Raw genomic sequence first — 288,358 nt, forward strand, 5'->3', positions numbered from 1 at the left:
CTCAATACACTGCATAAAACTTAATTACAAAAATAATAACTTTATTCTATAAACCTGTGTGATCCATTAATAGCTACTATTAGAATCCATTTAAATTTTATGCTTTGGCTTGTCATTTATATAAGACAACCAAAGAATGCTTTGCACAACTAATCAGTATTGTTTCATACAGCAAATAAAAAGCATTTCAACATATATTTTGAATGCATAAAGATGAGAAAAAAACCATGGTAATAGTTAATACGTTTTTAATTTAAAAAAAGGATTTACTAGACCGTATTTTGTATGCCACACTGGCTAATAAATGACCAAAATCACCAGCAGTATTAGGCAAGAACAAACAAAATAAGGTGATTACTGGGCGAGAAGGATAACAAAGAGGTATATAAATTTACATATAAATAATATTTTGTAATTATGATGCTGTAATTAAGTCATCCCAAACACATTATATAATGTTGAATATATTCATTTATACTAAAATAAATATATGCTTCACTTTCTGATTATACTAAATAACTAATGTTGAAAAGCTTTCCTTTCATCATGGCGAAAATACACAGATCACTCGGGTAGGCGGAGTGTGAGCTCATGAAAGTGATGAACTCTGGGATACACTTAGCCTGAAAGACCGCTCCGATGCGGTATTCGCGCTAATGTGGTTTCAGTGTCGGTTAAGTGAACTGAGCATTGGCATGTTTTAGACATGAGACAGTCTTGAACACTTTCTTCCTGTCACGTGCACGCACACTCAACTGGCCAAGACCACAAGTGTGGGTATTGGGACAGGGCCATTGTGCCTCTGCAAGTAACTTGCAATTTTATGCTTCAACCACTAGGGGGCCAAAAGTGTAGCTTTATAGCTGCACTACGGAACTTTGTGCTCTGTTGCAACATCTGTGGTTAAAACCTAATATTGCAAGCAACTTGTGGTGAAACATTTTATGTCAGTTGTGATTCGCTACTGCTCTTCTGCGCGGATGAGTCTCATGGTTTGAGGACTCTGGGCTATTTACCTGGAGAGCAGGAGTCATATAACGTATTATTTTCATGTTGATATTATGTTATTTGTTTAAACACTTACGGCCAACATATTACTTACTTTGAGGAAGGTGAACTCTCTTAAGTACAGTGGTGGCCAAAGGTTTGGAATAATGTATAGATTTTGCTGTTTCAGAAGGAAATTGGTACTTTCATTCACCAAAGTAGCATTCAGCTGATCACAAAGTATAGTCAGGACATTAATAATGTAAAAAACAGCACCATCACTATTTGAAAAAAGTCATTTTTAATCAAATCCAGACAGGCCCCATTTCTAGCAGCCATCACTCCAACACCTTATCCTTGAGTAATCATGCTAAATTGATAATTTGGTACTAGAAAATCACTTGTCATTATATCAAACACAGTTGAAAGCTATTTGGTTCGTTAAATGAAGCTTAACATTGTCTTTGTGTTTGTTTTTGTGTTGTCACAGAATGCAATAGACTGGCATGTCTTAAGGTCAATATTAGGTCAGAAATGGCAAAAAAGAAAAAGCTTTCTCTAGAAACTCATCAGTCAATTATTGTTTTGAGGAATGAAGGCTATACAATGCTTGAAATTGCCAAAAAAAACTTTCATACAAAGGTGTACACTACAGTCTTCAAAGACAAAGGACAGCTGGCTCTAACAAGGACAGAAAGAGATGTGGAAGGCCAGATGTACAACTAAATAAGAGGATAAGTACATCAGAGTCTCTAGTTTGAGAAAAGACACCTCACATGTCCTCAGCTGACAGCTTCATTGAATTCTATCCGCTCAACACCAGTTTCATGTACAACAGTAAAGAGAAGACTCAGGGGTGCAGGCCTTATGGGAAGAATTGCAAAGTAAAGCCACTTTTGAAACAGAAAAACAAAAAGAAAAGGTTAGAGTGGGCAAAGAAATACAGACATTGGACAACAGATAATTGGAAAAGAGTGTTATGGATCTTAACCCCATTGAGCTTTTGTGGGATCAGCTAGACTGTAAGGTGTGTGAGAAGTGCCAGACAAGACAGCCACATCTATGGCAAGTGCTACAGGAAGTGTGGGGTGAAATGTCTCCTGAGTATCTGAACAAACTGACAGCTGGAATGCCAAGGATCTGCAAAGCTGTCATTGCTGCACATGGAGGATTTATTTAATGAGAACTCTTTGAAGTAGTTTAAGAAATTCAGATTTTTTTTCAAATTGTAATAGTAATTTTTCACATTATTAATGTCCTGACTATACATTGTGATTAGTTGAATACCACTTTGGTGAATAAAAGTACCAATTTCTTTCCATAAGAGCAAAATCTGTAAATTATTCCAAACTTTTGGCCACCAGTGTACATATTTTAATATGTTTATTCAAGTGTTTTATCAAGTATACATTAATGTTTATATTGTAGTACAGGTATCAATATAAGAGGTGACACTCGTGCTATGGCTGATATGAGTTTTATTGAAGACACTTATTTTTACAATCTACAGTCTCAGTGGACAATGCAAGTGAACTGTAATACTTAAATAGTAGGCCTATGCACTTCAAAAAATAAGATTGTAATATAAAAACACAAAATGAGGCTTCAGTAATGATGGGGATGAAATAAACTTTATTGACCATGATAATAATATGCAGAAATATGCAATACAACAATTACAATAAGAAACATTCAATCATTTCTTTGTTAGTAAAGTTATAATAGAGATGGTTACACATCAAACAAATTAATATACATCCCTGTGCTATGAAATCGGTACATCAACTTGAGATGAGCATACATTCATGGGATATACCTTGTACCTATAGTGGCTTTTAGATTTTAAATTGTCTTCTCTGTTTAAACAGACTATAAAAGGGCAATGGAACGTGACAACAACTTGTGCCAGTAGTGATTCTAGCTTGTATGGCGCCCTGGGGGGTAGGGGTCGGATTGTAAATGAGATAGCTGGTGGAGTTCAGGGCACCCACTTGTTTGTGTGGGCGCTACATGCCGCCCCTTTGTTGCCCATGCCTAAATCCGCCACTGACTTGTGCATTAGAAAAAGAAATAATAAAACAGTGGCACACACACACTAAGGGACACACACACTTAGGGAACCTCGAAACTGCAGCAATGTTCTAAAATACTCAGAAGTCATGAATATTAGTCAGCATGTTACAGTAACTTCACCTGAAAAAACTAAACTATTAAAGCATGACAACTGATGTAAGCTTCAACAACACTACCAGAAACATATCACATACCATTTACCATTACAGGTAAACAGTTAAAAACAGTTAAAGGGGGGCCTGGGTATCTCAGCAAGTATTGACACTGACTACCACCCCTGGAGTCATGAGTTCGAATCCAGGGTGTGCTGAGTGACTCCAGCCAGGTCTCCTAAGCAACCAAATTGGCCCGGTTGCTAGGGAGGGTAGAGTCACATGGGGTAAGCTCCTCGTGGTCGCGGTTAGTGGTTCTCACTCTCAATGGGGTGTGTGGTAAGCTGTGCGTGGATCGCAGAGAGTAGCATGAGCCTCCACATGCTGTGAGTCTCCGCGGTGTCATGCACAACAAGCCACGTGATAAGATGCGCGGATTGATGGTCTCAGAAGCGGAGGCAACTGATACTTGTCCTCCGCCACCCGGATTGAGGTGAGTAACCGCACCACCACGATGACCTACTAAGTAGTGGGAATTGGGCATTCCAAATTGGGAGAAAAGGGGATATAAAAAAAATAAAAATAAAAAATAAAACAGTTAGGAATCCATTAGGAGAGTGATTTCACGCCGCAGCTTAACAGCTGTTGTACTCTCTTTCCGCTTCTCGAGCCACAGTCGGACCTTCTTTCTGAGCTTACGGACATGATGTAAACATGCAAGGGCGAATGACATATGTCTGAGATTTCATGCGAAATCTGACCCGACATCCACTTGAAAATCATTAGGGTTAAAAAAAGAATAAGGTTTTGAACATGGATTTTTAAAAAAAAAAAAATTTATGTATTAACTCAATAATTAACATTTGTTAATTGTAAAAAAAGAAATCATACATAGTGCAGATTTAAGGTCATGCTATCTTGTAAATATACTTTGCTGTGTGTTGTGCCTAACAACATTCTTTAGCCTTGACTAAACACAATTTAACACAACATCTCATTCCTTATCACTTAAATGCGTATGTTTATGTACTCACTGATGCTCAGTTTTACTCATTGGAGCGATGCGCAGAGCAGAGGTGAGTGAGTCAGACGTTTGTGCGGTTGAAAAGCTGCTGTCATGCACATTATTTTGAGAGCAACATTTGGCATATAGAAACTAACAGCTTTTACTACCAATTGTCTGGACTTTTTGCTGTATTGCATTTAATAGCCCCTATAAAATATTCATCCTCCCTAACTTAGTAGTTACTGAGAAATCAAATCACCAAATGAGAAACACTGGTTTGAAAAACCATCCATAATCCAATAAGATGCACATGTGGAGGAGCCACAGAGGCCTAGTGCTTTATCAGAGAGAATTATGGGTGCACTGAGCGCTGGTCCGACTTACACACAGTGGGAGACACAGTGAGCAAAAGGCTTTCTCCGCTGCTGACTATTCATTTGACCGAGTTGGTGTGTCTGAGGTGCGAGGGATATCCTGTACCCTTTGCGTTTTCAGGAGGCAGATAGTTTTCACTGTGTTATTTCGAGAAATGTAATTTGAAACAATTACCAATACACGGGTTCGCTTGTTACAACACACATTTCTCCCCATATATACAAAATGCAGATTCAATAGCCTAACATGTTTTACAATGGCACCTGGTGGAGCAGCGTTTAGTGTGAAAAAGTGTTGTTTCACTGTAAGCCACATAGTATGGGAAATCTTTCACATTTTGCCTGGGGTTTGTTTTGCTATTTCTGCAGAAAGTTGTGCAGGCCATGTGAATTACCATGAAGAGTGCAGATAGAAATACTAAACAGACCATATCTGATAGAAATAAATAAACAGGACTTAAACAATAATGGGAAATAATTTGCTTCCTTTTATAATAAATACAGTTTTCTTATACTGGCACTCATTTAGATGCAGCACAAAGATATTAGCCATATATGGAGAGGAAAATAACATGAGATTAAACAATGTTTTTAATTTTTATATATAATAGAATGGATAGCTCCTGTTCTGGTTGCTGATTGGTCAACAGAGTGTTCCAGCCGTGCTTTATGATATAGTAAGAACTATGACGCGAAATACTTGATCACCATGTCACATTGCAGCACTCATATTTGATCTGTATTTTTCAGTGTTGGGTAAGTAACTCAAAAACTAATACACTTAAAATGACTAATTACAGGTGCATCTCAATAAATTAGAATGTCATGGAAAAGTTCATTTATTTCAGTAATTCAACTCAAATTGTGAAACTCGTGTATTAAATAAATTCAGTGCACACAGACTGAAGTAGTTTAAGTCTTTGGTTCTTTTAATTGTGATGATTTTGGCTCACATTTAACAAAAACCCACCAATTCACTATCTCAAAAAATTAGAATACATCATAAGACCAATAAAAAAAACATTTTTAGTGAATTGTTGGCCTTCTGGAAAGTATGTTCATTTACTGTATATGTACTCAATACCTGGTAGGGGCTCCTTTTGCTTTAATTACTGCCTCAATTCGGCGTGGCATGGAGGTGATCAGTTTGTGGCACTGCTGAGGTGGTATGGAAGCCCAGGTTTCTTTGACAGTGGCCTTCAGCTCATCTGCATTTTTTGGTCTCTTGTTTCTCATTTTCCTCTTGACAATACCCCATAGATTCTCTATGGGGTTCAGGTCTGGTGAGTTTACTGGTCAGTCAAGCACACCAACACCATGGTCATTTAACCAACTTTTGGTGCTTTTGGCAGTGTGGGCAGGTGCCAAATCCTGCTGGAAAATGAAATCAGCATCTTTAAAAAGCTGGTCAGCAGAAGGAAGTATGAAGTGCTCCAAAATTTCTTGGTAAACGGGTGCAGTGACTTTGGTTTTCAAAAAACACAATGGACCAACACCAGCAGATGACATTGCACCCCAAATCATCACAGACTGTGGAAACTTAACACTGGACTTCAAGCAACTTGGGCTATGAGCTTCTCCACCCTTCCTCCAGACTCTAGGACCTTGGTTTCCAAATGAAATACAAAACTTGCTCTCATCTGAAAAGAGGACTTTGGACCACTGGGCAACAGTCCAGTTCTTCTTCTCCTTAGCCCAGGTAAGACGCCTCTGACGTTGTCTGTGGTTCAGGAGTGGCTTAACAAGAGGAATACGACAACTGTAGCCAAATTCCTTGATGCCTTGACCCCAGCCTCAGTCCATTCCTTGTGAAGTTCACCCAAATTCTTGAATCGATTTTGCTTGACAATCATAAGGCTGTGGTTCTCTCGGTTGGTTGTGCATCTTTTTCTTCCACACTTTTTCCTTCCACTCAACTTTCTGTTAACATGCTTGGATACAGCACTCTGTGAACAGCCAGCTTCTTTGGCAATGAATGTTTGTGGCTTACCCTCCTTGTGAAGGGTGTCAATGATTGTCTTCTGGACAACTTTCAGATCAGCAGTCTTCCCCATGATTGTGTAGCCTAGTGAACCAAATTGAGAGACCATTTTGAAGGCTCAGAAAACCTTTGCAGGTGTTTTGAGTTGATTAGCTGATTGGCATGTCACCATATTCTAATTTTTTGAGATAGTGAATTGGTGGGTTTTTGTTAAATGTGAGCCAAAATCATCACAATTAAAAGAACCAAAGACTTAAACTACTTCAGTCTGTGTGCAATGAATTTATTTAATACACGAGTTTCACAATTTGAGTTGAATTACTGAAATAAATGAACTTTTCCACGACATTCTAATTTATTGAGATGCACCTGTACTTATCAAAAATTGTAATCTGATTACTGTAATGATTACTTAATTGAAAAGTAAACACAATACTAATTATGTTACTTCTAAGTTACTTCCTAAAACTTTTAATTGAAAGTTGTTGTTTTTTTGCTCAACAAATTCAAAACAATGTCTATATTTCTTCATTGTTCATTGTCGCACACCCTTCCGCAATGACAGAAACACACACACAGACATGCATATGAACATATGAATTCATATTTTAAAAATACATAATACATAAACAGTAGTATTTTAGAAATATGCGTAGCCCAAGTGATGTACTTAAAATTACCTTAATTGAAAGTCAATAACGGTAATCTGATTAGAATAAATTAAGATGTAATTCCTTACACTACATTCTGACTTAAAAAGTAATTTGATTACATTAATTAATTTGAAATCATTACACGCAGCACTGGTAACATTTGTTAAAATAAAACGTGTTCATGAACATTTGTTTTCTTAATATTTTTGTTATGTGCAGTAGTATAAACAACAATAAGACAATCAAAGCTGTGCTATATTACAGCGGTTCAGGACACAGATTTTACATTAAACATCAAGTGGCAATACGACACACCACCAAAATTCTTCATCATACAAAGGTTAAGAAAAATTGCATTAAAATAAAACATTGAAATGTATTAAAGGGATAGTTCACCCCAAAATGAAAATTCATCATTTACTCACCCTCATGCCATCCCAGATGTGTATGACTTTCTTTCTTCTGCAGAACACAAACAAAGATTTTTAGAAGAATATTTCAGCTCTGTAGGTCCATACAATGCAAGTGAATGGTGGCCAGAACTTTGAATCTCAAAAATCACATAAAGGCAGCATAAAAGTAATCCATAAGACTCCAGTGTTTTGATCCATGTCTTCTGAAGCGATATGATAGGTGTGTGAGAAACAGATCAATATTTATGTCAATTTTGACAATTCACATTCTTCGTGCATATTGCCACCTACTAGTCGGGGCTGGTCAAAGGTGGATATTTAAAGTAAAAAAGGACCTAAATATTGATCTATTTCTCACCCACACCTATCATATCGCTTATCATATCGTAAAATATGTTTACGTGTTCTGAAAGTAATGTCACAATATAAAATACTTAGTGGTCTTAAATGAAGGCTTCATTTTCTTTATGCAAATTATAATTGAATTTGTAATTTTTATTTAATTTATTTATTAATAAATTTTGCCTTTATTTCTTTGTTTTTTTATTTGGGGCTAAATATGACCAGGACACCTTCTTGACAGTTTTTGTGATAATCACCCATTGACACATTTCATTACACACTTCAGTACAATTACACACTTCAGCTTGGCTTTGTTTGGAAATAACATACTAACATACTACATATTTTATTTCTGCAGTGTATAGAATTCATACTGCACATTATGCAAATGTTCTGTACCCATGGATTAGCCCATATTTAACATCTCTTTTTTTAACTCATTTATTTATATATTTTATTTTTTTACTGGAATGCGACAAGATATTTTTACCCAAAATGAATGAAATAAAAATACAACATAACCTAACCACTTTTATTTCCTAAATGATAACTGGATACCACTCACTGAATTAAACATATAATGTGATAAAGTCATGTGACTACAACAGAACACACTATTACTGTTTGAAATGTTTAATGTGGAATAATTCTGTTTCACATGTTTTTTTTAATTAATTTTTTGTCAGAATACAGTGTATATTGCACAGTTTTCAGTAAGTAGTAAGCACGTTTTCCATTCTGAACACAGCCCATACCAAATATGTGTAGCTTTTGAAAGCAGCAAAATACTTTTTCCCCCCTTAGTTTTTTAGTGGCAGTTTTCTAAACGACAAAGGATGTTCTGTCATTTTTCAAGGTTCTGTTTTTCCCTCTTAATCAGTTAGCATCAAAGGGGCACACATGCATAAATAATTGGCTAATTCACTTAAAGGGGCCAGCGTAGATTAATTAAGTCTGAATTCTAATTATGTTTTCCTGTTTTCACCATGGTTCACATGGTTGTTGTTCAACATAAAGCTATTAGTTTAATAACAATTAGTATTTTGTGAAAATACATGTTCTAAAAATACACGAAGAAGGAGCTGCGATGAGGGTTTGTACAAAGCAAGCTGGTGCTTTCATCAGCCTCTGTTTCTACACAAATTTACACACAAAACATGAATATACTCTATAAAAGACCAAAATCTTCATTGCCTCGTTTGTGAAACACAAACATTTGCAAGTTCATTGTGTCCTTGAATTATATCTGTGTATTATACAGTCATGGGTAAGTAATTAAAAACAAATCACTATAAATTACTAATTACATCTCTAAAGTTGTTATCAGATTACTGACTTTACTGATCACTTCATCAAAAATAATCAATGAATATATCAATTATCGTATTGCTAATTACTTTAAAGTTACTTTTGAAAACACTTTTCACAGAAAACCTTTTGTTTTTCCACTCAACAAATTCAAAATAATGTGTATATTTCTTTCTATTCTATTTATATTCATCTATAATTTCATTGACTTGTTAGGGGACACGCCCTTAAGATGTCACAGAAACGCAAACATATGTACAGTACATATTATTGTAATCCAAAGTAAAGCACTTTAATTAATTAATTAATTAATTTTTTGAAATTAAGAAACTGTAATCTGATTACAAGAATTATAAATGAAATGGGCTACAATACTTGTATTACTTTACATGTAATTAGATTACAGCAATTAATTACTTTGTAATTAGATTACACAAAAACACTGCTAGTATTCATCTTATTCTGCCCCGCCCCTTTCCCGTGCTCCGTTCTTCCGAATTTTGTCATCTAACTTCCTGTTTGTATAGAAGCTACTTAGAAGAGTCGATCATAATGGATTACGTGTGGGAGCACAAAAAGTATTTTTCAGCAAGAGTTGATGATGTGAGTCTACAGCACCCCTTAACTACGTGAAAATGCTAGTGAGGTGTTTTTTCTGTCACTCTAAATGTTTGTTTTATCTGACACCCACGGAGGTAAATTGGACCTGGCAGATCACATTCAGACAGATATGACACACTGCACTTTTTCATGATACAAGTGTTTTATTTTTTATACGTGTAATTCTCCTTAATTTTAGTATTAAAATGTGTAGTTGATATGAAATTACAGTGAAAGCTTGTATTATTACACATGCAAGTTCAACATTAAAGACAATTACAATTATACTTCTCAAAATTAATTTGTCACCCTACATTTTTTAGAGCCTTAAATGTGATTAAAATAATTGTAAACGGAACATAAAATAAAACATACACTTTCACATGTGTATGTGTGTGTGATTGTGTGTGTGTGTGTGTGTGTGTGTGTGTGTAAACACACATACAGCTAAATTTTGATGTAAATCACACATGCACATAGAAGATATGAGACGCATCCTGTTTCCCATTTTTTATGTTACTTTATTGCATCACCATGGCAACACCATTCGATATATCAAAAATTCATTCACAATTTAGCATCATCAATTTCTTGGCATGATGTCGCCCACATTTGATACCTGTAACATGAATCCCTTAGGAGGAGTATTTCAAATTCTAGAGAATGCATTTTTCAAACAATCCAAAATGTCCGACTTCCCGTTGGGCAGAGCTTATGACTGTCAGCACGAAAGATGTCTGGCTTGATAAGATCTATATATGTACAAAGTTTGGTGACTATAGCTCAAAACGGATGTGCTACAGAGCCCCCCGAACATGCCCATCTTCTAGGTGGCGTTACAGTGCTTGGGCCCTAATAATCCTTAGAAGAACAATAGGGCCTCTGCACTTTCAGTGCTTGTGCCCTAATAATAATACTTAGAAGAACAATAGGTCCTCCGCACTTTCAGTGCTTGGGCCCTAAATAGTTGGGTGATTCTCACAAAAGCTGTCAAGAAAATGTTCTGGTCATATTTAACACCAAATCAGTGGAAAAATGAATGAATAAAAAAAGATTATAATTTTACTTTGCATAAAGAAAAATGGAAAATAAAGCCTACATTAAGCACCATTAAGATTTTTTTGCCATTGTGACACCCATTGCTTTCAGTGCTGATTCTCATTACCGTACTGAAACTTTTTAAAGATAGTTTTTTTTATAATTCAGCTAAACTTAAAGACAATACCAATACATTACTACTATGATGTAATAAATACTTAAAATACATATTTTTTTGTACATTGGGGTACTGAGAATGTCATGTCAATATCAATGTCATGTCAACTGTCATTAAAAAAAAAAAAAAAAAAACTCTAAAATAAATGATAAAATATAAATTCTTATTGTTAATTTTGCTTCTGGAGTAAAATAGGACCAGGACATTTCCTTGACCAGTTTCATGAGAATCACTGTTTTGTGACATGAACTGTAGCATGTCACATTACTGCGCGTGCATAAGCTTAAGGTTAAAGGTCAAAACACACTTCACACAAGTACGCAGACATGAGCACTTGGCCAACACGTGGTCCCGTTGTACGTACATTATGTGCGCTTTTGCATTGCTCTGGTGTTTACAAACCTCAGACCACAAGAGGGCAATAGATTTTTTTAGGTATGACCACGAAACCGGTGCTGTGTCGAAACCAGGAAAATGCTTCCTTCTGAGGCTGTATACGGAGGCAGGGTGAAAATAAGGTGCTTTTCAAACTGTTCGGAGACCAGTTTTCTTAAGCTGTCAGTGAAGCCATTAACTGATTAGGCAGCAAGTCAGCTGCCAACGTTTTCGGATGCAGCCCGGATGTTGTAGATGAGTCGACAGCTGAGGAGTGGGGAGAGACATGGAGAAAAAACAAGTTCATTTGAATGGACTGGGGACAAATAGTCGTACAAAAATAAATAAATAAATAAACTCAAATTGCTGCCCGAGTCTGCCATGACAGTTGTTGATTGAAAAAAGAAAATCCGCTCTAGCACCCCTTGCGTCAACGCTGAGAATGCAGCTCGTACTTGCGTTGTGTTATGAATTGAGCGCTGACACATTTCACAATGCAATGATGTGTGAAATCGAGTATGTTTGTTGCAGCTTTAAGGCCCATAGAGGACAGTGGCTGTCAGCGCATCAGCAGGCTGAGAGAGAGAGAGAGAGAGAGAGAGATTGTAGGCTTGTGTTCTGCAGAAGAAAACAGTCAGACGTAAATGAGGGTTGGCGGTTTCATGAAGCACAATTGCTTGATGGCAGATTGAATGTGACTGCTCTGAACTGGGCAATGATCCGTACAGTATGCAAAATTCACTCTGGTGCTGGTCTGTGCCCACCAGCCCTAACGCGTCCTGGACTGAAGAAGGCATCCATGTGCCCAATTCCTTTCGACAACAATCACATTCTCTTATAAAGCTTTCTCTTGTCAGCCGCTGTAGAGGATTTCTCACTCTTCTCCATGTCGTGTGCGGTGTAGTGGCATCATGTTAATGTTCATTGAAAGAAAACACAAAATCTTTCTTTCTAGCAGTATAGCGAATGCCTCTGGATGTCAGCGTGCCCGTGTTTTCATCTTGTTTTATTGCGTGTTGATGGCAGAGATGAGCGTGAAAAAAACTAGATGAAAAAATATCCAGCCACGTATATTTGTGAAATGTTTATGATATTTAAAGTGTGCAGCAGTTGCTCAGACTTTGGCACACAGCCCTACTGATGAATACCGATCATTACCTTGTTTCATCACAGATCTTAAACAGATATTTACTCATCCTTCTGCACATTTCTGTGTTTACAGCCATAAACAGAGAGAGCAGTATGTGAAGAACACATATTCAGACAGTGAAATTAGATGCATATTATAATTTTTTTTTTTTTTTTACATTTTCTTAACAAACAGTTATTGATCAGACCAACCATTCATGGTTAGTACCATGTTTCAAACCACAGACAAAAAAGTAATCCACTTCATATGAATAATTACTTCTATAAAACTGTAATCAGATTATATTACTGATTGCATCATCAAAATGAATCACATTACTATTTACTTCTAAGTTACTTTCTAAAAAGAATTTTCACTTTTTTTTTTTTTTTTTTGCTCAACATATTCAGAAGTGTCTATTTTCTCCTTGTTCATTGACACGTATCATACACTCAATACAACACATTTTCTTCCCCTATTAGGGGACGCACACCCTTCAGTTGTCACTGAAACACAAACGAAAAAACATTTGAACATAATTCAGGTTTTAAATTCTACATAAAAAATACTGTTTTAGAAATGTGTAACGCAAGTACTGTACTTGAACAAAATTAATTGCAAGTCAGTAAGTCAAGTCGTCATTTTCATTTGTATAGCGCTTTTCACAATATACATCATTTCAAAGCAGCTTTACAGAAAATCATGCATTAACAAAAAAAGAAACTATAATATCTATAAAGTATTAGAGTGATCATTGTGTAGTTTGATTAAATATGATTGTAAATTGTGTATAAAAATTAAATAACTAAATAATACTTGTATTTAGAACCCCTGTGAGCAAGCTGAAGGCGACTGTGGCAAGGAACACAAAACTCCATAAGATGTTGGTTAATGGAGAAAAATAACCTTGGGAGAAACCAGACTCACTGTGGGGGCCAGCTCCCCTCTGGCTAAACAACATGAATATAATGACAATATTAGTTATATGTGTGCAGTGCAAGTCATGGTTTAAAATTTGCAAACTAAGTGTTAAGGTCCAGTGTTTAAAAATATATTTTTTTATTAATTGTTTATGAAATGTAAGATTATTGACTGATGTCTTTGAAGTCCATCCTGGAATAACTGCAGAAGTTCACATAGATGCATTGTCCTTTGTTAGTTGGCTGATGAAGACTTTTGTTGGCAACTAAATTATAGTCTATGTATTCCATTTCAAGAGTGTAGTCCATCAATAGATAAAGGTGATGCAGGCAGAGATCAATGAGGTGCATCGCAGTTCAACCGGCAGGTCATTTCAGTGAGGTTCGATGGGGTCCATCCTAAGTCCAAGGTTCAGGCAGTGGCATATGAAGTATCCGATGTCTTACAGTTGGAATTGGCATCAGTTCATCCTCATGAGTCCATCGTAAAAGACTAAAGCGATGTCTGTCTAGCATCGGCTATAGTTTGTCGACATCACTCAGCGACACATAGCAGTGGAGTCCGACACCAAGCAGGAACGGATCTGGATCTGGCTGGCTCTGGTAACCTCAGGATATGAATCGTGGAAACAAACAGAATAATATTAGCGTAGATGCCATTACATTTTATACAGAGTTATAGATCATGATAGATGTTTCTGGTTCTGGCAGACCTAACTAAAGCAGCCTAATTGTGAGTTGATGGATAAATTAGGTGTTTGCCTAGCTAAACAGATGAGTCTTTAGTCTAGACTTAAACTGTGTGAGTGTGTTTGTGTCCCAAACAGTGTTAGGGAGACTATTCCATAGATTAGGAGCCAAATAGGAAAAGGATCTATCTCCTTTTGTGGATTTTGATATTCTAGGTACTATTAACAAGCCAGAATTTTGTGATCGTATTGAACATGATTGAATATAGCGTATCAGAAGGTCACTTAAGTACTGTGGAGCTAGACCATTTAAATCTTTGAATGTAGTTAATAGAATTTTAAAATTAATATGACATTTAACAGGCAGTCAATGTAACTAGTATCAAATAAAAAATTTAAAAACTAAGTTCTTCACTGTAGAAGACGACGTAACAGTACATCCACAGAGTCAAATTATATTATAGCGTTTTTATATTATTTTTTAGATTTTTGGTTCACTAATTAGTACTTCTGTTTTGTAGGAAATTTCTGGCCATTCAATCTTTGATTTCATTGATACACTCTGCTAATTTGGAGAACTATGAATTTTTGTTGGGTTTAGAAGAAATATAAAGTTGGGTATCATCGGCATAACTGTGGAAACTTATTCCATGATTCTTGATAATATCTCCCAGGGGAATTATGTATAAGGAGAAAAGCAGAGGCCCTAATACTGATCCCTGTGGCACTCCATACTTAACTTTTGTTTGATTTGACAATTCCTCGTTTACACATACAAAGTGGTAGCAGTCTGATAAATAAGACCTAAACCATGCTAATGCAAGTCCACATATGCCAACGTAATTCTCCAACCTATTCAAGAGAATTATGTGATCTAACGTGTCGAAGGCAGCACTAAGATCTAAAAGCACTAGAAGAGAAATGCAGCTGCAAGCAGATGATAAGGGCAAGTCATTTGTAACTCTGATAAGTGTAGTCTCTGTACTGTGATGGTGCCTACATCCTGACTGAAATTATTCATATATACCATTTCTCTGTAGAAATGAACATAGTTGTGAGGACATTATCTTTTCTAGTATTTTCGATATAAATGGTAGATTTGAAATCGGTCTGTAATTAGCCAATTCTCCAGGATCAAGCTGTGGCTTTTTAATAAGCAGTTTGATAACTGCCATTTTAAAGTTTTTTGGGACATGTCTTAGGATAGCGAGGAGTTAATAATATTAAGAAGAGGTTCTGAGATTACAGGGAATCCCTCTTTTAAGAGCTTAGTTGGTATTGGATCTAACATACATGTTGTGGCTTTTGATTTTTTGATATGTTTTGTTAGCTCTTCATGATCTATGACAGCAAAGGATTGAAGTTGCTCGTGAGGAAAATTATGAGACACTGTTTTCTGAAGTGCTTTGACAGTTGATTGCATAGTTCCAGTTTTATTTCTGATTATTTTATCAATTTTATCAGTCAAGAAATTCATGAAGTCATTACTATTGTGCTGCGGCAGAATATCTGGTTCAGTCGATGTTTTATACCTAACCAATTTAGCCACAGTACTGAATAAACACCTAGGATTGTTGTGGTAATTTTCTATGAGTTTGCAAAAATATGCTGACCTGGCAGCTTTTAGTGCCATTATCCTTCCATGCACCGCAAAATACCTCTAATTTTGTGTGTGTGATCATTGTACCATGGTGCAGGGCTTTTAACTTTAATTTTCTTTAATCGAACGGGGGCGACACTATCAAGAAGAATGTATTTATATTTTCTGTTATTACATCAAGTTCTTCTAGACTTTTTGGCTTTCTGATTATGTGAGAATTCTGGAAGATTATTAGTGAAGCTATCTTTGTTAGCTTGTGGTCGAAAGAAAAGTTCTACCTGAATGATAGCATGCTGTAGACAAGGTAATGATCTGAGATATCATCGCTCTGTGGTAGAATTTCTATTGTATCAACATCAACTCCATATGACAGAATTAAATCTAGCGTATGATTATGGCGATGAGTTGGTCCTGTCACATTTTGTCTGACTCGAGAGTTGAGAATATCTGTAAATGCTAATCCAATGTGTTGTTTTAATTATCTATATGAATGTTGAAGTCACCAACAATTAAAGCTCTATCTACATTAACAACTATATCTGATATAAAATTTGCAAATTCACCAAGAAAATCTGAGTACGGCTTGGGTGATCGATATACTGTAGCAAGGGCAAAAGATGACAGAGATTTTTTTTTTTATTATATATATATATCTGATGGTGTCACATTAAGCATTATTAGTTCAAAATACTTAAACTTCTATCCTGTCCTCTGAGTAACACTAAAACTTAATTGTAAATTGTAGCAATTTACATCCTCCTCGACCCTTCAGATGAGGCTCATGTTTATAACAATAACCTCAGGGAGTAGATTCATTTAAACTAATATATTCATCTGGTTTAAGCCAGGTGTCAGTCAAACAGAGCACATACAAACTAAGATCTGTAATAATGTAATTTACAATTAGTGTTTTGGTAGAAAGGGATCTAATGTTTAGTAGCCCTACCTTTATATGATGTTTATCTTCAAATATGTTTTTTTTTTTTTTTTCTCAAGTTTGACCTTAATCAGATTTTTTCTAAATGATTTAGTGAGAGTTTTGTGTTTGGTAGTTCGGAGAACAGACACAGTCTCTATGTGATATATAGGTGATACTGTCTCTGTGTGTTGTAGTTTATGTGACCTGTGTGACATCTCAAGGCAGCTATCAGACATTCGTATTAACCATTTGTCTGCTTCCTGACCTGGGCCCTAGTTAGTCAAAAACTATCACTATTAAGACTATGAGCCAAATTACTAGAGAGGAGAGCGGCACCTTCCCTGGAGGGATAGAGTCCGTCTCTCTTTAGCAGGTCAGGTCTACCCCAAAAACTCTTCCAATCGTCTATAAATCCTATGCTATTCTCCGGACACCACTCAGATATCCAGCCTCTCAGTGACACTAATATACTATAAACCTCTTCACCACAATGAGCAGGGAGGGGGCCAGAGCATATTACAATGTCTGACATTGTTTTTGCAAGTTCACACACCTCTTTAACATTATCTTTAGTGCTCTCCGACTGGCGAAGCTGGACATTGTTAGTGTCGACATGAATAACAATAGAAAATCTACATTTAGCATTAGCCAGCACTTGTAAATTTGATCTGATTTCAGACGCTCGAGTCCCCGAAATGCATTTAACAATGGTTGCTGGAGTCTCTATTTCTACGTTCCTTACAATAGAATCACCAGTTATTAAGGTTCTTTCAACATGATTCTCAGTGGGTGTATCGCTGAGTGGGGAGAATCGATTGGAAACCCTAACAGGAATGAGAGAGTGGTGTCGTTTTGCTGAGCGAGTATGCCGCCCGGAAGTCACCCAAACATCCTGCAGCGGGGCCTCTACAATCGGAACCAAAGTGTGTGTGTTGCTCGCTGTACTACCCCATCCGAAACATTATCTACAGGCTTCTCTTTCTCACTGACCTCCACTAGCATTCGGATGCTTGTCTCTAACTCATTAACCTTCTCCATCAGCCTGACTAATTCCTTACATTTATCACATGTGAATCCATCACTGCTGAAGGAAGATGCTATAGTAAACATTTGGCATGCAATGCAGGAAGAAATAACATGAGCTGATGCCAAGACATACCGCAATTGTTTGTTGTTGTTGTTATGGTTGTTCTTGAGTGGCGAGGGTTTGAGATCGATGTGGTTCGATGTGGTCCCTAATCAGTAGATGTTTGAGATTGATGCAATAATCTGTGTAAAACACAGTGGAGAAAATGAATGCACGCAGTCGAGACGCGAGATGTAGACAAGCATAAAAAAATAAAAAAAATAAATAAATGGGTACACAGAGTTAAATACAAGCAGTTGAAACTGTAGAAAAGCAGAAAACCCCGAAGCATGCGGTAAAATCGCAAAGGATAAAACGTTGAACATATAAGAATAAGAATAAGAAATGCTAAGCAGGCTAGCAAGCTACTAACACTCGTGCAGCGTTCCAACAGCAATCCAGAGCAGAACCAGGAAGCCGAACTGTAAACGGATAACTAGAATAAACTACTTTTTTGTCAAGAAGTAATTAGATTACAGTAACCAATGTCTTTGTTATCAGATTACACACCCAACACCCTCATGACATTTGAGAGGAACGTACCTTTAACAGTTCAAGCGCAAAATAGTAACTGTAAACTTTGGTTAGGGTAACTCAAAATATGTATACTACCAACAGTAAATTATATGTGATATACTTTTTGGCAATATGCTTTGTTTGTCAAAATTAAGGGAAAACAGGTGCAAAAGGATTTTTATAAGACATTTTATTATGTTTATAAGTTTGTAAATTATAAGACACTCAAGACATATTTGCTTAGATCTTTGATTATCAGTGCACATCTTAAATTCTCATTCGACAAACAGGATAAAATGTATTTTATTTTTGTGTGGTCTGACTTGTATAACCTGTGCTAAAAGCAACTACAAAAATTATTACATTAGACTATGTATTTCTGCAACAAAGTATAGCTACTTTTTTGTGTTTATCCCAGATATGGTTGCAGTAGTTTTGGCAAGGTTTTCTAAAAATAGCTTTACTACTGGTGTGTTAGCTGGCCTATAATCACTGTAGAAAAATGTGAATATACCAATTACAAAGGACTACATGTTTCTGCAACACATTTGTAGCTACTTATTTGTGTTTGAGTTAGTTGCAGGTTAGGTTGTTATACCTTTAGCACCATGAAATGCAGAACTACTGTAACAAGATGACCTTAAAGAAGCTTCATTAATGCTGTGTTAGCTTGACTATTTGCATGCTGTTGATAGATGTGCTTTACAAAGCAAACAAAGTCACTGACATTCACATACCTTTACAACTGTACAGCACATGTGCAGAAATTCATCAGGGGAAACAAAGGAATATGACAATGCCAGTGTGACAACTACAAAATGTAATTAAAGAGATTTGTTACTGAAAGATAATTGAAATCCACTAGTGTAAGAGAGCACTGGAATTATAATATGAAATGTTGAATTGGGAAGGATAATTATGTGTCATTGTGCTTTTGGCAAAATCATTATTTGCTTATTTCTCAAGTGGTGGCCCAATTATAACTTGTAAATTTCCATGCGGGACATGCACCAAAACGTGCAGAAAAGACAAGGTTGCATCCATTCTAAAATGACTATACATCAGAATAATTATAATAAAAGAAAGAAAGAAAAAAAAAGAGTTAATTGACACTTTTAAAATTTCTGGTCAGTTTTACCATCTCCCTGTTGGAGAAATTGATTTGAAGACAGTGGGGGTGGGGGGGGGGGGGGGAGCAAATGGCTTTTAAATAAGTTACAATTAGATTAGCATTAATCTCAGCAGTGCAAATGAATGTGTGGCTTTAGGGCTTGTTGGATGTTAAAGCAGATTTCTAAAGTCTGCACAGATTGGAATGTGTCCTGCTCCACTTTAATTGCGCTGTCATGTCGGATGAAAAACATTTCCCACTTACACTGCTGTCTTTAACATGTTGCTTAATGTTTTCTGCATTTGTACGCTCTCTTGATATGTAACACTGTGTTTATCGCTCTAATCTGTGCCATTCAGGGCCATTTACATATGGGAGATTTAAATACTGCATTGACACATCTTGGCGTTGTGCATCAATGCTAAGATGCTTTGTTTTTATTTTTTATTTTTTTGACAAAAAACATGAAAGATTTAAATAATTAAAAATGATTTACTTTATGTAAATGATTTTTTTATCTTGTTGTTGAATAACATACAATACATGGTTACATTTTAAATCAATATATAACTTTTTAAAACAACACGATTTCTCGTTGATGCTTTGTGTGATTCAAATGACTACTTGAGCTATACACATTAAGTACAAATCAAGTTTTGTTCTCACACTAACACTATTACATTTTCATAATGTTTACAATCAATACAATCTTTCTTTTTTGGCAGACTCATCAAAATATATTTTCATTAAACGTGTACATGTCACATTTTACTAACTATATTCTGATTTTGTCATCTCTTTGTATAGAGACTTGTTGTTCACATCATACATACATTGTTCACATTCACTGCTACAGTGAAGCGTTTTTCAGTCTGATATGTTGGTATTCTTAATTTAAGAGCTCAAATGTAATCCTGTAGTAATAATGGATATTTCCAAGAGAATAAAAACAGTTTAGCCTGAGCAGCTACAACCAAAATTTTCACTTTGAATTCTCAACCTTTTTTCATGGACTTTCGTTTTGAAGTAAAGTGCATGAGATCCTTCTTTACGTTTTAAATTGTGTGCACTGTTTCTCATCCTATTTTCATCCTTGTGTGTTTGAACCGTCATGCTGTGTGCAATGTGCTTATCATGATTTGCATATTCATGCGCACAGCAAATCTCCAACATTTTCACATAGCACATGTTTTTTGGAGGGGAAAACATGGTTCGGAGATGTGGGGGAGGGTGTTTGGGGGAGATATTGGACATTTTAAGTATTTTAATGTGACCTTCATCAGGCATTCATGTCAACTTATCTATTTATGATTCCAGTTCCTTCCACTCCTGTTGTTCAATTAGCGCTTGACCCCTTTAGCAGCACTGTAAATTAAATGACATTTTCGTGTCGTCCCATATTCAAAATACTGCGTTAGTTGCGGATCAGAAATGATGATCTTCATTCTGCGGCTAATTTATTCATTTAACAATTCCCCTCCAGAAGTTACAGCAGAAGGCTCTGGAGCAACCTGAGCAGAAGAAATCCAAGTCGGCTGAATTTCTGATGGGTGAGTCCCGCGCGATGAGTTATTGCTCATAATTTGTGTAAGGATTAATTAACTAATTACAGACAAATGGCTCTGGGCTAAATTTTGCTCTTGCTTGTCAGGGCGCAATTTGTAATTATTTTAATCATTTCTTCTTCTCCTTCGTCTTCTTCAGCTTCTCTCTTTCTCCCTTTTTTCCTCGGTGTGATTTGGGTTTAATTTGAACATCGTTGTGTTTCTGTGTCATTCTGGGAGGGAGGAATCACTATGAGGATTTTTCTCTTGTCATTAAATGCGCCGTGGAATAATGCGACTCCCTGACCTTCTCCTATGCACTCTGTCTGCAGCGGAAGGCAAGGAGGATAGAGGCATGATGGAGGGCGCTGTGAATCCTGCGTTCCATGAGGACCTGGAGGTGCAGAGCGAGATGAGAGGTGGCATGCATGATAGCACCCTTGCGGCTCAGCGACAGCACATGCAGGCCGGGATTGCAGCACGAGGTGAAGCTTCAGTCTTCATTACAGTCAGGCTGTTGTAAGCCAGGCCCGACTGCACATTCCACCACAGCCTGTCCCGACAGGTATCCTGGTGTAGGATGGTTGCATCTGCACATGATGCAGGAGAGGTCTGTGTATCAAACAGTTAAAACATGCTGAATTACTCGAAGTTACATACTTGAAGAATGCAGTTTAGATCTTGACAGAAACTCTATTTTTACATTTCGGCATTCTGCGGCCTTCTTTCCAAGTTATTAGAATTAGAATGAAATAAAAGAAAGCTATTTTTTTTTTTTTTCATGAGAGTACACTGTGCTAATAAACTTTGAAATGAGATAGAAATGAGTGCATTAACATGCACATCAATATGCTGATAACTAACAAAAATCAGCTTATTAAAAAAAATCTGACGACGCAAGAAAACCACATTTACATGAGATTAGAAATCATCATTGTTCTCTGCTTTTGACGTCAGAATGTAAACAGTCATGTGCACAACATTTGTGCACATTGCATAAGCCAGAAAGAACATCTGTAAACACATTCTTGACACAAAAATGAGGATGTCTGTTTGATAGATTACCACAGCTTCTTGCTAACACAATCAGCACCAGACAGGTAAACCCTCACAAGAGCGTGTGGTGTGGGCAATAAAAGGATTCAAAAGTTATTCAAACAGCTTTCTGTGAAATGCTTTGTATTTGTGGTGCTTGATTTCATGAAAAATTATCAAATGAAATAATAATGTTATTAAGGGGTTACCAGCATTTATAACTGTTTCTGATCACTGCCTGACAGATTTTCTTGGTAATTCAATCCATAATTCAGACCAATGACTCGACTGATTCATTAAAAAGAACTGCACCAACCAAGCAATTCTTTCATGTTTGTTTTTGTGTTCAGTAATCAAGGACAACTCAATAGACAGTTGTGTTGACTATTTACTGTCAAAATATTATTCTGCACCACCCAGTCTTTCTCTGTATCTCTGCCACATTCAAGGCAAACTACCTTTTTTTTTTTAACTTCATGGTGCTGCAGATTAAAAAGTGGTGTAGCACAATAAGTAGTTAAGTAATGTTTTTCCAAGCCTTTTCTGATTAAATTCAGCTAAATTAATACTAATGAACAGCACTTTGGCCAAAAGGGTGAGTTTACTATAATTAAAAAACACTAGTTTAACTGTTCCTCAAATAATAGGTAACTTTATAGAAAACCCAGTGCAGTGTTGGTTTACTGATCATGTGTAGAGAGCAAATAAGCAGTTTGTGCATTTAATCATCTAAACAAAGACATTATCACAACAAGGGAAACATATTGATATAAGCTTACAGGTTATCCTATATTCTGTCCCAAATTATATCTCTAAGACACAGCAAGAGAAATATAATATTAATTTATGGAAGAGTGTTTTGCTTTCATGTTGAATGTGGAGATATTATTGTCTCTAACTTACAGCAAAAAGAAAAGTGAAGACACAAGCAAATCTGAGTGATACACCACAGAGTAAAAATAAAAAAAAAAAAACAACAGCAGAGCATGACAGTTTTACACATCACCTTTAGAATGAACTACATTATATTCAACTATAGTTATAGTGGTATACTAAATATTAAATGTAGATTTTTATTGATTTAAAGACATCAATAAACAGAAGAGATTTATGGTGGACTGCAGTTTTTGTGCTTCATGTTTATGGTGTCTATGCCTGTGGCTGAGCACTAGTTATTTAATTATTTCCAATTTATATATATATATATATATATATATATATATATATATATATATATATATATATACTGTATATACACAAGTTGGAGTGTAGATTTGAGACAGCTGCCGTCTGTTAGTGTTGTGAAAGCACACTGGAACCAACTTGGAGTGTGTTTTAGCTGGCAGGCATATTCCCGCATGTAAATAATTCAAATGATTATCAAATTCAAGCTGAGATCAAACCTCAGCCTTCGCTTATGCATAATTTCAAACATAAAACCGCTGTGTTCAATTCCTTTGATAAATACTACATCGACATTCATTTCACACTGCAAAAGAGAAAAAAAAAATGAACAGATTTCTTTGTCCGTATTAGAAGCTGTCTGCCTTCACTGTTTTCGTAAATCAGCATGTAGTTGTATGAGAATGTATTTACTTATAAGTAAGATAATGGCATGCTTCCCCCACCCCGAATTTCTCAGATAAACACTATTATTCTGGCAGCATCAGACTGTATTGGAGTGCTGCATTATTGACAGCGTGCATGGAGAACAGAGGAGAGTTTGATTAAGGACAAGAAGCCCTGGAAGATGGCCAGACAGTTTAGGTAAATCAAAGATAAGATTCAAAGACACCATGCCAGAGACCGCCAACGTTATGCAAATGTGAATGTGCAGACCCGACCATTCCAGCAAAAAACATATTGAAGCCAAATGTTTAAACTGTGGAAAAGCGTAACTTTAAGACTCAAGTCACTTCAGTTTATTTGATAGGTGAAATGTTGGGCGTTCACACTGACAGCGATTAAATCGCTGGAGGTTGAACTATATCAGGAGGCGGATCACTGCCTTCACTCTCATTGGTGTCACATCACTGCTTATTTGCATACAGTTTAACTTTGCTCAACTTTTTCACATCACCAATGATCACTCTGACTCAATTTGCTGGAAACATAGACAGTATAAAAGGAGGGGATGGAAAACTCGTAGACAAATAAATAGGACAAATCACAACACTCAAACTGGCTGCTATAGAAATAAATTCCAGCCTATAACTTAAAAGAGCATTTTTAGAGACATTGCCTTTTTGTTTGGTTATATTTTTCACATATTTTTACTCTAGAACACGCATTAGTTGGACCAGGCTGAACTTTACATTTAGGTAAATGTAAATGTTTTATACCATTGCTTATTTGACACAAATAAATGAAACGTAATCTTGAAAAACAGTTTTGGAAATGTCAGTCTTTTCCCATTCAGGTAGAGAGAAGCTGTGCTGTATGTTTACTGTCCTTATAAAAAATAATGGTAACAATATTCATTAATGTTCCCTTTGTTAAGGGTTTATAAAGGGGTTTAATAATGACTAATAACAAATGCATGTTAAATAATTAACGTGCTTTTAACAGCATGCACAAAAAGGGTGACTTTCATGCAATGCCTGCCAAATAGTGAGACATATTACCTGATGTTATAAATGCTTAATAACACTTAATCAACATTTAAAACCTTTGAAAATTTTCCTTAATGTAAAGTGGACAAATATGAAGCATTTATTAAGGAGTTGTCAACATTGCAAACCTGTACATAAAGCCTGATGACCATTAAACCATACTGAACTTTATTATATGATATCTGCTGTGAATGTGAAGAGCTGAAAAGTGTGTTTACAGAGGACTTTAGATAACTAGGACTAGGTCAATTAGGCAAACACTCGGAGAAGCACCATTCTTTTCACATCAACGTGACAAGTGACAACACAAGTGAGTCAAGACACTACAGTCATTAATATAAACACAAAATGACATTATCCGTCCTTTTAATATCACTAGTCTGTTTTTGCTGCATTGTGAAATAAATCATAAATAGGGGCACTTTACGTTGTGTTTTATAAAGTGCATTTATAAAGCATTTATTATTATTATTATTATTATTATTATTATTATTATTATTATTATTATTTAAATGTTCACTATTTGGCAAGTATTTGAAAAGTCTTTTTATTCGTGTTTTTATAACTACATATCAATGATTTATAATGCATTTGTATATGACTTATAATCTTTATTAAACCTCTTTACAAACCCACAAACAATTTTGTTTGTCAACAAACCCACTTGTTAATCAACCATTAACAAATGGATGATTAATGTAAAAAATTAACAAAATAGCTGCCCAAGGGTGTTTGCAAGATGGTCGCCAAGAAAGCCCGAACTTGTCAACTCTCAATGAAAACAAATGACTTTAGGTCATTGTGTTGCTGCAAATCCCTGTCAGTGTGAACGCCTCTTGACTGGTTGCCACTTTTTCATAATGCAGATGAAATTCTTGCATTCTTTATACAGATGGATTCCTCAGGTACATCTTCCACAGCTTCTGAAGACATTTTCAAGATGCAAATGGATGTCCCTTATTAAACGACACATGTAGGTTTTGAGTACTGAAGACAACAGAGCAGTTCCTATTTAATAGAAATAACCCCTCAAGCTGCTGGCTGTCTATAAAACTCTGGCAAAAAGCTTTGATTCCCAAGGGTCAGTGATTGCTAATAAGAAGTCAATGGGATACAGCGTTTGCTCTGTCACCCCCTCTCTGACCGATGACCCTGGAGCAGTGTTAGGGTATTGTCTTTGAAATCCAGGGCTCTTTGGCTTGTACGCATTTCTTATTAGTTCGTTTGAACACAGGTAACATATGGCAGGTTGCGTTTAAGAGACTGGCTGTGCTGACCTTTCCTAGTATGCTAATTAGGCCCCTGAGCAACGTCGGGCCCTCGTGAGAGCCACTCAGGGAAATGGGGCCATGCGGAGCCTTATCAGGTAGCCTGTGCCAGCCAGCCCGAGCGGTTTGGACTTTCAAAATTAACATTTTCGCTTCATGTGCTTCTAATAATCACTAACCTCGCCAGCCCGCCAACCATCAGCCCCCTCACAGTCTCTTTTCTCTCTCTCTCGCCCGCCTGGATTTTCCACAGGAAATGAAGGTGCCCAAAATTACTTTGACCCCTCTGTGGCGGCGGATGGCAACCCAAGGCAGTGCAGGATGTCTGAGGTCGGAGCCAGAGATGAGCTGGAATTAAGTATGCCATTTTTTCTTGTAATAGGCCGTCTCTGTTCATTAAAGTGGGTGAGCGAGATCATTGGCAGCCAGTCAGAACGTGAGGCAGGGTCTATGTAAATACTTTTACTGATGGGTGACGAGATAGGGCAGCACAGTGACTGTCATTGCTGAAGGTCACCTTTCATTGGTCAGTTTATTTTCAGTTCCCTATGCTTCCCTTAACTTGTTTAAATGAAGGGGGTTCCTACCCCTAGAACACCACTACATGCACCTCAGCCCGTCTATTAAAAGCAAGCTCTAGGGAGCAAAGTCATATGCATGTAATAATGAACCGTGGCTATTAACAGAAAAGTCATTCTGACTGAATCTTTTGGACATTGCCGTTCTGTAATATTCTGCAATCCCCACAAACCTACAAACCTTTGATAATGACACTCCAGAGGTAGGGACACCTTCAAATTATATTTTGCATAACTTTAATTGGCGTCAAACGACTTACATCTGGCTTACCCATGAGTTATTATAAGCTCTGAGCTATAATAATTTAATATAAATGGAGGCCAAGAATTAGTGTCAGTTGTTGGAAATTCAAGGAATATATTTCTTTATGTTTCCTTCGGACTGTGCAATTAAAGTGAAATCAGTTAGGGAGAGGTGTTGGAGAGCACAGCAATAGCATTTACCTGCCATCAGCTTTAACATTACTCAAGTTTGATGATTTCTTCCCCTAGAGTTTATGAATGTAGATGAGAGAAACCTTTTTGAGAAACTTTCTGAAATGCTTCAACAAGAAGACACCTCCACCGTCATAGATCTACCAGGTAATATAAAACAAGACACAAATACTCAATAAGAATATATCTTTTTTGCAGAGTAATGTCTCAAACTGTGACCAAAGTGTGCAATCAAATGCCAGAGTTTTCAATGTTAGACACAGAGTGTTTCGTTAAGCTGGTTGAAAACAATGTTTATTTTTGTAGTTCTGTTTGGTGGCGCTAGTAGTGCAGAAATTACACTCTTCAGCTTTAAGACAAAGTTGATGCTTACATGAAACATATCTGAGATCCCCAATAAACCATGTGAGTTTTGAAAGAGCAACCCATGAGCAATATTTTTTTTTCTCTGGGCTGAACCTGTAATAAGTTTGTGGTGCTTTTGTATGTACATCAAATTATCAAAATAAATTCCTCTGTCCCTGGCTGTACAATGATCAATAAAGATTATATTTTGTTTAATTCAAAATTGAGACGCAGAAGGGATTTTACAGGTTAAATTGTTTAGTGACTGACCCACCGGATAAGACATCAGCCCACCTATCTGAATCTTCCATTGAAAGAGTCTAAACCCTCAACACTCAAGAGGAGCTCAACTTCCTGTGCGAGATCCATTGTTGTGCTTGACTCCAGTGTTTGTCCCATTAGCAGAGGGTCGGATTAAGACTCTCTCCCAAGTAGGCAAAGCAGCAGTGGGCTTATGTGGCTATTGTCTTGTGTAAATGCTCTCGGTGGATCGGTTGGAATACCGCACAGCAGTTGTAATTGGTTTGCCGGAGCGTTTGTTGGGTTTAGGCCTTTCGGTACATGCGAATACAGTGTTAGCCATCTAACACTCAACTGGATTGTTGTGGATTTGGCTGGAGCAGATAGATTAGCCTCTTCACTATAGTTTTAGAATGCTCATGAAATCCTTCAAAGAAACAGAAGGAAAGAGGATACAGGATTAGCACACACAGTAGAAGGAGGAGGACAATCACGGCTAGCATCCATCCATGAGGCTTTACCACCGTCACAATAGACTTGAGAAAATTACCTGCAAGCCCTCATCTACCTCCATCTTCTAGTGTAGGCCACAGTCTAGTACTTCTCTAAAAATCTCTACATTTCTTAAAGTTTTACACTTATAGATACTTGAAGCATCATTAGCTGAATGGACACAGTCCAGTATGCAGTTTGTATAACTCTAGGGGAAGCCATTTGATGTAGCTAAATCTTTTGTGAGGTTTTCTTGAGTCGTGAGGTTCTCAATATTTAACGGAAAAGGTAATCGTTGTGCTCCATGACATAGTGAGCTTTCATGTTGTCTACTGTTGACATAGGCAGTTACCTTCTAAGGTAGCATCCTTCTAAGGGACCTCATAAGTGACCAATTTGGAACACTCTGCAAAGGCAGTAACTGTGGGTGTCATACAAATACTCTTCAAATACTCTGGATGTCTTTTTAAATTGCGGGGCCATTTCGTTCATTTGAGCAGAATTAAATTAAAATGTAAAATTTTCAATAGCCAAATTCCCCTCAACATGTCTACATAGGCAAACTTTGATTATAGTCCCAATAAGGAAAAAATTATAATGCAGCGATGTTCATGCACGACCCATCGCTAATACGCTATTCAAGGACCCTGTAGCATTCGCGGAACACAGTCGATCACCTTGTGCTCGCACTTTCTCATCGTGCCTTCGCACTGTGCACCACGTTACCAGAGTAATGCCATGGTACTGAATGATTGATCATGTTCATATTTCATGATACTGTCATGATACTCCAAGGTACTTTAAAAAATACCATGGATTTACTATGACACATGTCAAAAACATGGGGTTATCACAGACCATGTCTGAAAATAAATAAATAAACAAGTGTATTACCATGGTCCTTTTTGTGAGAAATATAACAGAATAGGCTATTATTTGTGATAAAGGAAAAATTGAAAACATTATGTACAGTATATATATATATATATATATATATATATATATATATATATATATATATATATATATATATATACACACACACACACAAGAAAATGGTTAAATACTCAAAAAGCAAAGAAATTAGTTTAGCATTTGTAGTTACTACTCATAAAAAAAAGAAAAAAGTCAGTGCCCTTTTTTATCCTTCTGCCCCTGTCCCTGCTAAGGTCTATGTGTGTCACTGCTTATGATGCCTTGAAATGCTGTCTTTGTAGGCAGCTCACTAGGTTTTTGAATCGAGTATGTCTGAACAGTGTATGTTTCCACTTTGACTGGTCTGTAGATCCAGATGTTCCCCCGTTGGTGTGTTGTGTGAACACTGTGAAGGGAGCACAATCACATTAGAGCTTCATTAGCATTTCTCGCTTTTGATTAACTTGCTGGTTTAATTAAATCCTATTTCTGTGTAATTTGGTTCAGATAAGGAATGTGCCTTAACCTCTGAGTGGGGTCTGACATCACTAACATTGAGTCTTTACATTTCTGTTTGAGTGGATGAATACTGTTTAATTGACTTTCGTGTACATTAGTTATCCTGCATTCCATTTAAAGTCTGATGTGGGATATTCCAACTTGAGATCTCTGACCTTAAAATCCATTGCCTCATGTTCAGAAGATAATGTACAAGGAAACTGCAATGATAAGGACTTTAGTTGTCGAAAGAGACATCTCTTAGAAACTAAATAGCAGAGGATAAATGATGCTTTGCAGTGCTAGCATGTTCTACATGTGTTCGATTTTCAAAAGAGAGCGTAATTCACAGTATTCAATGCACCTGTCTTCAAACATTTGCTAAACAAGTTTAATTATCATTTAAAGTAGGAACTTTGAGTCATTTTATTTTGATAAAAGTGAATATATTTACTATTAACTGTGTAAATCTCTGTGAGTGCTGAAATGGGATATTATGCACCTGCAGCCAAGTTTCAAGTTTCCAAGTTGGAAGTCCAACTTGAAGTGACATTCTATTGAACTTTTTCTAGTAGAAATTTGGAAACTCAGACTTTCCGAGTTAAACAGAAAACAACAGTAGACGTTTGTACAAACTGGGTTTTATTTTCATTGCTAGGCGCAGCCCTAAGCGCAATGGCCGTGTGCTACATCTTATCCAATTTATGTGAGAGCGCTAATTCTAATCACAAATTTCATGCCAAGTGGAAATGGGTAGGAGTGTTTGCGCTATCTGTGGGTGTATGCGCTCAAACTGTGCATGTTAATGAAGTGGCGCAAAACTCAAATGGCTAAATTGCTAATTCTTTCCAAAACCTCAAGAACGCTGTGCAGATATTAAACATAAAACATTAAACAGGGAAAAATATGACAAATACACATTACAAATCAATGACCAATGGGAGAGGGGCTAAGCATGTTTCAAGCAGGTGAGACACGGGTGAGCAGGCGAGAGCCAACAGTCCCAGAGAGGCCTATAGAGAAAATAGGCCTACAACACATTTCTCCAACCCACTTGTACCTAGATTTTGCACATGCTAGCACGAAAATATCAAAACTTTATGGCCATGCCCACCGACTTTGCACGTACAATGTACCACATAGCACTGCGCTTAAGTCTGAGCACTCTTAAAATATGGCCCACCTTATATATTATTTATGTTTTCCACATTTCAGAATAAAAATCATTTAAAAAAATATATGAAAAAATGCATGAATGGGAATTAAAAAAAAAAAAAACACACAACTGAAATCAATCTTATATTTACTTCTTCAAAACAGACGTTCTTGGTCTCAATTCCAGCTCTGCATACTCTGTTTATTCTCTCAATCAGCTTCATGAGGTGCATCCGGAGTCTTTAAGGTGCTCCCATGTATATTGGACACTTGTTGACTTTTTTCCTTCACTATCCACTCCAAGTCATCAATTTATAATTGTCTGGAAAATTTATTTGGACCATTTCAGTATAAAATTTGAGATCAAAAGCTTTTTAAGATCATGAGAAACATAAATTCAGTCATATATGTCCAAACATTTGACTGCTAGTGTACTGTACAATCATAGTGTATATGAGATCAATAGGCCGTCATTGCAGGGTTGTTGTTGTGGTCTGTTGTTTGGTTTGTCTGAAGGTACGGTGATGTCTGATCATGGTGCAGAGGATGTTACTCCAGTGGCTGAGGGTGGATGGATAGATCAGCAGAGAGCCGAGCAGTTGGGGAGGAGAGAAGACACAATCTCTCAGTATGTGGAGCAGCTAAATGAGCGCGTGCAGAAACACATGATCCCATTGGGCAGACCTGCACTGGGACAGGTCAGAGTTACATCACTCACTACATACAGTACACACTTCATCCTTCATTTCCATAAGTACCTGTTGCCGATCTCACACGTCTGAAGATCTTACTCTTCATGCTGCCTATCAGACAGACTTTGACCAAATATATTTTCAGAAGCCTACACTCACTCTAAAAGCCTACACTCACTCTAAAGGTTTTAACTTAATAAGTGGTGTTTACATAAGCAACCATCACAATTAATATAGATCATACTTAGTGGTTAGTGATTTGGACAAATCATCCTGCATGGTTTTTGCTACATAAATGATACCTCAAATCATGCAGTTTGTTAAGGATAGGTATTCTTTGTTATCCCTTTGACAAAAAAATTAATAAAAAAAAAAATAAAAAAAATAGAGTGTGACAGCTAATCTGAGATTTTGCAGGCCAGTTTCTAGATTATTCACTCTTTCTAACTCTGAATACAGTTCCATATGGAGGCATTGTCAAAAAACCTTCTCAAACGCACAACTAAATTGGAAGAGATCAAAATTAGCCAACATATTTTTAGCTGTAATCTGTCTTGGCAACTTGTTATGACTGAAATGCGAATGAAGAGTTGCACATTAAATAGAGAATGGGAAGTCAAAGTGAAAAATGAATCCACACAATGAGCGGATGGGGATGTAATGGTTATGTCTGAGTCATGTCGTGTGTTGAATAACCACTCTTGGTTTGTGTGCGACTGCAGATGAGATGAGCGCTTTATTCTGCTCTCCAACTGTTCAAAAAACACAACATATTATCCCCAGCACACTCCACAGCTATTTCACAATAATATTGTGTGTTTAAGCAGCAAGTGCTCTCGTACCGCTGTCAGTCAGCATGTATAAAGCCTCTTAAACGTTCTGACTGAATTCTGCAGTGTGTTTCTGTTGGGTTTGCCTACAGATTCTATGAACACGTCTGTTTAATTTACGTTAGCCTCGTGGAGTATGTTGGTCTGAAACAAGAGCATGGATTTTCCTCTTTGGCAGGAAGAGCATTCGGAGCGAGGGATGACAGAGGAGAAGGTGTGGGCGAGGAATCAGAGAGTGATGTCGCTTATAAAGGGGAATTCAAAGGTACTGAAGTGTGTCCAGAAAAGGCAAGATTACTGTAAATCTGTCAAATGAGATTTCATGAGGTACAGGAGCTGATACTAAAACCATCCATCAATCACTTTAATATCACTCACAAACACAATCACAGACATTTCTATAGGATCCTATACATATAAAACATGTACTGCATAAATAGTGTGTGTTTGTAATAAAATCATTTTACACATGTTCATATTTTTACAGAGCATGCCCTGTATTCAGTGATGGACACAGATACATGAAAATGTATTTAAAATAAAAATACAAAATACCTTAGTTTAAATGTATCAAAATAAAATACCAAATACTGTGTGGAAAATGTATCAAAATAAAATACAGTATTTTGTATCTTGAAAATACACAAAATAAATTTAAAATTGGCCATTCAATGAAGTATCACTATTTGGCTGAAATTTATCTGGACCTGTTCTAAATGCAAAGAACATTTTGGTGTGTAACTGCATTGAAACTTTTGTTTTAATTTCACCTACCTCTTTTAAATACAATTATATATCAACAGGTACATGATTACAAACTTACATAGTGCAAAATGCCAAATAGCAGCCATTTCTAGCTTATTTCTGTCCAGGTTACACAGCAAGCCTGCTATTACTTGTGGCGAACCCTATTAAATAAATCACGTGTAGAACAGCGGATACTTTTCTTGTTCTACTTTACACACTTGACTAGCTAGTAAATACACAAGCAGTTGCTAACACCAACAACCTATCAACAGCAAGACTGACTAGTTAGCGCTAATGTCCAGTGCTAGTGCTAACACTATTTTCTCCTTGCCGGTGCTCTTTTATTCCATCATGTTAACTGAAGGCAAATCTGAATGATGTTCAATTTTAGCTTGCTAGCTAGTGATCTAGTTAATGATAGTTAGATTAGCTCGTTAGCTGGCAGCTGACTAATTTTGATTTCATCACTGTTGACATGCATTGCATTGGCTGGTGAGAAGTATCATAGCAACCTCAATATTTGAATGGAAATTAAATAACAGTTGCCAGCAATTATTATGTTTTTTTACAACAAGTAGATTCAACCATCACATCCTCAACTTGTCTTATGCTGTGTTCCATTCAACTCGGAAAGTCGGATTTTCCAACTTCCTACTAGTAAAAGTACAATGGAACACCGCTTCTAGTATGAATTCCAACTGGGAAACTCATGCAGAAAGTTTCAACACATATGCCCTTCAAGTGGAGTCGGAAATATCGTAATTACGAGTTCCGAGCACATGAATGACCCTGCACAGTCATATTAATGAGTGGGAAACTCTGAGTTCTAGATGAGAGTTGGAAGGGGCGTGTCGACATGAAGATGATGAAAAGCAATGATTTTGCAAAATGATTTCATCTTCTGTAATTTATTTCAATAATATTAATTTGTTATATATGATAGTCAATTAATGACTCACCCTTCACAGTTTGTTTTAAGCAAATTAATTTATAATATATTAGATATCATGCATTAATAAATCATATATGCCGTTTATAAGTAATGCAGGTTTATTCACTAATGTTTATTCACAGGTACAACAGAAAAAGGGCATTTGCCGTCATTCATTGCGTAATTGTTTAAGTTTGGCTTCTTCCATAATTTGTTTCCCACATGAATATGTGACATGTCATTGCAACGAATGCCCAACTTGGAGGTACGAGCTTCCTAGGTGCACTTGAAGGAGGCATCTGATTTCACTGAGATGCATGTGCGTGACATCACACACACATGTCTGCGCCAGGGGAGATATACAAAGTATGTGATAAACATTTACTTTTATTAAGTAATATCGATAAATGAGTCTAAGGTCCTTCATTACATGATATTAAAGCTTGTTTAACAAATGTCTGTAGAAACAGGTGTATAAAACATGTTATTTTATAATCCTTGATAATCGTACACCTGCAGCACAAATGCTAATGTTGCAACATTGTTTATCAGTTGGGTTGCTAGGAAACTTGTCTGGTGACAGTCGAACAGCTACTAAGCTAATGGGAGCGTTTCAGTTTTGTTTCCTTACATGTCATCTTCCAAATATCTGGCAATGGAATGCCTTTATGGTCAGAGATATCATGTAGGAATATCCCACATTCTAATTGAATGGAACGCAGCATAACTCCATATTTCCTTGCAGGAATGCAGAAAATTAGCTCAACAAATGCTAGATGGAGCCAGCTAGCTCACGTGCATGAAAGTTGGGGGGCATGCCTGAACTAGTTGATACAGGAAATCAGCAGCCTAACAAAGAGGTTGAATGCCACAAAGTATTTTGAAAATACACAAATACCAAACTTGTATTTAAATACAAATTTATTTTAATTTTTATCAAAGACTTTAAAATAAAAAGTACAAAATAGTATTTTTTATTTTAAATACATATTTCAAATACATGTGTTTGAAATACTGTCAATCCCTGCCTGTATTGAAATTCCTATTCTTTTTCTGTAATTAATTTAGCTTGAAGCATTTGAAATTCAGACTTCATTCAGATTTTGTTGTGATTTAAAATTGAAGTGTGAAAATCTCCATTTGAGTCCAAACCACTGTTTTGCTAATTATTTCAGTTTTCAGTGTGTTATCTACTTCTTTTTTTAAACTTAAGATGAATTAGCTTTAAACCAATGCACAAATCATCAAATATAATATTTTAATACAGTCTAATTTTTTTATTAGGTGGGCAAGACACATGTCTGCCCATGCCTGCATCCGGCCCTGCTGGAAAATCAAGTTTCTTTTTACTCTACATGCTAATTTCTAGATTTTGTAGTTTCTTTTAGACAAGTACCAGTAATATATGTAATATAATACATAGCCTATCTGTAACCTGTTCCATCTTTTTGGACACTTTTTGAGTAATGCCATTTGAGTAAAAAGGAAAGTCTTAGACATCATTTAAATGAATCTCTCTTGGAAACGGTTTGGATTAGAAACATAATCCTGTCATTCAGCCTGATCTCATAAAAATGTTGTGACTTTGGCTATATTTTTGGAAGATCACATTACATGGTTCATTACAGATATTGCTGAAGATCTGAGATGAAATGTCCACTGTGAGACCTTAAATGTGAGTTAAATATTCTCCCAAACAGATGAGGTTTTTAAGGTCCATTGAGTTTTAAATCAAAACAACCGACCTCCCTACCCTAAACCTTAAACCTAAACCTAACCGATAGTGTCAGAAAAGCAAGATGAAAAACTCAATTGCTGAAGCAACCATGTCATTTTGTGGTGCTTCTATGACACTTTCAGTTTACATGTCGACTCGTGTGCTCTTCAGGACTCGTACCCGCTCCTTTACATCACAAGTGTAACACTCTTTCAGTTGAGCACAATTTGATCCCATTTGAACAAGCTTGAAAATGTAGTTGGTTATATAATGCAAATGTAAAATTTTATCGCCATACAAGTCATGCGCTTTAGTAAAAGTGTTTAGATGTCATAAGATATTATTGTGTGAGGAACAGGGTGAAAAGTGAAGGTTTATGAACTGATAATCTGCCGTTTTACTTGTGATTTGTGTGAAGGTGAATAAAAGTCATTATTGCGTCTCTATTGTTCATCTCACCAGGAATCCGAAACAATATGTATGCGATTGAGCCACATAAAAATATATAAATATATTTTTTCAAATATTTAGGTATAATAATGTGATTCTATAAGCCCAGGCTGCTATCATTAGAAATCTGAGACTTTTCTTTTTTACTTTAAGTAAATCAAAATAACTGAGCATGTCATACACAATCAAGTTTTTGATGTTTATGTGTGATATTTGTGTGTTTGTGGTTGTTTTCTTGTGTAGATCAGGCACATGGATGAGGAGGAGGCTGTTCTCCGGGACAGACTGTATGCTGTGTTCAAGCGGTGCGTGAATTCCTCCACATCCCCTCTGATGTGAAATAATCATTCATCTGTGTTTCCAAAACCATTTACATTTTGCTGACATTTGTGAGAAGATGTAATATACTCCACATTGCATTGTCTCTACCAGTGCATGCTGGGTAAATTGCCGAAGGGGGGGAAATCTGTCCGTGTCATTGGACGCAAAGTAGCATCAATTTCATACTGTTCACTTCAGTCTGCATGTCTCTCTCTTTCTCTCTCTGTCTCTCTCTCTGTGTCAGGCCTTCAGGCGTGGCTGTGTTTAAGTTTGTTATAATTGTGCAGAAGCACACACACACACACACACACACACACATGTTGGTGCAGCTATCATTATGAGGACTCTCCATAGACATAATGATTTTTATACTGTACAAACTATAGATTCTATCCCCTAACCCTAACCCTACCCCTAAACCTAACCCTCACAAAAAACTTTCTGCATTTTTACATTTTCAAAAAAACATCGTTTAGTATGTTTAAGCGATTTGAATTATGGGGACACTAGAAATGTCCTCATAAACCACATTTATAGCATAATACCCTTGTAATTACCAGTTTGTAACCTAAAAAAATGTCCTTGTAAACCACTTAAACCTGCCCAAACACACACACGTACATTAGTTGGACCTGGTGCAGGGGTTCATTAGATGACCCCATCCATGCACACAGTCCTCTCATATCAGGGCAGGGTTGCTTTTTTTTTTTTTCTGCAACAGATTTCCAATACTGACAAGTACTTTAAGACAAAAGTGTCCTCGGAAGTAAGCTAAATCTGACTAAACCTTCCTTTTGCGGACATAATCTGGGGCGTCCTGAATCAGAAAAGTGATTTAGAAATAAAGCAAATTCTGTTTTGGTGTTAGCAGTATTTATAACTAGCTTTATATAAACAATATGATTCTATAGTTTGATGAGTAAATTGTGTGTGTGTGTGTGTGTGTGTGTGTGTTTGTGTTTGTGTTTGTGTTTGTGTTTGTATCATCAGGGCAGAAAACCAGTTGCTGAATTCTCTGCGTCAGCATCAAGCTGAAGTCATCGACCAATACGGTGAGACTGTAGAAGAGACAGGAAACACAGAGGCACTGAGCATCGGACCTGACCTCCACTGGCAGGTACACTCTCTCACTCACACAGGGCTTTGCTCTTCCCACATGCAAAACAGCAGATAAGTCTGTCAGAGGAACTCCACATGTGTTGATTTAAACCATTTAAACTATTACCCCCAATCCTAACTACTGAATGTGGCAACAGTCTTGCAAAGTATCAATAATTATTGATCATGACTAATCCTACCTTAACACTAAGCAGTAAATGATTTCAACCCCATTTCAGTAAATTTGAAATTCATATATGTTAAATTTAAAAAGATAACAGAGTAAATTCTGGTAGTATTACTCCAAGTTTGTGTGCCTTGTAATAAATCACACATTTTGGAAAAAAATAATATATATATATACACTATATTGCCAAAAGTATTCGCTCATCTGCCTTTAGACGCATATGAACTTAAGTGACATCCCATTCCTAATCCATAGGGTTTAATATGACGTCGGCCCACCCTTTGCAGCTATAACAGCTTCAACTCTTCTGGGAAGGCTTTCCACAAGGTTTAGGAGTGTGTTTATGGGAATTATTGACCATTCTTCCAGAAGCGCATTTGTGAGGTCAGACACTGATGTTGGACGAGAAGGCCTGGCTCGCAGTCTTCGCTCTAATTCATCCCAAAAGTGCTCTATCGGGTTGAGGTCAGGACTCTGTGCAGGCCAGTCAAGTTCTTCCACACCAAACTCGCTCATCCATGTCTTTATGGACCTTGCTTTGTGCACTGGTGCGCAGTCATGTTGGAACAGGAAGGGGCCATCCCCAAACTGTTCCCACAAAGTTGGGAGCATGGAATTGTCCAAAATCTCTTGGTATGCTGAAGCATTCAGAGTTCCTTTCACTGGAACTAAGGGGCCAAGCCCAGCTCCTGAAAAACAACCCCACACCATAATCCCCCCTCCACCAAACTTCACAGTTGGCACAATGCAGTCAGACAAGTACAGTTCTCCTGGCAACCGCCAAACCCAGACTCGTCCATCAGATTGCCAGATGGAGAAGCATGATTCGTCACTCCAGAGAACGCGTCTCTACTGCTCTAGAGTCCAGTGGCGGCGTGCTTTACACCACTGCATCCGACGCTTTGCATTGCACTTGGTGATGTATGGCTTGGATGCAGCTGCTCGGCCATGGAAACCCATTCCATGAAGCTCTCTACGCACTGTTCTTGAGCTAATCTGAAGGCCACATGAACTTTGGAGGTCTGTAGCGATTGACTCTGCAGAAAGTTGGCGACCTCTGCGCACTATGCGCCTCAGCATCCGCTGACCCCGCTCTGTCATTTTACGTGGCCTACCACTTCGTGGCTGAGTTGCTGTCATTCCCAATCGCTTCCACTTTGTTATAATACCACTGACAGTTGACTGTGGAATATTTAGTAGCGAGGAAATTTCACGACTGGACTTGTTGCACAGGTGGCATCCTATCACAGTACCACGCTGGAATTTACTGAGCTCCTGAGAGCGGCCCATTCTTTCACAAATGTTTGTAGAAGCAGTCTGCATGCCTAGGTGCTTCATTTTATACACCTGTGGCCATGGAAGTGATTGGAACACCTGAATTCAATTATTTGAATGGGTGAGCGAATACTTTTGGCAATATAGTGTATATATATATATATATATATATATATATATATATATATATATATATATATATATATATAATATAACTGGGGTTGAATATCAGTGCAAAAATGTCAGTAAAAACAGTCTTAGCTAGCAAATATCATTCCATCACACCGTCAATATTTGCATACTTTGTGCCAACAAAAGTATTTCCCTTTGTTAAGGGTTTATAAAGGGGGTTATTAATGACTAATAAACCATTTATGCATAATAAATACACTTATTTACAGTATACTTATATTAATCATAATACATAAATTCCCCTGATTCATGGTTTATGTCACAATGCAGCAAAAATAGACTATTATAGTAAGATTAAAAGGAGGGATTAAGTCATTTTGCTTTATGTTTATACTGGATTCATGACTGTAAAGTCTTGTCTCACTTGTGTTGTCACTTTCCTCATCACGTTGATGTGAAAAGAATAGTGCTACTCCAAGTGCTGTCCCATCTTACCCAGTCCTAGTTAACTAAAGTCCTCTGCAAAAATACTTTTCAGCTCTTCATGTTCATTCACAGCAGATATCATATAATAAAGCCTGATGACCATTAAACCAGACTGAACTTTATGTACATAGGCCTCTAATGTTGCCAACTCCTTAAAGTGATAGTTCACCCAAAAATGAAAATTCTCTCATCATTTACTCATCCTCATGCCATCCCAGATGTGTATGACTTTCTTTCTTCTGCAAAACACAAATTAAAATTGTTAGAAGAATATTTCAGCTCTGTAGGTCCATACAATGCAAGTGAATGGTGATCAGACCTTTGAAGCACTAAAAATCCCATGAAGTCAGCATAAAAGTAATCCATACGACTCCAGTAGTTAAATCTATATCTTCGGAAGTGGTATAATAGGTGTGGGTGATAAACAGATCAATATTCAAGTCCTTTACTATAAATTTCCACTATTACTTCCACATTCTTCTGCTTCTTCTTGGGGCTGGTTTAAAAATATTTATCCGTTTCTCACTCACACCAATCATATTGCTTCTGAAGACATGGATTTAAACACTGGAGTGATTTTTTGGAGCTTCAAAGTTTTGGTCACTATTCACTTGTATTGTATGGACCTGCAGAAGAAAGAAAGTTATTCACATCTGGGATGGCATGAGGGTGAATAAATGATTTTTGGGTGAACTATCTCTTTACCAAATGCTTCATATGTGTCCACTTTACATTAGGGTATTTTTTTTTATATATTTTTTTTTATGTATATATTACTAATGTTGAATATATGTAATTAATAAGCACGTGAGGTAAAATGGCTCACTATTTGGTAACTATTGCATTGAAGCCTCCCTTAATATGCGTGCTGTTATAACTGCATACCAATGATTTATAATGCATTTGTAAATGAGTTATTAGTCATTAATTAACCCCTTTATAAACCCTTAAAAAGGGAACAGTAATGTAAAGTGTTACCATTTTTCTCCTGTCATTTATGTAATCACTATGCTTTTACACATACGGTAACACAGTTATAGAACCTAGAAACTATTGAGCTTGATACGTGTAAACATAATGAAATACTGATAAAGACGAAGAAACTTACCTCTGTTTAAACCGTGTGGTCAGAAGACTTGCGTATGAAGTCATTCCCTTAAATATGATGTCAGAAAGCTCAAACCATTGAACCAAATGTAACAGGTTTCAACAAAAAGTGAGAGACCAAGACAAATGATTTTGTTTTGTTTTTTAAACCATGATATTTTAATTTCACTCGTAAAATGTAGGTAGAAGTTAATTATTCTTTTAATTCATTTAAATGCCAGGGTGATGAATGGGGACCTGCAAACTGGCTGATATTCCAATAAAAAAACATGTAGTGTGTACTTTTGCTTTACACACTATACCGAGATAAATCTATCAAAAATGGTGACTAAAGTTCAGTATTCTGTTAATTACATCATTAGTACTGTCTCGAGGTCACACAGAACACACAAATGACACTGTTTCCTGACAATGAGCTAATAATGATGTCCACCATGTCTTTCAGAGATGTTTTCAGACTTTGAGGGCAGCAGTCAAAGGACATTGTTCAGTTGTGTGTGTGTGGTTTTGTTGAGGTTTAGCGTTGTAATGACTCCTGTAAGAGGGCCTTAGCAGCAGCAGTGTCTTCGGTTTGCAGACAGATCATGAGCTTTTGAGGGAGGCAGTAAACGCGGTGAGATCGTGGTATAATTCCTCAGCCTGGCATCCGTGCCCCCCAGTCACTGCTCCATTATCTCTCAAATTGCTGTGTTTCAGAGAGATAAAGATATTTTATGGCTTGCTGACTTGAAACACCCCGTGCAGCCAGAAAAGCAATGGCCGACCTGCCACGCATAGTAATTTCATTGGTAAATGACAAAATCTTTGTTTAGATGACATTTCCAAAATTACAGTGGCATGAGATTTGAGATGAATCTCAAATATAAAATGTCACATTTGGCATGCAAAACTATGAAAATATATTTCTGTACGAAATTCATGGAGGCATTTAATTTAGAACGTGTTTAATAACTAAGCCTGCCTGCATGGGTAATCCTGCCTCCAGGACTCAAAAAGATTGTCATATTTATTCACTTGCTTCCCCCAACACCCTCCTTGCTTCTCACACCAAAAATTTTAAGTGTAAATGTTCATTGTTAATTAAGATTTACTAATTAAAATGAAAATAATTAAGGAGAAAGCTTAATCTTAGAATATTAGGCTATATTTAGAAATAAAATAATTTTTGTGTGTGTATATGCATGTATGTGTGTTTTTTTTTTTATCTCTATCTTCCTGGAAATCCGTGTATTTGCTTAATAATGCTGCTCTTTTTAAGCTTTCTTTAAAGGCTTAGTTCACCCAACAATGAAAAGTGTCTCATCATTTACTCACCCTCATGCCATCCCAGATGTGTATGACTTTCTTTCTTCTGCAGAACACAACTGAAGATTTTTAGAAGAATATTACAGCTCTGTAGGTCCATACAATGCAAGTGAATGGTGACCAGAACTCAGAAGGTCCAAAGTTGACATAAAAGGGGCATAAAAGTAATTAATAAGACTCCAGTGGTTAAATACATGTGTTCAGACATGATATGACAGGTATGGGTGAGAAACAGATAAATATTTAAGTCTTTCTTTATTATAAATTCTCCTCCCTGCCCAGTAAGGGGTGATACGAATAATGTGAATCACCAAAAATAGGAGGAGGAGAAAGTGAAAGTGAAGGAAAAATAACTTAAATATTGATCTGTTTCTAACACACCTATCACATCACTTCAGAAGATATGGATTTAAGCACCATAGTCATCTGGATTACTTTTATGATTCCTTTATGTAATTTTTGGAGCTTCAAAATTTTTGTCACCATTCACTTGCATTGTATGGACCTACAGAGCTGAAATATTCTTCTAAAAATCTTCATTTGTGTTCTGCAGAAGAAAGAAAGTCATACACATCTGGGATGGAAGGGTGAGTAAATGATCAGAGAATTTTCATATTTGGGCGAACTAACCCTTTAAGTTTTTTTTTTTTTTTTTTTTTTTTTTTTCTGTCATAAAAAAAAATCCTGTCATCTATCCTATGTTGACATGGAGAGTCAATAGTGAGTGAGCCATTTGGGTCTATCTGTATGATGACCACTGCCAGATTTCGGGAGTGTTTGGAAAACTTGTTTGAAAACATTATTATTGTTTTTAAGTTATTATTTTTGCAGTTCCTTTTGGTGCTTCTAGAGCCACAAAAATGACACCCTTCACACTAAAAGACATCAGGGTGAAAGTGCTGGAGTTGTTGCAGTGTGTGTGTGTGTGTGTGTGTGTGTTTATGTCGGGTTTGAATGCAGGAGTTCCCTGATCAGACCCTAGTTTAGTATGGTTTAATGGAGGAAACAGTCTGTTTTACTGCAAACTCATGAAGTGCTGTCCTCTCTGTCTCTATCAGTCAGTTTTTTTTTCAAAGATGTACAGTTAATTTAATCTTGGTCTGGTCTTAAAATAATACTCACAGGGCTTTTTGGCAAGCACACAAAGACATTTGGCATGCAGTCAGAACTGGCAGTGATTTTACACTGTTATATACAGTATGGATTCTCTCCAGTCTGACCCTCATCTCTACACTAGAATGTTCATTCTATGAAACAAGCTAATTTTACAGTTTGATAAGGGGATTTTAAAGTATAGTTTTGTCACATTTTTGTTACATAATGTTACATTTAAGTGTTAACGTATTGCATTGTGCAGTCTTAAGCAACATTTATACATTTTTGAATTGAACTCTCACAATTTATTTATTTATTTATTTATAATTTGTCTTGTCCAACAAGATAATGTCTAACAGTGTCTGTACATGCATTACAGGATATTTGTATTTTTATTTTATTTTATTTTTTTCGAAAGTCATTTTAATAAAATTGTCTTACAAAGGCTAATTTCCTTTGTCTTACAAAGGCTAATTTCATAGCTAACATTTTATGTATCCTAAATACACACAGTTAAATTATATTTAACACTTTTTGCATAATATGACAAAATTACAGTTTGATTGGAAATGACGGCCAATTAAATAGTAATTTTCTTTGTTTTTATTTTTATTTATTTTATTTTTTTCATAGGTCTCATATTTAATCTCAAGCATGTTCTTCGTTGACAATGTTGTCTGCTTGGTTAAAGGGATAGTTCACCCAAAAATGAGAATTCTCTCATGATTTACTCACCCTCATGCCATCCCAGATGTGTATGACTTTCTTTCATCTGCTGAACTCAAATGAAGATTTTTAGAAGAATATTTCAGCTCTGTAAGTCCATATAATGCAAGTGAATGGGTGCCAACATTTCGAATCTCAAAACTCCACATAAGGGCAACATAAAAGTACTCCAGACATTTGGTGGTTAAATCCATATCTTCAGAAATTATATGATAGGTGTGGGTGAGAAACAGATCAATATTCAAGTCTTTTTTTTTTACTATACATTCTCCTCACTGCTCAGTCAATCTCCACTTCACTTTAACATTCTTCTTCTTGTTTATTTGGTGATTCACAGTTAATGCATATCACCCCCTACTGGGCAGAGAGGAGAATTTATGATAAAAATGACTTAAATATTGATCTGTTTCTCACACACACCTATCATATCACTTATGAAGACATGGATTAAACCAATGGAGTCATATGGATTACTTTTGTACTCCCTTTATGTGGATTTTGGAGCTTCAAAGTTTTGGCCACCATTCACTTGCATTGTATGGACCTACAGAACTGAGATATTCTTCTAAAAATCTTCATTTGTGTTCTGCAGAAGAAAGAAAGTCACACATCTGGGATGCCTGAAGGGTGTGTAAATCATGGGAGAATTTTCGTTTTTGGGTGAACTACAGGGGCAAAATTGTTTGGTGTGGTCACGCCACAACTGTGGGACAGTTGTACATTTTGTTAAATATTTATAGAAATTATTTTCACACAATAAATATTGAAATGGTTTATGTTTATTTCACAGATTATCATGGTTTTAAACGTGTATTAATTTGTAATTTTGTAACACATTTTTTTTTTTATCCCCCTTTTCTCCCCAAATTGGAATGCCCAATTCCCACTACTTAGTAGTCCTCATGGTGGTGCGGTTACTCACCTCAATCCGGGTGGTGGAGGACATGTCTCAGTTGCCTCCACTTCTGAGACCATCAATCCGCACATCTTATCACACGGCTCGTTGTGCATGACACCACGGAGACTCACAGCATGTGGAGACTCATGTTACTCTCTGTGATCCATGCACAACTTACCACGTGCCCCACCGAGAGCGAGAACCACTAATCGCAACCACGAGAAGGTTACCCCATGTGACTCTACCCTCGGGCCAATTTGGTTGCTTAGGAGACCTGGAGGGCTGGAGTCACTCAGCACACCCTGGATTCGAACTCATGACTCCAGGGGTGGTAGTCAGCATCAATACTCGCTGAGCTACCCAGGCCCCCTCGTAGTTTCATATTGAAAGTCTGGGTCGTAAAACATTTCTATATCAATTTAAATGTGACCATATAACAAAAAGAAAAAAAAATAGTTTATATCTGTTAGTTTTAATAAAAATCAACCCTTGGGGCGAGGCATTGCCCATAGCTGAAGAATCATCCAGATCCAATTATGAATTTTTGCTCAGAAAAGTAAAAGGGTTTTCCAGGGTAAATTCTCCTAAAGGATTTTAAGAGAAAAGTTGATACTTCAGTGAAAAAAAAAAAAAACACAGAAACTATACATATATGTGTATACATGTGTATGTAAGTAAAGCAAAACACATGAGTGAAATTATAAAAGTATAAGTGTCATTTAAGTGTTTTCTATAAAAGTGAAAGTTATTTGTAAAGTCCACTAAACTTGCTATTTCTGCAGGTGGAATGGATACACACTCCGCAGCACATAGAGGTGCATGTTGTATGTCTGCGAGCGGTGAGAGAGAAGCTGCCCAGCGGTCTGTACTCCGTGAGCGTGTCCCTACACACTCAGCTGGGCGGCCACACACTGCGCTGGTCTCGTCTGCAGGAGCAGCGGTGGGCTGCGAGCACTGATCCCGTGCAACACCACGGCCGATACAGGGACACAGAGCTCAGCATTAACCAGAGCCTGTACATGGTAAGAAAACCTCTGCAAACTGCCCTCCCGAGACCTTGCAGCACTGCCATATATTTAACCTCAACAACACAAGCGCTCATGTTAAAGGATGTGAGTAGATTCATGCTTCATTAAAAAGCACAGCGATCAAACCCCAACACCTTTACGTTAATGTTCGTGGGATATTTGACCGCTATCAATCATCGTCGCAGTCATCTGTCATGTGTCGTACTACTGATGGCATTTATCAGAGTGTTGGCAAAAATAATGAGTTTGGAATGCATATCCATTTTCGGTGTGTTTTCAAAGCTTTTAGCCAAGCTCAAACAGATTTTATTATTATTTATTTTTTACTGCATTGATGCTATGAAGCTCTTCGATTGAAAACAAATAACATGACTTTGTGGCTTAATTGTCCTTATACTTTTGAGGGCCACTGTATTATAATTGTTAATATTATTAATTATATCAATTAGGCTACTTTTTTGAACAATTGCAAATGAAAACACATGTGAGGAGAAAAGGATGTCCAAAGAAAAATACTGTATATAAGCGATGATGTACAGTCAGCTGGTCATTACTGCAAAATAGCCAGGTTTAATATACCACTTACTGCATGGCTTTTAACCAAATAAATAAAAATATCAACATGAAATATTGATTTGATTTGTGTAAATTGTTTTATTATGTGTGAGTGTGTATATGAACTGGCACAGCTAAACATGAAATTGGGGACAATGGTCAATTATTCAGATTAATGGTCATTATATGAAAATATCTGACCGCAGAATGCAACCATTGGCAAGCGCAATAAAATATTCCAGAAAATATTTGCCGTGTCACAAAAATAAATAGATAAATAAAACAAACTGTTTTTACACAGTTAGGTTTTCATTTATGTACTGTACCAACATCTATATGAAAGGAAAATATGTGCATGTTATACGTTAGTGTATACTGGACTTTTCAGTATGCAATATTCAAATCCAGTAGGATTCATGTGTCCCTCATCCCCTTGTTGGACAGAACTAAACTCCAGTGCAGACACACTGCAGTCATTCTCAGTGAGGTTCCACTTGAGTTGTGGAATATAGAGGCAGAATGAAGCTTATGAAAAGTGATATTAAACAGTAAGTGTGTGTATGGGAGTGGAAAGAGACTGTATTAAAAACTGCTGCTGAAAGCTCTTGCTTTGACTGGAGGGACATTCACTGTGAATAAAACAACTGCTTTTCCATCGTGACATTTAGTGCATGAATGCAAATCAGATTTATAATGCATTTATATAAGAGCAGAGCGGTTTATTGGGATGAAAAGAAAGTACAAATGCTGTGAAACATTCCAGTGGTATCAGAAGTAAAACTCCCTCACTGAGAAATGAAGAAAAAACTAGATGTGCAAATCCTTCAGGAAATAGTGGTGCTTTCAGGGTAGCAGGGGTAAGTTTAGGTTGTAGTCTTTAGTTCTGTGTAAATGAAATGTTGCATCAGAGCCGCTTTACTGTTTACACCAACCAGGTCTCAGGACAAGTCGTATTGATAGTACGAGATGGCGAAATCGTAAGAGAAGGTGCAAGTTGGCTCACACAAAAAAACATAAGACTTTTAATCCCATAGAAAAACAATTATCAAACCAATGAATGATTATTGTTATAACGAATCATTTTTATGATTTTTCTCTTGTTTAACCCCTAACCCAAACCTAAACCTAACCATGATTTTAATTGGAAAATCACAGAAGAAGTAAACATCTGGGTTTGGAATGAAACAAGGACAACGTATTACAGGTTTTTGACATACATCAGTCGTTTGTATTGCAAAAATAAATATGGCATGAGTAATTTACTCCTGTTTTGAATCAGTTGGAAATTCTCTTTTCTTATTGGTTAGTCTCTATGGGAAATAAAGTAGTACCTTTTCGTACGAGCCAAGTTGAATGATATCATATGATTTCGCCATCTTGTACAAATTATTTCTAGTTGTCTTGAGACTATGATTGCCATATTATGATTGCCACTCAGCATGCGTTTTGTTGTCTGTTGACTGTGGACACTAATCAACAAACTGGCTTTGCACTGCAAAAGTGGCTCTATATGGTTAATAAATGTTAGGGAGAAAAGACCACACCTCGCATCTTATAAATGCTTCATAACACATATTCAACATTAGTAACCTATGAAAATGTACCTTATTGTAAATTGGACACAAATATATACACTACCGGTCAAAAGTTTTGAAACACTTACTCATTCTTTATTATAATATTTTTTTTTTCTTCACATTTTAGAATAATAGTAAAGTCATCAAAACTATGGAATAACATAAATGGAACTATGGGAATTATGTTGTGACTAAACAAAATCCAAAATAAATCAAAACTGTGTTATATTTTAGCATCTTCAAAGTAGTCACCCTTTGCCTAGAATTTGCAGACATGTACTCTTGACATTTTCTCAACCATCTTCTTGAGGTATCACCCTGGGATGCTTTTTAAACAGTATTGAAGGAGTTCCCATCTATGTTGGGCACTTATTGGCTGCTTTTCTTTATTATTTGATCCAAGTCATCAATTTCAAAAACTTTTCTTTCATTATTATTAAATTTTAGTTTTATAATTAAATAAATTAATATGGTGGCACAATTATATTTTTGTCTGCGAAACTAATTTCAAACATTTAAGCATACGCCTTCAGATCAAAAGATTTTTAAGATCATGAGAAACTTTTCAGTCAAGTGTTTCAAACTTTTGACCAATAGTATATATATGTATTTGTGTGTGTGTGTGTATATATATATATATATATATATATATATATATATATATATATATATATATATATATACAAATGTTTTAAGGATTTGCCAACATTAGAAGCCTGTGCACATAAAGTTCAGTCTGGTTTAATGGTCATCAGGCTTTATTATATGATATCTGCTGTAAATGAACATGACGAGCTGAAAAGTGTTTTTGCAGAGGACTTTTTGGTAACTAGGACTGGGTAAGTCGGGACAGCACTCGGAGTAGCACTATTCACATTCACATAAACTATAACATAAACATATAACAAGTTAAAATTCTCACTATTTGGCAGGTATTGCATGAAATCCGCCTTTTTGTTCATTTTGTTATCATTGAATATCAAAGATTTAAAATTCATTTGTAAATGACTTATTAGTCATTAATGAACCCCTTTATAAACCCTGAACAAAGGGAATGTTAATATAAAGTGTCTTTACATTAAATACTTCTGACTGAATTAATTACAGAAGTTTCATTTTTAGGGTTAGATGTTTAGGGCAAACCTTAACCAGAATTTTTGAGGAATATCAATGTTGTTGCGCAAACACTGTAAAAAAAGAAACTAAAGGTTTGATCTCAGTCAATAAATAAAGGCACAAATCTAGCAAGTGTTTGTGCAGCATCAGGCCCGTATCTGCAGACAGAAGCATTTGACACGAAGGAAAGGGAGTGGGCCGCTTTAACTGAATACTCCTCTCTTGTCCAAAACCGTGGGCTCTGATTTGGCAGGCGATCGTTTAGCGCTCCATTGAGATTGTCTTGTGTCAGACTCCTCTATTCTCTACCAGCTCTTATTTATAGCCAATCCTGTTGCTGTTGTTGATGTTTATGTTTTGAAGATTTCCATCAGATTTGTGTGTAATTGGCTCATTTGCTTTTCGCAGCTGCCCACATTAGAGCATGTTCTGGCCTCGCCTGTTTTTCTTGCAGCTTTCGCAGAGGAAACGAGGAATTAGCGATGGTAGGAGGAATGCTCCGGCTCATGAGTTTTTTCTTGTGTATCTCTGGCTGGTGTTTATAGAGTTGCTCTGGTTTGATCCTTCTTGCAGATTTGAGTCTTTCCTTTAAGTGGGATGTGAAAGTTGTGATAGTCCAGACAAGGAAACAGAAGATAAGAAGAATCTTTCACTTCTTTGCCAATCTGAAGTCTCTTCATGCTGTTGTTTTATGGAGCTTCAGTCTAGATCAAAAACCTTCATTCATTCTGTTTAAAGGCAGAATTAGACCAGAGGACCATGATGGAAGCCAACTTAAAGGAAAAAGTGACCTAAAATTGTATATTTTGTCATTATTTACTTACCATCATGTTATTGTTTCAGTGGAGAACAAAAGTAGAAATTCGGACAAATCTTGACACAGCACTTTTCCATACAATGGCACTTCTTTTTGATCTAGTCTGATACGTTCATACAACTTGTGCACACATTTCCAAGCCTTCTGAAGTCATACTCTGTGTGAACAAGATGAAAGATTAAATCATTATTCACTGAAAATCTTGAATATTTTAACGTTTACGGTTTGGCCCCATTGACTTCTATTGTAAGTGCCTCACTGTAACCCAAATTTTTTCTTCAAAGAAAAGGAGGGACTATCTAAATTATTATTATTATTTATGGTTTTTTTTTTTGTTTTTTTTGTGGTAATCGACATTATGGCACAAACATTGTCGATTAATCTTACAGTAACTTGCACTGAACCCGAAATATGCCTTTAAACTATTCTTTAGAAGTTTGATCTGAGTTTTCTCTCTTCTATTGTGGCGTTTGCTCAGTAAACACAGGTCTGTTTTGAATTAAACATGATCGCTGTGATAGTTTAATAGATTCCCAGCATGCAGCTGTTCCACCTGAGAACTGACACAGGCCTCAAACAAACGTCTTACTCTTTTCATTGTGTTTTCCACTCTCTCTCTCTCTCTCTCCTTTTTTAATCTCCTTTTCCTTCCGATTGATACAGTCAGCAGTGTTCTTGCTTATTTTCAGTAAATTAAGCGTATGAAATATTTTTCAATATGTATAATGCAGGAGATTATGGCATAAATTTGAGGCCTGACTCAGGGAATTGGTGCCATTTTTTTTTTAGGTGCAAGCACAAAGCAATTGGAAGAGCAACACATGATGAATGTGATACAACAAGTCTTCTCCATTTTCCATTACTCCTAATGGAGGGATGGAATATTCCATGTGATTGATGAAGTCAAGTGCTTCTTTCTGGCAGTTCATTTTTTAAAGGTCTGTGTCCTCCTCGATGGGTAAATAAGGATCTCTGCGTGTTCAACGCTGGGATTTCTCTTGATATTCCACATTTGCTCTTTACTGTGTTTGTTTAGCTTACATGTGTCCTTGTGTGTCACGACTGTTATATTTGGATCGTCATGTGCTGGCGTTCTTCCAGAGACAGCTTCCTGAAATCAGCCATAATCATAGCCAAAGTTGCGTCATCTTGAGGTCAGATAAAAAATATCAGTGTGCGCATACTCATGAAGAATTGACCCTTTTTACATTGCAAACCTTTTCGAAATTATGAATTTCATGTTCTTGTTTTAACAGATTAATTCTGTTGAAACAGCTCTTCATGTTGCCAAAGTGTGAAACTAATAGTAATGGTTAAAGTTAGTGGATAATGTGGTCCGGCACAATCCAACTTCACCTAATTATATTTCATGTTTTCCCCGAATAAAAAAAAAAAAAAAAAAAAAAAATAGGAAAATTAGTCTTGAAAATAGGTTATTGAAACTGAAAAAAATAAATAAATAAAATAAATAATAATAATAAAAATAACGTCAAAGTTTTAGCTATTTCTTCTAACAATGGGGCTTAACCTTTTGAACTAATATGTTTGAATGCCGATTAAATGAATGTTCCGGATTCAATACAAGTTCAGCTCAATCAACAGAATTTGTGGCATTATGTTGATTACCACAAGCATGTATTTTGACTCATTCCTCCTTTTCTTCTGGGGTTTCGCTATTCACTAGCAATGAACATAAATATTAAATAAAAATATTAATTAAATCCTAGGTTAAAGGTACTAAATAAATAAAGCCAAAATGGTTAAAAGGGTGTCAAGTAACATGGTTTCAGGTTTAGCCTAAATTAAACTGGCCTTGTTGTTTGGACCTACTGAGTGCCAGGGTTTACAAGGTTGTCACAATTTTATGGATTTTTTAGGTTGAACACCATGATTACAAAGAAGCTTATACCCTTATATCTCTCTGTTCAATTTATTTAGATTAAAACTGATTTATTTTCATTTTTATTTTATTTATATGTTTTAGGTGATTTTTTCTCACTGTATTCATCTGAGAAATGTCTCTTTCAGGTCTTGCCTGCATCATGTGACCTGTTGCCATCCAGTGTTCTAGTGTTCAGGCTGTTGTCTCTGCCTGGCGATCACAGTTATGTCAGTTCTGTGGTGAGCTGGGGTGCGTTCCCCGTCTGCGACTGCTCCCTCAAACTCCTCAAGGGCAAGTTCAAGACTCCTCTGCTGCGCGGCGGTCCAAACGCATCGCTCAACCAGTTCCGCAAAATCGAGCATCTGCTCTCCACTGACCTGGACAACTGGCTCTGCAACATCTACTTCCAGGTACATCTTCAAAACTTACTGGAAAATAGACACATCTTAAAATACATGTAAAAATAAAAAACTTACAGTGATGTCTTTCAATACTTTCATTGAGTGAACCACTGCAGTCACCTTGAGTGAACTGTGTGTGAGCAGAAGATGGGGATTCTAAAAGAATAGGGCCTGTTTAGTGTCTGTGTGCGTGTGTGTGTGTGTAAATGGCTCTAGCAAGAAAATTAGACAATTAGAGCCAGATTGTAAACAAATGGCATCTTTTCTAAACAGATCCAGATAGATTTGAGAAGCAACATTGATCCTGTTACTTAATGAAATTAAGAAGCAGAGCCACGGTGTCTCTAAATCTGCTTATACAGTGTTCATATAATACTAATGAAATATGGATTAATATTAGCAGTATTATACTGTAATGCTTGGGGATTAATAGGTGTAGTAAGTGTAAGCGATTAGTAGGCCCACTGCTGCTGCACATCTGCACAGAAAGCTTTTTTTTTTTTTTTACAGGATTATAATAATCAGTCACAAAAAGTTCAACTACCGATAAGAATATAGTACTCTCAGATATGTTTGACACATTTTAACATATTTAAATCCATTATGCAGAATTCTGGTGATTTTCTTTCAAAAAGAGAGCAAGAAATGTTTGTAGATTGAGTCTAGGACTGCCAATTAGACAGTGAAACAGTGTGGTATTTTGTACTGTTGAGAAATTGTGAGAATAAAATACAACTATTAATCACGTGTTTTGTCATGTTTTTTATTTATTTTTTATTTTTTTATTTTGTTGAACGCATCAATCGGATTCTGTAAAATCCCACATACTTTATTTGATTTTTTTAATAGGGGAAATGATTATTAGCGATAGCTTATAAACCTGTTAAAGGCCAAACTTTGAAGCTGTTAAAGCCATTATTCTGTCATTTTAGCTTCATAAACAAGAAAATGTGTTTAATAAGCAGAATTCCTGCTGAATAACTTCAATACCCATGATCCTGAAGAGAAAGATCCACCAATCAGAGAATTCCGCCCAACAAAGTGTGCCAAAAGAGCTCTACAGCAACTGTCCTCTCCTATGTGAATGACACAATCGAGTCGCTCTCCTTACACTCATAAACTACTTGAATAAGAATATTTTGCAATAAACATAAAATATGTTGTTAACATGCTTATAATCAAGAACTTTTAATCTCTAATTTTCTATTTTTCTGTCCTTTTTAATTTGATTTCATCATTCACAATGCTTCTTGAGATTGTTGTTCATTCCCTCATTACAAGTGTCAAGTGTACAAGTCAAGTGTAGAGTCTTGTACCTTTATCTTGTCCAAATCAAAATTTGTAATGTTGTGATTCACCTCAGAGCTGGTTGGATTGGTTCATGACATGAACTCTTTTGTGAAGTACTGTACTTCATGAAATCCCTATAGAAGAAATGAATGGGAAAAATACTAAAGGCTGAAAAATTGGGAGGCCACTTACTACTGTACACTTTGTAGTGCAAATTGATCTATCAGTATTTTTGGTCTGTTTTCCCATAGTAGAAAGATGGTAAATTTAAGCATAGTATATCCGTTAAAGTTAGTTTTGTCAACTTTTAGCAATGCACAAGCATATAGATGGCCTAAAATAGACATGGACTAAAAGGCACAAATCTCCCATTTTGATTTCATGTGATCTTTAAATATGGGTTACGTTTGGAACTGTGTTGGATCGCCACTTGATGTCCAATGTACAATCTGAACCAGTTGAGAAGATTGCTTTATATGACATCTACTTGCCAGCTGACTCATTGTGCCGTTTATAATCAGTGTTTGTCAATTAGTCATTGTCTCTCTGTGCAGGTGAAGAGACTTCCGCGAGGCAGCACCAGGGTTCCAGAGCACAGCTTCACCCTGCAGATCCCCTCTCACCCACGGCAGAGCTACAATCAGGGGCCTCCTCCCCACACAAACACCTCCACCCGCTCCTCTGCGTCGCTGCCAGGTAGGACTTCTGCCCCCCCAGACAGACACAAACGGCAGAGTGGCAGGTGCCAGTTAGAGTCTGTTCGGGCATTTAAGCGGAGAAAATGAACCTTCTACATTTGGACTAAAGCACGTCCCCTGAGATCAACGCCGCGCCATAACCAGTTCACGCCAAATTGTTTTCTCTGTAAATGAAGCTCACTAAAATAACTCAGCTTTTCTTATGATCGACAATTCTCACTGAATGCTATCATCATCAGCCGTTGCTGCATTAGCAAACGGCACATACTTTCGCTAATCAAAATTTTCATCCGGAAGACGAATGTAGTCTTCCTTTTCTTTAAGCAATATATATATATATATATATATATATATATATATATATATATATATATATATATATATATATAAATTATTATTATTATTATTATTATTATTATTATTATTATTTTTTTATTTTTTTATTTTTTTATGAGAATCACCCATATTGACTTGGTGTTAAGTGTGTTGTTGCTAGGTTGTTTTGAGCTGTTTTAGGGTGGTTGCTTTCTGGCCCATGTATAACACCTTAAAAATCACATATCAATGCCCTGGAAACCACCCACAAAACCTTTGCAACCAGCAACCACATTGCACTGCATAAAAAGCCACCCATGGTCGTTTTTCTTTGGAATCAAACCCATTACTTTTGGATTACTAGCACCATGCTTAAGCAGTTGGGCTTCCCGAACATCAACAACACGTTAAAAACATTCAAAATACTTTAACAACTGCATATCAACTACACAAAGCACCCAAGCAACATGGCCAATTATTATTATTATTATTATTATTATTATATTATTATTATTATTATTATTTACCAAAAAGCTTAAAAAATGTTTTTGTTTTTTTTTATAAACCTTGTGTAACCCCACGTCCACATGTGTGGATGATGTACTTTAGCTTCGCTATAGACGACACATAATTTAAATTAATTTAAACCAAATACCATTCACAAGACTCTACACTGTTATTTAAGGGTTAAATTTCTGGCGCACTGTGTCACGTGACAACAACATGGCGTAGATTTCTGTGAAGCGCTACTACGGGTGCAGCACCAACAAAAATGCCTCTGGTAAGAAACCTCTTTACATTTTTTCATTGAAACGTGTTTGGGTGTAAAGAGTAGCGTCTCTAGTTTCGTTTGAAATGCCACTTTAAAAAAGGCATACATTTCTCGCACGTCAGCGCGCTGATAAACAAGTCCACATATGTGGAAAACGGGACCTTATTCCCTCAAAATAAAAAATAAAAAACATGTTAGTTATTTTGAATAACTTTCAACATTAACACATCTGTGGGTCACTTTGCTTCATTTTAATATACATTTTGTTATTTTTTAATTTGTTATCACTGTACAATACAGTTCCATTCATTATCATTAGTAAATGCATTCCTTTTTAATTACTATGCAATTTTACATTGAGTGCGTTTACATGGTGTTTCAGAATGCCACTTTCTGCAAAAACCCTGAAATAAACCGTTTTCTTAAGTGCATGTAAATGGGGTCAATGAGAATAAATGTGTTCATGCAAAAGCTGAAATTTTTTGTTTTAGAGGCTTTATATGGAGTTAGGATGAACATAAGGTGCATTTCTAACTGAGACCAGTGCAGACAGAGAGCACACTAGAGGTTAAGTCATTCACTAAATAGGGAGCAAGGGAGCAAGTGAGTATCCTATAGCTTTCTATGCAGCTAAGTGCATTCCCTCCTAAAATCCAACCAAAAAATACAGTTTCAGGCTGCAAATGATGTTTGGACCACTCAACATGTTTGGCAGATATGGAACAATGACAATCAGTACATAGATTCAGAATTTATAATGTATAATTTTATTTTAACATGGTTAGCAGTAATTGGATGATGCTGGACATTACTTTGAATAAGAATTATTTATTCAGCTTTATAGAAAATCAGCTGTAATATCTGTAACGTCTCAAAAACATAAATAACCAACACTCCTGGAAACATAATATACAATTTGATAAAAACAAATAAATAAATAAATCGATAAAAAATATGACTTTCTATAGCTTGGTATTATTTAAAATTTCACAACTTAGTCCTGCTGTCCACATATGTGGACATAAATTTTAGGAAAACTATTTGCTCTAGTGCTCTTTTTTTATTATTTGCTTGTTTATTAGGTGCTACTAGTTACAAATCAAAAAGGGGAATGAAAAATGCACACGGTAGTCACGCGGGGTACACAGCAGCAGCTCGCCTCTGCGTATGCGTACTTGTGTGAAGTATATTCTAGACTTTAATGGTTGTGTAATTTATGCTGTAAAATGGCCAGCTCTCCCATTGCTTAAAGATTAGTTTGGACAGGAAAGAGGCAAATAAGCAGTTTCCTCTTGCTCATGTCCATGTGTAGAGTAGTTTTAATTTCACCGAGCTCTCCATCCTCTCTCGGGTCACGGAACATCTTGACACCACCGGACCAGTCCGACGCCGGCTCATTTGGTATTGATCTAGCACAAAGAGCATTGTTCTGTTATTAATCTCTTGTTCTGTCTTTTGGCAGCACTCATCTTTATTTAACAGAGCGGAGCATGAAAAAAGTTTCTGGGGTGCTCAGCTTTAAACATCACATAGGCTTTTTAATTACAAATGAGTTGTGACAGGTCTGCTGGGTAGCAACCTGTCCCATTTTAAGCGTGATGCTAGCTGACAGCTCGCTCTGTTCTCAGAGTGCCGCAACATGTGGAAGAAATTGGTCTTTTACATTTCACAGCTTGTCACTTCCTCTCTGCCGTGAACTTTAACCTCCCATGGTGCTCCTAACACCCCGCATGGGAAGTGTCCCCACAGCACGGCACTCTGGGAAGGTTGCGTTACGCTTGCAAGACATGCCAAAAAAAGGAAGGAAAAAAACATGATGAAAAGAAGCAGGTATCATAAGCAAGAGTAAAGACAGCTCTGGGTCTCGAATCTGACTTAAATAAATGATCAAAAGGTGTCCCTCACCGGACATCAGAGATGACGTTAGCATACGGATCAGTTCAGGTTGAATTACTGCTACACACTCTTATGATATTCAGATGGAGAGATCCCGTCATGCAGGAGAGCAGAGATTGGACTGACAGCCTCACATTACTCTCAAATTAATATCAAATTCAGTGAGGAAAACTGCAAATATAAAATGTCCATCAACTTTGGCTCCATTTACCAAATGTGTTTTCTGCATGCGTAATAAAAGTAGTGAAATTACTAACATTAAGATGATTTTTTTTTTTTTTAAATGTTAAAATACTTTTTCATATCCTAGCTTAATATGCAAAGTCAACTTTAAGAAAGCCATTGGTAGGTTGATTAATGGTGTAACGCTGTGATTGTGTGACACTATCAAAACATTGCTCTACATGTATGAGCATACAGACCAGGGATGTGTTTCCCGTACAATGATGTAAAACACTGCTTAACCACCATAGTATGATGCATCATTAGAAAAATTAACTAGTTATAGACTGTATCCTGAAACTGAAGTAACTACACTGGCAGACAAAAGTTTGGAATAATGTACAGATTTTGCTGTTTAAGAAGGAAATTGGTACTTTAATTTACCAGAGTGGCATTCAACTGATCACAAAGTATAGTCAGGACATTACTGATGTAAAAAACAGCACCATCACTATTTGAAAAAAAGTAATTTTTGATCGAATCCAGACAGGCCCCATTTCCAGCAGCCATCACTCCAACACCTTATCCTTGAGAAATCATGCTAAATTGCTAATTTGGTACTAGAAAATAACTTGTCATTATATCAAACACAGTTGAAAGCAGTTTGGTTCGTTAAATGAATCTTAACATTGTCTTTGTGTTTGTTTTTGAGTTGCCACAGTATGCAATAGACTGGCATGTCTGAAGGTCAATATTAGGTCAAAAATGGCAAAAAAGAAACAGCTTTCTCTAGAAACTCGTCAGTCAGTCATTGTTTTGAGGAATGAAGGCTATAGAATGCTTGAAATTACCAAAAAAACTGAAGATTTCATACAAAGGTGTACACTACAGTCTTCAAAGACAAAGGACAGCTGGCTCTAACAAGGACAGAAAGAGATGTGGAAGGCCAGATGTACAACTAAACAAGAGGATAAGTACATCAGAGTCTCTAGTTTGAGAAATAGACGCCTCACATGTCCTCAGCTGACAGCTTCATTGAATTCTATCCGCTCAACACCAGTTTCATGTACAACAGCAAAGAGAAGACTCAGGGGTGCAGGCCTTATGGGAAGAATTGCAAAGATAAGTCACTTTTGAAACAGAAAAACAAATAGAAAAGGTTAGAGTGGGCAAAGAAACACAGATATTGGACAACAGATAATTGGAAAAGAATGTTATGGATCTTAACCCCATTGAGCTTTTGTGGGATCAACTAGACTGTAAGGTGCATGAGAAGTGCCCGACAAGACAGCCACATCTATGGCAAGTGCTACAGGAAGTGTAGGGTGAAATGTCTCCTGAGTATCTGGACAAACTGACAGCTAGAATGCCAAGGATCTGCAAAGCTGTCATTGCTGCATGTGGAGGATTTATTGATGTGAACTCTTTGAAGTAGTTTAAGTTTTTTTTTTTTTTTTTTCAAATTGTAATAGTAATTTTTCACATTATTAATGTCCTGACTATACATTGTGATCAGTTGAATACCACTTTGGTGAATAAAAGAACCAATTACTTTCCATAAGAGCAAAATATGTACATTATTCCAAACTTTTGGCTGCCAGTGTATGTCGCACATCCAACATTCGACCCACGTTTGTTCAACAACATATAGCTGTCGTTAATGATGTTACGCAGGGGGTGGAGTAAAAGCTCATTTACATGTACACCAGAAAGCTGCTGAAGACACGAAAGCAGCATGCACTGCGTAATGCAAAAGATACATATGCTACAATAATGGGGTTTCGCACGTCCATGAGGGTATCTAGTTCATGCAGCCTCTCATGTAACGTAGGCACGTTGGCATGTTCACGCCAGAACTGCCGCGATACAACCTGAAGTGTTTGTTTACAAGAGAATGCTGTTCACAAACTTCATTGGTTTTGATTTCATTTGAATATGCCAGCTCTTACATCATGCGAGAGGCACAGTGAACTGATTCCCATTAATTTATTTTAATCACTTGAGTTGTATGTATTACTTTTACTATGATTGTCTGTGGTTTTTGGAGCTTTAAAGTGCTGATCACCATCTACTTGTATGGACCTACTGAGCTGAGATATTCTTCTAAAAATCATTGTTTGTAGTTTGTTGAAGAAAGAAAGTCATAGATATCTGGGATGGCATGAGTTTAAGTAAATGATGAGAGAATGTTATTTCTGGGTGAACTATCCCTTTAACATAAACACATAAATGCTGTGTTCTCCGACAGAAACAGAGTATGATAAAGCACTTTCTCTTAACAGTCTTTAATCCCTTAAATGGCTGCATTCAGGTTTATGTGATGTTTCAGATGTTTAACAGATGTTTCTACAAAACCCCAGAATAAGCTGTTTTCTTAAATGCATGTAAACATGGTCAAAGTCTTGACAGAATGAAAGATATACAGTATATGGAATGAAAGATATAGAAGCCTCAGTGAAGTCAAATGATGTTCACATAGCAAACGAACAAGGAACTATGCTTCTAACTACAGGTACAGAGCTGTAGTTCCAACCACACAACTGTGCAATGCTGTTTGCGAATGTTCGTTGGAAGTATGTTTTCGGGAAACACCAAATTGTTAAAATGTTGGTAACAATGGAACTTGCAACCATTGTTGACTAACGGTGCTTTTGGAAAATGCACCCTAACCTGACACAGCAACATTGACTCAACCAAAGATGTGAGTTTTGGCATAATAGCCCAGTAGGGTGAAATTCACAAACAATGTGAATGAAAGAAAAAGAAGCAAATTGTGGAAGCCCGGTGAAATGTACTTTGATAAAGATGACACATATGCCATGGTAAACTGCACTGGCCTTCAAATATAACAGAAATACTAGTGCTATTCATATTCGTGATCAGCAACATTGACTCAACCAGTGGTGTGTGTTTGGGGTGGGACTGTCTGTTTTATCTGTTGGGAAATCAGTTTGAAAACATTCAAACATTTAGGCTACGTTCACACAGTGTTTGGGATTGACAACCGTATTTACTTACAGGTGTGAGTCTTGAAATGTCCCGTTCATACAACAGCGTACAGTAACAGTTAGAGTGTTGTCTGTATGATCAAACAACTGAAGTCACAACTGTATTCTAACAGCTGCAACAATAGTGATAGTGACTAAAAATTGGCGACGTCCATAACACCGGCATGTCTTATCACAATTGTTGCCGCGTTATTAAATAAATGAGTCCAATCGAGGCACAAGTGAATGCTTTTTTTTTTCTCCCCAATTTGGAATGCCCAATTCCCAATGTGCTCTAAGTCCTTGTGGTGGCATAGTGACTCACCTCAATCTGGGTGGCAGAGGACGAATCTCAGTTGCCTCCACGTCTGAGACCGTCAGTCTGCGCATCTTATCACGTGGCTTGTTGAGTGCGTTACAGTGGAGACAAAGCACGTGTGGAGGTTTCATGCCATTCTCCACGGCATCCACACACAACTCACCACGCGCCCCACCGAGAGCGAACCACATTATTGTGACCACGAGGAGGTTACCCCATGTGACTCTACCCTCCCTAGCAACTGGGCCAATTTGGTTGCTTAGGAGACCTGGCTGGAGTCACTCAGCATGTCTTGAAGACCATGTGGAGAGTCTCAAGGTAGATCCTACCCAATGGGGGAGGAGTTACTACAAACTTAAAGACTGTGACAGAGGGGCTCTGCCCAAGGAAGACACAGTTTGCCAACAGGGAAGCGAATTAGGGGAAGATATATATCTCATGGGGTTATCTTACAGGGAACCACCACATGCGGAGCACCTACCCCAGAACAGGGCTCTTAGCTAGCACGTGTACTGGGCCGGCAGCGAGTCTCTCCGTAAACTCGACTGCCACAAGGCTCGGAGGAAGTCAACCAGGGAACATAGTTTGTGAACACTACTGGGAATTAATGGCACACATCTTCAGCTCAGAAGAGGTGAAAGGCGCTATGTGCAAGCGATACACCTGGCCGGCTATCCAGGGCTTATCCGCTTGTATTGTGTGCCACTACCTGGGATGAAAACGGTCCCACCCAGAGGTTGTAGAACCTTGCAAAGGTTCTACTCATAGCCCTACCGGGGGTGGCATGTCCTGGGCATGATATGCCATAGCTATGGTGTCAATGAGCCAGTGGGCGATCCTCTGCTTGGAGACAGCGCTTCCTTTCCGCTGTGCACCAAAGCAGGCAAAGAGTTGCTCAGAGATCCTAAAGCTCTGCGTGCAATCCAAATAGATGCATAAAGCGTGCACCGGACACAGCAACGACAGGGCTGGGTCTGCCTCCTCCTGAGGCAGCGCTCGCAGGTTCACCACCTGGTCCCTAAAGGGGTCGTGGGAACCTTGGGCACATAGCCCGGTCGGGGTCTCAGGATCACGTGAGAGTAGCCCGGACCGAAATCCAGGCACGTTTCGCTGACAGAGAACGCTTGCAGGTCACCTACCCTCTTGATGGAAGTGAGTGCAGTCAGGAGGGCAGTCTTCAAGGAGAGTGCCTTAAGCTTGGCTGACTGCAAAGGCTCAAAGGGGGCTCTCTGTAGACCGAACGAGGAACGAGGCGCGGTCTGGAGGGATTCAGCCTCCTGGCGCCTCTCAGGAACCTGATGATCAGGTCGTGCTTCCCTAAGAACTTACCGTCGACTGTGTCGTGGTGTGCTGCTATGGCGGCAACGTACACCTTCAAGGTGGAAGGCGACTGCAGGAAGGAAAGCACTGATCCAACTGCACATCTCTTGGGGTCTTCCCGTCGGGAAGAACACCACTTAGCGAACAGACGCCACTTAAAGGCATACAGGCGCCTCGTAGAGGGGGCCCTAGCCTGAGTGATCATGTCTAGGGGGCCAGCTGTGTGCCAGCGCGTCTATGCCGGGGGGGGCCTCAGTCAGGGCGTACCAGAGCGGGCAGTGGGAGGATTCTTGGCAGGCGAACAGGTCCACCTGTGCCTGTCCGAATCGACTCCAAATCAGCTGGACCACCCTGAGGGTAACCTGCCGTGTCAGCGTGTCCGCTGTAGTGTTGAGGTTGCCCAGGATGTGAATGGCTCACAGTGACTTGAAGTGCTGCTAGCTCCAGAGGAGGAGACGGAGGGTGAGTTGTAACATACAACGAGAGCACAGACCGCCTTGGCAGTTGACATATGCTACCGTTGCCGTGTTGTCTGTCCGAACTAACACGTGAAACCTCCGCAGGGTGTGCAGAATTGCCAACAACTCGAGGCAGTTGATGTGCCAATGCAGTTGCGGGCCCGTCCACAAGCCAGCGGCTGCGTGCCCATTGCAAACAGTGCCCCAGCCCGTTTTGGAGGTGTCTGTTGTGACCACGACGCACCTAGAGACCTGTTCTAGGGGAACACCTGCCTGTAGAAACGAGAGGTCGGTCCAAGGGCTGAAAAGATGGTGACAGACCGGTGTGATGACCACACGATGTGTCCCGCGCTGCCATGCCCATCTCAGGACTCGAGTCTGAAGTGGTCTCATATGCATCAACCTGAGCGGGGTGGCCACCGCTGAGGATGCCATATGCCCCAGGAGCCTCTGAAAGAGTTTCAGTGGAACCGCTGTTTTCTGTTTGAACGCCTTCAAACAGGCCAGCACCGACTGAGCGCACTTGTTGGTGAGGCGCGCTGTCAAAGAGACTGAGTCCAACTCCAAACTGAGGAAAGAGATGCTCTGAACCGGGTGGAGCTTGCTCTTTTCCCAGTTGACCCGAAGCCCAATCGGCTAAGGTGTGAGAGCAAACAAAGTCCCTGTGTGCAAACAAAATGTCCCGAGAGTGAGCTAGGATTAGCCAGCCATCGAGTTGAGAATGCGAATGCCCACTTCCCTTAACAGGGCAAGGGCTGCCTCTGTGACCTTCATGAAGATGCGAGGAGACAATGATAGGCCGAAAGGGAGGACCTTGTACTGATACGCCTGACCCTCAAATGCAAACCGTAGGAAGGGTCTGTGTTGAGGTAGAATCGAGACGTGGAAGTACGCGTCCTTCAGGTCTACCACCGCGAACAAATCTTGATGCCGAATGCTCACCAGAATGCGTTTTTGCGTCAGTATCTTGAACGGGAGTCTGTGTAAAGCCCGGTTCAGTACTCGCAGGTCCAAGATTGGCCACAACCCACCGGCTTTTTTCGGTACGATGAAGTAGGGGCTGTAAAACCCCTTCTTCATCTCAGCCGGAGGGACAGGTTCTATCGTGCCCTTCCGTTGGAGGGTAGCGATCTCCACGCGCAAGGTAGCAGCGTTTTCATCCTTCACCAAGGTGAAGTGGATACCACTGAACCTGGGCAGACGCCTGGTGAACTGAATCGTGTAGCCAAGTCAGACAGTCCGGACCAGCCATCGTGATGGATTGGAAAGCGCAAGCCATGCATCCAAGTTCCACGCAAGGGGGACCAAGGGGAAAATTTTGTGGGACGTACCTGGCAGGTGGGGCCTCGCGGTGGGGCGGAGCTCGAGGTGCCACACCACGTCGTGGCCGTGCTGAGTCTAGAGACATCGAAGCACTTACCTGGCTCCTTGTGACCACCCCCAGAACAGCCTGGGATGGGGGAGAAAGAGGCCTGTCCTCATGACCCATGGAGACTGTCACATCGGGGGCGGATGTGTGCCACAGCTGGGCGCTCAGGGGCGGGAAGACTCTGGAGCACCAATCCTGCAATGAAAAACCCATGGACAGTAGTCATGATGACGACCGTGCAAACTGGGTATGTGACCCAGGGAAGGAGGAAACCGCTCTTTTGCTGAACTGTTGGGTAATCAAACAAAAAGGCAACAAAAGATTCTCCACCCGGCCCTCCACCGGGGGATGGAGTGGTCTTCCTACCAGCTCCAGATGAGTGGGTTTCTTCGACCCTGGGTCACCCGTCTCAGGGGCGCTTTGACGACATCCGTGGGTTCTTACCGGCCAACTGTGAGACGGGTGGCATCTGCTTCCTGAGGTGGGCTCCACACCGGGGCTGGGCCGAAGGGGCGGGCTGCAGCGGAGCCGGTGCAGTCACCGCAGGGGGACGCCCTTGGTGACAAGCAGACTGGGTGCGGGATCTTGAGCCATGCCGGGGCAGGATATGCCGGATAGCCTCCGTCTGCTGCTTCACCGTCGAAAACTGCTGGGCAAAGTCCTCGATGGTGTCGCTGAATTGGCCAGCCAGGGAAATCGGGGCAGCAAGGAACCATGTCTTGTCGGCCTCACCCATCTCGACCAGGTTGAGCCAAAGGTGGTGCTCCTGGACCACTAATGTGGACTTCGTCCACCCGAGAGACCACGCCGTGACCTTCATCGCTCGTAGAGCGTGGTCGGTTGCCGAGAGCAGTTCCTGCATCAGATCTGGGGCGGAACTACCCTGGTGCAGTTCTTTTAACGGCTTGGCTTGATGGACCTGCAGGAGAGCCATGGCGTGCAGGGCAGAGGCAGCTTGTCCAGCAGCACTGTAGGCTTTAGCCATCAGGGACGACGTGAACCTACAGGGCTTGGACGGGAGCTTTGGGCGTCCACGCCAGGTGGCGGCGCTCTGCGTGCATAGGTGAACCGCGAGCACCTTATCCACCAGGGGATTCGCCGTATAGCCCCTGGCCGCCCCGCCATCAAGGGTAGTGAGGGCGGGGGAACTGAGGAATCGGGACCGGGCAGTAAAAGTTGCCCCCTACGATTTCGTCAGCTCCTCGTGCACTTCCGGGAAGAAAGGCACTGGAGCGGGGCGTGGCTGCTTTGAGCAGTGCCGCGAGCCCAGGAACCAATCATCGAGTCGCGAGGGTTCAGGGGAGAGCGGAGGGTTCCACTCTAGCCCGATGCTCACGGCCACCCGGGAAAGCATGTCCATCATCTCTGCATCAGCCTGTGACTGGGCAATCGTCCCCGAAGGGGGGAGCTCAGCTGAGGCTTCTGCATTCGACTGGACAAGCCCGCTCTCCGATGCTGGGCTCGAGAGCTCATCAGCTTCGCGGGCTCCGAACAAGAGGCCAGACTCGCCGTGAGATGAGCCGGCGGACTCATCCGGAAGCCCGATCAGGGCAGACGAGCATGCTGGGGAATGGGAGGTCCGTGGGGGGATACCCGGCGGAGGTGATCCCATTGGGGTCCCCAAATCGCCCCCAGTGCTAGCCGCGCTGGCCTCAAACCCGTAGGTAGAAGGACTGAGGCAGGAAGCCGCTGTTCTTACGAAAGCAAGCCGCGATCGCAACGTTGCCATGGTCATGTTCTCGCAGTGAGAACATGAACCATCCACGAACGCTGCCTCCATGTGGGTCGCGCCCAGACACGAAAGACAGCGATCATGACCATCTGAAGTTGAGAGGTAACAACTGCAACCAGGAATAACACACAATCAGAAAGGCATCTTTAAAAAGACGTTCCGTGTGTGCCGCTCTTTTAGAGAAATATACTCTTTTAGAGAAATAAACTCTTTCAGAAAATATACTCTCTTTTTTCTGCCAAAGCGCCCAGGGGCGTTCTCTGCAGTGCACCAATGCAGAGGAGGGAGAACCCGATGAAATGCGCCATCAGATCCAGCAGAGGTGAATGAACAGTAGGAATTCAGCTCAATGAGCATGACCGTTCGGCTCCGAAGTGAAAATCTGAATGAGTGGTTGCATACCAGCTCCTTTTATACCCGTATGTCCGGGGGAGTGGCATGCAAATACCACTCGTCAATTTTCATTGGCCTTTTATGAAAGACCAGCGGTGTCTCGGGCTCCCAAGAGTGACCCCTAGTGTCACTACATCGACACAACGTTGAGTGAGTGACAGATAGGGAAACTAAGTTTATTTGTCTTACCCTGTTGGCAATTTATTAAAGCATTAATCCCAATTTTGTTATTTTGTTCTGAAAACAAGACTTTAATATTTGATGTCATTCTGCTTTACATGACATTTTTCTTTTAAGTATGCTTAGGTAGTTTTATTGGAAGATAAGACAAAATACTGATAAAATACAATGAAAATTATCTCATTTTTTGTTTGAAGATAAATACTGAGCAGTTTGCAGCATTTGGTAGTACAATCTGATTATATATTAAAAAAATTCAAATAATAGCTTAAATGTAGGTTATTTTATCTTATAATTATCAGTAGTTTGTAGTGTAGCTTACTACTTTTTCATTACAGTAGCTTGATGTAGAACTACTCTAAATTATGAGTAGCTTGTAGCTTGACAATCTAGTTTTCTGAAATAGTCATTCTGTATTGAGACATTTATTTTAATAACTTTTTAGTTGGCTTAAACCAATATTGTAGAGTATTCTTGTACCCTAGAGTATCCGAGAGTATTCTTGAAATGCTCAGACATGTCAAAGAGGAGCACTGATTGCTAACATTATTTTCCCTCATTTAAAACAGCAGAAAAGAGCAGAGAATACTATGCAACATATGACGTAGCTGCAGGCATTGTGAGTTAACAGACCTTTCACATTAAGTGAACGATCCTGTTACTCTAGGTCTGTTTGAATTCAAATTACTAATCAAATTAGGCCTCTCTGCTCTGATCACCCTTAGTGGATCTGGAACTGCAAGCGGTGGGCGGGGCTTTTGGAAGCCATTTCATTGTGTCTTGCTCCTTAAGGAAATGCATCATATTCCGATCGGCCCTTCAGTGTAATGACAATTTCCAGGATTTTCTCCTAGAGTGTCTGTGGAATGTGGCCATGCTCATTTCACATCACCAGCCTCAGGGGACCCGTCCCGGTCACAGCAACTAACCCTAATACAAGATCATATTCACTCGATCACAGTGCATTCTTACCCCAATTAATTTACCACTGCCCATCTTTAAATGGACACTTTAACCTTGGTTACATCAAAGTTGTTTTTGTAGATGAGAGAATTTTGCTGCATGTGGTGAATTTGACCGAGTCGGACAGACATACCCGAAGGCTGCTTTGCTTACGAGCTGAAAAACAAACTGCAGTGAAGTGACAAGCCTTTCATAATGCTGATTTTTAAGCATGATATCATTGCAGTCTTGCAGATACACGTTAAGTTCTGAACATTAGATGTGGCATTGAGGTTTGGGATGATTGCTTACACAGAATACATTGGAAAACAGGGTTCTCATGGTCTTGGAAAACCTGAAAATATCAGGGGACTTAAAATTCATGATTAGCAAGCCTGGGAAAATCATGGGAATTATTACATTGTTAAAAGCCATGGGAAGTTCTATAGTAAATGTACTTTATATATATATATATATATATATATATATATATATATATATATATATATATATATATAGTTTCTAGTATTCTCATGCAAATAAATAAATACAAAATCTTCAACCAGAATTGCTCTTTTTGAGTGCAGTATCTATATATAAAAAAAGTTCATTCCTAACAGAGTAATCATGTACGAATAGAAAAGTCATGGATATTCAATGGTCAAAAGGTGTGGGAACACTGTAATTGGGTATCTGACCTGATATACTTTTGTGAAGTTGGCATGTCCTACAGTGTGACATGCTTCATTCCATCTAAAACCATTTTAAACAGCAGTTTGGTAATTATTTAAGAATGATTGTACATGCAGTTTAAATAAACTCTATTTGAAAGACTTCATGCATTTCTTTTACTTTTAAAATTCATTCATCGCAGTGCAGTGCATTTACAATGAACCAGAAAAAAAAAAAAAAAATTAAAAATGGTGACAAACAACAAAAATCACCAGTTACACTTGTCCTTAAACATTTATAGACATTTTAAGAAATCATAATTAATTTTTGATTGAAAAAATAAATACATAAATAAATATAATATACTGTTTATGGATATGCTAGATGTACACTACTCAAACATGATCAAACTTGCAAAGTGTAATTGTTAATAATTTGTTTATAAATGTTATCTATGCATATTTTAAGTCACTTTGTTTAGATTATTCCAATAACACTGAATGTGTATTTGGTAATTATAGGAATCGTGGTTTATGCTCATGGGTTATAAATAATTCACTGACCTTTGATATATGGCAACTCTGGACCCAACAGTAGGGCAATTAAATGTCTAGGTGAGCGCACAGGTCCCCATTGGTCAATCGACCCTGCAGGCCTGGTTCTTACTTGCCCCACGTTCATGGTAAGCAGAGGATAACAAGCATTTGTTGTTCACCCTGGGAGAGTTTGGGTTGTGGCTACAGCGCTCCAAGTTCATGGACATATCCTTTAGCTGTCAACACTGTGCTGATGCAGGCCTGACACCATCGGAGCATCAGGCTGCAGAAAGGATAATTAAAGGCAAAGTTGCAAAGTTGTGTTGGCTGCCCATTAAAACATGCATTTCTATGGCACAGAGACAAGCAGAATGCTGTGCTGACAGGAATTACGGTCTCTGGATTGAGAACAGAGGTGCAGTGCAGGCTGCTAATACACATCTCTGCAGGCCACAAATTCTAACAGGCAAAACCCTAGAAAATACATCATGCACTGCACTTAGCAGAGATATGGGTCTCTAGGTTGTGTATGGCTAATGTCTCTATTATTTTGTCGGTATCTTTTTGTAGTGCTTGTGCTGCATGTCTTAGATATAATTTTTGAGTAACTTGAAAATTGAAAAATAACTTTACATTTTGCAAGGTCATTTTTTGAGCCATATTTCTTTGCTTCTTTGAGTGAGTATATTAGCCGTATAAGCTATAGATTGTGGTGTGGAGCTTGTGAACACGGTGAAATTGTATTTATACCTTTGAAATAGTCTCTTTTCACTTGTACTTTTAACTTTGGGAATGGCAAAATGTTAGAAAATATTTTGTATACTGCATTCAGCAGAGATATGTGTCTCTAGTTTGTGTAAGGCGAATGTCTTCATTATTCCGTCAGTATCTTTTTACCCAATTGCAAACAAACTGTTGCATTTTGCAATGTCATTGTTGAAGTCAATATGCCACTTTGAGCAATTAGTGTACTACCTATAGATTGTTGTATGGTGTTTGTGAAAGCAGTGAAATTGTATGTTTACCTTTGAATTAGTCTTACTTCTCTTGTACTTTTATTTTGGGGATGGCAAAATGTTAGAACATATTTTGCACACTGCACTTAACCCTATGGCTGGCGCATCCTGCTGGATTTTTTCCTCATAACAGCGGAAACAACTTAAAATACTCCATCATTTTTGGTCATACATATAAGTGTAAGACATCATTAGAGACTATAAAGGGTCTACTTTTATTTGTGTACACTCACAATAACAACAAAACCTTGTGTTTTTGTAAAATAAAGAAAATAAACAGGGTGCGCTTTCAGCCGTCTCTGTCTCCACAAACATCTTTCTGAAACACATCACAAAAATGAACTGAAACTCCGCGAATACTTATCAGACAAACATGAAACATATATCTAAAGAAAGCTTAAAATGTCTACTTTTAAATAAAACAATTCAAATTTAAAACAAATATTCTCCTGCAATGTAATCTGTATGAAACAAAGCGATGTACAGTTTCTCCTGGCTCAGCTAATTATCGTTAATGTGATCACACCCACGGGCAGATGGCACTATTCGTACGGTAATGTGCTGAGGTGATCAATGCAAATTGTAAACGCCCCCAACAGTGCCTTAAAAAGCATCAAGTTAATTCACTTTTCTGCGCGTTTGGAAGATGGCACGCTACACAGGTGAGGAAGCTCCTGGATAGTGGCGAAGAGTTCACATTTTCCTCAGAAGAAGAGCGGAAATCCAATGATGAACGTTTGAAGAGAGACTTGATCCAGCCGAGGATACAATTTCAGATGAGTAAGTCATTTAGTTTTACTTACATTAGTTGACATGCTATTTTATATAAACATGGACATATTTTACAAGTTGGACTATTTCCAGACTTGCCAGCCAGGATTCAGAGTACTGAAATTTGAAATATGTCCTTATAGGCAAGTTTTAGTTAAATTTAAATGCTGTTTCGGCTAAAGCAGGTATTTAAATTGTATGCTGTATGATATAAATATGATACGTAATATGATATAAAAATAATATAAATGTTTAGATTATATTTTAACTAGTGTTTATGCTGCCTCATTATCATCAACGAAGCTTGTGCTTTCAAATATCTTTTCGGGTGTAAATGTGTCAAATGTGCTGTAAATATGCCCATATTAGAAAATCATCATATTAGAATGATTTCTGAAGGATCATGTGACACTGAAGACTGCAGTAATGATGCTGAAAATTCAGCTTTGATCACAGGAATAAATTGCATTTTGCAATATATTCAAATAGAAAACAGTTATTTTAAATTGTAAAAATATTTCACAATATCACTGTTTTTGCTGTATTTTGGATCAAATAAATGCAGCCTTGGTGAGCAGAAGAGACTTATTTTAAAAACATTAAAAAATCTTACAGATCTATAAACTTTTAAATGGTAGTGTAGGTCTAAAGTTTTTAAGTAAAGTCTTTATGTAAAGAAAATGTATAGTCAGTTTACTTCTTTTAACTTAAACTTGATTTTGTGAATAAGCTACAAACAATACATTCAATCATTAAGTCTCCTCACATTCATTCTCTCTCAGGGGAGGGGTCTTTGTCTTCTCAGGTGTGAATCACATCAATATTCATGATCATCCACGCCTCCTCGCATATGGCCTTTCTAACACTAAAAATGTCTTACAAAAGTTAAATGACTATATTATTTTGTATGAATGAGTAATCAGGATGGTTTTCACATCATTTTGTAGCAAAAACTATAGGCTACAAGATCCAGTTCTCAAAAGTCTTGTGAACAAATGTTTAGTATGTGTTTTATGGCCTTCTTTCAGTGACTTAAATTCTTTGTTTTTTCAAAAACCACGCATAAATGTTATTTTCTCAAAAATACAAAATGTACATACACGTTGCTCACATATTATTGTAGCCCAGTTTGTGCTGAATACAGTGTTATCAGACTTTAACCATTAATATGTATTTAAGCAACTGAAAAAAGCACAAATGTCAAGGCATGTCAAAACTTATCCAGGGCCCAAACCACCCTCAGACCCCAGAGGGTTAACAGAGAAACTGGTCTCTGGGGATGTTACTTCGTTGTCAAAGCTAATTAATGAATTGTCCAAAGTCTTTAATGAACAACACATTTGACAATATAGTGCTGTATGTATAAACAGTGAAAATGAAATAGGCTATTAACTCCCCATTGAAACAAACTCTTGGAAGCAACCATGTGAGGAAATTATTGAAAAACCATTTCATACCAAACAACAAAATTTGGAATGGCTGAGAACCACTGGGGCCAGTGTCATATCATGAAAGTTTTGAATAAACTTTTTTTTTTTTTTGTATTTAACTACTCCATCATGTGCTTTCTTGGGTCATTAACTGTGTCTCCTCCAAAAGAAAACAGACTGACACATCTTCTGTACCAGACAGAAGTTTCCATTTCACTACTTTTGGACTCTGTAACCTTCAACAGTAGAGAATGGGTTTTATTCATTTCTGTGTACAATAGGCCAATGTCTTCTAGCTTGTCACTACAGTGAAAAGATGGCACATAGAGTTGAGTTGTGTAATTGAACATGATTATGAAATCTTCCAAATAAAATAAATGCCTTTATGATATATTTCACCTTTGTATTATTATTATTATTATTATTATTATTATTATTTATTTATTTATTTTTTATTTTTTACTTTAGGCACCATAAATGTTTAATAGCAAAACTTGTTATTAAACTTACATCTGCGTTCACATTAAATGTAATATCAGTTACCAAACAGCAAAGAGGACATATCAGCCAAAAACGCCTCTGCTATTAAAACCCATTTGAGTCTTCTGAAGTCTTCCTGATATGTTGCCAATATTTAAAAGTTATTATTACTGATATATTTAATGCAGCATCAAGAGGAAAAATTATATAATCTGGGAAGTTTCCATATTTATTATATAGATGCGACTGGCTGAGGCAAAGAAAAAAAAAAAAAACACAATGAAAAAAGTTTCTCATGGTAACATTTTTACATGTATCTAGCGAAGGTTTACTTAATTGGAAGCTCCAGGCGATGCAGAAACCCTCTTTTTAAATTCTATGAATGTTAATATGCTAAATAATGCAAAGCTCTTGCACTTCAAGCATAAGACACACATCTGGCAGCTTACCATTCAAATTACACATGGAGGAGAGAGAGAGAGAGAGAGAGAGAGAGAGAGAGAGTACTTCAAAAGTCATTTTCAAAAGGAAAGAAGAATGGCAAAATGTATTACAACTAAATACAATTTTTTTTCGATTTTTCATCATGTCTAATTGTGTGCATTAGAGCAATGAAAAAAGGAGAGGTTGGGTGCAGAGATGTTGATGATGTGGGAGAGAGAAATGGAGGGAGGGGTAATGTGAGTGAACAAAGTTTCATCACTTTTCTTACAGAATACATTTAGTTTATTTTGTTTAAAATCTACAGACAACTGAGCTTAATGCATCAGTCATTGTGCTGCTAATGCACAGAAAAAAAAATTGTTTTACATTTTACTTTATATATCTTTTTTATTGATTTTTTTTTAATTGTTTTTTATTTTATTTTTTAAATCTTGATAGACCTACCCCCACAAAACCCCCCACCCCACCCCACCCCACCCCATCCCATCCCCGGAAAAGGGATTTTAACCTTAAACTTTAAAAATTGACACGGTTGAACATTTACATATTGTTTTACTCCCTTGCTTTTGATTTATGATTTATTTATTATATTTACATTTTATTTGAGAAAAAAAAAATTCTTCATTGAAATTACGTATTTCAATGGGAAACCTTTTTATTATTATTATTATTATTATTATTATTATAAAAAATATGTTTGTTTATATATATATATATATATATATATATATATATATATATATATATATATATTATAACAATTGCTTGACAGTTCAAGCAAATATTATGGAAGCATTTGTATAGGTGCACCTTATGGGTGATGGCTGTACAAAAATGCTTCCATATTATTTGCTTGAACTGACAAGTTGTTATATATCTTATATCTATGTTTAATTAATGAAACCATAAACCACATCTCATAATTTATATTCTAGCTACTGTAACATGAACACATGGATTGTTTACATTGTCATGGCAGGTAAGAGCCCCACTGGAGCTGTGTTACACCCAGAGCCCATCGTCCAGACAAACCCGCCCAACGCTGACAAAAACAAAGCTGAAATTCACACAAGCAAGGTAAATAAAGGCAAATTCCTTTGTGAGAAAATATTCTCACATTCTCCTACTCAAGGCGTTTGGGAATGAAATAATATCATCCGATTTTCTGTTAAATTAATGGAACTACCTTAAGTGAACCAATTGCTCACCCAAAAATGATAATTCTCTCATCATTTACTCACTGTTATGCCATCTCAAAATCATATGACTTTTTTTCTCCTGCAGAACACAAATAAACACATTTTGATGGAGATGCAGGTGAACTTCACATTTGCAAGTTCACTCAGTTACACTTGCGTAGCATGCTCTCTGTTCTGCAAGTGTAAACCAGCTTCAAATCATAATCATATAAAGGAGACTGCAGATGTCAATATTTATAGTGAAAAAGGAGTTATTTTTTTGTTCTGTTCTCACCCACAACCAATCAGAGCTGTTTCCCAAAAGCATTGCAAGATTAAGTTGATCGTAGGGACCACTGACACCAATGGTTTATTCGATCTATTTAGGCTTCATGATGCTTTTGGGAAACACAGCCCTGATCACTTCAGAAGACATGGATTAAACCACTTGAGTTGTATGCTGCCTTTATATCTTTTATGGAGCTTGAACGTGTTTGACTTGTATTGTATGAAAAAAAAAAAAAAGAAAATCATATCTAGGGGTATAAATCGCAAGTTTCATCATGATTCAATCTTGTATTGATTCTCTTAGCCAGCGATCCGATATTTGCCAATACCTCAAAGTCTGCCTTGATACAATTTAGTTTTGATTAGATTCTGGGGCCTACAATTGATTTTACGGTAGTATGTGCCTATTTTACACAGTCAATAATTATTATTATTTATTTTTTTAATGTCACAAATGTAACCAAGAGAACATTTGAATATTTTATTGAGCTCTCTGAATAGGTGCAATTGAAGTATGCACATTGAGACATCCACAACAAAATAAGGTACTTCAATAATACAGAATAACAAATAATATACAAAATAAAGGGCCCTATTTTAAGAGTGCTAGCGTTAAGTGCAGCACTATGCCAAAAGTCATAAGGGCAAAGTCATTGGGTATGACCATGAAATTGTTTTATTTTCGTGCAAGTATGCGCTAAGTCTAGGCACAAGGTTTGGCTTTCTCCAGTTATTATTCCACCATCTGTGTCCTATTATATAGTCCATTCCCTCAAGCACCAGTGATATAAACAAAGACACATTCATAAGAAATTTGTAGTGTAAATGGACTGTTTGCAATGAATTAGAAGAATTGAAAATTACGTTAATTTGTGCATTAAAATGCGTCCTTGATGATTGTTGGGCATTTTTCTATGACAGTGACACACTCCTTTTATATGCATGGAAAATGTGTTTCTCCTCAGAATTTGGATGTAGGTTCCATTAAATTACAGAGAATGTAAGTATTATTAATCATTTTCATCTGCTGACACACAAATCATGGCTAGTATTAACAGTGATTGAATCGGCACGCACTTCACATCTACCGTTCAATTTTGATTTTGAAAAATTAAATACATTTATTGAAACATGAAAAAATTCAACCAAACATATTTCTAAATTGAAATTACCCTTCTAATGAAACTAAAATATAATCAAAATAACAAAGTGGTCAAAATCATAGCCTACCAGTTCCAAACATTTTATCCTCTCCAACTTCTTCCACCAGCCCGTTTTGCAATGACTTAAAAATCACTCTACGAAAACAGGTGGAAAAATACCTTTATAGGTGTACAAATTAGACCATAAATACTACTGTAAATTTAAACCTAATAATAATAATTGAAAATAAACTATGCTCCACTATGTTTTCAGAGTTTGGACATGAAATTTATTACCACCTGCTGGTGGAATCTCCAAACTGCAAATGCAGGAACTGAGTTTAAACTTTGCGCTGAGTAAAGATGTGGTTTTTAAATGTCTTTTTGACATGAAATGACCTATTTCTCAGGAAAATAGCAAACTGCACTTTGCGGCACTTCATTAACATATGATACACACACAGTTTGCGCACGTACACCCACAATAGCGTAAACACTCCCACCCATGCCCACTTGCGCTTTGCATGGAAATTGCGATTAGAATTAGTGCTCTCACAAAAATTGGATAAGACGTTGTGCACTCACGAAAATAAAGCCCAAAGTCACATACATGGGATCAACAATGTTTGATGACAGCTGATTGCTGGAATGAGGAAAACACTACAGTTATAATTTATCATCTCTACAACAGTCAAGCTAGTCTTTTAATCCAAAATAATTACATACTCACGACAGGAGAGTATGTGCTATCTGTGTTTTTTCTTGGCTACAACTTCCACAGTTGTTTTGAAAAATTCTGTTACAGTTTACTGTGATAAATGTAAGTAAGGGTGTTGATGTGTAGATGTGAAAAGTCTTTGATGTCGGTGCAGGGCAGGTGTTTTCTCTTTTCCTCATCAGCGCTGTTCAGAATGGCTGTTTAGCCGTTTGACATTGTTGAATCGGTTCATAACGCTTTAAAATAGAAGATAGGGCAGAGTGCACATGAGAAGTCCCACATGAGAAGCATGTTTAGTGCTTATAAAAGGAGATGAACATCATAAGGTTGCCGCATCACTTGACGGAAATGCGTACGGACGTGGCTGGCATTAGAGTGTCAAAATAAATGTGCATCTTAAAAAAAAAAATAGACATCGAGGTTTACATGTTGCATCAATGACATCACATCGTTATTTGATCGAGGATCATTACACCCCTACTCATTTCTCCATCAAAATATCTTAATTTGTGTTCCGCAGAAGAGAGAAAGTCATACGGGAGTGAGACGGCATAAGGGTGAGTAAATGATGAAAGAATTATCATGTTTGGATGAACTATTCCTTTAAGAAAATTAGATATTGACCACTGGTAAAACAAGTGTTTGCATGTGGCAGAAATCACCTATTCACTTGTACAATGTTTCACCCTTTGTGCAAAAGAAAATTCTGTTACCCTGTGGAACACTAACAGAAAAGTTATTTTGCACAGTATCCAAGCTGTTCCTCTTCATACCATGAAGGTGCATGATGCCAAGCTGAGTTGCAATTTCGCTTGGCTTATAAAATAAATAAATAATACACATTTTCTTTCTTGCCATCTGCTTAGTTTGTTTATTTGTACTTTTAGCTAAGCTGGAAGAGCATGACACTAACTACACTAAGGTCACAAGTTTAATTCCCAGAGAACACATAAATAAAAAAACGTACAGCTTAAATGCACTGTATTTTGATGTGGACAAAACTGTCAGCAATTATGCAAATATGAATACAATTTCATTGTTCATATACAAATACTACAAAATAAAGTTTTTAGCTGAGACATGCTCACAAGGAATTGACTGCAGCTTTCGAACATCCGTCACTCACAAAGTCCCCATTTCCGCCCCTCGTGTGTTCATTTACTACATATTTTTGGCTACTTTGGTTATGCCTTAAGCTACCAATAAGAGTGTATACTTTCAGCTCCATTTAACACATCTTACCAAATTCAAACCCATTCCACAGATTTTTCCCCAAAATCAGGACAGAAAATGCAAAACAACAACAACAAAATAACAAAACACACAACTAATCAGATTCTGTCTGGGTCTGAGCTGAGGTAATTACGTGATTTACGTATCTCGCCTACAGCACCAAGTGAGCCTGGACAGCCACTGGTGCCCCCAGTGCATGACACTTGTGATCCTCCTCCCGCTCTCCCACTCGCCTCTCTACTCCCCTTATTATCTGAGATTTGTCAAAATACATTTCACACTAACAGGTATTTTTCAGTCTTCAAAGGCAGTTTTGATGTGCTTGACAAGCCAAAACAGCTCAGATTGTGTGAAATCAGCTGTGCCAGCATGCCGCACACTCTCCAATCGCTCCCCACATGCCTTTTCCTGTGCTCGGCAGGACTTAAGCTAAATTAATCAAAGTTGCCACACTTTGAAGTGGTAATTGCAGAATAACTTCTCAGCGCTCATCCGCCGCTGCTGTCTTATGTTGCGCTGTGCATTGTTGCCTTCTCTCATGCATCTTTTTGTTTGTGTTGTTATTGTTGTCAGGGTCAATGTGTGACGCATAAACATCCTGTATAAAGACTTCTGCAGATTAATTACTGGAACACATCTTGCACATGTTATTACAGATGTCATTATCAACCATTTACATGTTTAATAAAATAAGGGCATGTAATGCCGATGTCATGACTCTCTAGTGATCACTCATATACATATAAGTAAAAATGACTTTAGTTTACATTTTAGCTTACATTATGTATTATTCATTTATTAAAACTTCAAGTTATGTCCCCAGGTTTGGTGTCAACCCTGTTACCATCAAATGTACCCCATATTTAAAGTAATGGGGTATTCCATAAACCAAAATAAATAAATAAATAAACACTTTCATAATGACATTTTCATCATTTCAAGAAGTGGACTCTTTAAGGGCAAATTAAAGTGCTGAAAGAGAGGTGACTAATTTATGTGTTGGTATGTTTGTCAGAAATCTTCTATTTTCAATGCTTTGTAAACATTTTGTGTATCAGTCAGTGTTGGTGTAACATTACTTTTTAAATTACTGGATAACATTACAGTCACTGACTTTGAATAAAGTTAGTTCCCTATCTGTCACTCACTCGACGTTGTGTCGATGTAGTGACACTAGGGGTCACTCTTGGGAGCCCGAGACACCTCTGGTCTATGATAAACCCGGACATACGGGTATTAAAGGAGCTGGTATGCAACCACTCATTCAGATTTTCTCTTCGGAGCCGAACGGTCATGCTCATTGAGCTGAATACTACTGTTCATTCACCTCTGCTGGATCTGACGGCGCATTTCAGCGGCTTCTCCCTCCTCTGCACTGGTGCACTGCAGAGAACGGCCCTGGGCGCTTCGGCAGAAAAACAAGAGAATATATTTTCTGAAAGAGCTTTTCCTCCTCTAAAAGAGTATATATTTCTCTAAAAGAGCGGCACACACGGAACGTCTTTTTAAAGACGTGTCTTTTTAAAGATACCTTTCCGATTGGGTGTTATTCCTGGTTGCAGTCATTACCTCTCAACTTCGGATGGTCATGATCGCTGTCTTTCGTGTCTGGGCGTGACCCACACGGAGGCAGCGTTTGTGGATGGTTCATGTTCTCACTGTGAGAACATGACCATGGCAACGTTGCGGTCATAAGAAAGCAAGCCGGTCTCTGCCGGGTATCCCCCCGCAGACCTCCCATTCCCCAGCACGCTCATATGCCTCATTTGGGCTTCCGGATGAGTTCGCCGGCTCATCTCACGGCGAGTCTGGCTTCTTGTTCGGAGCCCGCGAAAATGATGAGCTCTCGAGCGCAGCATCGGAGAGCAGGCTTGTCCAGTTGGATGCAGAAGCCTCAGCTGGGCTTCCCCCTTCGGGGACGATTGCCCAGTCACAGGCCGATGCCGAAATGATGGACATGCTTTCCCGGGCGGCCGTGAGCGTCGGGTTAGAGTGGAACCCTCCGCTCTCCCCTGAACCCTCGCGGCTTGATAATTGGTTTCTGGGCTCGTGGCACCGCTCAAAGCAGCCACGCCCCGCTCCAGTGCCATTCTTCACGGAAGTGCACGAGGAGCTGACGATGTCGTGGGAGGCATCTTTTACTGCCCGGCCCCGATTCCGTAGTTCCCCCGCTCTCACGATGTGGCAGTCTCCATGGGTTATGAGGACAGGCCTCTTCCTCCCCCGTCCCAGGCTGTTCCGGGCATGGTCACAAGGAGCCAGTTAAGTGCTTTGATGTCCCTAGACTCAGCACAGCCACAACGTGGTGTGGCACCTCGCGCCCCGCCGCGAGGCCCCACCTGCCAGGTATGTCCAACGACATTGTCCCCTTGGTCCCCCTCGTGCGGAACTTGGACGTTTGGCTCATGCTTTCCAATCCGTCGCGATGGCTGATCCGGACCGTCCGACTCGGCTACGCAAATCAGTTCGCCAGGCGCCCGCCCAGGTTCAGTGGTATTCACTTCACCTTGGTCAAGAGCGAAAACGCTGCCACCCTGTGCACAGAGATCGCTACCCTCCTACGGAAGGGCGTGATAGAACCTGTCCCTCCAGCCAAGATGAAGAAAGGGTTTTACAGCCCCTACTTCATCGTGCCGAAAAAAGGCGGTGGGTTGCGGCCAATCTTGGACCTGCGAGTACTGAACCGGGCTTTACACAGACTCCCGTTCAAGATACTGACAAAAAAACGCATTCTGGCGAGTGTCCGGCATCAAGATTGGTTCGCGGCGGTAGACCTGAAGGATGCGTACTTCCACGTCTCGATCCTTCCTCAACACAAACCCTTCCTGAGGTTTGCATTCGAGGGTCAGGCATATCAGTACAAAGTCCTCCCTTTCGGCCTGTCCCTGTCTCCTTGCGTCTTTACGAAGATCGCAGAGGCTGCCCTTGCCCCGTTAAGGGAGGTGGGCATTCGCATTCTCAACTATCTGGACGACTGGCTAATCCTAGCTCACTCTCAAGACATGTTGTGCGCACACAGGGACCTGGTACTCTCACACCTCAGCCGACTAGGGCTTAGGGTCAACTGGGAAAAGAGCAAGCTCCTCCTGGTTCAGAGCATCTCTTCTCGGTTTGGAGTTGGACTCAGTCTCCTTGACGACGTACCTTACGAACGAGCACGCCCAGTCGGTGCTGGCCTGTTTGAAGGTGTTCAAACAGAAAACAGCGGTTCCACTGAAACTTTTTCAGAGGCTCCTGGGGCATATGGCGTCCTCGGCGGTGGCCACCCCGCTCAGGTTGATGCATATGAAGCCGCTTCAGCACTGGCTCCAGACTCTTGTCCCGAGATGGGCATGGCGCCACGGGACACATCGCATGGCCATCACGCAGGTCTGTCACCATCTTTTCAGCCCTTGGACCGACCTCTCGTTTTTACGAGCAGGTGTTCCTTTAGAACTGGTCTTCAGGCGCGTCGTGGCCACGACAGATGCCTCCAAAATGGGCTGGGGCGCGACTACATTGGCACATCAACTGCCTCGAGTTGTTGGCAATTCTGCTCGCCCTGCAGAGGTTCCGGCCGTTGATCCAGGGCAAGCACATGTTATTTCGGATAGCATGGCAACGGTAGCATATGTCAACCACCAAGGCGGTCTGTGCTCTCATTGTATGTCACAACTCGCCCGCCGTCTCCTCCTCTGGAGTCAGCAGCACTTCAAGTCTCCGCGAGCCACTCCCGGGCATCCCGGACAACATCAACACTACAGCGGACACGCTATCACGGCAGGTTACCCTCAGGGGAGAGTGGAGACTCCACCCTCAGGTGGTCCAGCTGATTTGGAGTCGATTCGGACGGGCACAGGTGGACCTGTTCGCCTCCCAAGAATCATCCCACTGCCCGCTCTGGTACGCCCTCACCGAGGCTCCCCTCAGCATAGACGCGATGGCACACAGCTGGCCCCCTGGCCTACGCAAATATGCGTTTCCCCCAGTGAGCCTGCTTGCACAGACTCTGTGCAAGGTCAGGGAGGATGAGGAGCAGGTCGTCCTGGTAGCACCCTACTGGCCCACCCAGACATGGTTCTCGTAGAGGCGCCAGGAGCCTGAATCCCTCCAGATCATGCCTCGTTCCCTCATGGGACCTCTCTGTAGTTCTTCATGGTCTACAGAGAGCCCCCTTTGAGCCTTTGCAGTCAGCTGAGCTTAAAGCACTCTCCTTGAAGACTGCCCTCCTGACTGCACTCACTTCCATCAAGAGGGTAGGTGACCTGCAAGCGTTCTCTGTCAGCGAAACGTGCCTGGAGTTCGATCTGGGCTACACTCACGTGATCCTGTGACCCCGACCGGGCTATGTGCCCAAGGTTCCCACCACCCCTTTTAGGGACCAGGTGGTGAACCTGCAAGCACTGCCTCAGGAGGAGGCAGACCCAGCCCTGTCGTTGCTGTGTCCGGTGCGTGCTTTACGCATCATTTTGGATCGCACGCAGAGCTTTAGAATCTCTGAGCAGCTCTTTGTCTGCTGTTTGTGCACAGCGGAAAGGAAGCGCTGTCTCCAAGCAGAGGATCGGCCACTGGCTCACTGATGCCATAACTATGGCATATCTCGCCCAGGACATGCCACCCCCGGTAGGGCTACGAGCCCATTCTTCTAGGGGTGTAACGGCTTCCTGGGCCCTGGCGAGAGGTGCCACTCTAACAGACATTTGCAGAGCAGCGGGCTGAGCAACACCCAACACCTTTGCAAGGTTCTACAACCTCCGGGTGGAACCGGTTTCGTCCCAGGTAGTGGCACGCAACACAAGCGGATAAGCCCGGGATAGCTGGCCGGGTGTATCGCTTGCACATAGCGCCTTCCACCTCCTTTTGAGCTGAAGACATGCACCATTAATTCCCAGTAGTGTTCACAAACTTTGTTCCCTGGTTGACTTCCTCCGAGCCCTGTGGCAGTTGAGTTCGGAGAGACTCACTGCCGGCCCAGTACACATGCTAACTAAGAGTCCTGTTCTGGGGTAGGTGCTCTGCATGTGGCGGTTCCCTGTAAGGCTAACCCCATGCGATATATATCTTCCGCTAGTTCGTATCCCTGTTTGCAAACTGCGTCTTCCTAGGGCAGAGCCCCCCTGCTCCAGTCTCCATGTTTGTAGTAACTCCTGCCCCGTTGGGTAGGATCTACCTTGAAGACACTCCACATGGTCGGAAAGACGATGTATTCTTCCACTTAAATATCCCCCCCTCTCTTTGGGCGAGGTGTGGTCTCCGCGGTATCTTCCCCTTGGGAGGGACACCCCCCGAATAGACCTGGCGGCCCAGTCAGATAATCCCCCTTCTTTTTCAGGGAGTGGAAAAAGAGAAGGGGAAAAGAGGCCACGACTGCGTTAAGCCTGTCTCTATCTTCTGGGTAGTCGACTTGTCCCCAAAGGGTCGTTCGACACTCATAACTATGTTGGGGGAGGTTACATGTCGACCTGGTGTGCTGGCTATGAGGCACACAGTAGTCTGCCCACCACACCACCAGTTCACGTAACACAGTTCAGCCAATTGTGGCATTTCGTATAGGGACCCCTAGTGTCACTACATCGACACAATGTCGAGTGAATGACAGATAGGGAACGTCATGGTTACTTGTGTAACCTCCGTTCCCTGATGGAGGGAACAAGACGTTGTGTCCCTCCTGCCACAACGCTGAACTACCCGCTGAAATGGCCAAACCTTATATCGGCTCCTCAGCATAAAACCTGAATGAGTGGTTGCATACCAGCTCCTTTTATACCCGTATGTCCGGGGGAGTGGCATGCAAATACCACTCGCCAATTTTCATTGGCCTTTTATCAAAGACCAGAGGTGTCTCGGGCTCCCAAGAGTGACCCCTAGTGTCACTACATCGACACAACGTCTCGTTCCCTCCATCAGGGAACGGAGGTTACACAAGTAACCATGACGTTACATTTAAAGGGGTCATAACCAGAGGTGGGTAGAGCAGCTAAAATCTGTACTCAAGTACAAGTAATTGAGAAAATATATATTACTCAAGTAGAAGTAAAAGTAGTGATGTAAATAATTACTTAAGAGTAAAAAGTATCCAATTAAAAGAATACTCAAGTAGTGAGTAACTAGTTACTTTCATATGTAGCACAATGGACATTTACTCCCCGATATTCCGTTACATAATCCACATTTAAAATGTATTACAGAATACTACTACTACTACTACTACTACTAATAATAATAACAATTTATTAAAAACAATTATTATTATTATTATTATTATTATTATTATTATTAATGGGAATTCTTTCATCATTAACCCTCATGTTGTTCCAAACCTGTATGAATTTCTTTCTTCAGTGCAACACAATTAAGGAGATATCAGACAGAATGGTTCCATAAAATACAGAAAGTCACACAGGTTTGGAACAACATGAGGGCAGGGAAATGATGACATAATATTAATTTATTTCTGAACTATCACTTTACTTGTCAGATTTGGACGAATCTGTCAATTAGAAGAGGTGTTTGGAAATCAGATTCTAGTAATTATTGCGGTGAAAAATGTGAACAATATTCCACAGGCCCAATCATATACAGTATAATGCTGAATAAAAAGAAGCAAAATCATGCTTTATTAATGGCAACCTCCACTACTTTTTAAAGTCCCGCTTGGATACTTAGTTTAGTTTAGTTAGAGTATTTTCAGTGTAGAAAGAATTTAGATCATTAGTTCTGTACAGTAAAAGTAAACTGGATCTTATCTCTGTATTTGGAAGCGTGTTAGGCATATTTAGGTTTGTTCTCTGTTGTCCATGAGAAAAACGCGCCACATCTGTCAAACGCAAAGTTGCTGTGCAGTGTGAACACGCAGAGATGTACTCCAATGGTCACGCATGTACATGATCAGTAGAGCAAAAGGCATTTACACTTCACACGGATGTTTACATGGATTTATACAGTAGGCACTGATATATTTCATCACTGATATAAAAATGTATACATAGAAACTTATGTCATAAGAGCCCATAGTTTCAGATTCACCATGAAAATGACCATCACCACAACACAGACAAGCTCACGTTATCACTATCGCCAAAACTCACCGCAGTGTGTTTTCTTAAGTTGGAGCTGCAATTCTAATCTTGAAATATCAGCTTGTCTTGGTGTAAAATGAAGCTATTGCATGACAAATGTGTTTGTTTAGCGTGCTTGCTGCTGCCGCAGTAATGAGCTCGACTCAAGTGACAAAGCGCAACTGTAAAGTTCTGCTGTCGTAAAAGTCCCATTCAAAAATCTTTCAATAAATTACGCATTTATTAAAACATATTTAATTAAAATCAGTAATGTAACGAAAGGAACATTGTCCACTGTAATGAAGTAAAAGTTAAAAATATTTGTTCGTGGGGGGCCTGGGTACCTCAGCGAGTATTGACGCTGACTACCCCTGGAGTGGCGAGTTTGAATTCAGGTTGTGCTAAGTGACTCCAGCCAGGTCTCCTAAGCAACCAAATTGGCCCGGTTGCTAGGGAGGGCAGAGTCACATGGGTTAACCTCCTCGTGGTCACTATAATGTGTGGTTCTCGCTCTCGGTAGGGTGCATAGTGAGTTGTGTGTGGATGCGGCGGAGAGTAGTATGGGCCTCCACACGCGCTATGTCTCCGTGGTAACGCGCTCAACAAACCACGTGATAAGATGAGCTGATTGACAGTCTCAGACGTGGAGGCAACTGAGGTTCGTCCTCTGCCACCCGAATTGAGGTGAGTCACAATGCCACCATGAGGACATAGAGCACATTCGGAACAGGGCATTCCAAATTGGGGAGAAAAGGGGAGAAAGGAAAAAAAATGTTAATTTGAAATTAATGTACCCACTATTAAACCTTCTCTTAAAAGTACATTTTCTCCAAAAATCTACTCAAGTATATGTAGCGCGTTACTACCCACCTCTAATCACAACATGCCTTTATTTATTTTTTTATATGTTCCTTGAGGTTCACTTATGTAGGGCTTTACTGGTTGTTTAGATCAGTGTTACTATCAGAAATAATTAATAATTATTTCTTTAGTTATTAATTAATATTTAAATTAATTAATTGAATCTAACTTATTGAAACCTCATATGGGGCTCCAGTAAATGTAGTGCACTACGTTTAGGAGCGGGTTTGGTTATTAGCAATAATTAATAATTATCAAAGACAATTATTAATTATTAAAATCAATAGAACATTGATGAGAATCAATGTTAGCTTTTTCTAATCCTTTAAATCAACAATTATCAAAGATAATCATTAATTGTTAACATCGATGAAACATTAATTAAAATTAACACTAGCTTATTGATCATTCAAATTCAACAATCATCAAAGATAATTATCAAAAATCAATAGAATATTAATAAGGATTAATATCGCCGGGGCACCACCCTGGAATCAGGGTCTAATAACCAGATAGTGTAACAGTCTCAATATTAGAATGTCGATTTTCGGGAAAAAACAATGAATGAAGGCTTGAATCTGAGCACTGACATCCCGTCAGCATGACACAGGTGTATGCAAAACAAACCAAAACACTTCTCTTTGTAACATAACAAAGTTTATTTATGCAGTAATATCAATTAATAATTAATACAATGCAGTCAATAAACTTCCAACTTCCAACTACAAACTAAACAGTGATATGATTAGATATGGAAACTAAAATAATCCTATAACACATAAGGTGTGTGTGTGTGTGTGGTTAGTATGAGAGAGAGAGAGAGAATAAAGTGACGGCCCTTAAGCCGATTTCGCGATCGTGGGAGAGAAAGCAGCTGTTAGTTTATCACTCAGAGACGTGGTGGACGGCTCGTAAAAGTCCCGCGTTCTTTGACTCTTAATGGTCAAAACAGTTTGCCGGTCTCACCCGCGAAGGCGAAAATGCACAACAGTCCAATTTGGTTGGACCACAATACAGCAGCACAAATTCGTGATAATTAATACCCTGAGTATTAATAATGAGCGGACATGGCGGTCCGTAAACTGTACAAGCAAAAAACCTTGAAACACAAGAATAACACACTATAATATTCTATCTCTGCCCAGACGTAAACCTCTTACTTGAATCGCATGAGGACGCAGGTAGAATGTGTGTCCCTCCGTCCTTTAACTCCGACCCGGTTCCTTGAGGCTTGTGTGATGACGGGAGGCCATTTCCTCACTCTGTTGGCGGGCATGGCTGTTGATTCTCAGTGGGCTGGCGGAGAACTTCAGAAATGTCGACTTGATTGAAGATGGAAGAGAAATCTTTAATCTCTTCACTTCTGCAGGCAAACGGATGAAGATGCGGATTGCTCGGCAGTCTCCTTCGGATCCGTTAGAGTGTTCGGTTGAACACAGAGTAATCTCAACTCGTCCAGCGAGATGGAGATTGTATGGCCACAGTTTCAAGTCGGACGTTACCTCCTTGTGCCACGAGGTTGCACCTGAGAGCAGCGATGAGCTACGTCTATACTCGGTGAACAAAGTTGCTGGAAGCAAATCCCGGAAGCATTTCAGAGGTATTTCTACTCCTGATGATGTCATGGTTTGAGGGACGTTCTGTTGTGTGCCTCATCCAATAGGAGTTGAGAGTTCAATCCTTTAGTGAGCAAGGCTTCATGGGATTTGTAGTCTGTTTTGGACTCCCTTTGTTTGATTTTGGCACAATTTTTATCAGTATAATTTATGACCTGGTATGTGGGGGTCTGAGTTAGGTTTTTTCGACTGTGTTAGGCCTGCCTTTGTCTTCTATCTGAATACATGAGTCCCAACACTTATTATATTAGTAATTTTTTTTTTTTTATTTGGAGTCGATTCGGACGGGCACAGGTGGACCTGTTCGCCTCCCAAGAATCATCCCACTGCCCGCTCTGGTATGCCCTCACCGAGGCTCCCCTCGGCATAAACGCGATGGCACACGGCTTGCCCCCTGGCCTACGCAAATATGCATTTCCCCCAGTGAGCCTGCTCCAAGGTGGAAGGGGATAGCCTCCCTTCCAACCTCTCCTGCAGGAAGGAAAGCACTGATCTGACTGCGCATCTCTGGGGGTCTTCGCGTTGGGAAAAACAGTCATACATTTGTAAAATATTATCATTTTCCACTCTCATTCTGACCCTCTGTCAGAAATGCTCTGTTTTGGTGCTGCTTCTCCTTTAAGTCTTGACAGTAAACGCCTACTGTTCTGATTGGCTCTCTGCTCTTGACTGACCTGTCATCTCACTGCTCACTGCTACTGGGCGGGGCTACAGAAGTGATAAGGTAAAGTAGGCGTTGATGTGTTGTTGTTGTGGAGGCGGTCAGATGCAAATGTCTACTACAGTGTGACATCACAACGTGGAGGAAGTAGAGAACGAGTCATTTTGGCAGCCTGGTTTCAACAAATGCTCTTTTTTTGCTGTGAGGAGGAAGTTTTGTGTTCTGAATCTTACAGTATGTTTTTATAGTACAATGACCTCTCATATGTCAAAAGATCAAGGGAAATTTGATTAATGAAAAATGATGCCATGGCCCCTTTAAATAGATCTCTTGGGTTACAAGTATTTTTTTTAAATAGTGTTATTTATGTACATTTAAAACATGAATTAATTTCATATGTATGCCTGTTTGTGTTTGTGTGACACCTGAAGAGTCACTAATGAGTCTTTGTAAGAGAGAAACGTGCTGCTGAGTGACTTGAGTGCGACAATGAACAAGAAGGACATATAGATACAACTTTGAATGAGTTGAGCGGAAAAACAAAACAGAACAAACAAATCTGTGATGAAAAGTAACTTAAGAGTAAGTAATTAGTATTAGTATTGTGATTACTTTTATTATGAAGTAATGAGTAAATAAATCAAATTACAATTTGAGATGAGTAATCATCATTTGTAGTGGATTCCCAACTCTGGTTACAGTGTGGTGTGGTGTTAATTTTACACATGATAAATGATCATTTGTTGTTAATGATGAGTGATAATCTGTCTATTTCTACTCTGTAAGTATCATTTGGTATTTTTCTTTGGATTTTCTGCAGAATTCTGTATCTGTGACAGATGCTGGTGTTGTATTATTTCAGTGTGGTACAAATCTCGTATGTGCACTTGACTGAAATAGATGTTTCATACAGAATTTCCTTTTTATTGCATATAAAGCTCTGGCAGAAACCCGCCAGTGTAAAAATGTCATAATATTTGTGTTCTTCAGGTTTTCTTATAAGGCCAGTTCTGGGAGACATTCTGAGGTTATTAAAATAAAGTTTCACAGCATTTATGTTGTGTGAATATATTATTTTGACTCAATTATGTGCTGTAGTTCCTTTGACTGTAAGGGAGAACTTTTGCGTTTGCTTGACTTGTCTGTTGTTGTATGTTGTGGTCAGTGACTGAGAGGAATTTCATTTCTTGGACGATATCTCATTTTATGTTTTTCCATCTGATCCTCTCTCTCTCTATGTTTGCCACAGCTTTGATTCGATGTTGTGTGTACTGTGAATTTCACTTGTTTCCTCTGTTGATTGTGTGTGTGCGTGAAATGTGCTGCTGTCACTGTCTCCTGTGATAAATCACTGCAACTGTTTCCTGCTCTGATTCTAAACATCATGCATCTCTCTATCAGAGCGACAGACAGCAGAAGATCATCACGAGAAACGGTGAGACGCTCAGATCTCTCACTAAAGATCAGCTGGATCAATTCACCTTCTCACTGCGGTAAGTGTCAGCTCTCAGGTCCGACTCTGTGCATGTGTGAGTCTATGGTCATGTGCGGAACGGAATACTAGCATGCTAACTGCATACCACATAGTATGTACCTATAACGTCCACTGTTTCTCAAGAACAGTATGCGAAGCAGTATGCAACAATAAACCTTTTAAAATGTAGTATGCTACATTGTTGTCAAATGACCTCATTACATTGTTTAATTCAGTGAGTGGCGTTCAGTTATCACTCAGAAGTGAAAGTGGTAATTTTTGCATTTTAAATTCAATATTTTGAAAAAAATATTGGGGACGGAGAACCGGTTCTTTTTCAGTAGCAGTTAACGGTACCTAAAGAATTTTATGATTTTCAGTGAGCAGTATATTTCGATTCCCCAGCGAATTACTCTTATGAGTCGGTCCTTTTGATTCTACAGCGTGAAACATACAGCGCTATAAGAATTGCATTTCTTATTTTCAAATATGTCTTTCTCAAAAAATTTTAAGAGGAACCAGAACCGCAATCATTAAATTCCTTACAAATCTCATCCCTAATGTTAATGGTCACAGCTCCTATTACTTCCGGTTCACTCACAAAATGAAAATGGAAGGTCAAGTAGAGTGCCATTGTGCATTACAATATTTACATAGTGTGCTCTGTTGTATACTGCACATTTGTTTACTGTCTGTGCACAGTGTACAGTACATACTGCACAAAGAGTATGAGTAGTATGGTAGTGTGTTATTCCAAACATAGCCACTATGTGAAAGTATGCAAATCAATATACTACAATATTCTGACTAGCTTGTCCCTTAGAAAAGCCACAAACAATAATTTATTTCATTTGTCAGACATATGATATATCATATATTAGGGATGTGCCCGAAGCCGAATATCTTATTCGGAAAGGCATGAATAATGACTTCAAAACGAATAATGGATTCATCTGAATAATATAAAAAATATTCGTATGACTGATTATCCAAGAAGCACAAAGATAAAGCAACATTTTAAATAAACTGTAACGATTCGAAGGAAGTCACAAGAGCAGGATCTAGGTGCGGCTAAAGAAGTTTAATAAAGAAATAGAGTAAAAGTACAAAAATAACTCGGAAAATTCGGGAACAAGGCTGAACTAAGAACTAAGAAATAAAACAAGCGAAACATCCACGATGGGAACTGGTACATATGAACAGGAGAGAAAAACACAGGTGAGAACAATAGGGAACAGCTGGCAGTGATGAGGGCAGGGAATTATGGGAAGTGTAGTACAGGGGAGACAGATGACAGGGGCAAAACATAAGGCAAAACAACAGTGAATCATGACATAAACATATCCAAAATTACAAATAATTTATTAATCTGTGTTATGAAAATGTAAACCTGAAAATGAACACGTTGTGATTTCAGATCGGATGGGTGCGGTCTCAACTCCATTTGTGGTATCTGTTAATTGTGCCCGTCTGGAGCTTATCAAATGTAACATTAAGATACAACATCATATACACTTTCCACTTCTTGAAATGTCTGTTAATGTATCACATGATTCACATGTGATTCCCATGTATTCATTTATAGCCTAAACCTGAGCGAGATGTTAAATTCCTGACCTGAAGTGATGATTTCACATCGGAGCCCGTCTATCCGTCTCTTAAAGTTGACCACATTTATATTCACATCAGCGATTAATGTAATTATCTGGTTAAGAATTTATTCAGAAAAAGTTAAAATGCTCCATAAAGTTTTAAATGCTCCATTTAGTATTCATCTATTAGGAATACTACTCCTTATGTAAAACGAAGAAACTGAAACATGCTCCCATCTTTTTATTCTTCTTCTTTAAACTGTGCTGAATTTGAAAATGTGAAGCGTTCTTGAACTCTGGAAAGGCACTATATAAATGTAACATTATTATTATTATTATTATTATTATTATTATTATTATTATTATTTAGCTAAATATTGGTGTCCTCTTACAGGACTAGACTTACGGGACATTCACCTGTTTGTGGGCTATATTGATTTTATTTTCATTTCTTTTAATGTTTGAATTTGTATTTATTATTCACTGCAAAATGTGTGCTTGACATTTCACATTTTGCTTGACACCTCCTGCCTTCAGAATAATGTTGTTATACATGCACTGAATTACCAGGAGAAACCACAGTTAACAACATATTCCACAGTTAATGTAGCCTACAAATTCAGCTTCATCTGGTAAGAAAAAATAGAATAAAATAATATATATATTTTTTTTAAACAATAATTGGACTATTGGGCCAATAATAATAATAATAATAATAATAATAATAATAATAATAATAATACTTTTTATTATTATTATAATTATAATTATCCATCTATTTTCTATAGCTGGGGTCTATACCCCCTGTCGCAGGTAGTGCTGGAGTCTATACCAGCTGTCTCGGGCCAAAGGCAAGGAAACACCCTAGAAAGGTGACCAGTCCATCACAGGGCATTATTGTTATTATTATTAATATTATTATTATTATACAATTATTATTATTATTATTATTAGGCTATTATTATGAAAATGCATATACAAGGCATATTTTATTAATAGAAACTATAAATGTGAGAGTAATGGGCATTTCATTAAATTCTGAAGCACTTCCTGTTTAAGCCCTGCCCACACTCGTTTCTATCCGAATACAGAGACGGATCCAGATAATTTTATCATACGAACAGATACAGATGCAAATACAGGTAATGGCTTCACTGCACACCCATAATATATATATATATATATATATATATATATATATATATATATATATATATATATATATATATATATATATGCAATGTCTGATAAATGAAATAAATTGTATTTTAATATATATATATATACACTACTGGTCAAAAGTTTTGAAACACTTGACTGAAATGTTTCTCATGATCTTAAAAATCTTTTGATCTGAAGGCGTATGCTTAAATTTTTGAAATTAGTTTTGTAGACAAAAATATAATTGTGCCACCATATTAATTTATTTCATTATAAAACTAAAATGTAATAAAAAAAAATAAAAATAAAAAAAAGTTTTTGAAATTGATGACTTGGATCAAATAATAAAGAAAAGCAGCCAATAAGTGCCCAACATAGATGGGAACTCCTTCAATACTGTTTAAAAAGCATCCCAGGGTGATACCTCAAGAAGTTGGTTGAGAAAATGTCAAGAGTACATGTCTGCAAATTCTAGGCAAAGGGTGACTACTTTGAAGATGCTAAAATATAACACAGTTTTGATTTATTTTGGATTTTGTTTAGTCACAACATAATTCCCATATTTCCATTTCTATTATTCCATAGTTTTGATGACTTTACTATTATTCTAAAATGTGAAGAAAAAAAAAAATGAGTAAGAATGAGTAAGTGTTTCAAAACTTTTGACCGGTAGTGTATATATAGGTGTGTGTGTGTGTATATATATATATATATATATATATATATATATATATATATATATATATATATATATATATATACACACCATCCATTTTTTTTTTTTCTTTAAACATATTGAAAACAGTTATTTTATTCTGGAGTTGCAGTTTCAGCTTTTTCCACACTGCATATATAAACACGCATCAATGTGCATGATTTATTTGATGCTCAGTATGAATGTCACTGTCCGCAATATGAATGTGGCTTTATTGTCACACTCAATGTGTGTTTTTATTGAAAGGATCAAGCTAACGCTAACATCGGCAGCACATAAAACCTGCCGTTGTGGATAATTACTTTTTCTCTGGTGATACGAAGTGCAAAAGCAGGCCTATGAATGGGTGTTTTCTGCTTTTTATTGTGGCTCACAGCATTTGATATTAATGAGAAAACAGCAGCGAAAATACACCGACACAAACAACAGCAATGAACAAATCTTATAAACAGCCTCGTCAAATTGCATTTCACAAAACACTTACCTAAATTTCACTGCACGTGCCCCACGATGAATGCCACTCGCCTAAATCTGCAGAGGGAAAAATTGAGGTGTATGTTTTTATTTGTATTTTGCCTGAATTATTGCAAACGCTGTACATTTCTAGGAGAAGAAAGAGAGTGACCGGTTTTATAGGATTTAGAGCTGCCGAGCTCTGCTCATTTCTGAAAATTGGTAATTTGTTGCCGCTGGACTGCTATTAAACAAGAACAGAGCTGTGCTGCTATAAGTATGAGAGGAAATCAAATCAAACTCAGGCCACACATTAGAGAGAGAGCGCTGGTGCACAATACTAACCCACAGCACACTACTGTGAAACGTATACAGATGCAGTTTAGCAGCACTCTCTTTCTTGTCATCTGTCTGAAATACTATACAATTGACTGTTTCTTTGTTTAATCATTGTGTTTTGAAATGCAAATCAACTTTTATACAATTCTCACACTCTCATATAACTGTCATGCAGAGATTATACTGGCCAAGAGAGCTCTTTAATTAATTTCACTGGATGTGAACTCTGTTACACCATCATTAGTGTGCAGGGGTGAAACTTTTCTGTACACTAGGATGATTTAAAAATGCTTTGAAAGAAACCAACAGACAATTATTTTAATTTTAAAGGATAGTTTATAATGGCATGAAACTTTTTTGTGTCTCTTTAATTTCTTACCCTCATTTTAAAGAGTGTTGGTAGGTTACATTTGACAGAATATCTCTTTTGTGCTTGTCACTTACCAAGACTTTTTAACCTTCCCTCTATAATAATTTTATAAAACATGTTATAATCAGGGAAATTCTACTTTGCTAATTCTTAAGAAATACTGTACAATAGATTTGCATTTAATTTATATAACAGAAATATATAACAATAGGTATATATATATATATATGTGTGTGTGTGTGTGTGTGTGTGTGTGTGTGTGTGTGTGTGTGTAACGGTGGCCAGCTGATAGATAGCTGTGCAATGTGTATAAACCTCACTCTCCTGACCTCAAGAGGTGCACTGCTAGGACTGATGCTAGGGGCCATAGCCTTTAGCCTCGTTGTTAGCGCACCCGCCTCCCATGCCAGAGATGTCGGTTTGAGTCCCGTACGGAGCAGGTAGATCAGGAGCATCATATATATACAGGTGCATCTCAATAAATTAGAATGTCGTGGAAAAGTTCATTTATTTCAGTAATTCAACTCAAATTGTGAAACTCGTGTATTAAATAAATTCAATGCACACAGACTGAAGTAGTTTAAGTCTTTGGTTCTTTTAATTGTGATGATTTTGGCTCACAGATGCACCTGTATATATATATATATATATATATATATATATATATATATATATATATATATATATATATATATATATATACTGTATATAGACAGTTTCAGATGGAAACACGACCACAGATGTAGAATTACCCTTATATTTGATAGTGATGAATATGAGATGTGACATGAGAGCACAAGTTTTACGTCATGGTTTTTACATCATGATCTGAGAGTTGCTTTATTAGCTTTTAAGGTTAGGCTATTAGGTTATTTTCTAATAACAATGAGTTAGAAAGTCCAAGGCTTATCCATTTTTATTTATTTTTTCTCCAAAAACTGAAAAATGACAATCATACGTCATTACCATGGCACACAATATCAAACATCCACACATTATAATAAAGGTTTACTTGAATGTTGATCAAGGCCATGATCAGATCTTTATTCCAGGATATGCGAGGAGTGTTTTCAAAGAGAGGAAACAGTTTGAAGAAGTTTAATTTTTCAAGATCTCAAATATTCAAAAGTGCCCTTAATTGAAGAATCGCCCTCATGCAGGAATACCAGAGCATGACAGATTAGACATAACCCCTCTGTCTGTCTGTCTGTCTCTCTCATTATATCACGCTTGCTTCATGCAGGTGTTTGATATGTGAATGAGTGAGGAATATTACTGCCATCTAGAGACTCTGATGTTGCGTTTGGTTTATTCTGCATGGCTGAGTTGTTGACAGTTCACAGCCCAGAGTTTATTGATAAATGCTGTCCCATTTGTTTGAATGGAAAGTCCAGCTGTATAAATTGGTGTACGGCCGCTCGCATGACGTCTGGAAGTACGATGTGTGCCGACTAAACAAACTCCAAACAAACCGCGCTGAGCCTGCTGTATGACTAAATAAACATTACACAAACCTTTCACATGCAGTCCTTATTAGCTTGTTGATTAGTATATGTATTATATTGTCAGAGACATGCTTTGGTGAGTAGTGCATAAGAACTGCAGGATGCATGTTTGAAACCAGCTCAGGTCATTTCCCCATTTCCCCATTTCCCCACTTTTTCTTCTTATTGTTTCCAGGCTGCTTTCTCATTGTTACAATCAATAAAATGGCAACAGGTCCAAAAGCAGAAATTAATATTAATATTAATATTAGAAACTGTATAACATTAAAAAAGTGAAACTCGTGAGGGTCAGATGGAATCTGATTTCCCAGTTTTTTTATAGGCTACCTGTGAAATTCTGCAGAATTGAATTTGTTGAGTAAAAAACAAAACAAAAGCAAAACGTTAAGCTAGGGATAATTCTATTTGATTCTGCCATGTAACAGTTAGGGTGCTTTCACACTGGCAGTTTAGTTCGAAACAGAGCACGGTTCACATGAAAAATTGGTAATGTGAAAGCTGTCATGCGGACTGGGGAGCGCACCGCGGTACCGAACCCGAGACTACATGTAGGAGGTGGTCTGAGTTCGGTTGCAATGGAACTCTAGCATGACTCGCGTGAATGTGAAAGCAACTCGGACTCGGGTGTGCACTCGTTCAGAAAGTAAAGTAACCTGCATTTAGCCGATGACGACATCATTAGTTTCGACAGCACACGAGGATCCACACATTCCTGAAAGTCCCAAAAAAGTAATGACACCACAATGTCATACAAGTACAATCAACACTATAAATACTGTCTGTCTGTCAATCTGTCTGTCTATCTATCTATACACCTTATAAATACTATATATAAATACTATTATAGGTTATAAATGGGTATAATAGGAGATGACAGTGGCGATAACTTCACCTTGGACACGAGTGTAAGCGTGCAGTGTAAACGAAGATGCAAATGAATTCCTCAAAATACGCCATTTGCAAGCAACAGCAAGCCACCTTCCCCTGGACATCTGATGAGTTACACCATGAAGCGCACATATACGCAGTTGTCGTTCACTCTGCTGTAGATAATGGCACCAAAAGAACAAAAAAACAAAAAGTATGATGAGCTGCGTTGTGTTCAACATGCGTGTTTGTGATGGCGTAAGATGAATGCAAATGGACCGGGGTTCGATAGAATCAAGTGAGTGTGAAACCAGACCAATGCTGTGGGGGGCACCAGGAACAATCGCACTCAGAATCGGACCGCAGCAGACGTGCCCAGTGTGAAAGCCCCCTTAGTGTAAAGTCTGCTACAATAATGTTTTGTGTAATACAGTTGTTCTTTGCAGTTGATTTTTAGTATTCTGTGATTAGTAAAAAAATACAGTCACTCAATTTAATATATATATATATATATATATATATATATATATATATATATATATATATATATATAGATATATATATATATATAAAACCCTGTATATTATATAGCATTATTAAATTAGCCAAAATATTTAATTAACAAACACTCAAGGTGCTGGAAGATCTGTAGCACTTTATGAATGACGGCCATTCCAATTATGTGGAAGTCTATTTTCTACTGAGTTTTGCAAGTTCAGATTCAGAGTAAGCCTGAGTAGAAGTATACAGAATATTAAAAGTTATGATCAAAAGAAAAAAAAAAATAAATAAATAAATAAATCAAATAAACAGTTGCCTAAGCTTTAGTTCAAAGTCATGAGCACCTCAACTCTAAAACAGCTCAGACAAAGATGTGAGACTCCAGGCTTGTGACATACAGTGAGTATCGCTCAGAGAGCTGTTTATCTGAATGGGCAGAGCTGCTGTCTTTCTCTCTTTGAGCTCTATTATCCTCTTCTCATTTGATCCTCCCCAGATTTACATATCAAACACCTATGCCAGCGTAATATCCTTAAACCATGCATTACAATTTCAAAGAACAAACAAAATGTGCCATAGTCCAAGTATTGATAACTGCAGTCAATGAGTTTGAGAATGAATAGAGTGTGGAAAGTATGGCAGATAGAGTTTGAGGAGCTGTCTGGCTGTTTGAAGAACATGAAAGACATTCTCTGACCTTCCACCTGATTTGATGTGCTAGTTTGCTGGTCATCTTTCTCAGAGATACGGCTGAGAAAATCAAAGAATACCAGCTCTAGTCCGGCCAAGACAACATGTGCTTACTCATGTGATATTAGCTCTTGTCCAACAGTGAACTGCGTAGATAGGCAGCTGCCTTCTAAGACATCATCCTAACCCTCATGGAACATCGTATGCGACTGATTGGGAATGGTCTACATAGGTAACAACTCCATGTGGCACACAATTAGCACTCCATACGAGACACTTGATGCACAATTGATTTTAATAGCGTTAGCATGTTGCTAGGCTAAAGGCAAAATACTCTAATACGCATAAAAATGAAAAGGCAGCATTACAGGCAATTCTTAGGGTGTTTCACACCTGGCTTGTTTGGAGCGTTTGTTTCGGAACCTGGTGCGTTTTCTTCCTTGGTTTTGTTCGTTTAGGCATATATGAACACCTCAGTCGCACTTGGATCCGCACCAAAACAACTCTTTTCCTCTTTTTTCTCCCAAAAAGAGTGGAATTTGTTTACTGACTGAGGGCCATAAGTGTCTACGTCGGGGGGGTTTCACTCCCAAGGGGAAAAAATATCACATGGGGTCACCTATGGGGAACCAGCGCATGTGGTGCACCTACCCCAATACAGGGTTTAGTTAGCACTTGTACTGGGCCGGCAGCGAGTTTCTCCACAAACTTGTCAGCAACAGGGCTAAGGAGGAAATTCATCCAGGGATCACAACTTTGTGAACATGACTGGGAGTCAAAGCGCACGTCTTCATCTCAGGGGAGGAGAAAGGAGCAATGCGCAAGCGGTACACCTGGCCAGCTGTCCCGGAACTTACCTGCTTGTACCTGACAATACACGGGATGAGACCGGCTCAACCCAGACTGTAGAACCTTGTAAAGGTGTTGCCCAGCCCGCTGCTCTGCAGATGTCTGCTAAATAGGCGCCATTGGTCCTAGTAGAGTGGGCTCGTAGCCCCATGGGGGGGGGGGGGGGACACATCCTGAGCATGATATGCCATCATGATGGCTTCAATGACCCAGTGGGCGATCCTCTGTTTGGAGACAGCTCTCCCTTTCCGCTGACTGTCAAAGCAGACAAAGAGCTGCTCAGAGCTTCTAAAGCTCTGCGTGCGATCCAAATAGATGTGTAAAGCATGCACCGGACACAGCAATGCCAGTGTCTGCCTCCTCCTGGGGCAGTGCTTGCAGGTTCACCACCTGATCCCTAAACAGGGTCGTGGGAACGTTGGGCACATAGCCTGGTCGGGGTCTCAGGATCACGTGAGAGTAGCCTGGACCGAACTCCAGGCACGTTTCGCTGACAGAGAACGCCTGCAGGTCCCCTACCCTCTTGATGGAAGTGAGCACAGTCAGGAAGGCAGTCTTCAAAGAGAGTGCCTTTAGCTCAACTGACTCCAGGGGCTCGAAGGGAGCTCCCCGTAGACCCCGAAGGACTACCGAGAGGTCCCAGGAGGAGATGAGATGTGGTCTGGGGGGATTCAACCTCCTAGCGTCTCTCAGGAACCTGATGATCAAGTTGTGCTTCCCCAAATACTTACCATCTACTGCATCGTGATGTGCCAAAATGGCGGTTACATACACCTTCAAGGTGGAGGGGGACAGCCGCCCCTTCAGCCTCTCCTGCAGGAAGGAAAGCACCGATCCGACTGCGCATCTCTGGGGGTCTTCGTGTCGGAAAAAACACCACTTAACGAACAAACACCACTTCAAGGCATACAGACGCCTTGTAGAGGGAGCCCTAGCCTGAGTGATCGTGTCTACCACCACGGGTGGTAGGCCACTTAGGTCTTCTGCGTCCCATCCAAGGGCCAGATGTGGAGATTCCAGAGGTCTGTTCGCAGGTGCCAGATGGTGCCCCATCCCTGAGAATGAAGGTCCAGGGGAATTCACCCGGGGGGGGGGCTGTTGCAAGGAGCGTGAGGTCAGAGAACCACGTCTGGGTGGGCCAGTAGGGTGCTACTAGGATGACCTGCTCCTCATACTCCCTGACCTTGCACAGGGTCTGTGCAAGTAGGCTCACTGGGGGAAATGCGTATTTGCGTAGTCCCGGGGGCCAGCTGTATGCCAGCGCATCTGTACCGAGAGGTGCCTCGGTCAGGGCGTACCATAGCGGGCAGTGGGAAGATTCCCGGGAAGCAAACAGGTCTACCTGCGCTTGACCGAATCGACTCCAAATCAGCTGGACCACCTGGGGGTGGAGTCTCCACTCTCCCCTGAGCGTAACCTATCATGACAGTGCGTCCCCTGCGGTGTTGAGGTCACCTGGGATGTGAGTGGCTCGCAGCGACTTGAGGCGCTGCTGACTCCAGAGGAGGAGACGGCGGGCGAGTTGTGACATGCGCCTTGGAGGTTGATGTACACTACTGTCGCCGTGTTGTCCGTCCGGACCAACACATGCTTGCCCTGGATCAACGGCCGGAGCCTCCGCAGGGCGAGCAGTACTGCCAACAACTCGAGGCAGTTGATGTGCCAACGTAGTCGCGGGCCAGTCCAAGAGCCGACGGCTGGGTGCCAGTTGCATACAGCACCCCAGCCTGTCTTTGAAGCATCCATCGTAACCACAACACGCCTGGAGACCTGCTCTAGGAGAACCCCTGCCTGTTGAAATGCTAGGTCGGTCCAAGGGCTGAAGAAGCGGCGACAGATCGGCATGACGACCACGCGATGTGTCCCGCAGTGCCATGCCCATCTCGGGACTCTAGTCTGAAGCCAGTGCTGAAGCGGTCTCATATGCATCAACCCGAGCGGTGTGGCCACAGCTGAGGATGCCATATGCCCCAGGAGCCTCTGAAAAAGTTTCAGTGGGACCGCTGTTTTCTGTCTGAACGCCTTCAGACAGTTCAGCACCGACTGTACGCGCTCATTCGTGAGGCGTGCCGTTACCGAGACTGAGTCCAACTCCAAACCAAGAAAAGAGATGCTCTGAACTGGGGAGAGCTTGCCCTTTACCTAGTTGACCCAAAGCCTCAGCCGGCTGAGGTGCGTGAGCACCAGGTCCCTGTGCACACCCAACACATCCTGAGAGTGAGCTAGGATTAGCCAGTCGTCAAGATAGTTGAGGATGCAGATGCCCACTTCCAATAGCGGGGCAAGGGCTACCTCTGCAACCTTCATGAATACGCGAGGGGACAAGGACAGGCCGAAGGGGAGGACCTTGTACTGGTATGCCCGGCCCTCGAAAGCAAACCGCAGGAAGGGTCTGTGTCGAGGTAAAACTGAGATGTGGAAGTACGCGTCCTTCAGGTCTACCGCTGCGAACCAATCTTGATGCCGGACGCTCGCTAGAATGCATTTTTGCGTCAGCATCTTGAACGGGAGTCTGTGCGAAGCCCGGTTCAGTACTCGCAGGTCCAAGATTGGCCTCAACCCACTGCCTTTCTTCGGTACAGTGAAGTAGGAGCTGTAAAACCCTTTCTTCATCTCGGCCGGAGGGACAGGTTCTATCGCACCCATCCACAGAAGGGTAGCGATCTCCGCACACAGGGTAGTGGCATTGAACCTGGGCGGGTGCCTGGCGAACTGAATCGCATAGCTGACCTGGGAGACGGGGGTGTCAAGGAACCGTACCTTGTCAGCTTCCCACATCTTGACCAAGTTGAGCCATATGTGGTGCTCCTGGAACACCAGGGTTGACGTCGCCTGCCCGAGAGTCCGCGCCGTGACCTTCGTCGCCCGGAGAGCGAGGTTGGTCGCCGAGCGCAGCTCCTGCATCAATCCCGGGTCAGAACTACCCTCGTGCAGTTCTCTTAGCGCCTTGGCTTGGTGCACTTGCAGGAGAGCCATGGTGTGCAGGGCGGAGACGGCCTGTCCAGCGGCACCGCAGGCCTTAGTCGCCAGAGAAGACGTAACCCTACAGGCACTGGATGGGGGTCCCCGCCAGCGGGCACAAGTGCACCACAACCGCCTTATCCACCTGGGGAATCGCCGAGTACCCCCCGGCAGCCCCACCATCGAGGGTAGTGAGAGCGGAGGAGCTCAGATACCGGGTCTGGGCAGTGAAAAGGTGCCCACCACAACCTTGTGAGCTCCTCATGCACCTCTGGGAAGAAAGGGACCGGGGCGGGGCGCGGCCGTGAGCAGCGCTCCGGGCCCAGAAACCAATCATCAGGCTGCGAGGGTTCGGGGGGGGTGGAGGGTTCCAACCGCACCCGAAGGTGGGAGCCCAGTCGAGTCCTCAGCATCAGACTGGACAGCCTGCTCTCCGATGCTGCAATCAAGATCTCATTCACTTCACTAGCGCCGAAACGAGATCACGAACTCGCCCTGAAATGAGCGTACTGGGGAATGGGAGGTCCATGCAAATTCCACTCCCAAGAGTGACCCCTAGTGTCACTACATCGACACAATGTTGAGTGAGTGACAGATAGGGAACTGTGAGAACAGGCACATTTCAGTGGAGAAATAATGCAAAAGCAACTAATGACGGATAAAAATAATCATGATGGAAACTTTACAACTCATATGCATCAAAGCTCTAACTGGCGATGCTTGAAAATTCTCTAAAATCTGTAATGGTTGACAAATTTTTTACAGGCATTTAATTTTAACCGGTATATCAATGGATGAGCTTAATCCTGGAACAGCGAAAAAAAACATAGTGACCAGTAAGGGGACAGCTTGCTCACATGTGACTTTTATTGACATAGTTTTGGTCCATTTTGAAATGTTGCCTTGTGAAAGCGAATCGAACCAAGAAGAAAATGCAACATTGTAACAATTTAGTCCCCATTTCGGAACAAAGCAAACGGTCTACATTTCTGAAAACACCCTTAGATTAAATCGAATTGAAAATTGACTATTTTACCCAATATTTGAGTGTGCTGTGTATTTTTATGCTTACTTGCATGCCAATGCCAAACTCCATTGAAATCAATTACTGTAACAGTCGAGTGTTTGTGCGCGTCACATGAGGAGAAGCATTTGTGTGGCACGTGGAGTTGTAGCCTATGTAAAGCATTAAAAATCACTAGCTTATGAGCTCCCACGATGGTTTGGATGGTGCCTTAAGGTGTAGACAGTAGACAGCAAGGCTGCTCACTAGGTTTTGGAACAGAGCTATTGTGAAAGACTTATTTGCACTGTGACAGTAGTTACTTTCTTGTTTGTATTCTTTGTCTATGTGAACAGTGTATGCTTGTTTCTGTGTGTGTTTAAGTTTACTCCATGCACATGTTTGTTCATTAATTAGCCTACTGTATCTGTGTCTCTCTCTCTCTGTGTGTGTGTGTGTGTGTGTGTGTGTGTTTATATCGTTCCGGTGTTATTCTGTCAACTAAATATTTTCCCCTCTTTTCTCGTTTTGGAGGAAACTGTTTTAATCAAACTCAGTCTCATACAACAATTATATCTAATTAGCCCAATTATCAAGACTCTAATTACACTGAAATATGCCCCCCAAATCTCATATCAATTATATCTGTGACTTTTCCTGTCCTAAAAAGAGGAAAATGAGGAGAGATGGAGAGGTCTGGATATCATCCTGAGGATCAGCAATGCTTCCAAAATCTCCACAATTATTCTGCTCACTAACTCCTCCACCTGCTATTTTCACAATGAAGTCCTTCATGATTTGTGTTCAAGGTTTCTTGTCTCATTACTTCTCCTTTAAGTGTGGCTTCTCATTGGCCAAGTCAACACAGCTATGACTGGTTCTCCACTTTTGAGTGTTTAATCTTATTTAATCTTGTTTTGTACACACATATTTCAGTTATTCACAGATTGTGATGATTGCATTCTGGCCAATTCACTCCTGAAAAATTCTGGTAGTGACAAGCACACTGTATTTACATTAAATCTATGTAGTGTGTCCAAAACCAAACTGGGCTGCATTTACCAAAAGCATCATAAGCCAAAGTGGCCGTAGAAACAATTGCATGAATCATCTTAGAATTATGTGCTGTTTCCCAAAAGCATCACAATGTAAGTATTGTTGTACTTGAAAATCATAGTAGTGTCTACGAGTGCACTGGAGTAAACGTAAAGTGCTTAAGAGAATTGTAAGGACATAGACTTACTATATGCAATCACCTCCAAAAGTGTCGTAAAATTACATTTTTGTGCAATTAAATACAGTCAGTGTTGAGATTCTTACCTTTTAGGCAGTAACATACAATGTGACCAAGATACTTTTATTTAAATAGTTATTTTTATTTAAATATAATAATATGTCTACTTATCATACAAATTATATATTTTTATATTTTTAATTAATCTAATGTAACATAATAATAAAAAAAAAAAAAAAAAAATGCATAAAATAGTTAATGTATAAATAATTAGGCCTAAATCAATAAATTATTAACACAGACCTGTGTGCGTGACCACAGTTGGTAAGAGGCAGCATGATTGTTGCACTGCAAATAAAATTCAGATGGAATGTACACTGCCGGTCAAAAGTTTAGGGTCACTTACTCATTCTTTATTATTATTATTTTTCACATTTAAGGATAATAGTAAAGTCATCAAAACTGTGTTATATTTTAGCATCTTCAAAGTAGTCACCCTTTGTCTAGAATTTGCAGACATGTACTCTTGACATTTTCTCAACCAACTTCTTGAGGCGTCACCCTGGGATGCTTTTTAAACAGTATTGAAGGAGTTCCCATCTATGTTGGGCACTTATTGGCTGCTTTTCTTTATTATTCAGTCCAAGTCATCCATTTAAAAAAAAACAAATTTTTTATTTTTTATAAAATTTTAGTTTTGTAATTAAATAAATTAATATGGTGGCACAATTATATTTTGTCTACAAAACTAATTCAAACATTTAAGCATACGCCTTCAGATCAAAAGATTTTTAAGATCATGAGAATCATTTCAGTCAAGTGACCCCAAACTTCTGAACGGCAGTGTAGGTGTTATATTTAAAGCGTAAAATGGTCTATCTTGGCTCGTCAAATTTTTTTCCCACCTTCCTCATCTTCTACAGCCTCCTAACTTTCCTCTCTGACACCCACGGGTGCTGTCGCCCGCACCGCTGTGTTATGCAGGATTGATGTCACCGTATCATTTTGGGGAGCAAAGAGCAGATCTCCGCTTGATGTGTGTATGAATGTATGTAAATGTACCTTATGTAAGAGCTAAGGCCCATCATTATTGAGAAATAAGGTCCTGAACAACTAGTTGTTAATGTAGTTGACTCATTTGCAATTTTTGAGACCAGTCTGTCTCTCTGCATTATAGTTTCTAGAGCTCTGTGGTCTCGGATTAAACCCATACATTACTGCCTAGAGAGAAAGAGCTCTGTTTGACAGTTGCAGCTTAAAGAGAATAAACAAAAGAAAACCTCTGTTGACAGCAGTTTACTAAGAATATGCAGATGTGAATATGTCTTGAGTCATTAATATTTCTTTAGTCTAAAATAACAGACACCAAACGAGTTAAACTGTTTGCATCTATGCTTCATGCTTAAGCAGCAAGATGCCAAACTTTCAGCTAGTCAGCCATTGTAATTTTGGGAGTGACTTCTGTATCATAGACACATAACTGTAATTTCAGGATTTCCTTCCTGCATTTAACTGTGGTTGCTGTGTGTAAGTGTCCACTTTGTATGATATGAGATATGCACATGCTCTACTCAACACTGACCATGTTTATTTTCTTAATATACGTTCCAGGTCTTACTGTGCATAATCCATCAGTGCATATTATTCCAAAGATAAAAAGGTTGGCTTCATAATAATTCATTAATATGCAATAAAATGCTCTGCCTCTGAAACAAATATACAGTGCATCCGGAAAGTATTCACAGCGCTTCACTTTTTCCACATTTTGTTATGTTACAGCCTTATTCCAAAATGGATTAAATTCATTATTTTCCTCAAAATTCTATAAACAATACCCCATAATGACAACGTGAAAGAAGTTTGTTTGAAATCTTTGCAAATTTATTAAAAATAAAAAACACATGTACATAAGTATTCACAGCCTTTGCCATGACACTTAAAATTTAGCTCAGGTACATCCTGTTTCCACTGATAATCCTTGAGATGTTTCTACAACTTGATTGGAGTCCACCTGTGGTAAATTCAGTTGATTGGACATGATTTGGAAAGGCACACACCTGTCTATATAAGGTCCCACAGTTAACAGTGCATGTCAGAGCACAAACCAAGCCATGAAGTCCAAGGAATTGTCTGTAGACCTCCGAGACAGGATTGTATCAAGGCACAGATCTGGGGAAGGGTACAGAACAATTTCTGCAGCATTGAAGGTCCCAATGAGCAAAGTGGCCTCCATCATCCGTAAATGAAAGAAGTTTGGAACCACAGGACTCTTCCTAGAGCTGGCCGCCCGGCCAAACTGAGCGATCGGGGGAGAAGGGCCTTAGTCAGGGAGGTGACCAAGAACCCAATGGTCACTCTGACAGAGCTCCAGCGTTTCACTGTGGAGAGAGGAGAAACTTCCAGAAGAACAACCATCTCTGCAGCACTCCACCAATCAGGCCTGTATGGTAGAGTGGCCAGACAGAAGCCACTCCTCAGTACAAGGCACATGACAGCCCACCTGGAGTTTGCCAAAAGGCACCTGAAGGACTCTCAGACCATGAGAAACAAAGATTGAACTCTTTGGCCTGAATGGCAAACGTCATGCCTGGAGGAAACCAGGCACTGCTCATCACCTGGCCAATACCATCCCTACAGTGAAGCATGGTGGCAGCATCATGCTGTGGGGATGTTTTTCAGCGGCAGGAACTGGGAGACTAGTCAGGATCGAGGGAAAGATGAATGCAGCAATGTACAGAGACATCCTTGATGAAAACCTGCTCCAGAGCGCTCTGGACCTCAGACTGGGGCGAAGGTTCATCTTCCAACAGGACAACGACCCTAAGCACACAGCCAAGATAACAAAGGAGTGGCTACAGGACAACTCTGTGAATGTCCTTGAGTGGCCCAGCCAGAGCCCAGACTTGAACCTGATTGAACATCTCTGGAGAGATCTGAAATTGGCTGTGCACCAATGCTCCCCATCCAACCTGATAGAGCTTGAGAGGTCCTGCAAAGAAGAATGGGAGAAACTGCCCAAAAATAGGTGTGCCAAGCTTGTAGCATCATACTCAAAAAGACTTGAGGCTGTAGTTGGTGCCAAAGGTGCTTCAACAAAGTATTGAGCAAAGGCTGTGAATACTTATGTACATGTGATTTTTTTCGTTTTTTATTTTTAATAAATTTGCAAAGATTTCAAAAACATTTTCATGTTGTCATTATGGGGTATTGTTTGTAGAATTGAGGAAAATAATGAATTTAATCCATTTTGGAATAAGGCTGTAACATAACAAAATGTGGAAAAAGTGAAGCGCTGTGAATACTTTCCGGATGCACTGTATAGACTATACCTATATTAATGTAGTAAAAAGCTGTGATTTGAATAATCAAACTAAGCTATATGATGATTTCAGTTTTATTTTGATTAATTGTTCCGCCCTAATACACATTGTTATAAAGAAACTTTTTTTGATAATGCAACTTTGGAACATTTTTAGAGATTTCTTTTCTTTTTTTTCATTTATTTTTATTAAATTTTTTGGTTCATTACAGGTTGTCCACCAGTTCAGAGGTAAAATGTCCACTTTGTGGAACAAAAGGCGAGTTAAACGTTCTCCAAACAGATGAGGTTTTTATGGATGATCTATCGAGTTTTATATCATCAAATCGACCTCCCTACCCTAAACTTTACACCCTAAACCTAATAGTGTCATAAAAAGCAAATGTGAGATGAAAAACACAATTGCTGAAGAAATCGTAAGTGGTTTGTCTGTGTTTAACATTAAAAAGAGATGATTGGAACACTTGCCTTGCTGTTTTCATTCATTATCCAATGAAAATCACTTTTCAGTTTGCATAATTACGTCGGGGATCGCCTCTTTCTTTTACCAATTGGTACGTCAGAAATGTGTCTAGAATGTGTAGAAATAGCAGAGTTCAAAAATTTTCAAAAAAGTGAGAGCGGTCCACACATCCATGCATACCATGAGCGCTCCATGAGAAACATTTTCTCTCAGAATATTTAAGCAAAAATGACGTGTCTCGTCTTTCTGTTTGCTGTTTAAAAGAACTAGCGATGTCCGATTCCCAAATGCATCATTCATTTGAGTTGGTTCTTTTCAGTGAATTGGCCAAACGAGTTTGCAAAATGCCCTGAATTGATTCGAGATTCAGTCCAGTTCGTTCGGACCGCTCTCTCAAGGAATCTTTTGAAGCGGTTTCTCACGGGGAACAAACAGCGCTGGATAAAGTGGAAATTTACCTACAATAAACTGAAACAAAAGGCTGCATTTTTGAGAGGAAACTGAGAAACTTCAGCAAGTGCTGTGCCATGTGAACAAGGAGTAGTTCACACCGAATTTGTTTTTGCATCCGCTCGCTCTGTTTTCCAATCGTCTACCATGTAAACATTCACTAGATGGTGTCTTTTGACAACTGCATCATGATTCACTGTGTTTCAGCATCTCTCACAGGAGCGCTGCATTTTTAGACACCATGTCAGGTTAAAAAAGAACTGCTAAAAAATGCTTCTTGAGACACCTGCGTTCTGCTCTATTTGTTGCATTGCATCTTGCTTTTTCAGTGCAAGAACTCTTCAGACTAGTTACTGTCTTTAGCAAATAGTTCCATTAATGCTACACATACCCAGGAAAAATAAATAAATTAATTCTTCTCTCAAAGTCACCAGAATTGAATGGTTTGTGTTGTTTTTGCAAAAAACAAAAAATCTCAATGGGGGAGCGTGTCCCTTCAGGAGAATGCTCCTTCTCAAAATTATCTTTAATTAAAAATTGGTTGTTGTCAACAATGGTACATGAGAGATTGAACCATCTGACATGGATATCCCTGGAATGTGACGTACAACCATGCATTTGAATGATATAATCAATTTCTCCTCTTCTAAAGCCAGGAAAACAGCCTGATCTCACAGTGAAATCGGAAAGAGTAGACCGACTTTTCTTCTGTCAAAATCGGTATACGTTTACCGAAATTTCAAAACACTGCCCCCAGTGGCCAAAGCGGTAAGTGTTATAGGGCAGATGGGCACATGTGAGCTCCATTTATGTCCAGGAGAGGTCGCCAAAAGCTATTAGTGAAGCAAATTGTTTTCAGCTTTACAGGACATTTATAAATATATGCTTTTCTCTTCATTGTATAGATTCTATCCCCCAACCCAAACCCAAACCTTACCTTAACCATTAGTGGAGTAAAAAAGTAATGTTAAAGGGAAAAGTGAAACCTCCGAATCATGCTCGTCATTGATTATTTAAATGTGGTTATTGTCTAGCTTTGAACCCTAGTCTCCCATGCAGCTGATGCAATGCTTTGCCAGTCACACCAGGTGGAAATGTAAATACATTGAAACCACTGAAAATATGTCTGATAAGAATGCTGCATATCAGCATGTTGGCATACAGTCGCCGATCCTAGGGTACCGAAAATATCGGAAACATCATGCCGACTTCACGTGTGATCATGTTGAGGAAAAAAACTATCTAATGGTAGTATGCCTTCCGCACTTCTTAAAGCAGCATATGTGCAAGAGTTGTTTTAAGAACCCTGTTTGCAATGATTAAATTTCTGGGGTTATTGTAATTATGTTGTACTTAATGTGTCTGGAATAGTTAGTATGCAAACTAAATGCTGCTCTATTGTGTGCTTGACAAGCTCTGCTTGTGTGAAATGCAGTTTTGTAAAAAAAAAAAAAAAAAAAGAAATTCTAGTAAATATTATAGTGAGAGAGGCAATGAGGTTGGCCCTTGGGGTTGCTATAGCCCCAGGGCCCTGTGTGATCTTAATCCTGGTCTGGTGGACTCGCATGCTCTTCAGGACTCGTACCCTGGTCCGTTACATCACAAGTTCAACGCTCTATCAGTTGAGGTACTGTAAATGTAGTTGGTTATTTAATGCAAACTTTAAAACGTAGTCTTAGAAGTCATGCACTACAGTAAAAGTTTTAGATGTCATAAGATAACATTGTGTGAGGAACAGAGTTTTATTTGTGATGTTTGTGAAAGTGAATAGAAGTCATTGTTATTGTAGCACCTTTAGTGCTCATTTCACCAGAAAACTTTCACAATATGTACAACTAGCCACATAAACGTTATTCAGCAAAAATATAGGTACTGTGTAGTAATAGTAATTTAATGAGACCAGGTTGGATATGTAACCTTTCACAATCCAATCGATTCCTAATGGATAAAATCATGTTCTGTCCTACTTCTTTTCTCATTGAATATCCATTCACACATTTCACTCGTAAATGCATACACTGTGGAAGAAAAACAGGTTGTGAACAGCATTCCACATTGAGTTATTTTGTGGCCAGAACGTTTTACTCCATCTCTATATCTTTCCAAACAAACTAGACCCAACCTAAGCCCAAAGTTTTTTGTAATGTATGCTAATTGTAGATGCCAGTAATTATCTTACGGCAGTTCTGTGGGAGTGCTGAGATATCTGTGTGTACAGCACGCCTGAAGTTTCAACATCCCACGTTTCCCCGTCTGCAAGAGTCACAGGTCAATCAATTCTGATGTAATACTGTGGGTAGTTTTGTCTGGAGGTGTGTGAGTTACCTCAGGGGCTGATGGGCCCATTCCTGTGCTGAGAGGCCCCTGGGAACCCTCAAAACACTAAACACACACATACACACACACATATGGAAGTCTCCCATGACTAGATTAGTATAGATGCCCTCTGACTTCACTCAAATCAGAACTGTCAGCTGTGATGAGATGTTGGCCTGAGAGCGGCTGACCGGTCGTGATGTGGTGGGCGGCTGTATCGTCTGTGTTTGTGTTGTGTATTTTCCAATAGCCTTGGATTCAAGTCGACTTCAGAGAGTGAGGTGTCCAGTGGAACAGAATTTCATGGACAGAATAGTCAATGTTGGGCACTTGTGGACTCATGTTCTGACAGCCTCGAGAGATTGCTGTACTAATAAATAACTGGAAAGCTCAGATTAATACATAATTATTTTTTTCTCAAAATTTTATAAAAAAAAAAATAAACAGATGTATCTGAGGCATGTTTTCACTCGAGTTTTTAAAAAGTTGGCCATATTTATATGTACTTTAGTGCCAGCATAATCATGCAGTGCAGTTTTAAAGTAGTATTTTCTTCCCTATGTAAGTAAATTGATGTATTGGGTCATCTCAGTTAGCTGACAGCAGATTTGATCTAGTGTTTGAATTACTCAAGATGTGCGATAGATCTGTCAGTTCTGTCACAGGCCTGTTTAGGTGCTCTGATCTTTATAGTTACTCATGATTGGTCTCAGGTTTGTGCTAGTGGATTTGCAGAATAAAACATTCACACTTGAATGACTATAATGATGGACTAATATGAATTTGACAAGTTTTCTCATCTGATGGTTGGGACGTTTTTATCATTTAGCTTCAATAGAGATTCCAACATTCAGTATTTTTTCAGAGAGATTATGAATTATTTGCATTAACAGACTGGTTCCCGTAGGAAATAAAATCCTATTCACTATTTCCATAGGGGAATTGCTTTTTAATGATACACAGTCTTTTAACTTTGTCATTTTGTACTAAAATGTATTGTTTTTCAAAAGATGTGTTTGAGTAAAAGTGTGTGGATATCATAAAATAGCAGGGTCTGAGTAATAGAGAGAAAAATAAGTATTTATGAAGTCATAATCAGTGAATAAAGCATACAGTTGTTGTAGCGCCTCTAGTGTTCATTTCTCCTGGAAACTGCATAGTCACATGGAGACATGTATAACAAGTTTTGCAAAAATTTATATAGAGTCACATTTTCACTATGAGGCCAGGTTGAATACGACATTTGTCCAGTTTTAGTAGCCTAAAAAAAAAATATTTCCATAATGTTCTGGTAACTTTATTGTGCAGTTAGCAAGTCCCCTTGCACCATTTTATAAAACCTGACCTCTCATGCGCATACTGTACTAGTCGTTTTTTTGTGCGTACATGACAAACTGCCTGGGTAATATTAGGATTTTCAAAGCCCTAAATAAAAAGTTTGACCAATTGCATTTTGCATTTGCAGTTTAATCTGACTTTGATTTCATCATAAAAATACTTACAGGAATAGTTCACCCAAAAATGAAAATTCTCTCATCATTTACTCACCCTCATGCCATACCAGATGTGACTGACTTTCTTCTTCAGAATGCAAACAAAGATTTTTAGAAGAGTATTTCAGCTCTGTAGGTCCATACAATGCAAGTGAATGGGTGATCAGAACTTTGTAGCACCAAAAAGCACATAAAGCAAACATAAAAGTAATCCATTTGAATCCAGTAATTAAATATCCACTTTCACTTTCACATTCTGAGAGTGGAGATTTATATATAAAAAAAAAATAAAAAAAAAAAGACTTAAATATTGATCTGTTTTTCCACACCTATCATATCATAAACATGAATTAAACCACTGGAGTCGTATGGATTACTTTTATGCTGCCTTTATGTGATTTTTAGAGCTTCAAAGGTCTGATTGCCATTCACTTGCATTGTATGGACCTACAGAGCTGTAATATTCTTCTAAAAATCTTAATTTGTGTTCTGCAGAAGAAAGAAAGTCATACACATCTGGGATGGAAGGGTGAGTAAATGATGAGAGAATTTTCATTTTTGGGTGAACTAACCTTTAAATCTTTTGAGGCTAGTACGTGCTCAGTACGAAACCTACTTAGTAGTGCTGTGTAAACGTTTTGTGATTGCTGGGAGATGAATCACTACAGTTACACATTACATTTTTCAGACTTAATGTGCATTATTGTCACTCTGACCAAACCAAATAACAAAGCATTATTATTTTGCCATACTGACATCACTGCTGTACACATCAACTAACCAATAAACATAGATCTTTCAAACTGGTAAACAGTTACTGGATTAGCTGCATGACTAATGTCTGTTTAGAGGACTGGCAGAGCGTTTGAGAAGTTCAGGACAAGATATTCAAGATTATTCTAATTGCTGAGTAATTCACTGCTGAGTAAACCCACCAGTGCTGTGCAGAAAACTTGTGCTATGAAAGTAAGAAAATTTATGTTCAGGTTTTTCTGAACAACCTGCTCATAATGGCTCTCAGTGGATCCCAGGTGCATAGATAGGCTTCATGTTTCCACTGTGTTTATTAGACTCAATGGGTTCTGGGCATTAGCATGTTAGATTCCCCGCTGACAAATGCAACCACCCTATAAACACACACATGTTGCGTTGGCTTGAACCGGGCTTCCTCGCATACGCAGGGTGTGTCGGAGCATTTGGACATGAGCGCCAGATCACTGGAGGGTGAATCAGTGTGTGAGATGTTCATATGCTCCATGTTTCTGCTTTTATAGAGACTCGAGCACTTTCTTCATCTGTAGGAACTTCACTGCATTAAAAAGAAGCAGTTAGCTATTAGTCAAACAAGATTCGCTAATTAAGTGGAACACATTTTTTTCTGCTTTCGATTAGGTTAAAGTGCCCCAGCGCCATCTCCCCTTCGCTCTCAGCTGCAAATAATTCTCATAATTTGGCAGTGGTGAAATTCTTATTCTAATTATGAGCCGTATTGTAATTTTGTGGCAGTAATTCTCTTTTACTACACCCAAAACCCCCTCTCGCTGTCATTTTCTCAATGAAACACATTTATGTGGATCTCACCCGGCCAAAAACGGGGAAATGGGCTTTCTTATAAAAGCACGAGATGTAAAGATAATTATGGAAAAACAAGGCAAGATGTAAATCTGTATTGTATTGTAAAATGTTTGTGGAAAACAGGATGCAGGCAGCCATCTCACAAGGCCAAAGAGAATGATATCCAAATGATCCATGACTTGTGGGAAAAGATATGGTTGTTTGAAACAGCATCTGGGGGTGCAGCACTTAATATTGATTATTATTTATTATGTGTTGCTGATGAGGCATTTTAACAATTAAAATTGGTTGCACCAAGTAGTATTGTCCACACTTCTGAAGATTTTTAAAATCATACTAAAGCATTGAGGGCCCAAACTGGCATGACAAAATTATTATGGCAGTGTAAAAGATGAAGTGAGAAGCAGTTTTCCTTCTTAAGATGAGGCTTTATTTTTCCCTCTTTGCCACACCACTTTACAGTTTACCTTTGAGCACTAGGCTAAACACTATCATACACTGCTTTCACAAATAAACTTTCACTACTAAGAAATCCTTGCTCTGGCTCGGCTCTGTCGTGTCCAGTCTCTCTCCCCGACTAAGTGCTGTGTCGCTCTATTTATGCTACTCTCCCCATGCTCACTGAAATTAGAGACAGGTGTTAGACATAATTTAGCTCAGGTGTAAGCGCCCTTACCGCTTTCTCTCTCTCCAGAGAGATGCTTGACCACGCCTCCGCTGCCACATATCCGCACCGCCCGACTCAGGCCGGGGCGGCATCCGGCCTGCCTACCACTCCCCCCCATTCCTGGAAAGGAAGTCGGCGACAGCCATCTGCGCCCCCGGTCTGTGGACCACCTTGAACTTAAACGGCTGAAGAGCCAGATACCAATGGGTGATCCGGGCATTAGTATCTTTCATGCGGTGGAGCCACCGGAGTGGGGCGTGATCCGAGCAGAGGGTGAAGGCCCACCCCAGCAGGTAGTATCGGAGAGTGAGGACCGCCCACTTGATGGCGAGACACTCCTTTTCCACGGTGCTGTACTTAGTTTCCCTTAACGAGAGCTTATGGCTAATGTACAGCACCGGGCGCTCCTCCCCCTCCACCACCTGCGAGAGTACGGCCCCCAGCCCCCTGTCTGAAGCATATGTCTGTAAAATAAAAGGGAGAGAGAAGTCAGGTGAATGTAAAAGCGGCCCCCCGCAAAGTGCAGCTTTAACTTGCGTGCACGCCCGTTGACACTGCTCCGTCCACTGGACCGGATCTGGAGCTCCCTTTTTAGTGAGATCAGTCAGCGGGCTGGTGACATCCGAATAATTAGGTACGAACCTTCTATAATAGCCAGCCAGCCCCAGGAACTGTCTCACCCCCTTTATGGTCTTGGGTCTCGGGCAGGTCGCAATCGCCGCTGTCTTGTCAATTTGGGGACGCACCTGCCCATGGCCCAAGTGGAACCCCAGATACCGTACCTCCACCCGTCCAATCGCGTACTTCTTCGGATTCGCTGTGAGTCCCGCCCGGCGCAGCGATCTCAGAACCGCCCTCAGATGTTGCATATGCCGCTGCCAATCATTGCTATAAATGATGATGTCATCTAAATAGGCAGCGGCGTAAGCTGAATGCGGTCTGAGGATTCGGTCCATGAGACGCTGAAACGTAGCCGGGGCTCCAAACAAACCGAACGGAAGTGTCACAAATTGGTGTAATCCAAACGGTGTGGAGAAGGCGGTTTTCTCGCGGGAAATTGGTGTCAAGGGGATCTGCCAATAACCCTTCGTCAAATCCAATATCGAATAAAAACGAGCAGTGCCCAACCGATCGAGCAACTCATCAACGCGAGGCATTGGATATGCATCAAATTTAGACACCGCGTTGACTTTCCTATAATCCACACAGAATCGCACAGACCCGTCGCTCTTAGGCACTAGAACAACTGGGCTGGACCAATCACTGTGGGATTCTTCTATTACCCCCATATCAAGCATCGCATCCAATTCTTCACGAACAATTTTCTTTTTGTGTTCGGGTAATCGATAGGGGTGGCTACGTACCACCACCCCCGTCTCGGTCTCGATGTGGTGATGGATGAGGTTTGTGCGTCCCGGTAGAGGGGAGAACACATCTGCAAACTCCTGTTGCAACCTAGCAACCTCCGTGAGTTGGCTTGGTGAGAGGTGGTCTCCGCAAATGACTGGGGTGAAGGGTTTGTGTTTTGAACTCACCTCCGGTCCGAGCTCCGCCTTCTTGGGAACTACCGTAGCCAACGTCACGGGAACCGCCTCCCTCCACAATTTCAGGAGATTGAGGTGGTATATTTGACGAGCGTCCCCTCTATCGGTTCGTTTAACCTCATAATCGAGATCTCCCACTCGTCGTGTGACCTCAAAGGGTTCTTTGGCTCTTGGCGAGTAATTTAGAGCTTGATGTGGGAAGCAATACAAGTACTTTATCTCCTGGTGCAAATTCCCTTAGCTGAGTTCCCCTGTCATACAGTCGGCGCTGTCGTTCTTGAGCTTGGAGCAAATTCTCTTGTGTTAGCTGTCCCAAAGTGTGGAGTTTTCCTCTAAGATCAAGAATGTACTGAATTTCATTTTTACTGTTTGAAGGTCCCTCCTCCCAGGCCTCTCGCAATACATCAAGCACGCCGCATGGGCGTCGCCCATACAGCAGCTCGAATGGAGAGAAGCCAGTGGAGGCTTGCGGGACCTCTCGTACTGCAAATAACAGGGGGTCGAGCCATTTATCCCAATTTCTAGAATCATCGTGCACGAACTTACGAATCATGTTTTTGAGGGTTTTATTCAATCCTTCCACCAGGCCATCCGTTTGAGGATGGTATACACTGGTGCGAATCGACTTAATATTTAACAACTCGTACAGTTCGCGTAGTGTCCGTGACATAAATGTTGTGCCCTGATCGGTGAGGATTTCTTTTGGAATCCCCACCCGGGAGATTATTTTGAAGAGTGCCTCCGCAACACTGCGTGCTGAGATGTTGCGAAGAGGCACTGCTTCCGGATATCGCGTTGCATAGTCCACTAGGACCAATACAAAGCGATGTCCGCGTGCTGACTGTTCTAATGGCCCGACGAGGTCCATTCCAATTCTCTCAAAGGGGACCTCGATCAGAGGGAGAGGGCGCAATGGCGCTTTTGGGGTGGCCGGTGGGTTAACCAGCTGGCATTCGCGGCATGCTGCACACCACCTGCGGACATCGCCGCCAATGCCCAGCCAATAGAAACGGGCTATTAGACGGTTCAGTGTTTTCCTTTCTCCTAGGTGACCTGCCATGGGATTATAATAAGCCGCCTGGAATACCATTTCCCGACGGCTCCTTGGAATCAAAAGTTGGGTTGTATCCTCTTTGGTCCGAGTGTCCTGTGTCACTCGATACAACCGCTCATTTATAATTGCAAAATAGGGGTATGAAAGGGCGATGTCAGGCTGGAGTCGTTGACCATCGATGACTCTCACTTGGTCAAAGGCGTGTTTGAGGGTTTCGTCTCGCGACTGCTCCAAAGGGAAATCCCCGTCAGGGAATTCCCTGAGAAGGGGAGGGGTTGCAGCCTCTCCCCCTCTCTCGTCATCATGATGTGGAGCTGTCGAAGACGGCCCCGGCTCCGCCTCCCCTGCCAGAGCATCACACATCACACATCTCCCTATTTTCATACAGGACCCATCCGCGCAAATTCCCTTTAATAAAATTCTAAAATCAGGCCAATCAGTTCCCAAAATCAGCAGATGGGTGAGGCGGGAACTAACCGCGGCCTCCACTCTATGCTTTTCCCCCGAAATTTAATTGTCAGGGTCACCACTGGATACTTGTGAATATCCCCGTGTACACATTTCACCTTCACCGTTTTAGTTGTGACCAATGCCTCGGGTTGAACCAGGCATTGGTGGATAGTGGTTTGATTACAACCGGTATCCACCAACGCTTGGTGAGTACCCCCCTTGACACTTACCGGTTTCTGGTACGCTCCGGCCCGGTCGGGGGCAGCCTGTGGGAGGTCAGAGACCCGCACCACCGTCCCCAGCTCCATCAGAGGGCACTGATCTCGGAAGTGGCTCGGGTCTCCGCACCTCCAGCAGGCCAGCCCAGGCGCTACGCCCACACTTGCGTCGGCGGGTGCCCCCCCCCTGAGGGGGAGAGCGGTGGGGCATTGGAGTAGGGGAAGGTGTCGCCTCCCACACCCGGGGAACTGGTCTCAGGGGCTGAGGTCCTCCTCGTCTGTGTGGGGCAGGAACGGGACCTGGAGAGAGAGCAGAACGAGAGGAGAGAGGGGAGGGGGAAGAAACAGAGGGAGGAGAGAAAATGTAGGAGGATTCTTCCGCCCTCGGGATCGCCGCCATGTGGTCCTCCACAAGTCGGATAGCTTCCTCCAACGACGCCCGGGCGGTGGCACTGGACCCACTCTGCCGTCCCTTTTGGCAATCGATCTGTGAACTGTTCCAGTACCACCTGGTCGATAATTCCCTGGACGTCGCGATCCCCCGCTAGCAGCCATCTTCGGCAGGCGTCACGGAGCCGCTGGGCAAAGGCAAACGGGCGGTCGGAGCTCTCCAACCTCAAGCTCCGGAAGAGTTGACGACTTTCCTCCGGAGTTCGACCAACCCGTTGCAGGATGGCTCTTTTTAAATCTTCGTAGGCCAGGAGGCTCGACGCTGGCAGTTGTTGAGCCGCGAGCTGGGCTTCCCCGGACAATAGTGGGATCAGTCGGGCTGCCCATTGGCCGAGCGGCCAGCCCCAGATCTCGGCGGTCCGCTCAAACAAATCCAGGAAGGCCTCAGGGTCGTCCGCCGCCCCCATTTTCTGTAATGCTGGTGGGGGTAACGGCGTGGGAGTGTCCGGGGTCGCGGCTGAGGAGGCCTCCTGGCTGAGGAGGCTCCGGATCGCCTGCCGGTCCTCGGCTTGAGCATGCAGGAGCTCGACAAACCGGCGGTCTTGTTCTTGTCGGAGCTCAAGCAGCGTCTGTTGGTGGCTCTGATGTAGGCTGGTGAGGGCTTGGAGGATCTCCGCCAACTGGGAGGACTCTACGGGATGACCTCCATCCATCTTCAATGGAAACTTCAATCCCGGGTTTCAGCACCAGTGTAAAAGATGAAGCGAGAAGCAGTTTTCCTTCTTAAGGTGAGGCTTTATTTTTCCCTCTTCGCCACACCACTTTACAGTTTACCTTTAAGCACTAGGCTAAACACTATCATACACTGCTTTCACAAATAAACTTTCATTACTAAGAAATCCTTGCTCTGGCTCGGCTCTGTCATGTCCAGTCTCTCTCCCCGACTAAGTGCTGTGTCGCTCTATTTATGCCACTCTCCCTGTGCTCACTGAAATTAGAGACAGGTAGACATAATTTAGCTCAGGTGTAAGTGCCCTTACCGCTTTCTCTCTCTCCTGAGAGATGCTTGACCTTGCCCCCGCTGCCACAGGCATGTGTTATTTTTCAGGCCATATGTCAGTGTATCATTTTCATGAATTGTGATTGTGTATGCAAAGTTAGTGCTCACTTTAAAACCAAACTGATCTCATAGAATCAAGTTACTATCCATATACAGTGGGGGAAATAAGTATTGAATGCATCAATATTTTTTCAGTAAATATATTTTTAATGAGGCTATTCACATGAAATTTTCACTAGACATCAGTATTAACTCAAGAAATCCGCAAATGTAAAGAATTCACAACATTAAAATCCATAAATAAATTTATGTGTAATAAAGTGGAATGACACAGGAAAAAAGTATTGAACACGCTAAGAAAAAGCAGTTCTCCAAGGCAAGGTAAGGCAAGGATCCAGCTGAAATCCGTAAGTAGTTAGAAAGTAATTATACCTCCTATCTGTGCAAATTAATATCAGCTGGGTTAGTAAATTGATGGTCTATAAAAAGGCTTTTCGTTACCAAGGTGTCACACAAGAAACATCTCATGATGGCTAAAAGCAAAGAGCTCTCCCAAGACCTTCGCAAACCTTATTGTTGCGAAACATATTGATGGAATCGGATACAGACGTATTTCAAAACTTCTGAAGCTTCCAGTCAGCACCATTGGGGCCATTATCCACAAGTGGAAACAACATCAATCCGTCATCAACCGGCCACGCACAGGAGCTCCTCGCAAGATTTCTGACCAGGGAGTCAGAAGAATAGTCAGAAGAGTAGCCCAAGAACCAAGGACCACTTGGAAAGAGCTCCAGAAACACTTGGAGGCAGCAGGTACCATCGTAACAGAAAAAACAATAGGCAATGCACTCTACCGCCATAGCCTCTATGCACGCTCACCCCGCAAGACTCCATTACTAAAGAAAAGGCATGTCGAAGCTCGTGTAGTCTGTGTAGTCTGGTCAGACGAGAGCAAAACTGAACTTTTTGGCTGTCAAACTACACACCAAAATAACACCTGAATACTGCGGCCAATTAATTTCTTCATACAGGAAGCGTCTTGAAGCTGTCATTACAAACAAGGGCTTCTCCACTAAGTATTAAATAAATTTCAGTTAGCGTGTTCAATACTTTTTTCCTGTGTCATTCCACTTTATTACAACTTTATTTATGGACTTTAATGTTGTGAATTCTTTACATCTGCGGATTTCTTGAGTTAATACTGATGTCTGGTGAAAATGTAATGTGAATAGCCTCATTAAAAATATATTTACTGAGAAAAATGTTGACGTGTTCAATACTTATTTCCCCCACTGTATTTAGAAAAATGATTTTATGTTGCTTGTTAGTTTTTCAGCAGTTTCTTAATGAAAGCAACAACAACAATTACTTTTGAAGCTCCGTCCCCCAGACTCTGAATTAGCAGGGAGTACTACACTGATGCCTCATGACCTTTTCCAAAAGCAGTTATCACCACTTCCAGAGTATCTGCCGCATTAGGGGGGTGTATGCTACTCCCAAAAATAGTACATAGCAGGTGGTGCAGCTGTAAATACCTAAAGAATTGAGATCTGTGTGTCCCAAAATGTTGAACCATATTTTCAAAGGATCTGAACACTCCACTCTCATATATTAACCTCCCTCACAATCCACTCTGACCAGCAGAAAGGGGGGTTCCGGTTTCTTCGTTTTACACAAGGAGGTATATTCCTAAGAGATGAACAGTCTACTCTGTTGAACATTTAAACCTTCATGGAGCATTTTAACTGTTTTTTTTTTCCTTTCTTTTAACTGTTTTTCTTAACCAGATAATTACATTAATCGCTGATGTGAATATAAATGTGGTCAACTTTAAGACACAGATAGACGGGCTCCACTGTGAAATCATCACTTCAGGTCAGGAATTTAACATCATGCTCAGGTTTAGGCTATAAATAAATACATGGGAATCACATGTGAATCATGTGGTACATTAACAGACATTTCAAGAAGTGGAAAGTGTATATGATGTTGTATCTTAATGTTACACTTGACAAGCTCCAGACGCGCACAATTAACAGATACCACAAATGGAGTAGAGACCGCGCCAATCTGATCTGAAATCACAACATGCGCATTTTCATTCATAAGGTTTATATTTTAGAAATACTGTCTGCACTGATTCATAAATGATTTGTGATTTTGTATGTTTATTTAAATTGTCGCTTTATCCTTGTGCCTCTTGGATAAGTTCCTTGGTGAAATGTCCTCTGTGTGGCACTAAAAGCGAATTAATCCTTGTGCCTCTTGGATAATCAGTCAAACTAATTTTTTTTTTTATATTATTCGGATGAATCCATTATTTGTTTTGAAGTCATTATTCGTGCCTTTCCAAATAAGGTATTCAGCTTTGGGCACATCCTTATTTACAAGCTTGATCGTGTGATCAAATTGCGCTCAACTAATAGAGCGTTGCACCTGTGATGTAAAAAACCGTGTTATGAGTCATGAAGAGCACACGAGACGACACGTGAGCCGAAAGTGTAATAGAAGCACCACAAAATGCAGTGGTTGCTTCAGCAATTGTGTTTTTCATCACACATTTGCTTTCTGACACTATCAGTTAGGTTTAGGTTTAAGGTTTAGGGTAGGGAGGTCGGTTATGTTGATTTAAAACTCAATAGAGCATTAACCTTAAAAACCTCATCTGTTTTGGAGAACATTTAACTCACTTTTAGTGCCACATAGTGGACATTTCACCAAGGAACTGGTGGAATATGTGTTATGAACCACATAATGTAATTTTACAAAAAATGTCACCACAGTCACATCATTTTCATGAGATCAGGCTCTTAAATATGCCTTATCTCATGAAAATGATGTGACTGTGGTGACATTTTTTGTAAAATTACATTATATATATATATATATATATCACAATCTGTATTAGGGCTGAACAATGAATCAAAATAAAACTGAAATCAAAATATAGCTTAGTTTTATTATTAATCACAATATGGCTAAAAACTGATTTGAATGAAGAAATAGTCTGTATGTGTTGCATGCTTCAAAGTGACGGGGCAGCACTCTGTTCTGTCTGTTGTCTACACATACTTAAAGCACACATGGGGCTCATGATCAATAACTATACACATCTAATGCAATTAAACTTTTTTGTCTTCATATCTAAGTAGCAAGAAATTTTAAATGTTTGTCATATCAGTTCAAATCGCATTCACAATATTTGTCAAAATGTTTCCCAGTGTGATTTTGTTTTACCAAATCATGCAGTTCTAACATGTATTCATGTGAGATTTTACTGTGCATATAAAGGTGTGAACACTCTGAATGTACAGTTACGTTTCCAGTGCTGTTCTCTTCTCTGATAACTCTTAATGTTCAGAATACAGCCGTGCTGTCTTTCTGCTGATGCACTTGCTTCCAATCGACTGACATCAAAGCTGCACTCTTCAAAGCAAACTCTGTGTATGCACTCTGAAGTAAACGTCACCCGCTTGGGATTGGTTGTGTAAAACCCAGAGCTTAGAAGATATACACTTTGAATGTGCGTAATCTTATGGTTTCCTATCAATCACCAAAATGCACAGATATTAGATCTGTTCTAATACTTAGTGAGCTGCCAGCCTAGACAGGATTTTGTAGCATCATAGGTGTGTTCCTGACATGAAGGTTGGCAGCAGAGGGTGGGAAGCAGAATGCAAAAAATACAAAAATGCATTAGAGGCAGCTAGAGCCTGAAAGATTTTAGTCTGTCCCTGAATGTGTTTGTTCAGAACTGCCCAGGTGTTTTGAAGAGAGAGTTATCATGTAAATGTTTGTTATTGTTGCTCAGTAAATTGGTGTTTAATAAGCAGGTGGTTGACTGTCTAAATTATTTTTTAAGTATTTTCTGGTTGTTGGTTCTTTTTGGTATTACTAGTATTTTCATATACTCTTTTAATTCGTCCACCATCTTGAATAGATTTTTTCACTGAGCTTGTTGCAGTAGATTCCCTTCTCAACAAAAGACACAAGTAATTCTGCTGTAGAATTGGGGTAAAATTTACTAACTTAGAAGACAGCATAATGTTTCCGTCTCTGTCTCTTTCTCCCTTCACTTCTGTTTTCCTTTGAGTCGCTCTTTCACACTTTGTGTGACTTAGTCGGTTCTCTGATAGAGGAGAGATGGAAAATGACTCTGGCACATTTACAAAATAATGCCTTTGGTTCAAACCAGGAAAAAGTGACAGCAAAAAAACTTAATCCTCAAATACAGAAGACGTCCAGCATTTAAGTGAGTCCAGATTTATAGCGGTAACTGAAGGCACAGATAGTTCTCAGGGTTGCAGTGCTTTGCCTAAGAGGCATCAGGCCATAAATCAAACCCACCCCCAAGCGTGACTGTCCTGCCAATGCACGGCATTACCTGCTCAGCTGTACAACACACTTCACAATGAGCATTCACATTCTCTATATAAAAGAAGAGTCGACAGTAGATGCAGTTATAATCCAGCTGCAATCACATTCACACATTTTGGAAGATACATTTATCTAAAATCTAAAGGAAGATCGCTTTGAAAAGTTATATATCATACCTCTCCTCACGAAGCCGCATTATTTTAGGTATCATTTATGTTTGTAACACCAAAGATTTTGGACAAATGTGCAACGATGTTTAATTCTTTGGGTTCAGGGTTTGTTCAAATGACCAATCCTAAGTATGAGTAATAGTAAAAGTTATGCTTGCCTTAACAAACACCACTAAAAGCCTACATTTAAGAACACATAACCACGTGTTTTCTTCTACATCATCCTTCTCTGCCTTTTTCTGTCATATTTCAAACACACACACACACACACACACACACACACACACACAAACACATACACATGTCACAATGCAATTCCTTTAAAAATACCTCAAGAAATGTAGATCTAGCCAAAAAAAAAAAAAAAAAAAAATCAGTTTTGTGGTAATAACAGATTTCACCTTGCATTAGAGATTTGTCTCTTGAGAAGCTCGTCTGCGCAGACGGCTAAAAATACATCTGTTCATATATCATCGATACGTTCATTAGACAGAGGACACGAGTCAGGATATATTTGTCGCTGCGGCTTGACAGGGATGTGTCTCTGACATATTAACTCTGTCTAGTGTGTGTGGATGAATGGAAAGGCTTTATAATGCTGTGCAGGAAAGCTGTGGTTTTGATTGTGACAGTGGAACGAACATTCAATACAGAAAAACATCTTGGTTACGTGAAGCATAACCCTGGTTCCCTGAGTGGAAACGAGACGCTGCGTTGGGACACGCCCTGAGTGTCACGTGGTCTGAAGCCCTTATACAATCACGCCAATATATTGGCTGATGGTGCTTAAGCGACGCCCCTAGGGAGCTACATCATGGGCGCTCGCTTTCACACCATCAAGTCTTTCTGCAGGAAGGCTCGAGCCTATGCAGCTGCTAGAGAGTATGGCCAGCTTACGCTGCGTCTCTTTCCCACTCAGGGAACCATGGTTACACGTCACATAACCGAGATGTTCCCTTTCGTAGGAACTCGAGCTGTGTAATCGCACTGGGAACTATATACATTCACGCCATGCGAACAGTAGCTGCCAACTGTCTACGCCCATGTGGCAAGCATATAGTTGCGCACAAGCAGCTGAAGCATCTGAGTAAAACAGAGGGAATTAAGAGTTTATTCCTGTTCCAACAGAGATAACGTGGGAAGCAGGAGTCAAACCCTCGTTCAGATCATAAAATCTAACAAATGTATGCAGAGAGGACCATCCTGCCACCATACAAATGTCCTCCAAGGATGTACATCTAGCCAAAGCCCATGAGGATGCCATTCTCCTCGTAGAATGAGCTTGAATACCCGAAGGTGAATGTAAACCACACGCTTCGTAAGCACTTGAAATTGCATCAATAAGCCAATGAGACAGTCTTTGCTTGGACACCGAAACACCGCTGTTGCAGCCACCAAAGCACACAAACAACTTCTCTGACTTACGCCACTGGCTAGTATGGTCAACATAAACTCGCAGCGCCCAAACTGGGCAAAGCATATGCGATCTTTCATGCTCCTCCTTCTCAAATGGGGGAGGATAGAAAGCCTGAAAATAGCGAAAGAGCGAAATGATGTAAGAACGACCTTGGGCAAAACAGGCCTTAACACCACTTCCTTGAACACCCTGGCACAAAATCCATACATAAGGGATTAATCGACAAGGCATGCAAATCACCAACCCTTTTAAACAATGCCAGTGCCAACAGCAGGGTCATTTTAACAACAGAGTCAGAAACTGGCCCATCCAAACCCCACAGGCTGGATGACCCTCGTATACAGCGCCCCAACCAGTGGAAGAGGCATCTGTCATTATAACTTGACGGTGACACACCTGTCCCAAAGGAACGCCCGACATCAGAAAGCAGGTCCGTTTCCATGGACACCCACTCATCACTTTGAACAGACTGAACACATGCGTCAGTGGTTGAAGTCCCTTTGTGGAGTTCAACCAGCACTGAAGAGATCTCGCATGCAACATGCCCAGGGGAATGACAGCGGACGTCACGATCATGAGCCCCAAAAGTCTGTGAAATGTTCTCGCAGGGAGAACGTGTCCCACTCTGAACATCACTAGACACCGGCAGAATGACAGAACGCAAACTGGAGACAGACGTGCCTGCATCGCCTGCGAATCTTGCTCCACCCCTAGAAACAGAGTCTGTTACCTTGGCAACAAGACACTTTTGTCTAGGTTACACAAAGCCCTAGATCAAATGGCTGAGAATGACATCTCGATGTTGGAAAGCCAAAGTCTCCGAGTGGGCTAGCACCAACCAATCATTGAGATAATTCAAAATGTGGACACCCTGAAGCCTCAAGGGCATCAAAGCCGCATCCATACATTTTGTGAAAGTGCATGGTGCCATCAAAATTGATACGCTTTGCCCCCGAAAGCAAATCTGAGAAAATCACATGTGCTTCGGCACAATCTGAATATGGAAATAAGTGTCCTTCAAATCTATTGTCATAAAACAGTCCCCCGGCTGCACTTGTGACATTATTTGATTCTGAGTCAGCATTCTGAATTGACATTTCATTTGATTGGAATTCAAATGTCTTAAATCCAGAATGGGACACGAGCCACCATCTTTTTTTATTTATTTTTTATTCTTGGGACCAGAAAATAACGGCTGTAAAAGCCTCACTCTCTCTGAGAAGGGGGAATCTCCACTATAGAGAGAGAAAGAGAAAGGCTGAGGTTGCTCCTCCATTGCCTTTTTCATGTGCATTCTCCCAGAATGACACAGAAAAAGACAGTAGGGACAAAGGGGCCAATTTGTTTCCTTACCTTCAACAACGAATTCTCTCATACAGCGTTTTTAATAGCAAAGGCTCAAGACATGCATCTCTTTTGCACGCTTGTTCATCAGAAAATGGCCGCCGAGCTAGGCCTCAGAGCATGTCTTATGAGACTTGCGCCTTCGCTAAAGGGGAGGGCGACAAACACGAGGAGGAATCCGATGTCCGTTCGCACTCCAATCTTCACAGACACAAAGCTGAAAATCCCAAACTGCCCCTACACATGGAGCTCCAATCTGGAGACTGTGGAACTGGAACAAGAGGGGATATCGCCTCGTGGTGAGAAATTGCGAGCCTTGAACAGCGCCGTTGTCCCCGTTGGACACTTGTAATGTTTGGAAAAAAACACATTAAAATTGCTCTGAAATTACGCTGTATAAAACAACACTAGTCGCTTCTTAAATTCCATCCTGTGTTGCCACTCAAAAGGGAGAATAATAATGATTCTCGCTTCAACGTGGGTCGTTGGTACAACATGGGCCAAATGAGATCATGCACTGAAGAACAGAAAATCTGACTCCATGGCATGAAAGCGAGCACCTTTATGGAGCCCATGACTTAGCTCCCTGATGACTTAAGCGTCATCAGCCAATAAACTGGCATCATTGCATAAGGGCTTCAGACCACGTGACACTCGGGGCATGTCACAATGCAGTTACGCAGCTCGAGTTCCTACAAAAGGGAACACTTATTAGCTGTATAATCTTTGTGATGTTTTGACTAGGCTGTTCTGTTCATCTTTCCCTTCATATTTTAGCTAGATGCGGTTGCTTAAATGTTTGCGCGCGCATGCACAGTTCACTGCTGAAATTTCAAGAAATGATACTGGGAACACTTTACAATAAGGTTCCATTTGTTAACATTAGTTAACAATATTAGTTAACATGAACTAACAATGAACAACACTTTTACAGCAATTATTAATGTATGTTTATGTTAATTACGACATATACTAATACATTTTTAAAATCTAAAGTTGTATTTGTTAACATTAGTTAATGCACTATGAACTAACATGAACTAACAATGAACAATTTAATTGTATTAGCTAACAATAAGAAAGCTTAATAAATGCTGTAATAAATATATTGTTAATTGTTAGTTAATGATACCTAATGCATTAACTAATGTTAACAAATGGCACTTTATTGTAAAGTGTTACCATGCTATTTTATGTGGTCACATTATATGTGGTTACAGCTTTGCAAAGTATGAATATTATTTATTGTTAGTAACCCTCGGCATAACCTTCAAGTACTACATTATTTTAACCCTACAGTTATAGTAAGTTTGAAATTGTTACACTTATAATGAGTAAATTATGTAGTATCACTCAGTGTAAGTGTGCGTTGTAATAAATGACTTATAATAAATTAATAATAATTATTATTATAATAACCCATGACATTTCTTTTACAAAACATGTTTTGAGCCAACCCTGTTAGATTCCAAATGTTCTCGGATTAAATGTTATAGGGTTGAAGATCAGTGAAAATTGGCTAATAATTGTCTTAGCACCTTGGCACACTAAAGCATTGCCTTATTTACAGTCAGTATTCTTGTGCGTTGTGCAAAGAATATTTTTCCCCCATATTATATAATTTTCACATGATAGATGAACTATTAAGATACACAAGATTCTCCCTGTACACAAATGACTGCACCACCAAGGACCCCTCTGTCAAGCTCCTGAAGTTTGCAGATGACACTACTGTCATCAGCCTCATCCATGATGATGATGAATCTGCATACAGAAGGGAGGTTGAACAGCTGGCTGTCTGGTGCAATAAAAATAACCTGGAGCTGAACACGCTCAAAACGGTGGAGATGATAATGAACACCCTAACATTGACCCCACTCACCATTCTGAACAGCACTGTGGCAGCAGTGGAGTCATTCAGGTTCCTGGGCACTACCGTCTCACTGAACCTGAAGTGGGAGACACACATTGACTCCACTGTGAAAAAGGCCCAGCAGAGGTTGTACTTCCTTTGCCAGTTGAGGAAGTTCAACCTGCCACAGGTGCTGCTGATACAGTTCTACTCAGCAGTCACTGAGTCTGTCCTCTGCACTTCAATAACTGTCTGATTTGGTTCAGCTACGAAATCAGACATCAGAAGACTACAAAGAACAGTTCAGACTGCTGAGAGGATTATTGGTTGCCCCTGCCCTCCGTTCAAGAACTGTATACTTCCAGAGTGAGGAAAAGGGCTGGTAAAATCACTCTGAACTTTTGCCTTCTGGCTGGCGCTACAGAGCACTGAGCACCAGAACCGTCAGGCACAGGAACAATTTTTTCCCTCAGGCTATCCATCTCATGAACGGTTAAAACTGTCCCATTGAGCAATAATTATGTGCAATATAATCTTATTGTGTATTTCTATATATACTTATATTTTCTATTCACTTTTTATTTGTATTCTATTTGTATTATTATTATCTCTGTATTGTTGCTGTATTGTTTGTGTACTGGAAGCTTCTGTCACCAAGACAAATTCCTTGTATGTGTAAGCATATTTGGCAATAAAGCTCATTCTAATTCTCTGATAAAATAAAACTTTTCAATAGATTTTAATTACTTTAAAGTACATTACTCAGGTTACACATATTTGTAAATATTGTATTAATACTAATATTATTTGTGTAGAATACGTTTAAAACATTATGTTCTTATGTAAGTCTGCTTGTGTTTTTGTGACAGTTGAAGGATGTGCGCCCCATAAAGTCACTGTAAGGGAGGAAAGTGTAGTGTTGAGAGTGTGACTTGCATGAGACAATGAACAAGGAGAAGATATAGACATTTTAATTGAGCTAAAAAAAAAACTAAAAAAAAACTTGTTGGCAAGAAAATAACTTGCAAGTACTTTATAAGTACTGTGATTACTGTTTTGATTAAGTTTTCAGTAAAGCAAAATCATTAAATTTTTAGATAAGTCTTCAGCAATTTGTAGCTGATTTCTTTTGAGTAACTTACCTTAACACTGCTAATGAAAGGAAACATTCAAATTTGCTGTTATTTCTATAAAAAAAACAAATGTAAGCAATGCTTCATTTCAAAATATATTTTGAATTATGTACTGCATAGGGTTAAATGAATATTCCTGGTGCAATTCAAGTTAAGCTTAATCGGCAGCATTTGTGGCATAATATTGATTACCACAAAAATTAATTTTGAATCATCCCTCCTTTTCTTTAAAAATCAGCCACATTGACTTCCACTGTAAGTGTCTCACAGGAACACAGATTTTTGCTTTTTTTTTTTTTTTTTTTTTTTAAAAGGAGGGACGAATCAAAATTATTTTTTTGGGATAATCAACATTGTGCCACAAATGTTGTTGATTGAGCTTAACTTGTATTGAACCTGGAATATTCCTTTGAATCTATCAAATAATTTGACTGAAGTTCAGTATTAGGCTAAGTCATGAAGACACACAGAACACTCAAATGAACCATTCATTCTCAAATTGTGTTTAATAAATAATCTCTGTGTGTCATCTCCAGATCTCAGCATCACAGTCAGCTCTGCTCTGCTCCGATGTGTTGTGGGACGGCTGACAGGATGCGTCTAGCAGTGCGTCTCCTCCCGTCTCTGCTCGATCTCTCCTGGCGTCCACGTCCTCGACTGTCTCGGATCAGTCTGAATGTTCTGCTATTCACACTCATGTGGTTCCTGCGTCTGTATCTGCATTACTGCAGTCAGTGGCTTTACCTGCAGAGCAAACACATCCCCATCAACAGGTGAGACACACAGTCTCGAACACATCATTATTCCACACACACAGAAATATTCCAGCAGATCATACGCTGACCTTTATAAATGTCTGCTTACAATATAGTTGGCTAATTTATACTCACTGGCCAAACAGGCTACTTTTTGATCGCCTAAAAATTTATGAAGCAATGCACTGTTTTTGTTCTGTTCAGGTGTTCATATGGTGATATTGCTCCTGTTTGTGCACATCCTGGAAACTTCTGACCTCGGAAAGCTCAGCTAATTGAAGAATCAATTTATTGGTTAAAACTAATTCAATCTGAATTTCAGATTGATTGAATTCAAGATTCAGTTCAGAATTATTTGATTCAATTCGATTCAATTCAAGTTTCGGTCTGAATCCATTTGAGATTCAGTTACAGATTCAAAATGATGCCATTCAAGATTCGCTTCGATTCAATTTGAGATTATTTCATTCAATTTAAAATATGAACCCTTTAGAATTAATTTGATAGCAAACTGAATCAAAGCATATCAAATTAATTAAATGTAAGATTCAATTTAAGATTTGATTCAAGATTCAATTTGATTCCATTAGAAATTCATTGAAAGATTTGCTTTGATTCATGCAAGTTTAAGCTTTGCTTGCTTAGGATGCTCACTTTGTTCAGTAGGAAAAAAAAAAAAAAAAACCTTGTCTTCTTGGATTGTATAAATTAGGCTTTACACACACACACACACACACACACACACACACACACACACACACACACACACACACACACACACACACACACACACACACACAATTATTCACACAGCTATTTATACAGCGGTGTTGCTGAAGCGTTTTGTGACTATGGTTTGTCAAGCAACTGTTTTAAAATAGTTGAACAACAGTCAACCTACTTTTGAAAGAGGAGTTTACTACAAACTACATATGAAAGTAGCTGACTAAACTGAATCATTTTTAAAGGTATAACTGATTATTTATGTATTTATTCTGACAGAGTGACAGATTTACAGTTGAACGGATCCATTTGAACCAAATACAATAAATCTAGAAACACCCTAATTTATATCATTTAAAAAATAGTAGCCAACAGTAGCTTTTCACTAAACTAGCATTACAAAAAAAGTTGTGAAATACCACACACATACCTGTGTCAGGTTTTGAACCAGTTCATTTACATGAGCCTATAATACAAACTGCATGAATAAACTGGTTCACTTAAATGAATCTGACTTCACAACACTACACGTTAGTAACACCACACACCGTGATGCATGTGCTGTTGACATGTGTAAAAGTATATGCACACACATACACAACTTTTATAAGACTCCTCTAAACATTTACAACCCCATGGAAGGAACGTCATCAATTTCAACATGCAGACATACAGACCTGGAAGTGAGCATTATTTGGAAAGAATTTCTCTCGTTTTATTGTGTGGACAGTTTCATCATAAACCCTGTGCGATACAGCCGTGTTGTTCTATTTTGCATATGTTGTTAATTTAATTTATCATCCAGGAGTCGTTCAGTGAATATTCTTTCGCGCCAGCTTTCCTGTTGCCAAACAAATTTGGTCATTAAATCACAAAGATGAGGGGATATAGAGACAGACAGATGAGGAGAAGCCAGTGAAAACACAGAGACGGGGTCAGAGGCAGATGACATGTTCCACATGTCTGGCCGTTCTTCCGCTGCGAGCGTTTCTCTAGAGCTAGTGACCACAGCGGCGGTCAAAGATCAGCTGTAGACTGACAGCACACACACACACACACACACACACACACCCTGCAGTCATTAGTGATCATTCTACCCCACGCACATTGCAATATCCCAGCATTCTCGCAAATACCACCCCCCTTCACTCACACACACACACACCCCCTCCAAACACAGCACACAACATCCCAGTGCTAAATGAGTTCCACACATCTACACAACAACATGTGTGGATTTTATTGTACCACAAGCATGTGGAAAAACTTCTTTATGAAAACAGGTCCTGCTGTAAAAACCGCAGCGAGTTCAGTCAGGTGACTTCATCTGTTGACGTCATTTACAGTAAAGCATTCTCTAACATACTTGGAGTGAATATATTTGATAATAGAATCAAATCTAAAAAAAAAATTGGACAAACTGAATCAAAGCAAATCTCAATTTGAAATCAAATCTCAAGTTTAATCAAATTGAATCTAGAATCAATTCAAATATCTAATCAAAGCAAATTTCAAGCTGAATCTTGAATTGAATCAATTCAAACTGAATCAAAGTTAATGGACTCGCATGGAATCTCTAATGGATTTAGATCAAATCTTGAATGGAATCAAACCAAATCTTTAATCAAATTGAATAAAATGTAATCTCAAATTTATTCAGAGCAAATGTTGGATTGAATCTTGAATCCCAAACTGAATCCAAGTGAATCAAATCTTATTAAATCTCTAATGGATTCAAATTGAATCTTGAAATACAATGTAAATCTAATCAAATCTCAAACTGAAGTCTTGAATTAAATCTCACATTTATTTGAAGCGAATATTGAATTGAATCTTTAGTAGGGATGCACCAATCCAATAAGTGGATCGGTATCGGCTCCGATACTGAAGCTTTTAGACTGATCAGGTATCGGTCCGACAAGCCCGATCCAAATCTGTTACTGTCAAGCTCCAAAAATGACGTAAAAGAACCATAACACCATTAAAGCAGTTCATATGACTCATGCATTTTATTCAAAGCTCTGTGAATCACAAAAAGCTGTGTTTTATAAGTAAATATATAGTAAGCGCACCGCCAGCGCGTTAGTGAATGGTGCTGCTCTGTTGACAAACTCACACACAGGCTGGTGATGCACTCTCGGCTATTTTTAGCCTTCACAGCGGTGCACAATATTTGAGCACTTCTCAAGAACAACATCTCAGATGTAGATGCTCAATAGTTTGGTTCACTTATAATATGCATTTAGAACAGAATTGAAAACTAAGTCAAACAGAAATGTTTCAAACTGAATCTATTCAAATTTGGCTGGGTTGTATTTGACAAAAATGTCTCAAATATAATTTTAATTGAACTGATTTGAAACATCTAACCTATAATAGCTATTGTGAAGCTTCATGTGAGGATAGAGGTCTGTCTTTATCCGGTCTAAATGCTGGAGAGCAACCCAAGAAATTAAGGGTGTAAGAGAGAGAGAGAGAGAGAGAGAGAGAGAGAGAGAGAGAGAGAGAGAGAGAGATTAATGCAATGAGAACACATGACACTCCCTCTTAACACAAAGATATGACAGCTCAGGTTCTGTCTATGATTTAAGTTTAATATTCTTGTTGATTTTGCTTTTGTCCTGTCTTTTATCACTATGGATGTGGCGTGATGATTTCACTCACACACCAAGTGTTGATCTCTTGGAATTGGCGGACTATGCCACCCTGGGAATTACACCTAGGGAATGTTATCAATTAACCCTTAACAAGACACACAGGTTCATGGTACTCAACAAAATGAAGGCAAAGAGGTGGGGTAATGGTCAGGCAACTATTGGAAAAGCCAAATCAGATTAAACACTCAATATTTATTACAAACTCATTCCACAGTACGTGGAGAAATCAGAGGGTATTAGTTACAGTTGCACTGATCTTATAAACCACATTTGAATGATTTGAATAGAAAACATCAAAACAGAAACAGGGGCGGAGACTTACCATGGAGAGGCAGACTATCCGGGGGCGTGTTCCTGAACCAAAGAACCACTCGTGCAAACACAGCAAGCAAAAAAGCAGGTCAACCTAAATATGCAGTGAAAAGGAAACAGCATGCAGTGAGGGAAAACCCACCACTAGGTGACTAGCCTCCCCAAATGGACTGTCGAGCTCCTGCTTCTAAATCAAAAAGGAAAACATCTAAAATCAAGATAGAAACTAAAACTAATTGCAAATAGGATACCAGTTGGCACCAGATCACCACAAGGAGTAGACAGAATCACCAGGCCCAGTTAGAGCAGAAAAAAAAAACACACACACACACACACACACACATACACATATAATCAATATCACATAAATCCATGGAAATCAAACTGAAAACATAGACAAATGAGAAAATGACATCAAGCATAAGAAACAACCACTCATCAAGTTGACAGAGGCACCAGAATAAAACACAGCAACTGAGGGGAACAAGGTAAAGACAGGAACCATAAAATAAAAAGAATCAGGGAAAACCATAACAAACTTGGGATCACCTGCTACCTCAGAAAATGGAGCCTAATTCTTAAAGGTACAGGACTCTTAATGGGGAACATCCTTAAAGGGGCAGATATCAATACCACCACATGGACATAAATGTCAGTTTAAATAAAAATCTGATTGGCTTTGTTGCTTTTAAAGCCTTTGTACAATAGCTGATATACTCACACATGTAATCGAACATTAATTCAACTCTGTTTTTATGTGTCACATGTGCCTAACATCAATCCTTAACCATATTAAAATCAGTGTAACACACAGCATCATGTGGTTTATTGCTCTAGTATACAGTGTAATGAAATTGTCTTGCAACTTTGATTGTGTTTTGGTCAGGTTCGGGTTGTGTGCGCACACTGTGGTTCTGGTGTATCAGGGCTCACTGCTGTCCAGCCTGGAGGAAGTGATGCTGGTGCTGCTCGGCCCCGTGACCTTGAGTGCAGCTACGCTGCTGCTGCTCGCGATCAGATGGGGCTGTCAGCGTGCGTTTGGCTCAACGCCCTCCTTCCTGTCAAAGTTTATCACAGCTGCGGCGCTGTGGACAGCGCTCCACCCTCTGGCACTCTTCACTGTGGATGCCGTCCTGGGGGTAAGTCACTTAAAATAACGGGCACACTTCTGCACTGTAAATAAAAGTTTCACATTATCTTAGCAAAGTCACTTTATGAATAAAAATGAATGTCAGAGAAAGAGTGAGACAGAAAGACAGACAGACATATAGATACGGTAGATCTCACAAAACCATTTTTACAGTGTAGGTCAGGGCTTCCCAACGTTTTGTTAGCTGAACCCCTTTAACCTAAATAATTTACTTGAAGTGCCCCTTTTCTTAATACATTATAATTAACACTTTTATATTTGATTTATTTATTTATTACTTATTTTATTCTTTATTAAACAAAGCATTGTTATCTCTATCAAAATCTTATGAGCCACCTGCAGTTCCCTCATGAACCCTCAGAGGTTTGGTAACTCCTGCTCCAGGTCACACTATCCTCATGCGTGCCTTATTTTGTAGATTTATAAGGCCAATAAAAAGCAGGCTTATATTGAGTCTGACTTTGTTCAGGCATACTTTTTTTTAGGATTTGATAGAGATGATAAAAAGATTCATGCAAAACAACCAAATTATGTTTATCTTAAGATAAAATGGGTGTAATTGATCAATGAGACTGTGGTATCACCTCTTCTGAAGTGGGAGAGTGATGATTTAGTAAACTGTGTGCTTGTGTTTGGCCAGCGTTTGTCCTACAGCGCAGAGGAACCATTGGCAGATGCTGCTAAACTCTATTGGCATTTCTATCGGACAGAGCAGTCTGGCACAGCAGGCATCATCATCACCCTCTTCCTGTACGCCGTCCACTTCATCCTGTCCCTCACTGTTTTTTACGTTTACTTGCTCAGGTACAGTACACTGAAAACACACACAAAGTCAAAAGCTTGTTGAATTGCTCTTGATTTATCCCAGTGATTTGACGTCTAAGAGTGTCTTTTATTTATATGTCAACCCTCATGTCACTGCAGATTATTTCTCAAACTGAATGAATGATCTGCCAGTCCTGTAAAGTATTGGAAATTAAGTAATCATTTTTTTTTTTTGTGTGTGTGTGTGTGTAGCTTTAATGCATTTTCACAGTCTTTAACACTTACGGTACATACATTTTTTTTTTTTTTTTTACTAATGTTAGGTACAGGGTTACCAACATTCTACCAGCCAAATACAGGACAACCAAACGCCAACCCCCCCCCCCCCCCCCACCAAATAAAATGCATTGGCGGGACATTCTGGGGCCATTCACACAAACACCTCCTTGTGCTTAAACATAGGCAGATGCACCACAGAACTCAGGTGTCTCGATATGCATTTTTAACAGTTGAAGTAAAGTTGACAAAATGTCTTAAAAATGCAGCGCTCCTGCACGTGATGCTTAGAGAAAAAAAAGCAAGATGCAGCACCGCGGTCAAAGAGCCATCTAGAGCGTTTGCATAGGAAAACAATGGAAAAATAGCACGAACTGACGCAAATATATGTTCGGTGTGAACGGCCCCCAGCGCGCAAAATCAAAATCTGTTTAAAACAACGGTCAGGGTGAACTAATTTTCTATCAGTCTTCAGTTTTAATAACAATACCTTTGAAATGAATAAAGCTGCAATAAATGGAGACAATTATTTTTCTGTTAAGCATTTTCTTCCCCATAATAGCCTTTTCTATTTTTAATGCTCAGCAAAACATGCTTTCCATTTAATATTGGGCTCATCAATTTGTAAATAGTATATGAATAATGTGCTAATAATATATATCACTAAAACATAAATTTGCCCTTTCATGATCACTGTCTTAGTAATGCAAGTCTTAGTAATGTCTGAAGCAACCATGTATTATGTTTTTTTATGGTGGAGAAAACGCTTAACATAAAATAGTGTAGGCTATTTCTCCTTATTATACGGCTCTCTGGAATACTCGATTCTGATTGGTCAATGGCACCATCTAGTGGTTTGATATTTCTGAGGAACAAACGCATATGGAATTTAGCTATTCAGCGAGGGTTAGGGTTAGGGTTAGGGTTGGGTTAGGGCTAATTTCTTCTCACATAATTTCAATGCAAATTAAACTTTCATGCCCATTTATTTGTCTATTTTGTTATTAGCCATGAAATAAGCGGGATAATATACAGTCAGCCAGTTGTTATCGGAAAAAAAAAAAAAACACAGCAGAGTGATATAAGGATAGTAAGGTAGTGAAGTACTTCATAAGAAATTCAGCAATTATTATTATTAATTATTTAAATTTTGTAAACTTGAAAGTTGAAATGACTCTGACGTGTGACTTCGACAGAAGCATATACAGTATCATCACAACATAACAAAGCAAAAAACAAAAAACAAACAAAAAAAAAACCATTAAAACACTTAATGTTAAAAAAGGTACAAGACTGTGTACTTAACATATTTAATAAGGGAATGAACTACAATCCCATGAAGCATTGCAAATGTTGTGATTGGATTTAAAAGGATGGAAAAATATAAAATATTGGTTTAAAGTTGTTGATTATAAATGAAGAAAGTAGTCCAGGTTCAATCCTAGACAAGCCCCCGATTATTTTACATGCAGCCACAGCCAGACACAACATAAATGGACCAAAACAAAAACACAAAAAAAAAACAATGTGGATTCGGCCACCAAGTTCAAGTGGACATAACAACATACATCATGTACAACACAAATTTACACATAACAGAAAGCAACAAGTGTCATCTTAGTTGGAAGAAATATGAGCTGGATGAGTTTTTTTGTATCCAGACAATAACTGATGCTTCATCCAGAAACTGTACATTTCACTACAAGAATGAAGATGCAGTTCATTCTGCCATTGTGTTCTTCACTGTCAACTTTTATGTTTGTGTGTGACCTTGTTGGTGGATGTGTCAAAAGTGTCACAACACTGCAGTCCACATGAGCCACAGTCTGAGATTGTGCTGGTGTATTTTTGCCACAGAACCCCTGAGGGACATCCGGCCAATGAAGTCCCTTCCACCAGCATAGAAGCATCATAAACAGACCTTATCAAGAGCTTTCTGCTCATTACTGCCATCTGACAGCCAAGTGTTGATGTAATGCACTTTGATTTAATACTCTCATGAAATTACAGAATGAATAATCAGAGAAATGACATGAAGTCGAGCTGAAATCACCTTCACAGGGTTTGTTAATGTGTGACGGACTTAACGGTCATTGGCTTTTCTGAGTACATGGCCAGATACCACACTGTTATGTGTTTTAGCTTTACAGTATTCTCTTTTGTTAGTTTTTGTTTTTGCTTTTTCTATTTTGTCATACTAAAGATGTAATTTATCAGGTAAAACATTGTGAGTGATGTAATCGAGTGAATCTCCGGACTTTAAAACTACTTATATTCTTATTTAGCAATAAACTTAAAATTATTATTATTATTATTATTACTTTTATGGTATAATAGGGCTAAAGGCTTCACAGGGTAAAAGGCTCCTTTGATTTTATTTTCTCCCAAAATACTAAATAGCAACAAAAACTACCACAGCACTTTCCTGAACACCTGTTTGTCACTATACACTGGAAAACATTGCGTGTAATGTCTAAAGTTTGATTTTGAGGTAATCTGATCTAACATTTGATAATTTTTAAAATGTTGCAAATGTATGTAGCTAATGAAAATCACTGCAATTATAATTTCTTTTGAGACAAAATATTTATTAATCATTTTCAGTTTTGTTTAAGGTCATTAAATCAAACATTTTCCAATAACTGTCCAATAAGTGAAAGGATAGTATTTGGGGTAAAAAGCCCCCCTGCTGCAGGTGCTAAAGGCCCCTATTAAACACATTGTTTTTCTGAAAAATGTTCAAAGTGGGCTCACATTCACTCATCCAATCATAATAGAGATAAGTTTGTTTAAAGAATACTTGAGATGTATAAAATGTCAAATGTGTTTGAAATTAACAGGAAATGGGTGACATTTTCTGAAGTAGTTATTCTGAATAAGCATTATCTTAATTTGTTGAATATATGTGCAGCAGAGTTTGAAATGCATTTTATGTTGATGCATGTAGCGTAATAGTGCAGGTATTAAGTTAAAATGTTGATTTATCAATTAGAGAAAATGTTTTTTTAGTTAAAGACCTAGTGAAAATTAACCATGGTTTTACTATAGTAATAATGTAGTAAACATGACTGCTGTCACCAAGGTTTTCTTTGCAGAAATCATGGTTTTGTTACAATTAACCATGGTTTTACAACAGTAATACTGTAGTTTCTATATAGTAACCATGAATATACTATATATTGTAAACATGACAGTAACCATGTTGATTTTGTGGTTACTAGTTTTTTACTACAAATACCACAGTTAATCTATGGTTACTGTAAAACAATTATTTTTATTCAGGGCAAACCTGTTGAAGTGTTTGTTACCAAATAGAGTATTCTTACTTTGGAATTGGCAGTAATATATATATATTATTTCTGAACATTGCAAAACTGTGACCCTAAAGCCATGATACAAACCGAACCGTGAGAAATTTGAACCGTTACACCCCTAATATATATATACTATATGGTATTTACTTGGAATAATGTGCACAATAGGAGCAGGAAATGGATTAAGAAAATAAATATGGTCAACTTTAATTTCATGTTGACTTGAATGATCAGATCAAAATGATTCATGATATCATGAACAAAAAGGAAAAACCTTTGATTTTAAGGCCAAATTTGGACCAAGAGGTACATGTGTCAGATACAGATATAAAATCTCCCATGCATGGATCTCCTTTCATGTACCATCCCAATATTTAGGTCTGTAATCTCAAACATTGTATTAGGTCTGGAGATAAAACAAAAGATCAGAAACTGTGACAGACTGATTTTTCACTAATCACTGTAGAATGGATGGAAAGAAAGAGCTTTCAATTTATTTCTCAATGGTTGGGCTTATATTCCCACACTGGATGGGCAGAGGTGGGTACTGTCTCATGCCAGTGTGTGGCTCTAGGATGGCAGGGTTGATGCGTATAACGTGGGTTAAAGCTGAACAGGGCTGTGCTGTGTGTGAATGTAGGCCAGCAGTCTGATTGTGAGGAGGCCTGCTCGTTTTATGGGTTATCTGCTTCTATTGGCTGTGTGCAGAGAAGCACTGACACAGTGCCTGGCCTATTTCAAAAATAACGCCTCAGGCTACATGTATAGATAGAATGAACTGTTATCCAGTTTTAATTACATTTTAGCAAGCCCTGATTCACTTCTTGCAAAGAAGGAAAATGCATTTTTGCACTTTATCGTTCTGCTTGCCAAAAAATCAAACGTTTGATGTGGGACCACTGGTAAACATGTTATGTAAAATAAGAGGAGAATGGTGACACAACAGAACAGAAGTGTGTAGGGAATGAACAGCTCTCCTGCTCAACACCTTGTTGGTTGAGAGGTTTTCAGGCTGACAAGTTCATTGGTTGAGAGGCAGACTGATATGGGATTGATCCCATTAACCCATTAAGTCTTTGTCTGACGATGTTTTGGATAGTTTAAAATGGTTCAGTATCTTCATTTTACATTTAAACAGTTTCTTTTAATAAAAGTTTGACAAGATAGCATCATTGGACGGCATATACATCAGATGTTAAAGGGGTAGTTCACCCTAAAATGAAAATTCTGCCAAAATGTGTAATGATTTGTAATTTGTAATATAAATGATGACAATTTTGAGTGAACTGTCCTTTTTAAATCTTTATTTGGATGTGTTGTTTGCTTAACAAATAATCAAATCACTCTTGATATCTGCTCTGTTTACTGTGGATAGATTTCCACGAGCAATATGACTTACTGTGTACGTCACCCTCAGAGAAAATGGAAATTGTTGGATGTGAGCTAGACTTGTGTTGTCAGACTTTTGACTTTGAGCATACATTCTGGTTCACATTGCAGCTGATTCTGGCCCACTAAAGGAACAATCACACTAGGCTTTTCCATACAACACAACAGACCAGGGTATGATGTCACACGGGAGGGTTTTAAATATTACATCACAATTATCAAATAATAGTATAATATGTATAATCAAATAATAGCACCTATTATGGTTTTTAAACGTGGCTAATTTTGTTTTAAAGGTCTCATACAATAGATTTACATGCATCCAAGGTCAAAAAACACTTTAATTTTCACATAATTTAAATTGCAGCATTACCTTTTTTTCCCAGTGTCAAAAACAACTCGTTCAATGATCAGTTCTAGAGGATTCATTCTAAACTTCTCCTTTCAGAGAGCCTACTCTGCTCTGATTGGTCAGATGTCCCAGTCTGTTGTGATTGGTCTACCGCTTAATGTAGTGTTTGACAGGGGGGTCAAAGATGTTTGTGAGCAGCCAATGAAGATCAGAGGTGGGTTTTTTGTTACCAAATTACGTAGGTTATTACAGGAAGTAAGTCTGGAATTACTAACGACTCGTTTCATGTGTTCAGAATCGTTTCTTTCTTTTGGGAGTCAATAACTCCATTTGTTGTGCACTTTGCAGACTTTTTTACATTCACAAACAGCTATATAACACACTACATTAAAGGTAATATTTGAAAAACCATAATAGGTGCTCTTTAAATTAGAGCTATCAATCAATTCCTAGTTTTAATCAAATTAATTGCGTGTCATGCCGCTTAATCAAATTAATCGCAATTAATCACATACAATCATTATTTTCTGAGAAAGTCCCCCAAATAATGATAATTCATATAAATTATACATAATCAGTCAAATATTCATTAATATAATATGTAGGGTAGGGCTGTCACGATTATGAAATTTGGCTGATGATTAATTGCCATACAAATAATTGCAAATATGACAATTAATTGTCTGTTTTAGGGCTTTGACGATTAATTGTCATATAAATTGTCATATTTTTTAAGGTGTGGTTTTTTCTGCATGTGTGCTTCATATACCTTAAGAAGTCATTTTTACATATTTAACTTCAAATATATAGATTACAAAATAAAATAGGAATAAACTATGATTTCCTTTTAAGGCTTTAAAAACTTATGAATGACATGAAAAATAATGTTTTAAATATTAAAATATTTCAAAATACTTAAGATATATCTTTCTTTTTGGTAAACTTTAGTTTTGCTCAATTTTACATTTGCACTTGTTTCATGAAGCAAAACCTTTGAGATATCATTTTTATAATTTTATCACTCCACAGAAATAGAGTAAGCGTGCGTCTCCTCTGTGTCACTGCGTGTTATTAACACTGCGTGTATGAACCAGGAACATTTGCCATGACACGATCATTTAAAGTGAAACCGGAGCGCTTTGTGTTCACTATCAAAGTTTATACTTGTTTGTTTATATTTTCGCAGGAGTTTAGCGCGATCCTATGCTGTGCGTGCATCAGAGCACTTCACACGTTTTTCCAGACAGGATGTAACCTCTGTGGTGCGGCTCAGTGATGCTTGGATTCGGAGTTCGACTGAATGACACACAAAGGCGCCGTTCATGGCAATTATACAGTGTATTTGTGCATTAAAATGTGATTGGAATTTCAATAATCTTCTCTAAATAAATTGTCTCAAATAACCGCGGTTAGATCAAATAATTGAGATCAGATGGTTATTTAATAATCGCGACAGGCTTAATGTAGGGCCTATAAGAAATACATAATATTGATTGAAATTCAGTTTGAAATAAATTGCATTATTGTGGCTGATGAATAAAAGCAAAGACAATACTAAAAGTGGCTTAACTCAATGTACTTTATTTTTTTTATTCTCATATCATTGAACAAGACTTGACAGCAATCTGTTTTGCATTGAGTTTGTCAATGTGTCCAGTTGTCAGAGTATGAGTTCGTTCTGTCTGCGTTATTTTTAATTGTACATGTGCCTCAGATGGAAGCATATGGAGCTTCTCAATGGTGTTTAGCATCATAAACGCCACATTTTTAGGATGCTGTGTCAGGTTAAATGTAGTGGAAACTTTGAAAATCGTGTCTCAATCTTCCTGTAGTCTGTTGTGCTTCAACCACCTGTTGTGCTTCCTTAGTGAGCAGTTCTCATTCTGTGAATGCGCTGCTTGTGAGGTTTGTTGAGGTGTGCTGCCACCCATTGAAACGGCTCGTGAAAAAGATGTACTTCAAGCTTGAATTGCTCGCATGATTGGAAAATACATACTTTTATTACGGAATTTGCATATGCGTTAGGGTTCATTTTTTATATAATTAATTTCACTAAATTAACGTGTTAAATCGACAGCCCAAGTTAAAATATATTGTCTACGCACTTCCTGCAACAAGAAACAATTCACTTATCAACCTACCTTCTGATCAATTTGATTAATTAAAAATCTTTTGATAACTTTTTGTCATGAGGGTCACTAGATGATACATGCAAACATTCATGCAAATGGGACAAACTGTGTATGATGATTTTGGAAAAGTATGAATTTTGCTTCTTGCCCATTTTGGGATTTGGGCCATCCTGCCAAATTTTGTCTCTAGGACTTACGGTTTTTGCTTCCCAGACACTTTTAGGGCAGAAAAATCTCTAAAACTAGAAATCTCAGATTCTGGCAAAAAAGTGATTCTTAGATCTTCAAAAGAGCTCATTGCAGCAGTGAGGTACAGTACCGTGTTAACAAGCCTGTATAAGGATGATCAAATAGATACAGAGTGTGTCTTAGGATCTGCCTCTCCTGCGCATCTTTGTCGGCCCTGCTGGCCTGCTGCTGTCCCAGGTCCACATTCTGATTTGAAGAGCAGGCATATGGAGTTCTACTGGAAGGCCACCTGAAGCCATGTCTGACAACAGCTCAGGAAATGTTGGACATTTTTTGATGAATAGCAGTGGACATGTCTGACTCTCATTTGCCTGGAGTCTGGATTTTGCCCGGAGTGGGGACGCAGGGAGAGATTCAGGACAACCTCCCAAACAATATAAGGTTGTGAAGAGCACATAAATTGCCCCCCATCCCTGGGTATTGGTTTAGGCTGTGTAATCACAGAGGATGACTTATGTTGCAAGCCAATGAATGTGCTCAAAGAGTTATCATAGGTTTTGTCTGAACCCTAAGGTCTTGCTGCCCAGTCAGTAAATGACTGCACAGACAGCGTTTTAGTTGGCACCTCTTAAAGAAAACAGTGCTCACAAGGCACCATAAAGTCACGCCTAATGTACATGGCTTGAAGTTCAGTCATGAAACTCATGGTGCAAACTGTTATGTTTTTTGAACTTGTTATCTGTTAGCAATTTGGCTCGCTCACATGTGATGTTTTAAGCCAATCAGCTTTTATGGTGAAAGCTGATAGGTCCTTTGGCATGTAATCAATCAACTTGCATACTCTCTCTCTCTCTCTCTCTGTCTAACATTTAAATTGCTCAGTTTTGCAAGTAAACCGGTTTCACTGCAGCGTGCTGTGAGAGTTTTTAGGGTTTTTTTTGGTGTGAAACCCTCCTCCTCTCCAGCATCAACGGTCTAGATCTGCAACATGGTGATTTTGTGTATGTCTAATTGTGCAGCAGCATGTCCACATGCTAACACATTATGTATGTGTATGTTCTGGCAGTAGCAAGTGTTCATACTTGCTCTGCAGTAGCAGCAGCATAGCAGATCTAGTCAGCCAAGTTCTATATACAACTGTGTCAGCGTTCTCAATCCTGAACATCATCATCATTTTCAAAGTAAAGTTGATAAAAACCTATTTGTTATTTAAGGTTATGAAGTAATATTTGTTCTTCAGCCAGACCTAAAAAAAAAAAGTTAATTGAATACTCCTGACTATTTTTATTGTACAGTAAATAAACAGTATTAATAATGTTTATTTTATTTTATTATTATTTTTATTTTTTTAATGTTTAACATGTTAAACATTGCAAGTACCAGCTAAGATAAATATGGAAAAATGTTTGTCTCCCTTCAAGTTCGCCACTGGATAGTCTGCCCCCCGCAAGAAAGTAATTGAAAAGCCCTGCACTAGTGTGTTCTGGGTGGTTGCCTGAATGTTGTTATGTGGTTGCTAAGGTGTTCTGAATGGTTGTCAGTGCATTGCTATGCAGTTGCTAGGGCATAGCTTGTTAGTAGGGTGCTATGTGTTGTTCCCAAGTGGTTGATTTCTGGCCTATGTCAAGTTTTTTAGCCCTAATCATAATAGTGAAACCTTTTTTTGCAAACTCTACTAAATATAGTTCATGTACACTTTGTTGAGAGACTGTGTTTTATTTTTAATGGCTTCTCAAGTGTATGTATCATTTGTAAATAAAGCCCTCCAAAAAAGAAAACTTAAGCCTGGCATTACTGTGCATCTTGCTCATACATGAATGAGTTATCTTGATATATTCATGTGTGCATAGGTCATGTGTGAACATGCCTTAGTCAAGCAGACATCACTCGCTTCTTTCCCCTGGTAGAACAATGGATCATTACATTTCAAAAAGCTCCTCTGCATCTCTTCTTTTATATGTTGCGTTGGTTGATGTTAGCCTGTTCGGGAGCGCTCATTACCCTTTGAGCGAGAAGAATCTCATCTTCATGGTGGGGGGTCAGGGAGTTTTGAAGAGAAGCCAAGCTGTTTGTTTTCATGGCCGTTGACTCATGCACTGAGAATGAGAGACGTCTGAGGTTCTGCCACCTTAACACTCAATCAATAACCACACGGCTGTGGTCATATGACTCAAGACTTCCTCACCAGACAGACACTCAGTATTGGCTCAGCTTCGAAAATGTCTCTGAAGAACATCCGAATGTAGGTATTGTATGAAGATCTGAAGAGAATACCATCTCACAAAAACATGAGAAAACAAGCCTCCTACACAGCCTTGTGTTTGTAGTGTTCAGCATTACCCCCTTTTCATTGATTCTCAAAGTTAGTCGCAGCACCTTCTCTGAAATACCGTAAGTGAGAACAGAGGCTTTATTTCAGAGGTTTTAAACACACTAGAGGTTTGACTTTTACTCAGTTACTCGAGCTGAATGTAGGAGTATGTTGGGGAGAAACAGAAAATTAGTAATGCTACTAAATTTACATTTTCAGTAGGGTGACAGTAGCTCAGTGACAGTAGCTTTTGTTAGTAGCTTTCAGTGTAGCTACTACTTTGTCAAAAGGAAGCTCGACTGTAGTTTAAGTTCTTTAGAGTTTGAGTAGTTTCTTGCTCGGGAAGCTACATTTTCAAAGTAGCATCCCTAGCACTGGGAGAGAAGAAACTACCGGAATTACTTAACAAAAGTGTCAAACCTTCTCTGTTATGCGGCCCTTCTACCGTAGACTGGAGTCGCTTCTGTTGTGTGAGTTGACATTGATGGGTCGGGCCTGCTTCTCTGCCGTGCTGAAGCTCATCAGAATTCCATTGTGTTGGAAAGGTCAGGCGAGCTGTTCGTCACATGTTAACAACCTCGACAGCAAAATGACCAGGATGTGACAAGGTGGCATACAACTGGTTTTGACTCTCGTGGAACTCTACAACCAACACTTTACTTAGAGTGAAAGCTTTGCAAAAACACTTAAGAAAGACCCACACTTTTAGAGGAACTTTTGTTCCCTAAAAATGAAAATTTTGTCATAGCTTTTTTTCGATAGACCTTATTCTCAAAACACTATTTTAATCTTGTAATGCCACAACTTTATTCTCATAATATTACGACTTTTATTCTCAAAATATTACTACTTTAAAAGGTTAGCTCACCTAAAAATGAAAATTCTCTCATCATTTATTCACCCTCATGCCATCCCAGATGTGTATGACTTTCTTTCTTCTGCAGAACACAAATGAAGATTTTTAGAAGAATATTTCAGCTCTGTAGGTCCATACAATGCAAGTGAATGGTGACCAGAACTTTGAATCTTGAAATCATATAAAGGCAGCATAAAAGTAATCCATACGACTCCAGTGGTTAAATAGTTAATGTGACGTGTCTTAAGGTGCCATTTTTTTAATTGAACACAAGCGCAAATGAGATATAAGAACTAGGATGGAGAAGAAGATATTGGATTAATAACATTTTAAATTTCAGTCTGTTCATCACGCAAAGCTGTCGTATGACTTGAAATATAGTGCACAACAACAGCGGCTCAAACATTTGCACTAACATCTCATGTTGTGTTTCGCAGATGTAAGAAAATTATATGCTGTCGGGAGACGAGTGAATTATGATGGAATCTTCATTTTTGGTTAAAGTATTTCTTGCAGAACAGTTTGAAGTTGGTAGCGTCAAACCAGTTTATTCAGAAATAAAGAGCATTGACACACACTCTGCTATTACAAAATTAAGCGTGAAATACTTTCTGTTTCACAGACTTCACAATGATGGGAGACTGTTAGACATCTACCAGCGTCTCCACAGTGCTGAGGGAGTGTTCTTCATTCCACATGACATGGAGGTCTCCAACCAGGAGCTCAATTACATTGTGAAGAAGGCAGAGCAATGGAGAGGCTTCAATGGAGAGAGACGCAAGGTGAGTGTCAGGAACTTTCCGTCATTACAGAAGTGCAGTGTTGGACTTCAGAGAGAAGAACATCTTGCATGAAGGTGAAGTAGCTGCCACGGGCTGCATTGGCACACAATGCATGAATGTTGCAATGCTCAGCTCAAGTCTCAGGCGCTTTAATGGTTTTAAAGAAGATGGGCAAAATGGTAGTTGATAATAATCCATCAGATTGCCTCTGCAAAATATTTCTGTCTGTCTGATGGCTCATACGATGCCCGCTAGCATTTATGAGTAAGAGAGCCTTTGTGATGGTTTTCAGAAATGGACCGTCACATTGACATTATGCTCAACTGTTCACTGAGCTTTCTAATATGCATTATAATTAACACTGAAGAGAATAAAAGGATATAGCGATCTATTTAGTTACATTTCTGAATGCCAAAAATTTGTCACAGAGGTTTTTAGCTTGTCTAATTAGTAGGGGCTAATTATCCAAACAGGAATTGGGCTTGATTAATCCACGGAAATCAATTTCCAGCAATATTTCATTAAGAAGAAAGACCGCTCAATCAACAGAGACATGCATGAGGACACACGCTCAGACACACGCACACACACACTGGGTTCACAACTTGGGTGGCAACTCCTTTTCTAAGGCTCTTGATGAAGAAATGTTGTCAAACAAGTCATTAAAAAGACATTGTGTGATTTCTAGCTCAAATCTGAGATGTTTGCATGTCTTATAAGCTCATTATATTTTTCAGCCCATTGCAATGACCCCCTTTCTGTTATCAAATAAAAAACTACGGCTACAGCTGTGGCAATATTAGCAATAAAGGTGCTACTAATTGGATGCAGTTGTGTAGATTGTAATTGAGAAAACAGCTTCAGTTAGCCGACGCATTCACAGAATATGTGTCTTTTCCGCAAAGCCTTGGCCCAGAACTGCAGCCAGTCGTAGCCTCTTCTCTCATATTAGCCCTAATTTCCCGTTATTGAACTGATAAAATGCGAACACATTAAACACATTTGCCAGCATGATGAAAATTTAGGGTTATTGCATTTCACAATTTTTACATTATTCAGGCAGACGATTTTTCATTTAAATAAGATGGGCTAGGGCCATTATTTCATAATTATTGTGGCAATTTCTCTATGAGAAAAGGGTCACTATCCCAACTCAGCAAAGACATATCCCTATTAAACTAATTTGCCTACATGCAAATTCTTTGTCATTTGTCCATCATTAACTATTTATCAATACGGCATAAAGAAATGTATATAGATGTTGGATGGGGAGCGAGCAGCCAGACAAAGCTGAAACTAATATTTTGCAACTCTAATGATTTTGGGCATCCTTAATTAGATCGAACGTGCTTGATATGATTAGGTCAGGATGTAGTAGTTTTCATTAAAAATAGATTTCAGAAACTTTATTCCTAATGTTCCCTTAAAATTAAATAATGAATCCAGCACATTCCTTATTATGGACCCAATTAATATGGCAGAAAGAGGCATGATTTTAATAACAAGAGGCCATGAGACCCACATTAACAGAGAATGGAGGTGGGAGGGTACAAAACATTTAAAGGTACAGATAGAGCCACAGGACACTTGAAAACTTCAACACATTCCAAGGCACAGAATGTTTCAGCAGCTTGTGTGAATGCCGATGGTTAATACATTCATTGATCATTACAAATGAATATTACACTGTGTAAAAGTGGCATCTGCTTTGTCTTGGCATGAACTGGAAACAAGGGTTTCCAAACCCCTATGGAAACTGACATTTACTATTGATCTGTTTGTTTTGTGTAATGTCAGTGTTTAGTATAATTTGAAATGTCAAGTAATAGCAACAGTGTTCTGCATTGTGACATGCTGTATCTAAAACTATTTTAATCATAATTTCTCAAAGTCTTGTATGATTAGCATTACTTTTTTTAAATTAATTTGTCACAAAAAAAAAAAAAAAAAAAAAAAAAGCTTAAAGTTGATTTAAAATGGTGAAAGACTTTGTAAAAAAACACGCTTTCCCTTATACATTCACATAATGTACATTACCTATCGCAATAGTAAAACAAACTTCTAAAGTGCAGGTAATTCATCAGTTATGTGTTTCTTCCCAAAAATTAAAACAATAAAATAATCCACATTAAATAATTCTGCAAGTGGCAGGCTTTTATTGTTATCAAATTTGTATTTTTCATGGGGCGATCATAAAAAGTAATCCGATTTTTTACTCTTTAATTAACTTCATTTTATGACTTATTTTCTTCCAGGCCATGTGATAATCATTATTGCTTATGTCTTTAAATATTACACTGTCACATTAGCATCACAGAGACCACTGAATTAAACAAATAAAGAAATAGGCACATTTAAAGAAACACAATATGCTAGCAACATTAAAGTGTAAAGCTCTACATTTCTTTGCTGTGTTTTCTTAAATTTACTCTTTCATTAAGTCACATGTGTAACGTTAGCAGCCGTTCATTGGAAATATTTGTCGGTGATTACCAGCAGATAGACATTACGTTGTGCCTGCACTCCTGCAGTGTGTATTTCTAGCAAAGGGGCCTAAAGTCAAAGTGTGTGGATAATGAGCTCATTAATTATGTATAGCCAGCACTGCAGATGGACCTCATTAATTGCGTGCCGTCACCTTCTTGATTACTGTACCTGGAAGGGAGGTGCTAATGTGTGGTGCACTTAAGCAGGTAACGCAAACTGTTTTGTCACCGGCTGTGTGACAGTGACGGAGGAGTCCGGCGTCGCTGTAATCTTCGCCGTAATTCACCAGAACGTTTCTCTAATGGCTGCTGATAGCCCCCGAGATGTTTTCGCTACTCAGTCGGATCAAGATTTGCGCTCCGTTGCGCTATTTGTCTCCACATGTCTGCGTAATGTCTTTCCACAGGCTGAATTTAGGGAACACCCAAGGTGCTTTGCAAAACAAGTGACGGGGGGCCCAACCTGTCGCAGGAGGGAAAACACGATCTAATGACGAGCAGACTGCCGCTCACTTCCTGTGCACCCTCAGCACTCATCTCTCTGTCTCTCCATCTGTAATTATTACGTGGGACCTTTTCTCATGTTGTCACATTAGTCCTTCTCTGACAACACATTCATCAGTGTGAACTCACTCCAAACTTTCTGACTTTGTTGAAAGGATGAAATACTGTCACCGGTAATATAAATAAATAAATAAATAAGAGACTATTTACATTTATTCATTTGGCAGGTATTTTTATCCAGTGTGACTTACAGTGAATTCAGTCTATACATTTGATCGATATATGGGTGAATCTCTTGAAACCTCTCAAGAAGATGTAGTCAAATTTTATCTGAAAAACAAAAGAAAAATAAGTAAATGTATTTTGTATAAAGAAAGTATACAATATATATATATATATATTTTTTTTTTTTTTTTTTTTTTTTTTCAAGGGTTCAATACAAATTAAGCTCAGTCGATAACATTTTTGGCATAATATCGATTACTACAAAAAACAAAAAACAAATTGGACACGTCCCTCTTGTTCTTTAATGAGGTTACAGTGAGGCACTTACAATGGAAGTAAATGGGGCCAATTTTTGTTGTTTTAATGGTAGAAATGTGAACCTTATAATATTACCAATGGACCTACAATAATTCTTAAATTAAAATTGTACTATTTGAGCTGTACATTTTTTAATCTTTGTTTTTTTTTTTTTTTTACAGTCGTTTTAGGGTTTACTGTGTTACGTTGTCATGGCAATGAAAAAAAGGTTAGAAATGATTTTATCACACTAAAATCACATTAACAAGTATAATATTTATGTCTTGTGACTATAGTTTTGAAACCATTTGTATTTTAATGTTTACAGATTGACCCCATTCACTTCCTTTGTAAGTGCCGTACTGTAACCCAGATTTGAGCTTTTTTGGTAACACTTTACAATAACATTCGTTAACATTAGTTAATGCATTAGGTAACATGAACAAACAATTACTGTAACAATGTATTTTTGTACAACATTTATGAATCTTTGTTAATGTTAGTTAATTAAAATACAGTTGTTCATTGTTAGTTCATGTTATTTCTTAGTGCATTAACTAATGTTAACTAATATGACTTGAAAAATGTTGTTCATTGTTAGTTCATGTAATCAAACTATGTTTGTGGTAATCAGTATTATGCCACAAATGCTGCTGCTTGAGCTTAACCTCTGTTGAACCTGAAATATTTCTTTAAGTGAACTAGACATGTTTTTGTGGGATTCACCCATATACATTAAATGGGAAATGAACCCATGACCTTGGTGTTGCTACTGTAGCACCATGCTTTGATATGTTGTTTTTGAAGTGATTTACAGCATTTTATTTGAAAAATGTTATATTGACACTCAGTTCAGTTGCACGTACAATTTAATACGTTTCCCCAAATTCTCAAGTTTTTGCACATACAAAAGATCACCTGCTGACTAGCGGTCCATGACAGACAAAATCCGGACACGCTGTCAGGCAACAGTGGGCCTGAGAAAGCCCTGGAAAAACACCCCAAACAGGAAGATAAACACAGGAATGAGGGGGCAACCTGCTCAGAATCTGCCCTGATATGTGAAAGGGTCACCACAGGAAGGCACCTGCAGACCCCCCCACCCCATCCCTCCCCTCCTGTCAGCCGCGCTGTTTGCTTGCATTAGCTCTGAGAGCTGCTTCTTCAATTGCAGGAGGCTATTAGTAGACAGTGCACAGAGGCTGCAGGGCCCCGGGCTACACGAGCCACACAACAGACCTCAATACGACATGACTGCAGAGGGGACATGCCTGCCATGCACAAAAGGTCAACGGCTTTTGCTGGGCAGCAAAGTGTGAAAGTGTTGCAATAACACAATGCTTAAAGAAGAGAGAGAGAGACAGAGAGAGCCGTCTGGATTTGTTTGGACCATACAAGTCCATCACATTATTGTAGGCTAATTTATTGCTTTGCGGCATTAAAGGGATAGTTCACACAAAAATTTAAAATATATCATAATTTTCTTACCCGCATGTTGTTCCAAACATTACTTTCCTTCTTCTGTAGAACACAAAATGGAGACATTTTGAAGAAATCCTGGAACAGTCTTTTCCATTTAATGAAAGCAAATGGGGACTGTAATGTCTCAAAGTCCTCAATGTGTGGTAAAATTGAATAATGATCAAATGTGGCTTGCCTCCCAGTGAGCAAGCCAAAGGCGAGGAGCAAAAAAAAATAAAATAATAATTTTGCGAAAAATAACCTTGGTAGAAACCAGGTTCTTTAACTCAGAGTTCCCCTCTGGCTAAGTGATGGCATATTTGATTGGAGAGCTATAGTGCACTGTAAAAAGTGTTAATCTGCAATTGTTACCTTAAAGCAATAGTTCACCCAAAAATGAAAAATCATCATTTACTCACCCTCATGCACAAATGAAGATTTTTAGAAGAAACTTTCAGCTCTGTAGGTCCTTAAAATGCAAGTGAATGGTGACTGAAACTCAGAAAGTCCAAAAAGGACATAATTTCTCCACATTTGACCAGCCCCAGCCAGTAGGTGGCTGAATGTGAGTTAAAATCACTTCTACATCAGAATAAAAATTATTCAAATATTGATCTGTTTCTTACCCACACCTATCATATCACTTCAGAAGATATGGATTTAACCACTGGAGTTTTATAGATTACTTTTATGCTGCCTTTATGTGCTTTTTGGAGCTTCAAAATGTTGGTGCCCATTAACTTGCATTGTATAGACCTACAGAGCTGAAGTATTCCTCCAAAAATCTTCAGTTGTGTTCTGCTGAAGAAAGAAAGTCATACATATCTGGGATGGCATGAGGGTGAGTAAATGATGAGAGAATGTTCATTTTTTGGTGAACTATTCCTGTAAGGAGATATTTTTACCTGATCTAACCCTTAACATTAGCTATGTGTATGTAATGTATTCAGGTTGATTCAGTGATGTTAAATTATAATTGTAAAGATTTTCAATGATTTTCAACTTCCATTTCAGTCTGTTAATCACATTAAGTTATCATATAGTTTCAGAAGACTTAAACAGCACATATGAACACATATGAGTCATATGAACAACTTACACTGATCAGGAGATCAGCAGTTACAGAAACACTCAATCCAGCCCATCTGGCACCAACAATAATGCCACGATCTAAATTACTGAGATCATAGATGAGATTATGTGCACTGCACTGCTGCCACTCAATTGGCTGATTAGATAATTGCATGGATGATTGTTGGTGCCAGATGGGCTGGTTTGAGTATTTCTATAACTGCTGATTTCCTGGGATTTTCACACACACAACAGTCTCTAGAATTTACTCCGAATGGTGCCAAAAAAAACAAACAAACAAAAAACATCAAGTAAGTGGCAGTTCTGCGGATGGAAAAGTCTTGTTGATGAGAGAGGTCAAGAGAGAATGGCCAGACTGGTTTGAACTAACAAAGTCTACGGTAACTCAGATAACCACTCTGTACAATTGTGGTGAGAAGATTATTATCTTTGAATGCTGTTCTGAGATGCGGGTTGGCACTGTTTTGGCGGCATGAGGGGGACCTACGCAATATTAGACAGGTGGTTTTAATGTTGTGGCTGATCGGTGTATATGTATGTATTTATTTATTTTTAGCTTGACGGCCTCAGTCCCAATTCTCTTTCATTTTATGAAAAAGAGTGACCAGGATATTTTTAAAAATCTCCTTTGTGTTCCATGTAAGACAGAAAGTCACACAGGTTTGGAATGACATGAGTGTGAGTAGATTTTGACAGAATTTTCATATTTGGGTGAAGTATTGCTTTTGCAAAACACATTTGACATTTTTGGTTTGATCCTGTTTAACTTTGTGTTTTATTATGGTCATGGTGGATTCAATGATGGATGGTTAATCAGTAAAAAACATTATCTTAAGAAGTGAGCAAGAGTTTGTGTGGTCACACACACTGAAAACATGGCAGCACCATGATTGTTTTTGTAAAGGGCTTGTTTTCCACATACCGAGCAGGACGTTGGTTCTATCAGAGTTCAGGACATTTCTTTTAATTTTATCCGAACATATTGCATACAGTCAGCTGTCAAAACAAATGCAGCTGGGAGCTGTGAAATTGAATCCACATGTTTAAACTCATATACTGTAGATCCTGCAATCTTTCTCTTGCTGTCTCTCATAATGTATGACAGCGGAAACAAATTGGCAGGTCAGTAAGCCGGTGAACATTGCTTAAAGATGCAGCGCAACAGGGATTTGTGAGAATATCAGGTTTTCTATATCATTTTTTTCCTCAGTGACCAAACAAATTGAAATTGTTTTCAGGCAACATTCTCAGCTGATTATGTCCGCCAACAGAGACTGAGAACACAGATGCTGCACTTTTTGTGCATTTAATGTAGATTCCAAAGTTCTAAAGCTGATAATAGTAAAAACTGACTTGATTTGATGAATATTCTGTACTGAAATACTGACTATTAAATGTCAGTATTAAATTAACTATTAACAAATTATTAAATTAGCCAAGTTCTAAAATAATCCTACTATAATTCTATAATTTAGGGGTCATATCATGAGGAATCAAATGTCCTTTTATCTTTTGACATAAGTCACATTCTATAAAAATTCTATAGTAATTATACACTGGAAAAATGGTAACCTAAAAATGTGCTCAAAAATATTATTTAATATCATTGAATCAGCCTGAGTGCATTAGGTTACACCAACAAAACTGTTTCAAAGGATTAGAGCATAACAATAGGTGACAGTTGCAGGTAACCAATAGTGTTCTGAAAGTCACTCTAAAAAGTAACCCACTACAAATTGCTATTGACTTCTCCAAAATTGTAATCAGATTACTTTGCTGATTATTTCAATTTAAAAAAAAATTATCACATAACAAATTACTTTTAATTTCTAAAACACTTTTCACAGAAAAGTTTTTTGATTTTCGCAATCAAATTCAAAATAATGTCTCAATTTCCTCCTTGTTTTTTGACTTGTTAAGAGGCACAAAACCTTTAGCTTTCACAGAAACACAAAAAAGATTTACATATCAACATTTTTTTTTTATGTGTTCTACATAAATAATCATATTTTAGAAACATGTGTAATCCATGTACTTAATTGAAAGTCAGTAACTGTAATCTGATTACTAGAATTGTAAATTGTAATCAGATTATGCTCTGATTAACACTGGTTCAGTAGAGAATATAATGCAATTGTGAAAGATTGTCAAATGTTTTTATTTAGATTTTTTTGCACTATCCATTATTAAACTATCTACATTTTTTGGTATTAATTTAACATTTAAATTAAATTTTTCTAAAAAAAAGTTATGTAGGAGACAATTAGATTGTGTCATGCAGCAGACAAATTGTAGTTTGTCCCCCCATGAAAGATTAATACTTATATTAATATTTAACTTCAATACTTGAATAATAATAATAATAAAAAAATCTGCCTTTTATTTTTTTTATTGTCATACAATGTTGCTCCAAGCATCTAAAACAATACTGTTAAAATAATTATTTTTCAATTTTTAAAAAAAGGGTCAATTTTATGCAAAAGTATAATATATATATGTATATAGGGCTGCACGATAATTGTGAAAATGATAATCATGATTATTTTGCTCAATTTTAATCATGATTATTAATCATGATTATTCTGTCATTTGATTTGATTTTTTTACAGGGCTGCACAATTTGAAAATAAATAAAACACATATATATATATATATATATATATATATATACACTGCTTAGATATCGATCCTAAAAGAAGCCTTTATTTTGAAGGAAGACAGTGTGTTGTTTCTGTGTATTACCAGCAGAGGTGATGGTGACAATAGGTTTATGCTTCATCTGAACATGCTGAAATGCTTTCATCTCCTCCTCGCTCCACACAACCCCTGTGCTGTGGAGTTACTTTAGATTTGTTTACACACTTGTTATGGCCAAACATATTTGGAATTATGCAAATGTGCAACTGAAGTAAATCTGGAGCGCTTTAAATATAACGCTGTCAGCGCACGTTAGCGGTGTGCACGAACCGAACACAGATCATGTCTGTTCCGTATGTTACATACATGATCAAAGCACAAGATGTCATTAAATTAATGAGCATCGAGCACAGATCCACTTTGAGAATGCTATAACACTGTTTCATTATCCTCATGCGTGTAATATTACAGATCAGTGCGGGCACATGCGATACTCGTAAACATCTGCGGTTCTGTATTTTAGCATGTGCTGGAAAGTGAAACAGTGAATGGTCAGTGGCGAACTTCTGAAGAGAGCGTGATTGGTCAGGTGAAGTGAATGGACTATGAAAGAGCTAGTGATTTGGTCTATCATCCGTAGACACAGCCAATAATGAAAATGAACAATTAACAACTTTACCTGGCTGATAATTTTCATTTGCTAGCTCACTAATATCGCAGATGGTTATGCTTAATTAACCGTGAGAGGCAGAAATCGTGATCGCGATTAAAATATGATTAATTGTGCAGCCCTATAAAATATAATGTATATAAGAGTTTTTTAAAACACAACATGATACATACATATGATGGATCCACAGTGCTGCAGTTGATAAAATATTTCTAAATTAATTTTTGTTTCTGGAGCACAATATATATATATACATTTAAATGTATCTTACGCGATTAATCTTTGTGAAAATACTGCATGGTATTGCACCCCTGCTAGTTTTTGATGCTCTTTTTTTGTGCCTTTTACTGCTGTGGGTGGTGCCTTTTTCTCGTGATATCAAATAATTTCAATTTATATTTCTAAATAGGAAAACATTTTCACTATACATAGAAAAGCACATGATAGTACACAAATAACCATTAATTTTCATGTAGGCTGTACAGTATATTGTAATACAAGATAACGTGTTAACGTGAACATTACTACACTCATATTAGCTACAATTCTTAACAGTTTATTGCGTATTATGAATTAGTACATTAGTTAGAGTAATTATAAAGTATTAACAAATTTCATAGTATTAATGACACCTATTAATTTAAATACGTATTTAACATGAAGTTACCATACCATGGTTCTTAGCAGTGTGCTCTACACCATGACAGCAAGACACTTACCCTGATATACATTTTGTAATTTTATGTGGGACTGTAATTACAACAGTCTTTTTTATTTTTTTTATTTGGAAAAAAATAATTTCTTACACTTTTTGCAGATGTACTGTATATAAATGTAAATTAATTTTAGATATCGGGTGCATGTGTTTATTTATTTATTTATTTATTTATTTTATTTTATAGGGGAGTCTTTCATAAATTCACAGTATGCCCCCCTCTTCAGACACTACTACACCATTTGTTCTGGAGTAAATTCAGGCTAAAATAACAACATATCTAAAAGGTGACATTTCTTATTTCTGATAATTGTGTGTAATTGTTGTTAATAAGTAAGTTTTACTATCATGGTTAATTGTGTGGTAACTATGGTTTAACTAAATCCCATGGTTAAACCATAGTTACTGTAGTGAAACCATGGTTAATTTTTGTAAGGGTAAACAAAACAGAAGTCTAATAATTTTCTGTTTAGGATCACAAATGTAAAAGACAATATTGGACTTGAAATTATTGGTTTCGGATCTAAAAGAAAATAAGTAGTACCACCCATCCCTAGTTCTGAGCTCAGTGAGTTCCAGTAGCATTTCCACATGAACAGGGTTTGGTACAAAATCCCGGCCTGGATTTCTTAGCACGGTTAGCTAATCATAATCAGGACAGAACTATGCTGACGGAATGAATTTAGTGACATGGTGACTCACAAATGGTCACTTGCCCAGTTCATCCTAATCTTGATTTAAGCTCCACAATGAAAACAATAATAATAAAAAAAAATAATAATAAAAAAAACACAACCATGTCAGTAAGCCTGGATTGGTATGAACGTTATGCTTCAGCAATGGTAAACAGTTTGGCCCCAATGGGAAAATAATCTAATGTTGGAGCCTTTGCTCGAGTGTCCTTGTATGAGCACATCAGTGTATGCGAAACTTCTTACAGAACCAGTGGAAATAACTTGCGTTTCTCCGACAGCCCTTCCAAATAAACCTCGAAAAACTTTCTCTTCCAGGCATCAGTCACTGTTTTCTTCTCCAGAGTTGTTTATGGATTAAAATGGCTTTTTAAGCATTTATAAAAGCAGATTAGTAACAGTGAATTATGCAGATGCATGCCGCAGATTATCCTGTGCTCTGATGCTATCTGCTATCTTTATCTGCCTCTGTTTGGAGTCTGCAGTTAAATATTCATGCCCGTTTACTTTATAATTCCAGAAGCTTAGTTTCAGTCAAGCACACATCACACTAGATTGGCATTACATTAGCATGGGTTCATCGAGGTAAATGAGTTGTGCTATTAAAAAAGACCAGCGCTCACTCTGTCCATTGCTAACAAGCGATAAATGATAAAAATGATCCTTAGACATCTCAGCTTTGATGTTTGGCAGTTGTTTATCATGTCTGTGTGTGCAGTAGGGCAGATATACATAAGCTACACTGGAGCACTGCAGATTCCTACTGCCCTAATTACAGTTATGGGCTGTAGCTTTGCTACAAATAGTGAAGCTATCAGCTTATCTACATTGCTGAGTAGTGAGACAGTAGCTTTGCTAGTTTTTAAATCAAGTAGCTTTTCAGAAGCAAAGCTATGTTTTTGATAAGGTAGCGGCATAGCGTTGACAAAAGCTACACCGCTACATCATGCCTTGTACCCGGTGTTTACTAATGCCAGTTTTGAATCAGAACTAAAGATGTCTGATCACAAATGAATCACTCATCTGAATTGGTTCTTTACAATGAATTGGTCACACATGGTAGGAAAGCGGTCTGAATCGGTTCGCGATTTGATCTGAGTGACTTAGAAAGCTTGCGCTCACGCTGCTGAATCATTTGGCTTGCTCGTGGAATATTTTATAACACGGCAAATAAAGATAACGCTGGTTGCAATGGATCTACAATCAGGGAAACCAAACCTGCAAATGCGTCCTATCATTTGCCAGTGATGAAGAAAGTCTTTATTAAGTTCAATACGTGTGCAGCTTTTGAACAACTTCTGCATGTAAAGACATTTTCCAAACAAAAGAGTATAAAAACACTTATTAGCCTAAACAAAAACACTTAAAAAATTACCATGGCATATTTCTGGACATGTACCATTACCTGGGAGCACCATGTTAATATAATGGTATATGAATGTGGTAATATAGCGAAATATCATGGTATTTTTTTTAATTACCTTGAAGCACCATGTAAATACAATAGTATATGAATATGTTAATCATATATCAAATTACCATGGTAGTAACATGGTATTCTTTGAAGTACTTTGAAGCACAATGCAACTACAGAATGGTACATACGTAAATAGTTGTATATCAAAGTACCATGATATTATCATCTGATACCATCAGAAATCAAATTTTTATTGCCCAGATGTGCTCTCTCTCTCTCTTTCACTCTCTCTCTCTCTCTCACACACATACACAAGGAATTTTGCCTCTTATCAAAAGCTTCCAGTACATACAGGAATACAACAGCTTGACACAGACTTACAGGATGAGATGAAAATTATACTGTATGTACGCAGAGTTTTTATAGAGAAATGTGCAAATGAAATTGTTTAAATGGGTATGGGTTTGTAGAGATAAATATAAAAAAATAAAATTTAAAAATAGTGATTTTTCATAGTGAACGTGTTTGTAGAGGTAGTAGTATAAATATGAAAAATAAAATGTAAAAATAGTGATTTTTCATATTGAACACATTGATTTGTATAGGTAGCATGTATAAAAATAAATTGACGTTTTTGTTTTTTTTACATTCACATACATTTTATATTGCACTATACTGTATACTTGTATACTGTATTGCACTATACTGTACCATGGATTTGATAAACATCATGTGATTAGTATTTTAGATGCTTTGTCTATGACAGTATGCTCTGTGCATCTGATTGAGAAAAAAAAATGAAGTAGTTTAAATGCAGCAAGCTACTTTTGGTGTGTAACTTGTAGTGTAATTTGCTACTTTTTCTGAAGAGTAGCTTTTAGCTTAGCTTAAATAATTTTTCTGCTGAGTAGTTGGTAGCTTAGCTAGCTACATTTTTTGAGTAGCTTGCCCAACACTGCATAATTATTCAAACAACATGCTCTGCCATGCATGCAGTAATAATGCATCTATATCTGTTCCACTGGCTGGTGATGTGTGGGTAATCCATGCGCTTCTGCTTTCAGCGCATTGGCATTTTCTTCATGAATAAATAAATACATGAAGCTACGGAAACCCATTCAGAGTATGCTCAAGGAATCAATATCACTGCAATGTACTCATGAGTGTATGTGTTTCCTGGACAGCTGACTTGTAATGGATAAATACCTGAAGCAAAGCTTCCTGCGATCTGATATTTCTACACATACAAGCACATTCACTGACCCTCTGATAACTTTCTTTGAATGCCCATGCATTTGAGTGTTTACACAGTTTGTACATTCATGAAAGCCTCTACAGCTCTGTTTCAAACCCTAAAGTTTCCTTCTTCACTGTCTATATACGCTTTAAGACAAATCAGTTCATGGTGGTAACGCTCCTGGACAGCTGTTTATTTTCCATGTGGGCAATAGAGCAAAACAGTGCAAACCCAATTTTTTGGCCATCTTGTTTCTAAAAGTATTTTCCCATTCATATATATATATATATATATATTTTTTCTTTTTTCCAAGAGGGATTTCATAAAATTTCATTTCATAAAAAGAGTTGTAAGCCATGAACCAAACCGACCAGCTCCGAGGTGAATCACAACATTACAAATTTGGATTTTAAGCTAAATAAATAAATTAATTAATTAATTAAATTAAAAGCGGACAAAAAACAAAACTGTGTACTTAAGATCTTTAAAATAATATTCCAGGTTCAATACAAGTTAAGCTCAATTCCCTATCTGTCACTCACTCGACATTGCGTCGATGTAGTGACACTAGGGGTCACTCTTGGGAGCCCGAGACACCTCTGGTCTTTGATAAAAGGCCAATGAAAATTGGCGAGTGGTATTTGCATGCCACTCCCCCGGACATACGGGTATAAAAGGAGCTGGTATGCAACCACTCATTCAGATTTTCTCTTCGGAGCCGAACGGTCATGCTCACTGAGCTGAATTCCCACGACTGTTCATTCACCACAGCACTGCAGAGAATGCCCCTGGGCGCTTCGGCAGAAATAAGAGTATATTTCTCTAAAAGAGTATATTTCTCTAAAAGAGCGGCACACACGGAACGTCTTTTTAAAGATAAGTCTTTTTAAAGATGCCTTTCCGATTGTGTGTTATTCCTCCATTGCTCTGGTTAACTCTCGCCTTCTGACGGTCACGATCACTGTCTTTTGTGTCTGGGCACTGCTCACGTGGAGACAGCATTCGTGGATGGTCATGTTCTCATTGCGAGGACATGTCCATGGCAACGATGTGGTCGCGGCTCGCCTTCGTAAAAAAGCAAGCCACCCCAGAGGCTCCCTGCCTCGGTCCTTTTACCCACGGGTATGAGGCCATCGCGGCTAGCACTGGGGCCGATTTGGGGACCCCAATGGGACCACCTCTGCCGGGTATCCCCCCACAGACCTCCCATTCCCCAGCACGCTCGTCTGCCCCGATCGGGCTTCCGGATGAGTCCGCCGGCTCGTCTCACGGCGAGTTCAACCTCTTATTTGGATCCCGCGAAAGTGATGAGCTCTCGAGCGCAGCATTGGAGAGCGGGCTCGTCCAGTCGGACACGGAAGCCTCAGCTGGGCTCCTCCCTTCGGGGATGATTGCCCAGTCACAGGTTGACGCGGAGATGATGACATGCTTTCCTGGCGGCACGATGATTGGTTCCTGGGCTCGCGGCACCGCTCAAAGCCATGCCCCGCCCCCGTTCCTTTCTTCTTGGAAGTCCATGAAGAGCTGACAAGGCCGTGGGAGGCACTTTTTACTGCCCGTTCCCGATCTTTTCAGCTTCCCCGCCCTCACTACCCTCGATGGTGGGGCGTCCAAGGGCTATTCGGCAATCCCCGGTGGATAAAGGCGCTCGCGGTGCACCTATGCCCACAGAGCGCCGCCACCTGGCACGGGTGCCCAAAGCCCCCGTCCAAGGCCTGTAGGTTTACGTCATCTCTGACGGCCAAGGCCTACGGTGCCGCTGGACAAGCCGCTTCCGCCCTGTATGCCATGGCTCTCCTGCAAGTCCGCCAAGGTGCTAAAGGAACTGCACGAGGGTAGTTCTGCCCCAGGATTGATGCAGGAACTGCGCTCGGTGACTGACCTCACTCTCCGAGTGACGGACACGATTCCTTGCTGCCCCCATCTCCCAGGCAGGCCTATTCGGTGACACCGTCAAGGACTTTGCCCAGCAGTTCTCGACGGTGGAGCAGTAGACGGAGGCTATCCGGTATATCCTGCCCCGGCGCAGCTCAAGATCCCACACCCCGTCTACTCATCGCCAAGGGCGTCCCCCTGCGGTGACTGCACCGGCTCCACTGCAGCCCGCCCCTTCGGCCTGGCCCCGGCGTGGAGCCCGCTACAGGAAGCAGACACCACCCGTCTCGCGGCCGACCAGAACCCGTGAAAGGCTTCAAAGCACCCTTGAGACGGGCGACCCAGGGACGATGAAACCCGCTGCTCTGGAGCTGGTAAGCAGACCTCACCATCTTTTTGTTACCTTTGCATTTAATTGCGCTGCATGCCCAAGTGGCTGCAGTACTCAAGAGTTCAGCAAGAGTTTCCTTGTTCCCTGAGTCACATATCTGGTGTGCACGTCCGTCATCATGACCACCGTCCACCACTCTTTGGCAGGTTTGGCGCTCCAGCGGCGGTCACCCGCCCCTGAGCACCCAGCTGTGGCACAAATCCGCCCCCGATATGACAGTCTCCAAGGGTCACGAGGACAGGCCTCTTCCTCCCCCGTCCCAGGCTGTTCTGGGGTGGTCACAAGGAGCCAGGTAAGTGCTTTGATGTCCTAGTGGCACAGCCACGACATGGCGTGGCACCTCGAGCTCCGCCTTGCCGCGAGGCCCCACCCGTTGGTACGTCCGACGACGTTGTCCCTTTGGTCCCCCTTTCGCGGAACTTGCGGAACCCCCTTGCATGGCGCCGCGGGACACATCGCGTGGTCATCACACCGGTCTCTCACCGTCTTTTCAGCCCTTGGACTGACCTCTCGTTTCTACGGGCAGGTGTTCCCCTAGAACAGGTCTCCAGGCGCGTTGTGGTCACGACAGAAGCCTCCAAAACGGGCTGGGGCGCTGTTTGCAACGGGCACACAGCCGCCGGCTTGTGGACGGGCCCGCGACTGCATTGGCACATCAACAGCCTCGAGTTGTTGGCAATTCTGCTCGTCCTGTGGAGGTTTCGGCCGTTGATCCAGGGCAAGCACGTGTTAGTTCAGACAGATAGGGAATGTCATGGTTACTTGTGTAACCTCCGTTCCCTGATGGAGGGAACGAGAAGTTGTGTCCCTCCTGCCACAACACTGAACTACCCGCTGAAATGGCCGGAACTTATATCGGCTCCTCAGCATAAAATCTGAATGAGTGGTTGCATACCAGCTCCTTTTATACCCGTATGTCCGGGGGAGTGGCATGCAAATACCACTCGCCAATTTTCATTGGCCTTTTATCAAAGACCAGAGGTGTCTCAGGCTCCCAAGAGTGACCCCTCGTGTCACTACATCGACACAATGTCTCGTTCCCTCCATCAGGGAATGGAGGTTACACAAGTAACCATGATGTTTGACAGCATTTGTGACATAAAACTGATTACCACAAAAAATAATTTTGACTTGTCCCTCCTTTTCTTACAATGGAAGTCAATGTGGCCAATTTTTCAACATTAAAATACTCACTGTTTCAAAAGTATAGCCACAAGACAAAGGACATGTGTGTAAACATGATTTTAGTGTGAAAAATCACTTACTAATCGCATCTGTGTAAAGTTAGAGCCAATTTTACAACTTGTTGTCATGACAATTTAATGTCAACAAACTCTAAAATGACTGTAAAAATTACAATTTAAACAACTTTACAGCTCAAATAAAATTATAATCTACACATTTCTGCCTTTAAACCCCCAATGGACCCCATTCACTTCCATTGTAAGTGTCTCACTGTAACCTTGAATTTTTCTTTCTTTTTTTTTTCTTTTTTTTAAGAAAAGGAGGAACGAGTCAAAATTAGTTTTTGTGGTTATCAATATTATGCCATAAATGCTGTCGATTGAGTTAAACTTGTATTGAACCCAGAATATTCCTTTAATGAGGGGATGAACTACAATCCCACTATGCATTTTGATTTGCGTATTCAAATTAAAAACGATTGAAAATATCTATTGCTTGATTTCATGTTGTCACAGTGCATCATGTGAGTAGATGGTCACTGCAGAGTTCTTTTGGTGCACTTTGTTCACCCCATTTCTCTGATTGGTGGAACTTTTTCCTTCAGGATCATGGTAAGTGTAGTTCTTGACCAGGAATTCTGCTGTTATACATCATTTTAATAAATAAAGCCGAAATAAAGCTGATTGATGCATACACCATAAATTAACAACCAAGGGGCTCACAGTACATCTGTCTTTAAAGGTTTATATGTTATTGTAAAAAAATTAAAAATCAATTTTCCTGTAAATAAAATTAATAAGAATTTTACTTCTGGAATCAGAATTTTGCACTCTAAAGTCACAAAAGTACAGCTTGTGTCTACTTGAATGGGGAATGACTGAAATCTCCAAAACTGTTTCTCTGTCAAAACTTCAATAAAATACAACAGCAATACTGATCTACAAAGCCAAAACACAGTAACTCCAAATTGCTTCAAATACAAAAAAGTCAATTTTTTTTTTTTTTATTATTATCCTTCCAAATGTGGATTGAAAAAAAGTCTCACTTGTTTTTCTCTTTGGTTGTCAACGTTTCGTGATGCTAATATGAGACACAAACTTTTTGTGCTTTTCAATACAGGACAGAGGTCTTATAATTATATTTATTTATCACACATTATACATTTGCACATATATAGTGAAATTCCTTTTTTTTTTTACATATCCCAGCTAAGCTGGGGTCAGAGTGCAGGGTCAGCCATGATACAGCACCCCTGGAGCAGATAGGGTCAAGGGCCTTGCTCAAGGGCCCAACAGTGGTATCTTGGCAGTGCTGGGGCTTGAACCCCTGACCTTCTGATCAGTAACCCAGAGCCTTAACTGCTGAGCCACCACTGCCCCAGAACCACCACCAAAGCTGAGCCACCACCTTCCTCCAGCGTTTTGCCGTCCGACTGAGGGGGCTGGTCCTTCTTGACCACCTCACCACCAAAATATAGGAAAAATGGGGTCCCATGTTGAGCGTCTTCATTATGGGCAAAACATACAGTACGGGATGTCCAGGCTAATACAGGACAGTTGGCAACCCTTGTTTTCAAAAATCTTAATCTAAGAGAGCTGAAATCACCCAAAACTCAACATTTTCACAAAATGCGTAGATAACTGTCCCCCCCCCCCCCAATAAATAAGTAAACAAAGTCAAGTTAGCATGTCGCTAATAAGAACAGCAAATACATATGTGCACAAAAATGTTGAGTGATAAAGTTGATTTCTTATTATTTTAAACAATATTATTTTCATAACGAGATATCTTGTGTACCTATTGGAACAGCATACACTGTGTGTTGGGTGATGCCTTAAAATGCTATTTTTGTATTTTGTGTATTTGGGTGTATTTTGTGTATTTGTGTATATTTGTTTTACTTTCTGTTGTGGAGCATTTTATCGCAGTATATTAGTATCATGGTCCCTGTGTGCCCTCACTGGCCCCATATTAACCCTCCTGTAGCCCCTGTTAAATACCAGCTGTGGCTGTTACCCATGATCCTCTGCTGTAGTCTGCCCATCATACTGTAGCAGGCCTGCCATGTGCAAGTGCCATGTAAATAACACAGGCTGTCCGCCACACACACACACACACACACACACACACACACACACACACACACACACACACAAAACGGCTCATTCAAATGCACCTGTCAACGTGATAAAGCACTCGCCCGCAGGGAAGCATTGTTTACATTTTCACTCCACTCTTCGCAAAAGCGAGATTCTAATTATTTTCCCACTGTAAATTAAAGCCAAGTGGGACAGAACTGAAGTGCAGATTCCAGCGGTGGTGCAGCACTATATATAAACCGTTCTCTGCGAGATGGCCGGTTAGAGCGCGTAACGAAGGGCAGCATACTTTTGTTTTGAAAATAAGAGCAGAGTTGCATGGGGTGGAGGGAGGGACAGACCAATGTTGGGGAAGCCACACACAAAATGTACCATGGTGTTACTACAGTAACTATAGTTGAACTATGATATTTGGAGTAAAACCATATCCACAAAATGTACCATGGTTTTCATACAGTTACAATACTGTAACAGTAACAATTTGTATGTATTATTACGCTAGTTTTACCACAAATAAAATGGTTAAAATTCAGTGACTGTAGTAAAAGCTTGGTACATTTTGTGATAACTAATTAAAAACTAAGTAAGTTTTTGTAAGGGATGGATAAAGCTATTGCGAGGGAACCCATAATAACTGTGAGGAATGCAAAACTTGTAGGAAGGGACCTGTGCTCTAAGGCAGTGTTTCCCAACCTTTTTTCTGCCACGGCACACTTTTTACAACTACAAAATTCTACGGCACACCGTTATCCCACATAGGCTAACCATCGTCGATATTTTTCCTTTTCAAGAACTTGTCCATGTTTTCTGTCCATCTTAGTAGCGTGTTTACTTGTAATGTTTGAAATTCAGCTATGCAAAAAAACAAAAAAAACAAGTCACATAGGTAGGCTATGCTGTGTGAGGTCACAGGTGGCAAGAGCGCTAAATGGGTAATGAAAAAACAACAAATTTGCTTCTTTTCTAATTTGTAGATTTGTTCTTGCAATGCCACAACAAATTACAGGGATACAAACTCATGAGGGGCGAAAAGGGTAAGACAATCACTGGTCCAAGAACATTTTTTCTGGGGATATTTTTTTTAAAGAATAAGCTAAAAGCACCAATTCCAGCTATTTTAGTGATTCAAGTTTATTCAAGTTTACAATTGTGCAGTATTAGCTGCAAAATAAAGAGTATTTTGTTGAGGCTTGCTTCTGTTTCACAAATTTGTTCAATTTTATTAACTGATTAGTTCAGTGACCCCTTCTGGAAATGTCACTAGGTGGCAACAAATGAGCATCTTATGTGCTATGAGCAAGTCAGTGAATCATTTTGAGTTGTTCACGACCAAAATCTACCAAGAGACTTTATAGTGTTTATGCATTAAAAGAACAAAGCAAATCTATAGTCTTCCTTCAGTCTGAGCATTATTTTCCATAAAAAAGACAACAATAATAGTCTAATAATAGTGAGTTTCAAAAACGTCCATCTCCTTTATTAAAACTTGCATGACTACTAATCTACTGACTTCAGTATAAGAATTATAAACACAAAGCAGATCTACGGTATCATTTTCCAACAGTAGCCTATTTAAACTGCTGAGCATGGCTTTTATCAGAAAATACCACAATAATAGACAAATAATAATAGTTTTGAGTTTCAATAATGTTCTTTCATCACTGTAAAGCGCATTTCACATGAGTTGAGTCGAGGCGTCAATGCTCCGTTCAACACCAGCGTCAAGCGCCGCATTGCCCTCCACATGACAAGAGTTGCAGAAAGCGTCACAGAGGGGCAATTTTACAAGTTTGCCATGTAAAAAAGTGGGAGGTGTGCACAATAAACTTTGAAAACATGTATTTGGAAAAGATAAATAAAGCTTGCATTTGCTTTGATAGCAGAAAGTAATAAAAGGACTCGTTTATGTTTAGGTCAAAGTGTTTTTCTTGGTGAATTTAAATTAGTTCAATAACTGGGGTCTCTGATATTCGTATACAATAAGGTAATATTTAATTAAAATAAATTGTGAGACATTCAATGTCTCCACAAATTTGGACAGTTTTTAAATATTTCTTGTTGCTTAGTACTCTCAAAGACATTATTGGTGAAGCAAAACGTGTGTGTGAAAAACACTTTGGTGTAAAGTGATGTCACTTCATAGACTTCAATGTATTCTGCAGCGCAGACGCGAGTCATGTGAAAGACCCTTAACGCGTATTAATATCACTCACTTTTGCACATTAATCATAGCTCTTCACAATCTCAAAAGTGACCGATTATGGTTTCAAAACGGCGAATTTCTCCGAAAGGTGAGGAGTTTGGGTCCCTGAAATAATAATAATAATAATAATAATAATAATAATAATAATAATAATAATTATATATATATATATATTTATGCATTTATTTCTTTTGTGGAATTTGATCATTTTCAAACAGTGGTTGGGAAACACTGCTCTAAGAGACTCTGTAGGTTTTTTAGTGACTGAGATTCTTAAACTTTTTTATATTAAATTTGTATATTATTAGAAGAGTTAAGCAGTACAAAAAAAAGGAAATAAATGATTTCAATACATTATTACATTTATTTTATTTTTAGCATGTTGCTAATTTAACATTCATAGCACACACAAATATTGTCCAACATACTATGCTATCTTGAATGCATTTTATGAAGAATAAACGTGATGCTGCCAAAAATGATGTATTTAGAAGAAACATCCTTTAGGAACAGCCATCGTGTCTGGAGCGCACCTTTGATAGGCACTGCTCTCTTAGTAGTCAGCTCACTAGATATTGGAACAGTTACAACAGGCTACAGAAGAATCCAAGGTCTTGTCTGGTTTGCGGTTGCTGCATTCCATTCAACTCGGAAAGTTTGAATTTCTGATTTCCTACTTTTCCTACTTTCCTACCTGGAATGCCACTTGAAGTCGAACGTACAACTTTGAAACTCTCAAAATCCTCATTGGAAATCCTGAACTCACCGAGATTTTGACGAGATGCAGGTGTGTGTTATCACGCAAACAAAGTTCATGATAAGTTCACTTTTATTAAATAGCTTGCATCACTGAGTCAATGTTCCTACATTTAGATAATAATAAAACTTGAATGTTTGCAGAGACGTGTAAAACATGGTAAATCATACTCTCTTTTGATAATTGTACTCCTATAGAACATATGCTAGCATTGCACAGCACTGTTTATCCTCCACTGTTTAGTCACTAGGAGAAGTATTGCTAAGTTAACAGGAGCATTGCAAGTGAGCATTAGCAATGGAAAGCCTTTACTGTCAGAGATCAAAGATATTTAGCTAGAATATCCCACATCTGACTTTGAATAAAATGCAGCATGAGTGTTGATTTGAATTTGGCCACCTCTCAGATCAGCAGAACTTTACTTTTCTGAGAAAGTTAACTTTTATGGACACAGTCTAGTATAACAGAAATAAATAATAAGAAAATAAATAATTAAAAAATAATGTTGTACATTGTTGCAAGTTTCACATGATTTGAATTAGTGGGTCTATCTGTTCTGTTTTCATAATTATTAGTAATTACATTTTATCCATAGGAATATTATTGTACATTTGAAATCATTGAATATATTTAGAGGACATTATTTAAAAGCACAGCTCGTGTCTGATGCCAGTTCTACAGTTATTACTCCATTAAACTGCAGGCTTCGTACATGCTGGATAGAATATTCGAATTGTCACAAGGAGGCACCCGCACTTAAATAATGCACTTATCAAATTGTGGATGTCCATTTTTACAAATATGGAGATGTGTAATCTCATTTACTTGTGCACAGACACAGACTCATTGGAGAAGAGTGGAGCACCAGCCAGTATTTCCACTTCCTGGATCTCCCTCGCCTGTCTGTCCGTTTGCCATAACGCCTGCAAAATCTGAATTTATGTCGCGGCTGGAAGACATGGTTTGATGTTTATAGTCCTCAAAGAAGCAGTGGCTGTCTCTCCAGATTCAAATAAAGAGACTGATATGGACTCTATCAGATTTCTGAATGCAGACGGCCACAATAAATCAAAGCTTGATTGGTTGGAATTAGGTTAGCTCACTTGAATGCTATCTGCTTAATCTACAAATGGGTTCCCTGAGAACAGCCAGGCACTGAGTCTCAATCAGGCACTTACTGCCAGCGCAGTAAGACTAAGACTACGCTGGAGAAACATGTCAGGGAAAAGCATGTTCCTGACATGCACTGGATTTTTATCAAAATTCAAAGGGAGAACCATGATGCAATGTGTGAAATGCTCACGCGGACTGAAGACTTTGTGCTTTTTCAGTACAGACAGTGGAATTACACATTGAGATTATCCAAACACAGTACAAACAACCAAGATGAGATGTTACTAAAGCAACAGAGCTGCATTCAACCAGAGATAGTTTGGCTACATTCACACAGTGTTTAGGATTGACAACTATATTTATTAACAGGTGTGACTCTTGAATTGTGATTTTCATACAACAGCTTAGAGGAGCAACTTGAATAGAGCACAACAGTGCCCACCCCACTTTTTCAGCCATCTTAGTTCCAGAAGTATTTTTTCCTAATCATTGTTTCCATAGGGATTTAATAAAATACTTCATAAAAGAGTTTTAAGCCAGGAACCAAATCAGCCAGCCCCAAGGTAAATCACAACATTAAAAACATTGATTTGAAACAAAAAAGTATTTGAAAATCAGACAAAAAGACGAGGGTCTTAGTAAGACTGGGTTTTATGTCTTTAATGTGGGAATGAAACCCATGAAGCATTGTGAATGACACTAAGTAAAACAATGAAAAATTATTTGATTTAAAGTTGTTAATTATAAGTATAGAAACAATATGTTTTCATAATATTGCAAAATATTTAAATGTATGCAAATATATGAGTACTTTAATAGTGCAGTCCAAACAAATGGGAACTCTGAATTTTCCCACCTCCTACTTGGAAATAATAACTGGAATGCCACCCGAGGTCGGACATCCTACTTGTGAAGTCGGGGTAGATTGACCAACCCAGACTTTGGCAAGAAGCGTCATTTGATGTCATTTCCAAGATGGCAGCGACCAATGAGAATAAACCGGAGCTGGGTTTTGTGAAACATAAAGAAAAAACTTTTTTACTATTTTCACTGCAAAAAAAAATACAAATAATATGAGTATGAATATGTAATATACAATAAATATACAAGAGGATGTTCAGAAGAATTGTTTGTGTATCAATCAAAGTTTTCACCTATTTTGCGATATAAATACTAGATAGCCAGCTAGCTAGCATCTGGAAGGCTGTGCATGTATTTATGCGTTTGGTGTGTGTTCATGTGACCGTGACGTATGGTTGACTGGAACACACTGAAGTCGGAAGGTAGGCAACTCAGATTTTTCCACCTCTGACTTTATCTAGAATGCAGCATAAGAATGTAATGACTCAATTACATCATTCACAGTGTGTCATGGGAGTGAGCGGTTGCTGCTGAGCTCTTGTGGAGTGCTTTGTTTGCAGCGATTCTCTGATTGGTGGATATTTCTCTTCTCGATCATGGGTAGTGTAGTTCTTCACCTGGAATTCCTCTATTAAACAGTTTTTTTTTTATTTTTTTTTATAATTTGAAGTAACATGGATTGATGGCTTCAACAGAAGCATATCAATTAAAAACCTCAGAGCTTGCAGTAGGTCTGTCTTTAAATATTTATAAGTTGTAAAATATCAGTTCCTTGATTAATTAAAAAATAGAAAAAAAAATTAATAATAGTATTTTTACTTCTGAAATCAAACTGTTGTGCTCTGTCTGTATGAATAAGTCAAGTTCCTTTCTATTATCGCAATAGCCATGAATAATGCATGTAACCATAGTGGCAGTGAGTAAAGTAAATGTAAGATGGTGACTTCCATAGCACCAGAAAATCTTATAACAACTGACATGATTTAATTAACAAGTCCATTTGATCCGCAAGTGAATCCATTAAATCTTTATTAACCAACAGTGGCTTCAGGTCTGGTGAGTTTGCTGGCCAGTCAAGCACACCAACACCATGGTCATTTAACCAACTTTTGGTGCTTTTGGCAGTGTGGGCAGGAGCCAAATCCTGCTGGAAAATGAAATCAGCATCTTTAAAAAGCTGGTCAGCAGAAGGAAGCATGAAGTGCTTCAAAATTTCTTGGTAAACGGGTGCAGTGAAAAAACACAATGGACCAACACCAGCAGATGACATTGCACCCCAAATCATCACAGACTGTGGAAACTTAACACTGGACTTCAAGCAACTTGGGCTATGAGCTTCTCCACCCTTCCTCCAGACTCTAGGACCTTGGTTTCCAAATGAAATACAAAACTTGCTCTCATCTGAAAAGAGGACTTTGGACCACTGGGCAGCAGTCCAGTTCTTCTTCTCCTTAGCCCAGATAAGACGCCTCTGACATTGTCTGTGGTTCAGGAGTGGCTTAACAAGAGGAATACGACAACTGTAGCTAAATTCCTTGACACGTCTGTGTGTGGTGGCTCTTGATGCCTTGACCCCAGCCTCAGTCCATTCCTTGTGAAGTTCACCCAAATTCTTGAATCGATTTTGCTTGACAATCATAAGGCTGCGGTTCTCTCGGTTGGTTGTGCATCTTTTTCTTCCACACTTTTTCCTTCCACTCAACTTTCTGTTTACATGCTTGGATACAGCACTCTGTGAACAGCCAGCTTCTTTGGCAATGAATGTTTGTGGCTTACCCTCCTTGTGAAGGGTGTCAATGATTGTCTTCTGGACAACTGTCAGATCAGCAGTCTTCCCCATGATTGTGTAGCCTAGTGAACCAAACTGAGAGACCATTTTGAAGGCTCAGGAAACCTTTGCAGGTGTTTTGAGTTGATTAGCTGATTGGCATGTCACCATATTCTAATTTTTTGAGATAGTGAATTGGTGGGTTTTTGTTAAATGTGAGCCAAAATCATCACAATTAAAAGAACCAAAGACTTAAACTACTTCAGTCTGTGTGCATTGAATTTATTTAATACACGAGTTTCACAATTTGAGTTGAATTACTGAAATAAATGAACTTTTCCACGACATACTAATTTATTGAGATGCACCTGTATATATATAAATATATATGTATAATAGAATGACAAACATATTATGCTGCTGTGTGAACACTCCCTTGAAGTCTCATGTAATATGAAGCAGTAAACTATGCATTCTTCTGCATCTGTCCAAACCAGATATTGAAGCGCTGCGGTGCTGAGCACAATCAGTGAACATGCTTTGAGTGTTTGTAATTTGCTTTGTGATGCTGTTATGAAAGCATTTGACATGTCCTGTGACAATTCTCAATGTGGACTCTCTCAAGGCAGCCTGCATTTAAGAAGTGTCTAATTACACGCGGTAATGACTTGCCATCTCCTCACTAACACGACCTGTGTTTAGCCAACAGTCTTAAATAGTTGGAAAATCACGACACAAGTACACAGCGAAATTAAAGTTCTCCTTGGTTCTGACCCTGCCTGACAAGACCTGTTTATCCAGAGGAGTCATAATTACAGAGTCGATTAAGAGGTCACCTTGAGTTTATAAACTCCACTGCGGCCTGAAAAACTTCCTGCTGAAAGAGGGAAGAGAAAGAGAGTCATGTGGTAATTTGGTCTCTGCTGTGAGCTGGGCTGAATTTAGGCCTGTTCTGGGCCTGTTGGCTTCCTTCTAACAATCTAACCTCAATCTGTTTCTCATCTCAGAGGACACTTTCAGTCTTATTGGTCATCCAGACCATATGGGCTGAACTTTTATTTGTCAGCACAGTGTATTTTAGACAGCAGTATGAAGTAACTAGGCTATGTGTGCTTTAAATTCTCTCATCATTTACTCACCCTCATGCCATCCCAGATGTGTATGACTTCTTTCTTCTGCAGAACACAAATGAAGATTTTTAGAAGAATATTTCAGCTCTCTTGGTCCTCGCAATGCAAGTGAATGGTGGCCAAAACTTTGAAGCTCCAAAAAGCACATAAAGGCAGTATAAAAGCAATACATAATGAATGTTACATTGAATGAATGAATGTTACATTTTATATAGCGCTTTTCGACACTATACTCAAAGCACTTTACACAGTGAACAGGGGACTCTACTCAACCACCACCAGTGTGCAGCATCCACCTGGATGATGTGACGGCAGCCATAGTGCGCCAGTCCACTCACCACACACCAGCTATTGGTGGAGAGGAGAGAGTAGAGTTATAGAGACAATTAATAGAAGATTCCAGTGGTTTAATCAATGACTTCTGCAGTGATCCAATCAGTTCGGGGTGAGAATAAACCAAAGATCTCCTGTCTTCTATTTGTCCTTAAATATAACAATTTATTCTATTTATTGCGCAGCTCTCTGGAATTATTGATTGTGATTGGTCAATGACAGCATATTTGACAGAGCCAAATACTTTTGCGTAATGACGGTTAAAATGTATAATTGATTGTGGATCCAGGCAACTGATTTTCTACATAGCTGCATTACATTAATGTCTCTCGTCACTCCATGCTCTTTTTTTTATTTATTTTCTATGGCATTCTAAAATAATTTAACTCATATGAATATTTCGTGTCATATTATTTATGTATTAAGAAGTGACCATGTAATATAATTGATATAATTGAGTTGTCACTCTTAAATGTATAATCAAATTAATTACATGAGATACAATATAATTAATCTAATTAATCAAAATTAATAACATACATCAATATTTGCTTAGAAAGGCCTCCCAAAAAAAAAAAAAAAAAAAAAAATAAATAAATAAAAAGGTGTAATCATCTGGAAAAAGAATAAATAAATAAATAAATAAATAAATTAATAGTATTAAATTAATGTCATTAAAAGTTACAATTCTTGAAAAAAGAAATGTTGGAATTAGTAACTTGGAATGATCTTTTATTATTATTGCTTAAATGAATAAAAGTCATGAAACAATTTCAATTTGAAAAATGTTGTCCATCAAAACAAAGTTAGGTGCTTTACTTTCATTCCTACTATTATAATAATAATAATAATAATAATAATAATATGGTTTGCGTTGGGGTCCTAATCACCTTGTCAGGTTTTATTATGTAGTAATGACTGACTGATTGTTCATTCTCCCTTTATAATGTATTTTATCACATATTTGCTTGATTACAAAAAAAAATAAAAATAAAAAAATACTGTGTACCATTATAGTTACAGTATATTATTAAATCATGATATCAAGGCTCTTTGATATATATTATTCAACTGGATGATTACTTAACTAATGTACCATGATATTTATGGTACTGCAAGGTACCTCAAAGAATACTATGGGAGAGAGAGAGAGAGAGAGAGAGAGAGAGAGATTCTCAAGTCTTTGCACATAGCGTGCTGTAACATTGCATTCAGTGGATGTGTAGTGTGCATGTGTGTATCTGTGTGTTTGTGTGAGGTCAGAAGGTGTGTGTGTCAGCACTGACAGTCGTGTGTGAATCTGGCCCAGTTGGTTTGAGAGGCGCAGCGATCTTCACACATCAATGCAGCTCAGATTCATGACCTATATATCATGTTACACGCTCTGCTTGTTTGCTGTGTTCCTCTAATAGAGCAGACACTGCATTACATGTACAACACACACAAAACACACACAAATAACACACTCAAGGGACCCATACACACGGATCAGAGCCATCTGATATCACACTACACCTGCTCAGACACTCAAGATCACATTTTTTTTTTTATCAACATAAGGGCTTTGGCTATATTCAGAATGGGATATTGGGGTACTGCATACTGCACAGTAGACAATGTACACTGCTTTCTTTCTTTCTTTCTTTCTTTCTTTTAATAGTATGTGAAATAGAATGCAGTATTCAGCCATTTCAAGCAGTAGTGTGCTACATTGCTGTCACCTGACTTCATTATGTTGCATGTTTATTTGATCAAGTGGTGTCTTAACGTCAAGCGGAAATGCTGTTCTCTACTGATTTTACTTCTATAATGGCTTGTGAAATGGGGCCTTTACTGGTGGTTGGAGAGGTTTAAAAAAATATGAGGCCTTTGTGACATCATTGTGAAGTCATTTCAGATGCAGAGCAGGTTAATACATTTTGATGAAAGATTACAGACAAACAATTGTCTATTGATGACAATGTGACAATTTGGTCAGCAGTAAGGATGTCGTGATACACAAATTTGATCTGCATTAGGCTTTATGTGATTCAACAATTATTTCTCCATTAGGGTTGCCTTAATACAAAAAAATTGGTCTGCATTAAGGTTGTTGCGACACGGAAATCTGGTCTGCCTTAGCACTGTCGGGATATTAAAAATTGTTCTGCATTAGCAAATTTGATCTATGTTAGTGTTGTTTTTATACAATAATTTGGTCTGCATTAGCATTGTCGCAATATGAAAATTCGGTCTGCAATAGCGTTGTCACGATATGAAATGCAGTAGCATTGTCGCGATATGAAAATTTGGTCTGCATTAGCGTTGTTGCAATATGGAAATATGGTCTGCATTAGTATTTGATTCAGTGTGAAAATTTGGTCTGCATTAGCATTGTAGCGAAATGAAAATTTGGTCTGCATTAGCATTGTTGCGATACGAACATTTGGTCTGCATTATCATTGCCGCGATATGAACATTTGGTCTGCATCAGCATTGTTGCATTACGAACATTTGGTCTGCATTAGTATTGTTGCATTACGAACATTTGGTCTGCATTAGCATTGTTGCATTACAAACATTTGGTCTGCATTAGCGCTGTCAGGATATTAAAAATTGGACTGCATTAGCAAATGGTCTATGTTAGTGTTGTTTTTATACAATAATTTGGTCTGCATTAGTGTTGTCGCGATACAGAAATTTGGTTTGCATTAGTATTTGTTGCACTACGAAAATGTGGTCTGCATTAGCATTGTTGCGATACGAACATTTGGTCTGCATTAGCATTGTCGCAATATGAACATTTGGTCTGCATTAGAGTTAAATGATATTTCACGACTCTCAATACCAATTTTGATACCACAACAAAAACTATTATGCTATTGAAATAAAAATAAAATAATGTTCATATTGAAAAATTACATAAAAACAATGGCGGATTGCTTTCAAATATTTCTCAATTAAGTTTACATTCAAATAAAAAAAAACAAAAAAAAAAAACATTACATTAATACCTCACCAAATGCTTTTGCTTACTCATGCAAATCATCACAAGTGCTCTTTACAGGGTAAAAATATGCATGTGAGTTTTCAAAGATGGTCACCTATCAGTCAGACAGTGATTGGGTACTGAACTGAGCTGGCACTTAGCACTATGATACTGTACAACTATTGGGGTGGTCTCTAACAAGATGTGTGTGTGTATGTTGGGGTTTATGTGTCTCAATAGGTAGCAGTGTATGACTACATCTGGACAGAGGAGGAGCCTGTTCCAGGATTGGCTCCGCCTGCGGGCACGTCCATCACTGGATGTGAGACCAGCACCCATATATCCATCTACACACTCCATCTCAGCGGCCTACGCCAACATTACAGGCACTTCCTGCGACAGCCCGATGGAGCTATAATAGAGGTGGGTGATTTGATGTCTGTCTTCATTGGTGGCTACATTCTGAGGCAGGATCCTAACTGAGTTGGACCTTTATAAGTGACTGATTTAGAACACTCAACATGGGTGGAAACTTAGCGTGTCACGCAAATATCACTTCTCATGTGAAGCCCACAGGCGACTCGATGCACAATTTGTTTAACGTTAGCATGTTGCTAAGCTAACAACTCAATACTCCAATAAGCATAAAAAACACACACAAAAACACAAATTTTGTTAAATCAGTCTACCATAATCTAAAGATGAAGATGCCTAAAAATGCTGCCTATTTATACATACCTGCCTAAAACACACTTCAAACCTACACAAACACACCCACTTGAATGGTTGCGTGGCAGAGGGGAATATATTCACCCACAGCTTACATAGTAAATGCATATGTATCCGCTCATGAACATATTCCTCACACTCAGAATACGTGCTAATTCCCTCTTCCATCGGTTCATCTAGAAATCTATAATGGGATGTATATGCTAACCTCCGCCCGTCGCTTCACTCGTTATTAAATGCAGTTGAACAGCAGGGCACAGACTGCCACCCAGATTGCTGTCTAATTAAATGTACCACTGATTCTGCGTGGGTACAACTGCGAGCACATGAATTAAGCCCCCCCCAACCAGGATCATCCTAACACAATTAATATTTTAGAACTTCTGTGTCAAAAACAGCAGATTTATGCTACATGCGCGTTGACAGCTCGCTCGCAGGCAGTGCAGTCGGATAATGGCGTCCTGAGCTGCTTTGTGACTGATGAGAGTGCCACCGACGCATGGCATATTTATCAGTCTGAGGGGCGGCCCTGAAGACCCGCATACACAAACACGTCAGTGATGATGCTAAACAATAAATGACTTCAGAAGCTGTGGAGAATTCCTGAACTTTGCCCATGTTTAGGAGACAGAAGTTTGTGTACAGGCCTTCGTGAATACAGCAGTAAACAGTGTTGAGGAGTAAATAACTTAGTAACACTACTAAACAACATTTGTCAGTAGTGTGACAGTAGTTCAGCTATTTTCACAATAGTGTAGCTTTTCCAGTAATGAGTGACATTTTCCAACAATTAGTGGTGTAGCATCATAAAACGCTACATTTGTCACACGGTATTGAGAACGCAGCAATGGGGCTGAGGGAGTTATCAAATACATTCACGTAAAACATCTCCCTCTCTCATGAAGTGCTGAGAAAACAAAATCATTAAAGTAAGTTGGTTCTTTCGGATGAACTAGTCAACTTTGCCTTCTTTTTTAAGCAAAACATTGTTGATTGTTGATTAAATTAATGGAACTACCTTAATTGAACCAATTCCCTACTTTAAAGGGATAGTTCACCTAAAAATTTAAAAACTCTCATAATTTACTCACCCTCATGCCATCCCAGATGTGTATGACTTTCTTCTGCAGAACACAAATGAAGATTTTTAGAAGAATATTTCAGCTCTGTAGGTCCATACAATGCAAGTGAATGGGTGCCAAAACTTTACATCTCCAAAAAGCACATAAAGGCAGCATATAAGTAATCCATAAGACTCCAGTAGTTGAATCCATGTCTTCAGAAGTGATCCAATCGGTTTGGGTTTAGAACAGACCAAAAAATAACTCATTTTTCAGTATAAATCTGGACATCAACAGTCTTCTTGGCGATCGTGTTTTCAAGCTCGATTACACTTCCTATTGCCCTGTTTCAGTGACGTAACTTTTCCCCGCATACGGCATATTTGTGACCATCAGCAGGAGCAAACAATGGCGATGATTGGAAAAACACCCGAAAAACAATATCAATAAAATTTCTTTTGATCCATGCCAAGTCCCAAGAAAAGTTAATGCAAGTCTGAAGACAGCGCAAATTTTGACAAATTGAACTTTTGCGGGCATCATTTTATTTAATCCACGATTCATCTCCTTACACCGGCGAGTCTGATGTGTGACCGGCGAGTAAACCGTAAACATCTCTCATTCAGAAGTTACAAATGTTTTTGTGTTGTTTTCTGGTCTGATTTAGTCACAGTATTAAAAAAACAAACAAACAAAAAAAAAACATCTTTGATGGTCCTGTCTGTATGAATGTAAGAGCTGCTTTTAACTCCTGAAGAAGGTTTTTGTCACATCTCACAGCGCAACACAATGGAGGTATATGGAATATTGGTCATAAACATGGCAGCGCGGTCATACCGTGGAGACACATGAAACAGGACAATGGTGCCATCTAGCGCTCTGCGCATGCATCAAGCACTAGTAAGTGTAATCAAGCTTGAAATCATGATCATACCTAGAGACTGCAATGGCAAGATTATTTCATATTTTGGTGTGTTCTCACCCAAAACCAATTAGATCGTTTCTGAAGACATGGATTACACAACTGGAGTTTTATGGATTACTTTTATGACTGGCTTTATATGCTTTTTGGAGCTTCAAAATTTTGGTCACTATTCACTTGCATTGTATGGACCTACAGAGCTGAAATATTCTTCTAAAAATCTTCATTTGTGTTCTGCAGATGAAAGAAAGTCATACACATCAGGGATGGCATGAGAGTGAGTAAATGATGAGAGAATTTTCAGTTTTCTTCAGTTGTTTTTCCTTTCAGAGCTGTAGTTGCAAAGTACAGTAGCTTTCCCAACACTGGCAGTAAATCACACAACCAGACAACCTCATAAACCCAAATATACAATCAGACACCCACAATTTAGCTGTGATTTTAGTGGACTTTACACTGCGTGATTTTCTGCATGTCAGAGAACACTGCAAATCCATTGATTTCATACGTGCATCGCAAGGATGTAGAGGACAAATGCCAGGGTTTGCAAAAGTAATGCACAATCATGTGAGCAAAAGTTGCTCTTTCCACACCCTCAAAACACATCTTCTTCTTACACATTCCTATCTGTCAACAGTGTTAGGCTGTAATGGACTAAATGTAATCTGGATTATATAATTAGATTACACATATTAAGTACTATTAATTGGATTACATTTTTAGATGTGTGATTATCAGATTACAGTTACTTTTTTGATTGCATAATTCATGATCTGGATTACCTAGTGAGTACACTGGTACTTAATACACTTACTATTTGATTTTCATCAAAACATGCAATAAATAATCCAAAAATCATCAGATTAGATTACCTAAAAAGTGATACTGATTACAATTATAGTAGTGTATTTTTAATCAGTACTGGATTACATTTCAGAAGTAATCTACTCAACATTGTCCATCAAACACTCCATCAGAGCTTTCTCTTGCGCCCTTTGTCCCACAAAGCCATCAGTCAGCCCACAAAATAGCAGAATTTTGTTTGTCTTTGATATAACTTTTGAAATCTGTAATGAAATGAGAGTGACTGAGATTATTATATAAGTGTGTTGCATTATAATGTGTTGTGAAGAGCTCCGTTTGTAGCTGCCTCAGCAGTCAGTGTGTGTGTGGTATGTGATTGGTGTGGCGGTGGACAGACTGACACATGAAAGACGCTGATCACATCAGTGCTGCCCACCTCAGGGCACGAGCAGCAGTCATGCCAGCATCCAGACAAAACCACCAGCTCCTCAAACACACACTGACACATAACAACTCTTCTACAGTCACACTAATCCTCCCCTCAACATATACAGTGGTTTAATGAGCTAAGATTAATCAAAGAAGTAACCAAACGGTGTCCCCCAAAAACTGTGTTTGATTTAATGATAGCAGCTGCACTGGTGAGAAACTGAGCACAAAATGACCACAAGATTTACAGTGCAGTGACAAGACATAACACTGATGTTCAGATTAACACAAACGGTTGTTCTGAGACGAAGGCCACATCCACACTAATATATATATATATATACTTATATATTTTTGTTTGAAAACGCTCTCCCATGTGGATACATTTGAAAACTCCATCTTCATGTTGTAGTGTGGACAGGGAAAACGGAGACAGTAGCCTAGTTTCCATCCACTTTTCGCACTATTTTGTTATCGACAAAGTGAAAATGTGTAAAATTTTATGCGGAATTTGCCGTCTTCTGCCTGTTTCCATTCAAATGGCCTTTTATCGATAAAAATGGTGTGCGTGATGACGTCATGCCTAAAAAAACACTTTGTCACATAAGTTTTGGTTTAGCGCAAAAGAAATCTGCCCTGAAGCCGTTTCCATTCAGAAATGTGTGTTTATCGCTAATTCGCCTCCCAGATGTCCCTAATTTTTTTCCTCAGAAGTTTTGCTAAAATGGGGAGAGTATTAAGATAATTCATTGAAATTAACCAGCTTACTGTCATTTTAATTCACAAATAAAAGCAATCAGAAGATGAGGAATTGCAATCTAAAGGGAGCAGTTGCCCTCTGATAGGACTGTAATATTGGTCCTGATGTTGCGCCTATTGAAAGTTGCCACCGGTTCTGACCCGAAAACGAATCATCACGGCCCTGTTCAAGCTGGAAACCTGCACCAAGTAGTGGGGGAACTTTCAGTCTTAGTATAAGGACCATCCATCCATATGTATATTAAAGAAAAACTGATGCTGTGTAATTTCAGGGTTATTCATATGATACAGTCCAGATATTCAGTAGGCTATTCTGAACAATCATCTAATCTAAAGCATCTAATGGCAACTAATCTAAGCAAGTTGCCATCACAACTGCATTATGTCCCGCATATTTGTCCAGCAACTTTTAACGACCAACTGAACTTGATTGTCATCTAAAATTAATTTTAGCGTCATAATGCAATTTACATTTTCTGAAGAAGCTCAGCAAATGCGATCCGAGGTAAAGAGGGTTAGATTTAAACAAATTAAAAGTTTTAAAAGGTTCAAAAGCTCATTTTCTGAAAGTGAACTCCGCATTGGACAAATAGTTCTGATAGTTTATGGTCTTGAAGTGTAGAAAATGTCGTTCAGCCGACTTTATTTGTCTACAGAACAGGGTACGGCTAATTTAAGTTTGTGTAAAGAAAAGGCATATATAGGTTTAAAAATATATTTTTTTGTTTTTTTGTTTGGTAATTAATATTTTTTAATTTAATGTGTTTTTCGTTTGGTAATTTATTTAATTTAATACAGGGAATTTTGCCATAATTTTTTCGAAAGTAAGCTAAACAATAATTTTATAGAATTGGGCTATATGTTCGTGTTCCAAAAAAGCACACTGAAGCGTTTCTCCTAGTATTGTGTATTTATTTTTAATTTAAAACATCTTTGTGCACAGAAATTATTATTTTTTGTATTGTGGGATAATTCCATGTCTGTTATTTTGAATGGTGTGAAAAAGCAACTTAATAAATAAACGGATGGCTACCGCGATTAAATTAATCACAAACAGTGGCCATTAATTTGTTCTCCGTGCACTTGTCCATGTGCATGATACGAGATATTTGTGTTGGTACTCCTGGAAGTGTCATGTTTGCAGTAATCGGATCTTTATGCCGTTAAGATCAATCCATAATCACATACAATAAATTGGCTTTCAAGGATCCTATACCTTGTCGTCATGATTAACACAGGCTAACAATTAGGGTAAATTCTGTCATGTGACACTACATTTTTGAATTAATGCCAAATTTCTCGACAAAAAGTGTTTCCAAACCAGTTTATCGCGACATTTGATGTATCGACACGGAAAAATATTATGTCGACACTTGTGAAATTTTAGCCACAATTTGCGTTTCCATCAGCTTAATTTTGACACGCTAAAACTTTTATCGCAAAAAATCCTTGGATGGAAACGTAGTTGTTGTAAAACGATGATGTATTTGTTGTCATGTGACACATTCATGTGATCCATTCAACCAAAACAATCAAGATGGCGGCCCATGTTATAGCGGCGCTGTTGTGCATGATATTCACTTTGTTAGCGTTGTTAAAGATACATTTTACTTTGAAGGAATGTAATATGAATGTTGTACAAAGGCGGAAAATTTTTGAAATTTGAGGACAATTTCATTTCAGACTGTACACGGAATGGCAATTTTCCGCATGCACAGTGAGTGTCATGTATTCTTTGTCTAGACTTTTATGTTGAAATTCTTGTTTAGTTCCCCGTTCCTGTTTCCTGTGTTAGTTTTGTAGTCCTTTGTAGTTTTATTTCAGGATTGGTTCTCCCTGATTGTTTCCCCAGGTGTTGCTCATTCCCTGATTGTTTCCCCAGGTGTTCCTTGTTTTCCCTTGTGTATATAAGCCCTTGTTTCCCCTGGTTAGTTTGTCAGTCTCCACATGTATTGTCATATTCTGTACCTGGTTCCCTGTGTTTTGTTTTTATTTTTTTATTCTGAGTTACCTTGTTCATCTTTTGTTTACATTAAAAGCTGCATTTAGATCCTCCATCCTCACCTGCCTCGTTACAGAAAGACTGACCAAAAATGGATCTAGCAGCTGTTAGAATTCTGCTCCTTAAACAAGGGGACCGTCCAGTTGAGGATCACGTCCATGAGTTTTTTAGAGCTAGTGAATTTAGTGCACTACCCAGACCACTCTCTGGTGGTTTTCTTCTGGACCGGTCTGAATAGTGCACTGAAGGAACTAATGCCTCCGGCTGATCCTCACTGGACACTCCTCGATTATGTGGAGAAGGCTCTGGAACTTTGCAGTTCCCTTTACACAGTGGATTATGGTGGGAACCCTGGGCCAAAACCTGCATCTTCGGCTCCCTTGCTCCAGGCCTTCCACGGCTCCCTTGCTCCAGGCCTTCCACGGCCCCTTGCTCCAAGTAGAATGATCTGCCACTGATGTCTGTGCGTTGGACCATGAAGACCCTACCTCACAAATTGTAAGCGGCCACGCCTGCCATGGCCAACGAGCTAGCGCTCATGCCTGCCACGGCCAACGAGCCAGCGTGCAGCGTTTACGACCACGGAGGTCGTTCCCGAGTCTCTGCCCGCGACCACAGAGGTCGTTCCCGAGTCTCTGCCCGCGACCACAGAGGTCGTTCCCGAGTCTCTGCCCGCGACCACAGAGGTCGTTCCCGAGTCTCTTCCCATGTTTGCGACCACGGAAGTCATTTCTCAGTTATCAAGGACTCTTTGTCTTGAGTCTCCCAATGCTCTGCCTTCCTTGGCTTCACCCCTCGAGCCTCCCATGGCTCAACCTTCCACGGCCTTCGTCGAGCCTCTCCTGGCTCTGCCCACAGAGTCTTCCACGGCTCTGCCCACAGAGTCTTCCACGGCTCCACCCGCTCCCCCAGAGACTATTCTTCCAGCAGCTCCGCCCACTCCCCCAGAAACTCCTCACTCCCACCGGCTCTGGCTCGGTCTTCCAAGCCCCCAGCTCCACCTCAGCTCTCTGAACCTCTGGCTCCAGCTTGGTCATTTTAGCCTGCAGCATCGCCCTGGCTCTCCATCCCTCCGGCTCCACCTTGGTCTCAAGCCTCCCTGACTTTGCTTGTTCCTCTGTTCCCCTTGCCCGTTGTGCCCCCCTGAACTACCTGTTTCCCCGTTTTTCCCCCCCACACCCCATGGACTTCTTTTTTTTTTTTTTTTTTTTTTTTTTTTTTTGTGTAGCGTCTGGAATCCGCTCCTTTAAAGGGGGGCTCTGTCATGTATTCCCTGTCTTTGTCTAGACTTTTATGTTGAAATTCTTGTTTAGTTCCCTGTTCCTGTTTCCTGTGTTAGTTTTTTAGTCCTTTGTAGTTTTATTTCACGATTGGTTCTCCCTGATTGTTTCCCCAGGTGTTCCTCGTTCCCTGATTTGTTTCCCCAGGTGTTCCTTGTTTTCCCTTGTGTATTTAAGCCATTGTTTCCCCTGGTTAGTTTGTCAGTTTTCACATGTATTGTCATGTTCTGTACCTGGTTCCCTGTGTTTTGTTTTCATTTTTATTCTGAGTTACCTTGTTCATCTTTTGTTTACATTAAAAGCTGCATTTAGATCCTCCATCCTTGCCTGCCTCGTTACAGTGAGGGGATTTAAGAGTTTTCATACATTTCATTGTGGATGAGCAACTTTTCGAAAATGTTCTAAAACGGCAGTGTGGACAGAGAGCATTTTCAAATTTATCTGGATTAATGTGGACGTAGCAAGGCTGAGTTTGGAATAGCATAGTGAGAAATAATTCAGACATGCTGCTTGCTGATATACACTCTATTTAGTAGGTGAACCAAAAAGATAGCTTCTCGAACTCAAAATACGTCATTGGACCAACACAATGTTCTAGTAAACTTCAGTTTTTCCATTGGCTCAACATATACTTTGTAAATGAGCCAATGTTAAAAGACTGTTGCCAGTTGCCACATTAGGGAATATTTAATTCACAGAACTTTCAATGAGCCAATTGAAATATTTAGATTCAACAAGCCACTAGAAAACTTTGAATTGAAGAGGTCAATTTTTGCATTTATTTTTTTAAACAGTATACTACCATACTACTATTACTATTTCTGCCAATGTATATTGATTGGATAGTATCTATAGTATATAGATACCAGGGTTGTACACCATTCAGAATTGAATGAGGAATGCTAATTCAATTCCTGTATTTGTTCTGAATTTAAATTGAGGTAGTACAAATTATGTAGAATTGCAATTTGAATTAGAATTAAGTTTATTTTGTCACGGTAGGTAACTTGTTTTGTAATGTCAGGATGAGTTTGTTTCTCTAATAAAATGATCAATTTTTTGATTGCTAACCCTGTCAGGTTTTATGTACCAAGTGTCAAGGTCTGTGCATGCCATTTAAAAAAACAATAAGATTTTTTTTTTTTTCATTTTTTTTTTTTCACATAACTGTTCATGTGATGAGTAAAAATTTGATATTATTGGATTAAGACAGCAAGCACATCACTCTCCATGAAATATATGTTTATAGAAATGTTGAGATGCTCAGAATATTGAACAGTTTAAGTTTAAATAATATTTGTAAAGTTTAATTTTAATATGTAATTGTTAAATATGTAAATTTAATATGTACAACTAATATGTAAAAGTCATGGCAGGTTGACATTTTAAGTTCAGTTAATATACTAAATAAAAATTGTAATTCAACTTGTAAAAAATCAATGCAGTCCTAATTTCTTTAAGTTGTACAAACACATCCCTTTTTACAGTTTTAATAATCAATAATAAATCATCTATTTTTTTTAATCTATTTTCGTGAAGTGTTTTGCAAACAACATGGACCATTTCTAGTGCTGTACAGCAAAAACTAAATCTATTTTGATGGCTGTGTTAATTTTAGCATTATTAGGGGTCAATCCCTGAAGACCCCTATTGTAATCGTTAATTTTCTTATTATTATTATTTTTATTTTTATTTATTTATTTTTTTCATGGGAGTCTATGGCGGCCCATAGAACCGTTCGCAGGAAAGTTATGAAATTCTGCACACAGCTAGAGGACAGTCTGAAGTGATACCACAGCAAATTTGGAGTCTGTAACTCAAACCCTTTAGCGCCACTAACAGGTCAAAATTTCACTCAAGTTTAAACTAATAACTTTTGAACTGTATGTCCTAGAGAGAAAATTATTTTTTCCCCTGATTCCTGCATACCTTGGTTTTGATTTCCGCCAACTAGATTTTCCACCATTTTGAATTTTAAGGAAACAAGTTTTTTCGCTACTCCTCCTCCTACAATTTTTATTTGATTTCCACCCCAGTTTTTTTTTAAAGCAATCGTGAGATAGAGCTTCACAAAAGTTATCACTTTTTTTCGATGTTTGAAATCGTTCCTGAGAAATGGCTTCATGAAGTTGACGGTGAGCACGCCAAAATGGACTTCATGCTGTATCTCCGCAACACTTTGACGGATTGTGATAAAAGTTGGTATGTATCATCGTCATCATGCCTTGAGGTCACCTGCAGCGTTTCGCCACACTGCCCCTACTTGTCAGGAGATAGAAAAAACGGCTATTTTGGCATATAACTCTTGAACGCTTTAGCCAAAAATGATAAAACTGGTCTCTTTAGATTCAGTAAAACATTCCGAGTCAAACGATACCCAATTTTCCCATGTCGGCCATTTTGAATTTTGTCGCAAAATGCTGTATTTTATGAATGCATTGGCGTGTCGTTACGTATGTGTCATCAGGACCATGCCCTGAAGGTGCCTGAGAAGTTTGGGTCCAGCGCAACCTAGTGGTGGAAAAATTGATTGTTTTAACTTTGTGAGCTTATAACTTTAAGTGCCGTTGATCTATTTTCAGAGGACTGGTCTTGTTAAGTTCGGGAGGACTTGCCGAGTGCAACAATACCATATTTGGTATGGTTTGCCTTATGGCCTGTTGCCACTTCGAAAATAGCTTTAAAGCCGTTCGTCCGATTGGAATGAAACCACCAAAATAAGAAGCGTCATTAGTAAATTCCTTTAGTTTAAAAAGAACATGGTAAAATTTTGCTCGTAAATGCCAAAAACAGGAAGATGAATTTTAAAAGTGGTCTTTGCTTTTACGTAAATTGATATAACTTAAGTGAAATGAGATATTTTCACCAAACTTGACACTTATATAAGGGCTCAACCTGAGAACACACAGAAAAAGTTGCAGGGTTTGGTCATTTGGTGGCACTATAACAGGGAACAATATGAAAGTGGCTCTAAATATAGAAACATTGGTCTGATTAATTTCAAAATTTGCATGCAGTGTCTTTGCATTCAGTGTCTTTGTGGGAGTTGCCATCACTGATCATGAGGACACTTGCATATATTGAGAAACATGGCAGCCATTGGCCAGTCATCAACAAATTTGACATTGAGCACACCAAAATGCACTTGAGGCTGTATGTTTGCATTTTTGTGAGACTGGTCATGTTAGATTGTGTGGATCATGCAGAGAACAATGATACATGGTATCCATGGGATTGGCCATGATTTGATTTTATGTAAAAGTTTTGCTATTGCTATTACTCCTATAACATTTGTCCAATCAACATGAAATTGAAATCTGTTGATTATTTGCAGGCCATTCCTGAAAATATTAGCAAATAGATTTTTGTTGTTTAGAATTGTTTCACAAACAAATTTGAAAGTACCACATTTATAAAAAAAAAAAAAAAAAAAAAAAAATACCAAAGAGGAATTAAGGCTGTTGCATTTGCTTAGTAAAATGAAAATATTTTAGGACCTTGCCCTGGGGGGTCATTGTGAATTCTGGATGCCCTGTAGTAAACAATGGCTAAATGTGCTTGCTTGAAATATTTCAATCAATTAGACAAATTGTTTTCAATTAAGTTAGTGTCATGGAAATAATCAAAGCTTTTTTTATTTATTTATTTATTTATTTTTTTAAAATTGAATTAAACTAAATATTGCATAGATGTATTGCATATAACTTTTCCCATTTTTTCCAAAAAATCCTACAAAGTGCTTGAGAATACACAAAACAATGTATAGTGTGCAATGTTGCACTTAACACCCTCTGCACAACCTTGAGTAAACACTCATTATCAGTGTACTAATAGCCAAAAGAGCAAGCACTTTTGTTCTGCTGATGATAGGGATTTTAATGTGCAACTAGTACATGCAAATAGAACAGTAGTGTATCTTGAGAAACATGGCCATAGATGTTTGTTTTTTTATCTTTAACTCCTACAGCATTCATCAGAATTCTAACTTAAATGTGTCACAATGCTTCTTTTGCTGCTCATGCTGCCGATAATTGGCTTGACCCCGGTATTGCTGCTTGCAGCAATATTTATTATTATTATTATTATTATTATTATTATTATTATTATTATTATTATTCGAGAAATGTTATGTCTAAAAATTTAAAAATGTAATTCCAACTATTAGGGAAAAAAATAGGTGTACTTGGTAAAAAATAATAATGTAATTGCTTGTCACAAAATGTGTCTTGGACTTATGAAAGTCCAAGTAGTGAGTGTTTTGACATTGACCGTTTTGAATTTCTTTGAATTACAATTCAAGAAATTCCACTTCCTATCATTCCAATTCCAATTTCACTTCAACTCCCTTATTACAGACATACTTGTCACCCATGATTAATTTATTCTATTCTACTGGCCATGTGATCACAACAGGGCCAGACTTAGAATAAAACAGCTTTCAAAATAGTCTTCATTTCATGTTAGTGATGATTATTTCAAACAGATTTGACAATAGTACTAAGCTTTTACGACCATGTTAACTAATGTCGCTCGTTATTTTACGATGGAGTTTCTCAAACCAGCACGAAGATCGCTCATTATAACGTATAACTTTAGTACTTTGTTACAGTAGCTGTCCGGCCAAAGGTGCTGAAACCTTGGCCAGTATGTCCAGGAGTTTGTCTTCTCAACATGAAAATAATGCAGAACTGGCAAACAAGGAAATTGCATGTAACCTTGTTGAGGCACCGAAAGTTATTAACTATTACTGAATTTAATTAAAGACATAACGATGGCTCTGACAAGATAAGGTTTCAGATGTATTGACTTCATATAGATGAAAGTGATGCAGGAAATACATGTAACTTGAATGCATGCAATGTGAACCATGCATAAGGAGCTCTCATGTAGCCTACAGTTTCACTGGCTGGAAACATAACAGATGCACACAGTAAATAAATAAAATGATGGACATTAGTATTGAACTATAAGGTCATCTGGTTACAGTTCTAGTCACTGTGCACTTGTAGCCGTACTGCTATTATGCAACATGAAATTTGTGACTCAATCTCAAAGTAAGAAGAAAGGGCATTTTTAAACATACCATGTGATGAAATGGATCTAATATCAACAGGTAAATAATTTCAATCTGCTGGGGGCTTTAAACATAAAAGCTCTTTTGCCAATCGTTTTTTTTTAACATGAGGGACAGAGAAATAGAGCTGAGCAGAATTCCTGACTTGATCATTTTAAGTAAAAGGTAGAACATACTGTTGTAGATAAGAAGGATAATTGAAGTGAATACATTTAAATATAAACTGAAGCCAGTGAATGTGTCTTCTTACATTTAGAGATGGCCAATTAAGTGCATCATACATTGTACAATGAGTGAGCCTATTATATACTGTAAAAAGCGGAGCAAGGTGTGATTTTAGTGCGCTATGATAGGTTCCAAAGATCATAATAAAGGACTTAGTTTTGTTGAGCACTAGTTTATTATGTGAACAGTGTCATCAGCATAAAGTGTAACACAACAGATATTGAAAATTTATGGTAAATGTTTAAATAAATAGAAAAGAGAAGTGGTCCAAATTTTGAACCCTGTAGCACACCTTTTTGTTGAATCAAAAGATCAGATTTATTCCCATGTAAGATGACACATTGTTTTCTATTATGGAGATATGAATTGAATCACAAAACTGCATTTACAGAAAGGCCAATAGCATGGAGTTTATCTAAAAGCAGATAGCGATCAACAAAATTAAAAGCTTTAGTTAAATCAATAAAGATTGCACCTGTAAATTCACTATTATCTACCGCAGAGAACACATCATTGGTGAATGTAAGTAAGGCAGTAGTTGTGGAGTGGTAAGGCCTAAAGCTAGATTGAAATGGTGATAATATATTATTAATACTGAGATAATGTGAAAGTTGATTATAAATTAATTTTTCAAAGACTTTAGGTATAGAACATATAATGGATATAGGTCTATAACTTTTGAGATCAAGTACATCGCCTCCTTTATGGAGAGGGGCAACACACTCTCATGGCGAAATCGTCAGGATTCGTAGGACTTTTCTAAATTTGGCTAATTCGTATGATATCGTGCGACTGTAACGATGTGCGTTGGCAATGACGAAGACGATGACTTAAAGAGAACCCAAGTGCAGTTTATTTACAGGGCACAGTATCCAAACGTGAGTATAAAACAAAACAAAAATAAACGACTTGACTATGAAGCACAAAACACATCCACATTCAACAATACTTGACAATGGACTATGGAAAACATGAGGGTTAAATACATGACATGGGAGAACATAAACCAATGAACAAACAGAACTCTAAACAAGATAATTAAACAATAAACCAATGAAAACAAGACACATGAACATAGAGGAAAAACAGGACATTACATGACTAGGGAACAGGAACTAGAATTTCAAAATAAAAGACATGAAAAACATGGATCAACAAAATACACATGACAGCGACTGCACTAGTTTGAATTCCTATGACTTTCACTACAGACAATGACGTCGCTGGACATCGTTTCCATCTAATATGCAACAATTACTTGCTTCTGTCTCACACAACAGCTTCCTATCATGTTTACACACTCTACTGATTGGTTAAGTTTAGATAAGGGGTTTGGGTATGGGCATAATATTAATAAGAATGTCCTTAATGCCTCATGCGCGGAACTCTCGCTTTGCACATGATGAAGTCGTACGAGTTTATGCGAACAAAATCGTGCGAGATCATATGAAATAGCCAACTCGTAAATTATGTATGAATTTTCATGAGACTGGGTTGAGTGGGGTGATGTGTGCACATTTCCAGATAGTATGTTTACAAAGAAAGGTTGATTAAATCAGCAAGTGGATACATAAGAATATGAGAGAGGCTAGTTTAATAAACCTATTTTCTATCCCATCAAGTCAAGCACCACTATTCACATTTAATTAATCAATGGCATTCTGAACTTCAGTTGGTAAAATTTTCCTAAATGAAAAGAAACTGCAGCAAGGTGAAATATCACTAAGAAAGCCAGTAGTATAGTTAGATTCAGGTACTAAAGTAGAACAGACAGAGGAGAAATGCTAATTGAATGCTTGTGCAATAGATAAAGAGTCATGTAGTATTGTATTGCCAACTCTTATTTCATTAATAGAGTGTTTATCTGATGTATTAATGATGGTTTTGATTTTGTTTCAAAATTGCTTAGGGTTATGAAAATGGCAAGTAAGACATTCTTTATAACAGTTAGATTTTGCATTATGGGTTTTTGTCTTACTCATATTTCTCAGCTACCTATATACTTCCCAGTCAGCATTATCCCTTGTCTGAAGGGATATTGACCATGCTTTGTCCCTAAGTTCAGGGCTGATCCAAGGGAGATGTTTACCCTTGACCTTAACAGTTTTCTAAGGAGCATGTTTGTCAACAACATCAATGAACTCGTCGTAGATAAAATCCCAGGCATCTTGTCATTAGGTATTAATTGGTATCTGTCCCAGTTTATAGCGATCAAGTCATTAATAAATAAATCTAGGGGGTAGCTCAGCAAGTATTGACGCTGACTACCACCCCTGGAATCGCGAGTTTGAATCCAGGGTGAGCTGACTGACTCCAGCCAGGTCTCCTAAGCAACCAAATTGGCCCGGTTGCTAGGGAGGGTAGAGTCACGAGGGGTAACCTCCTTGTGGTTGCTATAATGTAGTTCTCGCTCCCGGTGGGGCGTGTGGTGAGTTGTGCGTGGATGCCGTGGAGAACAGCGTGAAGCCTCCATACGCGCTATGACTCCACGGTAATGCGCTCAACAAGCCACGTGATAAAATGTGCGGATTGACGGTCTCAGACGCAGAGGCAACTGAGATTCATCCTCCGCCACCCGGATTGAGGCACATAGACTTAGACTTAGACTTAGAGCGCATTGGGAATTGGGCATTCCAAATTGGGGAGAAAAAGGGGAGAGAAAAAAAAAGAATCTATTTGGGTTTGAGACAAGTATCCAGTCAAGCAGGGATTGGGTTATATGGGTAATTCTAGTAGGCTCATTAATTAATTGGGTAACATTTAGACTGCTAAGTATATTTTTTTTCTTTGTTAGATGACTTATCTAGCCAGTTTATGTTGAAATCACCTAATAAGATGATTTCATTTCTACAGAAATTGAATTAATGGTGGAGATAAGGCATTAAAAGGAATCTGCCGGTGAGGAGGCCTATATTTGCTACCAATAGTTAAATATTTATTTGAATGAAAAATTGCCTTAACAATAATGCAGTCACAATGTACAGGATCAACTGTGGGTATGATTAACTCAGATACAAGAACATATATAGCCACACCTCCACCCCTATCAATGAAATGAACATCTATCAGATCTATAAATAAAATAATTTGTGAGATTTATTTCATTATCTGAGATGTTACTGTTGAGCCTTGTTTCAGAGAGTGTAATAATATTAGGCTTGTGTAGGACAACCCATGCACAAAGTAAGTCAGTTTTAGGCACAAGTCTCCTAATATTCAAATGAATGATTTTTAATCCTTTAAGATCATCTAGTCCAGAAGCAAAAACTAGCAATGGTAATGTCACTGATCAAATATAGGTTTGAAAGTAGTTGGATCCAAAAATGCAATAAATAAATAAATAAACACAAAACAACCACACCCTTCAAGATCGACCCAGCAACCCCAGACACCAAATCCCAGAACATTTCCATGAGTAAACCAGTTTAGGTACAGACCATCGATTAATCTCAAAGTGCAATCTACATTAATAAGTAAAATAATAAGAAAGCTTAGCTAAAAAAACAAACAAACAAAAAAACAACAACTCACAAGCAGTATTTAACGTTAACAGTTAGGGGCAGTAGTATTACAATATCAAGCTCTAGAATGACAAAGAAGAAAAAGATAAAGAAGAAGTAACGCAATCAGCTTTGCGACAACAGTATGTAAACAAACAACAACAACAATTGTCAGAGATTAATACCTGTTGCATCCAACAACAACACAAGAAAAGTATCAAAATAAAGATAAAGAAAGAGCCAGATTGTTGGACTGTCATACTGAAGGCAGGTATGCTACAATTAGCCGCAGCCTCAGTCACCAACCTCACCTCAGTAGGTAATCATAATCCCGGTTAAGTTGAGGAAGACATAATGGCAGCTTCAGCGTCTTTGTGGCAGCTGAAATGCTGCTGTTTGCCATCATCAAAAACACACAGCATGCAAGGATAACGGAGAAAGTACTTCATATTAAGTTCACAAAGCTACCGTTTGATAGGATCAAAGCCCCGGCACTGAAGTCTGTATAGAACTCAAGCTTCTTTTTCTCCCTAGCAAGGTGAAGGACTTTCACCTTATCTTGGAAGTTAAGATATTTGATCATAATTGGCATAGGACTGGCTCTGCTGCTTTGTCGGACAGTTGGAGAGCGGTGGGCCCTCTCAATAAGCAGCGAAGTGGGGAAGTTGTCTCGTCCCAGAAGCTGTGGAATCAACCTGGACATGAAACCAATACCATCATTGCCTTCAGAGGACTCCTGAACTCCAATGAAGCGAAGATTGGAGTATCGACTTAGGTTCTCCAAGTCATCAACTTTGTCCGTCAGGTAGGAGTTGTCTTTCTCTAGCTGTTGAATATGAGCGACACACTCCTGCACATTGTCCTCATTTGCCCCAACACGCTGCTCTAACAAATTAACCTGTTCTTCCAATGTAGTTAAGGAATACTGAATACTGCTCAGACTGCTTTGAATGGGATCAACTTTTGCATCAAAATGAGTCAGCATATCAGTCTTGATCTGTTGAATGGCATCCCACAAAGTTTGGAGTGATATGTGCCGCTCATCCACTGTGGCAGGGACGCAAAAAGATCAAACACACGAAACGCGTGGCGATGTAAAGTGACTTAGTTAATGCTTGACAGAATCACTTCAGGTAAAAAAACAAACATGTGGATCAAGATAAAGTAGGATTTATAAAGCTAATATAATAGTGACATGCAGACTTGAGCTCGAGCTTGAGATGCGTTTACTCACGCTGCGGCCATTTTTTTCCATTTTTGCAGTGGTCCATTGACCCTAGGAAACATGAGACAGTCAATCAAAGCTACAGAACAGTCATTATAAGCAGAAAGGAGAAAGTTACGTTGCTGGTCAATGATTCTAGCTGCAGGAATCTTTTAAAGGTTAACTTGTTCATATTTAAAATGCTAATCTGTGTCACTGAGCACTGACTCATAAATATGAGCTGGACACAGAGACCTTAATACAGGATTTTATACACTATTATCCAAATGAAGACATGACACATAAAATGTCATCACTCTTACCTCATCGACTGCACTGGGGGCAAATACTGACCTCTGCTTAGAGAAGGGGTCTTTGTAAAGGCTTTGGGTTAATAACATACTCAGAACTAATGATGGAGGGAGACCGGGTCTACAGTACTTGTCACACGGGGAAGTTGTCACAAGGGCTATAGCTCAGTAACTATACGGTTGTTACACCCGCAGCGCCTGCCATCTCCCCCGAACGCCGCCAGAGGTCGCCATCACCTGAGTTTTAACATTTCATGAACTACATTTCCCATAATCCTCCAGTCAGACTGATTACTCTTCCACCTGTATCACATTTAACCCTGTCTATTTAAGTTCCCAGTTTCCACACATTCAAAGCGAAGTCTTGTTTGCCTAGTCTACAATTCTGAGCGTTATTACTATCATTGATTACCATATGTTTGACTCCTGCCTGTTCTCCGAATTCCCCAGCCTTCTTTTGAGTGTTTTGGATTTACTGCCTGTTTATTGGATTACCCCTCTGTCTATCGGACGTACTTTGTTTGCCTTTCTTGACTGCCTATCTGTGTACCGATCCCTTGCCTTCCTTTGTTTTTGCTCTTTGTTTTGTTACTTTATTTTTAATAATAATTTGCCTTATTAAACTGCACATGGATCTTAACACTACTGCCCCAGCATCTTCGCTACAGAAGACTTCGCCGAACCTAGATCCAGCAGCTTTTCAACAGTTACACAAGCTTGCTTCAGCGCAAGCAGCCATGCTGACTAGTCACCATCAGCAGCTGTGCAAGCTCACATCTATCACGGAAGAACTCTTCAAATCCATGCAACCCAACCCATGTGTATCTCCGAAGGGGGTTTCCACTAGCAGTTCCGCCTGCAGCCGAACACCCTCTATGGCTATTGTTAACCCTCGACTCTCTCTTCCAGAGAAGTTTGACGGATCACCCAGTAAATGTCGAGGATTTCTGTTACAATGTGAACTTTTTCTGTCGCAACTACCTCATATGTATCCCAACAATGAAGCTCGTATTTCCTTCATTATATCACTGCTGTCAGGCAAAGCTCTAGACTGGGTTACGGCAGTTTGGAGTCAAGAAAACATCTTAAAGGGTTCTTTGTCTCATTTCCTAACTCGCTTGCGGGAAGTTTTTGAGCACTCCGAGGGTGGTAAGGACCCTGGAGAACTTCTGTTGTGTCTAAAGCAGAATAATATGTCAGCCGCTGAATTTGCTTTATCATTCCGCACTCTAGCAGCACAAACCGTGTGGGTGGAGGATACGTTAAAACTGTTGTTCTGTAAAGGACTAAACCCTGACCTTCAAATGGAACTAGCATGTTGTAATGAGGGAAGATCTCTGGATGAATTCATCAAACTCGCCATTCACCTGGACAACCTGATCAAAGCCCGTCGTCCAGTCAGCTGTCTACAATCAATTCCTTCTGACATCACTGCTACCAGTCTTCACGAGCCCATGCAAGTGGGTCGTTCCTCCCTCACCACCGAAGAGCGACAACACCGTCTCAGAGAGAGACTTTGTATCTACTGTGGACAGTCAGGACATTTACTTGCTACCTGTACTACCCTAGGAAGGGGGGCACGACGAAGAGTTTTGAATTCTCTTATTTGATTCATATTGATCAGTTTCAATTGTCTGTCGTATTGTATGTTCAGAATAGTGAACAGCAGATGTCAGCCTTCTTAGATTCTGGGGCTGCTGGTAATTTCATTGACCTGGCCCTCACCACGAATCTAAGATTGTCTTTTGTCCCTTGTGTCCCTCCACTACATGTCACAGCACTAGACGGACGACCCCTGGGCTCTGGCAAGATTCAGCAGATAACTCAACCCATTCATCTCCAAGTTGGACTCTTTCATCATGAGGAAATTCAGTTCCTGGTCACTCACTCTCCAAAAAACCCATTGTTCTTGGCTTACCATGGCTGAGACTTCACAACCCTGAGATTTCCTGGAGAGATAGACAAATTACTCGTTGGAGTACCTCCTGTTTCCAGTCTTGCCTCAACCTCTCTGAACCCATTTCTCTCCCTCCGGTATGTACCACGACTATCCTCCCAGAAAAGGAGATGTTGACCCTGCCACAATGTTATTCAGATCTCCAGGAGGCATTCAGTAAAGTTAAAGCTACCCAACTTCCTCCTCACCGTTCCTGTGACTGTGCTATTGACATTTTGCCAGGCTCCTCTCCTCCATGCGGACAAATTTACCCCTTATCTGAGCCAGAGACTAAAGCTATGGAAGAATACATAGCAGAATCCCTAGAAAGGGGTTTCATTCGACCCTCCACCTCTCCAGCATCGGCGGCTTTCTTCTTCGTAGGAAAAGAGGACGGGGGTCTTCCTCCATGCATTGACTATCGAGGCCTGAACTCTGTCACCATCAAGTATCGCTACCCCCTTCCTCTGGTACCACCTGTGCTAGAGCAGTTAAGAAACACCAAAATCTACACTAATCTGGATCTTCGTAATGCCTACAATTTGATCCGTATCCGGGAGGGAGATGAATGGAAAACAGCCTTCTCTACACACACTGGCCACAATGAATATCAGATGATGCCTTTCGGACTTTCCAATAGTCCTTCTGTCTTCCAAGCCTTCATGAATGACATTTTCCATGACATTGGCAAGTGGGTTCTAGTCTACATCGATGACATCCTTATATTCTCGTCTTCCCTCGATTAACACATTCAACATGTCAGAGTGGTACTCAACCATCTTATTCAACATCAGCTTTATGCCAAGATGGAGAAATGTGAATTCCACCAGTCCACCATCTCCTTCCTGGGGTATATCATCTCCCCTGAGGGGGTTACCATGGACTCTTCCAAAGTAAAAGCGGTACTGCAGTGGCTCTTACCGGTGTCTATTAAGGAACTACAATGCTTCCTTAGCTTTGCCAACTTCTGCTGACATTTCATTCGAGGTTTCAGCTCCATAGCTGCCCCACTCACATCTCTGCTCCGTGGTAAAGCCCAAAAATTAAACTGGACACCTTCCGCCCGTCAAGCCTTTGATGATCTCAAGCGTCGCTTCACTACTGCCCCTATTCTCCATCATCCTGATCCCTCTCGACCCTTCGTGCTAGAAGAAGATGCTTCTGACTCTGGAGTAGGTGCGGTACTCTCCCAGTGACAAGGATCTCCCGCCAAACTCCATCCCTGTGCATTCTACTCACGCAAGTTATCTTTGGCCGAGAGAAACTATGATGTTGGCAATCGAGAACTCTTGGCCATGAAAACGGCTTTTGAGGAGCGGATACACTGGCTAGAGGGAGCTCACCATCCTTTTCTTGTGATTACAGATCATCGTAACATAGAATATATTCAATCGGCCAAGTGCCTAAATCCTCGCCAAACCCGATGGTCTCTCTTCTTCTCCAGATTCGATTTCACCATCACCTTTCGACCTGGGTCTAAGAACACCAAGGCTGACGCTCTGTCCCGCATTTATGATTCCTCCAGTGACAACAACCCTGTGACTTCCATCATCCCACCTACTCTCATTGTTGCTCCCGTACAGTGGGATATAATGGCTGATATTACCCAACCTCAGAACCAAGAACCCACTCCCACTGGCTGCCCTCCTGACGGAACAGGGTTCTTCAGTGGGTTCATGACTCGGCCTGCTCGGGACATCCAGGCACTCAAGCTACATGCAGGTTAGTGCAAAACAGGTTTTGGTGGGAAAACCTAGCCACTGAAGTAGCTGACTATGTTAAAAACTGCAATGTGTGTGCCACCACTAAATCTCTTCGACAGCTCCCATCTGGTCTCCTTCAGCCTCTTCCTGCCCCTCAACGTCCTTGGTCCCATATCGCAGTGGACTTCGTCATGGATCTACCCAACTCACAGGGTTTCACTACCATCCTAACCTTGGTGGATCGATTAATCGATTCCATATTTCCCCTACATTTCAAGTGTCCCTGCTCAAACCTGCGGCACCTCCGAGAAAAGAAGGTTCTCAAGACCCTCAGAGACTCCTTCCATTCCTCACTGACGGAGAAGAAGCCTTTCGGGTACACAAGCTCCTGGACTCTCGACGCCGGGGTCGGACACTTCAATATTTGGTGGAATGGGAAGGCTATGGTCCAGAGGAACATTCCTGGACTGATTCTGAGGACATTCTGGACCCTAATCTCATCACTGAGTTTCACCGCAATTTCCCTCATCGACCCGCTCCCAGAGGTCGAAGTAGACCCCGACAACCTCCTCAAGGCAGGAGCCATTCGGGGGGGGGGGGGGGGCTCTGTTACATCCGCAGCGCCTGCCATCTCCCCCAAATGCCGCTAGTGGTCGTCATCACCTGAGGGGGGCTCTGTTACACCTGCAGCGCCTGCCATCTCCCCCAAATGCCGCTAGTGGTCGCCATCACCTGAGTTTTAACATTTCACGAACTACATTTCCCATAATCCTCCAGTCAGACTGATTACTCTTCCACCTGTATCACATTTAACCCTGTCTATTTAAGTTCCCAGTTTCCACACATTCAATGCAAAGTCTTGTTTGCCTAGTCTACAATTCTGAGCGTTATTACTATCTTGATTACCATGTGTTTGACTCCTGCCTGTTCTCCAAATTCCCCAGCCTTCTTGTGAGTGTTTTGGATTTACTGCCTGTTTAATGGATTACCCCTCTGCCTATCGGACTTACTTTGTTTGACTTTCTGGACTGCCTATCTGTGTACCGATCCCTTGCCTTCCTTTGTTTTTGCTCTTTGTTTTGTTAAATTATTTTTAATAATAATTTGCCTTATTAAACTGCACATGGATTTTAACACTACTGCCCCGGCGTCTTCACTACAACGGTTTTGAGACAAAAGTCCAATTACACAAATTGCTTATTTTTTCTACACTGCAAACTGTCATTTTTTTTTTTTTTTTTTTTACAGAGTATGTTGTCTTGTTTTTCAATAAAAATATCTAAACATTCTTAAAAAAATATGCATTTACTTGAGATGCAAAATGACAAGATATTTTGTCTTGTTTTCAGATAAATCTAAAAATGTTTTAATGCTTATAACTAGAAAAACTATATGCCGATGGGGTAAGAAAAATAAATCACCCCACTGGCAAATAGTTTCTTGTTTTAGGCATAAACTCTAAACTAATATCTTATGCCATTTTGCTTCTCAAGTAATTTTTTTCTTGTTTTAAGGATGTTTAGATATTTTTACCTGAAAATAATACAAAAATACTACGTAAGAAAATAATTTGTGCGGTGTAGCAATGATTTTGTATGTTGTTTTTTTTAAACACCTTCTTCAAAACCCTCTTATATTAGAATAATGGTGTCCTCCAAACTAAAAACATAACATAAATAAATAAATAATAATAAGACAATGGTGCCTATTGTGACAACTCACCCCACTACAGAGGTAATCCCGAAAATGTTTTGCTACTGCACTTGTCACTTTTTGGTCTGTTGGGGCCTCTGTATAAAGAAATATATGTGAGATTGTTTTCCTACTTTGAAAAAAAAAATATTTGATATCTTATATATATATATATATATATATATATATATATAAGACATTAAGGTATATAGAAATTGTCTTTCAAATATAAACCTACTCTGAAGCACTGAACAGAACCACTGTGTTACTAAAAACCTGTTATCTAAGGTTGTTTAGATAAAGCCACTAGCATTCAGTCGTTAGCATCTTTCAATCCTCACTGATTGTCACACGGCATCTATTTAAAAAGGATTCAAGGACAAACAAAGGACACAGAAATACAAACAGCACGGCATGCTCCAAAACCTCCAAAGCTGCATGATATAAACCGTATGGCATAAGTGAGTGTGTTTAATGCGTGCTGGGTGCTCATCAGCAGTTTTGCCGAGCATTAATAATTTGTGTGGAGGTAATACTCAAGCTGTTAGAGCTGTAGTTGTGCATTTTTAATGGAACTTTTACAGAAGTAGCGACAGGTTTCACATATGCTGCGGCAGGCATATGGGAACGAGAGATGATGCAGCACAGTTGGCCAGAGAGCGGCTCTCTTAGGATGCAGATACTTAAACACTAGCCCGAGAGGAAAGACGCGCACTCGCACACATAAACTTACTGTCGTTTTAGCACGCGGCCTAATGAATTCACACTTGTTTATGTCCAACGCCATCTTGTTTCCACAGATGAGGCTGATGTTGGCCCAATCGGAAATGAAGATGTTATTGCTGCTGCATTTAAATCTGAGCTATTATCCATTCCAATTTGTAGTTACTCAGAGAGCGGTAAACATCTGCTTAAGTAATGTTTGCTTTTTAAGCCGACTCTAATAGCAGCATCACTATAGCATCATAATGTCGGTGTGGATTTCTGCAACAACTCTTTAAATCACACTTTTCTGGTGCATGCTGACAAAGCTTATTTTCACTGGAATCTAAATCCTCTGTAATAAATCCAAATACAGTATATACTGTATATACAGTAATTTTTATTTGTTTTTTACCAGGATAGATATGGCTGACCATTGCATAAAAATTCATGTTATTTTGAATATTTTGTTTAGTGACGTTAATGATGTGAATGTCACAATCTTGCAGGTTTGTACTGGTTAAAAATGCCATTAAAATACAACGGTTGATGTGTTTGAATAAACAATAACAACAGCACAATACAAAGTGAACCTATGCTGTTGTTATAGTTAATTCATTTTTTCTACCTGATCTGGCCATCTGTGTGAGTGAGTGTGTGTAAAGTTGTCAGTTTTATTTTAAATGAAATTATAAGTTAAATTAAATAAGTCAGATTATTAATCATATTTGAACTTGAATAAAACCACCTCATTTAAATGTTAATTTAGTTCAGCAAAATTCTCTCTCTCTCTCTCTCACTCTTTTTTTTTTTTTTTTTTTTTGCTCTATGTTAGATACTGGTATTTGTTTCCCATAATTGCCCTGCATATTGTTTTGGTTCCATACAGTTGCAATAAACCTGTTGGTTAGTTTGAAAGTCTACAGAATCAAAGAGATTTTAGTATTGCAAATGACTTCTGATTCATAACTAGAGACAAGAATCAAGTTCATTGTTAAACAATATGTTTCATTCAATAACTTGTTCAAGGTTGAATAATTTGTTTGTAATGTTGTGTTTGCTGCAGGTGATGGAGGACATTGACAGTGCAGAGTTTCATAGAGCACATGAACATGAAGAACATGAGAAGATGAAGAGTATGACACATCTGAGAGAGAGGAAGAGAAGGAAACCTGTGTGGCGTAAGTATTAACAACAAACTGACACACAGATGAACAAACATTAAGATTATATGTCAAAAGATTCTATGTTAATGTTGTTGTAATTGTCATTGTGTGTGTGTGTGTGTGTGTTACAGGATCACACAGAGTTGAGCCTGTTGGAGGAAGTGTCTGACTCAATCACTGCAGTTAAAGAGTCCAGATGAAAACAAACATACGTGATAACAATAATACGTTATATTTATATTTTGCTTTTCAAAACTCAAAGATGATTTATAATGTGTGACAAGACAGAGGAAAACAAAAAGAAAAATGAAATCCATAATATATTTACATTGTGTATTTATATTCAGTCTTTTTTTTGACTATGTATATGGGTGTTTCTTCAACTTTTAGCACTGTGAACTTTAAGAAAGTAAAAAAACATTTTTCACACTCTTACCATTATTTATTTATTTATCTTATTTTTTTTATTTTTTTTATTTGTCTACTAACAATGTCCCATAGTGTGTGTACATGCATCACAGATATATATATATATATATATATATATATATATATATATATATATATATATATATATATATATATATATATTTTTTTTTTTTTTTTCAAAGTCATGAAAGTTCACAACAGTGTTATTTCTGGCACATCTCAAATTCTGTATTGAGTTTAATAGAATTCTGTGCTGGAAATGATGCTGATGGAAATGACATTTTAAACATTTTTGAAATAAAATGCCAGACTCATTTGTTTTTGTCTGGCTAGTTTCATAGCTAACATTTTATGTACCCTAAATACAAAAAAAAAAAAAAAAAAAAGCACTTTTTGCATGATTTGGCAAAATAGTGCTTGATTGGAAATTATGCCCCAATAAAAATATTTTACTCACAAGTGTATTTAATATTATTATTATCATTATGATTAATATTAATATTGTATTTATTTATTTTATTTTTTCTTCAAATATCACTTGACTTTCATCTCAAGCATGCTCTTTATTGACACTTTATATATAAGTTGAAGAATTACCCAAATGCAATGTTTGGTAGTGAAAATAGATAATAATGAATATAACAATGAATGAAATAAATAATAATAATAATTTGAGAAGGATTTATTTGAAACTATTTTAACTTGAAGACCTGAAATAAAATGTTTACTAAATTGGACTGATTTTTTTAATTAAATTAATCAAAATCAAAATATATTGTGCTTTCTCTCTTGATCTCTAGATCAAGTTTGTTATGTCTTATAGAACAAACCTAGAAAACCAACTCTAGACAAAAGAGAAATAAAGTCTGAGGCAGTTCATCATTCAATAAACAATGTACAGTAACATTTCCATGAAGATGTGAATGTGGCTCGTTAGATCTTCACTGCTGCTTCAACACCATGAAAAATGATGATTCTAAAAGTCACTTATCAAGACCCAGTGATAAAATACCAATATTGGGCCACATTAAGCAGGATAATATTCTGTGTGCCTTGATTTGTATTGAGTATGTGTCTGGTGCTCGGTGCTTGACGTAATGAACTTGCCCACAAATCAGCCCTTAATGGGGCCCTACTTATATATAATGCTTAATTAAAGGTTGTGGGCTTATTAACATGTGTCAGCGGCGGCGGCCGGCGAGATTGAATCTGCTCGCGCATGGCCAGGTTGTAAAGGTTTTATAGATAACCTATCATTATTAAACCCCATTGCTTAATATCAGATCTTAATAACCTGTCATTTTCATTGATGATGATTTTCTTTATGGGCGCCCATTATGGCCCAAAGTTGCGGCTGTTTGGGGAAAAGCTGTTTGGGACTCTCGTCAGCTCAGCGCTTATGACTCTCATGTGCTCATTGAAGTTTCTGTGTTTAATGTGACTGCAGAGAGCATCAGCGAGTGACCAGAGGGCTTTTAGCTCACAACGACCCATCTGAGACCAGACTTCTGTGTACAGCTGAAGAGCGGACAGCTCCTGCCCTGACCGGCATCAAAAACATGCTGCAAAACTGAATGCATTTCGCAGCAGTAACAGCAGTATCCTGCAGTATCCTGCAGTGTGACATATTTCATCTAAATCTATTGATCTTTTGATTCTTGTAATTATAATGCACAAGCATTGAAATACACAAATTTTACTCTAGAATCTTGAACAAAAGCTGCATGTTATTTGATATTAACTTGCCCATACAATATGTAGCAGAGCACCTGATGGAATCTGCAGACTTATTTTCACAATTTATGCTCTGATTTTGGGGGGAATGTTGCATAATAATGTGGTATGGATTTAAAAGTGGTAAAATTTATTTAACAGAGCAGAGAACATCATGGTTACTTTCGTAACCTCTGTTCCCTGATGGAGGGAACAAGACGTTGTGTCGATGTAGTGACACTAGGGGTCACTCTTGGGAGCCCCAAACACCTCTGCTTTTTTGAAAAAAGGCCAATGAGAATTGGCTTGTGGAATATGCATGCCACTCCCCCGGACATACCGGTATAAAAGGAGCTGGTATGCAACCACTCATTCAGGTTTTGTGCTGAGGAGCCGAGACCAGGTCCCGGCCATTTCAGCGGGTAGTTCAACGATGTAGCAAGAGGGACACAACGTCTCGTTCCCTCCATCAGGGAACGGAGGTTACGAAAGTAACTATGACGTTCCCTATCTGTCACTCACTCGATGCTGTGTCGATGTAGTGACACTAGGGGGTCCCTATAAAAAAACGCCACAGCTATCTGAACTGTGTTAAGTGAACTGGCGGTGAGTGACGGGCAGACCGCTGTGTGCCTCGTAGCCAGTGCACCAGGCCATCACGTAACCTCCCCCAACGCTCTTATGAGCATCAAATGGTCCTACAGGAACAAGTCGACTGCCCAAAAATAGGGACAGTCTAGCCCAGCTGAGGCCTCTTTTCCTCTCTTTTCTCCCCAAAAAGAGTGGAATTTGTTAACCGATTGGCAGCCATAAGTGTCTACGTCGGGGGGTGTTCCTCCCAAGGGGAAGACACCGCGGAGACCACACCCTGCCCGGGGGGTATTTTGAGTGGAATACATCACATGGTCTTACCGAGTCTTGTCGGAAGTATGTCATGTGGAGAGGTCCCATGGTGGGTCCTACCTGAAGGGGGAGGAGTTTCTACAGAGCATGGCGACCGGGGGCAGAGGGGCCTCTGCCCAAGGAAGACGCAGTTTACCAACAGGGTAATGATTTTGCGGAAGATATCACATGGGGTTTCCTTCGGGAAACCAGCACATGTGGAGCACCTACCTCAGTACAGGGTCTCATTAGCGCATGTACTGGGCCGGCAGTGAGTTTCTCTGCAAACTCAACTGCCAGATGGCTAAGGAGGAAAGTCATCCAGGCATCACAGTCTGTGAACACGACTGGGAGTCAAGAGCACACGTCTTCACCTCAAGGGAGGGGAAAGGTGCTATGCGCAAGTGGTACACCCGGCCAGCTGTCCCAGAACTTACCTGCTCATGTCTGCCAATACACGGGACGAGACCGGCTCAACCCGGAGACTGTAGAACCTCGCAAATGTGTTTGGTGCTGCCCAGCCTGCTGCTCTGCAGATGTCTGCCAAAGAAGCACCCTGGCCCAGGAGGCCACCACACTCCTGGTAGTGTGGGCTCGTAACCCCGCAGGGGGTGGCATGTCCTGAGCCTGATATGCCATCGCGATGGTGTCAGTGACCCAGTGGGCGATCCTCTGTTTGGAGACAGTGCTTTCTTTCCGCTGTCCACCAAAACAGACAAAGAGCTGCGTAAAGCTTGCACCAGATACAGCAACGCCAAGGCTGGGTCTGCCTCCTCCTGGGGCAGTGCTTGCAGGTTCACCACCTGATCCCTAAAAGGGGTCGTGGGAACCTTGGGCACATAGCCCGGTCGGGGTCTCAGGATCACGTGAGAGTAACCCGGATCGAACTCCAGGCATGACTCGCTGACAGAGAATGCCTGCAGTTCCCCTACCCTTTTGATGGAAGTGAACGTAGTCAGGAGGGCAGTCTTCAAAGAGAGTGCCTTAAGCTCAGCTGACACTAAGGGCTTAAAAGGAGCTCCCTGTAGACCCCAAAGGACTACAGATAGGTCTCACAAGGGGACGAGGTGCGGTCTGGAGAGCGCCTCTCAGGAAACTGATGATCAAGTCATGCTTCCCCAAGTACTTACCATCTACTGCATCATGATGAGCCGAAATAGTGGCTACATACACCTTAAAGGTGGAGGGGGACAGCCGCCCCTCCAGCCTCTCCTGTAGGATGGAAAGCACCAATCCGACTGCGCATCTGTGGGGATCTTCGCATTGGGAAGAACACCACTTAGCGAAAAGATGCCACTTCAAGGCATACAGGCACCTTGTAGAGGGAGCCCTAGCCTTAGTGATCGTGTCTACCACCACGGGTGGCCACTTAGGTCTTCCACGTCCCATCCAAGGGCCAGACATGGAGATTCCAGAGGTCTGGTCATGGGTGCCAGATGGTGCCCAGTCCCTGAGAAAGAAGGTCCTTCCTGAGGGGAATTCACCCGGGGGGGCTGTTGCGAGGAGCGTGAGATCCGAGAACCGTGTCTGGGTGGGCCAGTACGGTGCTACTAGGACGATCTGCTCCTCATCCTCCCTGACCTTGCACAGGGTCTGTGCAAGCAGGCTCACTGTGGGAAATGCATATTTGCTTAGTCCAGGGGGCCAGCTGTGTGCCAGCGCATCTATACCGAGGAGTGCCTCGGTTGGGGCGTACCAAAGCGGGCATTGGGAGGATTCCCGGGAAGCAAACCGGTCTACCTATGCTCAACCTAATCGACTCCAAATCAGCTGGACCACCTGAGGGTGGAGTATCCACTCTCCCGAGGGTAACCTGACATGACAGCGCGTCCGCTGCGGTGTTGAGGTCGCCCGGGATGTGAGTGGCTCGTAGCGACTTGAGGCGCTGCTGACTCCAGAGGAGGAGACGGCGGGCGAGTTGTGACATGCAGTGGGAGCGTAGACCGCCTTCTCCTCCTCTGGAGTGAACAGCGCCTCAAGTTCATCGAGGGTAGTGAGAAAATGTGTCTCCTACGATCTTGTCAGCTCCTCATGCACTTCCGTAAAGACAGGGACTGGGGTGGGGCATGGCCGTGGGCGGCGCCCTGAGCCTAGGAACCAATCTTCGAGCCGCGAGGGTTCAGGGGAGAGTGGAGGGATCCACTCTAGCCAGGAGATGAGGAAACCATTCTTTTGTCAGGCTTTTGGGTGCTGCAGCCTCCTGGGCATGCGGAGACAAAAGATTCTCCTCCCAGCCCTCCACTGGGGGATGAAGTGATCAGTCGACCAGCTCCAGAGAAGCGGGTCTCCTCCCCCCTGGGTCGCCCATCTTGGGGGCGATTCGAAGCCTTCCTCGGGTTCTTAGCTGCCGGCCACGAGACGGGTGGCGTCTGCTTCCTGCGGAGGGCTCCACGCTGGAGCCGGGCCATGGGGGTGGGAGGACGCGACAAGCATACAGGCGACGAGCAGACAGGATGAGGGGTCTTAAGCCACGCCAGGGCAGGATATGTTGTAAGGCCTCCATCTGCTTCTTCACTGCCGAGAACTGCTGGGCAAAGTCCTCGACGGCGTAGCCAAACAGGCTAACCTGGGAAATGGGGACGTCAAGGAAACGTGCCTTGTCTGCCTCACCCATCTCACCAAGTTGAGCCAAAGGTGGCGCTCCTGGACCACCAGGGTGGAAATCGCCTGCCCGAGAGACTGCGCTGTGACCTTCGTCGCCCGGAGAGTGAGGTTGGTCCCCGAGCGCAGTTCCTGCATCAATCCCGGGTCAGAACTACCCTTGTGCAGTTCTTTTAGCACCTTGGCTTGGTGTACTTGCAGGAGAGCCATGGCGTGCAGGGCAGAGGCGGCTTGTCGTCAGGGATGACGTAAACCTACTGGCCCTTGAAGGGAGCTTCGGGCGCCCGTGCCAGGTGGCGGCGCTCTGCGGACACAAGTGCACCGCGAGCGCCTTATCCACCTGGGGATCACTGAATACCCCTTGGCTGCTCCACCATCGAGGGTAGTGAGAGCGGGGGAGCTGAAAGACCAGGACTGGGCAGTAAAATGTGCCTCCCACGATCTTGTCAGCTCCTCATGCACTTCCGGAAAGAAAGGAACTGGGGTGGGGCATGGCCGTGGGCGGCGCCCTGAGCCTAGGAACCAATCGTCGAGCCGAGAGGGTTCAGGGGAGAGTGGAGGGATCCACTCTAGCCCAACGCTCGCGGCCACCCGGGAAAGCATGTCCATCATTTCCGCGTTGGCCTGAGACTGGCGACCATTCCCAAAGGAGGAAGCCCAGCCGAAGCCTCTGCATCAGACTGGATGAGCCCGCTCTCCGATGCTTCGCTCGAAAACCCATCGTCTTCCTGAGCTCCGAACGAGAAGTTGAACTCGCCCTGAGACGAACCGGCGGTCTCGTCCGAGAGCCTGACCGGGGCAAGTGCTGGGGAATGGGAGGTCCGTGGGGGGATACCCGGCGGAGGTGGTCACATTGATGTCCCCAAATTGCCCCCAGTGCTAACCGACATGGCCTCAAACCCGTAGGTAGAAGGACTTACGAAAGCAAGCCGCGACCTCAACGTTGCCATGGTCACGTTCTCGCAATGAAGACATGACTCATCCATGAACGATGTATCCGCGTGGGCAGTGCCCAGACACGTAAGACAGCAATCGTGGCCATCAGAAGCGGAGAGATAACAACCGCAACCAGGAATAACACACAAACGGAAAGCCTTCTTTAAAAAGACGTTCTGTGTGTGCCACTCTTTTTGTGAATGAAAATATACTCTTTTAGAATATTCTTTCTTATTTTCACTCTGCTGAAGCGCCCAGGGTCGTTCTCTGCACTCCACGGGTGCAGAGGGGGAGAAGCCGCTGAAATGCGCCATAAATCCAGCAGTTTTGAGGTGCGTCTTTGGAGGGAATTGAATTCAGTGCACTGAATACAACCACTCGGCTCCGAAGAGAAAATCTGAATGAGTGGTTGCATACCAGCTCCTTTTATACCCGTATGTCCAGGGGTGTGGTATGCAAATTCCACTCACCAATTCTCATTGGCCTTTTTTCAAAAAGCAGAGATGTTTGGGGTTCCCAAGAGTGACCCCTAGTGTCACTACATTGACACAACGTCGAGTGAGTGACAGATAGGGAAATATATTTTTATTATTAGCCAAAATACTTAGCCACATTGCAGAGAAGGGTTTGATCTAGAGGCACTCGTGCCCTTCCTCTTACTTCTGCGGCTCGCCGTCGCTTGTGTGTAGATTGCATCACTGTATCACTATAGTAAAATTGTAGTAACCATGTTTTTTTGGTAGAAACCATAGTTTTAATGCAATTTACCATGGTGTTGTTACTACAGTAATATGGTGGTAATATTGTAACCATGTTTAATTTTGTGGTTACTATAATTTTACTACAAAATACCACAGTGATGCTATGGTTACTGTAGTAAAACCAAGGTTATTTTTTTGTAAGGGAAGGTTAAGGTTAGGTTTAGGGGTTGTTGTAGGGTGTCTGTGGCACTCTAAATAAACATTGCAACTGTATGCAAGGCTGTCCTTAGGGCGGTGCAACCGGTGCGGTCGCCCCAGACCCATGCTTCGGGGGACTCGCAGCCACTATTCGAGTTGAGGGTGGGTGGGGGGGTTAAGGGACCCCCCTACCATAAGACAAAAACAATGTAACTTGGGGGGTGCCCTGGTGTTTCATAAAAACTAGAATACTAGAAACTACAGTGACCGAACCTGACATTGTCCTTTATCTGTCCCAGTTTTCGTAAATAACCTAAACCAGGTTATGTTGGAAAAGTCTAAACACGCTCGAATGCACCATACACTGTTTTTTAAAGGAACTTACAGACTGAGTGACACTTGCAGAGTGATTCCTAATTTTCACCATAGTAAGATATTATTCTTCTTTGATAGATGACTGTTAGTACTCCTAAATTTCTAACATTAAATCATCTTTTATCTTAGAACTTAGAGCTTAATTAATGCGCGCGCAGTTAATATGCACGCAGTTTTGCTGGTATTTATCCAACGCTACATGTCAGCTCACGATCAAACAGTTGTAAAGTTATGACATGGATGCAATGTGGAGAAATATCTTTGTCAATTTATTATGCTACACCTGTGACGAGCGACCCACCCTCAATATCTTAAAAAAATGCAAGCCATGCTCATAAACGATAGTGACAACAAAGAAAACAATTTTTAATGACATAAGCTATCATAAAGTGAAGAGCTTCTTCTAATTTATAACTCTACTGTTCACAATGCATCTCAGCCATGGTGAGCACTATTTAAATTCTAAAAAGTATAGTCTAATATTAAGCCTAACATCTTACACTTGTCTTACAACTCATTCAAATGTAAAAATGACTCATTTGAATCAATATATCGAATTATTCTGTGACTTTTCCCCTTTTATTATCCCTTATTTTTTAAGCAAAATTGACCGTTAGAAGTGAAGTGCATGCAAAAATCCACAGCCTAACCTGCAAGGCAGATACAGTCACTGTTAATACTACCCATGAAAGAATGTAAGTCCATATTTTCTATTCTTTTAATTCATTGCATTCAGTCCATTTACACCACCAACTTCTTATGAATGTTCTGTATTTATTTATATATTGCTGGTGCTTGACAGGAAATTGATTATTTAATAGGACACAGATGCTGCAATAACTGGAGAAGAACCTCAGAATTAAACTGTACTTGACCCAGCCCATTAGCATTTTGCACGCACAGTTTCGCCAGATCCACTTGTGCCTAGACTTAGCAAATGATTTCAAGAAAATATCAAAACTTCATGGCCATGCCCACTGACTGCGCTTATAACTTAAAGTACAGTGCTGCATTTAGCGCTAGTGCTCTTAAAATAAGGCCCTGCATATTATCAAACATATAATGTGATTTTAATATGATTAAACTGATTGATTATGATCAATAAAATATCACCGCATCAAGACAGCAGCTCAAGACAGCCATGCACTTTTGTGAAGATTTGAATCTTTGTAAAAAAAAAAAAAAAAAAAAAAAAAGATGTTGAAAAGACTGTTAGAGCAGCTGTTTCATTTAGACAACCACTGCAGTTGTTGTCTCCTGTTAAACAGCAGTGTGAAAGTAGATCACACGGGTTTGACTGGATGCCTCTGCGGCCAGCCTAGATTGTCCAAACTGGTTTGATTGAACGTGCAAATAAGGTAAATATTTAATTTCTTCACCACTGGCATCACCAAATGGAATTGCAAAAATAATGACTGTTTTCAAAATGTTTTCCAGAACACTCCCCTTATCTGCCATCGGTCGGATAGTCCCACCCGTCCCAAACTCGCAACAGTGGTTGAGTCAATGTTGCTATGTCGGGCTGGTTGAGATGCTCAAACAAACAGTATACAACAGGGTACCAAATGCTTATTGGTACCTGAAAACATAATTGAATCATCACAGCAAGAGAGGAACAGTTTTACAGCTAGGCACCAACACTGAGCAGGACCAACAGCAAACACACTGGCATGTCATTCACACTGGAGACGTTTGGTAGGATGGTGGTGAACCAGTAGTTGAACTGCCAGAATTATCAGGATTATCACTTATAGTACCAGAGCAATCCCCAGTCAAGGTAAAGCTGTAGTAGTGTACAGAAAAAAAGGTGAAGGCGTTGAAATTGTCAATCGAGCATTCAGCCACTTAAATAAAGGACAGTAGGCATCATTTAAGGAATGCCTTTATTTCGGCCAAAATATAAAACGTCCTGGCCAGTAAGGGGACAGTTAACACAACTTGTACTTTAATTAAAGACTTTAAATTAAAGTCCACTCCAAGACATGTCACAGCCATCCACCTGTGTCTACTCTCTCTACTCTATACTGTCAAAAAATATACACTTTCAGTGGTATTATAAGTGAATAATTGTCCAGTGTGCTCTTTCAGGTTGTATACGTTACAGTATGTATGATCATAATCATTCTCCTCTATGATGATAGCTTCTTAATTTATTTTCATTCGTTTCTTTCATCCTCATCAGCACATGAAACTGAACCTCACCTCCATCCAGACCTTTAGTTCCCTCCACATGACAGAAAGTAGCAGCATTTCAAATATTTGATTACTAATGACAAATACTATTTCACAGTAATTTAAAATTCAAATGGATCACCAGCAGCAGTTATATCAGAGAAAGATGCCCACGGTTTCACTCCGCCATGTATTTGCTGATTTCGGTGAAAGAAAATCCGAACCATCAAATGAGAACTGCAACTTTTTGAAGTATTCTATCATATCTTCACAGTCCTGCTGTTAGTAAGAGGGAAACATAAAAGAAAACACTTTGTGTTATTCTGTATTTAGGTAGCCCTGCTGGTATTGAATAGTGATGGGTACAGTGTGTTTGATGAGAGAGGCGATTCTACAGGCTGCAGAACACAGGGCTTTGACTCAATTGAATTAAACTACATAAAGGCTTTTCAAACATTTAACTTCAGGAGTGGTTTGCACTTTCTCTTTGAGGTCTGTTTAACTGTAGTGAACAAGTAAAAACGTTTAAAAGCATTAATAAGATGCAATGCAGTACAATCCGACATGCATTCAGCTCGGCCTGTGAACTCATGTTGCATACTGGGGTACACTTTAAAGAAAAATGGTATAAAAAGTGCGAGATTAAGGTTCCTTGACCTTCAGCAATAGTGGAGACCTTCATAGTGCAAAACAAAACCTTGCTTATTGGTTACATAAAGAACTTGTCCTTACTGTAGTTCATTGTGTTCATAACTACAGTCACAGTGTTTATACTCTTCAGGAAGTCAACCTACCAACGACTTACTTATAGTTGCCTGTGCATATGAAGCAGGGATATAATATTATTATTATTATTTTATAATAATAATAATAATAATAATAATAATAATAATAATAATAAATATTAGGAGTCAAGCCCTGAAAGGGCAAATCGTTCCTGAGAAATGGCTTCACGAAGTTGATGGCGAGCACACCAAAATGGACTTCATGCTGTATCTCCGCAACACTTTGACGGATTGTAACAAAACGTGCTATGTGTCATCACCATCATGCCTTGAGGTCATCTGCAGCGTTTCGCCACACTGCCCCCGACTGGTCAGGAGATAGAAAAAATTGCTATTTTGGCTTATAACTCTTGAACGCTTTGGCCAAAAATTATAAAACTGGTCTCGTTAGATTCAGTAAAACATTCAGAGTCAAATGATACCAAATTTTCCCATGTCGGCCATTTTGGGTGTCGGCCATATTGAATTTTGTTGCAAAATGCTGTATTTTATGAATACATTGGCGTATCTTTACGAAACTTTGTATGTGTCATCAGGACACTGATTGTGCCTGAGAAGTTTGGGTCCGGCGCCAACTAGTGGTGGAAAACTGATTTTCTTTACATTTGTGAGCTTATAACTTTTAGTGCCATTGGTCTATTTTCACAGGACTGGTCTCATTAAGTTGGGAAGGACTTGCAGAGCGCAACGATACCATATTTGCTATGGTTCACCTTATGGCCTGTTGCCACTTCGAAAATAGTTCCAAAACTACTTTAGCGAATTGCTTCAAAGCCGTTCATCCAATCGGAATGAAACTACCAAAATAAGAAGCGTCATTAGTACATTTCTTAAGATAAAAGAGAACATGGCAAAATTTTGCTCGTAAATGCCAAAAACAGGCCGATGAATTTTAAAAGTGGCCTATACTTTTACATAAATTGATATAACTCTTAAGTGAAATTAGATATTTTCACCAAACCTGACACAATTATATAAGGGCTCAACCTGAGAACACACAGAAAAAGTTGCGGGGGTTTGGCCATTTGGTGGCGCTATAACTGGGAACAATATGAAAGTGGCTCTAATATAGAAACATTGGTCTGATTAATTTCAAAATTTTCATGCAGTGTCTTTGCATTCAGTGACTTTGTGGGAGTTGCCATCATTGATCATGAGGACACTTGCATATATTGAGAAATATGGCAGCCATTGGCCAATCATCAACAAATTTGACATTGAGTACACCAAAATGGACTTGAGGCTGTATGTTTGCATTTTTGTGAGACTGGTCATGTTAGATTGTGTGGGTCATGCAGAGAATAATGATACCATGGTTGGCCATGATTTGATTTTATGTAAATCTTTTGTTGTTGCTAATACTCCTATAACATTTGTCCAATCAACATGCAATTGAAATCTGCTGATTATTTGCAGACCATGTCTGTAAATATTAGCAAATAGATTTTTGTTGTTTAGAATTGTTTCACAAACAAATTTGAAAGTATCAAATTTATAAAAAATACCAAAGAGGAATTAAGGCTGTTGCATTTGCTTAGTAAAATGAAAATATTTTAGGACCTTGCCCTGGGGGGGTCATTGTGAATTCTGGATGCCCTGTAGTAAACAATGGCTAAATGTGCTTCAATCAATCAATTAGACAAATTGTTTTCAATTAAGTTAGTGTCATGGAAATAATCAAAGCTAAACAATGTATGGTGTGCAGTGTTGCACTTAACACCCTCTGCACAACCTTGAGTAAACACTCTTTATAAATGTACTAATAGCCAAAAGAGCAAGCACTTTTGTTCTGCTGATGATAGGGATTTTAATGTGCAACTAGTACATGCAAATAGAACAGTAGTGTATCTTGAGAAACATGGCCATAGATGTTTGTTTTTTTTATCTTCAACTCCTACAGCATTCATCAGAATTCTAACTTAAAATGTGTCACGATGCTTCTTTCGCTGCTCATGCTGCCGATAATTGGCATGACCCCGGTATTGCTGCTTGCAGCTATATTTATTATTATTATTTTTATTATTATTATTATTATTATTAAAGCTAATTATATAAATGTTCAATCAGAAATTAGATAGTAATTTTAGTAAAAATAAATAAATAAAATCACTCTTTTAGATCTTGGATTGTTGTTTTCACAGTATGAAATGAAGGGACCAGTCAAAATGAATTCATTTATTTATTTATTGTGCTAATTAACATTATGCCACAATGCTGTCAATTAAGCTTAACTTGTATTGCACCTGGAATATTCCTTTAAAAGCTGTAAAAGACTGATCATGTTCTGTAGTTGATAATAAATTATAACAAAACAAAAGTCTGATAGTTTGCAGTTTAGGCCTATTAAATGTTTATTTTATATATATATATATATATATGTCAATTGGTTATAATTACGCATTTTATCCTCATAAATCACAAAATCACAAGTTTCAGTATTGATATCAGTGATTTCAGCCTTGAAAGAACTTGATATCGGAAGGAAAATAAAATAAGTGGAATCGTCCATCTCTACACGGCGATGTCTGCTGCACAAACAGGAATGCTAGACTCCTGTGTCATGTCACGTTACAAGCCTCTGGATGTATCATGTGGATTTTGCTCTTGTTTATTTCCTGTGTTATTTATTTATTTGTGGAGTGGCAGAGGCAGATGTCCTCACTGGGGGAAAAATGCAAGGAGAGGAAGAAAAAAAATATGAATATGCAAATCGTGTCACAACATGGAACTTTGTAATGACGGGGGAAATGTTCTCTATTATTTCATTATGCAGAGGTCATCGCTTAATGCAAGCAGCTACTACACTGTCATTCAATGCAAGTTAAAACAGAAGTGCAGTGTGGCATAGACAGGGCAGAGACCCACGACCTCACTCACACACACGCAAGCATAAATGCACCAGTGAATTACATTAAACCTGATGGAGGTGCATTCATGCCTTGCAGGCTTTTCACAAGATCTTTGGTTGGGGGGGGGGGTCAGCGCTCAATGTTAGGCCTACCTCTGTTTTACTCATCCCTTTAAAACTCTCACTGTCTTCCTCTCTGGCAGCAGCACTGATCATTAGGTAAAGCATCTTCTCTTCAAATAATCCTGCGTGTGAATGCTAAAAATGTAATGAACTTCACGCTTCATTGTATGTGACATTGCTTAATTAATGGGTGCATTTAAAGTACATAGGCTCTGGTAATTGATTTATATGCATGATTTGCACATACAGCTGCTGGTTCCTGTAGGAAAGTCATCACTCAAAGTGTGTGTGCTTTACTGATGGACGCGAGGTGCTGCGAGCGCATCTTCTGTGGCACACGTTCATTATCATACTGTCATTATCGTCACTGCTGCCACTAAAAACAAAGGGCGCAAAAGAGACACGACTATCTTTCAAAAGAATGCACTGTATCCATATCCATCTGAATGTTTCAGAATATCTGTGTACTTGTTATATCTGTTCTAGATCCAGATTTGATCTCATCTAAAGACCCCATGAAACCAGGAGTTTTTGGGGCTTTTAGTTCATGTCTATTTGCTTTGAGGTCATCTATATGCTACTGTACTCCAAAAAGTTGGCAAAACACACTTTTAGCAGATATATGCATTTAAAATGTACAATATTCCTTAAGAAAATTAAGCAAAAATATTGATGACTAATTTTGCACTACACATTTTTTTTATTTATTTTTTTTCTCAATCAAAGAATGAGAAAGCCCCTCCTCCCAATACCACCTGGAACCAAGCAGTAGCAAATCATGGTTTATGGCTGTGATGCAAACTGAAGAGTACTGGCTACTTTAAAAAGCCATGAGCCCTTTGATACAAAAGTTTTATGATTCAGAAAAAAAAAAAAAAAAAAAAGCAAAGACAATTTAAGACATAGATTGCATTGCAGCACACAAGAAAAGTGTAGGGGAAGCTACATTACAACTTCAGCTTACTGAGCTACAAGCTACTCATAAAATAGTTAAACTAAAGTCAAGCTACACAGTTAAAAAAAGTAGTTAGCTACACTACAAGTTACTAACAAAAAGTAGCTAACAACATTAAAGCTATATATGTATATATATATATATATATATATATATATATATATATATATATATATATATATATATATATATATATTAGTTTAATAAGATGATATTATTTCTTTCTAAAATCAGTTCCTTTCCTGTACTTTGACACAGGAAAAAAAATCTGTGTTTGTAAAGTGATTTCATGGGGTCTTTTACGTTCAAAATGGCTTCATATTATGTGTGTGTTGCCAAAATCTAGCATTGTTTAGTTATGTGATGCTATAATTATTGAAGGAGTGGTGTGTGTGTTATTTTCTTCAGAGATTTGGAGGTCAGTGGCCCCTAACCATTATTTGGAGCTTGGGCAGAGTCTCAGTAGAGTCCAGATCAATCTTTTACCTGGGGAGCGAGTGCTGCCTATTTCTATCAGCAGTCTATTGATTTGTCCATGTGCAGGGCCTTGATGTGAGAGAACTATTTTCATGTGGACACCACAGAGGGAGCGCCGTCTGCAGCACACACTCATTTATTTGTGCTTGCAGACACCTGTCGGCGCAGACCTTCGCAAAATGCACACACTGGCATATTTAGCGATTTCAGAGCTCACATATGAACACATGATTTTTAATTCAGAACATGCTGAGTACGCCAGCCCTGAACACTTCCTTCCACACAGTACACTACTCACAAACACACTTGTGCATACAGTCAATGTTCTTTCACTCCATCTCTCTTTAGTGTTTATTACTGCAATCAATACAGGACTCAAATGATCCAGTCTGCTCAAGTATCATCATGGCTTTCATCAACACTTTGATTCAGCACAGTTATAAAGGAATATTTCATAAAAAAATAAAAATAAAAAAATAAACATATAAAAATAAAAAGTCTGTTATTATTCATTCACCCTCATGGGGTTTCTGGCCTGATCTCATTGAAATTACATGACTGCAGCAACATTTTTGCAAGATTATGTTACATGGTAAATCATTACAGGTATTGCTGAAGATCTGAGGTGAAATGTCCACTGTGTGGCACTAAAAGCGAGTTCAATGTACTTCCAAATAGATGAGGTTGTTAAGGTTAATGTTCCAGTGAGTTTTAAATCAACAAAACAGAACTCCCTACCTAAACCTTACTGATAGTGCCATAAAAGCAAATTTAACTAAAACTAAAACTAAAAACACAATTCCTGAAGCAACAACATCATTTTGTGGTGCTTCTATATCACTTTTGGCTCACATGTTGACTCAGTGCTCTTCAAGACTCATACCTCACACCTTTACATCCAGTTCTTTACATTTCTAGCTATAAGCGGTATAAGCGGCCGCAAAAGAAAAGGTCGTTTTATTATATTTTTTCAGGCAGCTGTTATGGCTCAATTAGACAGTTAAAGGGGGCCCCCTTGTGGCCAGAGAGGGAAGGGAGAATAAAACTGCAAGGAGAGAGTTGTAGCTAGATGTGACAGGCACGCGCATGCTCAAAGGGTTTTTCTTCATCATGAAGCACATCTTCGATTCGGGAGTGGAAAAAGGATATTCTCAGAAACGGCCCTGTTTACATCACAAGTGCAACACTTAATCAGTTGAGCTACTGCGCAGTTTGATCACACTCAAACGAGCTTGTAAATGTAGTTTGTTCTGTAATGCAAATGTTAAAATGTATCGCCTTACAAGTCATGCGCTTTAGTAAAGGTGTTTAGATGTCATGAGATAACATTGTGTGAGGAACAGAGCAAAAAGTGTTTATGAACTGATATTCTGCCGTTTTACTCGTGATGTTTGTGAAAGTGAATAAATATCAGTGTTTTTGTAGCGCCTCATTGTTTATTTCACTAGAAAACTGTTACGGTATGTACAAGGAGACACATCAAATCATTTTATAAAAATGTAGGATTATTAACGTGATTCTATGAGAACAGGTTGAGTTATGTGGAAAAAAATAAATAAATGAGACATTGAATAAAAGGATTCATTTGGACTATAACTGGTGTTTTTTTTTTTTTTTTTTTTTTTTTGAGAGAAATCTATTGTTTTAAACCAAACATGAAATCAAATTGACACTGTTTACTTCTGGAAACAGATTTTTCTGGTCTAATTTGCAGAAGATTCATTGGTGTATGTACATGCTTCACCTCTGAAACGACTTTTCTGCTGATGTCACAAATTCCTCTGACTTCTCAACCCCTCTTCTCCAAACACCTGTCTCCATTCTGGTATGTAACACCCAGTTTTTACGATCCAAATGATACCAGATGGATAAAATCAAATATTGAATTAAAAATTGAATATCCTGTTTCACTCGTAAATACATCAGATTGTTAAAGTAAATTGGGTTGCCAAAGGAGATTGACTTTAAACCTTAGCTAAATCTGCAACAGACAGCCTTGTAAATTAACACTATATGCTTATCAGTATTTACGCAAAACACATCTCACATTAAATTATCTTTTACAATGACTGGCTATCACAAAGAGATTTAGATATAATCATTCTGTAAATCTTTAGAGCTATTTATTGTAATTATATAATTTTAATACTGTAAAAATGTGTATATCCATTGTTTAGTGTTCTACGCAAGCATAGAGTACAAAACCACAGCAGAACCAACCGGAATCCATCAACAGCCAATAATCTCTCTCTCTCTCTCTCTCTCTCTCTCTCTCTCTCTGGTGCTACAGCTGTGGCTACGATCAATACTGCATTAAATACAGCTGTCATTATATACAATACTCATCTAAATGATTATTTTTGATGCTAAAATGGCAGTTTCATTTGTGGTGGAACAAAAACACCGTCAGTAAATGCTGTTCAATTGGCCGACCAAGACAGCAGGGTTGCAAATAAGACAAATGACTACTTATTTGGCTGAAATAAGATGTTGCCTTAAATATACGTTAAAAAAAAAAAAAAATGTAAAAAAAAAAAACAAAAAAAATGAAATGTCATAGTTGTACCCTGTTTGAAAGATGACTTGTTTCATTGAATATTGAAATTTCATGAATATATTTCCAAAGGCTTGGAAAAAAAAAAAAAAAACATTTATAATGAAGTTATGCAGTAATGTCACAGTAGGGATTAGTCACTTTGTAATGTGCTTGTAATGTGAGTGTCGAGGTTGTCACAGACACTTTTCATGGCCAACACACACTGTGAAACTTGTCAGGTAATCTAAAAAAATAATTTAAAAAAATTAGGTTAATTTGGTAATTTCTAAATGAACTTGTTTTATTCAAGTCAAAAAAATCTTTATATGACTGAATCAGCCTCACCACATTAGGTCAGATCAAGTAGAAATAGTGTCTTAAAAGTAAAGTGTAATTTCTGCACCAAACAGATTTTCAAAAATAGTAACTGTTTGCCACCCTGATGATTGGTTGGTTTTAGCCTAGTCAGGCTGGTCAAATGGCTGGCTTTAGAAGGATTTTGAAAATTTTTTAGCTGGTCAGGCTGGGAGACCAGCTAGCCTCTCAGCTAAATCAGCTAAGTACCAGCTTGGTCAGGCTGCGAAACCAGATAAGGCCAGCCTGACCAGCAAAAATTGCTTTCAAAATCCTTCTAAAACTGATCAGTCTGGCTAACCAGCTTAAACCACCCAACCGGATTAGTCTGGTTTTAACCTTTTTTTTTTTTTTTTTTTTTTTTTTCATCATGGTCACAGTGTTACACTTTTCTGGAAAATTCTGTCAACCAAAGGCTTACTTGCAGTTGACTCTTGCAAAGAAATATGCAAATATCCTCAGACTCATTGGATGAATCCAGCCATTCAAATGATTAAAAAGTCATTTTCTTAACTGTCCTCAAGGACCCTTTCTGCATTCTTGCATTTATTTATTTTTTTCTAAGAAAACATTAAATTGCTTCAATCGAGCATAACCGTCTCCTGCTCGTAGCGTAATTTGTTGCTCAGTTCGCATGGTGTGCTGTTATTTGTCATAGTTTTCCTGTAGCACATTTCCCAAATGCCATGATCAGCCTTTAATACTCTAAATTGCTGCTCGGTTTCTAATGGTGCATGAGACAGATGTGGAATTGTGCTAAAGTACAGCAAGTGTGTATGCAAAGCAAAATTAATTACTAAAAACTGAACAGAAGCAAGCATATGTGCAGCACAGTACAATGAACAAAATTAATTAGGTAAACTACTGCTCTCCAATTGCAAAACCATCTGAATTGCAGCTCAAGAAATACAGCCAAATTCCCATGACACTGGCTTTCAATTACAGTAAAGGCAGAGAAAGACTATGTATTTTGTCTGTATGTTTTCTGATTCACAGCGTGCTAAGAATTATTCTCTTGTTGCAGTCTCACAGAACACAATATCTGACAAAAATCTAATGAAAAGCCAGTGGAGTATATTTCCACTGCACTATTACTCTCTTCCACCAAATGACCTTTCATACTTTGTAGTGCAGGGTAGCGGGTCGCTCCTTATATAATCAATATTCTATTATGATTGTGTGTTAAGCACATGGAGGTTTACAACTTCACTGTAATAGCATCCTTATATCTTCTCTTGGCAGTTGTTGTGTTTGCTGGGACTGGGCTGATAGAACCCATCTTGACTTTGTGCTAAAGAAGACACCCTTCCCGTCGCAACACATGAACACTCTCACAACGAGCATGTGACCATTAATGCAGTAATTATTCAGGGCGATCTCATTCGTACATGTAGGTATTCATATGTAAATTGAACACATACCTTCTTAGAATCAGTGTTGGAAAACCTTCTCAAAATGACTAATAACTTCTATAAAACTATGATCAGATTACATTTCTCATTATTTCATGTTAAAAGTAATCATATTACTAACTACTTTACTTCTATGTTACTTTCTAAAACACACTGTAACCAAAGTAATGTACTTAACGTAACTTTAATCTGATTACACAAATGTAAAGTGTAATGTTACACTACTTTTTGAATAAAAGTAATTTGATTGCTGTAGCTTATTACTTTGTAATCAGATTACACCCATTACTGTTTAGAATAGACACTGAAAGCTACTGTCGTAACCTATACGAGGGGACCTCCACTGGTGACCACGTTAACTTCTTGGGCTGCTTATTGTCCTGTATTAGCCTGGACGTCTTTATTTGTCCCGTATCGGCAAAGCGCTTGAGGGGGATCCACCACTCAATTCCATTGAACAATCACTCTTTGAGTTGCCTCAACTCTAAATTAGCACACACTCCTTTTTTTGTAGATCTGCAGCTGAAACTGTTGCAGAACGTTGCATGCTGGGTGATTTAACATTGCTTGTGAAACAGAGAGCTCAGAAAAGGTTACAGCTATGCAGCGTCATTAAAGATTCATTTCATTATGCCTTTCCCTTTCTCCCATAATTAACTTCTGTTAGTATTTCACCCACATAAGCATTGTTGGCTCTTTGTCATACTGGTGTCTGAATGTCATTTGCACACTTAGGTTGAAAGACATGTTTTAATTATAACACACAAAGGGTTAAGTGATTTTGACACCTATAGTATGGCTACAATATAGAGAGATGGGACATCGTTATCATAGTGTTTTTGTTCATCATTTGTTTTTCATGTTAAAACACATATATTATGGCTTTTACATGGTGTCAGTTGTATTGTATGGTGGCCCAGTCTCAGTATTTTTTTTTGGGGGGGGGGGGGGGGGTATGTTCATTGTGTAGTGTTTTGTGTCTTAATTAGGTTGTGTTGTGGATTACTTCCATTGTTTTGGCTTTTTGAGTTGTATTGTGGATTATTCTTGTTGTGTTGTAACTTATTTCCTGTTGTGTTGAATCATATTTCCATTGTGTTATGACTTAGTTATATCGTGTTGTGAATACGAATTACTTCTGTTGTTATGGCTTTTTTCCATTGTGTTGTGGTTTATTTCAGTTGTGTTGTGGATTAATTGTATTGTGTTGTCGATTACTTTTGTGGTGTTGGCTTTTTTCTGATATGTTGTGACTTATTCCTGTCGCATTTAGGCCAAATTACATTGTGTTGTGGCTTTTTGAGTTGTTTTGTGGCTTAATTTGGCTGTTTTATGACATCCTTACATTGTGCTGTGGATTACTTCAGTTGTTGTGGCTTTTTTCCGCTGTGTTGTGGCTTATTTCTGTTGTGTTGTGGCTCATTTCTGTTGTTTTGTGACACCATTACATTGTGTTGTGGATTACTTCCGTTGTTGTGGCTTTATTCCATTGTGTTGTGGCTAATTCCTGTTGCGTTTTGGCCAAATTACTAGGGATGTGCCCGAAGCCAAATACCTTATTCGGAAAAGGCACGAATAATGACTTAACGGATTCATCTGAATAATATAAAAAAAATATTTGTATGACTGATTATCCAGAAAGCACAATGATAAAGTGACATTTTAAATAAACATCCAAAATCACAAATAATTTATGAATCTGTGCAGCCAATATTTCTAAAGTGTAAACCTGAAAATGTGCACGGTGTGATTTCAGATCGGATGGGTGCGGTCTGGACTCCATTTATGGTATCTGTTAATTGTGCGCATCTGGAGCTTATCAAGTGTAACATTAAGATACGACATCATATACACTTTCCACTTCTTGAAATGTCTGTTAATGTATCACATGATTCCCATGTGATTCCCATGTATTCATTTATAGCCTAAACCTGAGAGAGATGTTAAATTCCTGACCTGAAGTGATGATTTCATGTCAGAGCCCATCTATCCATCTTTTAAAGTTGACCACATTTATATTCACATCAGCGATTAAGATTTTCTTTTGGTTAAGGATTTATTCAGAAAAAGTTAAAATGCTCCATAAAGTTTTAAATGCTCCATTTAGTATTCATCTATTAGGAATATTGCTCCTTATGTAAAACGAAGAAACTGAAACATGCTCCGTCTTTTTTTTCCCCTTCTTCTTTAAATTGTGCTGAATTTGAATATGTTAAGGTGCTATATAAATGTAACATTATTATTATTATTATTATTATTATTATTACTAATAATAATATAATGATTTACGGGACATTCACCTGTTTGTGGGCTATATTGATTTGATTTTAATTTATTTTAATGTCTGAATTTGTATTTATTATTCACTGCAAAATGTGTGCTTGACATTTCAGATTTTGCTTGACACCTCCTGCCTTCAGAATAATGTTGTTATACAGGCACAGACAAACTACAATTTTGTGTCATGCAGATATTAAAGGAATAGTTCACCCAAAAATGAAAATTAGCTGATAATTTACTCAACCTCAGGCCATCCAAGATGTATCTGAGTTTCTTTCTTCATCAAAACAGAATTTAAGACTTTTAGGATTTCATTTCATGCCTCCTCCTCTAAACAATGCAAGTGAATGTACTCCATTTTTTGACGGTCCAAAATGCATATTTAGGGTGCATCAAAACAATCCACACGACTCAGTTGACAAATAAAGTTCTTCTGACGCAAACGATTGATTATTTTGAGAAACAAAACAATACTTATTTTAACTACAAATGTTCACTTCTGTACATCTCTGTGACCTGCGCTCATGAGAGGGGTGATGTAAGCTCGTTGATAAGGTCACGCGTCACATGGAGGAGGAGTCAGGAAGCACGTCATTATTTACATTGTTTTTTATTATTATTATATGGAAATTATTTTGTATTTTATTTTATATTGTTTTAAAATAGTTTTGGACTGTTTTGGTTTGTGAACGGCACAAGTTTCTCTTGTAAACAATGACGCGCTTCCTGACTCCTCTTCCACGTGACGCGTGACCTTACCAACGAGCTTACAACACATTTTTGGGTGAACTATTCCATTAGTATCTGAAATACCAGGAGAAACCACAAAATATTCCACAGTTATGTAGCCTACAAATTCAGCTTCATCTGGTAAGAAAACAATAAATATTTAAAAAAAAATAAAAAATAATTGTATAATAATAATAATAATAATAATTATTATTATTATTAGGCTATTATTGTGAAAAGGCATAGACCAGACATATTTTATTAATATAAACTATAAATGTAAGTGTAACACTTAAAATGGGCATTTCATTTCGTTTTTACGCACTTCTGGTTTAAGCCCCGCCCACACCCGGTTCTATCTGAATACAGAGACAGATACGGATAATTTTGTCATATGAACAGATACAGATACAAATACAGATAATGGCTTCGCTGCAAACCCATACAAAATAAAACTGTGTTGTGGATTGCTTCTGTTGTGGCTTGTTCCCGTTGTGTTGTGGGCAAATTACATTGTGTTGTGGATTACCTCTGTTGTTGTGTCTGTTTTTTTTTTTTTGTTTTTTTTTTTATGTGTTGTGGCTTATTTCCATTGTGTTGTGGATTGTTTCCATTGTTATGGCTTTTTTCCTTTGTTTTGTGACTTATTTTGCTTGTATTGTGGCTTTGTGTTGTGACTTATTCTGCTTGTGTTTTGGCTTTATTTTGTGACTTATTTAGCTTGTGTTGTGGCTTATTTCCAACTTTTGTTTGCTTTGCTAATTTTGTTGTTGTGTTGTACATCACTGAGCCACCTTAGTCTTGGGACACTTTGGTAAATTTACTTGTGTCAGTAAATTTTAAATCAAGCAGATGCACTAAGGAGTAACTACAAGAGTTGCATGTCATGTTTGTTAGTTGCATCTGTAGGTGCAAAATGTCCAGGCAAACATCCGTCATGATGTAACGCAAAGCAACCAGGATCTGTGTTCCTCAGCGCTGGCATTTCTCCAACACATCCTATAAATGAGGTAATCGTCCTTGACTATAAAATTTGCATTTTCAAGACTTAATTGCTATCATTACATTTTTTCGTAATTCTATTAATTTAACAGAATGGGGTACTGGGTTTTATGGTTATAATTTGCATTAAAACAATGCGCTCCAAAAATAGAGCCATCGCTAATATTGGATTGAGTGGGCATGTTTGAGGGGCGACGGGACTAGACAGGTCTTCTGGGAATGAGATGAATATAGTCAAGCATGTTGGTTTACAATAGATGCGCATGACACACACACATACAAAACATTTAATCCGTCTACTATGAGGATATTGAAGCATGCGTCTCTATATAAAAGCTTATAAAAGCATGATGAAAATGGGGCAGGCCTCTTCACATTGTGTAAACTAAGTCAAGCTTGTGTGTTAATGGAGGTGGTTGTTCCCCTGCTTATAAACAGAGAGAATGAGAGGGACACGGCCATTCCTTCATCAAAATAACCTTTTTATGACCTTTTTATATTTAGGAGCTTTAGATAGAAAGAAAGAGGGGGAACGCAGAACATGTTTTAAAATCTGCAATACACTCATCATAAGTGCTTTAGTGCATCCTTTCAAGACAAGAAGCATTCTGCTGTGACCGTCATTGCGTGACATTGAGTGGCTGTACATCTTCGAGGAAAAAAGATTGGCTTTTAAAATGTACTTTTTAGGTCATCACCATAACATGGAACTCAACCCAGCACTATTCTGTTGCTCATTCCAAAAACACCTAATCCTACAGTATAACCTAACACTAACAAAACCTTATGCCAAAAACAGTTAGTGCACTTGACTCACATTAAAAAACCTAAACATAAATTAAAAATAATTATTAAGAAAAAGAAAAGAAAAACTTAGAACATGCTGTAAGCAATGCCAATTTCCTGGGTTTGGAACACACATGTTGATAAATATTGCACTATAAGCAGTGTTAATCTTGTCAGCAAATATACTGATGAAAATATTTAATGACAGTAACGAATATGAGATGAAAAAGACATCATCATGATAATAAAATGATTTTAAGAACATATTTAAGCAAGATATTAACAACACTGCCAATATACATAAAATAAATAAAATATACTTTATATAATTGAGCAATTTTATCTTGTTTTCCAGTTAAAACATCTAAACATTTTTAAAACAAGATACATTTACTTGAGAAGTAAATTGACATATTAAATCTTATTTTCATAGAAATCTAACAAAATGTTGTAATGTTTATGCTTATAACAAGAAAAAACGATTTGCCAGTGGGGTAGAAAAAAACACTTGATTCAAAGGGAAAACAAATGTATTTTTATTACCCCATTCGTAAATAGTTTTTTCTTGTTTTTAGGATATTTAGATATTTTACCGGGAAATAAAATACAAATAAAGTAAGAAAATGAGTTTTTGCAGTAATGCATTAACAATGTATGTACATAAATTTAAATGAGATTAATCAGCCATATATAAAACATAAACATATATACAGTACTGTGCAAAAGTCTTAGGCACATAAGATGTTTAACAAAAACATTTGTCTTAAGATGGTTATTTATATCTTCAGCTTTAGTGTGTCAGTAGGAAATATAAATGTAAGACTCCCAAACATTACTTTTGCAAATAGAAAATATAAGAATAGAAGAACAGGGAGCTCTGCAACAGATAGCATGCCCCCCACAGAGCACCCCACTGAACATCGTGTCAGTCTGAGATTACATAAAGAGACAGAAGTATTTGAGACAGCCTGAAATAAATAAAAGAACTGTGGAGAATTCTTCAAGAAACTTGGAACATCCTATCTGCCAACAACCAAAAAAAAAAAAAAAACTGTGTCCAGGTATACCTAGGAGTATTGGTGCCGTTTTGATGGCAAAAGTGTTCACACCAAATATTGATTTAGCTCTTTTTCTGTTTACTGGACTTTGCATGACATTAATTGATTAATGAAAACTATATATGTCATTATTTTTTTAAGAAATCCTCACTTTGAAAGTTTTTCACAAGTGCCTAATATATATATATATATATATATATATATATATATATATATATATATATATATATATATATATAATTTATTTCATTTTTATGAGCAAAGCGAATGAATAGGTGAATGTGAACTCAGGGATGCGGTAGTCAGTGTGCGTCGTTTGAATTGTGAATCCGCGGTTTCCATAAAACCTGCTACACATAACTCAATACCCTAAAAACTGTCTATAAGCACAGCACAGTTTTTAAAGCGAGAAGATTTTACAACACATTAACTTCTTAAAAGTAGCTTTCTGCTGTTTTCTCATGTTATTTATGTTGATAAATCTTTAATACATTTCATACATGATGGTTAAATGTTTATACATCTGGTTTGTTACAGTCTGACTCGTTCTTGTCATTTTGCACATTCATGTTAACTAAAATATGTTAATGTCACAGAGTAAAATGATATGCCATTTTAGTCATTTGGAGTAAAACTGACTAAAAGTAATGAATATATTTAAAGGATTTTTTCATCAAAAGGCAAAAATTATGACTGAAATACAAATTGGCACTAAAAGAATAAAGGTATAATTAAAGGTGTTATAAGTGTTTTATTAGTGTTATAACTGTGTAATAAAGCACTGTGTAAATAAAAAATAAAAAATAAAAAAAGTTCTGTCAGACTTACAAACTCCTGTATTGAGTGTGTAGGACATTCCTTGTCCTCTTATGTTTGAGTGTGTAAAGTGATTGTGAGCATCTCACTGAGTGTACTTCCTCTAGCACGGCTCCTTACAGTCTCCTGACAGTCACAGACACACAGCATGTTGTCCAGTCAGGAAGTGTTTGCAGGTAGAGTTGATGCTCTGTGTACGTGTGCTTCAGTACCTTGAGCTGGGCCGATGGGCCGCACTGTTAGCGTGTCACAGAGCATCAGGTCAGCTTTACATGCCCGCCGTGTGCTAAGGTGAACACACAATCACAAGTCTAAAACACGCTAAGTGAGCTGTCACCTAGCTGCGGCCGGTACTGTCCATCATAATGCTCCCGACAGTGCACAGGTTATGACAGATTCAAGACGGCATCAGGATCAGAGATAAGACGCCTCATGTGGGTTCACTAGACTGAGGAATGATTCATGCTGTGACTCTTGTCCGTGCTAGCTTTATGAAGAGCCCAGCTCAGAGTTGAAAGGCACTATGAAATAGTGTTTGATGAGTGCAGCTCCAGTATTTTAATATTTTTTATTGAAACAGGAAGTTGGGGCAGGACACATTGAAGGGCTTGTCCTTTTTTTTTTTTTACTCAATATGCTTTAGTTACATCACAGCCATGAACCATGGGTCTGTTCCAAAACTTGGTGAACTGCCTCGCTGTCTCCTGCCTACATAGGCAGCTGTCTTCTATTGCAGCATCCTTACTGAAATGATGCCTCATAAGTGAGCAATTTGAAACGCTCTACATAGGTGGCAGCTCACGCAACATTCAAATAGTGCTCCTTATGCACAGCGCACAAGACTCGAATCACAACTGATTTCAATACAGGTGACGCGATCCTCTAATGAGCCTAATACGCACGACACACACATTTTGGGTAAAATAGTCAGTTTTGTATCATATTAACCTGTTATCGATACTTTTTAGTATTGAATGGATTATAAGGATATTTATAATATAAATTTATTTTGCTTAGTCCACCATCTTTGACTTATTTTATCCACCGAGCTAATCACAGTGCATTCTGGGATCACCTACCCGGAGAAGGATACATACGATGCTACCTTCAAATTTGGCCAAAACAAGATATCTTAAGAGGCAGCATTTTTAAGATACCTACCTTTTGGAACAGCCTTCGCGTCAGAAGCGTGCCTATAATGTCTTAAAATGATGCCTCTGGAGGACACTCACTAGGTTTTGGAACAGACCCCATGATTTGTTACCCGTTGGTCAGTTTTCCTGGATAAGAAAGACTGTATATTTTAAATGCATGTATCTCTAAGAGTGAATTTTATCAAGTTTTAGAAGTACACCAGATATGACCTTAAATTTAAAATAAATAGAACCACTGATTACAATTAAACTGTGCCATAACAACCACAGGCACTCAGTGGGACACAAAATTACAATAATACATTTGTATAGTAATGCACCTAGTTAAGGGTTTATAAAATGGTCCATTAAAGGGTTAAAGGGTGCAATATCTATAGAGCTGATAGAACGGCTGGGGGTGCACCGATGTTGTTATTACCAAATCCCACTGTTCTGCTGATATTGAGTACCTCTTTATCAAGTGCAGACCCTTTTACCTGCCCCGTGAATTTACATCTACCATAATCGCTGCAGTATATGTACCCCCGGATGCTAATGCTAAGCTAACAATGAAGGAACTCTCTTCTGTTGTTAGTAAACTGCAAACAACACATCCGGACGGAGCTTTTATCATTGCTGGGGATTTCAGTCACGCCAATTTGAGGACAGCACTCCCCAAATTTTATCAAAACATTTCTTGCCCTACAAGAGGAGACAACACTCTTGATCATGTTTACACAAACATCTCTGATGCCTATAAAGCCATCCCCCTCCCCCATGTTGGCATACTGATCACTGCTGGCCCTGATGGTATCCCTGGCCGAGTGCTCAGGGCCTGCGCAGAACACCTGGCTGACGTCATCACCAACATTTTCAACCTCTCCTTGGCCCAGGCCATCGTCCCCATCTGCTTCAAAACAGCCACCATTGTACCAGTACCAAAACATGCTGCTGCCGTGGCCCTCAACGATTTCCACCATGTTGCTCTTACTCCCATCATCGCCAAGTGTTTTGAGAGGCTGGTCCTCTCCCACCTGAAAACATGCCTGCCCCCAACACTGGACCCATATCAGTTCGCCTTCAAACCCAACAGGTCAACTGAGGATGCTATCGCCTCAGCTCAAAAACAACACATGTCAGGATGCTATTCATTGATTTCAGTTCTGCCTTCAATACTGTGATCCCATCCAAGCTGATCTCCAAGCTCACTGATCTTGGCATCAGCCCCTCCCTCTGCTACTGGACCTTGGACTTTCTCACTAACAGACCACAGTCTGTTAGGATCAGCAACCACAACTCCTCCACCCTCACTTTGAACACTGGTGCACCACAGTGCTGTGTGCTGAGTCCAATCCTCTACTCCCTCTTCATCCACGACTGCATACCTGAGCATGGTTCCAACTCCATAATCAAGTTTGCAGATGACACCACGGTGGTAGGCCTGATCAGCGATTGACAATGAGACGGCTTACAGGGAAGAGGTACAGCACCTGGCAGTGTGGTGTGCCAACAACAATCTCACACTCAACACCCAGAAGACCAAGGAGCTGATTGTGGACTACTGGCAGAATAGGAAGGGCCACACATACACTCCCATCTACATTGATGGGGATGAAGTGGAGCATGTGACTAGCTTCAAGTTCCTGGGTGTCCATATCTCTGAGGATCTTTCCTGGACCTACAAAACCTCCACTCTGATCAAAAAGGCGCAACAGCGCCTTTACTTCCTCAGAAAGCTAAGGAAAGTTCACCTGTCACCCCACATCCTGCTGAACTTTTACCGCTGCACTATTGAAAGTATCTTAACAAACTGCATCACAGTGTGGTATGACAACTGCACTGTCTCAGACCAGAAGGTCTTCCAGCGGGTGGTGAAAACTGCCCAATACATCACTGGTGTTCAGCTACCCTCAATCAAAGACATTCACCACAAATGCTGCCTAAGGAGGGTGAGAAGCATTATCAAATACACCTCTCACCCCTACCATTGTCTGTTTACTCCTCTCCCATCTGGGAGACGCTATAGGAGTCTTCGCTGTCACACCAGCAGACTCAGGAACAGTTTCTTTCCCTCAGCTGTCAGCCTACTGAAATCTAAACTTTTTTTATACATTCCCTTGCACATTTCTTTACACATAATTTCAACCTCTTGATGCCACTTGCACTGTTATGGTCTCTGGCCATATATATACTTCATTCTGCACAATGCACCTTCAGTGTTTATACTTCTTCATTTGCACCTTGTACTGTATTCATAGACATTTGCATTGAGCTGGTCTCTGCTTCTCTACCTCATAACTTTGCACTCTATAAATATCTTTATTGTATATACTCATATATATATATACACTATATTGCCAAAAGTATTCGCTCACCCATCCAAATAATTGAATTCAGGAGTTCCAATCACTTCCATGGCCACAGGTGTATAAAATGAAGCACCTAGGCATGCAGACTGCTTCTACAAGCATTTGTGAAAGAATGGGCCGCTCTCAGGAGCTCAGTGAATTCCAGCGTGGTACTGTGATAGGATGCCACCTGTGCAACAAGTCCAGTCGTGAAATTTCCTCGCTACTAAATATTCCACAGTCAACTGTCAGTGGTATTATAACAAAGTGGAAGTGATTGGGAACTCAGCCACGAAGTGGTAGGCCACGAAAAATGACAGAGCGGGGTCAGCGGATGCTGAGGCGCATAGTGCGCAAAGGTCGCCAACTTTCTGCAGAGTCAATCGCTACAGACCTCCAAAGTTCATATGGCCTTCAGATTAGCTCAAGAACAGTGCGTAGAGAGCTTCATGGAATGGGTTTCCATGGCCGAGCAGCTGCATCCAAGCCATACATCACCAAGTGCAATGCAAAGCATCGGATGCAGTGGTGTAAAGCATGCCGCCACTGGACTCTAGAGCCGTGGAGACGCGTTCTCTGGAGTGACGAATCACGCTTCTCCATCTGGCAATCTGATGGACGAGTCTGGGTTTGGCGGTTGCCAGGAGAACAGTACTTGTCTGAGTGCATTGTGCCAACTGTGAAGTTTGGTGGAGGGGGGATTATGGTGTGGGGTTGTTTTTCAGGAGCTGGGCTTGGCCCCTTAGTTCCAGTGAAAGGAACTCTGAATGCTTCAGCATACCAAGAGATTTTGGACAATTCCATGCTCCCAACATTGTGGGAACAGTTTGGGGATGGCCCCTTCCTGTTCCAACATGACTGCGCACCAGTGCACAAAGCAAGGTCCATAAAGACATGGATGAGCGAGTTTGGTGTGGAAGAACTTGACTGGCCTGCACAGAGTCCTGACCTCAACCCGATAGAGCACCTTTGGGATGAATTAGAGCGAAGACTGCGAGCCAGGCCTTCTCGTCCAACATCAGTGTCTGACCTCACAAATGCGCTTCTGGAAGAATGGTCAAAAATTCCCATAAACACACTCCTAAACCTTGTGGAAAATCTTCCCAGAAGAGTTGAAGCTGTTATAGCTGCAAAGGGTGGGCCGACGTCATAGTAAACCCTATGGATTAAGAATGGGATGTCACTTAAGTTCATATGTGTCTAAAGGCAGATGAGCGAATACTTTTGGCAATATAGTGTATATATATATATTTTTTTTTTTTTGTTTTTTTTTTACATATACATATTGCTATTTGCACTTCTGGTTATATGCTAACTGCATTTCATTGGCTTTGTACCTGTACTCTGCACAATGACAATAAAGTTGAATCTAATCTAAAACAATGCATGTAAATGAGTGCCATCAAGCTGCTGGCTGTTTGATGGTCCAAAAGGCATATTTAGGCAGCATAAAAGTAATCCACACAACTCCAGTCGATCAGTTAATGTCTTCTGAAGCAAATAGATACATTGGTAGAAAAAACAAATTGATAATAAAAATGTTTTTAACTTTAAATCGTTGCTTCCTGCCAGCACTGGATTTCTGTTTGAAATGAACTAACTCACATGACGTTCGTTCCTCTGTTTTATACAAAGCACACGCTTCCGACTTCTTGCGTGAACACGCTATTGCACTTGTCACTGATGCATCAACTGCTGGCAGGAAGCAATTTTTTTTAAAGTTAATAAAGTGTTAATTATAGATCTATGTTTACACAAATCTATCAATTTGGTTCAGAAAACATTAATTGATCAACTGGAGTCATGTGGATTAATTGTATGCTGCCTAAATTTTCCGTTTGGACTGTCAAACAGCCAGCAGCTGATGGCAACCATTTACTTGCACTGAATAGACAAACAGAGCTGAAATCTGCCTATAAAATATTCACTTCGGTTCTGCTGAAGATGGAAAGTCATACACATCTATCTATCTGTCTGTCCATCCGTTCGTTCTTTAGTTTTCCTCAACCTTTCTCTTTTTCAAAAATTGCAATATCTATCTATCTATCTATCTATCTATCTATCTATCTATCTATCTATCTATCTATCAGGACCTGTCACCTTTGTCAGTCATGTTTATTGGTTGGTGACGGGATGCTGACATCCATGTTCTGTGTTTGTGTTGAGCACATGGATCAGGGTTTACTTCCTGGCCATGTGCTCTGTCGGTCTTTGTTTGTGTCTCTGTGTGAGCGCACAGCTTTGGGTTTTGAATTCCTTGCCGTCCACTCTTCTGTCTATTTTGTGTGTCATGTTCGGTGCGTGGTGTCTGGATCCTGTCTTCTGTCTAGTTCGGTTTCGGTTCTGGTGTCGGAATCTTGACACTTATGCTCCGTGTTTTGTCTTTGTGAGCGCATGGCCTCTGATTTGGTTCTGTTGCCATGCGCTCTTCTGTCATTCTTGTGTGCTGTGTTTTTTGTTTGAGCACATGGCTTACGACTGTGTTTGTTCGCCATGTGCTCTTCTGTTTTTTCTATTGTGTTTGGTGTGAGCACATGGCTCCTGTTAAGTTTATTTTCCATGTGCTCTCCAGCCTCTTGTCCAGTCTATTGATTTTAATAATTATTAATTATTAAAATCAATAGAACATTGATTAGAATCAATGTTAGCTTTTTAATCCTTTAAATCAACAAAGATAACAATCAATTATCAAATTCAATAGAATATTAATTATTATCAAAGATAATTTATTTTTATTTTTTTATTTTCTCCCTTTTTCTCCCCAATTTGGAATGCCCAATTCCCAATGCACTGTAAGTCCTCGTGGTGGCGTAGTGACATGAGAGGAAGGTATGTACATGTGTATGTGTGTGTGTGTGTAAAGAGGGAAGGAGGGCACAAAATGGCGGACGTGACTCTCGTGGAGTGTACGTCATGCGAATGTGGGCGGAGAGACTGGTTAATGGCGTCTGCCCATTTAACGTGTGTCTCAGCTGGTCATTAATTTAGCAACAAAGCTGAGCTTTATCGGCAAGTTATCTACTCACCAAATGTGTGTGCGGGTATGTTTGTGAGGGGTCGTGTGTGTGTGCGGTCAGTACGAGAGAGAGAGAACAGGGTAATGGCACCAAAGCCGGTTTTAGCGATCATGGTTGAGAAGGCAACTGTTAGCTTTTCACTCAGAGATGTGGTGAATGGCTCGTAATCCGTCCGCCGCGGTTGTTGGTTCTTTAATGGATAAACTCAGTGTGCCGGTCTCACCCGCAGTGATGGAAATACACAAGAGTCCAACGTGGTTGGATGATAACACAGCAAATCTCATTCGTGGTAACAGTAAGTTACAGTAATACCTTGAGTATTATTAGCAGCAATGAGCGGACTCAGCAGTCCGTAAAATGTACAAGCAATAGCCTTGATACACAAGAATAACACACTATAATAATTTATCTCTGCCCAGACGTAAACCTCTTATTTGAGTCATGTGAGCATGTGGGTAGAATGTGTGTTTGTCCGTTGTTTGACTCAGACTCGGTTCCTTGAAGCTCGGGTGATGACGGGAGGCCGTTTCCTCCCTCTGTCAGTGGGTGATACGGCAGCTGATTCTTGGCGGGTCGGCGGAGAAAACAGCGAAGTTGACTCGGTTGAAGAAGGAAGAGAAATCTTCTTTCTTCACTTCTGCAGGAAAAAGGATGAAGACGTGGATTGCTCAGCAGTCTCCTTCGGATCCGTTAGCATGCTTGGTGGAACACGGAGAAATCTCATCTCGTCCAGCGAGATGGAGATTGTATGGCCAAAGTTTCAGGTACATCTGTTACTTCCTTGAGCAACGAGGCTATAGAGCTATAGAGCTGCATCTAGACATACTGTCGCTGGAAGCAATGCCCAGAAAGATTTCAGAGGTTTTTATACTCTCGATGACGTCATGTTGAGGGACGCGTTCTGTCGTGTGTTTCATCCAATAGGAGTTGAGAGTCTGATCCTTCAGAATTTCACACATAGGTGTAAAGTGAGCAAGGCTTCATGGGATCTGTAGTCTGTTTTGGACTCCCTTTGTTTGATTTTGTTGTCTGCGCTGTTTGTGTTATCAGGCTTCTAGTGTCCTACAGGCCACAGTCAGGCTTTATGACTGTGTATAGGCCTGCCTTTGTCTCTTATCTGTGTACCTGAGGCCCAACATTCCCCTCTTTGGTCTGAAGAGTTGGTTGTTGTCCAGCGTCTTTAGAGCAACTGAAGGGCTGAACAGTTCCTTTAGGTTCACAGTAACCTGTGGGTTATGCCTTCCATGTCTTTCTGATAGAAAAGAAAATGGTTGCACAGTCCATACAGTTCATAGAGTTCACAGAAGCTTTAACGTTTGGGCAAAGACTGAGGCACATCTAGGCATAGCACTTCTAGCTAAGTCTAAAACTACATTCATCACACATAAAGACAAACATTCCAAGTTATAGGTAGGCACAGCATTAACTGTAACACAATCCTTTGCTGTTCTTTGGTCATAACACAAAATCATAGTAGAACCTGACAATGGATACTAGGACCAAAACGTCAGAGGAAAGGAGGGTTACAGATTAAAAGGCTTTTCCTTGGAAATGATTGGGGATAACCGGTGGGATGGTCTCAGACTGTTGTGTAAAATGCGGTTGTACAAGGAGGGAGTCCAATCTGGCCTGTGGGTTTTGAATGTACATGGCATGTGCAATAATTGCCGTGATGACCCAACCACTAAGGAGGAGCCTGAGGGCGACCAAACTGATAGGGTGTTCTTGGTAAGATGATGATCTGCTTATGTGACTAGGAAATATAGTGGTCAAGCCAGTCTGTTTGAGACTGAACTTCACTAATTTCATCCCTTCAGCCTGAAGCTGCTGTTGAAGGGTGTCATCAATGGTGAGGTTGTGACCTCTAAATGCATCCATGAACTCAATTTCCATGTCATGTTTGTCGACGCTTAGATGATGGAGGACAATATCGTCAATGTGCATGGTGGCTCCTTGGGGAACCGTTAATAACACCATTTAGTTTAGTGGCAATATCATTGCGGTTGTATGACATTAGAACTTCGGTGGCTGGTGTGTTAACGAGCCAGCGATTGCCTGCTCACTCTACCTTTGTCTCTGTTCCTTCATCTTTGACAGACATGCTACCTTGACACTTTTGTGCAAGGTATTCGGCTCTTAGGCCGCAGAGGTAGTTATTTGCCTCTCTAGCAAAGGGGTTGCTTGGACAAACCCAATGAATGTCCTTTGTCTTGGTACACATACTTAGGGATAAGGTAGAGCGAGGGGTCCTCATCGTGGTAGGTGAATGTTGGTGGTGTTTTGAGGTGAATGTGTGTGCTACCTCTCTGAAAACTAACATTCAATATGGACTTTAGTTGGTATATATTCTGCCTTTCTATGATGGTAGATTGAGGATGAATCCTATTTCGAGGTTCTGAGGATTTGCATTGATTGGAATTGCCCTGCCAAGATTATATGCCAGGTGTATCTGTGAAGGTTGCACAACAGAGGTAGTAGCAGATCTAAGGATTTGTTCAATAAGGTCTAGGGAGACCAGGTAAGCTGGAATCCTTCCACCATTTAGAGTGGTGCTAGGAGAGGCATGCAGCTATCCTCATGGTGCTACTGTGGTGCGTCTTCTCTCCTTTGGAGTGAAAACGGCTTGAAGAGCTTAATCTGATTCGAATGGACCCATTTGTATGCCGGTGTTTGGCTTGGTTTTGAGACCCTGATGCGGTAGGATACTGGTGAGAGCTTTCCCACTATCTCGAAGGGGCCTGAATGGTGTGACACTTTCCTGTCATAGTAGGCTTTGAATCCCTTGACGCTGGCTTCCAAGTTCTTCTGGGCCCATGCGATGGTTGCCCGAAGATGGTCACGCAGGTCCATCATGTATTGGTGCACAGTTAGGCAGTTGCAACACTGATGTCTTTGGGGCAATACAGAAGGTGCAGTGGAAGGGTCATCTCTCTTCCAGTCAACATTGCTGTTAACATACTTTTTAAGCCCCTTGTGTTGCAATGTTTGCTACCCACTGCCGGGTGGTTTGGATGACCGGGTCTTGCTCCTGCATGGTGATCAGATCTGCATCGCCAGGTCTCCATCCCAGGTGCAGAGTCTGTGGGCAGGTCTTCCCGCCTTTCTTTTGCCTGCCGACGGGTGATTGCCTTTACCGTACATTTTTGGGCAATGGGAAGATACTCGTCTCGGAACTCCCAGGTCGTGCCCTGTCCCGTGCCTAGCTTGGCTAGACGGTTGGCTTCGTTGTTACCATCCTTGTCAGGACCGGAGGTTTGGGAATGACCTTTGACCTTTTTCCAGTACACTGTCATTCCCAAGTTGGTCACAAGTCAGTCGCAAGCCAGGAAGAGTTCCGAGTGCTTGACTTCCTTGTTTCTCATGTTCCTCATGCCGTTCTCATTCCATGTGGGAAAGTGAGAGATAAAACTATGATGAGCATAGTTTGAGTCAGAACAAATCATGAGTTGCTCAACAGTCAACTTGGCAGCTTGCTGGAGTGTGATGAGCACTGCTGCAATCTCTGCATACTGGCTTGTCTTGTTGCCCAGTCGGTAGGACATATATACCTGGCGGTGTGTGAAAAAAGCTCGGAGGATCATCAGAGACTCCAGCCACCCAAGCCATGGGCTTCTCTCACTGCTACCATCAGGCAGGTGGTATCGCAGCATCAGGACCCACACCAGTCGACTCCATGACAGCTTCTTCCCCCAATCAATCAGACTTTTGAACTCTTGATCTCTTACGATCAATATACATCAGCACTGCACTTTATTAATCTTATTATCTCACACTGGACTGTCATAAATTATATTCTCTCTTAACAACACACTGGCAACTGACTATCAACCGACAGCCTGAATGTCAATACAGTACAATACAACCTACTGTGTATTTTATATATACACATTATATAATTTTTTTATTGTATGTGTATTCTATATTATGTGTATGTGTATTCTATATTGTGTGTATTGTATACTGTACATTGTATATTATTGTTGTGTTGTGCAATTATGTGTATATTAGATATGTAAATTGTGTTGTGTAAATCTGATGTTTATTGTAAATTGGTATGTCTCATCACTGTCATGACTGCTATGTTGCTCGGAAATGCACCCAAGACTTTCACCCACTGTTGCACTTGTGCATATGGTTGTGTGACAATAAAAGTGATTTGATTTGTCTACACTGGACAGGGTGTAATGTTTTTCAGTAGGTTGAGGCATCCAGGATAAGCACATGCAAGCACCATTTTGAAAAAGAAACAGATACAAAAACAAATCTATAGCAAAACCAATTCAGCTTCTGTATAACATTCTTCGTCCTCTGTTGTAAACAACACTTCCATATTTTTTTTTTCCGTCAGTTCTCGCTTGAACTTGCCATTGCACTTATGTCATACAAGAGGCAGTTTTAACTCCACCCTCGTGAACGTGCACACCACAGCAGGCCGGAAACAAACATTTTTTTATTTAAATTTTTTTTTAATATGGATCTGTTTCTTACACAAACCTAGCATTTTGCTTCAGAAGACATTAATCAACCCACTGGAGTCATATGGATTCATTTTATGATGGCTATATGTGATTTTTGGAGCTACAAACGTCTGATCACCATTCACTTGCATTGTATGGACCTACAGAGCTGAAATATTCTTCTAAAAATGTTTGTTTGTGTTCTGCTGAAGAAAGAAAGTCATACACATCTGGGATGGCATGAAGGTGAGCAAATGATGAGAGAATCAACATTTTTGGGTGAACTATTCCTTTAAAGGAGCAGTATGTAAGATTCAGAAATGTCCTGGTTACATTTGTAACCTCCGTTCCCTGATGGAGGGAACGAGACGTTGTGTCGATGTAGTGACACTAGGGGTCGCCCTTGGGAGCCCCAAACACCTCTGATCTTTGAGAAAAGGCCAGTGGGAACTGGCGAGTGGAATTTTCATTCCACTCCCCCGGACATACGGGTATAAAAGGAGCTAGCTTGCAACCACTTATTCAGGTTTTGTGCTGAGGAGCCGAGACAAGGTCCCAGCCATTTCAGCGGGTAGTTCAGTGTTGTGGTAGGAGGGACACAATGTCTCGTTCCCTCCATCATGGAATGGAGGTTACAAAAGTAACTAGGACGTTACCTATCTGTCACTCACTCGACGTTGTGTCGATGTAGTGACACTAGGGGTCCCTATACAAAATGCCACAACTAGCTGAACTGTTTTACGTGAACTGGCGGTGCGAGACGGGCAGACCATTGTGTGCCTCGTAGCCAGCGCACCCAGCCGTCATGTAACCTCCCCCAATGCTCTTAGGAGCATCATATGGTCCCCTGCACCTCAGGGACAATTCGACTGCCCAAAAAATGGGGACCGGCTGCCCCAGCCGCGGCCTCTTCTCTTTCTTCTCCCCAAAAGGAAAAATCGTTCAGCTGGGGGCCATAGAGCATCCACGTCGGGGGGTGTCACGCCCAAGGGGAAGACACTGTGGAGACCACACCCTGCCTGAGGGGGGAGGAAATTGTATGGCAATATGTCACATGGTCTTACCGAGTCTTGTCAGCAGTGTCTCATGTGGAGAAGTCCCCATGGTAGGTCCTACGCGGGGGGGAGGAGCTCTATAAACACGGCGACCAGGGACAGAGGGGCCTCTGCCTAAGGAAGACACGGGTTCACCAACGGGGGAACCGTCTCGTGGAAGATAAATCACACAGGGTTACATATGGGCAACCAGCGCATGTGGAGCACCTACCCTAGTACAGTCCGGGGGAGTGGCATGCAAATTCCACTCGCCAGTTCCCTTTTGCCTTTTCTCAAAGATCAGAGGTGTTTGGGGCATTATTTGAAAGTTACGAAGCAAGATAGCTTGCAACTCGTCAGTGTGGCAAGATCAAGTTAACAAAAATTACACAGATCAATCCTTATGGCACTGTATTTCACATGCTTTGCAGTTATGTAAGCTTACCTGTCCAATAAGAAGAATGCCAATTCAGGGTCGGTGTTGATCCCCAAAACCGAGCGAAGGTCCCTCCAGGAATCAAATGCCCTGCCTATGTTCACTCTAGTTTTCGCTCGACCATGATCACGTTCCCACTTAGTCAGACGGGATTCAGTAGAAGGCTCTCGGGAGTGCGCATAAACGTCACATCCTTTGGATTTTCCCGGCAAATGCAACCCGCTCCCTTCACATGAAAATCAGTCTACAGGCTTTAATAGGCAACCTAGGAAGTCCGGGAAGAGCTCATTTTTTAAGTTGCGTTACAAGCCGTTTACACATTGGCCAAAGAAAGTCGAATATTACATGAAAATTGTTACATATTGCACCTTTAATAATAATATATTAGCTGTATTTGTAATACTGACAATATAAACATAATTCAGTAATATTTTCTCATTGTTTTGCACTCAGGCTGTGTTCTTTGCCAAGCAGCTCATATCACCATCATCTGACATTAATGCAAAATTTTGTTTTATAAATAGTATTTGAACTGACAGGCTAAGAAGAAAAAAAGGAAAGCTGTAATTTCTTGAGGATGTGTCTCTAAATTGAGCGGCTCGTGCTGCCAGTAATCGTCAGGAATGAGGATATCTGCGCGAGGACAGTGGCCAGGTCCCAGGATAAAGCGTGTGTACACCACAGACTTTGTTACTATAACTGGCACATACAGCGTTCAGACAATCTCACCATCTGTTACCCAGGCCTTGGCTGAGGAATGATCATGTGTAGTTGGTCCATTTCAGCGAGGAAGAAGTCCTGAGGCACTCATGCTTTTAAGAGGAAGTGCACGTGGAGCGTGTAGAGGCTTCAGCCTGGTCATATGGGCACAAGTCTCTCTCTTTAAGAACTGGTGTCTGTAAATGAATCCTAGATAGTGACTGTATGGATGGTAAATGTGAATCTGATGTGGATACAGGTAGCATGTTATTCTTGTTATGCAGTATGCATCTTTTCAGCTCTGTAACTTACAGTATGTTACTTAAAAAAACTTACAGTATGTAACTTAAAAAAATAAAAGCATAAGAAAGTACCATAAAGTACAATGTACTATAAGTAATCCATAGTCCAGTGGGGTGGAAATGACCCCGCAGTCCTCGAAGGTTTCCAGGCGTGTTAACACACACAAACAGCCATCCAAACATGCCCTGTGTCTGTGCATCTGTTCCATGCGCTCTAGGTTTCAGTGTTTCCACATGTGTAGTGGTATAGTGGCAGGTTACAGTGAGTGCTAATACGTTCAGGGAGCACGTGTTAACACACTATTTGCATTAGAGCAGTGCGGGTCCCCAGCTAGGCGCATTGAGCGAGTTTTACCTGTGTGTTTGGCATAATCCCAGATTTGCCCTGGCAGGAGACTGGTTAATGCAGCCATATGCAGTCATGTGAGTGTGTGTGTGTGTGTGTGTGTGTGTGTGTGTGTCAAGTTATTTTTATTTGTATAGCACTTTTCACAACATACATCATTTCAAAGCAGCTTTACAGGAAATCATGCATTAAAAAATAAATAAAAATAATAATAATAATAATAATAAAATAATAATAATAATGAAACTGTAATATATATATATATATATATATATATATATATATATATATATATATATATATATATAATGTCTTACAGTGATCATTGTGTAGTTTGATTAAATATGATTGTAAATTGTGTATAAAAATTAAATAACTAAAGGGTTTACTAGTCATGGTTTACAGAAAAATGAATAAACTAAGTAAGTGTTAAGGGTCAGTGTTTAAACAAAGATTTTGTGTGAACTGTAAAATTAATGACTAATGTCTTTGAAATCCATCCTGGATTAACTGCAGAAGCTTTGTGTGTGTGTGTGTGTTTGTGTGTGTGTGTGTGTGTGTGTGTGTGTGTATGTGTGTGTGAGTGTGAGTGTGTGTGTGTGGGCATGTTTAAATGGTTTACAAAGATTTTTTTTAGGCTGCAAACTGGTAATTACAAGGGTATTATGCTATAAATGTAAAAATGCATAATGTTTTTTTTTGTTTGTTTTTTTTTTGTGAGGGTTAGGTTTAGGGGTAGGGTTAGGGTTAGGGGAAAGAATCTATAGTTTGTACAGAATAAAAATCATTATGTCTATGGAGAGTCCTCATAATGATAGCTGCACCAACATGTGTGTGTGTGTGTGTGTGTGTGTGTGTGAAGTGTATTAATGAATACATGCCATACTCTGCTCCTGTGCACTGTCAGAATGTTTCATTCTTTTAAAAAGAGTAAAGGCAAAACAAGTATAAAATATATGTATATAATAAAAGAGAAATAGAAGTGTAGAATTCATAATTCAAAATCATATTTTGTAAGTATAGTGGTATAATTTTTAAAATAATCAAATGTTTAGTCAAATAATATATATTACTTTGAAATACTGTAAATTTTATCTTTTAAAAAAAAAGTTTTTATGATGAATTCTTGAAAAGAAAAATCGCAAGTGTCTGCTTCAGCAGAGTCTCATTGCAATCAGTGTTGGGCAAGTTAGTTGGGTAACTAAATTTATAATCAGATTACATTACTAATTACTTAATTGAAAAGTAATCACATTCTTCATCTCTCACAGAAACGTAAACAGACATACATATGAATTCAAATTTTAAATGTATTGTACATATTTTATATTATTTTAGAAACACATATAGCCATGCAATTATAAATAATTATAAATAATTACCTTAATTGAAAGTAAATGTAATCTGATAACAAAAATAAAATGTAATGTGCACACTACTTTTTAATTTAAAAAGTAATTAGATTACAGCAATTTATAGCCTAACTTTATAATCAGATTATTCTCAACACTGATGGCAACGCTTGATTTCAAAGTTGATTACATAAAATGTATTTCTCTGTTAAATTCACGGTTACGTTTAAGGTTAGGGTAAGGGGTGAGACTTTATGGTTAGGTTTGGGTTAGGGGTTAAACTCATAATCATAATAACTTCATTCTTTGGTTCGTTTATTTTTCTCTGTGGGATTAAAAATCTAACAGATTTTTTTACATGCCATATTGTACGATTTCTTACAAATTCGCCATCTCGTACTATTATTACAACTTGTCATGAGAACGAGTTGGTCTTCTTTAAAAAGAGACAAGTATTGTTAAGGGTTCATGAACACAACCATTCGTATTGGAGAATGGACTGTGAAAAATAAAAAGGAAAACAAAAAATAGAATGCCCACACAAGTCACCCAAAAAACACGCTACACATTTTTAATTATTTCTTTAAGACTGTAATCAGATAATTTTATTGGTAACTTAATCGAGCAAGTAATCATATTACTAGTTATTTTACTTTTAAGTTACTTTCTCAGACATTTTTTTTTTCACAGAAATTTTTTTCTTCTTGCTCAACTAACAAAGAAAGATTTCCTGTTTCTACAAATGTGTGCAACCCAAGTTATGTACTTAAAAGTAATTAACTTCATTTAAAGTAGTAACTGTGATCTGATAACAAGAATTTAAAATGTAATGTGTTACATTATTTTTGTACAACTTTTGACTAATTAAGAGATATTAATACAGAAACAAATGACTTTGTAATCAGATTACACCCAACACTGAGAAGGCCATCCTATACTTTATATCATATTACATTGTCACTGAAATATTTCAATAATAAATAAGTCAATTACAGAAGTTACATGGAAAATGTAATTTCACATGTCTGTTTCATAAATACATGATGCAACACATAGTTTTTAATATCCACACACAGTAAATAAAAGGTGAAGCTCATTGCCCATGTACTTGTGTGCAGAAAGATATTTTAAGTGCTGTTGTCTCATATATTATCTTCTGGTTTCCCAGAGATATCATTGTAATTCAGTGTGTCACATATTTGTGGTGTGCACAACTACAACTGATGACAACACCGTCTTACATAAAGACACATATATAAACTGAGCCCATGCAGCCAAACCTTAAGCACTCAGATGTTTATAATTGCCAATATTAACTGTCATGTTTAAGTTTGTTGTCATTTTTAGATAGTAATATGTGTGTGTGTGTTATTTATGGATGCGCTCCATTTTGGCATAAACACACACATGACCATCAGCCCTACAGTCAGGGCTTGAGTTGAGGGGGGATGCTATCCCCATGTTGCTGGAAATACCAAAAACTATCCCCCTTGTAAAACCACCATCCCTCCTCACCATCCCCTTTAGATCAATTGTGTCATGTAGCCTATTACTTAGATCTAATCATGCAAGTAAAATATTTAATTCTCCACATCTGATAAATAACACATAATGGCGATTAGCCGATCAGAATTAGATTGACACGTTTGGGGTTGACAGTTTTTAGAGGTGAAATCCCCCAATCAGATCTGTACACTTACACAGTTTGGAAATATTCTGCCAGTATGATGCTTTAGTTGTGCAAAACCATAAGCACGCAAGCTTTGTACCCATTGCAAAAAGTCACCAGTTTTCTGAAAACACCGGCAAAGAGATTTGTCGAAGTTTAGCGACAATGGGATGACTTGTCCTTCTCAGTGTTCACAAGAAACTTATGTAACTGAAGGTAATGCAAGTTTTCAGAAGTTTCGTGGACTTGCAGAAATGGCCTAGAAAAAAGTTAGAGAAAATCTTTTGTCTTTAAAAAAGAAGAGAACAGAAGGTAAGATGACAAATGTACAGTTACAACATGAACATGTTTTAAATTTAAACAGTTTTAAACGCTTTTTACACCACTGTTTAAGCATCCTTCATAGAAACAGACCAAACTTCTGTTAGTTCGGTTAAGAAATGTGTGTGTGTGTGTGTGTGTGTGTGTGTGTGTGTGTGTGTGTGTGTGTGTGTGTGTGATTCTTTCAAGTTCATAACATGGATTTTATTCACAAAATGAATCATAAAATACAATAACAGAGGTTAACAGGTGTATATTATGGCCATGTTTAAGGCTCAATGACGTGACACTCATTTTATTTTTCCAGATCTATTAAACTAAAAATACATAAAAATGCAATTCACACAAGACATTTTCTTGAATACACCTCTTGAGCGTATTTAAAATGTTTGAATTCGAAGTCATATTGATATTTTTTTCTGGGGCTTAAAGTAAAATGTCATGTGGTGTCCAGAAACAGAAAAAAAGGCTCATTAAAAGCTGAAATTCTTGAAATAATAAATGTTAACATGACTACTGCAGAAAAATCTTTTATTGTTATTTATTTTTAAAAAATAAGCAGTGAAACAATTGTTTTAAAATATTATTCATTTTTAAAAACACTTTTGTCCACCAAATCAAAGTCATGTGGTGTAAACAATATGAATTTGTTTTTTATGTTGACCATAAAACCATAAAACAGATTGGACACCTTGAGACCCTCAAGACAGTGTAAACAAAAAATAAAAAAAATGAAAAGGCACATTTTGTTCTGGTCATGTGGTGTAACCCTGAGAAAATGTTGTGATATTTTTGACTAAAAAATTCATCATATGTATAAAAAAATATATTTTTTTACCTAGAAAAATGTGTTTCAAAACATATTTTTAAAATTAAAGATTAAGTTGTTTATCCTCTCATGTATTCAAGGTGCAAAGAAAGGATTACATTGCCTTTTACTCTATGGTTAGACCATGTGACATAAAAAATAAATAAATAAATAAATTAGAAAATGCTGTAAAGGTTTTTTCAAAAATGTATGTATAATACCAGATTGAATATAAAGATTACATTTCTAAGAACTTGACAAGTGTTTTAATTTAAACAAGATTTTTTATAAATATTTCTTATTTGTCAATTACCCATAAGCATTATCCCCACCCAAAAAAGTTTGACACAACCATCCCCTCTGAAATTGTTTTACAAATCGACCACTGCCTACAGTAATGCACTTAAGAACGAGTAATGGGCAGATTACCGTACATACAAACACACACACACACACACACACACACACACACACACACACATGCACGCACACATGCACGCACACACGCACACACACACACACGCGCACACTCATCAGGAAGAGACAAACAAGATTAATCATATTCATGAGGAATTATAATATTTTTAATCCATAAAATGTCCTTATTGGAACCTTTTTTCATGAACTAAAGACATGTGAAGCGTACAACGCACATATTGTAACTCAACAGTGCTGCACAGTTGAATCGAGCAGTATGGATTTGTCCTTCTTTTGGGGTGTTCCGCTCCCATACAGTCCGATATACTGGGAATTCAGTTAGCTCTGTGAACACAGAAGCTTGACCTTTGGCTGAGATTGTTTACCATCGAAATTTGATCTGAAAGTGACAAATTTGTATTTGCAGTTCTGAATTTACATGTATATATATATATATATATATATATATAATGTATATATAAATGGGTATGTGTCTATACAGAAATTTACTTTAAAAAATAAACCTTGCCTGAGAAATATTCACAAGAGTAAAAAGTGTGATTTTTACTGTCTCACCTTTAATTTATGAAGTAGTTGTATTCAAAGGTGTCTTGACGTCTCCATGTGTATGAATTCATTATATCCTGCAGTAAATAATTTGAAGCATGTCTAATTACACTGCTTAGGTCAAAGAAATATACACACAGACACACATTGGCTTATTTGTGTGGGGTATTCACGTGGTGTCCAATTAAAAAAGGTAGAAGAAAAAACAGGAATTATGACATGTGGTGTGTGTATGTGTGTGTGTGTGTGTGTGGGCCCTGCATTGCCCTCAGCCACTCAGTAAGGACTCTTGATAAGGAGAATTAGTCAAAACTTGGGAGCTGGCAGTGTGTGCCAATTAAACTTTAATCTGGGGCTGAAACAGGCACAAATAAATTAAAGCCTTGTGCGAGGCAATGTGCTCTCTCCTGATAATACCGGATTGAAGCGTCTCCCGGGCTGCTCCATGCTCAGTACTGTCACCATCTTCAATATGGGGAAAAATCATGGCAAACCAGTCACAGAGCAAAGCCACTTGTAAAGTTTGCAGTGAGCACACACTCGCACAAACTCCTGACCTCCAGTTGTTTGGGTGTGCATTTGGCTGACTGTTGACCTGCACCTGCTGTAGGCAAGCTTTACTGCACGCTGCCAATGCTGGACCTCGTTTTGCAATGTTAATTACCTCTGAACATTACCTCTGTAGGTGCACTGAATTTTTCAGTGCACCTACACGTGGGCGGCAGAAAGCATTTTGAATAATTTTGAACAACCCCCTACCCATTCCTAGTTTTAGAAAATACATTGAACGCCACTATTTTCAACACTTTTGTTATGACATCTGAATACTTTTATTATAGCACATGACTGGTCAGGCGATGCATTTTAACATTTGCGTTACGTAACCAACAACGTTAAAAGCTTATTCAAGTCAGAAGGACATTTTCGCAAAATAAACCATAAACAGAACTCTGTCGCAAACTGGAGGTGGAATTCAGCTGTTTCTAGAGACTCCACTGTCTCTCTCTTCTCAAATAATAACATAGAATTACAGCGCAAATCACTGACGTGCACAGAACGGGGGCTACACGGGCGCAAGCCCCTGCCCCATTCGTTCACAAATGTAAAGGTGCCCTTTTAAGTGGAGGTGTCTTTAAGAGCGTGGAGATTTAAGCGGAGGTGTCTTTGAGGTGTCTTTACTACAGCACAATGACTTTCATTTAATAGATGGTTCTACTGGCCATACTGTTTCCGTGGCCTTTGCACCTACAGTTTTTTACTACGTTCACTTCAGATAAATGTATTTTTAGCAGTAAAGTAAACATGAAAGTGGAAAAAAAAAAAAAAAAAAACTCACCATTGCAGTCAGAGGAAGCAAGGTTGTTTTCAGCATATTAATCAGAAAAAGGCGACAAATCGTGTGGAAAACCGTTTCCTGCTGATACGTCTGCTGAGATTAAAAATATTAATGGAAAATGTTTCAAACAAATTAATTATCTTATCTCACGCTGCCTGCATGACCTGTGCTCTAGAGTTTAATTTCAAAGTAATTTACCTACACTATGAGAATACCATTTATATATGATATTAATGTCATGGTCGGTACCGATGAGAGAAATGCATCATTTCAGAACAGAGGTCATGCACTCATCTACCGGTCCCTAAACTACTTCAGCCACTACTAATAGTACTAGAAATAATAAAACTAATAATTAGAGACACATTGTTATCAGATATTGGAAAGAATAGTGGCTTAACTACATTGATCGTACAACTATCACACATGTGCGTATAACAGAATTAATTGCGCGTCTGTGGCGTGAAGCCCCAGGCCACGAGGGCAAAATCACTTTTGTGTACGCAATAGATTAGAGAGTCCTTCATGAATAAAACACATCCCAGGAAAGAGCTGGCGCGAGTGATGCCTGTTTGTCTGTGGCCACTATCAAAGTGAACATGCAATATTGTGATAATCTAAAATTGATGAATTCAGGGCTGACTCGTCTTAGCTAAGTTCAGCTAATTTTCAGACACGGTTTGCCTTTGTAATTGAGTTTCCAATAACATTATGATTATTCCAACCCACATGATAATTGAATTCGAGCTTTGCGTTTTTCACTCTGTACTATTGCAATATTGTAGATGGTTTCCATGAAGGCGCCAAAATCTCCATGCAAATGTATTGTAATCACACATCTCGGGCTGCTTAACTTGATTTCTTATGTTATTGCACGCATTTAGCTCATAACAAATGATGTGTAGCTGTATGGTTATGAGAATCAAGTAAATTATTTTAACTTCTTATTTTTGAGAGGAATTCAGAGACATTGTGGCAAGCGAGCTGTGGGTTTTAGCAAACTTTAAATGAATCTTTTCAATCGTTGTTCTCTCGGAGACCTTAAAGAGGTGATGAAATATAAAGAGTACGTTAAGCTTTTAAATGAACTGCATTGATAATGCTCTCCGTTGCTGTTTCTCCACTCTTTCTCTTGGCGTGCTTTGGGGTGTTTTGCAGTTTGCTCATGTTTCTGCGATATTCTCTAATTCAGGGTGCTTGCCCCAGTCCTCATCTGTTGCATTATGCAATGCATACAGAATGCGATTCTGAGAAGGGCAATATAATTTTCATCGCAGTACCAGACCCCCGACCGAGGGAGAGAGATCACAGAGTACAAAAACACACTGGATTCTGGGATATCAGGGCCACATTCCCATTCAGAATTCTCCTCCATCTTCACTCCACAGTCAACTGTTTGAATTTCTCATGCCGCCAAAGAACAAAGCTTATGAAAACAGACAGCCAGGCCCAGAATGCAGCAGATTTTGTACTGGAGCACATACACGCAGAATATCTGAATGAGAAGTGAAGCCTTTGTCTGTCACAGGTTGCTGGGAGCTTAGAGCAGACAGACAGAGAAGTGTGTGTGTCTCTGCCAAGGATGGGTTGAGGCTAGACACACACTCTCTCTGCTGTCAAAAGTGTCATACTGGCACAGGCTGACTCGCTGGACGTCACTTTAAAGGCAGCGAGAAAGAACAGGCCAACATATGAGAACTGCATGATTACACTGTAATATATCTTCATAGTCTGTTCATACTCAGTCATACTCTTATATACAGGTACTGTATATTCATGCTTATGGTCATGTTATCATATTTATTAACATTTGTGGTCATACTGTCATATACATATAGGCATGTCATAACGGCTATTCTGTTGTTTATATTCATACTCACAGTTATACAAGTTTTACTCCACACAAGAGCAATATATTCAAGAACAGAGTAACATTTAGAAAATGTATATTCACTATTCACGTCAAAGCCTTTTTTCCAGCCCAGGTTTTCCATGACCATGGGAGCCCTGTTATAAGCTACTATTTGTTGTATTCTTTAATTGATAGTCTTGAAATATATTGAAGCAGTGTTAGATTAAAAAAAAAAAGAAAGGTTGCCACAACGTTCAACAAAACATGACATAGGAATGAGAACTCAGCCTCATTTGCATATGCTGACATTTTGAAGCAAATATTTCAATGTTGCTGGAGATGTGTAATGAAATCCTGCCAGCAGCCCGTTATGGAATAATATTACCATAAAGGTAACCTATCCATATTCTCCTCTCTCGTTTTGTCCTTTTCCTGCCACGCTCACTTTCTCTCTCCAGGATTATTTTTCTTCCATTTCCTCCGATTTGTCTTGTGCGTGCTGAGCTGCACTCTTTGCCGTCTCTTTGCAGGCTAATTGTGTGCCGCACTGGAGAATTTGTTAGTGGTGACATCTTGCAACCCACTGGGAATGCATCTCATTATCGGCCAACGTCCAAGAACAATCAGACATTATTAGCTGTCATTAATCTGCAATATATATGGAGGCAGAGAGGAAGAAGGTGTGTGTGTGTGTGTGTGGGGGGGGGGGGTATGAAGGGCATCACAGGACACAAAAGAAGAGGAAGTGTTGAGGGTCAAGAAAGGAGAACTCTTTGACGGTAAAGGTTAACGCTTATAAAGTTTTAAAAAAAAAATAAATGAAAAGAATTCCAATGGAAATAGAACATAATAACTTCAACCCATTTTACACAAATCATTCTAGTTTTGAAAATGCATTTCTTGATTTTAAAACTGTTTGAATGACATTCATTGTGCTTTTGATTTACATCAAATCATTTATTTTCTTTTTTTTTTCAGAATTACAGGTTAAAGGTTAATGTTTTAGATAACAAAAGACAAAAACTATAACAAAAATTAAATATGCAAAATCACACTGAGCCTTAATTATTTTCATTAAAACATTTTAGATTTCTTTGATGTCAATGTGTGCATATAGTGCTTATAAGTAAACATTGATGTGCATTCAAGTTATAAAAACAATTTTGAGGGGCCTGGGTAGCTCATTGTTAAAATACACTGGCTACCACCCCTGGAGTTCGCTAGCTCGCTAGTTCGAATCCCAGGGTGTGCCGAGTGACTCCAGCCAGGTCTCCTAATCAACCAAATTGGCCTGGTTGCTAGGGAGGGTAGAGTCACATGGGGTAAACTCCTTGTGGTCACTATAATGTGGTTCGTTCTCGGTGGGGCGTGTGGTGAGTTGAGTGTGGATGCCATGGCGGATGGCGTGAAGCCTCCACACGTGCTATGTCTCCGTGGCAACGCGCTCAACAAGCCACGTGATAAGATGCACGGGTTGACAATCTCAGATGCGGAGGCAACTGCGATTCATCCTCCACCACCCAGACTGAGGCAAATCACTACACGACCACAAGGACTTAAAAGCACATTGGGAATTGGGCATTCTATATTGGAAGAAAAAAAAAAAAATTTTTTTATAAATAATGATTTTGAAACTATGGAGGTTTTGCCAGTGTATGTTTTTACCTCATAATTTGAAGTTAAATGTTAATGTTTGAAAAGCATTAAAGGAATATTCCGGGTTCAATACAAGTTAAGCTCAATCGACAGCATTTGTGGCATAATATTGATTATCACAAAAATTAATTTCGACTCGTCCCTCCTTTTCTTTAAAAAAAGAAAAAATCTGTGTTCCAGTGAGACACTTACAATGGAAGTGAATGGGGCCAATTTTTGAACGTTAAAATATACACCATTTCAAAAGTATAGCCACAAGACAGGACATGTGTGTAAACATGATTTTAGTGTGAAAAATCACTTACTAATCGCATCTGTGTAAAGTTAGAGCCAATTTTACATTGTTGACATGACAATGTAATGTCAAAAAACCCTAAACCCTAAAATGACTGTAAAAATGATGATTTATACAATTTTACAGCTCAAATAATACACACGTTTTAACAGAATAATTTATTAAAATGCTTTTATAAGATTATAAGCTTCACATTTCTGCCTTTAAACCCTCCAAACAATGGCTTCCATGTAAGTGCCTCACTGTAACCAGTAAGAAAAGAATAGGAGGGATGAGTCAAAATACATTTTGTGGTAATAAACATTATGCCATTATTTAACTTGTACTGAACCTGGAATATTTCTTTAAGACAGGGTTAGGATAACAATGGATGAAAATAAAATATAAGAGAAAAACAAGTTATAAATAAACACATTTATGTGCATTTCATTTTTTGAAACTAGAGGTTTTGTCAGGTTGAATTTTTATTCTTGTGCTATTGATTTAAATGTTTTTTTGTTGTTGTTGTTGTTTTTCTCTGAATCCAGCTGAAATAAACCGCCTTTGACAAGCTTAAAGTAGATTTGGTGAACGTGTAGCCGTAGCGTGTTTGCGCGTGCGGCGGACCTCCAGTATTTAGCACTACCAATGGTGTATGTAATTTGATTAAGTATCTTTTGGCTGTTTTTCCTGAACAGCCACGCCTGAAGACGGCTATATGCAAACGTGATAGGATTACAGCTCCTAAGCAGATTTTCATGGAGGAAGGGTTCAACATGGCCTACTTGCCTTGGCAAATAGAAGACAGGCCGCTCAAACAGAAGAACTTCTTCTGCCCCCACCTCCTCTCACACATTTGCTCTCATTAGAATAATTTAGGTGAAAAGAAGTGTCCATCTCCTGTGGATTTTCTCTGCTCTTTGAGTCAGGCCTGCTCTGTGGCCCTAATGACTCAAAGTTCGCCTATAAAACGTCTGCAGCGCTGCTCCCTGCAAATTAAGCTTCCTCTCTGAGCCAATTGAGTGTGAGTGTGGTTTATGTAAGTTGCGGGGAGTGCCTTTGAACCCCGCTTCCAACGCTGCCAGCTCAGGGTCGCAGGAATAGATAGAGGCCACTGTCGCAGACACCCAAATTCATGCCACATTGAGGAAAACGGCTCTGCAGAAGAACGAAAAAAAAGCTTGCAGATTCCCATTCAGAGTTTAAGGAGCAGGTGTTTGCTTTCTTTATTGGTAGTAAATGAGTTTGTAAATGAGATTTCATGACATTAAACTCTCAAATGTTTAGATTATGCCAACTTTAAAGCTGCAGCTAGTCCATCTTTTTCTCTTTTCACTCACTCTTTTAAGAACTAGTGAATTTTTATAGAAAGCCGTTCACATTTCATGACGTCTTTACTGGGGGGTTTGATAAGCCCTTAAAAAGACTTTGGCCATTAAAATGCACGTAAAATACAAAACAGCACGTTGCATTCATTGGTACTCTTCAATTCTGAATGTGCATCTCATTTACACAATGCATTAATGGCATCAGATAATGTGAGTGAATGGCTTATTTCAAGGAAATGACAGAGCCATATGAACATGAGCATCAAAACTTAAACAGAAAACTGTAAAAACAAATAGCTGTTATGAAATACTTTTGAGAAGTTGACATGTCCTGTGGTGTGACATGCTAACACTGTTTTAAACAACATTTTGTTCTTTTTTTTTTTTTTTTGAAAAACCTACAACACCAAATGTTGACCAGTCACAACTCCTACAATACAAACATTTAACTTAAAACATTCACATACATTTTAACCGAAAATCTTGATGTTGATTAAAAACCTAAATTTGGGCATGAAATGCATTAACAATCCATTCATATTTCATTAAAGTAAATTATTACCACCGTTTCATATCAATAAAGGCTGATAATGCACTTGGATGAACAATTTATAGTTCCATATGAAACTTGAATATTGAAACATGAACAAAAAGTTGTAAAATAAATAGTTGACGTGAAATACTATTGGGAAGTTGACGTCCTGCAGTGTGACTTGCTATGCTGTGTCTGCTGTTTTAAACAGCATTTTGCCAATTCTTTTGTTACTGTTATACATGCAGATTTTATGAGCTCATATTATGTGACAGAATACATATCTGTATATTTTTACTTATTAAAATGAAACAGTCACACCACAAGGCCATTTAAAATGAACAACTAAAGGCAAAAAGGTCATTCAAAATGATGAAAATCAATTTAAAATAAGGTTTAATATGCTAACAACATTAGTTAATGAATAATCAATACTTTTACAGCATTTATTAATCTTGGTTAATGTTAATTTCAAAATATACTAATTCATTTTTAAAATAAAAAATAGCATTTGTTAACATTAGTTAACACACTATGAACTAACAATCAACAACTGTATTTTATTAACTAATATTAACAAAGATGAATAAATGCTGTAACAAATATATTGTTCATTGTATGTTCATGATACCTAATGCATTAACTAATGTTAACCAATGGAACCTTATTGTAAAGTGTTACCATAAAAAAAAAAAAAAAAAAAAAAAAAAAACAATATATATATATATATATATATATATATATATATATATATATATATATATATATATATATATATATATATACACACACACACATATTAAATAATAATAAAAAAATGAAATGGTGACAAGTCAGATATATATATATATATATATATATATATATATATATTTACCTAAAATATAAACTTTACCTTAAACGTTTTTATAATTATTTACCTAAAATGTTGGTTTATAAAAAAATTTAAAAAAATAAAAAATTTAATAGGACCATGTCATATCAAGAGATGCTGATGATGCACTTGGATGAATTTTAATGTGATGAAATACAGTGCAAATTACAGTCCCATATGAAACTTGAGCATCAAAACAAACAAAAAGCTGTAAACATAAATAAACACATATATGACATATGGAAAGCAGTGCAGCATAATGTGACTCATATTTAATGGCAGGCAGTGTTCCCACCTCTGCAGATCAGCTTTCTATAAGTATCACTGGAAAGGTTTTCCTGTTGTCTCGTGCTCTTTTGTTTCTCTGGCCCTTTAAGAAAGGGTGTTAATGCCAGCGGAATACGTTTGATCGCAGGGGCTGGCGAAGGCCCGAGGTGGGTGATATGGCGTGGCATTGGGCTCAACGGGATTGTAGCGTTAAAGGCGTGAAAACACGCACTCCTTCTCCTGTAATGAAAGCAGCTAAAGGTCTCAACTCAAATCCAACCACCCTAGCTCCGCAATTATGCGCACGCACTGCCATAAATCTAATGTGCTTTCATGAACTGCGAGAGCGCAGTACATAAAAAACGTGTTGCGGATTTGCATACAAACATACTTATTCCAAATCCCTCTCAGAAGTTGTAAATGATTGTCTCTTCCTGAAATACATTTCACCAAATTGTATTTAGGCATGTTTATGAATCCTATTATGCCATGGGTTTGATCATATTTTGTGGACAGCAATGGGTTTCCTGTATCGCATGTGAAGGGGGGGAACAGAGGGAGAGAGAGAGAGCGAGAGAGAGAGAGAGAGAGAGAGAGAGAGAGAGAGAGAGAGAGAGAGAGGGCCCGGAGCAATAGATTGTGTCATTTGTTTCAGACAGACTGTGATTTTTTTCTCTGCAGTGGATGGCAGCTTTTCATAGCACTCTATGTGGGAGACAGATCCACTGTGGTCTCATCCACAAGGATAATTCAATAAAGCCTGTCACATACTGTGATTGGACATAGTAATACTCCTGCTCGCGCTAAAGCTAATTCTCATTTCAGCAGGTGAGCGCAGGCCTGATATGTTTGCGGCGCTCTCGTCAACTGTTCGAGTTACATCTGTTGTTAGACATTTACTGGGCATCAGCATAATCAAAAAATGGTGAATTGTTTGGAAAATTTTACATAGTGAATATTAAATAAAGCACTAAAGTGGGATTACAGAAGAAACAGAATTACGTTTCCTGCACCTCAGTTGGTAGAGCATGGCGCTAACAATGTTAAGGATCTGGGTTTAGTACAAAACTGGTTAAATGTATACTTTAAATGCACTCTGGGTAAAGTCACTTTGGGTAAAAACAACTGCCAAATGTAACATTCTCATTTAAAATCTAAATAGGGAAAATGTTTAATGCAACTAGCACATAAACCAAGAGACCTACCATTAACCTTGAGGTTGTAAAACAATGGTACATGTTTATGGTAAACTTTAATGGTAAAGGAAAAAAAGGGGGTTTTAATCATCAAATTTCCAGTCAAGTAGCCTACATTACCCACAATCACAAAGCAAGATTAACCAATCACAGAGGTCGCTGTTACCATGGAACTGGGAATCGTGGCATTTTCCACAGTAGTGATTCCAAATGCTGGTTATCCATCCAATCCATCCATCCATCTAAACTCACTTATCCCAGCTATCCCAGCTTCCTTGAGCCGAAGGCAGGGCTAACGGAGCTTAGCTGGTAATATTAGCTAACTTTAGTTAATGTTAGTTTAACCGGTCCTGCTCAATCCGCTCTGAACAGGATTTGAACCAAGACTTGCTAATGTGGAGGCTAAAGGCTATAGCCTCTAGTGTCAGTCGCTAGCGCACCTCTTGAGGCCAGGGGAGTGAGGTTTACACATACTGCATAGCTATCACGTACCAGCCGGCTCCCGTTACACTCACCCCCCTAAACCTCACTCCCACCAGGGTCCTTCACGGCCCCAATGTATTCCGCATGAATAAAAGAATGTTTTTTTGGGGGTTTTTTTAAACATGAACTTCTGTGGCCTTGCCCAAATATATTTCTGTCAACCTGCCAGTGGAGGGAAATAATTAAGTCACCTGTGCTTCAACCACACTTCATAAAAACTCTCACAAATAACATACAGTACTGGCATTTTTTAAACTAGTTCACACTCCTAATTCATGCTATAACATTAAATCACACTTCCAATACAAAAAAACATGGTTTTCCATTGAAACAAGAATTGTGGAAACATCCACAGCAACTTTTGCATGCTAGGGGAGACTAGTTATAATGTTAGCTAAGGTAAGTAAGTGATTAGTTGATACAGTGCAAAAAAGTAAAAATCCCATTGATTTTCTCCACATGCAAATGTTTTTTTAAACACTAACTTCTAAACTTTTAAAGGCAGACTTACTGTGATCTCCGAGATTGTTAATTGACAGTACATGCTTCTGTTGGAGCCATCAATATGTGTTATTTTAACTTAATTGTTTAAAAATACAATTTAATGGCAGAATTCCTGGTGAAGAAGTACAAGTACACTAGCCATGATCCTGAAGAGAAAGATCCACCAATCAGTATTGCCTCATAAGCCATTTATTTATTTATTTATTTTTAATAATATTTTATTTATTTATTTATTTAGTTTGTTCGAATACTTTTTTGTTTCAAAGTAAAATGTGTAATGTTGTTATTCATATTAGAGTGGGTTGGTTTGGTTTAAGACTTGAAAATGAATGGCAAAAACACTGCTGCATCCAATGAAGCTGAAAAAGGGGACGTTTACTTTTGTGCTCTAAACTGAATTGCCTTCTTGTACTCAAGTTCAAGAAACTGATGCATATTTAAAAATCAATCATAAAATGCTGCTCTAAAATAATTGTAAAATAATGTAAAATCATATAGTGTGTTTATATGAAAATGATATGATTATTATATTTGCTGTATGGAAATGTGTGAATGGTATAGAGGGCTTCTTTACCTTCATGTCCTGCAGCTGTGGTCCATGTGCTCTCGCACAGTCCACCATTAATTGAGAGGACAAGCTGGTGAGAGCAGGGGTCATAAACATTTCAAGAGTTATAAAACTTTCATTAAGTTCTCACGATATCTCGCCACCTCATGACCTCTCCTGCTCTTTTTTTCTCTGAAGAGCCCAGCGAAAAGAACCGAGGGCTTATTGCGTTCACGAACAAACCCCGTCTTTGTGGTGCACAGTCTTTTTCAAACTGTCTCGGCCTCTTGACTCGTCCTAAGCCAGAGATCAGTGCTTAGAGAGTGGCAAAACAAAAGACTGCTTTAATGAGATTGTACAACAGAGCGAACAAGACGAGCGGGAGGGGGAGTCCCACAAATAACCAAACTCAGACCACTCCTTTCCCAAAAAAGTCTTTTCACAGTCCTCTTTAAGCCTGCTTGTATGAATAAGGGAAACTATCAAAGGACTATCATTGCTCCAAAAGACTGGCTCTTAAAAGAGGAGATGTGGAGGGGGACTGGTCTGCTGTTATTCACTTACATTCGCTTGGAATGAAAACGAATTCCTGAAGAATTGCTCAACATTGCTGACATTCTACTGAATGGACTCTCTATCTCACTTTGAGACCTGGCTGAAACCATGATGACTGAGCACCCAAAAAAAGTTTACCCATAAATAATTTTGCAAAATTTTTATTAAAAATGACTCCTTTTGAATTTCACAGAAACAAGAATGTCATATTAATTTGGAATGGCATAGGATGAGTAGAGAGGAGGGTAAGACACAACTGGCTGTCAAACATATTGAGCTACACATGACACATAAGCTACACATACTGTATGTATTTCTCAGGCACTTGAGTCTAATTAGGCATACAACTTTCAGAATTTTCCACCCAACAGCCATATCATACCATTCATGTGTTGTACCTGCTAGAGTTTACATTCACATTGCATCTTCGTCAAATAGCAATGTCAAATGTAAATCAAGTCAATCACTGAAATAATATTTGAACTTCCCTAAATGCTATGTAGTGACAATATTGTATATCTGGAGTCACTAATGACCCTATACACTTTTGGCAACTAAGCAATTAGAAAGAATATATATATATATATATATATATATATATATATATATATATATATATATCCAAAAAAGAAAAACATTTTCAAGGGCATGGAAAAACTTTTTTCTCATAAACAATCTTACAAAATGAATCAAAAACAACATAAGTAGTCACCTTTTGCACCGTAAATAGAATTATATCATTACACATCTGTTATTGAACTGTTTGATATTTTAATTGGACTTTTTAATAAAATTTTTGTTAGTGAACGTGGACATACACGGTTTTCTTATCATGGGTTTCAATGGCGCATGTTCAGTTACAGATTCGAGTCTAACTGTTTGTGTTCCCAGAACTCAGTTGGTAGGTCATCAATTGCTAGAGAACTTATTTTTGGAAATAATCTGAGCTTTCACTTCCTATTTTAGATCGAAATCAGTTTTATGACCAGGGTTTCTAGTCCAGTTGTTGAGTGGACAGTTCGATTTCGAGACACGTTTTCTGGGTCCAATGCATTAATTGCCTCTCAGAATTAGCTTTCACTCGTGGTATCCCGAAGATGGAAATCTGGCAGCGTATATGGCTGGTATAGTCTACTTTTTAAAGCCACCTAACATTGTGCGTGCATGAATGGCTTTGTTTGTCAGAGAAATCACAGAGCCAGCACAACGTAGGCAATCTCTTCACTACACTTCAAATTAGTTGATGCTCTTCAAAACATAAGGGCAGGACATACGTAGTTTTGTTGGACACTTCTCCAAGCCAATGGAGATACTTGTTAAACATATAGCCCGATTAAACATCTTTTCATTGGTCATTTCGATGCACAATTCAAACAATAGGAAGAGGTAGTTTGGCGCATTCTGTCTATGGTAAAAAGTCAAAATTGCCAAAAGTGGAGATTCATCAGACAGCGACGATTATATATATATATAGATATATACTGTATATCTAAAGTATATATATTCTGTGTGTATAGGTAAAGGGGGTGGAATGAGATTCTGGATCAAGAAAGACCCGATATATGGATTTAAGGGTAAATCTTTAAAAGCTAGACAGTGGTTGATTTTAAAAATACAAAATAAACCACTTTAACACATTTTACGCAGTGCATAACTATTATATTTTTGCTCCAACTATCTTAATATTGTAGACTCAAGATACAAAAGCAAGCATATCTCATTCACGGCCCCTGTAGAACTGCTTTGCTTGACCCCTAATCAAAAAAGCAATTGAAGTAGTAGGGGGGAGGACTGAAAACATCTCAGGCTTTTCCTGATAACCATCACACTCTAACCCCATTATCAGGGCCAGGTCCTCACACCCTGAACCTGTCCCCTCGGGCCACTGGTCTACCTCTCACCCGAGAACTCTTCAGTCTGATGAATGACACCCGCAATAGCGAGATGAGTCTGCTGTGACCTTACACTGCCCTGAGTCTGCTAATGCTAACTGTGTTATGACCATGTGCCCACACCACACCAAAAGAGCCCTTCCGCTTTTATCCTTACAGTTATTGTTTGTCTTTTCTCCTTGGAGAACGGGTCGCAAGAGGAAGTTACCTTGTCGACATTACGTTTTTTAAAGTATGAAGACAACATTAAATTCCTCAGCTCAGGAATGTTTAAAGGCTTTGTCATGCTGCTTACAGCTGTATCTTTTATGTTCTTTAAATTGCTTCCAGGAGAAAATAAAGTCTGTGTTTTTAAGAGCAGGAAATGTCACTAAAGACTAGAAGATCATTGATAGGTACACTGTAGTTGACTGTAGTAATTAACAATAACACAAGTAATCTGCCAGGCAAGTATGTCTTTAATGGCATCCATGATGATTAATTCAGGGCTCATAATGGCAAAATGAACCACAGCGTGTTCTTAACAGCCCTGTTTCATCTTTTACACAAAGCAGAGCTGAGCTAAAGCTAGCAGTGACTAGCATAAACAAAGTTGCACTCCTGTCCTGTGTAACACAAAGGAGAAATTTTAAGGAGTGCAGAGTTGGGGAGTAGTTAACTGAAAGTAGCAGCGCTACTCACTGCTAACTAAATTTTTCAGTAACGTGACAATATTTCAGCTATATTCACAATACTGTAGATTTTCCAGTAACAAGCTAAATTTTTCAACAGGTAGCGCTCTAGCGTCACAAAACGTCTCGGGTTACTTGACTGTAACCCTTGCTCCCTGAAAAAGCAGAACGAGATGCTGCGCTTGATTAAGCGCTTATGGGAACGTCTTTAGAAGTGACCAGCTGTGAATATGTGTGCAACACGTCAATGAAATTGACTAGAACCTTTACAGCCTCTGTTTTTGACCTCATCAGAATGCACCAGTACCAGGCGCTATAAATAGATGTGCCACAGGTGCATCATCAGGTATATTTGTTTGAAGAGCAGTCCTGGGACATCCTCAGTGCAGCAATGAAGCGCAGCATCTCGTTCCGCTTTTTCAGGGAACAAGGGTTACAGTCAAGTAACCCGAGATGTTCCCTGTCAAAAGCTACACTTAATGCTGTGCTTGATTAAGTGCTTATGGAAACGAGAATACCCACACCGCCGCACTGTGGGTGTCTGGACTCCTTACGGTTGTGTAGTGTGTGCTCACAAGAACGCGAAAGGTCTCAGACATGAGCTTGTGACGTTGACTCAAGGACTTGAGAGCCCGGAGTGGCAAGAACATCCAAACTATAAAATCTTATGAATGTGTGCGGAGAGGAGCAGCCTGCCGCATTACAAACATGCTGCAGAGGGGCACCCCCCGCCAAAGCTTTAGAAGAAGTGACCCCCCTGGTAGAATGAGCCCTGATGCCTACTGGCGAAGCATGACTGCGCACCTCATAGGCAAGGGCAATAGCATCCCTCATCCAATGTGACATTGTCGGTTTTGTGGCAGCCGCCTCCCTGTTACGGCCCCCATGACAAATGAATAGTTGCCCTGACTTACGCCACCGGCTAGTACGGTGGATGTAGGCCTGAAGAGCACGGACTGGACACAGTCTGTGAAGTTTCTCCTGATCCGGCGTTGTGAACGGCAGAGGAAAGAAGGCCTCAAGAATGACCGGATGTATGGTCGAGAAAGGAACCTTAGGCAGGTAGTCAGGATGAGGATGCAATATCGCTTTCGCCATTCCTGGGGCAAAGTCTAAGCAGGATGGCAAGACAGACAGAGCCTGAAAATCCCCAATTCTTTTTAAAGAAGAGATAGCCATAAGAAAAAAAACATCTTTAGAGTCAGAAGCTTGTCAGACACTGACTCTAGAGGTTCAAAGGGTGTCTCAACCAGAACCTCAAGGACTATAGCTAAGTCCCATGAAGGGATCCTGGTTCTAATGGGAGGCCTCAGTCGCATGGCCCCACGGACGAAGCGAGCGAGCAACAGATGTTTCCCCAGTGGCACCAGGTCAGTCAAGGCATGGCAAGCCGACAGAGCGGCCACATAAACCCTGAGAGTAGTGGGGCATGTGCCTACTGATAATTTCTCCTGCAGGAAGTCCAGCACTGAAGCAATCTGGCAATTAACTGGATCTGCATTATGTGCAGTGCACCACCTTTCAAAGACACCCCATTTATTGGCATAACTTTTTCTAGTGGAAGGAGCCCTAGCACTCAGAATGGTCTCAATAACTTCAGGTGAAAACCCAGTGTCCCTCAGTTGGTACCCTTCAGGGGCCAAACATGAAGGTTCCACAGCTCGGGCCGTGGATGAAATATTGTCCCCTGTGCTTGAGACAGAAGGTCCCTCCTCTCCGATATCGCCCAAGGCGAGCCGTCGAGGAGAGATATTATCACCGAGAACCATACTCTGTTCGGCTAACGCGGTGCTATCAGTAAGAGGCAAGATCCTTGTTAACGAACTCTGGCTAGAACTCCAGGGAGCAGGGAAACCAGAGGAAACGCATACAGGCACATTTTGGGCCATGTATGCACCATTGCGTCCAGACCCAGGGGGGATGGGTGACCCAGAGAGAAGTAGAGGGGACATTGAGCTGTCTGTTGGGAGGCAAAGAGGTCCACCTCTGATTCGTAACATCATAACCAGATTTGTTTCAATACCTTGGGGTGAAGTTTCCATTCTCACGTCGGTATTTTCTGTCTGGACAGTAAATCCGCTCCCACATTCAGGCACCCTGGGATATATACTGCTTTGAGTGACAGGAGCTTGCCCTGGGCCCAAAGAAAAATCTGCCACGCTAGTCTGTTTATTTGGCACGACCGCAGACCTCCTTGGTGATTTATGTAAGAGACTGCCACTGTGTTGTCCACCCGCACCAGGACATGGCAGGAAGTACTTCAGGGCCAGAAATACAGCCATCAACAATTTGAGACAGTTGATGTGCCAATCGAGCTGATGACCCTCCCATTCCCCTTTAGCTGGATGACCACTTAAGATCGCTCTCCAGCCCGACAGGGAGGTGTCTGTCGTTAGCAATCTGCGATGGCAAGATGCACCTAGATTGGGACCCAAGGCGAGGAACCGGGGTCTGAGCCACATAGAGAGGGTACCGTAGCCCGCGGCACGTAACCATTATCTGCCTTCGGGGATTGGCCCTTGGATGAAATCCCCTGGCTTTGAGCCACAACTGAAACGGTCTCATATGCAAAAGGCCTATAGGTGCCATGAGACCTAACATTTGTTGATACTGAAGAACAGTATGATCCTGGCCTAGACTGACTTTGCTCAGGGTATTCTGAATGGTCTCAATTCAAGTGGGAGACAGCTGTGCCCGCATCGTGATCAAATTCCATACAATCCCTAAATATGTCATTCTCTGGGCAGGAGAAAGAACGCTTTTCTTGTCGTTGAGTCTCAACCCTAGAGAAACTAGATGAGCTAAGATGACATTTCTGTGCTGTAATGCCAGTTCTTGCGATTGTGCTAGTATCAGACAGTCGTCTATGTAATTAAAAATGCGGATGCCCTGAAGTCACAATGGAGCTAGTGCTGCATCCATGCACTTTATGTATGTGCGAGGTGATAAGGCAAGGCCAAATGGAAGAACCTGATATTGGGAGCACGACTCGCCACACTTTGTTTTTGAGCCTCCCTTCTAGAAGGACCAGGATGAGGCTGGGTGGCTGGCAGCCCCTCCCCCTGAATGTGGCGAGGAAGGAACTGCACAAAGGCATCCTTGTGTTTTTTCACCTCCCGAAACCTAGTGACGACTGTATTCACCGAATTGCCAAACAGGCTGGAAGGTGAGACCGGGGCATCAAGTAGGAATACTCTGTCCTTATCATTGATGCCCGTGACGTTTGACCACAGATGCCTCTCCGTGCTCACCAAAACAGCCATTGAACGGCCGATAGCGCGATCTGTCTGCTTGATTGCACGGAGAGATAAATCTGTGGCTCGACGAAGCTCTGAGAATGCTTCCTCATCGATTGTACTACCCGCACTCAGGTCCTCAACAGATCAGCCTGGTATGCCTGTAACACCGCCATGGTGTGTAGCGCAGCACCAGCTTGACCTGCTGCTTGATAAGCTTTCCCCACAAGCGTTGAAGCAGTTCTACATGGGTTTGTGGGGAAAGTTGGTCTTTTTAATGATGATGTCGAACCAGGCGAGAGATAGCCCGCGAGCGTCTCTTCTACCTGTGGCATCATCGTATACCCCCGTGCCTTGGCACCCACGATAGTCGAATATGTCGACGTCGAAGGCACAAAGATACGGGAAGTATAAGGTTTACCCCATGAATGAGTTAACTCGTCATGGAGATCTTCAAAGAAGGGGAGAGACTGATTTTGTGTTCCCTTCCCCTGGCCACCAGACAGAAATCTGTCTTCTAGTTTCTCTTGTTCGCGTGGCCACTGTACGATTAACCACCTCGAGTAATTCCTCAACCGCTTTGTCATCACGTGAGGAACGTTCAGAGGTAAGCAACTCAAAGTCCACAGACCCAAGAGATTCATCGTCCCCCTCATGAACCGAAGAGGCGCCGGGGCACTCTTCAAGATGACGCAAGAGACAAACTGGATCTGGAGAGAGAGCGAGGGACGGACCCATATCTCGCTCCTCAGCCAGATCCATACACAAGCCCCACAATGGAATGGTGGGTGCTAGCTCTTGGAAATAAGCGAGACGAGCGTGCAGCGTCTTCACTGTGAACAGCTCACAATGCTCACACTTGCCTCACTCCAATGCAAGAGCAGCGTGCTCTTCCCCCAAACAAACAAAACAAAACTGGTGTGTGTCCGATTCAGCCATAGGACGTAAGCATGGAAACACACACCGTTTGCTTTGTTGATCGCTCATTTTTTCTTTCTTTTGTCTTTTCCACACTTGAATGACAGAGAAAGAGAAAGTTTTCTGCACACTGCCTGACAAATCTAACTCCTATCAGAAGAAAATTAGAGAGCTGCGAAGCTGTAGAAGCACAAACACATCACAGAGTGGTCTGAAGACAAAAGACCTGATGATGCACCTGTGGCACATCTATTTATAGCCCCTGGTACTGGCGCATTCTGATGATGTCACCAACAGAGGCTATAAAGGTTCTAGTCAATTTCATTGACGTGTTGCACACATATTTACAGCTGGTCACTTCTAAAGATGTTCCTATAAGCGCTTAATCAAGTGCAGCATTAAGTGTAGCTTTTGACAGGGAACACCACATTTGCATACATTTTATTTGTATTGTGAATGCAGCAATGGAGTCGAAAGAGTTATCAAACATACTAAACTGTCCTCACTCTCTCATGTAGCTCTGGGAAAACTTTCGGACAGTTCATGTCAATTAACTGATTAAAATAAAAAAAAAATTCTGTAATGTTTAGTGTTAGGAACTCATTTTAGTGAGACGGTTCTTTCAGATGGTTCATGTGTAACGGGAGCCAGCTGATATGTGATAGCTGAGTAACATGTGTAAACCTCACTCCCCTGGCCTCAAGAGGCACACTAATGACTGATGTTAGGGGCTGTAGCCTTTAGCCTCCTTGTTAGCGTGCCCACCTCCTGTGCTGGAGACCCTGGTTTGAATCCCGTTCGAAGTGGGTTGGGCAGGACTGGTTACACATGTAAGTGAAGCAGTTCTCATCAATACTTCACTGATTCTGTTGAGCCCGCACAGCCTTAAAGGGATTTCACCTTGTTTTTTTTTAAGTGAAATATTTAGTTACTGTAATAAACACATGATTAATATTCACATGAAAGAATTTCACTCTATTAAATATAGGTATAACTGAATTTTGCATTTTGCAATCATAAATTCTGCAACCAATAATATCATATATATATATAATATCATATATATATATATATATATATATATATATATATATATATATATATATATTTTTTTTTTTTTTTTTTTTTTTTTTCAAGCAGCTTCAATATAGTTAGTGTGGCAGGGCGGAGGGTGGGGCCAGGTTGTGATTCTACACACCCAGCCCCTAATCAGGCTGATTAGCCTGAGAGGGATAAAGGCCAACTGGAGATGGCAGTGTGATGGAGAGAAAGTTACGGACAGCTGTCCGACACCTGTGTGTTTGTGCTTTTGTTTTAGTCAATCATTAAATATTATTTATATTGTCATGCCGGATCTCGCCTCCTCCTTTCCATTGATGTGTTACACTGGTGCCGAAACCCAGGGAGGAGGAGGGATGTGCCGTAGTAGAGTCCTCACCACTACCATCCATTCCAACGGAGCAGCCGCGGCCATCCACCGTGGGATGGAGGAGCCCGGCTGCCTGAAAGCAGAGGAACAGCCACCGACCGCGAGGGGAGGAGGGGCTCCTAACCGACTGCCTGTAGTGGTCAGGGCCATTGCCAGGGGCGGAGGAGACCTCTACCAGCCGCTGGAACGCGGCGGCGGGGTCTAAGACCGCCGACCGCGAGCGGGGAGGGGCTCCGTCCACCGAAAATGCAGCGGGGCGTTCCATCCACCAGGGGCCAGAGGACTGCCTCCGATCAGCCTGAGGAGTGGCCGAGGACCAGGCTACGGCATATCGGAGAACCGGCAAGTAATTTTTTTTCTCTCTCTCTCCTCTCTTTCTCTCACTGCCACTCCATGTTGGCCTTTTCCCTCTCTTTTTAAATGTTTTTTTTAATTTGGCATGATCACCAATACGGCGTGTAGGTGCCACATTTTTGTTGTTGTTTCCCTCCCCTTGTGCCCTCCCCTGATCCAGGTAGACGGGGATGACCTGCTGGCAGACGGGGCGGAATGCACGCCCCCCCAAAGGGAAAGGGGGGGGGGTGTACGTCATGCCGGGGGCTCCCCGGCCTGAGAAAACGGGGGAGGAATGTGGCAGGACGGAGGGCGGGGCTGGGTTGTGATTCTACACACCCGGCCCCTGATTAGGCTGATTAGCCCGAGAGGGATAAAGGCTGACTGGAGACGGCAGTGTGACGGAGAGAGAGTTACGGACAGCTGTCTGACACCTGTGTGTGTTTGTGCTTTTGTTTTAGTTAATCATTAAATATTATTTATATTGTCAAGCCGGTTCTCGCCTCCTCCTTTCCATTGATGTGTTACAGTTAGCTACTTTTTGTTTTGTAATGATTTTAGCCCCGATATTCAGTCAGGCTGAGTCAGTGCTAGTCAGCACTAGTCGGAGTTGACAGATTTTGAAGAAAATCCCACAGAGTATGATGAGTATCAACTCATTTTTTCCCCCTCTGACTATGGTTCTATCTACTAGTTGGAGAATATCAAACATGTTTGATATTTTTGAGCTGACTATCCTCAAGTACAAGGAAATGTCGTAGTGTATGATGCTTCTCAACACAAATCTGAACTCATACGGTGAGCAACCAACGGAACTCGAGTGCACAGGGCCATGAAGCTCAAGAAACAGAGATGGTGAACAAGCACTCAAGTGGAGCTGAACTCTTAACGACATTCACTCACCTCAACTCCCATTGCCATCTCTATAGGCCATATTTTGCCTATTCTTCACACCCAAGAATCCACCCAAATGCAATCCGCCCATTTCTTTCGTGACATGGAACTTTTGGTACTTTTGGAAACTATTGTTTCGTAAGGTTGTAAAGGCTGTGCTTTGGTATTATGGTTAAAATGAGCTTGAATTGGTCACTTTTTTATACTTTCTGGCAGGTTTTGAACAGTCATTGGGATAGAAAACTTTAAACTAATCTGGCAACACTGTGTCCACGTGAGTTTGTGATTGGATTGGATCTCTTGACAGTCAGGTAGTCTTTGATCCGCAGTTGTTTGGTGTGTGATGCCCAGTTTTTGTCTGTAGCAATATTCAAAGTCGATAAGTGTGTGGTGCCTAATATTTTAAAAGTCCTGTAGAGTAATCCAGCATTTAAGAATTGTGATTCTTATAAAAATTATCTTTTCCACAGAACAAATAACAGCGTACAGGTTTGGAATGGCATGGACTATTCCTTTAAGGATACCAAATACTCCCCTGAGCTGAGTAACTGTCTGGAAATGTTGAAGTATGCACACTGACTGGTTAAGACATCATTACCTCAATCTTTTCTCTCAAATGATTGAATGCAGTAGTAATGGAGTGAGAAGAATATGACGGCGCTCCCCAAACGGACACAGAAAGAGGATTAGCGGTTCCTGCCATACGCTCTGTTGTGTTTGCTGCATAGTTCCTATTATACATCAGTTTAACATTATTCATTGAAGTATACATTTGTTTTGGTAATTTTTAATCTGAAAAGCGATGCTGAATTAACTGTTTGAATTAATCATGGGAATTAACGCTTTAATTCGTCCATTCAGTCTCCAATTCCACGTCCAGCTGCACTGGGTTGCTAAACAGTGGTAGTGGAAGCATATGCTTGTGTTACGGGGGAGGAGGCGAAATCTCCACGGAGATCTCCCACAAAAGAGACACAATATCACCCTCAGACGCGTGCAATGACTTAAATGCTCCATTGTATTAAATATGAATGGCTCACTATTGTCCAGCCCTGTGTGAGTGGGGAGGCCGTGTTGTCGATTAGCCACATGATTAAGCAGATGACACGGGAGGCTGTAAAGGTAAATAAAGGCCGCCTTCTGTTACTTCCTGCACTGGGACACATGGCTGCGGCCTCCCAAAGACCTGCCAGCACTCCCTCGCCAAAGCGTTAGAATACAGCTGAGAGCTGTGGGACAAAGGAGGGGTGAGCACTTTGATTAAAAAAGCATGAATAACATAGTCATGGTCTATGTCAGGTGTTAAGTATCTCATTGATCCATTTGCATGTCAAAGAATCCGTTTTTTCCCCTCTTGTGTTGTGTGTTCCTACTCCGGTTACATGACAGTGTGTGCGTAACACCTCCTATGAAGAGGGCACCATTTCAATGACAGCTGTTACGCCATGGCATCATTTATCAAGAAAGATTTTATTAACACATTAACACCCAAACAAAATGAATTACTTTTCATAAGACCAAATCATTTTCATTGACCTCTGCGGCTCATTTACCACGCCACTTGATTTACTAACAAACCAAAAATAAAATAAAAAAAATACTTATCAATGAGTTTTAAAAATATATACATTTTTTCTAATAGTTTTGAAAAGTGTTGTTTGAAGATGCAAAATTATTTCTTAACATTTTGCATTAATATAACATTTTCTACATGTTCATCTGCCTTATTAGTATGAAATATAGTGTCCCTGAAAAGTATATGAAAAGTCACACAAAAATATGTCAGAATTTCACTTTATTATTTGACAAAATATCACAGCAAGTTGAAATTCACACAGTGTGTCTAACTTGTCAAAATACTTTTAGGGTATACTGTATATGGATATATTGATATATGTTTCTAATTTTAATTCTGAAAATCATTGCATTGTTGCTTTATTGTTGTATAAAACAAAGGGTTTCTTTCATGGGGCTTCAGTCACTCTACATTGTTGTTTCTGTGTTCTTTGTTTTTTTGGTTCCATACCATGTGCATCGTTTATGATCTTCCACATCCTCTCTTCATTCAGTGTTCTCTAACAGTGATGGAAAATATCATCATTCCAGTTTAATGATGATTTGGAGTTAACCTCAGCGTGCTCTTGCTGTTTTTTTCCGCCCGCTCCATTGTGGCACATTCAGGTAACTAATCTGCCTTTAAATATGTCTTCAAGGGAACGCAACTAATTAGCACTGAAATTTACTGCCTTCACTTTTATTGACTTGTCCTACTTCTCCGATAATTAACTAATGAGGGAACTAATGAGCTATGTCATTCACTCATGCTGTTCAATTAAAGTACAGAATCAATTATTGAAAATAGGTTTGCATTTTTGCCACCTTTTGTGTGGACGACAGCAGCGAGTTTCTAAATGAAGAGGAAAGACAGGCCAAAAAAAGTTTAAGCACTTACAAGTGTAACAAATCCCAATACAACACATTATTGTTGCTATATCAATAGATGAATATTCCCCAATTACTTTACAACCCTTTACTGCATAATATACAGTATTATATTTACCCCACGACAACACTCAAAAAAGTAACTCTTTGGCTGAACTTAATTCAATTGTGGACTAATATATATATATATATATATATATATATATATATATATATATATATATATATATACACACACACATTTGTTTTTTGTTTGTTTTTTTTACATTAAACTGTAAACTCAAATACCACAACTGCCTTAAGTAAAACCCAATAAAATTAGACAAGTCAAACATCTCAACTGAATCTCTTCACAGTTAACTACTAGCTAGCAATTGCACACTATCATTTGGAAAAGTAGAATGGAAAGTAGTATCTTGGCAAATTCAGACATCTCTGTTGCTCAGTAACATGCTAGTGATCTCTATAAGTAAACAATATATAAATGCCCTGCACTTGTCAGGTAACCTTAAATGTGCTTCTTGTGGTAACATCTAAATTGATTGGTTTTAACTTTTATTCAAGTAAAAAATAAAATGCCATTAAAATGACTGTATCAATGTGGCAACCTGGTTACACCATCATGTTTAAGGGACTGGGCCCTTAGTTATAAATGAAAGCGTATTGTAACTAAGAGTTTTAGAGCATTATCAATCTGAACGTCATTTCCTGCAGCATGGGCAAATATAGGCCTATACTTACACTAAATGATTGATCTCTGTGTAAATATAGAAAGGTGTTTTATAAAAAAGAAAGCCCATCTTGTCATCTCCAACATCTGAAGCCAAAGTAACATAAAACCCTTCTCGGATAATTAAGGCATTAAACATGCCTATATTTTCGCTTAATTAATAATTAATTTAATGAGAGGATGAGGCAGTAAAAATCCCTAATTAAAACGCTGGCGCGGTGCAAAATGCATACACTAATGGCGAAGGGGAAAAGACTGAGTGAAATTATGCAAAAATACTGGAGAGAAATTGTGCCACCCTCACCAGCTTCTTCCTCCGCGTTTGGGTGATATCAATATTCTAATAATACCCAGCATGCCAGAGGTCCTGGCTGGTGTGCCAGGCAGCGTTGAATGGATGTGACAGGCTTGCAGAAAGATGCAAAAGCCAAGGACATAAAATTCATCCCGACAGCAACCTTGGAGCTCATCCCAGCCTAAAGTCTGCTGCTCTAAATTAGACGAATAAACTCAAAAGAACATAATGGAGTCGACTCTGTGTCAGGGCTGTGACAGGCCTCTGCTTTTACACAACAGACTGAGCGTGACCAAATGTGTGTAACACTACCAGAAACATCACTGTACCATCTGCCGCCACAGTTTTATTCATTATGCTATCATTTATTTCACAATCACTGATGCAATAGAATTTGGACACAAGCATTAGGACACTTTCTATTGTCTTTATCAGAGGCTTGTTGGTTTACTGGTTTTCGAAATATAGATAAAAGATCATAAATGGTAAAAAACAATTGCACCATTTTATTTAACACTATTAAAGCTTAAAGTCAGTGTGGAATGTCATTCACAACCAATTTACTTCTGAAATCTGTATGGAAATCTGAGTGAAACAGATGCTGAGAAAATGTTGTGTTAAAGTCAAGGTCGAAAGTCATAAATACAATGTGAACTATTGATTTTATAGATTTATTTCTCGTGCCAACACATATAATAATTGTCGCCTCATAAACCAGCTAAATGAGTCTTATGTTTTTGCCAGATTTTCTTCATTATTAGTACCAAAAATGCATACAAACTAAACTGTGCAGTCAAAATCCACAAGTCAAATTAAATTAAAAATAACATTTGCTATGATTCTTTAAAGGGATAGTTCATCCAAAAATGAAAATTCTGTCATCATTTACTCACCCTCATGTCATCCCAGATATCTGTGACTTTCTTTCTTCTGCAGAATACAAATGAAGATTTTTAGAACAATATCTCAGATCTGTAGGTCCATACAATGCAAGTGAATGGTGATCAGAGTGAAAATCGAAAAGCACATAAAGGCAGCATAAAAGTAATCCATAATACTCCAGTGGTCAAATCCATGTCTTCAGAAGTGATATGATAGGTGTGGGTGAGAAACAGATCAATATTTAAGTCCTTTTTCCTTCACTTTCACTTTCTCCTCCTGTTTTTGGTGATTCACATTATTTGTATCGCCCCCTATTGGGCAGGGAGGAGAATTTATGATTAAAATATGACTTAAATATTGATCTATTTCTCACCCACACCTATCATATAGTGTCTGAATATATGAATTTAAACACTGGTGTCGTATGGATTACTTCTATGCTCCTTTTATGTGGATTTTGGAACTTCAACATTTTGGCACCCATTCACTTGCATTGTATGGACCTACAGAACTGAGATATTCTTCTAAAAGTCTTCATTTGTGTTCTGCAGAAGAAAGAAAGTCATACACGTCTGGGATGCCAGGAGGGTGTGTAAATCATGCGAGAATTTTCATTTTTGGGTGAACTATCCCTTTAATCAACACGCCCCAACTCGGAAAGTCGGGACTCAAAGAAAATTTTCCCAGTGGTTATTACAACTTTGTGGTGGCTTGTGCGCTAAACTCATAAATATGATCATTCCGACATTACTTGAACACACAAAAAATGTAGGGACTTTTGTCCAATGTACAGAATAACATCCATCAGGTATTGATTAGTGAAAAGTTGTCTCTATATGAAATCATTTCAGTGAATACAAAAATGTATTTGCAAAGAAAGGTGCACAAATTAGACCAGGAACATATGAATATGTAAGCAGGGTTAGTTGATTGTTCCCTGTCTGCAATGTCCAAAATTAAACTGTATGAAACCATAACATCAAATGAAAACAGTTTAAAGTGCTACCTTACCTCACCTGGCAACTACCATTCTGCCATTTAATGTGCATTTATGTTTGGAACACCCTCTTATCTAAAGCAACTTGCAACACATGTAAGATACATTTTATGAGTTTGTGTGTTCCCTGAGAATCAAACCCAAGACCTTAGTGTTACAAGCACCAAGTGCCACCAGTTGAGCTACAGGAACAAATAGGCCACATTTGCAACAGTTCTGAGCATGCTCACTAATGCTCTCTAAACAACTGTATCAAACCAAAAGCACTGAGACAGACAAATGCAAACATTCACACCCTGTTTCACGATCCAGCACACTGCGATACTCAGCAAAACCTGTGTGGCATCAGAGATCAGCGTTATGAAAAGTTCCATCTCAGCATATGTCACCTCACTTCATAACACCTTCCCCGACAACCATACAATGAGAGCGCAGACGTTACCTCGCAAACCCAGAGCGCTCGTGACATTGCATGAGGTCACGCTGTACCCTGGAGGATTATAGCTCGGACTGACCACTCCAATAAACCAACCACATCTCTACGTCCACAATCTTCCACTGCTGTGGTGTCTCTCTCTGCTCGGTGATCATACAAAGATCATACAAAGATCATACAAAGACAAAGACTAATCTACGTGATAAAACCAGAGAGAGCCACTGTGAAGGAAGATCTTAGTAATACCAAATCATTACAAATAGGTGCCACTTTCCATGAATGGGCTGGTGTACCATTACTTTTTTAAAGCAATAAAGGCACAAGTAAGTAACATGCTCATTATAAAGAGAATGATTATTATACAAGTAACTTAAACTATTAACTAATTTAAAATTAACAAAGCACGAGAAGTAAACCATATTATTCCTTACAATCTGGACATTCTAAATCATCTGGACATTTTGTGGTATGGCACGAAGATCAAGAGGTGATTTTCAAGAAACCTGTCAAGAAAATGTCCTGTTTCTGTTTCATTCCAAACTCAAAAGAAACAATAAGAAATTATGTTTTGCCTACCGAAAGTGAAGCCTATTTTTTGGGCCATTAAGGTTTTTTTACATTGTGACATTATTTTCATGACAATTACGCACATTTTACCCCAACTCTCACTACCGCAATGTGACAATTATGGTCATTATAATGTTTTATATATATATATATATATATATTTTTTTTTTTTTTTTATTTTTTTTTTTTTTTTTACATTTTTAGACATCAAAATACTCCCCTGGTACTGCCCTTTATTTTCATTGATTTTAATTTAGAACAATTGTACAACAGCATCTGTTTTACTGTAAAAAAAAAAAAAAATGATGGTTATGGTAAAGAGAATCCAGAGGCATCACGGTAAGGAGATTTGTTGTAAAATGTGCTTAATTGTCTTGTGAAAATAATGTCACATTCCAAAATGTTTTAATGGTCCTAAATATAGGCTTAATTTTCTTTATGCAAAATATTATTTCACATATAATGAATAATACATAAAAATTATAAATATACAATATTTTTCTTTGATTTATGGGAATCATTTGTTAATAAATAACAACAAACAACATTTTTGCCTTTTGTGCAAACTATTAAGCCTCTACTGAGTAATACTATCTTTATTTAGCCTAAATCTGCAACCATGTTACTTGCAATTCGGTTATCCATTATGGATTATTTTTTTTTATTTTTTTTTATTTTAAAATAAACTTAATTCGAACATTTAATCTGTTATTTCATGAATTATTATTATTTTAAATTGAATGCAAACATGTTGCAATTTTTGGTAACAGGGTGGAAAAACATTGCAAATTTCACATAAAATAAAACAGCACATATAATATTTAGTTTGACTTTATGTGGTTAATAGAAACATTGTATGAAGGTGAAGAACCTCCTTCACAAAAACAAAACACTTAATTTTTAATGTTGTACCCTATCTGTGGAAAGTGGCAGTTTTCTTACCTATGGTACCTTAAATGGATCTGAATGCATAACTGCACATGTAATAAGCCATTATAATCCATTGTTTTGTGTATTTGTCCTCTCAGTCTATTTATACACATTACTGTTGTTTAAGCATGATTAGCATCTCATAGCTTGCACCCTATGGGACTGTTAGCTACTTAAACATGTCATCTTTATAACGCTAGACAGCCAGTTCTTGGCATTATGCCAGTGACTCTCAACCACTCAAATATCGAGCAAATCAGCAGAACACACCATTAATCAGAGTTTACATGTTTGTTACTGTATTTCACCTCTTTTAGCCAGTTGAGCTATTTGTGTGCTAATTGCTTAAATAGTATGCCAATTACCAATGTATTTGAACATTTATCTCGCCATCTATCTATCACCTTTTCGTGCTGCAATATTCTTCAGTTAGAGCATTTTTGTACCCTACTTCATCAACGGCTAAAGTAATCAAGATTAATCTCGCTCGCTGACACGCGCTGTTTGCTAAGGCACACACACTACAATTGCTCAAGGCAAGCATCATTAGGAAATGCAATAAAATTAGGCAAACTGATTATAATTCAAAACTCAGAAGCAAAATAAAACACAATTTGGGGCCGCCATTTAGGGGAGTTAGTCTCATTGAGTGCCAGCCATTATGTGGCATTATTGTTATGCCCGGCCGCAGTGGGCTGATGGGAGGGGTTTGCCACGGCACAACGGCCTAAAGACGCCACTCTTTCACTGCCAGCACCTGACATGGATCTGAGTCGCATGACAGAATATCATGTGCTTCTGAAATCAGTTTATTGATGGAATAATGTTTTTATTTACTGTTTAAATAAAAGAAGTACCAGGCGAGACTGTCGCGTTTGTTCTTGACATACATATCTAGTCCTTAAAATGGTACATAGGCATTCACTTGCCAGCTTCCAATTTAAAAATTATTTTAAATTCAAGAATTTACAGTTCAAACATCAAACATTTTCAATTGCTTAATAAAACTGCCTTAAAAGCAAGTTTTGTACATTGAGTTTTGAAACTATTTACACTTTTATTATTTGACCAAACACAAGCACACTCAGATATTCATATACAATTAGCAACTACAGAAATTAAGCATTTTATTAATGCAGTTCTGGAGAATGCTGCTGCAATCTAGTCTCATAGAATGAACGTTACTATAACTACATTTTCACAAACTGACTTTAATGTGCCACATTCTACATTCCGTTGCAGTTTCCTGGTGAAATGAACACTAGAGGCGCTACAACAGCTGTGCGTTTTATTCACATTTAGATCAAGAGAACAATGGCCGATTCTGACTTTCTAAAAATTAATTTTTTGCACTATTACTTACACACTGCTATGTTATGATAGCGAAACACTTTTATTATAACTCATCATTTGAAAAACAATATTTTTTTAATGCTTGAATTAAATTAGAGAATTAGAGACAAACATTTGCACACAACATGATTAGCTTCTGCGTTAGCTCAACTGATAGTGTGCTGGATTATGCACTTTGGAAGTACACAGTTCAAGAACAGTCAAGCACGCAAGCTGACACGTGAGATAATAGTGTCATAGAAGTGATATGAAATGACGTGTGCTTCAGAAAATGTGCTTTTTATTTCTTATTTTATTTTTGGACACTTTCGGTTAGGTTAAGGATAAGGATGTCTGATTTGTGTATCCCTCTTATTTGATTTTAGATCACTATTGGTTAGGTTTAGATTCAAGTTTTAGGTTAGGGAGGTGCAATATACTCTTTACCCTCCATTGAATATTCACCTTAAAAATGTTGTCTGATTACGACACCATTTCACTCGCTTTTGGCGCAAAAAAAAACTCGAGCTGTTTTCATTTGACAATATGTCACCCTAAAACACTAAAGAAATGTCCCAGGTCAAGCAACAAGCTGACACGTGAGATAATAGTGTCATAGAAGTGATATGAAATGACGTGTGCTTCAGAAAATGTGCTTTTTATTTCTTATTTTATTTTTGGACACTTTCGGTTAGGTTAAGGATAAGGATGTCTGATTTGTGTATCCCTCTTATTTGATTTTAGATCACTATTGGTTAGGTTTAGATTCAAGTTTTAGGTTAGGGAGGTGCAATATACTCTTTACCCTCCATTGAATATTCACCTTAAAAATGTTGTCTGATTACGACACCATTTCACTCGCTTTTGGCGCAAAAAAAAACTCGAGCTGTTTTTCATTTGACAATATGTCACCCTAAAACACTAAAGAAATGTCCCAGGTCAAGCAACAAGCTAAGAATGTTGATTAAAGGAATATTCCTGGTTCAATACAAGATAAGCTCAATCGACAGCATTTGTGGCATAATGTTAATTAACACAAAATTATTTTGACTAGTCCCTCCTTTTCTTTAAAAAAAGCAAAAATCTGGGTTCCAGTGAGACACTTACAATGAAAGTGAATGGGGAAATTGTTTGAATGTTAAAATACTCAAAAGTCATACTTCAAAAGTATAGCCACAAGACATAAAGGATATGCATGAAAACATGATTTTTAGTGTGAGAAAATAACTTACTAACCACATCAGTGTAAAGTTATAGCCAATTTTACATTGCTGCCATGACAACATAATGCCGTAAACCCTAAAACCCTAAAACAACTGTACAAATTACAATTTAAACAACTTTACAAATAATACAAGTCTTAACAGAAGAATTAATGTGATTTCATAGAATTATAAACTTCACATTTCTACCTTTAAACCCTTCAAAAATTGGCCCCATTCACTTCCATTGTAAGTGCCTCACTGGAACACAGATTTTTTTTTTTTTTTAAAGAAAATGAGGGACAAGTCAAAGTATTTTATTGGTAATCAACATTATGCCACAAATGCTGTCGACTGAGCTTAACTTATATTGAACCCACAATATTAACTTGCCTCGTCCTTCAGTTTTTTAAAACATAAAAATCACAGTTACAGTAATGTACTTAGAATGTAAGTCTGTAGGGGAAGGTTGTAAAATACTGCCTTAAAATACACATGCAAGTTCAGAAAGTATAGCCGCAATAAGACTTAAACATTATACAGTATGTGTTAACACTTGTGAAAACATCACTTACTAACCTTGCCTGTGCACAGTTATGTGCAATCTTTCAACTGCTGTCATGCCCATGTAAAGAGAACTTTTTACATACAGAAAAAATCAATAGAAATTACATTGGTGACTAATACAGTGACTAACAGTAGTCCCGATGCAAAAATGACGTTTTAGACACTTAAATACACTTAAATACATCTTAAAACAATTAAAAATAAAATAATAATCATGTAAATGCTTAAACAAAAATACAAGCTTCATGATTCTGATTTTAAATTCATAGTGCCTCATGTACTTCCATTGTAAGTGTACTACTATTACTGCGATTATAGCTTAAAAACTGAAAAGACAATTCAAAATTGCAATCACAATAATTAAGATAATTATTAATAATCAACATTATGCCACAAATGCTGTCCATAGAATTTAACCTGCATTGAACCCGAAACATTCCTATTTATACTACAACTACTATACATATCACTATTTGTAGTATTTTACTAAATTGTGGGTACACTCAGGTGGGTCAAATGGATCAGTTGAAGTATCACTCTGTATCACCTGTGAAAACGTAATCAATGATCTCATAAAATATACAAAAGGACATGATGATCTCACAGTCTTAGATTTTCCAAGGCTCACACCCTCTGACCTCTGCTCATAACCATAGCCTTATGAATTATAAATGGCACAATTACAGCCCATGTATAGAGTTAATGGATCGGTTTCTTTCTCCTCTGCTTTGAAACACTTGAGATCTTTCCCAGAGTGCTGAGTGAGTAATCATGGCTGATTTGTCCTCCCCCCGCAGGGCCGCATTAATGCACGGGCCAACCTGGGCTTAAGATCAGGGCCCCCAACTCACAGGGGGCCCTCATTTGCGACGTCCACCACCACCACCAAATTCTCCACCTTCGAACATCGCAGGAGGAGCGCATACGAATGTAACGGCTTTCAGCTGAGACTCTGATAAGGATGCAGAGACATTGTGAAACAGTAGCAGGCAATCAGAGCGGTAATCACTAGCACGCGAGCAATAGTGAGAAAGAGGAGTATGGATTTTATCATGCACCTGCATGTCCGTCCACCTCTTGATGTAATCCTTCCTCGTGATCACACAGCATGTTTATGTAGTTATGTGCTGAATGAGAAGCTAAACTATAAAAGTGTGACAAGACTATTCAAAAGACGAGCGCAGTGCTTGCAAAAAAAATTGCACATCACGAGCCGGTGATAGGCTACTGTAAATGCATCCAGTGTGCTTCAGTCGCGCAGCGCAGTTGAGCGCATTTCAGTCTTTGTTATAGATTTTTGCGATTTGCTTTCAAAAAACACTTAGTTCAGTGTTTGAGATTTTAAATTCAAATTTATGCTTTTTAAACCACAGTGATGGGGACTCTCAAAAATGCATTAGACTATTAAGGGAAAAAAACAAACACAAACACACAAACTGGGGTTCAAACGTCTGAGTTTGATTCAAAATCTAAATCAAACTTGGAAATATATTTTCAGGATATTGAAAAATGTATGACAAAATTAATTACAAATATTTAGGATTCCACAAATTTGTGATATTAACAGTCTTAACTTTTGTACAAAAGATCAGGTTTTCTTGCTTTGAAGAAGCACACAAGATCCTCTGTGGAACATTCGTTCATCCTGCTTGTACAACGTGAATAATTGCATTTTGCACAAACTTTTACTCAAACTGTTATGCTTATGATGTAATTTGGAATGAAAAATAAACTCAATTAAACTAATAAATAAAAAAAATACAAATAAAAAAATAAGAATTTTCACGAGAGGACTCAAACATGTGGATTATGGGGAGAGAGTCGGCACAGTGATTAACAAGGAAAATGAAAAATTAACAGGGAAAGGACCATTAAAAATGGACAAGAATTGTCAAAATAGTAAAATTCTAAATTGTAACAAAATCAAAATCCAAAAGGTTGTCATTCCCTGGTCTAACACAAGTTCAAATAATAACGGTCTGGCAACTGTCCCCCCTCCCACACACACACTCGTCGGACTGCAAAGGGGGCCTCACGTAACACTGAGCCCCGGGGCCCCACAGTACCTTAATGTGGCCCTGTCCCCCCGCCCCATTTCATCATTCTGTATACACACAGACCTCCAGTGAAAGGGGAAATAGTTAACAAACTCTGTGGATGATTGATGGGCTAATTTCCAGGCCTGAATAAGGCAGTTTTCTAAGTCTGTTGATTCTCCATTTATTAGCTTATAGAAGCATTTATCAAAAATGTTGCATTTTTTTGCTTAAGCAATAATTGCATTTTTAAATCCTCATTAGGGCTTCCATGAATACATAATCCAATTGAATAAATGCAGAATTGAAATGAAGGATTAATACTGTGCTTTTCCTTTGGTAAACGGAAGGTTTGAGTGCTTAAATATGCGCGATATAGTCTCATTCCGTGGCTTACATCCTGTTTAAGGATTTGTGAAACTGTATGTGCATTCCTGTAGTCTAAATCTACAAGTTCATGGTTCTCAATGTGAGACCAGGGCTAGATGTCACACTTTTTACTCCACTGAACATTTCTCAGGGTAAGTTTATTTTTGAAAGTATAAAAATGCTATATAGATACGTACAGAATTGACTATTTGTACTGACTATTTAAACAGTTTACTACTTTAAAATTTCCACCATTATTTCCCAGGAAAGAAGATACAGATCATTGAACACACCTTTTGTGCAGGGCAGGTTGTCACACTTTATATGAGGTAAATTGTCATAAAAGGAATCTGACTACCATTAGAAAAAAAAAAAAAAAAAAAAAGAAAGAAAAAAAAAAAAGACAATTTTTGGCTTTCCACTAAATTTAGTCAGTAAAACAATCATGAAGTACAAACAAAATGCATGGAACAGCAAACATGTAAATGTAATAAACATATCAAAGTAAAAAATAAATATATATATATATATATATATATATATATATATATATATATATATATATAATTTTGATCAAATATATACAGTATAAAATATATTTTGTATTTTAAAAAATATGAAAATATGATGATTTAATAATATTTGTTTGTAGGACGGAAGTCACAAATTGAATATGGCTTTGAAGTAGGTGTATGAAACCAACATACGTACAAAAACATATTTGTGTAATTGGACTCAAAACCTTATTGTTACAGAAACGTAGGCCTTGTGACAACTTCCCCGTGTGATAACTAGCCCCGTTCTCCTCTATACCATAGATATCCATGTCTAATGTTTATGTCAGCCAGGTGTGTGTATGAAAAGTGTTGTAATATTAGCCTTTAGCCGGATCAAACAAGAGTCATGTCTTGTTACCTGGCAACCATCCCAGTGGCCGGTTTGTGCTCCAAAGCGGAGCCAGTTTTAATCAGACAGCAAATTTGCAGTGCAGAAAACAGACAAGCACTCAAGCTAATCTTGTTAGCACGATGAGGCCATTTTCAAATATTACTGCAAATCAAATCATCCAACTGGCTTTGTGCTGGGGTCTTCATGGTGGCAAAAGTGTGTGTGTGTGTGTGTGTGTGTGTGTGTGTGTGTGTGTGTGTCTATGCATGAGTATGTGGTTATTTGTCAAGCAATGAGAATTGAGGAAACTGCTGCTGATTGGCTAATGATGCATGCCTGTTAGCATGCATGCACTAGCTATGTTCAGAATAGCATACAACGCTTACCATTTCTGCATTATTTAAAGAGCACCTATTATGGTTTTTAAACGTGGCTAATTTTGTTTTAAAGGTCTCATACAATAGATTTACATGCATCCAAGATCAAAAAACACTTTAATTTTCACATAATTTAAATTGCAGCATTACCTTTTTTTCTCAGTGTCAAAAACGACTCGTTCAATGATCAGTTCTAAAGGATTCATTCTAAACTTCTCCTTTCAGAGAGCCTACTCTGCTCTGATTGGTCAGATGTCCCAGTCTGTTGTGATTGGTCTACCACTTAATGTAGTGTTTGACGGGGGGTCAAAGATGTTCGCGAGCAGCCAGTGAAGACCAGAGGTGGGTTTTTTGTTACCAAATTACGTAGGTTATTACAGGAAGTAAGTCTGGAATTACTAATGACTCGTTTCATGTGTTCAGAATCGTTTCTTTCTTTTGGGAGTCAATAACTCCATTTGTTGTGCACTTTGATTTTTGAAACTTTGCAGAATTTTTTTACATTCACAAACAGCTATATAACACACTACATTAAAGGTAATATTTGAAAAACCATAAAAGGTGCTCTTTAATGTTCAGCGTGATGAATTAACCATAATTAACATCATCTGTGATGTCTTTCTTGAATCAATATTTGATTGAACTGCAAAATGTTAACACAAAAATAACCTTTTTTATTTCTAAGATGATAACTTGATTGCACTCACATGCAACACAATGAGGTCATGTGCCAACAATGTAGTATAGTACTTTGAAAGTGTTAGCGTGGAATAATGCCAACTCTTTTACTTTTACTGCATTTTTATTTATTAAATTTTTTTTATTGGTTGTATTAGGATGCAACCTTGGCACTGTAAAATTCCTGGACACCCTATTAATAACCGATAATGACTGCTGGCCATCATACAAGTAATAAAACATGTCTACATGTTGGCTAACCAGCATGAATATAATGCCAATATTAGTTATTTGTGTACAGTGAAACTCATGGTTTAAGATTAGTAAACTAAGTGTTAAGGGCCAGTGTTTAAACAAAGATTTTGTAGAACTGTAAGATTAATGACTAATGTCTTTGAAGTTCATCCAGGATTAACTTCAGAAGTTCACATAGATGCAATTGTCCTTGTTAGTTGGCTGATGAAGGCTTTTGTTGGCAATTAACTGATTCCATTTCAAGAGTGCAATCCATCAATAGACAAAGGTGATGCAGGCAAAGATCAGTGAGGTGCATCGCAGTTCATCCAGCAGGTCATTTTGGTGAGGTCTATCCTAAGTCCAAGGTTCAGGCAGTGGCATATGAAGTATCCCATGTCTTTATGGTTTGAGTTGGCATCAGTTCATCCTCTGAAATCCATCGTAATAGACTGAAGTGATGTCTGGCTAGCACCAGCTGCATTTAGTCATCATCACTCAGAGACACATAGCAATGGAGTCTGACACCAAGCAGGAACGGAGCTGGATATGGCCGGTTCTGGTATATGGTATATGGTATACATCTGGTATGTGAATCCCGAGGTTCAGACAGAGAAACAATTTGAATAATATTAGCGTAGATGCCATTACATTTTTTGCAGAGTTATAGATCATGTTTCTGGTTCCAGCAGACCTAACTGAAGCAGCCTAATTGTGAGTTGATCGATACATTAGGTGTATGCCTGGCTAAATAAATGAGTCATCTAGACTTAAACTGAGTGAGTGTGTCTGCGTCCAGACAGTGTTAGGGAGACTATTCCATAGTTTAGGGGCCAAATGTGAAAAGGATCTACCTCCTTTTGTGGATTTTGATATTCTAGGAACTATTAACATGGCAGAATTTTGTGATCGTAATGAACGTGATGGAATATAGCGTGTCAGAAGGTTACTTAAGTACTGCGGAGCTAGACCATTCAAAGCTTTTTAAAATTTCAAAATTAATGCGAAATTTAATAATTAGCCAATGTAATGACAATAAAATGGGGCTAATATGACAATATTTATTGGTTCTAGTCATCACTCTGGAAGCTGCATTTTGAACCAATTGAAGTTTATTTATTGAACTTGCTGGACATCCTCCCAGTAATGCATTACAATAATCTAGTGTTGATCTCATGAATGCATGAATTAGTTTTTCAGCATCAGCAACAGAGAGCATGTGTCCTAACTCAGCAATATTTCTGAGGTGGAAGAATGCTGTTCTACAAACATTGGAAATTTGATTTTCAAAAGACAGATTGGTATTAAATATAACACCTAAGTTCTTCACTGAAGAAGATGATGTAACAGTACATCAATTGAGAGACAAATTATATTTTAGTGGCTTATTTTTAGAGGTTTTGGTCCAATAATTAGTACCTTTGTTTTGTCGGAATTGAGTAGAAGGAAATTTCTGGCCATCCAATCTTTGATTTCATTGATACACTCTGCTAATTTGGAGAATTGTGAAATTTTGTCGGGTTTCGAAGAAATATAAAGTTGGGTATCGTCGGCATAACAGTGGAAATTTATTCCACGATTCCTGATAATATCTCCCAGGGGAAGCATATATAAGGAGAAAAGCAGAGGCCCTAAAACTAATCCCTGTGGAACTCCATACTTAACTTTAGTTTAATTTGACAATTCCTCGTTTACACAGACAAAGTGGTAGCGTTCTGCTAAATAGGACCTAAACCATGCTAATGCAAGTCCACTAATGCCAACATAATTCTCAAACCTAATGTAAAAAACAAGCCTTTTTACTACTCAGATATGGAAAATACATTAAAAAAACTAAATATTCATTCAAACAATACACTGTAAAAAAAACAAAACAAAAGAAAAACGACGTAAAATAACGGTAAACTCATGGCAGCAAAGGCTGCCAAACGTTTATCATAAACTGAAATAACAGTTTTAGACCATGAAGTGAATTAAAATGTTTAGACTGCAAAATGAAATAGGCGTTTCAATCATAAACTAAAATAACATGTTTAAATAGTGATTTCAAATAGCGTGTTGATATGACTTTTAAAATTTAATTTGAAAGAACAAGTTTCAACTATAAAATGAAATTATTTGTTTTGTCGTCGATGTAGTGACAATAGGGGTCACTCTTGGGAGCCCCAAACACCTCTGCTTTTTTGAAAAAAGGCCAATGCCATCATCAAAGCTCTTGGCTTCTGCCCAAGAAAGACGCAGTTTGCCGACAGGGAAATTATTTTTGGGGTCACCTTCAGGGAACCAGCACATGTGGAGCACCTACCTCAGTACAGGGGCTCATTAGCGCACGTCATTCTTTTGTCAGGCGACAAAGGATTATCCTCCCGGCCCTCCACCAGGGCATGGAGTGGTCTGTCGACCAGCCCCAGAGAAGTGGGTCTCCTCACCCCTGGGTCGCCCATCTCGGGGGAGCTTCGAAGCCGGGTGGTGAGACGGGTGGCGTCTGCTTCTTGTGTAGGGCTCCACGCCAGAGCCAGGCCACAGGGGCAGGCTGCGGCAGAGCCGGTGTTGTTGCTGCAGGAGGACACCCTTGGCGATGAGCAGACAGGGTGCGAGGTCTTAAGCTACGCCAGGGCAGGATATGTTGTAAGGCCTCCATCTGCTTCTTCACCGCTGAGAACTGCTGGGCAAAGTCCTCGATGGCGTCGCCAAACAGGCCAACCTGGGAAATGGGGGCATCAAGGAATCATGCCTTGTCCGCCTCTCCCATCTCAACCAAGTTGAGCCAAAGGTGGCGCTCCTGGACCACCAGGGTGGACATCACCTACCCGAGAGACCGCGCCGTGACCTTCATCGTCCGAAGAGCAAGGTCGGTCACCGAGTGCAGTTCCTGCATCATTCACGGGTCAGAACTACCCTTGTGCAGTTCTTTTAGTGCCTTGGCTTGGTGTACTTGCAGGAGAGCCATGGCGTGCAGGGTGGAGGTGGCTTGTCGTCAGGGATGATGTAAACCTACAGGCCTTGGATGGAAGCTTTGGGCACCTGCGCCAGGTGGCGGCACTCTGCAGACACAAGTGCACCGCAAGCGCCTTATCCACCTGGGGGATCACCGAATACCCCCTGGCCTCTCCACCATCGAGGGTAGTGAGAGCTGGGGAGTTGAAAGACTGGGACCGGAAAGTAAAAGGTGCCTCCCATGATCTTGTCAGCTTCTCATGCACTTCCGAGAAGAAAGGAATGGGGGTGGGGCGTGGCCATGGGCAGAGCCCCGAGCCCAGGAATCAATTGTCGAGTCACGAGGGTTCAGGGGAGAGTGGAGGGTTCCACTCTTGCCCAACACTCGTGGCCGCCCGGGAAAGCATGTCCGTCATTTCCGTGTCGGCATGAGACTGGGCGACCATTCCTTAAGGAGGAAGCCCAAGCGAAGCCTCTGCGTCAGACTGGACGAGCCCGCTCTCCGATGCTGCACTCGATAACTCATCGTTTTCCCGAGCTCCGAACGAGAAGTCGAACTCGCGCTCTTTTTTTTTTTACAGTTAAATAAATCCCAACATAAATGGATTAAGTAAACTTCCCTATCTGTCACTCACTCGACATTGGTGTCGATGTAGTGACACTAGGGGTCACTCTTGGGAGCCCGAGACACCTCTGGTCTTTGATAAAAGGCCAATGAAAATTGGCGAGTGGTATTTGCATGCCACTCCCCCGGACATACGGGTATAAAAGGAGCTGGTATGCAACCACTCATTCAGATTTTCTCTTCGGAGCCGAACGGTCATGCTCATTGAGCTCAATACTACTGTTCATTCACCTCTGCTGGATCTGATGGCGCATTTCAGCGGCTTCTTCCCCCTCTGCACTGGTGCACTGCAGAGAACGCCCCTGGGCGCTTCGGCAGAAAAACTAGAGAGTATATTTTCTGAAAGAGCATTTTCCCCCTCTAAAAGAGTATATATTTCTCTAAAAGAGCATACACACGGAACGTCTTTTTAAAGATGCGTCTTTTTAAAGATGCTTTTCCGATTGTGTGTTATTCCTGGTTGTGCTCGTTATCTCTCGCCTTCTAACGGTCACGATCACTGTCTTTCGTGTCTGGGCACTACTCACGTGGAGACAGCGTTCGTGGATGGTCATGTTCTCATTGCGAGAATATGTCCATGGCAACGTTGCGGTTGCGGCTCGCCTTCGTAAGAAAGGGAGCCACCCCAAAGGCTCCCGCCTCGGTCCTTTTACCCACAGGTATGAGGCCAGCGCGGCTAGCACTGGGGGTGATTTGGGGACCCCAATGGGACCGCCTCCGCCGGGTATCCCCCAGCGGACCTCCCATTCCCCAGCACGCTCGTCTGCCCCGATCGGGCTTCCGGGTGAGTCCCCCGGCTCGTCTCACGGCGAGTTCGACCTCTTATTCGGAGCCCGCGAAAGTGATGAGCTCTCGAGCGCAGCATCGGAGAATGGGCTCGTCCAGTCGGAAGCCTCAGCTGGGCTCCTCCCTTCGGGGTCAATTGCCCAGTCACAGGCTGATGTGGAGATGATGACATGCTTGATCTTGGACCGACCTCTCGTTCCTATGGGCAGGTGTTCCTCTAGAACTGGTCCCCGGGCACGCCGTGGTCACGACAAAAGCCTCCGAAACGGGCTGGGGCGCCATTTGCAATGGGAACGCAGCCGCTGGCCTCTGGACGGGTCCGCGACTGCATTGGCACATCAACTGTCTCGAGTTGTTGGCAATTCTGCTCACCCTGCGGAGGTTTCGGCCGTTGATCCAGGGCAAACACGTGTTAGTTCAGACAGACAAACACGACAACGGTAGCATATGTCAACCACCAAGGTGGTTTGCGCTCCCGTTGTATGTCACAACTCACCCGCCATCTCCTCCTCTGGAGTCAGCAGCACCTCAAGTCGCTGCAAGCCACTCACATCCAGGGCAACCTCAACACTATGGCGGACGCGCCGTCACAACAGGTTACCCTCAGGGGAGAGTGGAGACTCCACCTTCAGGTGGTCCAGCTGATTTGGAGTCGATTCGACAGGCACAGGTGCACCTGTTCACCTCCCAAGAATCCTCCCCACTGCTCGCTCTGACCGAGGCCTCCCTCGGCATAGATGCGCTGGCACACAGCTGGCCCCCTGGCATTTGCAAATATGCGTTTCCCCCAGTGAGCCTGCTTGCACAGACCCTGTGCAAGGTCAGGGAGGACGAGGAGCATGTCGTCCTGGTAGCACCCTACTGGCCTGCCCAGATGTGGTGCTTGCACCTCATGCTCCTCACGACAGCTCCCCCCTGGCAAATTCCCCTGAGGAAGGACCTTCTTTCTCAGGGAAGGGGCACCATCCGGCATCTGTGCCCAGACCTCTGAAATCTCCATGTCTGGCCCCTGGACGGGACGCGGAAGACCTAAGCTGTCTCCCACCTGCGATGGTAGACACATTCACTCAGGCTAGGGCTCCCTCTATGAGGTGCCTGTATGCCTTTAAGTGGCGTCTGTTCACTAAGTGGTGTTCTTCCCGTCGGGAAGACCCCCCAGAGATGCGCAGTCAGATCAGTGCTTTCCTTCGTGCAAGAGAGGTTGGAAGGGAGGCTGTCCCCTTCCACCTTGAAGGTGTACGTTGCTGCCATAGCAGCACACCACGACGCAGTCGACGGTAAGTCCTTAGGGAAGCACGACCTGATCATCAGTTTCCTAAGAGGCGCCAGGAGGCTGAATCCCTCCAGGCCATGCCTCATTCCCTCATCGGACCTCTGTAGATCTTCAGGGTCTACAGAGAGCCCCCTTTGAGCCTTTGCAGTCAGCCGAGCTTAAAGCACTCTCCTTAAAGGCTGCCCTCCTGACTGCGCTCACTTCCATCAAGAGGGTAGGTGACCTGCAAGCGTTCTCTGTCAGCGAAACGTGCATGGAGTTCGGTCCAGGTTACTCTCATGTGATCCTGAGACCCTGACTGGGCTATGTGCCCAAGGTTCCCACCACCCCTTTAGGGACTAGGTGGTGAACCTGCAATTGCTGCCCCAGGAGGAGGCAGACCCAGCCCTGTCGTCGCTGTGTCCAGTGCACACTTTACGCATCTATTTGGATCGCACGCAGAGCTTTAGAATCTCTGAGCAGCTCTTTGTCTGCTTTTGGTGCACAGCGGAAAGGAAGCGCTGT

General features: G+C 39.3%; 1 protein-coding gene across 1 annotated transcript; it reads left to right on the plus strand.

The window, feature by feature from the left end:
* Window positions 1-21,266: 21,266 nt before the first annotated feature.
* Window positions 21,267-201,859, plus strand: ofcc1 (orofacial cleft 1 candidate 1). Its single transcript, XM_051686771.1, has 18 exons — window positions 21,267-21,459; window positions 26,143-26,247; window positions 31,064-31,245; window positions 32,248-32,334; window positions 36,158-36,219; window positions 37,226-37,352; window positions 45,327-45,566; window positions 51,666-51,929; window positions 53,765-53,906; window positions 73,082-73,179; window positions 88,238-88,329; window positions 128,379-128,615; window positions 133,176-133,428; window positions 134,080-134,243; window positions 145,646-145,805; window positions 176,162-176,344; window positions 201,321-201,435; window positions 201,552-201,859. Exons 1-18 carry the CDS (start codon window positions 21,267-21,269, stop codon window positions 201,587-201,589), a joined length of 2,742 nt encoding a protein of 913 aa, XP_051542731.1. The 3' UTR covers window positions 201,590-201,859.
* Window positions 201,860-288,358: the final 86,499 nt, after the last annotated feature.

Source organism: Myxocyprinus asiaticus, chromosome 44, assembly GCF_019703515.2.
Source record: "Myxocyprinus asiaticus isolate MX2 ecotype Aquarium Trade chromosome 44, UBuf_Myxa_2, whole genome shotgun sequence".
NCBI classification, from domain to species: domain Eukaryota; kingdom Metazoa; phylum Chordata; class Actinopteri; order Cypriniformes; family Catostomidae; genus Myxocyprinus; species Myxocyprinus asiaticus.

Coding starts and splice junctions, on each gene's coding strand:
- ofcc1 (XM_051686771.1), top strand. CDS start 21,267: ATGCGACTCCCTGACCTTCTCCTATGCACTCTGTCTGCAGCGGAAGGC. Junction 21,460..26,142: donor GGCCGGGATTGCAGCACGAG/GTGAAGCTTCAG, acceptor GATTTTCCACAG/GAAATGAAGGTGCCCAAAAT. Junction 37,353..45,326: donor GACCTGACCTCCACTGGCAG/GTACACTCTCTC, acceptor CTATTTCTGCAG/GTGGAATGGATACACACTCC.